Genomic DNA, 288358 nt, shown 5'->3' on the forward strand with positions numbered 1-288358 from the left:
CGAAGTCATAATTTTGGTATCGTGACAACACTAGTATGTATGTATGTTTGTCTATGTATGCATGCATGTATGTACGTACGTTTGTGTATGTATGTATGTATGTATGTATGTATGTATGTATGCATGTTTGTGTATGTATGTATGTATGTATGTATGTATGTATGTATGTATGTATGTATGCATGCATGTATGTATGTTTGTGTATGCATGCATGTTTGTGTATGTATGTATGTATGTGTGTGTATGTATGTATGTGTGTGTATGTATGTATGTATGTATGTATGTATGTATGTAGGTAAGTTTGTGTATGTATGTATGTATACATATGCATGCATGTTTGTGTATGTATGTATGCATGCATGTTTGTGTATGTATGTATGTATACATATGCATGCATGTTTGTGTATGTGTATGTATGCATGTGTATGTATGCATGTGTATGTATGTATGTGTATGTATGCATGTATGTATGTATGTATGTATGTATGTATGTATGTATACATATGCATGCATGTTTGTGTATGTATGTATGTTTGTGTATGTATGTATGTATATGCATGCATGTTTGTGTATGTATGTATGCATGTTTGTGTATGTATGTATGTATGTATGTATGTATGTATGTATGTATGTATGTATGTATGTATGTATGTATGTATGTATGTATGTATGTATGTATGTATGTATGTATGTATGTATGTATGTATGTATGCATGCATGCATGTATGCATGTTTGTGTATGTATGTATGCATGTTTGTGTATGTATGTATGTATGCATGTATGTATGTATGAATGTATGCATGCATGCATGCATGCATGTATGCATGTTTGTGGATATATGTATGCATGCATGTTTGTGGATATATGTATGCATGCATGTTTGTGGATATATGTATGCATGCATGTTTGTGGATATATGTATGCATGCATGTATGTATGCATGTATCTATCTATGTATGCATGTATCTATCTATCTATCTATCTATCTATCTATCTATCTATGTATGTATGTATGTATGTATGTATGTATGTATGTATGTATGTATGTATGCATGCATGCATGCATGCATGCATGCATGTCTATGTATGCATGTATGTATGCATGCATGTATGCATGTATGTATGCATGCATGTATGCATGTATGTATGCATGCATGCATGTTTGTGGATATATGTATGCATGCATGTATGTATGCATGTATCTATCTATGTATGTATGCATGCATGCATGCATGCATGCATGTATACATTTTTTTAAGGTATGTATGTATGTATGTATGTTTGTGTATGTATGTATGTATGTATGTATGTATGTATGTATGTATGTATGTATGTATACATATGCATGCATGTTTGTGTATGTATGTATGCATGTTTGTGTATGCATGTTTGTGTATGTATGTATGTATGTATGTATGTATGTATGTATGTATGTATGTATGTATGTATGTACGTACGTTTGTGTATGTATGTATGTATGCATGCATGCATGCATGTATGTATGTATGTATGTATGTATGTATGTATGTATGTATGTATGTATGTTTGTGTATGTATGTATGTATGTATGTATGTATGTATGTATGTATGTATGTATGTATGTATGTATGTATGTATACATATGCATGCATGTTTGTGTATGTGTGTATGCATGTTTGTGTATGTATGTATGTATGTATGTATGTATGTATGTATGTATGTATGTATGTATGTATGCATGTATATGTATGCATGCATGTATGTACGTACGTTTGTGTATGTATGTATGCATGTATGCATGTATGTATGTATGTATGTATGTATGTATGTATGTATGTATGTATGCATGTTTGTGTATGTATGTATGCATGTTTGTGTATGTATGTATGTATGTATGTATGTATGTATGCATGCATGCATGTTTGTGTATGTATGTATGTTTGTGTATGCATGCATGTTTGTGTATGTATGTATGTATGTGTGTGTATGTATGCATGTATGTATGTATGCATGTATGTATGTATGTATGCATGCATGTATGTATACATTTTTTTTATGTATGTTTGTGTATGTATGTATGTATGTATGTATGTAAGTTTGTGTATGTATGTATGTATACATATGCATGCATGTTTGTGTATGTATGTATGCATGTTTGTGTATGTATGTATGTATACATATGCATGCATGTTTGTGTATGTGTATGTATGCATGTGTATGTATGCATGTGTATGTATGTATGTGTATGTATGCATGTATGTATGTATGTATGTATGTATGTATGTATACATATGCATGCATGTTTGTGTATGTATGTATGTGTATGTATGTATGTATGTATGCATGCATGTATGCATGCATGTATGTATGCATGCATGCATGTTTGTGGATATATGTATGCATGCATGTATGTATGCATGTATCTATCTATGTATGTATGTATGTATGTATGTATGTATGTATGTATGTATGTATGCATGCATGCATGTATGCATGTATGCATGAACGTTTGTGTGTGTATGTATGTATGTATGCATGTATGCATGAACGTTTGTGTGTGTATGTATGTATGTATGCATGCATGTTTGTGTATGTATGTATGCATGTTTGTCTATGTATGCATGCATGTTTGTCTATGTATGCATGTACGTTTGTGTATGTATGTATGTATGTATGTATGTATGTATGTATGTATGTTTGTGTATGTATGTATGTTTGTGTATGTATGTTTGTGTATGTATGTATACATATGCATGCATGTTTGTGTATGTATGTATGTATGTATGTATGCATGTATGCATGAACGTTTGTGTGTGTATGTATGTATGTATGCATGTTTGTCTATGTATGCATGCATGTATGTATGTACGTTTGTGTATGTATGTATGTATGTATGTATGTATGTATGTATGTATGTATGTATGTATGTATGTATGTATGTATGTATGTTTGTGTATGTATGCATGCATGCATGTATGTATGTATGTATGTATGTATACATATGCATGCATGTTTGTGTATGTGGGTCAATGACGAATAAGGTTTTCAAGATCATTTTTTATTTTTTTTAAGCAAAACGGTTTTAAAATGCATTTTTATGTCCATACAAATGTTTGATGTTGCTTCATATTGGTTTTACAGCTTTTTAGGCAGCATTAATTCATTATTAAACAAGATTTCTGATTTTAGCACCCAGAAAATGTCAGGTGGTGCGACCATATATTAATTTAAATAAATATACATTTAATGTACTTAGCACTACTGAGAACTTGTAAATATCAGTCCTTGTAGTGTCTTAAATGCATATTGCATTATAAATTCCCCTTTCATTTCTTTATTTATTGTCTTTTTTATTCCAATTCATATAAATGGCTACTTTTCTATGTGTTCAAACACCAATTTTTCGATAAGGAGTTTTTATTTTTGTTTTTAATTGTTAAAATGATTTCTATATGTTATATAAAGTTTTACAGTTATATTTCTTACTTTATTTTGCAATTGCAGTGGAAATTGATAAATTTAAAAGAAAATATGCTGGTTGCACCACCTGACCATGACCGGTCGCACCACCTGACGTTGTGATCAATAATGATTGATATTCACAAGATTAAAGTAAAAATGTCAATGCATTTTATTCTGGTTTCAATTGCCTTTATTTTAATCATCAGACCAATTTATGTAACTCAGTAATATAATAATATTTCATTAACAAGAAGTGCAAAACAATACAGACAAAACCTCAAGGAACAAGTTAAATAAATGAAAAAATCTTTTATATGGAACTAGTGCAAATATTGGGCCCAGAATCTATCAATCTATTGTTCATTCAAATAGACTCATTAGTAACAGTAAGTCAAGATAAAAATAAATAAATAAAAACATTTGATTATCGATTCTTTAGAACGTCTCGGTTACGTATGTAACCCTCGTTCCCTGAAGGAGGGAATGGAGACGTACGTCGAACGTGACCGACTGAAAGGGAACTAGAAATTTAAAACATTTCTATTATTAACATGTAATAACTGTGTTATTAACACAAAACATAACATCTTAACTTAAGTTGTAATTTATCTAGATATACACAAAACCTTGCTTTTCTTTTGGCAAGGTACTCTGCCCTTGCAACTGGATCACTTTTTAAAGGTGTCATGAACTGGCTTTTTTGTTTTTATATATACTGTTGTCTGAGGTCAACTAATGATGTTCGTGTGGTTTTTACATTCAAAAACATCATAACTAATAAGCGATAGTCTATTTTCTACACTGGTTTTGAGGCTCTCTCCTGAACGCTGGGTTTTGATTGGTGTGTCACGGGAGACTTAGAAGTAAACGCTGTCAGTTCATTGGAGGGAGGGATTGTTTTGAAAGCGGCAACCAGAATGATTCTCGCGACCACAGGGCTCGTGAACGTCTTTATCAAACAAACACAATGATTTATTTCTCATCCACCCGCGATTGATTGAAATATTATTTTTGTATTGCTTGGCCTGCCCGATCGGTGGATAGAAGCACAAACTGCACACACACACATGGACGTGCTTATTATTCTGTAGAGGCGTGTTTCGTCAGTCGATGATGTCAGGATGAAGCACAAGACCGACGGCCTGGTGTTTATAAAAGCTTTTCTTTGACTAACAAGGACATTTGCAGCTCGGAAACTTACAGGATATTCTTATATTACCATGACCTTTTATATATCGAGCTCTATGTTGTGCGGTTTTCTCCTTGCTTGATAATGGCATCTACAAAAACAAATGAAAAAAGATTCATTTAAAGATGCAATATGCAATTGTTTTAGTATCAGTGTTGGTTATTCTTGAAGAATATGATTTTTAGATGGACAATGTGCTTAAATGGTTACCCATACCATCATAAAAAATATATATATATATGTAGATTGCACCGTTAAACAACTTAATATCTTACAAAAAGCTTTATACATTTATTAAAATGTATTTAATATATTCAAAAACATGAATTAACATGACTTTTTTCAGTTAGTTTAACTGCAATTCTGGTCGCGACACCTGACATATTGGTCGCACCACCTGACATTTCAAACTCAATTCAAATCTAACAGGCATTAATTTGGACACCTATAAAAATGTTTGACCATGTGCTCAAGGTTATAGATATTTTTTTTAATCAAATACACATTTTAATAATAACAACACATTTTCAACGTTTTCCAGGGGTCATACCGCCTGACATGATAAGTTGAATCAACCTCATCATTACTCAAAAATGTCAAATTATCTAATATTTATGGGAGGGTGACTAACCTTGTTACTGCATCAAATGGGTCCTCTGGGGTCTTTTGTGTGATGTCATATGCTGTCACATGGTTTTCTTAAAGGAACATTGCATAAAATTGCATTTTTATGTCGGTCGCCCTCCCTGACATTTGGAGAAGTCAATTTTTCGGACAAAAGTTTTTTAAGTATTAAAATAGTTTTGAAATAGGACTGATACACCATTTTCCCTCATTTATAATGACTTTAACATAAAATCATGCCAAACTATTCAATTAAGAATTTTAATGACAAAATTAACCTTTTTATTGCAGTTTTGTTCTCTGGTTGCAGGTTCGGACGGTCGCACCGCCTGACATTTTTGGTCTTTCAAACACCAAAACTCAAAAACATCAATTGAATTTCAATAAAATAAAAAAGGTTTCTTATAAAGGAGATATTGTAGATCAGTTTGATATATGACATGTATTTATTAAAATTATGTTTAGAAAAATAAATCATTTGGACACAAAAAATACATGTCATGTCATTGACCCATGTATGTATGTTTGTGTATGTATGTATACATATGCATGCATGTTTGTGTATGTATGTATGTATGTATGTATGCATGCATGTATGTATGTATGTATGTATGTATGTATGTATGCATGCATGTTTTTGTATGTATGTATGTATGTATGTATGTTTGTGTATGTATGTATGCATGCATGTATGTATATGTATGTATGTATGCATGTTTGTCTATGTATGCATGCATGCATGTATGTGTATGTATGTATGTTTTTTGTTTATGTATTAATGTATTTATGTATTAATTTCTATGTAAAGCACTTTGAATTGCCATTGGGTATGAAATGTGCTATACAAATAAACTTGCCTTGCCTTATGTATGCATGCATGTATGCATGTATGTATGCATGTTTGTGTGTGTATCTATGTATGTATGCATGTGTGTATGTATGCATGTGTGTATGTATGCATGTTTGTGTATGTATGCATGTATGCATGCATGTATGTATGTATGTATGCATGTATGCATGCATGCATGTATGCATGCATGCATGTATGCATGCATGTATGTATACGTATGTATGTATGCATGTTTGTGTATGTATGTATGTATGTAAGCATGCATGTTTGTGTATGTACGTATGTATGTTTGCGTATGTACGTATGTATGTGCATGTTTGTGTATGTATGTATGTATGTATGCATGTTTGTGTGTGTATGTATGTATATATAGCAGTTTTTGCAACCGGCCACATTGAGGAATACTGGTCATAACCACAAGAGGGCGCTGCAAACCAACACTGATTCTTTTCTTCTGTTTGAGTCACAAATCGTATGCGCAGGTGCGGTTCTCGTTTCTAAAAAGTGGTTCGGTCCCTTTTATTGTAGAAATGTTAAAGCTCTGTCTGTCTGGCCGATTAACCACCTGCATCTTTGATTTTACAGTATAAATAACACTGCCCATGAGAGTTTGCACTCAGACATTCAGGAGGTTTTCAGAACTCTTACGCAGGGGTGGTGGTGATGGTGGTGGTGATGGTGATGCTCATGGTGATGATGGTGTTCATGTCTTTGAGGAACGGGCTGTACCTCTCTGTCATGGTTGCTTCGGGATGGGGATGCAGTTTCACGGGCTCTGGCACGGATGCGTTTTCTGGAGCTGTGCAGCAGAGGTTGCTGATGGGACGGGTGGCACCAGGTCATACGCTGACCCTGATGGAGCTTGCTGGGTTTGGTTGTGGCTCCACTATAACCGACAGACTTGCTGCGGCTGCGGACTAACCTGAGGGAAGGAATGGATTTCTCCACAGGACTGCAGGTTTCGGCTTGAGAGCGACGATGATGGCCACGCGCCGGGCCGTCCTGAGGCTGCTCCTCAGCAGATGTTTCTGAGAAGAATAAATTAAATTTAAGAAACATCTAGTCTTCTATGAGCAGTTTAGGACCAAACCTGGCCTTCATAAAACTGCTTTTAGTTAGTTAGTTAGTTAGTTATTTTTATGTATCCCCGTAAGGAAAGTACATCTGCAGCATACTCACACAGACATTTAAAATTTCATATTGGCATATACAAACATAAAAATAAATATAGATTGATATAAGATTTAAAAATCAGATAAAACGAAATAAAATGATATGACGAGATGGCCATGAATTAACATTAGAAGATGAATTAAAAAACTTAATTGCTTGGGGAATAAAAGATAGTTTGAACCTATTTTTTGTACATCTGGGAACACAATACTGTCGTCTAGAGGGCAGAAGATCTAAAGCATAATGTAAAGGATGCCTCTTATCATGCACAATAATGTTGGCTTTATTCAGCACTCTCTCTTTGTATATGCTCTCTATACTTGTCAGTGTGATTCCCAACAGTTTACTTGACAATGTCACTACCTTCTGTAATGATTTCTTGATTTCCGGCAAGATGTGTGTCATAAAGGCATGTGGCGATTGCTTAAAGGATAAATGTGAAGCTATCACCTTCAAATCGAGAGGCGTAGCTCTCAATTCCAGCCAGATCCAGATAGTGGTTCCTACGCTCTGTGTTTTCATCCACGGAGTAATGCTTCTTCTCCACAACACCTGAATGAGCCGAGTTCAGTCCTCTGACAGAAGAAAATCACAGAATATAAATTATACAATATTATATCATGGTATCGGTAACAATGTTGTTATTTGTAACTAAAACTATTAAAATTGTTAATTAAAACAAAAGTTAACTTTCAGTTGTTTCCTTGGCAAAGAATTTGAAACTGAAATAAAAATAAAAGCACAAAACAAACCAAACTTAAATTAAAATAGTTTATAAAAAATATAAACTGTGTGTATATATATATATATACACATACATACACACACATATATATATATATACACATACATTATACATACACACACACATATATATATACATACATACATACACACACATATATATATATATATACACACACACACATACATACATACACACATACATACATACATACATACATATATATACTTTTTAGATGTTGTTTGGGGATCAGTCTATTGCGGCCAGGCGGATGGAAGTGATCTAGTATGTTGTTGTGTCTTGCTGTAACGTCACTTATTTGTGTTTTGTTTTATATTGTAGTGATTGTTTGTATGAAACTTTTAATTAAGTGCTTTATCATACTATTTGTGAAGCACCTTGGGCAACATCTGTTGTATTATGTGTGCTATATAAATAAATAAATAAAAATGGGAAGAAAAAAATGTATATATATACATATACACACACACACACACATACACATATATATATATATATATATATTTGTTCCAATGGAAAATTAACTAATATTTAAATAAATAACAAATAATGAATATAATAATACTGGTTGGTAATTATAATTTTATTCCATTTTGTTACAATTTTGTTCCACAGGGTCAATAATTTATATTATAATAATTTTGTTCCACTGGAAAAATAACTAATATTTATAAAAATACAAAAAGGTAAATAAAGAAAAAGAGAAAAGATAAACTTGTTTTTTAATTATTTTATAATTATATTATATCTATATCTATATCTATATCTATCTATATATATATATGTGCTGTCCTCACTGCAGTATAGCAACTGCAGCTATACAGCCAGCTAACTCTGATACAAAATGACGAAAAGTCGTAGTGAGCGATTTCTTGCTGTTTACTGTGGCTTTCAACATCATCTTACATGACAGAGTGAAAACTGTAACAAAGGAAAAAAGTTTGAATGTTTTAACAAATCTTGTCTAATGAAATATATCCATATCTGCATGTATATAAACACTGTAACTATGTTTGGTCTTTTCTTTTAAACATTATTGTAACATCAACTTATTAACATAATGAATTTTGTACTTACGACATTGCTTCTAGCGCTAACAACAGATGGATTGCATGTACACGCATACTGTCAACTTCCTTCTTTTCTTACAGGAAATAACCTTTAACCCCGAACTCCAGATCTACATCATATCAGAATAAAAGTCCTGAACATTTTGCCTTAATGGCAACACACTCCCCGCCTGACATCTGTGAGGTCACTATCCTCAAGTTATGTATTAACTAAACATATGAACCTCATCCTTTACTCAGAAGCAAAACAAGTTCTGTCACTGGTCTAAGGCATTTTTTTGAATGTCCTTGATCCGCGGTCTTCAATTCCACCTTACGGACTTTCCCGTCTTCTCCAGGAATAACCTTTGTGATTATTGCCATAGGCCAGTTGTTGCGGACAACTAGGTTGTCTTTGAGGAGGACGACATCTCCTTCCTGCAGATTTTGGTGGGACTTGGTCCATTTCTTCCGGCCTTGTAAAGTTGACAAGTACGCTTGTCTCCAACGGCGCCAGAACATGTTGGACAAGGCTTGCACTTGTCTCCACTGCTTGGTTAAGAGGTCTCTGTCCATAAAGTCTCCTGGAGGAGGTGGAGTACCGACTTTCATAGTTAATAACATAGATGGTGTGAGAATGAATGGGTCCTCTGGATCATTTGAAACTGGAACCAGAGGCCTTGCATTCATAATTGCTGTCACCTCCGCCATCAGCGTGCACAAGACTTCATGAGTCAGACGAGTGCCATTTTCAAGAAGCAGTGACTCCAGGATCCTTCGAGCTACTCCAATGAGACGTTCCCATGAACCACCCATGTGCGAAGCATGTGGTGGGTTAAACACCCAGGAGCATCCTTGTTGGTGTAGGTACCTCTGCACAACGGTGTCTGGTTTGTCTGCGCTCATCCCAAGTTCTCTGCAGGCCCCTATGAAATTCGTGCCACAATCTGACCGTAGTTGTTTGGCTGGTCCTCTTATGGCGAAGAAACGCCTTAAGGCATTGATACAGCTCGAAGTGTCCATTGAGGCAATCACCTCAATGTGAACCGCCCTGGAGCTCATACAACAGAATAATATGGCCCACCTCTTGCTCTCAGGCTGAACTCCTCTTGTACGTCTGGTAGTGATGTGCCATGGACCAAAGACATCTAGCCCCACATACGTGAAGGGAGGGCAGGCCTTGAGACGCTCTGGTGGCAAATCCGCCATTAACTGCTCCTGCATCCGTCCTCTGAGTCTACGACAGGTCACGCACTTGTGAAGAGTTGAGTTAATGAGCCTTTTACCACCCAAAATCCATAGTCCTGCAGCTCTCACTGCGCCTTCTGTTAAATGGCGGCCTTGATGTTTTACTAGGCTATGATGATGCCTGACGAGCAGCAAGGAAACATGGTTGTCTTTTGGGAGAATTACAGGGTTCTTTTGATCAATCTCTACATCTGCGTTTTTCAGGCGACCCCCGATACAGATGAGGCCATTCTGCAAAATAGGGTTGAGACGACGTAGACAGCTGTTTATAGGAATTGGTTTGTCTCTTTCTAGAGCCTCAAATTCCTTTCCAAATGCTTTTCTCTGTACGGCTCTAATGATGACTTCTCTGGCTTGGGAAAGCTCATCCAGAGAGCGAGGCAGCTCACATTTATGCCATCCTCTACACTTGCCCATCATGTTAGGGTACTTGTAAGATCTTGCCACATGAATTAAGAGTGCTACAGCTCGCTGGAGAATGTTGAAGGTGGAGAACCTTCCAAATCGCTCTATGCTGAGACCTTTTTTGTGTAGTTGTGTGGCATAACCCTTCACATCCGGACGAATTTCCGCATCCAATTCTGGCGAGACTAAACTGAACGACTGAATAGGTTCTGGTTGTGTGGAAAGCTTACGCAGAAAGGTAGGTCCATTGAACCACATTGTTTGTGTGAGACGTGATGCTGGAACAGACCTTGACGCAATGTCAGCCGGATTGTCCCCTGTGCGTACGTAGTGCCACTGTTCAGGATTTGTGGTCTGTCGAATACGCTGGACTCGATTGTGGACATACACATAAAACCGTCTGGATTGGTTATGAATGTATCCAAGAACCACTCTGCTATCGGTATAGAACTTGATGGAATCTAGCTTCAAGTCCAGTTCATCCTGAATCAGTTCGGCCACTTCCACAGCCAAAACCGCAGCACATAGTTCAAGTCTCGGTATGGTTGGCTCTGACTGAGGAGTGAGCTTAGACTTTCCCATGACAAATCCAATGTCAACATTGTCTTCTTGGATGATCCTCAAATAGGCTACAGCCCCAATGGCCATAGTAGAGGCATCACAGAAAACACAGAGTTCCGTCCGTTCGGCCTTGGTTAACGAGAGACCAGTGTACATCCTTGAAATATGGAAGTGCTTCAGCTCTTGAAGTGAGTTTCGCCAAGCCTTCCACTTGCCTAATTTCTCTTCAGGTAATGGAGTGTCCCATTCTGAAGCCTCAGAATTCAGCTCTCGGAGAAAAGCCCTGCCTTGAATTACAACAGGAGCCAAAAAGCCCAAGGGATCAAAAATACTGTTCACCATGGAGAGAACTCCACGACGAGTAAACGGCTTTCCCTCAATGGAAACAGAGAAGGTGAATGTATCCGTAGCTACCTCCCACAGGAGGCCTAAGCTGCGTTGGATGGCCGCCTCTTTCGCACAGAGGTCTACCTCTCTTCCCTCTGCCACACAGTCCTCACTTGGGAAAGCTGCCAAAACAGCCGGACTATTCGATGCAAACTTATGGAGCCTGATGTTAGACTCAGCAAGTGACGCCTGAGTCCTACGCAGCAAGTCAATGGCTTCAGCATCAGTAGGGACAGAACAAAGACCATCATCAACATAAAAATGTCGCTCGACAAAGTTAACGGTGTCTTGTCCATATGCTTGTGCACCGTCTCTGACAGCCCTTCTAAGCCCATAAATTGCTACTGCTGGGGACGGGCTGTTCCCAAACACATGGACTTTCATCCTGTAGTCTACGACTTCACTTGTTACATCATTGTTCTTGAACCATAAGAACCTCAAATAGTTCCTGTGTTTCTCTTCTACGAGAAAGCAGTAAAACATCTGCCTTATGTCTGCCATAACAGCTACCTTTTCCTTTCGGAACCGCATAAGTACTCCCAGAAGAGAGTTATTAAGATCGGGCCCAGTCAATAGTACATTGTTTAAGGAGATTCCGGAGTGTTGGGCACTCGCATCAAACACCACCCTGAGTTGACCCGGCTTCTGTGGGTGAAATACTGCAAAGCTTGTTAAGTACCAACACTCTTCATCTTCCTTTAGTCCTGGTGCCAACTCAGCATGATCATTTTCCAGTAGTTTACCCATGAATGCCACATATTGCTTTTGCATCTCCGGCTTTCTTCTCAAGTTGCGCTGAAGTGATTCAAATCGTTTGAGTGCTTGGCTGCGGTTGTTAGGCAACCGTTCTCTAAGCTGCTTGAACGGTAGTGGAGCGACCCAACTGTTTGAATCATTTCTGTAGACTTCTTTGTCCATTATGTTCAAGAAAGTCTCATCCTCAATTGATGGTGCTAGCTTGTTGTCCTGTTCAGTGCGATCGAATACATTTTTACCCAGATTGTCTTTAGCTCTGTTAAGCCCCAAAACACTCTTCCTGGGCTCTTTGCCGTGAAGTTCATCACTGACATGCATAAAGCTTGTGCACGGTTGGAGGAGCGAAGGCCGTTGACGATCAAGCACTACCGTCCTGTACGTGCTGACATTTGGCTTGTGCGAATTTCCAAGGCAGACCTCACCAACCAACACCCAACCTAGGTCAAGACGTTGAGCAAAAGGGGCGTTGGGAGGGCCATTCACCTGTTCCCTTACCTTGTGCACTCTAATTACGTCTCTACCCAGCAGCAGCAGGATCTCTGCAGTGGGGTCCAACTTAGGTATGTGTTCTGCTACTTTGACGAGGTGAGGTTGATGAAGAGCAGCATTCGGCGTGGGAATTTCAGCCCGGTTGTCAGGTAAGTCATTACATTCAATAAGTGGGGGAAGAGGGATTGTCACTTTCCCATCAAGTGCTTTGACCACAAAATCTTCAGCCTTTCTGCCAAATGTTTCCCCCGTGCCGGAACACGTTCTCAGTAAGTAAGGATATGGCTTACTCTGAATGTTGAAAAGATCGAAGAAACTGAACGTTGCCAATGACCGGTTGCTTTGGTCATCTAAAACGATGTATGCCTTGATGGCTTTATCTGGACAGCCCTTGTGATACACCTTTGCTAGGCATATCTTGGAGCATGACCTCCCAACTTGTTCTGCCCCACATACTTCAGTACAGCTTGAGATGATGACTTCCCTACTGTCATTGCCCTCTTCTCCCTCCCCGCCATTCATTGACGAAATTACAGGAGCCGTGGACTGTGATGGAGGGCCCGGATGCATTGCTGAGACATGATTGGTGCTGTCACACTCGGAACATTTCACTACTACAGTGCAGTCCTTCGCCACATGACTATTTGAGCCACAGCATTTAAAGCAGAATCCTCTCTCTTTCAGAAAAGCTTTCCTGACTTGAAGGTCTTTGGCTCTAAAGGCTTTGCACTTCTTCAATGGATGTGGCTTTGCATGTATAGGGCAGCTCTTATTTGGATCAATGGAAGTGCTTGACTCTGCTGGGGAGACATTGGTCTTATGAACTGCAATGGGGTTCTTGGTGCTTTTGAGATAGGGACTTTCAACCTTTACAGAAGATCCACTAGCATTTGAATAGACGAAACTTGGATCATTCCTTTTCTTAGCCTCATAGCAGATGACTCTGGTAAAGAACTCAAATGGGGGAAACCGTCCTCCATTTTCTTCTTTAAACCTTGAACCCGCAGAGATCCATTTTTCTTGAAGTCCATAAGGCAGTTTGGTTACTATAGGTTCAATGCCTCGAGCAGTATCCAGGTAGGACAAACCTGGAGAGTAGCCGTCTTCCTTAGCACACTGCACTTCCATCAGCAGATCTGCTAACTCCCTTAACTTCCCATTTTCTTTCGCCGAAACCTTAGGGAACTTATCGAGTCGCATGAAGAGGGCTTTTTCCACCACCTCTGGTGCTGCGTAGCATTCCTGAAGACGTTCCCAGGCTTTTCTGTGTGCTATGTCTGGACTCGCTACATGCACTGAACGCAGGCGCTTCACTTGGTTGCTGGATTCTTTGCCAAGCCATCGAGTCATTAAGTCTAACTCCTCAGTCGCAGTGAGAGCCAGCCCTTGTGTGGCATTTTTATATGAAGACTGCCAAGCGCGATAATTCTCCGGTTTGTCGTCAAACTCATACAAGCTTGCGCTCACCAGGTCACGTCGAGCTAAATATTGCGCAAGATGTTCAGTAGCAGACACGCACTGGTCTGGTTTTAGTTGGGGGTAATAGCACGGAGCAGAAATATTCAAGTTAGTATGAAACTTCTTCGAATCAACTTGAGGATCCTCTCTGTCTGTTAAAGTCTTACCATATGACAGTTTGACTGCCGGTGGAACATAAGCGCCGTCTAGACCGTCCTCCAATAAATTCACATTTCCTATGATATTATCCTGACGTACTTCATGTGAAGGAACATGGTCCTGCCGGTATGGAGAGAAGGGGTTATTCGGACTGAAATTAAGAACGCCATCCGCAACAGGCTGAAAAGTCTGAGCGCAATCCTCAGTAAGCGCCCGCCTTGCGGAGCTAGTCAGGTCAAAATGCGCTTGGACGTATTCGCTTGTCCGTTCCATTTTATCTTCTCCTGAAGCACTCGTTTCGTCCAACAGAATACACTTCGCAATTGTATCAGCCGATTCCCAAACGGCTGCTTCAGCTTCGGCAGCCGCCGCTTCACGACACATCGCGAGTGTTTCAAGCTCAGTCTCTCTTTTTACTTTCTCCAACTGTGATTCAGCTTCTTTAGCTGCCTTTTCTATTTTTGCTTTAGCCTCTCTTTCTGCATATTCAGCGCGTACTTTAGCAGCTGCTGCTTTAGCCCGTGCACGGATCACTGCAGTGCTTGATGACACAGACGAGTGAGAACTTCCACCAGCTACAGAAGACTTAGTACGTTTCCCTTCCATCTTGTCACGATGTTCAACACTAACTCAGTGTCTTTTCACTGTGCTGTCCTCACTGCAGTATAGCAACTGCAGCTATACAGCCAGCTAACTCTGATACAAAATGACGAAAAGTCGTAGTGAGCGATTTCTTGCTGTTTACTGTGGCTTTCAACATCATCTTACATGACAGAGTGAAAACTGTAACAAAGGAAAAAAGTTTGAATGTTTTAACAAATCTTGTCTAATGAAATATATCCATATCTGCATGTATATAAACACTGTAACTATGTTTGGTCTTTTCTTTTAAACATTATTGTAACATCAACTTATTAACATAATGAATTTTGTACTTACGACATTGCTTCTAGCGCTAACAACAGATGGATTGCATGTACACGCATACTGTCAACTTCCTTCTTTTCTTACAGGAAATAACCTTTAACCCCGAACTCCAGATCTACATCATATCAGAATAAAAGTCCTGAACATTTTGCCTTAATGGCAACACAATAAATATATATATATATATATATATATATATATATATTATATATATATATATATATATATATATATATATATATATATATATATATATATATATATATATATATATATATATATCTATATCTATATATATATATATATATATATATATATATATATATAAATACTAAAATAATACAGTTAGTTACAATAATTGTATTATATTTTGTTATAATTTTGTTCCACTGGGTAATTCATTTACATAATAATAATTTTATTTCACTGGTAAATAATTCTAATTTTGTTCAACTAAATACATAATGAATTTCCTGCATCAACATTTTTTCAAGAATAACTCATTCATATAGCAAAGACTATAAAATGGACCTGGTTTGAGAAGGATGGCTCTCTACACACCGCACTGCCTCCTCCGTTTCATCGCGCTCATTCAGAGACTGCATCCCAACATCCCCACCTCCAGAGAGACCAAAGGTAAAAAGCTAAAGTTGCATTATATCATGTATATTTAATCAAAGTAGGCATCCACCAAACAGAGCAGCCAATCAGATGAAGGTTCAGTCTTCACCTTTTCTGCAGGTTACCGGAGTGAGACTCAGCTTCACACGCAGGCTTGAGCCATTACTGAGCACGAGCTGTTTGACTGACGCCTCCACCGCCTCATAGATCGTCTGCATCAAGCTCAACATATTCTGCAACAATCACAACCAGAGAAACTCACCAATAGATAAATGATTTATCACTGTAATGATAAGGCAGATCTGAGCTTTACCTCTCTGGTTATTTTCCCATTGCCGTCCAAATCATACAACATAATCATCAACTCTTGACGATTTTCATCCAGGACAGACACATTACTCTCTCTATCCTAATATCAAGAGTACAAGAATGGCAAAGAAATGATGCATTAAAGGACAGTAAAGACTTTTACATTGTTACAAAAAGATTTCTGTTTCAAATAAATGCTGTTACTTTGATGAACTTTCTATGAATCAAAGAATCCCGGGGAGAGCAGGGTGTACATTTCTCAAACACACACACACACAGACACACAGACACACAGACACACACACAGACACACAGACACACACACACACACACACACACACACACACACACACACACACACACACACACACACACACTTTAGCACTGACAATAATCATTAATGATTCTTAAATATTAAATACTCATATCAGAATGATTTCTGAAGGGTCATGTGACAAGACTGAAGAAAAATGATACTGAAAATTCAGCTTTGATCAAAAGAATGGATCAATTCTGAATGGATATTTGGACTATAGAAGGTAAGAATGAAACCTTTTCGGGATCCAACAGGCCAATTTCACACTTCCAGGTTTTTGGCAATAGTGATAGCCAAGCCTAGTAAGAACCAGTTCAGGAAACAAAGTCTATGCAAAATGAATGTCATGAAAATATTTGAACGGTCTTGGTGAATTATTGGTGAGACTACAAAGTGCTAATTAAGAGCTAAATTCAAGAAATAATTTGAAGTGTGCATCTTCGCACTCAATGTGCTGTAAAAACAGTTTTTCATTATGTGATGGGGAAATCATTGGCTTGTGTATTAAAACCACGATATTATATCCCTGCATTTTTTATATTTGGAGTTTAGTTTTTATAAACACATTTTATAAATGATAAATGCTCATCGAACGGTGATGAATGAACACACATGACAGCTGGTAAATTCGAGCACGGTCTGAATAGCCGTAAGAAAGATACAAACAAGTAGGCTTCAAATTAAATTTAGTCGCAGATTATATAACAGCAACTTGGAAATCAGACAAAACAGAAAAGGTGAGAAGCGATTTTTGAGAAAAGCACATTAATCTAATAGCCACAGACGCATACTGGCCATACTAACACCGCATCGTATCATACTGCACGTTTGGCAGCAATGCGGGTTTACAGGGTTAAAAACAGCGCTAATCCTGCTCCGGAGAAACACTTCATAACCCTGGGTAAAAAGTGTGAAACGTTCCTTTACCCAGGGTTAAAAGCAGGGTTTAGCACAAAGATAACCCAGGGTTAAAGGGTTACTTCAGCGATTATCATATGGCTTTGTATCATTAGAAACCCGGGAGTATATTCGAATGATTGTCCACTCAGGCATTGATGTAAACAGTGCAGCCAGCAGAGCAAAGTAAGTCTTTCAATTTCTCAAACTAATTCCTATGAAAGTTAAGCTTTCAAAGGCATGAAATGAAAATGCACTGTGAATCTATGCCGCGAGTGTGATCGCGTTTACCTCAGCTCTCATTAGGAGCTCATCCCTGATTGTCAATATATCGGACTCCTCCAGCGTTTTGGGCTGTGAGACTCCCTCGGTGGCCAGAGGTGGACAGTAACTAAGTACATTTACTTGAGTACTGTACTTAAGTACACTTTTTGAGTATCTGTACTTTACTTGAGTATTATTTTTTTCTGGAAACTTATGACTTTTACTTCTCTACATTTGAAAGACAAATATCGTACTTTTAACTCCACTACATTTCTATCTAGGTCAAAAGTTGTTTCTGTAGCAGCTCTGAAAGTCGGTGGATGATTTTTTTCCTTCTTAAAGAGGTTTTTGTTATTGTTGCAGATAGTCTATCAGGAATCACTCTTAGTCATATACATTTCCCCAACTTTTTTTGAACACTGATCAGTTCATAGCAAAATGGAAGAAGACAGTTCCTCTGCAGAGTGTGTGCACCCATAGCCATACTTTGAAAGTATGTTTCAGTTTAAAACAAAAACAAGATTAGTTTAGTTGGCATACACTTGATACATGTCTTATAAAATACTAAAAATATATAAATGTTTGGGAGAAAGAGAAGAGTAAAGTTGGGAGAATATCAGATGTGTATCAGTGTATTGGATCCGTGCATTTGGCCTTAAATGAGCTTAACTTAGTCGTATGCTAGTATGTCAGATGGAGCATCACTGAATGGCTCAAACCATGATGACAGTGTGCATTTATACAACAATAATAAAATAATGCATTGGCATAAAAAAGGAATTTTACTTTGATACTTAAGTACTTTTGAAAACAAATACTTCTGTACTTTTACTTGATAAAAATCTGTTTTTACAACTTTCACTTGTAACAGAGTAATATTTGACCAGTAGTACTTTTCTGTTCTCTAACTGAACTGATTTTATGAAAATGAACACGGCCGTGGTGGGAAAGTGAAAGTGATTCAGTAATCTAGTAGTGGTGGCTTTAGGAGTGGCCTCGTAGAGCAGTGAAGCATTCTGGGAATTGTTGTCTTTCATCCCCATGAGACAAAAATACATTTTCTGTCTTTTCTCAGTCTAGAAAGCACCAAATTAAAAAATAATTTCACATTTATACTACATTAATGACCCAGTTTAAATACAGATTCATCTTCCCAGCGCTGAAGTACTCCTTTAAGTGCAGTGTGAAAAGCCCTTATGATGTTAGGTTATCAAACCTGATATTCATTGTATATGTAGTTTTCTGAATGGCAGACACTTACATCACTCTTCCCGTTTCTCCTCAGTGAATCTTTGAGTGGATTCTGTCTTCCGTTTTCAGGGGAAGAAAGCAAAGATTTGGGATTTTCCACAACTCTCTCTGGTGGCAGTGTTACTACAAATAACAAATAATGTTAACCGATCTTACAAAGACTGAGAAGAAAAAAAAAGACAGATTAGTCATTATAATATTACTTTGCTTCAAACAGAGACACCGTTTGTGAACGAGTTTTCTTTCAAAGCTCGACTTACCTTGCAGAGCACAGTAATGATGTACTTTTGGATCTCTACCACACAGATCCTAAAGTTAAACAGGCAAAACATATCATAAAACTTTGGACATCCAAAGAAAACAACAGACTGCAGTGCAGTGAAAGATAAACTCACAGATGATATTAGAAAGCTCATGCTAGTGTCTGTGGAGGGGGAACATCTGTAGGATGATAGATATACGAGCCAGTTTTGTGTATAATTTGTTTAGGAAACCTGTTTTTGAGCTGGAAAACCATGCAGCCCCCATATTGAATTCACCAGGAACAAGAGGGGGAAGAAAAAAAAATCACTTCATTCTTTGCACTCCTGTGGTCTTGAGCACAATTGTTTCCAGACACATTGCACTGCTGCTTTCTGAGAGGACGTAAATTGACAAAACAGCTCAACATCATCTGTAGTCCTTCCTGCCATAGCTCTGTCCCTCGTACACAACTGCACGTGTGTGCGCTGAACAAATCTGACCATCAACTGCTTGTGCCATATTCCAAGTTTTGCATTTAAAGTTGCATTTTTAATTAAACGTTAAAGGGACAGTTAAACCAAAAAGGAAAAATCTTCCATTAATTACACACCCTTATTTCGATCTTTCATTCATCTTTTTGATTAAATCTGAGTTCTGTCTCTCCATTGACAGTTGCACAACTATCACTGACACCTCAAAAAGTTCATAAAGAGATTGTAAAACTAATCCATACGAATTGAGCAGTTTACTCCAAATTTCCTGAAGAGACTCAATCACTTACAGTGATCAGACTGAATTTAGGCTTTTATTTACATATAAATATTCATCAACTCGCACATCAGTTTTGGTAAACAGAAGCTCAAGCATGTTCACATGATGTGCAAGAGCCAATGAGGTTCATTCTCATGTTACGCATCACGTTTGAGCTTCGGCAAGAACCAATGAGGTTCATTCTATTCTCATGTCTACTTGAGTGCGAGTAATTAATGACAGATTTTTAATTTTTGGTGAACTAAACTAACCCTTTAAGCAAGTTTCTTTGAGCCATTCCCACGAGATGGGAACGCAAATGATAATTTCCTAGAAAATTACAGCCATGTGCTTTATTATATTCAAAGAATCCCTACAACAATCTATATATTTACAGAATATTACCCATCACCCATGAATGTTTTTACAATTTGAATTAAATAAATCCATAACAGATATTCTGTTGCACTTTTAATAATGAACTTAGTAGAATATCATATTTAACATTGCATTAAAGACTGTGAATGCATTGTTCATATTACGAACAGCACATGGCATTCATGTCTATTTTTCACAAAGATGATAGAGTCGGCAACTGTGAATAAGAACAGAACTCCCTCTCAGACAGGGCATGATGTCGACACGGTGTTACTCATGGCAGCTTTGACATCACCCGCAACTATAAAACCAGATATTAACTCAAACTCATGAAGTGTAACACACAGTGTGCTAATTCAAGACCAGATGTGAAGCGCACAGGGCTCTCCACAAACTACCTCTTATGAGCCAGAAAACCATGAATCTGGAGAAAACATCTTAAGAACATGCCAATAAAAGAAAATCAGCCAATACAAGACTATTCAAATATTAGGGATGAGCCAATATTAAAATTCTGACCAAGAAGCAGATCATTATTTTCATGTTATTGCCACAAAAAAAAACTTTCTACAAAAAATATAAACTGAATGAACTAAAAACAACAAAAACAAGATGATGGTTTTAGATGCAACAGCTAAACGTTATAAAATGTATACAGTATGAAAAATAGATATTCATTTTGAGATTTGCTTAAGATTTATTAGAGTAAATCATTATTAAATGATGAGTATTTTAAAAGATTACTTTTAAGCGCGTTAGATGGCATCAATGGTAAATATATTTATTTCAAAAATTAAGGAAATGAGCAGTAACAAATAAAAATCTAATACTGGCTGATATTCATTGTAAAAATGTAGTTGTATTTTAGTTACTATACAGTGAAAAACTTTATATGGTTTAACATTGTTAAACCATACAGTCAAAATTATGGGGTTTGCAAATAAAAATTGTAGAAATATGATTTATAATATAATTTATGATTAAAAAAATACTAAAAATGCATTTCCAGAAGTCTTTGCTTGACAAAAAAAAATTCTCATCTTTGTTGCTGTGTTACTTTTTTTTTTTTGTTCCAAAATACACAGGCTCTAATATGTCATCCATGTACATGAAATATCAGCAGATAACGATATGGCACTGATATATTGTGCATCCATAAAATATATAATTTTTTTCCATCTGTCTACTAAATCTCATCTTTTGCATGCAAAACACATACAAAGCAATCCCTCTGCATCACACTATAGAAAGCAGAACCTGCAGTCTGAAGAACAAAACTCGGAGAAGAGCGATGAGTGATCTATCAGTCCGCCAATGATTTGTCCCATCATCACGGCCAAGCCTCTGCACGCTCTGCCTGCTGGAGTGCGTTTGATGTGGGCTCAGATTACCAGCTCAGAAGGGTTTTTTCCTGCCCTGAGCCGGGTGTCACTGGGCCAGACACCCCCTAACCCAACTCCTGTTCCTCTTCACCACCCACTCACACTGCTGTCTGTGCCTCTCATGAACAGTACCTGACTTTGTTTCCTCTCACTTCCTGTCACCAAACACCTGGATGGAACCCTATTACATGGTGAGAGAGAGAAACAGCACGCCGTACGATAGTCAGTGAGCCGAGGTGGTTTGGAGTATATGACCACAGCTCAAGGGCCTACACTCTTAGAAGAAAAGCTTCTATATAGAGCCTCAAAGGGTTAATTCACCCAAAAATTAAAATTCTGTCATTAATTACTCACCCTCATGTCGTTCGACACCCGTCAGACCTCCGTTCATCTTCACACACAGATGAAGATATTAGTGTTGAAATCCGATGGCTCAGAAAGGCCTTCATTGACACCAATGTCATTTCCTCTCTCAAGACCCATAAAGGCACTAAAGACGTCGTTACAAAGCCCATCTCACTACAGCGGCTCTACAATCATTTTATGATGAGACGAGAATAGTTTTTGTGCCCCAAAAAAATAAATAACGACTTATATAGTGATGGACCGAATTCAAAACGTTTCGAACGGTAATTAATCAGCGTATCGATTCATGATACGGATTGGGTGTCAAACGCCAAACTGTTGAAATCATGTGACATAGGCGATTTGAATAATGAACCAATACACTGATTCATTACGTTCGACGCTTTGTTTTGAAATCGGCCCATCACTATATAAGTCATTATTTTTGTCATACATTTTTTTGCACACAAACTATTCTCGTGTCTTCATAAAATGATTGTAGAGCCGCTGTAGTGAGATGGGCTTTGTAACGACGTCTTTAGTGCCTTTATGGGTCTTGTAGAGAGGAAATGACATTGGTGTCAAGGAAGGCCTTTCTGAGCCATCGGATTTCAACACTAATATCTTCATCTGTGTGTGAAGATGAACGGAGGTCTGACGGGTGTCCAACGACATTAGGGTGAGTAATTATTGACAGGATTTTCATTTTTAGGTGAACTAACCCTTTAACTCTTTTTCCGCCATAGACAAGTTTTTCCGGCAATCCTCTTTTGCACTGCAATGCGGTAGGGGGCGCTGTTAAGCATCCTCTAAAAAGTACAGCATCTCTCGATCCAAAAAGAAGCAAATATCTGCATAAACCATAAGCAGTGGATAGAAGCTGTATGAGACTATATGCAAGACATTTCTCCTTTTTTAGAAACTTTTTGACAAAGTGTTCTTTAAAATTGAGTCAAGAACCCTAGAGTCTAAAAAGAACCCTATTGAACCTTTTATTCTTAAGAGTGTAGAATATTTACACCATTGGTTACAAACTGTTGAGGCTGAACGTGATTGATTTAATCTGTCATGGTCTAGGAATAAACTCAAAAGCAATTCAGCGTCACTAAGCTTTCCCTGTTTAGATGGGCAATCATTCAAGACAGAACTGCATAATGGCTTACAGTTGTAGCATTCTTCTCTTACCCAAACTTGACAAGCTATAAAAACATCTCTAGACTAATATCAAGCTTATACTATTGCAGGCATGTCTAGGCAAACTAGCTGATGATAGATGCTGATCTGATTAAAGGGGTGGTTGATTATGATTTGACTTTTTTAACTTTAGTGTAATGTTGCTGTCTGAGCATAAACAACATCCGCAAAGTTACGAAGCTCGAAGTTCAAAGCAAAGGGAGATATTTTATTTTACTGAAATCCCTTTTTAAGGACTACAATGAGCTTATTCAAGGGTTAGCCCCCCAGAATATTTTGTTGCATGAATATACAACAATTCATCAAAATAAAGAAAAGACCCTGTGATTTTAAGCATTATTCTAGCTTCATGCATTCCTTTTTTATCAACACATGAATTTGGGCAAGTTTCATAAAAAAAGCTAATTTGAGCAAAAAGCTCAAAGACTACATCTGGATAGGATTCAGAACGATAATCAAACACAGATGGAGTCCATCAACACTCCTAAAGCTTGACAGTCCTGTAGCTCATCCTGGGTCGACATTTCATTCAGTAACATTAGGCCGTTTTGATTTATATGCTGTTTATTGATAATCACATTATTTTACATAAGCATCTGCTTATATATGATATCTCTTGTTTCTGCCTCTTCTTCACATGTGTTTTAATGTGGATATTCAGTACTCTTTCAGAAGATGCGTAATAGTGCCCCCTACAGTAACAGTGAAAACACCAGAAATTTCCATCAATGGCGGGGAAAGAGTTAAACGACTAAAACTTCCTTTGAGGGTTTTACTGATCCAACCAACAAATTGAGTGTTGGTACTAAACAGACTGAGGAAATAATACTCAAAGTTCATTAAAATGATTTCCAACGTAACGGTCATCCCATGCACCCTATTCTAAAGAGACACGGATCACTGCCTCCAGCACACGCTCCCTTCCTTATGTCCTTTGAAGTGGGACAGCGAAGAAAAAGGGTGAAAGAAAGGATTCTTCCTGCCTCTCCAAGAACACACAGACTCCTTTGAGTCCTCTGAAACCAAGACCTCAGTGCCCCAGGCATTATGACCCCCAGTGTCGGATCCTGCCATGAAAGAACAGTCCTAATTAGACTGGAGACAGAACGAGTACACATGTCCTTAGTAATGTCAAAAATTGATTCAATGTGAACACATTCTGTGCGTAAAACTAAAATTAACGAGATTTGGACTACTGATGCCAATGAATTGGAAGTCTCAAATTTGAGACTATTTTGTTTAATGTACCATAGATATGAACAAAACACTTTCATCAGGAATCTGATTTGTTACTACAACATCTAGCAAAGCCAATGCAAGTGACAACAGACCTCCGTAACGGTACATGCCATATTCAATTTTATGAGTATAATGCTGTGAGCAATAGACTTAAGGCCTGTTCACATCAAGGACGATAACTATAACGATACATAGTCCTTTAAAAAAGGTTCACACCACAGTTATAACAACACAGAGAAAAATCATTGGAATAACTTTCAGAATTATTTTTTTCCAGCTGATGAATGATAAAAACATTGACATCCAATCAGAATCCACCGTGCTTTAAGAGCTCAAGCATTTAAATAAACAAGCTTAGAATAAACAGAACAATATTGTGCATTGGTGTGAACGCTAATATAGTTATAAATATAGTTATCGTTCATGGTGGGAACAGGGCATGAGTCTTTACAATGGCAAGCACTGCAGAAAAATCGCATGTAAATTTCAAAACTCATTAACATGTAATTTATGTGTTTCAAAACAACTTTCGGAAATGTTCTAGGGTGCTTTTCACTACTGAACATTTTTTGGAAATGCGTTTTGGCAGCTGAACTATCTATATAATCTGAAACACCTCGACTGTAGCGTTACAGTTTTCTTCCAGGAAACGAACACATCACAATCCTCATTTGAATAATTCCCAAAAGGTATACACTAAATAAAAGGGTGTGGCCTGGTTCAGTTATTTAGTAGTGTGTTGAATCGCAGTTATGGTAAAGGGGTAGCCTAGAAATCTAGACGCACCCTAGCGGCAGCAAATTTAATTTGCCCGCAAGTGTCGTCTAGGAACTCTCAATACACGTCTGAGCTGTATTCCTCAGAATCTGGACGGCCCAATCACATCATGTATAGAGTCGGTGGGCGGGGCCATAATGACGACGGCCGAGTTGCGTTTGTGTGCTTCTGGTAAACACAGAAACTGGCGAACGGCGCCAGCTCTTTCGAATCAGCTTTGACCGCGACTCTGGAAGACTCGGAGTTTAGCCGACCGGATACGGCGAATGTTTAATCTGTCAGCGAGCTCCGTTTCACCTTCGCTGCTCTGGTTGGTGTAGCGCTATCCTATCGCGTGCAGAGGGAGTTTGAAAGACAACCGTTTATCCCGCCCCTCGGATTGCGCCCTGTCTATGGTCAGTTTCCAGACCAAACATCTTGATGTGGGTCTGGCTTGTCAGGCTAGTAAAGGGGCAGGACATTTCCCAAACACACTAGATAGGGGTGTGGAAATGAATGGTTTCATCGCGATGTGGACAATTCTGCATCGATGCAGTAATAGACCATAATTACTGTTTCAGTTTACACTCAGTCCACTGACGCTACTGATGTTTCTCTGACGTTATTTGTTGAATACGCGCTTCCTGTGCTAGCATAAAATGGCGGAGGGAGGTAAAATACAAAAAGAGGTTAAAAACTACATGACAGTTTCATGCACTTTTAGTAGCCTACACAACTGTGTTCAGACTTCAATTGTGTTTAATTTTTGCTATACTCAGGAAGTGTTCTTTCTTGGAGCAGATAAAATAAAAAGGGAGTTCATATGCCTGACTGCTTGTATTCATTGACAAACACATAGCCATGTGCAGTAATAGTGAAAATTGAGGATGCAATGAATCGTGACAGTAACCGAATCAGGAGACCTGTGACAATTTACACACCTAACACTCGAAGTGCTTGACCAATCACAACACAATGGTCCAGCCGACCAATTTACATATCTTCCTTCAGCTGCTACAGATACCCTGCATTGATAATTGATTTATCAAACCATTTTAAACACTGCTCTTTTCTTATCTACGTCATCATCAAGCATCTCCAAGTAGGTGGGTCTATACCTCTTTGAAATAAATACACAGAAAATACATTACTCTAGAAAACCATTCATCTTACTGTAACACCAAACACTGTCTTGCCTTGGTCCTAACCACTAACCCTGATCTCTGAATTAGACGTTTGATGCACACAGCATCACAACAATCTAAGGCCTTGAGCTGAACCACTCATCTACATTTTGTTCGCAGCAGCCTTCATCATTGTACTCCTCCCATCAACTACACCTCCAACCACTTCCCCCCATTTTCCCATCACAGCCTCCCTCTGTTTTCAAAACTAATAACAGATGTGTGGTGGGGCTGCGCTCAAAGACCCTGCTGTTCTGGCTGCCGGCCATATGCATTTCACACAGTGATGAAGTCTCCAGGCTCCGCTGAGAGAATGAGAGCAAAGGAAAAAGAAGGAAGAGACCCAAAACCATTTAAATACAATGCTGAGAAGTGCAGTGTAGTGCGGAGAGGACCGTTCAGTGCATGCCTGCATTCAAAAACTCAACTGCTGGTCGAAAATATGAAAAAAATCAAGATGATTTATGATGATTTGTATTGATGGCATTTACATTTCTTCAGTTCTAACAGTGGAAACTAGCTATATGCAAATGTTCAGTTCTCAGGAAATCGAACCCATGACTTGATGCTGCAAGCACTATGTTCTACTCACACAATTTGCACCCTTATATCATTCAATACCAGTCAAAAGGTTGGAAACATTAAGGTTTTTAAAAATGTTTTTTAAAGTGGACTCTTAAACTCACCAAGGCTGCATTTATTTGATCACAAATACAGTAAAAAGAGTAATATTGTGAAATATATTACAATTAAAATGGACTGCTTTCTGTTGTAATATATTTCAAAATGTAATTTATTCCTTGAATTTTTAGCATCATTACTTCAGTCTTCTGTCACGTGATCCTAAATAAATCATTCTAATATAATTTCTTCTTTTATTAATGTTAAAAACATGTTTGAGACGCTATTTAATTTTATTTTGCCAAAGCCATTTAAAAGTTTAGGGTAATTAAGATGTTTTTTTAATTAATACTTTTATGTGGCAAAGGCACATTAAATTGATTTTAAAAAAGACAGTAAAGACATGAAATTTTGCGACAATTTTTTTTTTTGCATAAAAAATGAATAAATGCTGTTCTTTTTTCTGTTGCAGTTTCCACAACAAACAAATTAAGCAGCACAACTGTTTTCAGTATTATAATAATCAGAAAAGTTTCTTTAGCAGCAAATCCTCATAGTAGAATGATTTCTGAAGGATCATGTGACACTGAAAACTGGAGGAATGATGCTGAAAATTCAGCTTTGATCACAAGAATAAATAAAAATTTACAATATATTACAACAGAAAGGACTCAATTTAAATTAAGAATATTTCACAGTATTGCTGTTTTTGGTCAAATGAATGCAGGATTGGAGAGATTTAGAGACTACTTTCAAAAACATTAATGTTTCCAAACATTTGACCAATACTGTGTATCTAAAAACACTACTTCAGAGGTATCAGGTCATGCAAATAAAAATAAACAAAGTGCTGATTACCAATGTAAGAGTTACATTTCATTAGTACATTCTGTACATTGTACAGCAACATTGTTTGTTTATTAATAAGCTGCATCACAATACATAATGTTAAATAGGGAAGTAGCCTATTTCATGTGCATTACAATACGAATACAGTGTAGATTAATACCTTACATGATCTAAGTTATACCCGTCGTAATGTTTTATAATGGTTTAATAAAAGCTGTGATAAAGAGCTACCAATGGGAGTTGTACTCATCAACCAATCAACACTTAAAGAGTTTAACATAAACATGCACTTATAGTGTTGTACATTCATCTTTCCCTAACATTAAGAATGAATTATACCTTTACCTGCTTGTTTCTGTCCACTTCACCGACACACTCGAGCTCTTTGAAAGCATCTCCTATTGCAACACAAACGTCCATTTAATAACCTTTTTTATGCAATAGCTACATGGCAGAAATAATGAAGATACACACTTACCCTCTGGATTTTCTCTCCCCTTACATGCTGAGAAAAAATAAAACAAGCATTAGGTTGCTTGATATTCAGCGTCTGGCATGTTATTCCTAAAGTGTCTTACCATGTTTCGATTGCAGTTTCCCCATGTTGACTCCTCTTGTGGAATAAACTAACGAGTTGTCATTTCAGGAATAACTGTGACATCTGTGGCATAAATGGAGTGGGGCAGGACGAGCATGTCTCCAGTGAAGTCTGTCCATGTTACAGAGCTGAAGTTTGAGAAAATCTTCAGAGATCTGCTGAACGCGCGGTCCTCGTGGAAGAAGGTCAACTCTCCCTCCCACATCACAGCCTTCAGTTTGAGCATAATTTCTTCATTGGACAGCCTAGTAAGATTTGCATGAGAATCCTTATCCAAGCCCTTTGACTGTCTTCCTAAACACGAGGCTTAACTAACGTTACCTTCTCGGTTACTGAGAGATTCGCTTTGATTTCAATATTAACCGACGGCCGATTGTTTTTCAGATTGAACACAACATTAACGTTTCTAACCAAATGTTTATTTAGTATTGAGATACCTCCATCCAATATCATTTCATAGCACGATTTCGGTATTAGAGGGGGAAAGTGAACTTTAAAAAAACCCCAGCTGCAATGCATTTCACCAATCAAATCATCACATAGCCATTATTATATTGTAGCGCCCCCTGGTGATGAAATACAACAAGATGTCACGAAATATTAAAGGGATAGTTCACCCAAAAATGAAAATTGTCGTCATTTACTCGCCCTCATGTTGTTCCAAACCTGTATGAGTTTCTTTCTTCTGCTGAACACAAAATAAGATATTTGGGAAAATGTTTGGAACCAAGCAGATAGACCAACCATTCACTACACTCTAAAAAATGCTGGGTTGTTTTAACCCAATGTTGGGTCAAATATGGACTAACCCAGCAATTGGGTTGTTTTAACCCAGCGGTGGGGTAAATATTTGCTTAAGACAACCCAATTGCTGGGTTAGTCCATATTTGACCCAACATTGGGTTGTTTTTTAGCCAAAATTTTTTTTAGAGTGTACCATAGTAGGGGAAAATATGGATTTAGAAATCCCATGATTTGCTATCCAGGATCACCTGATCCATCTTACTTTTATGCCACTTTTTTGATTGGATCAGTGTGATCCAAATACCAAATTTCAGGGTTACCAAATCCAGTTTACCAGGGTTAAAAAAAAATCACAACTGAATCCACCCTTATGATGGTATCAGGATAATCCTGTTTTTTTTTTTTTTTTGGATCAAATAGATCCCAAACTGAGTTCAAAGTTTTGAAAAACCCAAAGGGCAGGTTTGATCCAGATCAAATGTAAGATTACATGCTCTGATCTTAGTTCGGAATCCCTCTTTTTCTTTTGAAAAACCCAATTCCAAGATTTGATCCAATCCGTAATCCGAAATCCCACTGGATCACTTTTGAAAAACTGGGCCCAGAGGATTAAAATCATGAGATTCTGACCACTGCAGCACTGACCACATAACCAAAAGATACACTGAACCCCTCAAACTCAGTTTTCAAGATTAAAATTGATATGATTGATCTGAAATGCTGTGATGTTAAACAAGTTATTTAGAAATTATACAGTTCATATTTAACTTTTATGAAATTTACAAAAGTTGGGAAGTCAGGAAGAGACATGGATCTTTCAAGGTGTTAGTTTGCATTTTTTTTTTTTTATTTAAACAAAGAAACGAGCAGATGTTTAAAGATGAAGAGATAAGATGCTTTAGTGTTCAAGCAGGAAACTTTTTTTCTCGTCGTTCCTCCTCCTGTATTATCTTCACTTTTCTTTTGCACCCTTCCTGGACATTCACATTGTTGGGACTGTCAGGAGAGGTATGGCCTTATTGTGGCCTCAGTCTCCCATTTCACTGGGATCCTCTTCTTCAAATCCCTGGATCTCCTCAACGTCACTCACCCACGCGTCCTCCTGCTCCTCGCTGTCCTCCTCCAACCAAGCAACCATCCTTCTTGGTTTCATTTCAGCCTCCGGCATTCGGGGGCGTTCGGGCTTGATTAAGTCACCGGCCCGGTAGGTCTTCCCGGTGTATTCCACATACTCATTCTCCTCATCCTCTATGTCAACCAGCATGAGTTGTGAAGACGGATTAAACGGGGAAGAAGTGAATGTCTGAGGCTTTCGGCTGGAAGGACGTCGCAGAGGATTGGCTTCATCAGATGCAGGAGGACGAACTTGGGATGAAGAGCGTCGGAGGGAAAACAGTTCATCAGGAGCTGGAATGGGACATGGAGGAACCACCAACGGTTTGGGAGGATCCACATGAAGCGGGAATAACACATCCTCAGATGGTTTCTGAAGATGCATGGGTGGTTTGGTCACTGGCGGCATGGGTTTGAAACCATCGGCTGAGAGCACAAGGTGTTCAGAGACACTTGGAAATTGGGAAGATCCGCCTGGAGAATGCAGAGGTTTGACCTCCACAATAAGCGTCTTTGGCTCTGTGATCTGAGATCTTTCTCTAGCTTCTCTATGCTCGCTTCCACTCTCCATCAACTTTTCTAGACTCTGCATTTTTCTTTTTCTCTGATGCACACGTCCATTCTTCTTCATCTTTATCTGTTCAAGTCTGAGTGTCTCTCTCTCCTCTTCAGCCTCATCTTTATGCCTGCCTCCCTTATTGCTCTTCACCTTTTTTTCCTCCTCTCTCTCTCCATGCTGACACCTCTCAGGCACCTTGGGGTGTCTCTTCCAGCACTTCCTATCATTGGCAGTGAAGTCGAAGCCCTCACTCTCCTCCCCTGCCTTCATCGATGGAGAATCTGGAAGTTTCTCTAAGTCTTGCGCTGCACACTGAGCTGTCATCCTTCTGTGCAAGAAGTGAGCAAACCGCTCAAACGGTCGCTTAAACACACGGCTAAACAGCGACATTATGAGGATCGAATGCTGCTAGTGAATTCAATGTGGTCAATATCTGTAGTGACGAAAGTATCTTTCAATCTGTTCACTCTTAACACACCACCAGCAGAGTTAGAACTTCCAGAACGGAATCTTCATTATGATGTCACAACAGAGAGAACTCTGCACTATCTGAGCAGCTACAGAAGCAGTAAACACACACACAAACTCATACACACACACAAACTCGCAAACACACACACACACATTTGTTTTTGTGAAATGTGGGGACATTCAACAGGCATAATGGTTTTCATACTGCACAAACCGTATTTTCTATACCCCTACACTGCCCCTGCCCCTAAACCTACCCCTCTCACTCTCTCTCACACACACACACACACACACACACACACACAGCCCCTGCCCCTAAACCTACCCCTCTCACTCTCTCTCTCTCTCACACACACACACACAGCCCCTGCCCCTAAACCTACCCATCACAGGAAACATTCTGCATTTTTACCTTAAAAAAAACTCATCCTTATGATTTATAAGCATTTTGAAAAGTGGGGACATGGGTAATGTCCTCATATTTCACCCTCTCCTTGTAATACCTGTGTCATACCCATGTAATTACACACATTTGTGTCCTGATATTTAACAAAAACAAGCACACACACACACATTTGAAGATTGTAAAGAAATTTGGTCGTCATCCTCGGGATATAACTGTTTTTTTATTTTTAAATACATACTACACACTCATATTATAGAACATACTTTTTTTAGCATGTAACTGTAACGTGATGTAACTTCATATTCAAAATAAGAACATAAGATGCGATTTCGGGCGGTGCCACAGCGTAGCGAGCCAGAGTCCTTACTAGTGCCCAAATTAGTATACACAATATACTGGTACACTACCTAGGGTGCTGATTGAAGTGCAACCCTTGTCATTCATTAGATGTCATGGATCCCGATTATTTCTCACCTGTTCTGTTGATCATCTTCCTCCTGAGTACATAAGCCCTCGTTCTGTTAACTTTACATTGGTATTGAGCAAGATATCACTCCTTGTGTTTATTAAAAGTCTATAATATTCACATCATCCTTGGAATTGACAACAAGAGCATGATACCGAAAGCTGCTTAACAGATGGCAGCCTAAGCTCAGACACTTTCTGACAGAACTGAATACTCGGAAAACATATTTGGGAGATGCACAAGTACAAAACATGTAAACTGAGTTGAATGGATTTTTACACTTATGTATATGAATGTATTACAAATTAACTTTGTACTCAGTTTCTTTTCAATTTGACCTCTATGTTGAAGTGTAGAATACTTACACGTTTAACTGTGAAACAGGCATTCTGAGGCTCAACCCTAATTGTATAAAATATTCGATGACCAATACCACACACATCCTAATTCAAGCAAAACAATTCTGTTTTTGAAATAGTACTGAAAAGATTCAGTTCAGTCTGAATGTACAATGATTTGAAGGGTTAACTTCACCCTACAGTTTCCTTGATGGCAACAGCAGGTGTCGGTCCTATATGAGTCCAGATGTAGCCTTTTTCTGGACGGACTGGTATTGTTGGGAAAGGGCAACTTCTTGATTTGAAATACTCTGATGGAGCGTGACAGACAAACTCCAGGTATTCCATTTTTCTTGGCAAGTCCTCTTCAGGACCTAGGCAAAGAAATAAATGTTTAAGCAGCCGTTAAATAAAGAAATCTTGAAAACTTTTGTTTGATATTAGGATATATGACTGGTGATGCACTTAAAGGGATAGTTCACCCAAAAATGCCATTGTGATGTTTATCTGTTTACCCCCAGGGCATTCAAGATGTAGGTGTGTTTATGTCTTCAGTAGAACACAAATTAAATGTTTTAACTCCAACCGTTGCTCGTATAATGCATGTCAATGGGGTCTTATTAGAATTAGACCCCATTGACATGCATTATAAGAGCAACGGTTGGAGTAAAAAAAAAATAATTTGTGTTCAAATGAAGAAACAAAGCAAGCACAACAGACACGTTTATTTCTGCAGGAACTTACCAACAATGTATGTACCCGGATCAAATCGATCTCGAGGACTGGCCTGAGTTGGAATCAGCCAAGTTAACGCAGCACTTTTCTCACAGTACTGGTCCTGGACGAAACCACGAATCTGTGCGTAGTATGGTTTACCATCATCCTCGTCTATTACTTTAATGACATCTCCTATTTGATAATAGACACCCTGAACACAAAAAGTGCAGGTTAGTAGATCGAAAGAGGCAGATAGAAAAACACTGAACAAACATTTTGAACAGTAGAAAGAAGTGGTTACTTTGTAAAACAAGGACTCTGATGTGATGATTGTTGACACAGACTCTGGTGCTTTGATGGGCTATGAAATATAAAGAAGTAAAAAAGAAGAATAAATGACAATGAACCATTTCATTAAACAATCATACACAAGTCTGAATGGAAAGAACTTACATTTTTCAATTTGAAAATGTGTCGTCTACCCTTTCCTTTGGTTGAGACTTTTTTCTCAGATGCAGGAGCTTTGTACTTGGTGCTCCGTAACCGAGCAGAGCGTCTGTGGATTTCCTGTTTGGACTGTAAAATAAAAAGGGAAACAAAAATAGTACCAATGGTTTAGAAATGCTTATCTTTAAGCTTCATTTAAATTATACCAAGTAAAGATATGGTAGTAATTGTTTGACGGTTGTGACGTAAACATGGCGGCTCCCAGAACGGTGCGACCCGCAAGTAAAATAAAGCTAGGTAAGTTAACTGTTAATGTCTGTAGTTCTTGTGCAAGTGTTGACCAATACTTTTTAAATATTTTTTAAGCGTCATTTAACCACTTTAAAAAGATATGCTAATTGTTTGACGGTTGTGACGTAAGGGCGGCGCACAGAAGGAGGCGACCCGCTCCATGTAACGTTAAATAAAATAAAGCTAGATAACCGTTTTGTCTGTGTTATCGTGCAAATGTATACCAATGTTTATTTAAAACGTCATTTTAAAAAATGCTGTATACAAAAATTGTTATAATACAAACCGCGCCTTTTCGACAAGTAACAAGTTAACGTACATTTGTAACGTTAAAAAAGAAGCCATTCCGTGTACTTGCAAGGCTATTTGGTTGTAAATTAAAGTGTTCTAGTGGGCAGTGTAGCTAGCAGTCTAAATGATAGGTTAACGTTAAATAAATTGGATTTTAAGAAACACTTCAAACCTGTTTTCCTCCGCCATTATTTTGCTGGATGGTGGATGAAGCAGATGCTCCGGAGCCTCCACTGGTTACAATTTTACCTGTGCAGTTGTTACATAAAATTTCCCCCTGGTTTCCTTTTTTCCACATGGAAGAAGAGTTCGTTTTGCAGACAGCACAGCATGGTTTTAAACCAAGAGGCATGTTTGCTGACCGCAAGCGTTTACAATGGTCTTGCAAAGTTATTTCTGAACTAAACCGTAGTGTTTTCCTGCAGTAATGCGATCACAGCCAAAAATCTACAATAATTGCCCAATTCGAAGAAATATGACTATTAGTTTAACCACAAATACACATCTTTCATTTTGAAAACAATGAATGATAGGTCCCGTATGTTTTCTCATGCAGAAAAAAAACTTCCGGAGAAGATATTCTCAATTATAAAATAAAAGTCCGAAATGCGCGGTCCTTATTTTCAAGATAAAAGCCTGGGGAAATTCACTAGAGGGCGCTGTTCATTGTAATTTAATTTGTGAAAGCAAGCACAGTATGTACCGGTAGTTTCTTTCATGAATCACAACAAATAGGAGGACTCGATTTTAAACTTTTTAATCCGAGCACACCTTTACCAATACTTTCTGTTTATTGGCTACACATCATACAAACTGGGAATGTATCAAGTATAGTCTATGAATGTGCAAATGACAATTCAAGGTTAATGGTCACGTTTAAAAAAATCTAAAATCAAATTAAAATCACAAAAATACCACCACCATAAATATTTTGGTAAAAGAAACAAACCAAGTCATACATTTTTACACACAACAGTTAGATTAAGATGTAAAAACTGGTCATCACTTCTGATGTAAAATTTATCTGAAAGAAAAAAGCCAAACTATGCAGCAACTACAATCACCAACTCTACATTGTCTATTATTCTTTCTTCCACCTTATACCAAACCGTCATTAAAACTGTAATGAGAGGCCATCAAAACATGGCAACCAATTCAGTGTAATACAAAACATGAGGTCAACATAATACAAAGACTATCTAATGTAAGGTGGGGGTTAATATGTAAGGTTGATTGTATTTGATTGACACAGCAAACTAACTTAATTAGGCAAGATGTATATAAATAAGAAAAAGTACAAAAAAGGCACACTGATGAGCACAGAAAAAACACAAAACCATCCTTTTCTCACATCTAAAACCTTCCAACAATTATGTATCAGTAAAAGAAATCAAACTACAGTATTTATGACAGAGATTAATATTCTGGCTTAAATAACACTAAGATATTGACAGCATCAGAGTTTCATTTTAAATGCATTGTTTTTTTTGTTCCATATTTAAAAAACTTCAATGGTACTCAATACCACACTGCAGATGCTGTCTATAAATCTTAAAATGCATTTAACCTGGAATATTCCTTGAAGTCTTGGTTACTGCACAGTATGTTTTGTCAGAGAAGGCCTTCAGCAAAGGTGTTAAAATATGTATCAGTTTGGCCACATATCCTGTACATACAACAGGAGACTGATTTTGTTGTGACTGAGTGTGGCACACAAACGAAATCAGGAAAACCCCTGTTCTTATCTCTCTATTGCTTCAGAGGACCTGTGGAGAGTCTTTATGCATATATATATATATATATATATATATATATATATATATATATATGCATAATTAATGAGCCCAATGAAACACACAACACTGGATATCAGAGGTGTTGTGTGCAGTAGTCACAATAGATAAGGTGATAAATGCGATCACATTTTCATTTACATGAAGTGTTCCATGAAATGAAAACATTTCACACTCCTCAAACACATTTATAATATGTGAAGTGTCCATTGTGCGCACCAACTGCATTAAAAATGGCATACAAAGAACATTAGTGTTTTTAAAATAAAAGGATAAAAATAAAAGAAAACAGGGCAAAGAACTGGTTAAAAGCAAAACGTTCAGGTCTTAATTATGGATTCACACTATTTTCTGCTGCATGTTAAACATTCTTTTTTTTGTCAAAAATTCACGCATTTCATCTCATCTCTTTAAAAGAAAGAATGAATTTCCGATCTAATCCAGACAGAGGTTTCACTCATGGCACCCACAGCATAAATTCTACCTTAAAGTCGGTATGAAATAAATCTCTTTTCTTCTTTTTTCCCCCCATATAGTTTTTTTTCTTAATATATCTTCAGGTGAAAATGATTTCTCTCTGGTGATGTATGCCGGACCACTCCAATCATTGAGTCTGCTTAAACCCGCCTCTTTAATATAAGCTTGCATTCAGATCTGCCGCCATCCAATCAAAAAACGAAGGGATATTAAAGTCCCCGCCCTACATTTCCAATCATCCATTTCACTCAGATAAATGTCACAATATGGAAAAAAAGATGGCACTACTTCCATTTCATTGCGACTTTAATACTTGGCAACATTCACTCATAACCGTGTGTTCATGTGTGTTTCTCCAACAAAATTGCCACCTGATTCACAAAAGATATGCACATAAATTTGCTCTTACTGCCAGATTCTCTAACATAAATGTGCCTAAAGTTAGCAATAAGCATATTTAGCGTCCTAACCATCTCTATAAAGAGGTTTTTCATACACAATAAAGACCTTTTATATAGGCCTAACAGCACCTTTTATGCAGAAACTACTCCAGATCAAACTATAATGCTCATAATTCTTTAATGCAAAATTCCCGGGTCAGATTTTCAAGTAATTAGAAAACTTTTCGGCTTAAAGCATGTTTTTGGGGCCACAAGGACTGATTTTTACATGCATGCCGTTTTTTAGTTCTACTTTTTTTTATTGAATGTAGAAAAAAAAGTGCAAACTTATTGATGAACTACGATTTCTGTGCAAAAACATTAATTCGCACACAAATACGATTAGTGAATGAGACCCACTCTTCTCTTTCCTACTTTCATTAGCTTGAATCTAAGCATGTTTTCTTCTTTCTTCCACCAAGACGCGGTGCAACACACTTACCGAGACTAGTCCGGTCTAACCCCACTGCATCTCGTTCACACTTCTCCATTTTTTGCACGAGCACTTTTGCTTTTAGTTAGTGTTTTGGCACAATAAGAGCACTCAATTGGTAAACGTACTTGGACTCATTCCTCACACTAGGTGCACCTGTTCCTCCCACTCGGAGGAGAGTTCAGTTGCCTGCGGATCCGCACTGCTTTCAGGACAAACTGCACTAGTGAGATCTACGCTGCTGGCCGAATCCTCCCAGCCTGGCTCTGCTTTAGGAGGCTGTGCCTCATCCACACATTCTAGCTCCAAAAGTTGCGTCGTCAGCATATCTGAACTTTCTTTTGTCAGCGATAGGGAGCCTTGCTCAGAACTCCCCTCTTCGCTCTCCTCATCCTGGGCTTTGGCAGGTTGTCCCTCCTCAAAAGCGGGCGTCTCGGCATCCGAGGTGGCGGAAGGAATCAGTGCAATGCTCTGTGGATTCATATCGTGGAACCAGGCCATGATGTTACCAAGCAGGTTGGCATTGGTGGAAGGGTCCAGGCAGTCTGGGTCACTCGGGGTGAAGGCATCAGGGTAGGAACTCATGTTAAAGGGTGTATAGTGGCTGGTAATGTTGCCCAGTCTCATAAGGCTGTCTCCCAGCTCCAGAAGCTCAGAGCTGCTCATGGAAGCCCGTGGCGGATCCACAGTAAGAGTGGCAGAATCCAGTCTAGAGGACACAGAGGAACCACTGGCCCCTACAGAGGCGTCGTTACTGAGCACATCCTGAGGCTCAGGGTCCAAGGCCAGCCCGGACTCCTGAAGGGACAGCTGAATAGCCAACAGAATATTGGGGTCATCCTCATCCAGAGAATCAAGTGCCTGGGGGGATAAAGGGATTCAAATTGTCAATATATTATAATAATATTTAGGGGTGTCCCCGACTAAGGATTTACACATTCAAATCAGAATTGTCAAATCTCTCTATGGTCGACTGATAGTGAAATAATCTATGTGCGTGTGTGAATGGGTTGGGAGGGGCACGACACTAGTCAGCAGGAGGGTTCCTTTACACATTGCACACAGCAACAACTTTTAATTAAGCGACCAAAACTGCCTACCAAATGACAGACGAACTGACAGTGGCTTTCTTATTTAGGTTAAAATAAAAGGTAATGTGGTGGATAAACATTCCTAAAACGTTTTCTCATAAAAAATGTAAAGCTGCGATTGAAATACAGAACATCACACAAACATATAAAAGAACATTTGTGATAAATAAACCTAAAAAGAATACCCCCCTAGAGAGGAAAAGAACACCTTGAGTGCGTTTACATGCACGTTCTTAAGCTGATTGTGCCTAAAGGGGGTCACACACCTGACGCAAAGCTCAGTGCCGCACCTCAGGATCTCACACCGGAAAATGGAAATGGAACTCTGTGGCGCAGCATTATTTTTAAACCACTTCCAGAGTCGCCACCGCTGGTGTGTGTACACTCATTGAATTCGTATTCTAATTTTAAAGGCGTGGCCATAACGATCATAGCGATCATAACACCATGAGATCGGCGGTCGAATCCGGCTCTGCATATCGATGCATCGAATCTTCGAATATTCGGGGTCACCCCTAATAATAATACATTTAATTTATAAAGCACTTTACATTTTAAAAAAAATAAAAAAGCATTTTCAGAGCAATTAAGAATTAAAGCAGCACTAGGTAACTTTTCAACCTTCATAATATACTTTTTAAGACTCTTGTGATGATAAATCGACTTACAATAGGTTGAATGACACGTCTGCCATAGCCTGATGGGGTCTGTATCGTTTTTAAGCGTACTTTTAAACTTCGGGTTTCGGGTAGTAACCCGAGAACAAAAAGAACTACAAAATTCGACTGCTTTACGGCACATACATCACTTCCACCAACACACACACTTCCTTACATTCGGACGTGCGAGCCCAACTTTGTTCGTCAGATAATATAGTCATGTCCGAAGCAGCACAGACACATAAGAAAGAAAAGGTTTTGTTGGAGGAAAGCAATAAGAGGAAATGAAAAAGTGATGTGATTAAAGGCAGGACGAGGATCAACATGTGACCAGCGTTTGCTCGTCGGCGTGAGCTGAAGGAGGCGTGCCCGACCGATGCTGTCCTGCTTGTTATGGTGATTACCGACCACTCAAACATTGAACTGAAGTATCATATAGATTCTGTAAAACGGTAACCAATAGACTACTATAATGACGCTGGCTTGTAAACGTGAGCATCGTGATTATTTGGCGTTTGAAAAAAATAAAACCCATGAAATTATATTCATATGACATGCTGAAACATATGCCACTGACTGTAACGTTACCTGGGATGAAGACATTTCACACGCGCCGCCAGAAGAACTCCTCCTGCAGTGTTCAGGGGAACTGTTAGTGCTGCACCGACCCGCGGGACGCTTTTATGAAGTTATTTGGCCCGCCCCGCACCACTGTATATATTTTTACAACCCGCCCGGCACCCACGACCATTAAATAGACATACGGGGTCCGCGGGTTATGAGACGAGCTGCGCATCACTAGTTCAGGCCTATCAGGGTTGTCATGTCAACAAATGCACGCGCGATGGCATCCCCTGTTGTAGGATGACAGCTTACGACAGTAGTTGAGGACATTATTTTTTCCAAACTGTGGGGGGACCCCGAGAGCAAAAGTAGCCAAGTGCTGCTTTAAGTTAAAATCAACACAAAAATGTAAACACAAAGCAATTTAAGCATTGAAAGACTTTCTAAACATTTATAAGAAAAACATCAGACGGACTTAGAGGCTATAGCATCGGAAGTCTTCACATATCCTGAATAAATACCTCTAAAAAAAAATCATGCGACTTTGCAAAGGAATGGCATTACTAGACGGAACAATCTTTTTGCACAGCATCTGAAATGCTGTTTTGGTTGTTCTGAAATGACGGAGTAAAGTCTGTTGTCAAAGTGATTCGGTATTACTACCTTCCAGAACTCTCTAACACGACCACATTCCCGAAAAGTAGACATCTGCCTTCAAAAGCAAGATAAGTTTATTGTGTTTCGTCTGCGCTCTCTGAGATGCAAATAAATTATTATATATGAAATTATGATATTCAGTGCCTTCTCCTACTTTTCTTAGTGACATTAAGTGCCAGTTTATCAGGAAGTGACGTTTTTATTGTCTTCGGCTCACTGGATGGAAACGCTCCCTTATGTGCCAAATGGGAATATCGCATAAAACATTTGCAAATAAGTTACATTCACTTTAGAAGGAAACGCGACTATTGACTCGTGAAAATAAATATTTAATTTTTATTCATTAAGGATGCATTAAATTGATCAAAAGTGGTAGACACTTATAATGTTTCAAATGCTGCTCTTTTGAAAAAAAAATTATATTAACACCAATAATAATCATAAATGTTTACTGAGCAGCAAATCAGCATATCAGAAAGATTTCTGAAGAGTCATGTGACACTGAAGACTGGAGTAATGCTGCTGAAAAAATTCAGCTTTGATCACAGGAATACATCACATATTCACAGAGAAAAATTTCTAAGTTGTGATAATTTTCTTCCCTTTTTTAAAAATATTTCTATTTTTACAGTTTTTTATTATTAAATAAATGCAGCCTTGGTGAGGAAAATATTTTTTTGCACATGGAAAAAAAAGCCTACAGACATTTTAACAGAATCTTTTTTAATGTTTTTAACATGTTTAAAATAATATTTAAAATATTTTTGGTTTGAGAAAACATTTATATGAAATATCTGGTTTAATTTTGCATTTTTGTGGACTAAATTTAGATGCCATTTTCAACTAAATATGACTTGAATGAATTTAGTAGGATGAAATATTGTCTAAAATATTTTATTATTTAATCTAAATCAAAATACAAAAATATGACCAAAATAAATAACTCAAAACTATTTAGAATGGCGCATTCTATGGAGCCCCTAAAGGGACATGTTGATGGGAAAATATTAGATTATATAGTTGGGTAATTATATTGTACATCATTTGCAGACATCAGGGAGCCGCTATCATATGCAGGGTACTGAAGTCTCTTTTCAATCTCTTTTGTAATGTAACCAACTACCACACCCTAACCATGTCCCTTTAGGGGCTCTGTAGAATGCATTTTTCATTTTCTGTGCCTTTTCAAATTCAGACTTCAGGGCAAGTTCCAATTAGAAGTGAGCATCACAATGCCTCACTCACTCCAAAGGGCAGCACATGACCATAAATGATTAAATTACTTCCTTGTAGTGACCATTGCATGTTCTCTTCCTTCACTAACGGACCTGCAGAAGGGCCCTTTGTGAAGGGATTCAGTTGTTCACTTTCATTTGGAAATGCCCTTCAAGGGTGCAAAAAGGCCATTTGGAATTCGCCCTTTAAAGCGGTGGTTCCATGTTTTTTTTTTTTAAGCTTGGTTTTGTTTATGCAGCGCAGTATAACTTGTCATAATACTTCTTTTTTTCTTCTTTTTTAAACGCCATATTTTTCTTCTATTTGACCTTTATTCCACACCGCTGTCTCCACTGTCCTTTGAACGGCTCGTTTGCTTCCTGCTTCTATGAAGCCCATTCCTCCGAAAAACGCAATGGTCTTAGATTGGTTAGTTGGCCAAATGTAGTTTCCTGTATTTTTATTGGCTGAAGTGCCAAGCACAGGTTGCTGAAAACGCCACGCCCCTTCCCATTACGGGCAGAAGTCACATCTGCGGAGACTAGCGAGGGTTTATGATGTCACCAACCCAGGAAGAAGCTTGTTGTAGTCCCAACCGGCCGTTTTTGTAGGCAATAATCTGCCGTAACTTTAAAAGACAATATCTCTGTTTGCATTGAACTTTCAGCACTTTAACTTTGCAGATACCGTTTATGCTCAAGCAGCAACATTACACACTATCTAAAGTTAAACAAGTGAAATCGCATTTAACCACCCCTTTAAGCTTCAGGGACATCTCAAAAACAAACACAGTTAGAAAGAGTATATTTACCGTGGATATCCCATGCCTTTGTGAACCTCCTCCCTCATGCGTTTCTGTAGACACAAATCGATTTCAAACAGAGTAAATCTGATTTAAAGCAACTCTTTATTCTAACATTATGTGGGCTGACTCTTTCGGTCAGGAGCTGTACCTGAAGTGTTGTCAGAGGGGTCGTGGGGTTCAGGGGTGTTACTGCGGAGGCTGTGCAGCCGGAGCAAGTCTCCTCGACGCCGCTGCCTGTGTCTCCGTCTGTACTGGAACTCAGAGTAATCCTGCAGGAACCATCAACTTCAGTTTAATTACAAATAATACAAGGAAGCAGGAGTTATTAAAGGGTTAGTTCACCCAAACATTACATTTATGTCATTAACTTCTCACCCTAATGTCGTTCCACACCCGTAAGACCTTCGTCTGGAACACAGTTTAAGATATTTTATATTTAGTCCGAGCATATGGGTATGCACACTATACTGTCCATGTCCAGAAAGGGAGCATTGTCTTCTTTTCCGTACTTGTTTTCAAACCTTAAATAAAGATTCAAACGGTCATGAATCAGCTTATTGATTCATTAATTTCGGATCGCCAATGTCACGTGATTTCAGCAGTTTGACACGTGATCCAAATCATTAATCAATCCGCTGATTCATGGCCGTTTGAATCTTTATTTGAGGTTTGAAAACAAATGCGGAAGAGAAGACAATGCTGAATTAAGTCGTAGTTTTTGTTATTTTTGGACCAAAATGTATTTCGGATGCTTCAAGAGATTCTAATTAACCCACTGATGTCTCATATGGACTACTTTGATGATGTTTTTATTCCCTTTCTGGACATGGACAGTATAGTGTGCATACACTTGCATACGCTCTCGGTCTAAATATAAAATATCTTAAATTGTGTGTGAAGATGAACGGAGGTCTTACGGGTGTGGAACGACATTAGGGAGAGTCATTAATAACATCCATTTCATTTTTGGGTGAACTAACCCTTTAAGGATAGAAATGAATCTCACGAGAATACTGATTGACATTTATATTACACGTAATGAATAAAAGAGATAAACAAACATATTGTTATATATAGAATATGTGTCCCTAATATGTATTACTATGGATTAAAAATAAAATACAGTGACCAATTTGGACACTTAAAGGGGTTCTATTATGCTTTAAACCTCTATTGTGGTCTTAAGCTTTTTTCCGGGAGCATAGACGTCACAAAATTCCTCATTTAAATAATTCCCACCCAAGACGTAAACTAAATAAAGGGGCAGGGCCTGGTTAAGATAGTTAGTAGTGTGTTGAAACTCGTGTGACTTTTCCCAAACACGTTCGAATCGGTTGGCTGACCGATCACAACAGACTGGTCCAGCCGACCAATCAGAGCCCAGTGTGCTTTTCAGAAGGAGGGGCTTCATAGAGACAGTAACTAAACAGAGAGTTACTGACAGACTGGGAAGAGAGGAGCTGCAACAATGGAGAATATGGGGAAAATAATTTGTTTTTGAACATTCAACCGTGAAAACCTATTCTAGCAGAGCCCAAAGCAACATCAAGACTTCATAAAAAGGGCATAATAGGTTCCTTCAAGCCACATTTAAAAAAATGAATGAATGTCTTGACATTATGTAACAAAATATCCAACCATGGTTTTATTTGAATAAACAACACAAACACTTTGAAAAGTAAAGTATTTAGGTACATTCTGGCTGTGAAGCATTGTAGTAGAAAATGTTCATGGTTAATGTGATTAACTACGCCGGTGCTTATTCTGCAAGTGCACTTTTATGAACTTATGAAACTACTAAAAATTGGCTAAAAGTCAACCAATCAGAACATGTTCACATGCTCATCTGTTGCAATGTAATACACACATTTTAAGTGTCCAAATCCTTTTTGAGGCCACTGTATTTAGGCATAAAAACAAGAAAAAAAGAGCAGCTAATATTATATTAATTGTGCAGTGGTTAGAAAGACTGAACGTGATCATTCACAGTCACACTGAGCGCATGGTAAAGCAACCTACAACCGTGTCCACATTTCAAGAACGGTGAAGTTGACCACAGGACAGGAATTCTGGTTTAACGATCCATTTGGTTTGAGTGATGGCATAGTCCTTTATCTGGAATATTCCAGAAGATGACCAGCCTCAACAGCTCCCCACCGGATTACATGTTCATATGATGAGTGAATTGTAAATGTCAAATTTTGAGGAATGTTTTGTTTCTTTGTTTTCAGCAATACCTGCGGCTGGCCTCCTGCATTGTAATTGCTCTCACGCTGTGCATTTGATCCCCGTACTGGGTGATTCCTCACCATCTTTGGACACAGAATGAGATTCAATGACTGCTAGTACTTAACAGCATCACACAACTCACTTACATTAACACAAGGAGAGACAGAGCGTATTAACAGTCTAGTGAGCGGCAACTCTGGCTGGCTGTGTGAGATTTGCGATAGCAGAGGTTAGTTAAAAACATGTAAAGACAGAAGCCGAGATGCAGCAATACCTCAGGAGAGGCAAATCCCAGATACTCCCAGTCCCACGTCCCACCAGCAAAACTGCAAAAGAGGAAAACATTTTAGCACTATTATAATATATATGACTCTTAAGCCCCTTTCACACTGCACGTCGGACCCGCAATATTCCCGAAACATTGCCGGGTCGCCTTCTGTGTGAAAGCAACCACGTCCCGGCATTCATTACCGAATTGAACCCGGGTCGGGGACCTAGTAACATTGCGGTTTTCGACCCAGGACGAGCGCTCTGTGAACAAAAGCCAAAACTAATGCCGCAACGTGTACGTAGTTATCGTGCGACTCCTAGAGCTTGTTTTTTCAATAATAAAACCCTGCAGTGCCAGAAGAGCTCGTCTGTGTTTTAAACGCAGAGAGTGTTCGTATACAAAAGAAACTAAAATTAAACAAGCAGAAATGTGCGCAAACTGGACACAAGTCGAGACCACGGAGCTCCTTACTATCCGCGCTGAAGCTGAGATCGCTCGCCATTATACGTCACATCAGGATGTCACGTGTCAACTCGTTCCGGGACCCTTACTGATTGTATGTGAAAGAGCACATATTACGGTATTTCGCTGGCAGTGTGAATGGGCCAAATCTAGCGGCCCGGGAACAAATGCCGGGTCGCATTATCTGTGTGTTTGCCGGAATCGCAGTGTGAAAGGGGCTTTAGAAAAAGTACAGTGGCTGTTGGGTTTATTTCTGATATGTATGGTTGTATTTGTATATACATGTATGTGTGTGTGTGTGTGTGTGTGTGTGTGTGTGTGTGTATGTATGTATGCATGTATGTATGCATGTGTATATATACATACATACATACATACATACATACATACATGAGATAAACACACACACACACACGTGTATATTAATTACAGAACAACATTTACTTTACAATGCTAATATTTATGGTCTTAACTTTTAAACTTTAAACCATAGAGCTTATTTTGGAGCACGAAGACCTTGACAACGGATCAATAAAACAATTTTCGCTGAAAGGTGATCCACCCTTGATGGGAGCACAAGTCTCTTTACCTGCGGCGAGGAGCCTCGGGGGAATCATTTGGGGCGACTCCTCGAGCCACAGAGGCCAAGAACTCGCGTCTCTTCTGCTGCACCAGAAACGTGGCACTGATGATCTTATGGCGAGGGGTGCGGAGGTAAGGCCTGTTCACCTTCTGAGCGAGGTCTTCAGTGACCATCTCTAAATCAGTCTGTGAATGTTGGAGAGAGAAGGATCATGTTGAACAAGAAAACATTAGATTAAAAAAATAACTATTCGCATTGGGTTGCTTTTCTTAAAGGGATAGTTCACCCAAAAATGAAATTCTGTCATCATCCATAAGACTTTTGTTCATTTTTAAAACACAAATTCATTTTTTTTTTTTATGAAATCTGAGGGTCTATTAACCCATAAAGTGATCATAAAAGAAACCCATATAAATCTTCTGAAGAGATGATCACTTTATATGATGAACAGATTTAAATGTACTTTAATTCACATACAAACACTGATCAGCAAACATATATTGAGCAATCAGATATGGTAACTGGAAGCTCAAGAGCCAATGAGGTTCATTCTCATGTGTCAAGCAAGTACGATTGAGCTTCCATTTATGTTCACGGATCAAAGTTTACTTGACATTCACTTTTTAGCTCACCAACCACTGTGGCTAGGTTTTTTTTAAGTTATTAGCCCCTCAGCATTTTCACTAGCCATTGATAACATGGGGAAAAACTACCATATAGATTTTTAAATATAATCTTCTGATTTGTCAACAGATTTATTAGGCGGCTGTTATTTTGACATTATTTTGTGTGTGTTTGACTGTTTAAGTACAATAAGCAGCGAAAGGTAACTCAATTTAGTGCTCAGAGGTTTTGGCTTTATGTGCGTGCACTTTGGGTGTTATTCAGAAGACTTGGATTAAATCCGCTCCATCCATTTTTATTTTAGGATCTCTTTATGAACGTTCTGAGTGTCCGAGTTTTGGGTGAATAGGCTTTCAATGTAGTATCAGAAATCCCTCAGATTTCTTCATAAGATCTTCATTTGTGTCCCAAAGACGAACAAAGTCTTATGGGTTTGGAAAGAATCTTACATTTTTGGGTGAACTATCCCGTTAAGCAGTGAATAAATATCGATCTCAGTACCTGCATAAGTTCAAATATTTCTTTCTTTGTGCTTTTGGGCTCCAAGAAGAAACTATATGGATAAGAGCACTTAAGGATGCGTCGGGTCTTGAGAAGTTCATGCACACCATCCTCAATAAACGTGGTGTCAGGTGGGGCTCCGTCCCCTTGAAGAAACAGATATATTTTTACACATTCATATTATTCAAAATACACCGGTTTATAATAACATTGAGGTATATCTGACATGGTCTGATTAATCAAATTCCTACTCACTTCCAATGAAAGCTTTGCTCAGCTGCTCCATCTTTTCTTTGGCTGTTTTCAGGAGTCTTTCTTCTAACTAGTTTAAAAGAAATCACCTTTGATGAGTCACTGTACACAAAAAGCAGGGCAAAAACTGGAATGTTTTGAAGACATTCATTACAAAAAACTCCTACCTGGTAACTGTGTTCGTGGTTCTTGTATCGTGTGTAATAATGCATAAAACGGTCAAGTTCCTGAAAACTCTTGTGCTTTTTTTCTGCCTGCGAGGACAAAATATAATTGACATAGTTGAGTGACTCCCAACTTCAAGACTGAAATTCACGCTCATAACCAAATACAGTAGTGAACCAAAAGTGATGTCCAGAGGGGATATTTGTTTTTAATGACCCTACAAGGTTAATATTTTAAATATGAGGGGAAAAATAAACACAAAACCTGGTTACAGTATTTATCTGACAAAATTATTTGGCAAAAATTGCAAACTACAGCTACAGGTTTATTTTAACTATGCAAAAAAATACACAGAAAAACAAAAAGCTCACAGGAAAAAGAATACATTGATTACAACACAATGTATTAATATGTCATGGGTTTCTTTGTATGACATCCTGGCCAAAAATAGTTTTTTGTCCATTATAAATTATAAATAATATAATTTTATAATTATAAAGTTGTCACAAATGCCCAAGCACACCATTTACTCCAAACACAAATAAGAACAAAATCTTTAACAATTTTTAAAATATTTTTTAATACTCCAGATATCACTTTTGGCCACTACTGTATAAAGCAGAACCTGTTTTGTTACTTTCTACAAATGAGAAATATGAGCCTGGAAAGTAAACGTTTTGAGACTATTCACTAACACCACTATTGGCAGTCAACAAACAAAATCACAAAAGATCCAAGTAAACTCATTCCTTGAATGGCTGCCATGTGTGTACATTCATTTTAGGCTTGTGTACCTCCACAGTCATTTCCTTGGACTGTTCCTCCACCTGTTGGATGATCTCGTAGCGCGTGCATCGATAGTATCCTCCTGTAGAGGAGCTGTGTTTCTTCCATTCCTCAAGACAAATCCAGCAGAAATCATACTTGCACTGCAAAGAGATTGAGATGAGAAAGGAGAGCAAGACTCATGATGAAACAGATACGTAAGCACTAAGCAGCAATAAAGATGATTTAAAGATTGTTTTGTATTCCAGTCTTCTCTTCCTCTTTATTAATGATGTAATATAAATATGTGATTCATTCCATTAATCAGAGTAAGGACTTAAAGGGGGCCTATTGTGCTTTTTTAACATGTTCAACTTTCTTTAGTGTGTAATGTTGCTGTTTGAGCACAAAAAAGGCATAAAGTCACTCCAGCGGGAGTTCTTCTCTATATCAGTGTCAAGGTTTCTGAACTCCCTGAAACACCTGCACTAGTCTTGAATTTTCTTCCGGGAATAACACGTTACAATATTCCTCATTTAAATAATTCCCACCCAAGGCATATGCTAAATAACTGGTTGAGTTAGTGTGTTGAAACTCACGGTTAAGAGGCGGGACATTTCCCAACCACACTCAAAGTGCTGGACCAATCACAACACACTGATCCAGCTGACCAATCAGAGCACATTGTGCTTTTCAGAAGGCGGGGCTTCATAGAGACCGGAACTAAACAGAGCGTTACTGACAGACTGGGAAGAGAGGAGCTGCAACAATGGAGAATATGGGGAAAATATGCATTTTTTTTTTTTTTAGAAAACCTATTCTAGTAGAGCACCTAAATAATTTCAACTTTCTGAAAAGCCGCATAATATGTCCGCTTTTATCGCAATATTATGCAATAATTGCATTAAGAGGGTGCATGTAAATGTAGTCAGACATAAACCAGCAACAGATTTAAATCAGTATACAGTACGTTACTAAACAGCAAATGAGTGTACTAAAGCAACCACAGACCAGATAGTACGAGACCCTTTTTATTTCACAATATAAACATCCACCAAAGCACGAGTGAGCATTCAACACTCGTTTGTTTTTTCACATGATGGTGGTGTGAATAGCATCCCCTTCCCCCTGCTCCTGTCAACTAAGAGCCTTAGTTAAGCCTTCATTAAGAAAACAGTGAGGATATGACCTCCGCTCTGCCTTTGTTCAAACACCTGCCTCTGACGTCAAAGGGCCAGGCGGTTTGCATCACAGACACACACACACACACACACACACACACACACACACACACACACACACACACACACACACACACACACACACACACACACACACACACACACACACACACACACACACACACACACACACACACACACACACACAAACACGGTAACAGATTTTTTTTTATGAAGACTTTGTGCATTAAACATTACGTCATAGGACAAACACTATTTAAATGTTCTTTTTGTTGACAATCAAGTCCAATAGCATCCCAAAAGTTGAGTTTCTTCCATGACATTGAGGAGATTCCCACTTTCTATATGTAAAGCACTTTGAGTGCCTTGAACAGCGCTCTATAAAATATTTTTATATATAAAAATGTATTTACGAAGTATTTATTTTTATTATTATTATTAACATGACAAAAATGTCCCAGATATTTAAAAAATTGGGCAAAAATATCCTTGAATTGGTTTTCATCTGTTATCTAAGTACATATTTTCCTTTACATGTCATTTTCCAAGAGATTTAATATTTCTTATAAATAGAATAGCTGATCATGTTAAGTTTAGAATGAAATTTACTCAATATTAATGTCTTGTTTGTACAAATCTTTCTATCATGTTGCTGTACTTAAATAACATTACATATATGAATAAATATACTTCAGTTTCTTTCAGTTAATTGACTACATTTATGAGTTTTTTTTTTACTTTAAATGGACAACATGTGTTTTAATATGGTTAAAAACAAGTCCTCTCATAGCGGGAAAATGCCTTTGATAATCAATTCCAGTAGCCAAATATTGAATCTCAATAAACGTGGCATACATTACCAGCTTCTACATTGAGGATGTCTGACCTTTTTGGTCCATAATGTATCAGTGGATAATTTTCAGACAACAATTTAGAGTTTAGCGGGCTGACATTCAAATGGCTGCAGATGTTTTTGTCCACATAAGCCATTCTGTACTGACCTTCGCGCACTGCATGTGATTACAGCCTTCGTTTTTCTGGATGGGGGATTTGCAATTGGCACAAGGTTTAGAGTTGGTGAGCAGCCACAGGCAGTTGGCAGCATCTTCATAAGCTTCGCTCACACCAGCCACTATTTAGAGACAGGAAGGAGCTCATAGGTTATATGACACCCATTAAGTAAAGGTGCAGGTCAAATGTTAATTCATTCTGAATCATTTGATTAAATCTGGAGTAAAGTCTGGAGCTCCTACATTCTTCAGGCTTCATTTCAGACACCTTCTGCAGCCACATCTTCCATGTCTCACAGTCACAGGGCTCATGAGCATCCCCAAGACACTCCCTGAGAAGAAAACCAAGAGATAAACATAAATGGTGCTACAATGACATTTTGCAGGGCTCACATTAACATCCGGGGTCCGTTCTTCATACCTCGCTCAATACATCTGAGATGATTCGACAGATTTCAGATCTTCTAATCGTGATAACTGAACACTTGCATTAAAATATCTAGATTAAGTTGTCTGAGATTTCTGCGCGTTCTTGTGTTCCCTGAAAAGGGCAGATACATCGATACTCGAAACCACGATCAGCAATGCAGCGATTGGCTGGCATCAAGACAGCAACAGTGACATCATAAAATTAAAAAAGACATGATGAAAAACTTGAGGAATTTCTGGACCTTTTTAAGGAAACAGTCAAGCAAACAAATTGACAAAGGTAATAGATAAAAAATATTTTTTCACAAGATTCCCAATCATTTTTATAAACGATTTCTAGTATTTGTACAGGCTTTACTATTTATTTTATTGTTTAATTAGCAATTCATTTCATTTTACCTTTAAAGCAGATTTGTTATGTGATCTTATATCTATCCAAGTTTCCTTTAAGTTATCTACATTTCATGCGCTGCATCAAGTCACTCCCATAATAGCTGTAGTGGTTCAAATCAATGCACGCACAGCTTAGACTAACTGTACTAATTGTGTGTAAGACTCCCATAAAATTATTAGGTAATTATTCCCTCATGAAAAAATCTCTTAACGAGTAAAACTGTATGTGTCTATATTATGATAGACTTCATAACATTATAATATTATTTCAAATGTATTTTTATATCATCTTTAAGTAAATCATCAAATAAGGTTATCATTAGAGTACTCTGGTAAGAAAGAAGCAGTGGCTTTAAGCATCCCCTTCGCTAAAAAGGTGCAAACGAATCCTGTTTGTATGAAATAAGCAGCTCCCGAGCAGGTTTAAGCTCTTGAACATGTTGATATGACAGCAAGTCCAAGATGAGCTTCAAAGAACCAAATAATCCAAGATCAAGTGAAATCGTCAACAATCAAATCCAGCTTACAGAGTTAGCGACGCCCGAAGAACTAGCCCCTAGTGAATCTCACAAAAGCTGTCAAGACGGTCCATGTCATGTATCAAAATAGAAAAAAATCCTAATTATATTAAAGGTGCACTATGCAACTTTCCGTCCACTGGAGGGCGCCTTTTCTAAACAAAGGCGTAGTTTGATGACGCCACGTGTGAGCGCAGTATCTTGGGACATGTGGTCTTCACCTCACAGCTGGTAGAAAATAGGACTCGGGCAGAAATCATGTTCATGGATGCGGTTATTAACGTTACTGTAGTGTAAAACAGAGCAGGACCGAGTGTTGTGGAGCTGAGCACGGCCGCTGGAGCGATTCTTATACAAACACACGGCTCGTTAGCACCGGGACTTTTATTATGACGGGACGGGACACAGTCGACGGGCGCCTGTTTTCCACGTTTCCGGTCATGAGTATAAGGTAAAGCACCTCTGTTTATCATATTAGATACATTTAAGTGTGTTTAAAATGATGTTATGACATTACTCTGTGCGTTCGCTCGGTGCTGCTGTGACATGTTCACACTGCTAAGAGTAAATCGCTCCTGCCCAATAAAACTGAGGGTAGCACAGATATGACGCGATTGACAGGCGACTCCCTCAAACGCTATGCTGACACGTCCCAGGTCATTGATTAAAAGAGCAATCTTCTCACAATCTACAAATAGTTGAAAACATTTGGGATATTGTAAGTACTCAACTGAACAAAATATATTACACTGGCCTAGTGGTTTTTGGATATTTTACTGCAAAAATACTACATTTCTTACTTTAAGAGCCCTACCAGGACAGGTGCCTTGTTACATCTCTGACCTGTTACAGCTGCGTACGTCTTCACGTAGTCTAAGATCAACAGGTCAAAGATTTTTAGTTGCCCCCCACACACACTTTAAAACAAGAGGGGACCGTTCATTTCAAGCTGTGGCACCTAGACTGTGGAATGCATTGCTTTCTTCCTTACGCTGCCTGGACTCAGTGGAAAATTTTAAAACACAGTTGAAAACTCTTCTATTTAAAGAGGCTTTTATCTAGAGTGTAGGGTGGTTTGGCTGGTCTTTTGTGTATTTCTGTTTATTTTCATTTATACTTATTGTTTTTTGTTACTTATTTTAACTAGAACTGTAATGTTTTTTAAATGTTGTGTATTTCCTCTTTTTGTTGTGAAGCACTTTGTGATTTTTATCTATGAAAAGAGCTATTCAAATAAATTTTACTTTACTTACTTACATAGTGCACATTTAATCATTTCCGGAAATTAAAGTACATTTTTAGAATCATTAGGCATTTTTGTATCGACCAGCCCCCCAAGCTCCCATTACTATAATAAATCACAAAAAATACTACAATGAAAAAAAGGTACAGTATTTAATTTTTTATGTATGTATTTACTTTTAAAGTAATTTGTTTTTAAAAACAAACTTATTTAGCTTTTAAAATGTTTTTGCTTCTTTTTTACTGCAATAAATTACTGTTACAATAATGAGAATCACCACAGAAAATTATATCACTTTCAAAACTCTCTGCATGTAAAATGTCAGGACACATTATAGATGGAAAAGGGGGAAAGGCTAGCCTGACAAGCCAGACCCACATCAAGATGTTTGGTCTGGAAACTCACCATTGACAGCTCAATCCCAGGGGCGGGATAAACGGTTGTCTTTCAAACTCCCTCTGCACGCGATAGGATAGCGCTACAACCAACCAGAGCAACGTGAAATGGAGCTAGTAAACATGTGAAGATTAAACATTCGCCGTATCCGGTCGGCAACACTCCGAACACATCTTCCCTTCTTAAGAATGACTTCAGTGCCGTTCTTTGTTCTTTTCTCAGAGAAAAGCTCAACTCCAAGTCTTCCAGAGTCGCGGTCAAAGCTGATTCGAAAGACCGCCGTTCTCCAGCTTCTGTGTTTACTAGAAGCACACAAGCTCAACCCGGCCGTCATTATGTTAAGCCCCACCCACCGACTCGATACACAATGTGATTGGCCTGACCAGAGTTAGGTTTTTACAGCTCAGAAGTGTATTGAGAGTTGCTAGACGACACTCGTGGCAGATTAGATTTGCTCCCGCTAGGGTGTGTCTAGATTTCTAGGCTAGGGAAAGGCAAGAAATGTGACAAAAAACATATATAGTTTCCCAAACACACTCAAAGCACTTGACTAATCACAACACACGGATCCAGCCGAACAATCAGAGAATAGTGTGCTTTACAGAAGGAGGGGCATCATAGAGACAGGAACTAAACGGAGCGTTACTGACAGATGGGGAAGAGAGGAGCCGCAACAATGTCAACTGTCAATGTCTATTTTTGGAGCCCAAAAACAAAATCAAGAGTTTGTGAAAGGGTACAATATGGCCTCTTTAACATACCAGCAGAAGAGATGGCCTTTTCCACAGTCTACAGCGGGGGCTTTGAGCAAGGGGAAGCTCCGAGTGTCAGAGGCTCCAGGTCCGGGTCTAGTCAGTCGTACGGCTCTTTCACATCTGGCTACGGGGCACCAGCGAATGGAAGGATTATTATCCACAAAAGCCTGGAGACAGAAAGAAATGTGTTGCAACGCCCTATTTGTTTTGGATGACTTAAATTACCCAAACATTTAAATCTTTAAATCATCCAAATCAAATTGACGTGATATTTACCCAACAATTAAACATTCTAAGCAAGTGTGTTTACAAAAGCTTTTCTTGCTCTGGCGTAAACTCAAGCAACAGCAGGATGCTGTCAGCATTTTGATTCAAAGCCAGCGTCAGACAGTCTATGATAAGAGAAAAGAAATGGCAGCGCTGAAATGGGGCTTTGTGAGCATCAATTGTACCTTAATGTCAAACTGCAGGTAGCGCTTATCCATCTCTCTGGAGACAACGCTCTCAATGACCTCCACAGGAACCAGCTGGAAGCAGTCATAAGCAGGGCAAAAGATGTTATGTGCTTCCCCTTCTTGGATCTTCAGATTCAAAAACCTGACATCCAGACAAACAGTGTTTAAAGGTTATGAATATATGGATCATAAACAACCAGCAATATAGTGCAATAGAGAGCTTTTTCAGTGGAAGTATTTTTCTATTATTTTTTTCCACAGGATTAAAAAATAAAAATAAATCAACACAGCATTGAAGCTTTTGAAGCAAAAAAAAAAAAAAAATTTTTGGAGGGAAAATAAATACTGAAAAAGCCATAATCAAATATCTGTTGAATTAGCCGTAGTTAGTGATCATAAAGTATAAAAACTATATATTTGAAGTAGGGCTGAATGATATATCGTTATCGTATCTATATCTAGATATGAACTTTCAAGATATTACTATCGAAAAAAGCAACGATATAGATTTCCCCTCTCCTCCGCACTCGCCCTGCATACAACTCTGGCAGTCACAACAAACATCCGTTTTACGAGTGCCCTTTAAGGCACCGCTACAGCCAGCGCACACACTACCAGGGACGTGGGAACTATATTGTGAGCATTTCCATGGTTACGCATCATTGCTTGTCACGTGACACACCGCAGCAGCAACAGCACTGAATGAATGATGATCTGCTTTTATGTCATTTTTCCTTTTTTTATTCAGAATATTCACAAATGTGTTAGCTATGGCATGAAATATCTGATATTCCGATTGTCAAATACATGCAAATACAAGTACGTATATTGTTGTTTAAACACCTTTATTACGATCGCGTTAGTTGAGCTGTATGCGCAATGGGCGCCGCCGTGTTAGTTTGTGCCGCAGACATAGTTCAGAGAATTGGATTTGATGGATTTGCAGCCTCTATGTTTACAACACGTGAATTCATCCACTTCTCCCGAAATACTTAAAAGTAAGTGGCTGGTGAACTGGGAATAGAATAGAATAAACATTGAAGTTACTTACACAATGTGTATCTGATATGAATAAAATGTGTCGAATTATAATGGAAAGGATTATTATTACCTTCCATAGACATCAGTGTGTATTTTACAAACTCTAAATGTATTGTTTTTTTTAGTACTTTTGTGAATTTATATGTTTGAAACCTAAAATAAACAGTATGTGGTTGAAAACACTGAAAAGTTGTGATATGACAGCTCTGAGCACGCCTGTCTCTGGCTAAATTTTTTACGTGCGAAAGGCTTGAAAAAAGTACATTTTCTTACACAAATTTTTGAAATCTTTTTATTTTTCTGAGAAAAGCTTTGTTTTCACCGAAAACGTAGTCATATCGTATTGTATCGATATCGAGATATCTGCCATGAAATTTGAGATATGAAATTTTGTCCATATCGTTCAGCCCTTTTTTTGAAGTTTGAAGTTTATTGCAAACTAATCCAGGGCATTCAATGTTTTAATGTTTTTTAATGTTTTGAAAGAAACAATTGCTTGATCAAAACAATACCAAAAACACTAATAATGTGAAATATTGTAACCACTTAAAATATTTTCTTTTTGGATTCCTGTGATTGAAACTGAATTTTCAGCATCATTATCAGTGTCACATGATCCTTCAGAAAGCATTCTAATATGATGACTTGCATTTGCTGCCCAAGAAACACTTATTATTACTACTACCAATATTACCAATGTTAATATTTATTATTAAAACATTTTTGGAAACTTTTATTAAGGATTCTTTGATGATTTTTAAAACAGCATTTATTTGAAACAAATATTTTGTATCATTCTTTACTGTCACTTTTGATCAATTAAACGTATTCTTTAAAAAAAAAAAAAAAAAATTCTTACTGACAACAAACTTTGAAACGTAGTGCAAGTAGTTAACAATAATGGATGTATTATGATGACAACTGAACACCAACGTGATCTGAGCTTGTGCTTAAAAATAATAAACTTGAATTCCAATGCTTACCCTTCCCAGCATGCCCGGCAGAACTCGTGTCCACACGACATGTCCACAGGGTCCTCAAACACAGATATGGTGCACATGCAAATTCCACACTACATGGGCATAAGAAACCAGACCATGTCAATATCTGGATCATTTTGGATATTTTGAATACATGGATCATGACATCATGCACAGAGATCTAACCAGAGCAAGGCCATCAGCAGGCGATAGCAGGCTGATATCATCAGGGGAGGTGACGGAGGAGCGAGTTGTTCTGGGAGTTCTAGGTGAAGGCAGAGTGTCCCAAGCATTGAAACCACTCGGTGGGGGAGTTGGCATCTGAACACCTGAGCGCTGACAGCAGTCCTCAGCATTAGACATCCAGTCCTCCAGAAGCTTTTCCCTGTCCCAGTCTGTTCAGCAGAAAAGGAGGTTTAAACTTACTGACAGTAAAACCATCCTGTAACGCAGCGGTTTTGACTTACCCTATAGACAAACACAATGTTCAAAGAAAATATAAGGGAAGATTTTTTGAGACACCCCTCGCTGCAGCCTGTAGCAGGATGACGTAGCTGGATCAGATCCAATACGTACTGGATGGTGGATCGTTATGGCAATGTCATTCATACCGATCTCTGGGTTAATTTATAATAATGCGTATGCGGCGCTATAATCTTAAGTGGCATGTATGATCAATATTGTATAGATGATGTTCTAAACTGTGTAGTTGTAGTACTGATAAATAGTATTAAGTAATTATTGATGAATAAATCATCTTTTCATAAATGTGATGCTTAAATTATCCTAGTTTCGCTGTACATGCATGCAAAAGTTAAAAAAATTAATATATTCTGATCATACTTGCTGTTGAGTGGAAGGAAAAATAAGGCAAGTAGCCTAATTGTCTCTGTCATTTTAATCGTCAAGGTGCAATGCAACACGATCTGTAAACAACTTTACAATACCAGTAGCCTACACATTCAAGGGAAAATGCAAAACGTGTGTCCTGATGGCGTGAGCATATTATTAATCATTATTTTTGCGCGAGCGGTTTGAGTATTTATCTATCCAGCAAAACTCTCATGTGCATTCAATGATGTCCCCAAAACTCTTCTGCGCATGTGTAAATGAGGTCATCGAATTGTGAATGAAACCACCGCGCATGCGCATCCAGTACGAGTTGGATCTGATCCAGTACGTCATCGTGCTACAGGCTGCAGCGAGGACTTCTTGGATTTTTTTTTCAGTATTGTGGATAAGTCTGACAAAGCTTCTTGTTTTCAATCATTTTTATAAACTGGGAAAGTCTACTAAAATAGGTTGAATGTTAAAAAACCTTATTTTCCCCATATTCTCCATTGTTTCAGCTCCTCTCTTCCCAGTCTGTCAATCATGCTCTGTTTAGTTCCTGTCTCTCTAAAGCCCCTCCTTCTGAAAAGCACAATGTGCTCTGATTGGTCAGCTGGAGCAGTGTGTTCTTGGGGGGAAATTATTTAAATTTGGAATATTGATGTGTTTGTTCTCGGAAGAAAACTCAAGACTATAAATCAAGGCGTTCCAGGGATTTTAGAAACAGTGCACACTGATGTAATATGCAAACTATGCTAATGTCAGATATGCCTTCAAAATTAACCTTTTAACATCCAACATTTTTTAAACCACATATACTTGATATGCTCGATGCGTTAAAAGCAATTTATGCCATTGAGTTTTCTCCATATAAAATTCGAACAAGAATTCTGCCATTAGTGATTTTAATTTTCAAAAAAAATTATATTAAATCCACCTCGTCTTTTTTTAATGTCTGAATTAGTGCCAAATACTTCAGTAAATATTAAAGTTGGCATGTAAAGCCTATTGTGACGTACATCAAATTGAAATGGCTTCTCAAATTAGAAAAAAAAAGTAGGGCAGGCCTTGATTTTGTCCATTAGTAATTGATTGGATGGTTGTGGTTTGCTATTGGTCAATTTCATGTGATTGACAGGTTGCCCCACCCTCATGATTTCCCCCTCTTTTGATTTCATGATCACTTTAAGCACGTAATGTTCTAGTTTGCTCAGTAAAAAAGACGAGCCAAAACCTTTTGTTCGTAATATCTTGAAGAATGAAGGATCTTGGAAATTGACCAAATTTGGTATACAACTTCAACTGATCAAATGGATAAGCTGGCACAGTCACAGTCCTCTGCTATACATTAACCATTTAATCTCTAAACCCTTATAATAAGTACTGCAGCAGTAATATGCTACATGGATATTATCAAAATATACTTATACATAAAGCAGGGCATTGCATGATGTTTCACAGAATACTATAACCATGTCTAAAAGAACATTAAGTCAGATACTTTTGTTGTGTATACATAAAATCTTGGGACTCACTAATAATGCAATTGTAAAATATGGTGCATCTAAACCTAGCGTTCTCATTGGCTAATGTGGAATTTTTTTTACATCAAAAGTAGATGCAGTAAATCCGTACCGTGAGCTCGCAGAAGAGCCTCAGCCGTGAAGAGAGGAGCCTGCAGCATGTCCGCCGTCTCCACGATCAACATGTCTTTCAGCCGACGCAAGTCTTGAAGTTTTAATCCCTCATATGGCTAGAGAGAAAGTGAGATGAAGGGATAAATGACAGGTTAATAGTGTGAAGCAACGAGGTGATGGAAAGAGAACTAATAATGCTTTTCTTTTTTAACTTCTATATTGCTAAGTCTGTCTGGAACAGCAAAACAAAGCAATCATGAGTCTGTCTATCCTCTTTTGATTGATGTAATATCCTGTGACATTACATTACCCAGTTGTGATTTATCTCAAGCTCAATTCTTCAGTGCACATCGCACAGAAATAACGGCGTACATGCACGTGCACAATTCAGCCTGAAAACTTCTACCAATTGTAGATATATTTTGGTGTCCATGTTACATTGTAATTATACATTTAAGCACTGAGTAATAAAAATTAACTACAGGGTTACTATAGGGTAATGGTTTGGTTTAAGATTAGTTGCATGTAAAAATGCACAATTTTATAGTAATTAGTATAGTAACTACATGTAGCAAGGACCCTGTAAAAAAAGCGGTCTCAATAAATTTAACCAATAGAATTAAAAGTGAATTACACAATATGTTGTGTAAATATGTGCAAATAATTGCATATATCAGTGTTTGCTGAGAAAAGGTTTTAAAACTTAGGTCTGAAAGATTTGGTGGCTCAGGAAACATTTTTTATTACAATGCATGTTGAAAACAGTCATGCCACTTAATATTTTAGCAGAAAAGAACTCACCACAATTTTTTCAGGAATCTTTGATTTTGATTCAGGAAGCATTTATTTGATATAGAAATTTTTTGTAACATTATAAACTGTTACTTTTGACCAATTTAATGCATTCTTGTCAAATAAAAATATTAAAATTCTATCAAAAAACATAGTGGTGTGCAGGGCTTGACTAGCCTGACAAGCCAGACCCACATCAAGATGTTTGGTCTGGAAACTCACCATTGACAGCTCAATCCGAGGGGCGGGATAAACGGTTGTCTTTCAAACTCCCTCTGCACGCGATAGGATAGCGCTACAACCAACCAGAGCAACGAAGGAGAAACAGAGCTCGTTGACAGAGATTAAACATTCGCCGTATCCGGTCGGCAAAACTCCGAACACATCTTCCCTTTTTAAGAATGACTTCAGTGCCGTTCTTTGTTCTTTTCTCAGAGAAAAGCTCAACTCCAAGTCTTCCAGAGTCGCGGTCAAAGCTGATTCGAAAGACCGCCGCCGTTCGCCAGTTTCTGTGGTTACTAGAAGCACGCAAACGCAACTCGGCCGTCGTCATTATGGCCCCGCCCACCGACTCTATACACGATGTGATTGGCCCGGCAAGAGTTAGGCGATTACAGCTCAGAGTGTGTATTGAGAGTTGCTAGACGACACTCGCGGGCAGATTAGATTTGCTGCCGCTAGGGTGTGCCTGGATTTCTAGGCTAGGGCTTGAAATTAACACGCACTAATTTGTCAAATGTGTGTGTATTTTAGCTACTTTGAAGGGGTGAATTGTATTTTTATAATGCATACATTTTTCAATTGTAGTTTTGTTTTAAAAAGGCAATGAATTAATAACAGACTAAGATAGCAGCTGATCTTTCTCTCTCTCACATCTCTTACATCTCTCAGACAACGAGTGACACACAAAACCACCTTCCCTCACTCACTCTTTTCATTTGCTCCAGATGAATATTGCTGCTATCACAGGGCTTGAATTTCAGCATGGGATTGTGCATATTGCACATAATTTTACTAATTCCAGCAGATTTTGTATTCACACCCAAAGTACGAACATATAAATGATCCACACAAACGAACATTATGCAAATTTAATGCATAAAAAGCACTACATTTTCTGTTCTTATTCTCTGCTTGTTAAGCTTAAACAGTCAAACAAAATGTCAAAATGCCTTGGTGAGTAGTCACGTAAACACAGTCAGTTCTGTTTCAAGTGAACGTAAACATTTGAGAAAGAAAACGCATGTGTAACAGTATAACAGATTTGTGTGTCAGGTCTTAAAGTGACAACAGCCTAATATTTCTGCTGCCAAATTATAGATAATATTAAAAAATCTGTTATTCCCAATGGTATCGATGTCAAAATTGTGGCCAGTGCTGAGTGGCTAGTAAATTTTAAAAAAAACACTAGCCACAGTGGCTGATGAGTGAAAAAAAGTCAATGTCAAGCCCTGCTGTTGTTAAAAAAAAAGAGGAAAAAAAGTTATTGAAATGCTACAGTTTCTAAACACAGAAAGGACAATTTTTAACACAACCATACCTCTCGTCGGTCAAGGGCGGCATACTCTGCTTCTATCTCCTGAGCTCCAGCATCCTGAGAGAAAACCATCTGAGACTCCAGACTGAGCGCCAGCTCCTTGTGATGCCGTTTCTCAGCACAGTCACACGGCGTCTCCCTGTCCTCGTTCTCCACAAACAAATCTGCATCGTTCTTCACCAACAGCTGCAAAACACGAGACTAGCCCTTAACTAGTGGCTTCAAAACTATGATTAATCATAGTGTTCTACAATTAAAACAGAAAAGTTCTCCTGGAGTTTCAATGAGTCTAACAGAACTGAGACTAAACTCTTAAAAATGTAGGGTTTTCGCAGAGATGCTATAAACCATTTCAGGTTCCCAAAAGAGTAAGAGTTAATGTGTTAGAAAATTTTAATAATCAGAAGAACTGTTTCCAATATAAAAAGAACCAATGGAAAGGTTCCTTATGGAACCATTGATGCCAATTAAGTGTCCATATTTTGCCCTTAATAAAGGCTCCTACTTTTGTTTTGGAGACTCCGACAATAGGTTTACATGCATCTAAGGTAAAAAAAATAAATAAAATAAAAACTAATTTTCTCTTAATATAAACTATATTGCCAAAAGTTTTGGGACGCCTGCCTTTACAGGCACATGAACTTTAATGACATCCCATTATTAATCTGTAGGGTTAAATATGGAGTTGGCCCACCCTTTGCAGCTAAAATAGCTTCAACTCTTCTGGGAAGGCTTTCGGAAGGTTTAGGAGTGTGTTTATGGGAATTTTGCACCATTCTGCTACTTATTTGTGAGGTCAGGCACTGATGTTGGACGAGAAGGCCTGGCTCGCAGTCTCCGGTCTAATTCATTCCAAAGGTGTTTTATCGGGTTGAGGTCAGGACTCTGTGCAGGCCAGTCAAGCTCCTCCACACCAAACTCGCTCATCCATGTCTTTATGGATTGTGCAGTCATGTTAGAACTGGAAGGGGCCACCCCCAAACTGTTCATACAAAGTTGGGTCCATGAAATTGTCCAAAATGTATTGGTATTGTAGCGACTCAGGCGAATCAAACACACAATCGCCAGTTACATTTAACAAATATGTTTTGAAAGTTGTGCTCACTAGCATACCTTCCCCCCCAACACAACAGAGGGAGATTCTTCAGTCACCCTGGAAACCATCTGATAAGATCTTTTTATGGCCGGAAAGAATGTGGCCACAGAGCTTTTGACACAGAGACACAGAGCTTTTGCCTCAAATTATAGACAAACCATCTATAAATGAACATGCACCCCAGGACAGTATATGTAAACACATAATTGTTTTGTAAAATGTTTCTTCTGTATGGTATTTTGCATCTTTTTGTCTGTGTCTTAACAAAGTACTAGTTCAGATAACCTCATATATGTCATGTCTCCTATCAAATTAATGCTCACTTCACGACTTACACTTCCAGGTATATCACTTATTCAGAAAATGCAGTGTGTGTTTGTTGCATTAATTATAGTATGAAGACTCAGAGACCCACTGAGTCGAACCTTCAAACAAAGAGCAATAAAGTCTGCTGAGGAATTTCCCGCCGGGAAATCCCAACACTCTCATTGGTTAAGTCTAACCCTGGAGGGTGGGACTACGGCCAGACCATAAAAGGAGGACCTCGGATGCCCTCCTTCTCTCTTACACTCCCCACTCTCTCTTCTCTCTCTGGCTGAACCAACACGTTTTTGTGGCTGGCCCTTGAGCCAGGCCACCAATGCAGGCCCTCCAAGCAGGCCTCAGCTCTTCCAAAAATCTTCTCTTCTACAATCCGATCTTCAAGAACACGAAGCATCGCTAAAGCAAACAGCCGCTTCCCTCCCAACCTCGGAAAGGACCGCCGGACATGCAGGACATTTGAACACGCAGAGACACATACGCACACAAGCGAGAAGCCAAAACGAAACCAAAAAGAATGCAAGTATTCTATTTCTTACTGCTGTAAAGAGGGTGTGTTATTCTCCCGTTGGGATAAATTAACTCCGTGAAGGTCGTATTTGGTTGAACTGAAGGAAAGCATGCCTTGCTTACCCCCCCCCACTCTCTTTGTCTCTCTCTCCCCCTCACTCTCTTTGTCTCTCTCTCTCTCTTTTATCTCTCTCTAACTTCAGTCTATTCATTATTCTCTTTTATGTATTCTTTCGTTAATATCTATACTTCTACTCTCTTGATGCATATTTAGTATGTACTTTCTGTGTGAATTGTAGTGTTATTTTTAGTCTGTGTTTATTAAACCTCCGAAAGACATTTAATGAGTTGAGTCTGTTATTCTGCCACATACACAAAGTCAATGAAACTTGCGATCTAAACGTTACCTAACTGCTTATGCTACTATGTTAGTAAAGTAAACTGTATGACCATTTGAAATATTGAACTTATCCTGATCAGTAAAGTTAATGTTTCTCATGCGCTCGTAAAGCAGTAATCCATTATTGAGAATTGATTTGGAAAGTCTATAACTAATTTGCAGGACAAACTTAGTAGGATAATTTCAAGCAATTTCATAAAGGGTTACTTGTATTTAATTAAACAATTTTCCCTATCGGAAAATTTTAATACGTAATGAACAACTGGCAAATCATATTCATAAATTCATGAATATTGAATATTAAATCCCTTTTGAGTTAATTATTCCCCGAGACATTAAACTCATGAGTCGTTGTTGTTACAGTATGCTGAAGCATTAAGAGTTCCTTTCACTGGAGCTAGGGGGGCAAAGCCCAATCCCTGAAAAACAACACCACACCATAATCCACCAAATCCTCCACCAAAGTTTACACTTGGCACAATGCAGACAGGCAAGGACCATTCTCCTGGCAACCGCCAAACCCAGACTTGTCCATGGGACTGCTAGACAGCGAAGCGTGATTAGTCACTCAGAGAACACGTCTCACTGCTCTAGAGTCCAGTGGCGGCTGCTTTACTCCACTGCATCCCACGCTTTGCATTGCACTTGGTGATGTAAGGCTTGAATGAGCTGCTCGGCCATGGACACCCATTCCATGAAGCGCTCTACACACTGTTCTTGAGCTCATCTGAAGGCCAAAGAAGTTTGGAGGTCTTTAGTTATCGACTCTTCAGCGACTTCTGCGCACTGTGAGTCTCAGCATGTGCTGACCCCGCTCTGTGATTGTATGTGGCCTAACACTTCGTGGCTGAGTTGCTGCTGTTCCCGCCAGTTGAGCGTGGAATATTTAGTAGTGAGGACATTTCATGAATGGACTTATTGCACAGGTGGCAACCGGTCACGGTACCACGCTTGAGTTCACTGAGCTCCTGAGAGCGACCCATTCTTTCACAAATGTGTGTAGAAGCGTCTGTATGCCTAGTGCTTGATTTATACACCTGTGGCCATGGAAGTGACTGGAACACCTGAATTCAATGATTTGGAGGGTTATCCCAATACTTTTGGTAATATAGTGCATCTTGCAGCATCAGCTCTTTTCTCAGTGTCTAAACTGTTTGATAATGTATTCTGTCTCTCTAAACCCCGCCTTTCTGAGAGCCTACTCTGCTCTGATCGGTCAGATGGCGCAGTCTGTGGTTTACAACATGTCGGAAACAAAATGCTCATTACCATAAATTTCAGCTCTGAATCTTCCTCAGCATTTGTTTAAACAGTAATGCGTTCAGTAGCGATGGTGTCGGTTTTACCGTATCAATTCGAGCCCAAGTCCTCATCCTTTGGAAGAGCATTAAAGTGGATCTGCATTCGCAGCATAGTAAACGGCATCTTCTCGACATGTCGACAACACGAACCAAACCCTTCCAGTCTCAGCTACAACTACAGTGTTTGAGGGCGGGGCAAAGTAGACGTTGTTCGCAGACAGCCAATGAAGACCATAGGCATTGCATTATGCAAATGTATGCAAGCATTATGCAAATGTGTTACAAACCTACGCATGTTCATGTAGGAAGTGAGACAGGAATAACGAATACACGACTCGTTTCATTTGGGAGAAAATAACTCCATTTAACTGCATTTTGATCTTTGAAACTTTGCAGACCTCTTACATTCTTTTACAATCAGCTACAAAGCACACACAAAAGGTATTATCCGAAATAGCATATTAAGGGTATTTTAAAAGGTTAGTTTAACAAAAAAACACAAAAGGAATATTCTGTCATAATTCCTCCCCCTATGTCATTCCAAATTTTTCATTTTTGGTTCTTGCTCAAGCTCAAATGTGATGTGTAACGGGCGTTTCACACTGCAAGTGTGAGCAGCGTGTGAGCAACGCATACTTTTTTCGGCGCCCATGTTAATCAATGAGTGCGTTCACACCCGTGTGCCGGAGCGTCGCGTGGAGCGTCAGCAGTGAAGCGGTGGCGAGCCTATTTTTGCTGCGGAGCTGACGCTCAAAGTAAAAGCATACGTTTGATGGACAAAATAAATATGATTTTACACAAAAAGTGCTCAAAATGCACACAAGAAGCACGTGTAGTGTGTTTTAACAATAGCTGGAGTATGTCAGAAAAGAAACCGAATAATAAATATCTGTAGAAGATTTACCCATTTAAACTCGTTTTAAAGGGTTTGTTCACCCAAAAATGAAATGTATGTAATTAATGACTCACCGTAATGTTGCTCCACACCCGTAAGACCTCCGTTCATCTTCGGAACGCAGTTTAAGATATTTTATATTCAGTCCGAGAGCGTATGCACACTATACTGTCCATGTCCTGAAAGGGAATCTCTTGAAGCATTGAAAATACATTTTGGTCCAAAAATAACAAAAACTACGACTTTATTCAGCATTGTCTTCTCTTCCGCCTTTGTTTTCAACCCTCAAATAAAGATTCAAACGGTCATGAATCAGCGGATTGATTCATGATTCGGATAGCGTGTCAAACTGCTGATATCACATGACACTGGCAATCCGAATCATGAATCGATACGCTGATTCATGACCGTTTGAATCTTTATTTCAGGTTTTAAAACAAAGGCGGAAGAGAAGACAATGCTGAATAAAGTCGTAGTTTTTGTTATTTTTGGACCAGAATGTATTTTCGATGCTTCAAGAGACTCTAATTAACCCACTGATGTCTCCTATGGACTACTTTGAGGATGTTTTTATTCCCTTTCTGGACATGGACAGTATAGTGTGTATACACTTGCATACACTTTTGGACGAAATATAAAATATCTTTAAATATCTTTAATAAATATTAATTATTCAGTTGGGGTGAAAGTATGGTAAACTAGCCAGAAAATATGATAAACTTTCTTTTAGTTTATTATGTAATGCTCAGACAGGTACTGTGTATATATATATATATATATATATATATATATATATAGGCTCTAGCATTATATGTAGCATATATATGGAGCCACTGCCGTGATGCTGTACAAGCGTTTCCAGTGTGAATACTCTCGCGCAGCTGCAGTGACGGTGTCGTTATGCTAATGCGCCACTCACGCTTGCGGTGTCAAACAGCCGTAACACGAGAATGAACCTCACTGGTTCTCGCACGTCAAGTGAGCATGCGTGAGCTTCCGTTTACCACAACTGATGTTTGAGTTGATCATTCTTTGTATGTGAACAAAAGCCTAAATTCACTCTGTTCATTATATATATGTGATTTTATATATATATATATATATATATATATATATATATATATATATATATATATATATATATATATATATATATATATATATAATGTGATATTATATATTCATTATATATATAATGTTCATTATATATATATATATATATATATATATATATATTTATAAAGCAAAAATATGAACAAAAGTCTTACATGTTTGGAACGATATGAGGGTGAGTAATTAATGACAGAATGACATTTTTGGGTGAACTATCTCGTCATAAGTGTATGCATCAAATCAATTGAAAATCCACCACATAATACACACTCAATTTAGATGCCTAAATTAGATAAGAAAACACAAATCTTATTACCTCAACACAGCTCTTCATGCCAGCAGCCGCTGCGTAGTGCAAGCAGGTGCTCTTTTTGTTGTCCGTGCCGTTGACGTTGGCTCTCTCGTACTCGCCCTGGTCCAGCTTGGCTCCGGTCCACTGCAGGATCATCTGGAGGCACTCAGCCCGGTTCTGTTCGTCCTCCTGGGGGCGGCTGATCCGCGGCTGCAGCGCCCCCTCACTCAGCAGGATCTGTGGGCCCATGCACAGCAGGTGCAGCGCCGTTTCATTGTGAATGTTGCACTTGTTGGGGTTGCCATCTTTGGAGAAAAGGAAAGACCTGCAGGAAAGGAACAAAAGATAAGTACAAACTATAATTAAGAGTTATACAAGATTACAAATTACAACAGGAAAATAAATAGTAGATGCAATGAATCAAAATGCAAAAATACTGAAGCTAGTATTTGTGCATATTCATTTTGCACACAATAATCATTTTTATTCAGATTGATTCCTTAATGAATAATTTAGACTGATATGTAAACTGATTTATCTGATTCATTGAAAATAACTGTCTCAAAATAATAAATAATTTCATGCGTTCTGCCTTATTTACACTGCTAAAGAGTTGATTCTCATGCTAAACATGGCCAAAAAGTATTTTAAAAAATTCGTTTGACGTATGACTGATGAGTATTTCTGTGTCAAATACACTTCAAACAGACTTCAAATTTTGTTAACAGATTACCAATATTAATTGATCCGTGCCTGCTTAAAGCCTTAAAGGTGCCATGCAGTCACATGGTGAAGAGGAGTTATTCATTCGGGTGTTACGTATCCTGTTTGAGCTTCAGCAAGAACCAGGAGTTATTCATCATAATAACTGTTAATATTTTGTGAATTGTGGCCTGCTGTATAAACCAGATCCATCAAGCATATCAACTGTACAAGCCTCTATAAAAACACACATACAGGTAGAATTTTAAGACAACCTTTTGTCTTTTGCCACCCTCCCAAAGTTATTGCTTGAGGAAATACAGGAGAGCTAGAGGCGGCATCTACAATCTCAAAAGATCCTAACATATGAGCGCGCATCAGGCAGATCATAACCACATTATCAATGAAAATGTCGTGACACTTTTCAATGCAGCTGGAATCCTCAGCGTCTCCCTGCCTGGAGTCAATCAGAAAGACTGATATCATTTTCAGCCGATTAATTGTGGGAGCTTCAAAGTAATTGATAATGTGCCCTAGAAAGGACTTACATCCTTGTAAGATTTAAGAGTGAAATTAGTGATTGCATTCAGCAGGCTTTAATGCCTTTCAGTGGAAATGACTCAGAGAGCTGTTCTGGGAAGTGATGTGAATCTAGCATTGGGAGCTTATTAGTTGATGCAACTGAAAACAACAGCTCTAACTCCCTGCATTTTCACTGCAGCTGCACCTGGGAGGCCAGAAAGACCAGTTAAACTGCCAAGAAATTGGAACGGACACCTGTTAGATATGCGACTGTTAGATGTAACAATAGATCCTTAGTAGAATAATGACATAACCACATCATGACATGCAAAGCCAAGCGTTTAAGCAGGAATGACACCAACATTCAAAGATAATGTCTAGACAAGCATAGGACAAATATATCCTGTGTTTTGTTCTGCTGTAAGCTGGCTAATGAAAGTGTGATCTTAAAAAAATACAAGACCACACAAAGGGTGTGGGTAAATATGTTAGGCCGAATGCCAGAGCTACACAAATTTGGCCTCAAAAATTCTGGGTGTAGTCTAGACTAGCAGGCTGTTTTTCCCATGAATCAGCCAAAAAGTGATTCAGAATTCCAGTTACAGGATTCTTTCTTTTTTTATTTTTTTATTTACAGGGACAGTGCATATTAATAAACATTTCTGTCAATATGCCACAGTTAGCCAAAAGGCTATTTTTCACCTGTAGTCCCTAGACAGATGTCATCCTAAAAGAGAGTAAAAAGTTACATTTTACATAACAATATAACAACTACAATACAATTTAAACAAGCACTAAGTTAAGATATACAATAAAAACACGGACCAACATCAGACAAATACATGACCACACACACACAAAGCAAGAAGCAAGCAGGAGGCAGCGAAAACATATCTAGTATTGGGCTAATGTTGACAGCTCTGATTATCAATTAACCATTGCTTTAACTGAATCTTAAATGTACTGTATGTGGTTACATTCTGACATCTGCTATTAGAATTTAAATATTTAAAGCTGCTGTCCGTAACTTTTTTTGTGTTCAAGATTTACAAAAATTATATAATGAGAATGTACAACATGAATCCATTTTCCAAACCGTGTTTTTGTCTTACCCTGAATCATTATGGTACACTTATAATAAGTGTTTATATTGGGACTATTTCAGGCCAGACTGGTAGGTACAGTATTGTTCAAAATAATAGCAGTACAATGTGACTAACCAGAATAATCAAGGTTTTTAGTATATTTTTTATTGCTACGTGGCAAACAAGTTACCAGTAGGTTCAGTAGATTCTCAGAAAACAAATGAGACCCAGCATTCATGATATGCACGCTCTTAAGGCTGTGCAATTGGGCAATTAGTTGAAAGGGGTGTGTTCAAAAAAATAGCAGTGTCTACCTTTGACTGTACAAACTCAAAACTATTTTGTACAAACATTTTTTTTTTTCTGGGATTTAGCAATCCTGTGAATCACTAAACTAATATTTAGTTGTATGACCACAGTTTTTTAAAACTGCTTGACATCTGTGTGGCATGGAGTCAACCAACTTGTGGCACCTCTCAGCTGTTATTCCACTCCATGATTCTTTAACAACATTCCACAATTCATTCACATTTCTTGGTTTTGCTTCAGAAACAGCATTTTTGATATCACCCCACAAGTTCTCAATTGGATTAAGGTCTGGAGATTGGGCTGGCCACTCCATAACATTCATTTTGTTGGTTTGGAACCAAGACTTTGCCCGTTTACTAGTGTGTTTTGGGTCATTGTCTTGTTGAAACAACCGTTTCAAGGGCATGTCCTCTTCAGCATAGGGCAACATGACCTCTTCAAGTATTTAAACATATGCAAACTGATCCATGATCCCTGGTATGCGATAAATAGGCCCAACACCATAGTAGGAGAAACATGCCCATATCATGATGCTTGCACCTCCATGCTTCACTGTCTTCACTGTGTACTGTGGCTTGAATTCAGAGTTTGGGGGTCGTCTCACAAACTGCCTGTGGCCCTTGGACCCAAAAAGAACAATTTTACTCTCATCAGTCCACAAAATGTTCCTCCATTTCTCTTTAGGCCAGTTGATGTGTTCTTTGGCAAATTGTAACCTCTTCTGCACATGCCTTTTTTTTAACAGAGGGACTTTGCGGGGGATTCTTGAAAATAGATTAGCTTCACACAGACGTCTTCTAACTGTCACAGTACTTACAGGTAACTCCAGACTGTCTTTGATCATCCTGGAGGTGATCATTGGCTGAGCCTTTGCCATTCTGGTTATTCTTCTATCCATTTTGATGGTTGTCTTCCGTTTTCTTCCACGTCTCTCTGGTTTTGCTCTCCATTTTAAGGCATTGGAGATCATTTTAGCTGAACAGCCTATCATTTTTTGCACCTCTTTATAGGTTTTCCCCTCTCTAATCAACTTTTTAATCAAAGTACGCTGTTCTTCTGAACAATGTCTTGAACGACCCATTTTCCTAAGCTTTCAAATGCATGTTCAACAAGTGTTGGCTTCATCCTTCAATAGGGGCCACCTGAGTCACACCTGTTTCTTCACAAAATTGATGACCTCAGTGATTGAATGCCACACTGCTATTTTTTTGAACACACCCCTTTCAACTAATTCAACTAATTGCCCAATTGCACAGCCTTAAGAGCGTGCATATCATGAATGCTGGGTCTCATTTGTTTTCTGAGAATCTACTGAACCTACTGGTAACTTGTTTGCCACGTAGCAATAAAAAATATACTAAAAACCTTGATTATTCTGGTTAGTCACATTGTACTGCTATTATTTTGAACAATACTGTACGTGTAGTGTACCTGCGTGATCCGCCATAGACATAAACAGAGAGAAGTAGCTCTGGCTGCAATGTTCTTCCGCAAGACCCATGCAGTTCTGTTTATTAACCACTAGAGTGCAAAAAGTTACGGACTGCAGCTTTAACCACTTCAAACTGGCCACTCTAGCCAGGGAAGTGGATCTAACTAGGGTGTTTGTAGATTAGTCAACATATTTTTTTTCCAAACTGTCAAACAAAGGACACAAAGAGGAATAACAGAATATAAGCCTATAGAATAAAAGTTGAGCTGCTCTAATTTGATTGGTTGTCTTTAAAGGGATAGTTCACCCAAAAATGTAAATTCTGTCATCATTTACCGTCCCGTCGTTCCAAACCTGTAAGACTTTCGCTCATCTTCAGAACACACATGAAGATCTTTATATGATTAACAGTTTTAATTTAGGCTTTTATTTACACATAAACATTCATCAACTCACACATTAGCTAAAGCATGTTCGCTTGACGTGCGAGAACCAATGAGGTTCATTCTCGTGTTACACATCACTTTTGAGCTTCAGCAAGAACCAATGAGGTTCATTCTCATGCATCAATCAGATTCAGTTGAGCTTCTGTTTATGTTCGCTGACCAATGTTTGTATGTGAATAAAAGCCTAAATTGAATCTGTTCACAATATAAAGCAATCTTGTCTCTTCAGAAAATATGGACTAAATTGCTCAATTCATATGGATTAGTTTTACGATCTCTTTATCAACTTTTAATACCAAAATTAGAAAACATACAGTATAGTGTCTACATCAAGTAAATGATGTTCACAAGCAGTACTGTACAATCTGCTTGCTTTTGTGAGTCAGTGCTGAATACATTAGGACGGGCTGAAATACTAATCCGAGCCTATACATATTGACTGCAATTTTTCCAGTGTTTACCATCCAATCATTTGTGGAGAGAGCCGGAAAAGCCAAGCCAATTATTGTGGTATGATCTGAAAATCTGCACATAAACAGCACAGTTGAATGAACTAAATAAACTGTGGTGGGTCAGTGTTGATCAAATGCTCTTTTTCAGTCTACATATGCCACAATAAGCTGCAATTTGGGCCAGAGATCGTACAGTGTTTCAAAGGTAAGGTTATGCCCAGTATTATCACTGTTAACTAAAACTAAAAAGATTTTTTTCGAATGTATGTCAATTGATCTGAAATGACTGAGGTTGCTAGTAGCGTGCTCCAAATTGCTGTAAGATGATGAGAGGAAAGTAAAAAGGAAAGAGGAGGGACAGCGAGTCTTCAGTAGCCAGCTGTCCTAGCTGGTAATTACCAACCATTTTCTCACAAGGCTGCATTAACTAGACGAAGTCAGAGTCCACCTCATGGCTCCAAGTGCTCTTGACTCAAATACCAAGTGCTAGAATTCAGCAACTATGCAAAAATAACCTTGCATTGCACAAAAACACCACAGGCGCTACAAAAGCTTCCCATTCCATGCATATTTGCTTTAGGTCTTGTCTGTTAGGGGCCAACATGGGAAAGTGTTTTGTTCTCCCTGAAGCAACAACCCTACAAACCCTGCTGTGCTGTTAAAGTAGACATACTGTTTGGGTTTCCCCATGACATTAATATCGTCAGTTTAACTGTCTTAACCCTCAATGTTAGGCCACATATTGCCCTGACACAATCTAGTATTCAAAAGCTTGAGATTAGAATTAAGAATTTTATTTTATTTTTTTAAATAAGACATTTTCTATTGTAATAAAACTGAATTTTCAGTATCATCACTCTTCATCATCACGATCCTTCAAAAATCATATTTATTGGTTTGAGTAGGGTAAACCTAAATTAAACAAATTAGATCAATCAAATTAACTTTTTTGAGTATTTAGAGCTTTCTTTTTCTTTTGAGTTCACAAAAACTGACACATTTTAAGTCATTGTAAAAGATTAAATGTTAAGTGAGAGATTTAGTCTTTAATGTTTTGCTATAATGCTAATTTATATTTCTGTTGTATGTTTTGGGGGTTTCCATCATGGTGACGAGTGGATCACCAGCTTGGTTTGAGAACAGGTATATGGTAGGGGTGTCCATGGTTAACCGATTAACCGATTAACTGTTAAAAATTGCGTAACCGAGTGAAACATTTTGCTCGGTTAAGTGGCGTCAATGACGTGCTTTGAATTTAGTTGTAATATATTTTTGCACCAATAGAGACCGCCAGAGCGCTCCCAGACATTTGTGATATCCACAAGAAGAAGTTATGACCAGCTTAGTTTCTAACATGAAGCAGGCAAAGAAAAGTAGAGCGTGGGAGCACTTTAAAATTGAGAGTGACGGGGCAAAATGTAAGTATTGCAATGCAGTGCTTACCGCATTTTTCAGGCTATAAGTCGCTCCGGAGTATAAGTCGCATCAGTCAAAAAATGCGTCATGAAGAGGAAAATAACATAAGTCACACTGGACTATAAGTCGCATTAGGGCAGAAGCAGAGCGGGAGCTGCGCGCGCTGTGCATAACGGATCAGAAGAAAGAAAGTTTGAAGTGAGAAACTTGTGAGGGACTAGCGAAAAGCAGACGTTACTTTAACTGTAATGAAGAAAACAAAAAAAGCTAATCGCGGACTGAAAGCAAGATGGCCAGAGCTGAAGGAACGAGTCCACAGATGCTTGAACTCTCTGCCGGGAGAGGCTCAGCCGCGCGAGTCAAACGCTGTGTGAATCATTCTAGGCTGCATATTTTACTACATGCCCTAATCCTGCAGGCGCCCTCGCGGCCACTTGCATTGCTCGTGAACTGGAGTGCGCATCTCATCCTAATTTAACGAAACTCAGCGTAGGCCTCACAGACATGAAATATATCTTAAGAAAGCTTGAAATGTCTTTTAACAATTTAAAACGAAAAGAAATAGGCTACTCTCTGATTAGGTAATCCATGATGTGAATTTCTCTCTATAGGGGCGTTCACTACAGAGATGGCGGTCGTCAAATTAATAAACTAAAAATAATAACCCTGACGCACACTATGGTTAACCGAGTATTAACCGCTAAGGGCATCGGTTAACGGTTAATGAAAAACTTGAAAACGTGCAGCCCTAGTATATGGTAAATATATAGTTTATTATGTAATAAACTTCAGCTCTGCGCAGTAAAAATTCCCGGCCGAAACATCTTCCTTCACATCTCCGCAGTGGCGAAGGCAGAATTTTATTTTTGGTCGGGCCTGGGTAAAAGTGAGCGGGCCTGGGGACTTTCACGCGAGGGGGGTGGGGGGTAGCTACAAAATAGTATCTGTCCACATACAAAACATGAACAGTGGTTACAACAAACGTTAGACACTTTATTTCCACTTTTCAAATATGTTGTTCCTTTTTATTGAAAAATAAAAAAATTCCATTTCCGATCTGATATATGATGAGAACAGAAAGTACATCGAGTTCGACAAAAGGCGGATTCAAACCGCAGGTTGAATTGCGTCAAAACATAGTGCCGCTCATCTTACCCCTACACTATAATGACTGATCGAGAATGATGGCGTGTTCCGGCTTTACAGAAATAACGTGCTTGCAATTGAAATCTCAACGTTACCTGCGTCCTTTTTTTAGGATTTTTTTTCCTTTTTATAAAACTTTGCATCGCCGCTGTTTCTCTGTTACACAGCTGCAAACTATAAGCGGAGTGAATAGGTAAACACACTTCATGAAGTCAGAGGCGCGAGCCTCGTCATACATGAGACAGCTTGACAATTGCCTAACACAGCTGTCAATCAAACTTATTAAGCATTATGCAAAAACCATAGACTGTAAAAAACACATTTATTTCAGTATTTGAGATGTTATAATAAGTTTGTAATTACGTTAAAATAATTTAAAGAACTGTTATTTAACAAATATTATATTTGTATAATAAACTGGAGGGGCCTATCATCATATTGGGCGGGACTGTGCCTGTCAGGCACGCCCACTGGCGACGCCCCTGCATCTCCCCCTCCCCCCTATTGACAGATATGAGAGAGTGAGGGGGAGGTGTGAGGAAAGATGTTTCGGCCGGGACTTTTTACTGCGCCAAGCTGAAGTACTCTCAGAAGTGCTATTCCGCCATACATTATAGTTCTCCTTTTTAATCCGATTAGAAAAGAGCCACGTTTTATTTTGTCACCATACTTGATCGTTCAACTATTCGTGTAACTGTATTTAAATAGGGAAAACGTGGAGGTGTTTAGTCGCTTCTATATTTGATCTCTGTTTGGTACCATAGTGAATGAACTGGGCTTAGTGGGCTAAGCTAAACGCTATCAGATCATCACCGCGCGTCCGAGCGATTAAGAGCACTCACTGAGACGAGAGAGGGATGTATCAACTCGTTTTAGTTAAGGGAATAACATAGTTTAATATCAAAAAGCGGTGAAGTATCCCTTTAAAATTTAAAGTGTATGTAAGAAATGTATTTCAGCTAATCATACAATGGCCCTATGTCACTAGACATTAAGAAATCATGTTAATTTCAAATACTTATATCACTGACAACAGTAGTCCAGCCAGGATATTGTCATTTAAAAGTTGTAGTTGCAGCCCTCAACTGATGTTGATGTTGACGTGTTGCATTTGGCCTGAAGCTCCGCCCTCCACCTATCGACCAATCATGAAGTCAGTAGTGTTTGGGCATCCGGGTTCCCAGATCTGCTCTAGTTATCACAGCTGCAGATCTACAAACGTTCCTGCTGATCCTGCAGCCAATCTGGCAACCTTGAGTTAGTGGGAGGGGATAGTAATTTGAAAGTGATTGCAGTACCAGTTTTGGCCACAATCTTACATACACTTCCTTTAAGGTGAACCATTAGAACTCGCCCATGGATGCTAATGCTTGTATCCCGGTGCCCATTCATTTGAAGCACTTACCTGATGAGGCGAGTCATGGCATGGCGTGAGGCGTAGTGCAGGGGTGTGTTGTGTTGATAGGGCTCCCCATAAGATGCGTTGGGCTCCAAAGCCTCTTTAAACTGGGGGTTGCACTCATAGAGCTGGCACGCCAGGCCTTCATCTCCACTAATAAGTGCTTTACGAAACTTGGTGGAAGTATTCCCCATGGTGGGAGCAGGAGTGGGAGCCGCAGAGCGGCCCACATGCAGTTTTCAGCACTCAGCCAGCGCGAGAGTGGACGGCCCGCATACCGCAAGTCCTGTAAACACACCAATATGGTCACAGTCATTGCCTGCAAATCTGTTATTAATGGTAACATCATGGGAAGTAAAATCAATGTGTAAATTCAACAGCACCATTTTGCAATCTCTATTTAAAAATATGACAATTAGGATTTGCTCTGAAAGCGCTACATTATCTCTACACCCACTACTAGTACATTTCCTTCAGCTTTTTTAAGGCTGTATAATTTTAATGTCTGCAGCACAAGCATCCAAATAGTAATGTAGAATTGATTTATGTTTTTATTTATCATTAAACACCATATCAGTATCAAAGGCTATAATATATATTTATTTACTGAGGCAAAGTCAAAATTAATTATTTAAAATACAACAATAAGATTTAAATTCATTGTATACAATCCTTTAACAATATGTCTACAAACAAATACAAATATAAAATAGATAAATTATCTAAAATAATAAACATAATAAGTTAAATAAAATCTTTCAATCTGATATTCAATAAAAATTCTAAGATTATCCCTGGAGAAAGCTTTTTTACAATGTCCACTTTCTGAATAAAAACATTGGATAATATCATTTTAAGCAGGACATTCCAAACAAATATGCTTACAAAATCACATAAAGGTAAATATTCTCCTATCAATATATACACATAAGACTTGTAAGACTTGTGTGACCAAATCATTTCTATTTTTAAAATGAAAACAATGGTTAGGGGTCTTTTACTTTTTACGTATGCACTTTATCCCATTCCACTAAAATCCAAAATCGTAATTAAAACCATACACTTTCCTAGTCCGTCACTGGTCAGCCTTAGCCCCGGTCAATCAAATAATGTTACTGTTTGTTGCAGAAAAATCCATGAAATGATCTTTCTGAACTCTGAACTGAATCCATAAACTTATCTTGACAGATGACTGAGTTGATCACTGAAAGTTTAAGAGTTTTTGCACTTAACTGGTTTGGGGGAAAACAACCCTTTTGCATTGTCTTGGGGTCTACTAGAATAGGTAATGCTCAAAAAAACATTATTTTCCCCATATTCTCAATTGTTGCAGCTCCTATCTTCTAGAGCTGGGCGATATAGCCAAAATATCATATCTCAGTATTTTTTGGTTAAATGGCGATATCATAGGATTTTCTATGTTTTTCTATTTGGATTTTTTTTAAGTGTTTTTAAACAATAAAACTTTATTTCACATCGACATTCTATATCCAATGCTGTCCTACAAACAATGTTGATATTGAAGGCTATGAAAACAAATTCAGTGAATGTAATGAATGTAGGGTATAGTAGGCTGTAGGAATGTAGGCTGATGGGCCGTCCTCTCCTGACAGCAAAATGGACATATTTGCATGACTTTCTAACATTTACAGATGGAGAATATATCCGTGAAACTAAAGTTATGTGCCAGGGGGTGGGTGGGGGGGGGGTGAATAACATTACATTCTAACCTTCTATTGCATTCTAACAATCTAAAAACAAAAATCTTTATTTATTTTTATTCACTACACTAAAAATAAAAAATAATTATAGTAGCCTACATTTTATTACCCCATTATAATAAACCAAATTCATAAAATTACACTTACTTGTAGGTCCAACAATAAATATTTTAGCAATATGTATATTTTAGTCAGAATCATTGCGCTCTTATTCTTTTGCTCTCCATCTGTTTGGCTCGTTCACACTGAAGCCTGAATTTTATCAGTGATTCACTTGCTGATGGCCCCCGTCCTCTCCTGACAGCGAAATGGACATATTTGCTTGACTTTATAACATTTACAGATGGAGAATATACCTGTGAAACTTAAGTTATGCACTGAGGAAATCACATCTCAAACGCATTAAACAGCGCGAGTCTGTTAGTCGGCACATGTATCTGACCGACTAACGTCTGCTGATTTAAATTCTACGCGTTTACTATATCTTACCAGTTTTTTGAAGCCCTTAATATAAATCATGCATCATGTTTTGGACAAATTGGATTATGCACTCTGCATCCTCCGCTATTTTTCAAATGCGCTCATATAAAACGACTGTATAACGATATTGCATAGATAAATAAAAAATAAATCGATATATCGTACAAACTCGATATACCGCCCAACCAGTCCCGTGCTGCGTTCCACTCCACTTTAAGACTTGCGAACTTCCCTTAGCACTTCCCCTTGGGGGAATCCCCACCGCCATTTTGAAGTGCGTTCCACTCATAGACCGTAAAAAAATATGGACGACTCGACATCATCCGTTTCCGCTTGGCAGATTTGAAGCTTTTAGGCGGCCTTGCACGGCACGGACATCTTGGGACCGAGTCTGCGCAGTAGTGATTTCGGGACCGGAGTTGCGCAGTAGAGCGCAGGAAGTAGAGCAGGAAGGACAGCTGCGATATCAAAAGCCCGCCCACACTCTCGCAGATGCAGAACAATTAATTATGTTGGTGTGAAATAAACAGTTATGGAAATGTAGAAATTAAAGCTAAAGCTCCAATCTGCTCCCAAAAATTTGGAAAAAAGTCCGTTAGTGCCTCAGTGACAACTTCACTCAGAGAAGCCGTCAGTCTCAGCTGTCAATCATGACGTCACACCCCGTTTTTATAGCATCAAATAACTAACTCAAACTAAACTTATTTTAAAAACAAACACTTGAAATGAAGTCATTGTGATGATAACTGCCTTCAGTGACATAAACTAACTTTGGGGAAAAAATTTTGAAGTGTAATTTTATTATTTAGTTTGCCTCGCGTCCATTAGAAAACACAGAGGGGCGGCTATACTGGGACCGGTCACCGGGGGGCGATCGAGGCGCGAAAGCTTCAGTAAATGAGAGGGAGACTGCAGGCTTGGTTCCACTTCAGGAAGTGAACAAGGGAAGTTTATATCGACAGACCCTTGCTCTCTCGATTTTGACCGAGTGATCGAGTCTACTTCATATGTACACTTCAGGCAGCTTCATACACCACAATGCAACGCGATTGTGACGTCAGCACATATCGCGTTTAATTTACCCCACCACAAACAACTCTATGACATTTTTAAAAACATTTAAAACAACCCAAACACATTCATATACATATAGAATGCTGCATTAAACAATTTCGTACAGGAAAAAAATAAATAATAAATCAAATGCATTGTGGATTCAAAGTGATCAAGGGCTTCCAGTTCAGTCCATTGCAAAGTTTCCGCCAGTAGTGGGCACTCATGCAATGTAAGCAATGACGCACATCCGAGTGAACAAGACGGAGGGAAGTTCGCGAGTGAAGGGCATGATAAAAACGAACTGGAACGCAGCACTATCTCTTCCGAGTAACGCTCAGTTTAGTTACTGTCCCTACAAAGCCCCTCCTTAAAAAGCACAATGTGCTCAGATTGGTCGGCTGGAAAAGCATGTTGTGATTGGTCAAGCGCTTCCAGCATGTTTGGGAAAAGTCCCGCCCCTTACCATAACCACCAGTTTCAACACATTACTCAGTCCCTCCAGTTTTTCGCGATTCCGCGATCGCTGAATACAATGCAAAATCAGAAAAATGTCGCATTTTTTTGCGATCCTGCATAATTTGCCATTTCACCGCAAAATAATCACAAAAAAAATATTTTCAATAACAAAAAAATAAAAATAAATATCTAACTGAACTATCTCAAATGTATTTAAAGCTTTAATACATTGTTTTCATGAGTATTACAGACGTTGGGGTGCTTGCGCAGTGTGTCTTTGTAAAAACGAAAGTAAATCTTTCTCGTCTGCCATCTCGTCTCGCAAAGGCCTAAGTGCCAAGGACCGGACGAATTGATTACTCTAGATGGATGAATGACCAAATAAAAGTATGATATGCCTGATAACACTAAAAAAGAGCTAATAAAAGCATTGTAGTCTATACCACGAACTCAATTCGCTCCTGACACACGGACCGATGTCAGACCGGCGGAGGATTGTTTGCCGGCTGTCAGTGCTCTTGAGACGCGAGTATACAGATCTGTTTTTATGTAGGCTTATGCCCTTTAACGATCATAATCAAATACACCCATTATTATGTCTAAATGTCCGTCTTGGCAGTGTATTGGGTAAATAGGTTTGGGAAGTGTGACAGTATAGGCTACAGGCTATTGGGTCCATTTATTAGCCAACTGTAGGCAATAATCTTTAAAGTGAAAGCAACCGTAGCCTATAGGCTACCTATCAAATAACAACCACTGAACAAAATAAAATAACAGTAGCCTGACTTAAACGATAAAAAACGACTTAAAAAAGCATTTTTGTATTTATTTATCATTGTATTTATTTGTCTTCATATCATTTGTTTATTAGTTCTTATTTTATTACTGACTGTTTACTCGATTAATTAATTATTTGAGATTTTTTTATATAAGGCAATTGCTTATTGCTGTATTTAGTACTTTTCCCAGATATTTCCCACCCTAAGCGATCATGTTATTAAAGCTAATAGTAGGCTACACCACTGGACTAGCCTTTTTGTATAAGATACCAAAATAGACAACATTTGTGCATTTTGTTTGTTCTATTGTTGTGTATGACTATTGTGCATCTAACATAATACATAATATGGTAAATGATGTATCTTAATTATTTTTAAAAAAACATCGCAAAGTTTTTCACAATTTTCTGGAAATGACCTCCACAAAATCAGTCATATTGATCGCAAAAATTACAAAAAAAATATAGTGAAATCCTGGAGGGACTGATTACTAACTAACTCAACCAGGCCCTGCCCCTTTTGTTTATTAATTATTTTAATGAGGAATATTGTGACTTGTTTGTTTCCAGAAGAAAACTAAAGACTACAGGGAGTTCAAAACACTGACACTGATATAAGAAGAACTCCCGCTGGGGAGACTTTGTGCCTTTGTAACTTTGCAACACTTTTTCATGCTCAAGCAGAAACAGTACACACTAAAGAAAGCTGAAAAAGTTTTTTTTTTTAAACCCTGCATAATAGGACCCCTTTAACTTGATCTATGGTTGTGTGTGAACATACACAGGCATTTCTGCTTTGTATTATATTAATAATCATAGAAAACTACTGTACTTTACTGTACTGTGGGAAAAATAAACAAGCTACTATCCAACTCACATAACAACAATCTTGTGGAAATCCCTAACAAAACAAAACCAGTTTGGTTCACAAGACGCTCATTTGCATATGACCACATTGTGCAAATAACAATCTTGCACTGGTGCCCTTATCTGATCTCATCGTTACACTTTTTCAAAACATTTACATCAGATAAAACTGCAGTGCCTCTTTTTGAAAAACTTTTTAAAACGGTTACACGACCTAAGGGATATAATGTTTCATCAGCAAAACAACGGTATGCATCATGCCATGCTCTAATAAATTTACTCGGGAGGGTTGTGGGAGAGCAGAGAGTGGCAGCAGGTGCACCGATCGGGCATGAGCGAGTGGGAGCCGCGCTTTTTAGGTCATTCTGTCTGCTCTGTTGTTCTTTTCCACATCATTTCACATCTCACTCGCATTCAAACGTCTGCAGAGATACATTGGAAATGAAGCGCATTTTAGAACATTATAAATGCACTCTGGGCTTCCAGGGCTTGTGGTCGAACGGCTCATTTTCAGGTGGGACGTCTGAGAATGCCGAGCAGATGAATTAAGAGCAACACTTGGCAGGCACACAAAGAGAGGGAAACGTTTCTCTTCCACAAGCTTCCCCCACACTCAAGCTCAATCATTAAACATACTGTGTGTCCATTAATGGTAAAACTCAATTTGCATTCGTTTTACAGGCAGTGAGCTACTTTCAAACAATGCAGGCTTTGTGTTAATAATCAAAAAGATGATCCTCAACTGCCGTTTTTACTTTTAACAATGTCTGAAACTCCAGGCTAATTACTCACCATGGCCAAGAGGAACAGCATGCAGTAACCTGACATTTAAAGTGACAGTACCCTGTATGACTGTCTTTTTTTGTGTGGAAGACCAAATGAAGAATGTGAAGGACTGGCAGTGTCATTTACTGATCACATTTTATACTAGATGGCCTTATGTACATTGACTTATATATCTAAAATACACTTATTATGTACATATTTGGCCAATGTGATTACTAAAGCCTAGTTCAGACTGCACGTTTTTCAAACTCGTCGGGTCACTGCTCTTTTCACACTGCATGACTATCTGGGGTATCATTCAGTCACTGCTGTGTTCACACTGCACGATGGTTTGACGACAGAGGAGTTCACACTGCATGACTGAACAAGAGGAAGAATCGCCGACAACTGTCTCTCTCCGGTGCGCAAACTACGTTTCCCAAACACGCGTGCGATGTGACAAATAAACAACGCGAGATCACACGTGCGTCAGACCGGAGTTCTCGCGCGAGACTTGGAATTGTTATTAAAAATGATAAACTGCACAAAGTTTGCTTCAAATTGTATGTGCACTGATTTGTGGAGAAAAAGAAAAAAGTTTATGGCGGAACAAATTGTTGGAGAGACAGAGGGAGCCAGGATTGTGTTCTGCAAAGACAGTTTGAGGTAAATAAACAATTTTGTAATGTGCTGCTGCTGTGGCTGGATGTGCAAATGTTTGGCCTTTGTTTCAGTTTGATAGAATTGTAAATATATCTATTAAAATACTTATTTTCTGCTCTATAACTCCTCCCTGAACCTCCTGCTGCCCAGTATCTCACTCTCTCTTTGGCTTTCAATCGCCGAATTTTCAAAGTTTCAATCGCCGACAGGTCCAAATATTTAGCATGCCAAATATCTCACCGGCGTCGGCGACTCGTCGGCGATTCTCTCTGATCACGTCTTTGATTATTCACACTGCGTGATTGTCACTCGCGTGCACGAGCACCGATTTGCCTGTGATCTCGGGCATTCGTCGGCGCCTCAAAATCGGGGCAAAAATCGGGCAGTGTGAACTAGGCTTAAGGTTATCAGCCGATATATGTTCAATGTTAACGTTATTGGTCCAATAAGAAATTTGGCCAATATATTACATGTCCAGAGTCTAGTATTTATGAGGATCCATTGACAGAAATGCAATATAATATACATAACTATATTTTCAGGGGTGTATAAGGACCTTACATAATGAACCGTTGTGTTTTTATTACCCTAGAAGGGGCCATTTCTATCTACACACACCTCGGGTCTCCTTACAGTGAAGGCACTACCACATTTCTTCATTTCGAAACGCTAGTCACTCTCTGCTCTCTCCGATGACAACATTTTTGTCCTGTGTCGGCCACCGTAGCTTCTCTATGTGCTCTGTAAGGGAGGGGTGAGTGGTCCGCAGTTGCAATTCACAACCTCACCACCGCTGAAATTTAACCAGTGCACCATTAAAGCCGATGCACACTGTTCTCCATGATGGTTTTGAATTGCTTTAAATATGATTGGAGCTTGGGAAATGGCTTTTATAGGCCTTCTGAAGTTAACCAATGCGTTTTTTTGTAAGAAAAATATCCATATTTATAACTTTATAAACTTTAATCACTAGGCGTTTATGCAAGTCGAGTTCCAGCAGAAGAGTGACCTCTAACCCGACGCATGACCTATTGACGAACGAGCAAAACAAAACACCGGTCACACCAATTAGAAGTCAAAAAACGAGAATTTTTAAGGAGAAATGTGGGAGGAGTTTGAGTTTGCTTACCGGAAGCCACTAAGTAAGTTATAAATATGGATATTGTTCTTACACAAACACATGGCTTGGCTTCCGAAGGCCTTTATAACCCCACTAGAGTCGTATGGATTAATTGTATGATGGATGGGTGCACTTTATTGGCCTTCAAAACCTAAAAGTTCCATTCTCTCCCAATACAAGACTTGGAAGAGAAAGGATATTTTTTATATAACTCTGATTGAAAGAAGAAAGTCATATACACCTAGGATGGCTTGAGTTGAGGTAGAGTAAATTATGGGATACATTTTTCATTTTTGGGTAAATATATGTAGCTACACTGTTAACTTTACCCCAAACCATGTTAGTACATACTAGTACTTGAGGTCATCTGATAGATATAAAGTGTAAACTAATACATTGAAAGCAAATGGTGACATGGCTGACATGCTGCACAACATCTCCTTTGTGCTCTTCAGAAGAAAGAAAGTCAGTCATACGGGTTTGTAACAGCATGAGGGCGAGTAAATAATGCCACAATCTTCCATTGAGTGAACTACCTCTAGAAAATACCCAAAAGGTCAACATAGAGAGTTTCAAAAAGTAAGCATTTGTTAATCACAATATTCCATCTGACACAAAAGCCTGAGTTTCATATAATCCATCACAATGAATGAAGATTAATGTTGCATGCTAGCTCTGTGAATGTTTCCAGAGCTGGTAGAGTGGGCTTCTCTCCGATTTCTTATGAAGCATTTGCAACAACTGTCTAAAGATTAAACCAAAGCTCTTAAACTCTGCCTGTAGTTTTTCTAAGGATGTCTTTACTGTGTTGACAGCTGATCAGCACCTTCAGCTCATCAATACCTGTCTAGGACTGACAACGCGCTATCTACCAACAAACACATGTTTGATAAAGCAGATTTTTAATTTTCATAAGCTGGTCAAGCGAAGATTTCGACAGCAAGCCGTGTTGACATGAGCGATTAACACACACAAACACAAACCGTACCTCATCACTGACGGATCCATTAACCGTTGACACATCAAATGACCAGAGCGAGCTGCTTGTCAAAAGTTTATATCGAGATTGTTATCGGGCAGCAGACCTTCGATCATGTTAGCGATTATGTAAAAAGAAATTATAAAGAACTGTATAATCATAGGGGTGGTGCTCGTGGCTGTGTTTGCTGGTCATGCTCTCATTTCATAGGACAATTATCTGCTTCTCCTTCGCGGTGTTAACGGCAGATGAAGGACCGAGTTTAAGAGCGATTTACCGCCACCTACCGCAGAGGATGAGACACCTTTAAAAAAGAATTCAGATATAATAAATAAAAAACGCAATACTTGTATAAAAAACAACAACATATATATATATATATATACATTTTTTATCTGATCATATCAGATATATATATATATATGATGTTATCATATATATAAATATTTTATCTATATTTTTTATCTGAGTATATCATATATACTCAGATTCTTGAGATTTGGATCTACATAATTCTTTATTATTATTTTTTCATAATAATATCATTATTATGAATTGTGAATGATGAAATTATGAATTTTTCATCATCTCATATGTATACGATTTAAAACATTAATATTTTATTGGAAAATATATTTATCTAATTATAGTATTCTATTTGTTATTCTATTATTATCTATTTATATGTGAAATATATGTGTAAAACATTTTTAATGTAAACAATACAGAGTGGACAACAGAGTGGAATATTTATAGTGGAAAATATAATACTATAATTAGATAAATATATTTTCCAATAAAATGTTAATGTTTTAAATCGGGTTTTTTTAAGAAAAAATTATATATATATTTTTTTCTTTTATTTATTATTTTCTGTATTATTTTTTATGAATAAGTCATTTTTTTCACTCATGTGTATATATTTATTAATGTATTAAAAAAGGAATTATTCATTTTAAACTTATTTTCATTCTATTTAACTATGTGTCATATGATAGGTGTTTTTTTTTTACATGTGAAATTAGCACAGTTTGCATTTTCCTTTATAGTTCAAAGTTCTTTAAAAATACATCATTAACTTTAGACTACACAGACGCGGAAGAAAATTTTGGTCAAAAGTGTGACTAGATGAAATCGGATGGAATAAGGTATATAACTGGCTCGTTCGCGCCACCTAAAGGAACATTTTATATCGACTTAAAATTCATTCTTCGCGGTCTGAGTAACTTTGAGGAAATAAGAAAGAACTAAATCAATCTGGCCTGCGTTTTTCTAAATCATTGTAAACTAAGATTATCGTAGAGAACATTGCTTTTGATCCAATACAGTGCATTTCTCTTTAAATACAGTCTGTTCTGATAGGGCACATTTAAGTTTTGATTTCAGTACTATTAGTATTTCAAGCAGCAGTCAGGAGACAGCGTTCCTGGATAACTTTCTTTAGGGTTTTTGCACATTTTGACCCACTTTGGACCTTATCTGTATACAAAATGAATGAGATAAAAATGTTTTGGTTTATGGTTTTTTACAGGAGGATCTTGTTGACTCATGGATATACACCACACATTGTGATGCTTTAAACCTGTTACAATGTTCTGTTTGCTTGCCTCCTGTTAGGAACAGAAAATGAGCCAGTGTACACTGTATGTATGTCTGAGACGGTTGCATGCTTTGCTCGGTTTAAAGCCATAATATGTAATGTTTTGCCTCTAGAGGTCGCTTATTTAAAACAGGTGTAGCCTGATGATGCCTTGATTTTGCGGAGCTTTTATTCTGCCTCAGTCGAGCGCTTCCGCTTCATCCGCTCATGCGTATGTGGGGTAACGCAGCGCTGTTTTATCCAAGGGGGTAATCTAGCTCTTGGAAAGCGTTCCACCCATAGGGGCGGCCATTGCTAACCAAGCCATCACCTGCTGTTAGCATCCCATTGACTCCCATTCATTTTTGAGTCACTTTGACAGTGAATAACTTTACTTATTTGTCCATTGTTTATTTATAAAAAAAACACGACAATGCATAAAAGTGATTTTTTTTTTTTAAATCATCTGTTTAAATTATACTAAGCCTTAAAGTTCTGAATAATTAAGGACATGGCTACTAGAGTGACAGATCGATTGCCACTATGGTCGAGCTAGGTGGGTGTATTAATATATTAAATCTTAGTCTTTGGTGTTTCCATGGTTTCTACAAAATAAAACATATGTAACGCGGCTATGATGTCATTAATAGGTGACACACAGAAACGGTCCGTGTCCTGGTTAAATTGCTTGTTTCTCTTGGTATAAACATTCTTTGAAATATTTGGGATACTGCAAGTACACACGTCAACAAAATATATAATATTGTGTTAATGGTTTTTCGATATTTTAATCTAAAAATTATACATATTGTGCCTTTAATTTGACATTATCAGTAAAGCACAGGACTGCATTGCTGTGATTTGCATCATTTATTTCACATAGAGGTGTTTTGGGAAAGTTTCCGAGGAACCAATTGTCCCTCAGTACACTTCAAATAAAAAGACAACGACAACAAAACATGACAGATTTTTTTTTTTTTTTAAATGAGCACAAATGACAGAAAACCCAGCAATAAAACACAACTCAAGTGGACATAAACTGACAAGTTCACTGTTAAACCCAAAGATATTACCCGCGTCTGCTGACCAACTTGTGCCTGGCATTTCCATAACTCATACAATAAACATTCAAGCCACAGGGCATAAAGAGAAACCTGTCCAGAGCTCAGAAATGAGTCTAACTAATAATAAGGAATAATGCCAATTACAAAAGAGGGGATCATAGCAGTAATGAAAACATGGAAGTCAAATGGACTTGGATAGAAGATAAAATAACACTGAAATAATATATTGAAGAACATCTATTTAAGATTAAAAAAGCAACATTCACTACTTTGCAAACAACTGGTTTAGAGATATCATCACACATTTTAATAATCCATTTTCAAATGTATACAAGCAAACTGTGAGAGAAATGACTATAGCGTCCACGTTTGCAAACTCATTTAATTTTTAATAGCTAATCAAGGTTACCTTATAATTCTTTAATATCAGCAGGCTTAATCCGCCACGCTGCTGCGTATCTCTGACCTTCCATCTGTTGGTAATAGGTCGTGTCAGTAAACAATACTTTTATGCGATAATATGGAACCTGAAATGTATATACACACATATGCCATCTGAGACCCCAGAACACTTGAATGTGTTTGGTCACGTGGGTGGAGGATGATGTGGTTATGAGGTGAACGGGGAATTAGGGAGGATTTGGGAAGCTATTTAAAGCAACTGGAAAATATTATCAGCCCCGTCTGGAGTGACTCACTTTGATTATTATTATTATTAATAATAAGTGAAGTCAAGAGCTTAGTATCCTTGATTATTTTACAGTAAGATACTCAGAGCTGGTTATGTGCATTTGTTCTAAAATGATTCATTTAAATATGTTTCTTATACAAGTACTTGCATGGTGTTGTAAAAAATCATCTCATTTTGCATATAGACTTTGTGTCAGAATTCTTATTCCATGAAGAACAAAGCAAAGATTCGAATGAGTCATTTGCGTAGTTTATTTGAGCTTGCCTTTCTCGCATTTCTAGTTAAAAAACAAACAAAATTATGAGTTGCAGCATCCTGACGAAGCCATGCATCATGTGACCAGCATGCAGAGTCACTCCAGACGGCACCGGCTCTCACTAACTTCCTCCACCACCACAGATTTGCAGCATCCGAACTTTCCCAAGTTCTGATACAGAGCTGTCTGGAAAAAATGTTACCTTTCCCAGCTTGCTTGAGAGAAATAGACAGAGGAGAAGGGAATAGAGATACCGGGAAAAGGTTTAAGATTGAACAGGAATGCATTATAAACGTTAATGTGTCTTCCTTGAGGAAAAGAGCATGGGATACTACTGCATGTACGGATGCCAAGGGTTGTCACTTATAATAATATCGCTTTTTTTAAATGAATGATGTATGAAATTACAAAGAAAGGCGTGAGATGACATGGTTTGCAGGAGTTGCATGTTCACAGTATGTACAACTGAATGTTCATGCGCATGTGTGTGGTTTCGTGTTGTTAGGGGATCATGGCTGTTTCCTGTGAGAGAATGGCAGGTCGGAGGTGAGAGGTCAGTGTCTAAGGGTCACAGTGAGTTAGATTGAGGTCAGACTCGGGGCAACTGCTTTTCAATGAATTCCTTCACAGCAGACATCTCCTGTAAAGCCAATCAGAGAACAGTATGGGTGTTAGAACTGGTATGAGCAAATATTATAGTTTGACATACAGTACAAGTCAAAAGTTTGGAATTATTACTATTAGGGCTGGGCGATATGACGAAATATATCGTCTGGACTGTCTATCGTTTTATATAATGCTCTATCGTTTACGCCACAATAAGGCGTTTACGGCAGAATTTTACATCAAAATGCACCTCACGCCACGGCATGCCCATGCACGCTGCAATACATAAACAAACATGGAGGAAGACGGTAGTAGACGCAGTTCAGACCAGGTTTTATCACCTGCGCAAGAACCACGAAAAATAATACAGAGAGAGTCAACGAGCAAAAACTGCGTCGAGTGGTGGCATAAGCGCTCAAAACAAACACTGAACACAGCCACTGAAACAGGCTTTTACGTGTGGCACACCATAGCCATAGCTCCCGCAGATGGAAGGAGATCACTTCTGCTGTTGTCAAGCATATCTGCAAAGATATGGTTCCAATCTACACGGTTGAGAAACGCAGGTTTTGTGAATTGGTGCAAACACTCGATCCGAATTGCTTTTTCTCTTGCCTGCTCTATAAGAATACTACTTGGAAATATTACACCTACATGATGCTGCAAGAGAAGTCTGGGTGGTGTTACTGTTAAAAGTTGGCTGCTGCTATATGTTGAAATTTTTTAATGGCAGGTGTTAACTTAACCAACAGTCTTGCTTGGAAAAAAGGTTCTAAATAAAATAAAAATTTAGTCCATACTACCTTTTTTTGTTTTGTATATCATTTCAAACTGCATTTCAACATTGCAATTTTGTATAGACTATTCATAAACTGAATTAACAGAAAGATTGCTATATCGTTATGTATATCGTTATCGGGATATCAAATGAGCTATATCGGGATATGAAATTTTGGCCATATTGCCCAGCCCTAATTACTATATTTGTTGAAAATAGAATGTGTCAGGAAATGGCTTATCCTGTTGCGCCCTCTATAGGCCAGTGACTAGTCGACGTCAAGCTTAAAGCATCACGGCAGAGCATTAAAGTCAACTAGTACATTAGTCGACTAGTCTGTGCAACCCCTCCTTCACACTACAGCAGCAAATTCAGTCTTCATTGATCATCCCAATGTGGACGGAAAACTCATTTGTAGAAAACGTATTAGTGTGGACAAGGCCTAAGATTTGTGTGAGCGCAATAGAAAGACTCACCTGAGGACAGGAGCTATGCATGAGACCCGGGTAGGTGCGGAAGGTGATGTTGTTTGGAGAGACGATGGTCTTGAGCTTCTCTGCTGTCATGGCCCCAAAGTGCACCGGGATCATAGGATCCATCTCACCATGACACTGCAGAATGGGCGTACCCTTGTTTCCGCTCCCACTTGCAGCCTAATGGAGAGGAAAAAAGATACATATTGACACTTATTAGGGATGGGAATTGAAACATATTTCACTATTCGAAATCTATTCACAAGTTCGCAAGCTTAATATCGATTCATTTGGATATAAATCATGTAGCCTACATAACATATCCATTTTTCTCAAGGAAAAAATAATAATACTCAAATTAACAACTAATTTGTATAAAAACCTTTAAAACCTTTATTTCATGCTGTAAGTAGTAGTAAAACAGAAAAGACTATCAGTTTTGCACCACACTAAAGAGCGGTGAATCAGTAGTTATTGAGTGAATCTTAATATGAAAGTGACAGAATGTGTTTCATATCAAAAGTAACAAAGTGCAAAGCTTATTGCGGTTTATTGGATGGAAGGCGAGTTAAATAATGTTTAGTTAAGTTTTGTTCACACATCACCTGAAAACAGCCATAGAGGCTGATTCTTGGGATTTAAGAATGAATATCAGCTCATCAAAATGATAATCAATTTAAGTTACTAGCCACTCTGGATATGTTTAATATTATCTCAGAATTTGTCAGCAGGAATATTAGGCTGCTGTCACTTTTATGCAGCGTTCACACCGCACGCGAGTGATTTACAGGTTAAGTCAATGCAGAGACGCGTATAGGCATTCTGCGGCGCGAATAGCGTGATTCGCGGCAAGGATCACGCGAATTGAGCGTTTTGAACGCGTGAATCGCTCAAGTTGAAAAATCTGAACTTTCGCGGATATTCGCGCCGCGTTAACCAATGAGGAGCCTGCTTACTGCTGTCACGTGGTGAAGTGACGGATGGGAAACCCATAGGGGAAACCCAGAGGCCAGAGTAATTTAAAATACTACTGTATTTTGTCATAAAATGTAGTTTTAATGGTTTTTCAGGCGAGAATGAAGTTGTTTAAAGCTCAAATATGTGATTTATTTATTAAGAGAGCTCCTATTTGAAAATTTGATCTGGCGTTTTCGGAGGTGTGAGATCCAGGCGATCACCGGAGCTCAGCGCTCATCAACCCCGGTGAGAGCAGCCTTAACTCGGCTAGTTCTTCTGCCGACTGCCGCTGCCTGGCAGAACCCCCTCCCATGACGCGAATTCGCATCTGTTGTCTAGTGAATGTCACACGCGAATGAAGCGAATTTCATACGCAAATTAAGCGAATGGATTCAAAATGTTCACGCGTCCAACTTCGCGCGAATAGCACGATTTATTCGCGTCATTCGCGTGCGGTGTGAACGCAGCATAAGACCTGACGCACAGATACATTAACCTGTTACACATGCGTTTTCTTTCTCAACTGTTTACGTTCATTTAAAACAGAACTGACAGTGTTTAGGTGAATACTCACTAAGACAGGCATTTTTACATTATTTTGTGTGTTTGACTGTTTAAGAGCAATAAGCAGCAAAAAATACTAAATGTAGTGCTGAGAGGTGGCTTTATGTGCCTGCACTTTGGGTGTGAGAACAAAATCTGCGGGAATGAGTAAAATTATGCACAGTCCCACAGCAAATTCAAGCCCTGTAACGGCAACAATATTCAACCAGAGCAAATGAAGCGAGTGAGTGAGGGGAGGCGAGTTTGTGTGTCACTCGCTGTCTGAGAGATGAGAGAGAGAGCAGCTGGTATTGTGTCTATTATGTGGAAAATGAGTACTGGAAGCATATTTGAGATAAAAACTACACTGCATCACATACACACACACACACACACACACACGACTGACTTGTACCTGTGGGAAAGTCTTGTGAAGTGGAAGCCAACAACTAAGTCCAACAACACCCGCTAGTTGCTGCTGAGAGGTCAAAGCAGTGTAGAGAGACAGAGCTCCACCCTGAACATCAGACAAAACAGGAACTGAAAACCATCTCAGCAATTTAACTAACAGTACAAACTTTCAGGATGGATCACTTACCTGAGAGAAGCCACCCAGAAGAATACGATTGGATGGTATACCATTCTTCACCTCGTGATCGATGATGGCCTTTACTGTTGAAGAGAGGGAGCGGTCTATACTTAGCGCCACATAATCAAATTTCAGCATTTAACAACATTCTCTCGCATTACATGTCTGACTCATAAACTTGATGCTTTTCTTCATATGGTTTTACACTCGCTGACACAGACTTAGTCATTTATAGCTCATGCTGTATTCAGGAAACTGCCCCAATGTGCATGTGTGTCCAAAAACAAATTTTGCTCACTGTTCTCTGCTGCTCTCTTAATCCCTGCTTCATCCTCTGGGGATTCTGGGCTTAAACCCATCAGGTCAAACCTGAAAATAAAAAAAATTAGACAAGAATTAATGGGGCAATCCAAGAATCAAAAAGTTAAAATGCTTTTATTTAGAATTTTATTAATACAGTTTTGTCAATTTTTATATTATATTAACTAAAACTAAAGCTATTAAAACCTATTTTGTTAATTTAAATAAAGCTAAAAATAAAATGAAATAAATATTAGTAAAACTTAAACTAAACTAGAACTAAGCTCAAATTGAAGGGCTAAAATTATTAACAGAAAACACATGAACTGAAAAACTAAAATAAATTAAACCTAAATAGTATTTTTTTAAATGACAAAAGCATAACTAAATTACTCAAACTTAAATTGAAATTAACATGAACAGTAAAAATGTACTTTAAAATATTAATAAAACTATCAAATAACACTGATTATATTATACAGTGTCTTATATTCACAAGGGCTACATTTATTTGATCAAAAATACAGTAAAACATTTGAAATTATTACCATTTTAAAAAGCTTTTTTCTATTTTAATATATTTTAAAAAGTCAGTGTATATTACAAAATCTAATACAATTTATTTTTATGCTTCCATAGCTGTGTTCAATTAAAAATAAGATTAATTCAGTTGAAATGAACACAATTTTAATCTTAATTAAATTACTTGAAAACTGAAAAAATGTAACATGAATTTCATAATGTCTAAATATTTGGTTTGTACTACAATTGTAATGTTATCCGCAACAGAGGCAACTTACCATGAGGGCATGGTCATCTTCATGTTGAGTGTTACAGGGATTCGGGGCCTAGAGTCAGAAAGTATGACAGACTAATTTGCAATAAAACTAAACAAAGAAAAGTGAGTGAAACTAACAATATATATATATATATATTTTTTTTTTTTTTTGGCATAATCAATGCATCTTAAAAGTTTTGCAGTTCACAGTCGGTCACTTACGCGTGTGGGCAGATGTATTTGATGTACGGCAGTCTAATGGACGTCATGGAATCAGCCCAGCCGTGTCTGTAAGTAACATGACATGGGTTATTTTCATGCAGGACGAGGGGCATTAAAAGATCCTGCAACAGGCAGATAATAAACAGAACGCACCCTGTGTCACCCAAGCCATGAAGGAAGATCACCTGCAAAGTCAACAGAACATGATGTGAAACTAATCTCTCTGCAAAGCCCAAAAGATTGCCTGATTTCCTGTGTTCGATGCTGACTCTTGGTTATTTTATATGATACCATCTCGATAGCAAATTTGAGCTTTCTGTGAATCTACTTCTTCAAATACAGAAGGGAACAAATAGACTTTCATTCAGACTGTGAAAGAGCATCACTATTAAAGGGATAGTTCACCAAAAAATGAAAATCATATTATCATTTACTCACCCTCATCTCTTTCCAAACCAGCATGACTTTCGTTCATCTTTTTGATGAAATCTGAGAGCTTTCTGTCCCTCCATTGACATCTACGCAACTACCACTGACACTTAAAAAGTTCATAAAGAGATCATAAAACTAATATGAATATGAATTGAGCGGTTTTCTGAAGAGACGATCACTTTATATGATGGAACAGATTAAGGCTTTTATTCACATATAAACATTAATCAACTCACACATCAGTTGTGGTAAAATGAAACTCAAGAATGTTCACTTGATGTGCAAGCACCAATGAGGTTCATTCCGATGTTACGCGCCACATTTGAGCTTCAGCAAGAACCAATGAGGTTCATTCTAGTTTCATGCGTCACGTTTGAGCTTCAGCAAGAACCAATGAGGTTTGTTCTGGTTTCATGCGTCACGTTTGAGCTTCAGCAAGAACCAATGAGGTTCATTCTAGTTTCATGCGTCACGTTTGAGCTTCAGCAAGAACCAATGAGGTTTGTTCTCGCGCGTCAAGCAGGTTCGGTTAAATTCTGTTTATGTTCGCTGATCAATGTTTATATGTGAATAAAAGCCTAAATTTAATCTGTTCATCATATAAAGTGATTGTCTCTCTTTAGACAAAATTGACTAATTAGTCTTAATTTTTGTTCTGAAGATGAAACGAAAGTCTTGACTCAACGACATGAGGGTAAGTAATAATAACAAAATAAAAAAAAATAAAGAAATTTCTTAAAAGATCCCAGGGATAGTTCCCCCCAAAATGAAAATTCTGTCATAATTTACTCATCCTCATGTTGTTCTAAATGCAAGACTTTCGTTAATGTTTGAAACATATGAAGATCTTTTAATAAAACCTGAGATGTTTCTGTCCCTCCATTGAAAGTCCAGGTAACCAGAATATAAAAGATCCAAAAAGGTCATAAAGGTATCGTGAAATTAATCCATATGACTTGAACGATTTAATCCAAGTCTTGTGCAGAGATGTGATCGCGTGATATGATAAACAGATTGAATTTAGGCTTTTATTCACATATAAACACACATAGAGAAAATCACATATGCTAAACACATCACTCAGCGCATTTTGAGCGCACATGTTTAACATATTTGATGAGCTCTTTGTAGGCATTTCGTTCAGAGTTTAGGTGTAAATAAAAGCCTAAATGAAATGTTTATCACAAAGCGATCATTTTAGAATACCTCGACTAAAACACTCAATTCATATTGACGTGGTTTTATGAGACCTTTAGGACCTTTTTGGACTTTCAGTCTTTCAGAAACCTTTCAGACATAATACCTAAATTTGCATATTAAAAGAAGATGAACAAAGTCTTAGGGTTTTGGAACAACATGAGGTGTAAATAGGGTTGGATACTGAAACCCGGTCCCAATATGGAAACAAAAAGGCGATGCGTTCGAAAATATAGAGAATATGGTCATATTTCTGCAAAAGTATACTGAACCTTGAAGCTGGTCTATAGCATACAAATATTAATACAGACTACTTTGCTGTTAACAGTACTGTAAGTTATTTAGTGTTAAATTAGCCCTATTGTAGTTGGATTAGGTTTTACCGTGAATTTAGTTTTGAATTGATTTATATTTAAGTATACTTTAAAGTTAATAAATTGTTCAATTTAAAGAATTTATAAAAAGCCATTCTTGTGCATTCCTTAAATGATGTTTTTTTTTTTTAATTAATGTATTTTATTTTGTGGAAAGCTAACCCTTGGAGGAAACTGATTTGAGTGTAATGCCCATGTAATGCTAATGAATCACTAGGGCAACTTTAGATTTTGGTTAATGATTGGACTGGTGTCTCACCACGGCCGTCTCCTTCTCCGTCCCAGAAATGGTCACGGCTTCAGCGAGCAGAGGTACAGACATGTTGTTGCCACACATACAATGTGAGGAGTGCTTTTAGAAAAATACAGAAACAACATGTTCAAAAGCAATCAGTACACCATGTTTATGCAAAACACAAAGGCCCAGGCATTAAGTATTGGATAAATGGTTATTAAAGATACGAACCAGCGATTTTAGAAAGAAACTGTCAGCAGGCTGCAGAATGATTAACAAAAGTTGGTTTAATTACCAGTGCTGTTAAAGTCATTTTAACTAGCAACTCATGCCCAACTAAAACTAAAAGTGCTCTATTAAACCTATTTAGAAAAAGTGCAAAATTACAGGGTGATTTAGCCTACCGGATAAGCACAGACGCTTATGTTAATCATACACAGAGAGCTTCGTTTTCTACAGATCACAAGTTTGTACTTGCAGACGTCTGAGTAAGACGAGTTCCCAGAAAACTGTTTCTAATGAAGCATAAATGAAAGCCATGGGCTCCTGTTTTACTGGAACCACATGACAGAGCTGAGAAATCAAATCAGCTGCAGGAGGCAAAACACTCCAGTTTAAGATTTCATTCGTGTTTGTGAGTGGCCTATGTGACTTTATCACACGTGTAGGCTAGGAGTGTTTCACACAAACACCTGGATGTACTGTCCATTTTGGTTTTATGGGTCAGTCTGGCTTCCTGAACTTTAGTACTGCACGTTATCAAATACTTTTATTAAACCACCTGCAAGTGACATCTCCACTAAAGACCAGACCAGAAGAATACCAGAATGACTTTTCCATTGAAAGTGCACGGTGTCCTTATGCACCAGTCTGAGCGTTTGCAACACAATGGCTTATTGATGCGCATTAACAACTGACTGTATTGATCATCTCTAATGCGTCAGTGAAATAACCCTTTACTAGAATCCAACGATCATATATTCATAATGAATAGGAAGGGATGGGCAGTGAAAACAATAGAGACACGGGCGAAGCATCGCTCATGTTTTCCATCCAGTCGGAATCAAGGACAGGACACTTGTATAAATAAATCCGCTAGGTCGTTTCATTAATACTCGAGCGGCATGATCGCAGTTAGGCAGCTTAATCCTGTTTCGCCTGTATTATTGTCACAATGAATCCACAGCCTCAGAGATGGAGCTATCTGGAGCTCTCTCTACCCCCGCGATTAAACACATTATTAAGCTGCTCAGCGACAAGCTTGCGCTTTTATAGCGATCGATAAAGCCAAGGCCAGGGGGGTACACTACATTTTAGGTTCTGACAGAAAAAAAAAGATATAAACAGCGGCCAACTGCTACAAATTTATTGACTCACCGCTTGCTATCCCAGGTCACAACGGAACTTCCGCTCCTACTGCCGGAGAGGGACGGAGGCACGGCGACGTGACGTCATCGCGTTTCTTCAAACGTTGCCAAAGCTCGCGATCTGTACATAGTTCCTTATTTTTGTAAATGTAAAGCTAAAAAATAAAATTTATTTATAAAGCAGATAATAAAACAACAGTGTTGACCAAAGTGCTGTACCGAAAGAATAAAATAGAAGTATTACAAAAATAAATAATAAATCTGCAAAAAATAAAATCCTACCTCGTTACTTATACGTGATCAAAAGCTAATGTACAAAATGTATATATTTTTAAATGTCTCTTAAATTCACTCAAAGTTGATGATTGTCTAATAAAAAATACTGTCTAGTAAACTGTTTCACATAAAATGAAATCCAAATGCAAATTAATTATTTTGTGGCTTGTGAATTTTGCAATGTATACTTTGTGACACTAAATAAAGCAAAGCAAGATAAAAACTTTGTCTTATATAAGCTTCTTTAAATAAAAATAACTATTTATTTCTTTATTGGAAATCTATTAAACAAATACCACACCAAAACTATTTTAAACATTAATAATAACGTTCATATTATTTAAGTATTTAGCCCATCATCACAGCTGTAATTGCAACAAACCTTTTATAAACTAAGAAAAGTCTTAGTTACAATTGTAAACTAAATATAATATTGGGTTTTCTTAACTTATTAGTGGTTTGTTTTAAACTATAAAAAAAAAATTGTTAGATTGCCTTAAATTAACCTAGTTGCCTGAAAACTGAAAATTTTAGTTAATACAAAGGAGATTCGGTTTAATCAACAGAAACTGCTATCTGAACCGCATTAATTATCTAAGGGGTTCTGGCAAAATAAAGTTGTGATAAATCATTAAAAAATGTTTTACAGTGAACAGCAATTGTTGTGTGAAGACTGTAGTGATGAATGCTTAAAATGGTTCCATATTAACATGCTCCCGTCATATTTATTTGTGAAAAATACATTAATTGAGATTGCTTCTTTTTATAACGAAGATCAGAATAATGCATTAGTTGTTATAAAATATGTGTGATATTATGAAGCTAAAAGTGGTTGAAATTAACCAGGAAATTGTGTTTTTTAAACAAACTGCATGAATCCATTCATATTAAACACGTCGAGGACGCGATTAAACACAATTTTAATCTCTCATTTCACTCAAAGCATTGAAGCAAAAAATATTTAATGGATGAACGCGATACTGTAAAGCCAAACTGAGAACATAAACTTTCCACTAGACTTCTTGCACAGCTCGTCTGTTGTTATTTGAGGTGTGCAGTGTTTATTTGACATAAGCATACATTCAGTATTTATGCTTATATATCTTAATGTTTATTGGCACATTAGCAGACGAACAAACCCTCGTGAATGAATCCCAGTTAAACACATCAGTTCATCTGGCCATTATCAAATGCACACGTTTATAGTTTCACACGCGTGAGATTCTCTTTCCTCCGTTTGTCATGATATGAAGTGTGTCTGTGGCGTAATGTTCTTCACTTTGTGATCCGCAGGATTGGCTGCTGCTTCATAGTTGCAGATTGTCACCTCATGTCTATGAGCCTGAAAGAGGGAGAAAAAGATACCAGATGAAGAATTTTATGATGCTATTTCCCATTCCAAGATGCAACATTGTAAGAATATGGTGCATTAGTTATAAGTAGTGACGATGCATCTGCCGTTATTTGTTTTATCCAGTACTGACCTCAGTGAATTCTCCCCGCAGACCAATGTAATACACGCGAGTAGATTCTGTCCCAAAGTTTCGCGATATGTGGATCGATAAGTGCTCCACATTGGAGAATCTCGCAATCCTATATAAAATGTTGGGGGTGGTAAGCATATATTTGCAGTATGGGATGTATAATTAAAGTGCATGTGCATGGTAACATAATTAAAATTGCTTACTTGGTTGGATACTCAAGCTCAGCATGCGGATCCCTGTTTAGACGAAAGGCTTGCTCTGGCTCTCTGCTCGTATCATCAAATGACATTTGAGGGATGTTCTTGTACCTGCTCAAAAAGTACCCATTTGCAACATGCATTCATGTATATTTTTGTTGCTTTCTCCAAATGTGATGCTGCAAGCAAGAGGTCTCAGCAAACTCAGTCTCATTTCATATGAGTGTGTTTTTAAGATGCAAAAGACACTGTAAGGATTATCTAAATAAAGTATTTTTTATAAAAACATTTTGGTTGCACTATTTGGTAATACTTTATTTTACAGTGTCCTTGTTACACATTTTACATGTGCTTCCCATAGTAATAACAGTAAATTATGCATAATTACTCGCAACTAACCCTCAACCAAACCCTAACCCTATAGTAAGTGCATGTAGTTAATTAATATTACTCAGTACTTAAATGCATAATTAGACTGTAACAGACACCTTAAAGGTGAGGTAAGTGTTATTTCAAAACCGTTTTAGAAAAAGGACTCGGGCCGAGTGGAATAGCAAACTTGTAGCCAATCAGAAGGTAAGGGCCGTGTCTAATAATGATGCTGAGAAGAGCGCTCACTCTCGCTCTGTGCACATCATCATTCAAAACACACGAGTCACACATGACGGACATTAGCCGAGAACAGCCTAACATACCGGTATGCTGCTTTTGCTTGACTATGCTCGTGTGTCATGTTCGCTTGTTAGTCCATTTGCGATCGTATTGTGGCTCACTTCAGCGATGATAAAGACCCGTTCATTTCCACACCGTATGGAGCATCTAAATCTCCTCACTGTGTGCTTCAAGCATCAGCTCACAAAATGTGTCCGACAAGTAAGATACTATACTCCTAATATATGTTTGTTTCCTCTTTTCATGACCTATATAACCCATCCGGTCATAATTGTAATATGTTGTTAGCTGGACTGTCGGCTCGTGTACTATTGAGTTGTTCATGAGAACGGTTTGTGTTTTTCTGATCACAATAATAACTCTAATCTGGTCATAATTTTAATACGTCGTTAGTTGGACTGTCGGCTTGTGTTCTATCCAGTTGTTCATGAGAACAGTTTGTGTTTTTGTGATAGAAGGGATGACTTTTTCATTGAATATTCGACCTGGATTAGTTACACAGATCCTGCCATAATCGTTGCCTGGGTTACGTATGTGTGGGGCGGAGCTATCAAAATAGGGGCGAGACCCTTTTGGGAGTAGGGGCGTGTTTGTTTTGGTGATTTGAAATATCAATAACGGTTACCAGAAAGCACTTACCCCACCTTTAAAGTGTAATCTTTTATTTTAAGGGGACATAGTTACTTAAGTAAGTACGGAGTATTAATTCATTAATGTACTTATAGATTTATGGTTAGGGTTTGTTACTTGTAACTATGCATAATTTACGGATATTACTAGAGTAAGTAAATGTAACCACGTCACATAAAAAAAAAGTGGCACTGTCATCATTATTTAAATGTTAAATAGACCCAAAACTACAATCCTGGGCAACAAAAAAAGCCAAAACAATTGTGTCTTTTAATGGTCTTAACCATTTTAAAACACAAATTACTGGTAAGGAAATGTGCAAAAATTGCACAAATACTGTAAATAAAGTAACATACAATAGCCTTCCCATTTAAGCTGTGTGGGTGAGCTTGCAAACAGCTTTTAACATGAAGAAGAGTCAGTGTAGATCTACTCAATGTTAATGGCCTTTAAACTGTTATGTCTTTAATGAGTTTAATGTGAGACCAAATATTCACTGTAGGGCTCAAATCTGGACTCTGACCAGGCCAAAACATGTTCTCAAACCACTTCCTGGTTGTCTTTGCAGTGGGGGCAGAAGCATTGCCTCGTTGATAAATAACATTGTTCCTCTTTTGAAAACTTTTCATTTGTGGGAAGCAAGACATTCTGCAATATTCTCCTGTACTCCAAAGCATTAAATTACTTTTTATGGTAAAGTAGCTCACCAATACCAGCAGCTGAAAAAGGCTCCCCTCACAAAGGCTCCTCTTCACGGTCCAATTATTATTATATTTCTCAGCAGAATTTCAAGGACGCCGCTTCGGATCATCACCATGCAACTCATGTTTCATTGAGTCATCACTCACTCGCCATATTCTACAAAAAACTTCATTTTGTCTTTGATGTCGGCTTTTTACGTAGTGCATTTGCTTAATTTTAGCACATTTTCTGACCTATATTTTGTGGTTAAAGCCACAATATGTAATTTTTCACCACTAGAGGATGCTTATTATACAGTGAGCTAGATGTTAGGCATGATAAAACATGGTACTCGCAGTAAATCTATAAAACGAGATATAAACAATAAGGGTGTGTTCACACTTGTCATGTTTGGTTCGATTAAAACGAACCCTGGTGCGGTTGCTCGGTTAGTACGGTTAATTTGAACATATGTGAACGCTGCCATCCGAACCCTGGTGCGTACCAAACAAGCGGACTGAGAGCGCAAAATATGGGTCTCGATCCGCTTCCAAACGAACTCTGGTGCGGTTCGATTGATATATGAACGGGACACGGACCAAAGACATGTAAACGGACCAAAAACCGGACGTAATGTCACAAGATGTGAAGCATAGTCAGCTGATTTGACGACTCGGAAAGATCGGTGTATCCAAAATGAGTAACTTTAACGTTAGAGGGCAAACGTGGAGCAACGAGGAAGTGCCTAATCAATATTTGGTCTGACGAGCATGTTTCGAAAATGCTAGGAAAAACGCACAAAAAGCATACCTAGTTCTTCTCATCAAAGGACCTGTGCTGCCCATACAGACGACAGAACGGCCGTCTCTTTTGCATAAGAGTTTTTATGCACAACGGAGGAAATACTGCTGCTGTTTTGAATGTTTTGAACAAGTTCTCACCTCTCAGTTTAATCCAGCACACAGCATTGTTTTGAATGTTCGGTAAGCAAGCTCCTATAAGCCGACCAATCAGGTTGTTACCGTCTCCCTGTGCCTTTGGTTCGGTAACTTTAGGTTCGCTGTTAAAAATGCCAGTGTGAACGCTAAGCGGACCAGGATTATATGTTTTGTTTTTTTGTCCGAACCAAACTAACCAAACTACAAGTGTGAACGCACTAAGACGGCATTGAGCTGGCAGTGATTCGTTTTCTGTCGATAAATGTCTCCAAACCGTTGCTCACCTGTCTAATAAAACACATCATATATTAAAGCATCTGTGGTGTTTCCATGAGTTCTACAAAATAAAACCAGAAATCAAGGATTTATTTCTCTGGATTTAAACATTCTTGGAAACATTTAAGATAATGTAGGTACACACATTAACAAAACATATAACATTGTTCAAGTGGTTTTTGAATATTTTACTCCAAAAAAACGTACACATTGTGGCTTGAAGACTATTTAAAAGCCTAGTGTTTAGCCATTTTTTGCCCAGGAGTGTATTTTACAGGTTCTAAAATGTAGTGTTGCAACTGCCCATGTTAATATTCTTAAAACAAACTGCTCAGCAAGTTGCAACACTCATTCATGTAAACTGTAGTTGCATTATCCATATGTGAGGCTGCAAAAGGGTCTCCTTTTACAGTGAGAGAAAACTCACAGTCTCATTTCAGCGGGGTGTGACTCATCATCTTCTCCAGCAATAATGATCCCTTTCAGCTTCACGCTACCTGTAAACCTGCAGATTTAACCACGCGCATTAACTACATCCACATCTGCTGGCAAAGCATTTCTTACCCAGGCAAATTGTATTAAATAGAGCATGAATAGGATCAAAACAGAAACAGAAATGAGTCTAGAGGATGAATGCTGTAGCAATATAAATCTTACGGTATATTGAACAGAAGCTCCTCATCAGCATCACTTTCAACAAACTGAAAATAAAATGTGACATACATTCAAAGATAATAAAACAGTCAGTGCATTTAATTTTCTATTCTTTTAGTTAGAACACTTCACATGAAGTAAATTAAACATTTAAATATAATTCTTATTTAATACACATACATGTGTGTGTGTGAGAGCAGATATACATACGCTTATTTGTTTATTTATAAACAAACACCCCTATGATTAAGGATAGATAGATAGATAGATAGATAGATAGATAGATAGATAGATAGATAGATAGATAGATAGATAGATAGATAGATAGATAGATAGATAGATAGATAGATAGATAGATAGATAGATAGATAGATCTAAACTTGCTGTCAAACCTGCAAAACTATTGCATACCTTCGTCCTGTCAGTGCGTTGATCCCAAGGCTTGAAGACCAGTTTACCGTCTCCGTCTCGGCTCTCATTTAAACACTGAAGCTTCTCGATATCAATGCGTCTGTACAGCTCATATTCCACTCCTCGCTCCGCTGGCTCGTGCTCGCATTCACAGCAACCGTGACCGTGTCCGCCGCCGTGGCCGTGGCCGTGACCGTGACCAGACATGGTGCGAACAACGGAAAAAGTGCCAAAACCCTCACAACTATGCTCAATAGAGAGAGATATTCAAGAGCTCGAGAGGCTTCTGTGACATATGCTAAAATCGTACAGATACACACACAGGTGGTAGAAGTGGCAAAGTAGACAACACGCAAATACGAAGGGTGGAATGTGATTGGCCCTTAACAAGCAAGGGAACCAATGAGGAGCGGAGTTTGGAGTCGCGTTCCTGTGACGCATTGGTTGCTCTGCGCCTGCGCTTTCTTGTAAATAAAGTGGAAACAAAAAGGCTGTTCCAGTAAATTAAACGGAATAAATTAATTGGAAAATTCTCGTTATTTACTCACTCAAAAGTTGTTCTAAACCTTTATGAATATTAAAGAATGGCAGCCCCTCATTTTACTTTAATTGGGAAAAAGACAGTAAACATCTTTTGTGGTCCACTAATGAAAGAAAGTCATACAGATTTGCGATAAACCTTTTAGGTGAAAGGACAGCGGGAAAGTTACTTACAGGATCATAACCAAAACAATTCAGTGTAAAATGATATTAAAGGTACAGTGTGTACATTTTTGCAGCATCTAGCGGTGACCGCTTACCCCTCCTTATCAGAGCACCAGGGGCGTAGCACCAAATTTTGGGCCCTGGGTACAAACCATCTTGCTGGGCCCCCGTACCATGTATGTGTATGTATAGAAAACTGACTTCTAAGGCCCCCCCCCTGCCTCGGGCCCTGGTTACTCAGTACCCTTTATCCCCCCAGTCCCACGCCCCTGCAGAGCACATAGAGAAACTAAGGAGGCCAGCACTGGACAAAATGTCATTGTCTGAGACAGCAGAGAATGACTGCAGAGCAGTTTGTTAGTTTCAAGGGGGTAATCTAGCACCCGGAAAGTGTTCCACCCATAGGGGTGGCCATTGCTAACCAAGCCATCACCTGCTGTTAGCATCCCATTGACTCCCATTCATTTTTGAGTCACTTTGACAGTGAATAACTTTACATCTGAGGCATTTAAAGACTCCATTTGTCCATTGTTTATTTCTAAAGAAACATGACAATGCATAAAAGGCTCCATTACCTTACTGTCTTACACTATCGCCCTGTAGAAGCTGTTTTATTAAAAATAGGCTAACGATTGCGTCACAAACAACGCGACTCTGTCGCACAGTAGAGAAATTACCGTATAGACAGGGGGAGACGCTCGCAGGCAATCTTTACTGTCTATGATACGTCGTTAAGCTCAGTCTGAGCCAGCGCAGTTCGCTCAATCAGGAAGTGAGTGCCTCTACTTGACCTCATTTTCCGCCGTTGACGTCTATGGGATCGCTCTGTCCATTTCTTTTACTGTCTATGGTTAGTTTAGGGGTACTGTAGAAACATGGCGGCCAACTTTAAGGAGACCTGCGGTGTATGTAGATAGAAACTGATCATTCTAAGGTAATAAAATCATAACGGTTCATTATGTAAGGTTTTTATACACCAATGAAAATAAAGATATGTATATTATATTGCATTTCTGTCAATAGATCCTCATAAATACTACACACTGAACCTTTAAATATACATTCACCCATGAATGAATAAGAAAATGGTGAGAGCAACAAATGGATTTTATTAAAAATGTCCATAGAACACTTCATAAAATCTATTAAAATGACTTGATCTTTCATTCAAGGCAAGGTTCAGGGCTGCCAGATCCAAGATTTAAAATAATAAATATGATGGTGAGGAAGTGTACAGTCCTTGAACTTTTTACATCTTATCTCATTCTCACTCTACCATAAAATCATATTATTAGACCCATGACAATGCAGTGATTATAGTAAGCAATTAAATAAACATGTAACAGGAAATCTGGGTTGTGGTGTCTCATGGTAATTTGTAGTGTACCACTTGTTTTCGGTGTTGGTAAAAAGCTTACGACATGCTATGACAAATGAGTGTGGATGGTTGCTGATGTACTTTTTTTTGTGATTGCGTCCATTGAGCTGTACTGGTAATATTAAAAAGCATTAAAACATAAGAAGTGAGAGGGCATTGCACATTTCCTATGAAGCAATACAGAATAAAAGGTTTCTTCCTCCAGTTGTTCTCTCTTCTATCACACACACACAAAAATATTTTTCCCTTTACCGCCGAGAAAATCTGTTCTTGAATGCTTTGATAGTCTTAGCCATCATTGGAGCAATTTCTGAAACAGAAAGAATAGAAAAGTGGTGAAAAAATTCAAACATAACCAGTTTGAGACAAATATTGGACACACAGTAGTGGCCAAAAGTGATGTCTGGAGGGGATATTTGGTTTTAATGATCCTACAAGTTTATTAAGGGAAGAACAAAACACTAAATGTAGTTATCTGACAAAATTGCAGCAACAGGTTGTATTTTACCATGTAAAGAATGCATAGAAAAACAAAAAGCTTATAGGGGAAAAAGCATACAATAACTACAACATAACCAGTTATTAATATTTTGTTGGTTCTTTTTTATGTTTGCATGTGTCCATAATATATTTGTATGAAAACATTATGCCCGCATAATTTGGTATGCTTAAATGTTTTTTAAACAAAATCTTTAACATTAAAATAAAGGGTTAAGTCAATTTTCCTAGGCCAGACATCGCTTTTGGTCACTGCTGTACAATACATCCATTTCTATGAAAGAAATCAAAGTAGCTAAAGTAGATTTATCTGTAGATAAATATGTAATAGCAGCAATTGAGCAAGGATATTTGCTTTTTGACTTACTTTTGACTTGTGGTTTGTCTCTGGCACTGTGGCCACCAGCGGTACTGGGAGCAGAGGAGCGGGAGGAGGACTCAGGGGGGCTGCTTAAAGAAGACGGACCAACGTCGCTGGATTTGCTTTGGACGCTGTAGTTTGTTGCTGGTCTTATTCTGCGTATGAAGAATCAAGAATTAGCATCATGAAGTCAGCATTAAATGGAAGTTGGGATAGTCTTTTCCTGCCATATCGTGACATATCCAAGTTAAATGGCTTCTCAAACAAGAACAAATGTAGGGCAGGACTTGATTCTGTTCATCAGGAATTGATTGATTATAAAATGTGTAAAGGAGTCAAAACAGCAGCAGAAATCCCTCCATCACACACACATACAAAGTTCTGCTGAGAAGAAACGCCGTTCTGACACCGTTCTGTACCAAACTGTGATGAGCAACATTGTGACTATGACAAGAAAAAACTGTTATGCTTGAGCAATCTGTCCTTATTAGGGTTGCATCCAAGCGGAAACCTCCCACAGTTTTGGTTGAAGCCAATACGGAAGTGACTTAAACTGCAATTCTTCGACTGGCCGCTAGAGACAGGCTCCAGAAGGAGCAGAAACTCATTAAGCCCCATGTTAAAATGCAAAAACTTTTCTGAACTTTTCAGCAGAAAAAAACATTTACAGCCTGGTTGTGGGATGGTCTATACGGCTAATTTTGCTCTTCATGACAACTATGACGGGTGAATTTTTTTAAATAACTCATTCACATTATATAAAGCCGTAAAGTGCTACATAATTACGGGCGTGGCCACTTTAATTGACAGATGGATAGCCATTTATCTGCTGTCTGTTAGTCAGTGCGTCCCCTCAGCTCCACCCACGTCCTGCCTCTTTGACCATTTTCCATTATCCGGGCATGACGCACTGCCAAGATGGCAATGGCCAGCTCAACCGTACTTTACGCTTTACAAAAGTGCTCTTCAGAATCCTGTGGTTGAAGTCACGAACACAATGTCCATATTTTTTTGCAGTCTATGATTGCATCTTGTGACATCATGTCCTGTTTTTGGTTCATTTACATGTCTTTAGTCAGTGTTGCATTCATATTTCACTCGAACTGCACCAGAGGTAATTTCTTCAAAAGGGTGTTGAAGAAAAGCAGATTGTCAGCAGGAACATCATGATAAAGATTGATGTGAGTGCATTCACTCACCTGGCAGATGGAGGAGCAGAGCTTGTGCTGGTAGAACCATTTTTAGTGCCAAACTTCTCTTGTAGACGGAGGATATTCCGCGGAGGCTTTGCAGCAGAGTTGACATATGCCATTTTAACCTGCCGCCCTGTTAAAGTCAATAATATATTACAAACATTGATTCATCATTGTGAGAACGGGTCACTGAATACACACCCACATTTTTATTTCCCTCATATTTTTTAGCACATTTTAAGAAATGAAATTGCTTAAGTCAATTGATTAAACATGAACATGGTATGCTGATTAATTCATTGAGTTAGCTTCATTTGGGGGATTTTCTTGTCAAATATTGAAATTGATGATATTCAAATACATTGACATCTGATCTGACATGTCAGATAAGAAAAGCTTTGACTAAACATCATAAAAGTGACTTAAAAGTGCAGCTAGCGAGTTCCGAGAAACTGTTAAAAGTGGATTGGACTGTGCAACACAACAAACTTGCAAATTAGCAATAGGGGGCGTCTTCTCATGATGGGGAGGGAAAGAAAGTGAGCCAATCACCAGAAGTGGCTGTGTACTCTCATCATGGGGGAGGAGAGAGAATGAGCCAATGAGAAATAGGGGTGTATATGAAAAATACTCATGATGGTGGAAGAGAGAGAGCGTGAGCAAGAGGGAGATTTGGAGAAAGACTGTAGAAAGAGAGATGGCTGAGATATTGCAAAAGAGAAAAGCTCAGAGGGATATTACTGGCGACTAACGCCAAACTCCTGCTTATATATACTCTTGAATACTGCATACTTCCTTGTCGTTTGTTTGTCATCTTCGCTTATTTTGCTTCACTTTGCTTTAATAAAGAGACACCCATTAAAGCAATGAATGTCTCTTCATAGCAGAAATGTGTAATGCATTTTGGGGGCAGCGCAATAAAGGAAGGGGCGTGTTTGTTTAGGTTGATTTCAGATATCAACTGTTCAACAATGATTCTCAGAAATCACATGCTGCACCTAAAAGTCAAATAAAATATCTTTAATATATAATAATAATAATAAAATATATATACATTTCCTACCGACACGTCCTGTATTAATTTGTGTTATATTGACAGCTTTACTGAAAAGTCAAGGTTCATGCATTAATTAAATTTGATTTAAATGTACTGATTAGTGGCTGCGAGCACCTTTAGGTTTGTTTGCGTGGGCAGAACTAATGTTCATCGTGAGCTTGCGCAGACGTTCCTCCCGTTCTTCATGGAGCCGGAGATACAGCTCCCTCCAGGATTCATACTCTTGAGGAGTTTCACGTTTAAAATCCCGCTGGCAGTGTCTCATCCACAGATCATCTGACTCTTCTGTGAAATACTGAGGAGAGAAAAATTTGTCCAAAATGAGCTAAAATGTTCATGATAAGTTTTCATGGGAAACATTTGCATGCAGCGTTGCTTTTGAGTAACTAAAGTTCAAAATCTAGGGGGTTTTAATGTTTTTGAAAGAAGTCTCTCACAGGAAAATATAAGAGACTATAGAGGAATATTGTGAAATATTATTACATTTAGTTTTTTTTATCCCAATATGTGATCAAAGCTATATTTATCATCATTACTCCAGTCTCCAGCTATATTTATCATCATTACTCCAGTCTCCAGTCAACATCAATGTTGAAAACGGTTGTGCTGCTTAAAGTGCCCCTATTATGCTATTTTAAAGGCTCCTAATTTTGTCTTGCAGGTCTAAAACAATTAGTTTACATGTATCCAAGGTAAAAAAATAAAAACATAAATAAAAACCCAGCTTGATTTTCTGGAGTGTCTATTTACACCAAGTGCAAATAGCATGTCTTGTTGGCAAGTGATATCCGCACTCGCGCCACCTAACAATGCCTGTTTGGGAAAAACACTATAACAGGCATATCCCAACATTTTCAGTGGCGTAGACAGTAAAGCGCAAGGCTTAAAGATCTAGGTTGACCCGGGTTCAAATTCGCCTTTTGCAGAGCTTGCTCTTCTCTCTTTTCCCATCACATCAGAAAGGCATTTAGAAAATGTACTAAAATGTAAATAAAGTGCCTAACAAAATGTTTAATAATAATAAAAGTATTTATTGGGTATTGAGTTGGGGGTTGGTGTAGGGAGGGCTTTTATTGTCTCATTAACTACTTCAAGACCATTTTTTGGGATTTCCACCTGGATTTGGCCTACCCAAATTGAAAAGCCTCCCATACACACATACAGTAGTCTAAGTTCAAAATGTTAGTGTCATTTTACAGGAAACCCTTTGAATTTATATAAAACACTGCTAAAAGTCATAAACATGTAATTATATGTTGTCTAAGATGTAATAACATCATAGCATCTTTGACATCATAGCTCCTCCAGACATTTAAAATTGAAAGTATATACATGACGATGTCATTCCCGACCCTGTACAGGGTCCATGGAGTTTAAGTGGCTAAGGCGGCATCCATTTAATATTTTTAATAAATATAACCATTTACACTCAGTTATTATTGCATCCTGTTTATGTACAACAATACTGAGGTGCAAATAGTATGTATCTGTCAAAATAATGTATAAATAGCATCTAATTAACCTTTACAGATATTGCAAAGAACTAGCCTGACGTGGTCATACTCAATTCTAGTCAGAATATAAGTCTGATGCTTCATTGGGCTGTGATTATGGGGCGTGTTTCAAATGAACCAGGGAAGACATCAATTGGACAGACCTACAACCAATCAGAGCAACGAAGCGACGCATAACGTTAGTTGTCAAATGTCAAAAAAGCCAAGAAGTCCTCGCTGCAGCCTGTAGCACGATGACTTACTGGATCAGATCCAACACGTACTGGACGCGCATGCGCGGTGGTTTCATTCACAATTCGATGACGTCATTTACACATGCGCAGTAGAGTTTTGGGGACATCATTGAATCCACAGGAGAGTTTTGGGGACATCATTTGGGGACACCGCCCGAGCAAAAATAATGATTAATAACGTGCTCACGCCATCAGGACACACGTTTTGCATTTTCCCTTGAATGTGTAGGCTACTGGTATTTTAAGTTCTTTACAGATCGTGTTGCACCTTAAGGATTAAAATTACAGAGACAATTACTTGACTCATTTTTCCTACCACTCAACAGCAAGTATGATCAGAATATATAAAAATTGTAACTGTTTTGCATGCATGTACAGCGAAACTAGGATAATTTAAGCATCACATTTATGAAAAGATGATTTATTAATCAATAATTAGCTACTTAATACTATTTATCCGTACTACAACTACCCAGTTTAGAACATCATCTATATACAATAATGATCATATATTAAGACTAGCGCATACGCATTATTAATTAACCCAGAGATCTGTATGAATGACATTGCCATAACGATCCACCATCCAGTACGTATTGGATCTGATCCAGCAACGTTATCGTGCTACAGGCTACAGTGAGGGGTGTCTCAAAAAATCAGGCAACCATGCCAAAATAACACACATTTTACCCCCCAAACGCAATTTTTTTTCTAGTAGTTGGTGGGTTTTGTTGTAAAAACTTCTCAACCCTGTCTGCACGCGCGCTGGAATAAACGATCTTTACCAGCGTTGAAAAAAAATTATTTAAGGATACACAGAGCACCAACATGATCATCATTTCAGAGAGAAATAGTGGAGGTGGATGCATATTCAAACAAGCTCTCTGTTTATGATTTGAACAAATTCAACCCAAGCTCCTTTGATGACGTGATTACGTTACTGTAGATCAGGGCTATTCAAATCTTACCCTGGAGGGCCAATGTGGTGCTGAGTTTCGCTCCAACCCTGATCAAACACACCCACCTGTGATTTTCTAATGATCCTAAAGACATTGATTAGCATGTTCAGGTGTGCTTGATTAGGGTTGGAGCTAAACTTTGCACCGCATTGGCCCTCCAGGGTAAGATTTGAATAGCCCTGCTGTAGATAATCTGTCCATCATCGTCTAAACCCCGCCCTGATGATTTCATTGGTCCGAACAGTTTCTGTTCAGGTATAATTACTCCTCTATGGATCGAGTACAGACCAAACTCCCCGAGCTCAAATGTTGTGGGCAACATTTTGTCCAGGCAAAATAACTAGTATTACAGGGTGTAAACAGATTATATCACTATTTTCACTTAGTTTGCTATTTCACTAAGTAGATAGCATCTATAGCTATTTGCACAGTGTAAATATCATCTATTGCTATTTGCACTTAGTGCAAATAGCCGCAGCCTTAATTTTCTCGTAATACATTGCATCACCACCTCTTTCTCAGTGTCTGATACAGTTCGATAATGGATTCGGTCTCTCTAAAGCCTACTCTGCTAAATCTTTACTAACATTATAAATGTCTTTTCTTGCCCCGTATGATCAATTGAATGTATTAATAATGCATGTAGAAGACCACAACAGATATGCAGTTAAAACTGTGAAATAAATAATCTGCACATGACTGTTAACACACATACTTGATTACACTGCTCAATCCGATAAAGCTGCTCAGGCGTGCATCTCTCCAGAACCGGTTCCAGAATCTCAAATGGCACTCCACCCACTTCGTCAATTGCTAAAAATAAAAAATAAATCAGTAAAAAGCACATACATTTTTAGGTGATTTACATGGTAAACACTTTGGCCAGCCTGAAACATCATGACGTCCTTTACAATTTCATGTTCACCACATTTTTCTCACACAGCCATCTGTGACTCTAGAGATGTGATTTATTATGTAATGTCAAACTGACCCAGTAAAAGAACATAAGGGCTAAATAATATACTTTAGTGTTTAATTAAAATATTAGAGAGAATGAGAAAACTCACAATCTATATTGTTCTGCAGGACTCTAATGCACTGATCATACAGAGACATCATTTTCGGCAAATACGCGGACTTGGACCCAGAATACACCACCATTTTGGAGTTCAGCCGTCGACCTGCGCAGCCAGCATCCTCTTCGTCGTGTGGCACTGGGACTGGAGGAAAAAAACATGTTGCTATGAGACAGAATCTTTGGGATTTATATCAGTTATATTCTGTTTCAGGTATGTAAGGCAAAAGCCTGATTTAAAGAGGCCATGTTATGCCCTTTAACAAAGTCTTGATTACTGGATACTAGAATAGGTTTTCATGCTTGTATGTAAAAAGGGGTTAGGGTTTTTTCACATATTCTCCATTGTTGCAGCTCTTCTCCTCCGAGCCTCTCAGTAACTTTCTGTTTAGTTCCTGTCACAATACCAAAATTACAGAAGCCGGTACCAATACCATTCAAATTTTACTGTTCTCTGTACCAATTTCGGTACTACAGCCAAATCTGTTGGAACTATTTAACTGTTTGAAAAATGTATTACATTAAATTCATTGAGTTTATTATTTATGATGTGATCATTATAAGTAAATAGTTTATATAAACAATAAAATGCTCCTGAAGTGACACTCAGAGTCATAGTTGGGCGCCACAGACAGAAGCCAAATGACGCCAGTGTGTGTACACTAATAGAAAACAATAAGCTTGAATTTTAAAGACATGGCTCTGCTTCTCGTCTATGTGCGACCCACTTCAAGGTGTATGTGGTAAATGAAATTGTGCTCCCGCACCATTCATTCAGACACAGAACATGCAGGATTTAAATGCAAGTCTTTTTTGCGGTTTCTGGAGCTAGATAAAGACAAAAGCGACTGAAAGCAGCGGCCTATTAGTAGGTGCTGAATATACTCTCTACTACCGAAATATTTTGGTATCGTCACATTTTTAAAATGTTAGTACCGACTTTATTATTACTAATACTAATAATTTAGTACAGACCAAATTATTGGTACTTTAGACATCGCTAGTCTCTATGAAGCCCCTCCTTCTGAAAAGCACAATGTCGGTTGGGTCAGTGTTGTGTGATTGGTTCGAGTATGTTTCGGAAATTTCCCACCCCTGACCCTAACTCAACCAGGCCCTACTCCTTTATTCTACATGTGAATTAATTAGGAATATTGTGGTATGTTTGTTCCCAGAAGAAAACTTAAGACTAATGGAGACGTTTCAGGGAGTTTAGAAAACTCCCGCTGGAGAGACCTTTTTCATGCTCCAATAGCAACATTGAACATAAAGTTGAACATAATAGGTCCTCTTTAAAGTGTGTTAAAACTAAAAAACACATACTTTTGCGTCTCTGGGGGGACAGTGGCGTAAGATCAATGGAGGGCAGTGGTCTGTAGTTGGGCTGGATGGCTGGCAAAGGGATATCAGGCAGAGTGGGAACCACATCCACTACCTGGAGAAATAATGATTAGAAATCCTGACACCTGGTTTCCCATCACCCCACCCGAAATACAAGTTTAGCCTTACCTTCCTGCGTTTCTCTGGAACTGCAGGCGTGGTTACTGAGGAAGAGGAGGACTTTGAGTGTTTACTACTGGCCCCGTTAGCCTTCCCCGACTTAGAGGAAGCTGAAGGAATCGAGGCAGGAGGCTGAGGGGGTCGCGAGGGCTGCTTTTTCTTCTTTTTGCTTGGGGTAGGAGCGTCGTACGTGAGAAAGGATTCGAAAGACATGGTTGGCGCTTCAAATGTCTCTTCATCCTCGTCCATTTTCTCTGGAACATCCCCCCTCTCTCTTGATTTTCCTTAAAGACAAAAGCAGATTCAACTAAAATCATATTGTTTCTAATAAATGCTGTTCTTTTGAACTTTTATTCATCAAAGAATCCTTAAACACAAACATGGCTTCAGCAAAAAATATTAGGCAGCACAATTGTTTTCATCATTGCTTATAATAATAATGAAGTTTCTTAAAGTAGCAAATCAGCATATTAGAAGGATTAGATGTGATCATGTAATCGTGCTGAAAAATCAGCTTTGCATCCCAGGGATTAATTATATATATTTAAATATATTAAAACAGAAACAAGTTGTTTTAAATTGTAATAATATATCACAATATTACCGTATGTCATGAAATAAATGAGCATACGAGACTTCTTACCATCACTTCCTCCTTTCTTTTCCTTCTTGCTCTCATGCGAGCTTAAATGCCGTTCATGTTTTGATTTGTGACTCGTCCCACCCTGTTGCTCCCTTTCGGCTCTATGCGTCCTCTCCTTGCTGCTTCCACCAACCGTGGGACGGTGTTTCCGTCTCTCCTGTTCCCGTATGTCTTGGGAATTGTGCTCTCTGACTGGCTCTTTGTGTGGCTTGTTGTGTCTAATGTCATTTCGTGGGGGGCTTGGCTCTGGCTCGGGCTCAGGCTCGGGCTCGGGCTCTGGCTCTTCCTCTGGAGGACTTTCATACTCATCTGACTGATACTCCCTTGCACTGCCATGTCTGTACTCTGAGCTGTATTGCCGTGGAGGGGATGGCGAGTAACCATGCTGGTATTCCATCTCGTCGGGTTGTTCCTCCTCCATAAGCGGAGGTACATCCGGAGACCGTTCCCGGACCCGTTTGTGCCCTCCAGACTCATTAATGCGTGAGTGGGAACGCCCCTCCTTCACAGTTGGTCTTTTGATAAACATGAACCACATTTAAACTTATTCATATTGTATCTCAACACAACAACAAAGGTTCCAAAATAAACATCAAATTTGAGTAAAACTGCTCAGCTCTAGTAACATATTCACTACGGTTCAAATGTTTACGGTCAGTTTGATTTTCTTGAAATAAATTAATACTTTTACTGAGCAAGGATCCGTTAAATTTATCAAAATTAACAGTAAAGACATTTAGATTGTTACAAAAATATGTATTTAAAATAAATGCTGTTCTTTTGATATTTTTTATTTATCAAAGAATCCTGAAAAAAAAATATCACAAAAATATTAAGTTACTATGTTGCTATTAAAATTGACAATCAGAAATGCACGTTGAGCATCAAATCCTCATATCAGATTGATTTCTGAAGAATCATGTGACACTGAAAACTGGAGTAATGATGCTGAAAATTCAGCTTTAATCACAGGAATAAATAACATTTTACAATATATCACAATTAAAAGCAGTTTTATTTTTATCAATAAAAAAATACTGTATTTTTGATCAAACAGACTTGCTGAGCATGAGAAACATCAAAACAAAAATCACCTTTCTCGAACTTATATAAAAAATATTTATGGCTCACACATTTTTCTCAATTTGGCAGTTGTGCCAAAAAAATATTCTTGGACCAAAAAAATATTTTTGGACCATGAACATATTCTAAAGAAGTTGTTTCAGTTTCAACTTCTTTACTAAGTAGTTCTGCATTTTAATTACCTAAAAACAATCATTACAATGAAGAGCCGATTATATTTCACTTTAAAAAGCTTACCTCTCTGCAGATCTCTCTGGCACCAGCTTTTTCCACTTGGCCACGAGGTTCTTCGCCACATCCCCAGCAAATTCATGTTTGCGCAGAGAATTCACAGTCTTCCCAATGCCAGTTTCCTGCGGAAATCAGAGAATAACTGACTAAACGTACTAGAGAACCAACTGTATTTTGTCAACAGCTGTGAGATCAAACCAAAAGTAATAATTTTGAAGATATTAATATTTTGATCTTACCACCAGGATGTCTACTGTTATAGGCAGATCCCCCAACCTTTTGAGAGTTTTCAGAAGCTAGACAGAACAAGACGAAGAAAAAAATAAGACTGCATCTCCCAGACAAGAAATTAATTAAACCATTGTTTGTATTGATGATTATTTTACCCAGAGAAACACACAAAAAACGTATTATGTAACACATATTATACAACTCAGTGCCTTCATGCAGTTAATTAATAACCCATTGGTTTATTTTATCTGCCTTTTTCAAGCTATTGCTGCTATGCCGATGGATTTAAATTTATCAAATTTGGCCGATAAATGTGAAACCTGGCAATGGTGAGTTTTATGAGAAAACTGATTAGCTATAAATACTGTACTTAATTATTACCATTATTGCAACTGAGATACATACATCAATTCATTAATAGTGCAAATATAAGCATATTAATGAATACATTGTTATGCTATTATATGTTTATATAATCCTGTTGCATTGACAGTAATAATGTTCAATATTTATTGCCATTACATTTACTCATAAAACTAAAATTACCATTTTGTACCATGACAACGACGACATTGTAAAGAACATACTGTCATTATCTTTGTGATGAAATCAATCATTTATCTGCACTGTTTGTAGACAATTACTCTATACTAATTACAATGTATTTAACACATGAAATAATGCTAAAATACTAATCTCATCATTGTATAAACCTAAAACTAACCACAGAAAAGAGTTGTGAGAGTACAGTTATAGATAACAATAACATAATAACAAAATATACCCAAATACATATTAAATATATAGATGCATTACCCTTAGAAAATCACCATACCATGCACTGAGATTTACATATTTCAAGGAATGGTTCATGCCAAAAAAAACATGGTAGTACTGTGGTATTTTTGTTGTACACATCGACATCAGTGTAAATAACAGCAGTATCTAAGTTATTAGTTTGTTGCATGGTGTCCAACACCCATTTTAATGACAGAATTACCAAAACAGACACTTAAGTGTCGTCGTGGCCTACAGAGGAACAGGGGGGTCGCATCGATCTGAAAGTCGGCTCTTCCCGATAATACGTAGGCAGCTCCCTAAATTGAGACATAGCTTTAATATGAGTACATTGACTATTGAGGAGGAATCGTGTCTTGTAGACTAACTCTGTTGCACTGCTCACGGCCTGTCTTCATCTGTCACTGTTATCATATTAAATCGCTGTGGTTGTCATTTCTGCTAACTGAGCACAAGCTTGTGAGAAAGTGTCTGGTTTTTATCGGCTGAATCGAGGCATATTTCAGGAAAAATAGCCCCATCCAGATTGATCCATCTAACCGATCTTCAATTTCACGGTCTGCTGCTGTTGTAATTGTTATCCGTGGGATTTCTAAATAGCAATTGTGCACGATCCTCAGACTAGCCACGAACAGAAGCGCGTATAACACATTCGTACACGGTATATACGCGTTCGCTTCGTCTCAGCGAAAAGGTGTATTACCTTGCGAGGCTCTTGATTCTCTGCGAGCCTCAACTGCAACTTCTCGACTGCTTCCAATAGCTCCTCCGCCATGTTTACAGCTGGTACATGTTGCCCGGAAGCCACCGCAGCAGTGGTGGGGGCCTGCTGTTGTTTCTGACTGCGACGAACTTCCGTCACTCCGAATGCAGACACCGGAAGCACGTCATGCTGCTGTCACAAAGGCATCCTGATCACTCGATGAGGTCATCATGTATTTATTGCGACGCTTTTATAATGAAGCAGGTATTTTGAATACATCCCACGAAGAGAGATCAAATAGAGTGGTCCCTTTAACTTTCAAAATATTTGCTTAATAATTTGGTAAATGGATGCTCAAGAATGTTCGCTTGAAGTGCGAGAGCCAGAGGTTCATTCTCGTGTTACGCATCACGTTTGAGGTTCAACAAGAACCAATGAGGTTCATTCTCGTGTTACGCATCACGTTTGAGGTTCAGCAAGAACCAATGAGGTTCATTCTCGTGTTACGCATCACGTTTGAGGTTCAGCAAGAACCAATGAGGTTCATTCTCGTGTTACGCATCACGTTTGAGCTTCAGCCAGAACCAATGAGGTTCATTCTCGTGTAATGAATCACGTTTGAGCTTCAGCAAGAACCAATGAGGTCCATTCTCGTGTTACGCATCACGTTTGAGCTTCAGCGAGAACCAATGAGGTTCATTCTTGTGTAACGAATCACGTTTGAGCTTCAGTTAGAACCAATGAGGTTCATTCTTGTGTAACGAATAACGTTTGAGCTTCAGTTAGAACCAATGAGGTTCATTCTTGTGTTACGCATCAAGTTTGAGCTTTAGCAAGAACCAATGAGGTCCATTCTCATGTTACGCATAACGTTTGAGCTTCAGTTAGAACCAATGAGGTTCATTCTTGTGTAACGAATCACGTTTGAGCATCAGCCAGAACTAATGAGGTCCATTCTCGTGTTACGCATCACGTTTGAGCATCAGCAAGAACCAATGAGGTCCATTCTCGTGTTACGCATCACGCTTGAGCTTCAGTTAGAACCAATGAGGTTCATTCTTGTGTAACGAATCACGTTTGAGCTTCAGTTAGAACCAATGAGGTTCATTCTTGTGTAACGAATCACGTTTGAGCATCAGCAAGAACCAATGAGGTCCATTCTCGTGTTACGCATCACGTTTGAGCATCAGCAAGAACCAATGAGGTTCATTCTTGTGTAACGAATCACGTTTGAGCTTCAGTTAGAACCAATGAGGTTCATTCTCATGTTACGCATCACGTTTGAGCTTCAGCAGGAACCAATGAGGTTTGTTCTCACATATCAATCAGGTTTAGTTGAGCTTCTGTTTATGTTCGCTGACTAATGTTTATATGTGAATAAAAGCCTAAATTCAATCTGTTCATCATAGAAAGTGATCAAGTGTCTTCAGAAAATTTGGACTAAACCGCTCAATGGATTAGTTTTATGATCTGTTTATGAACTTTTTGAAGCGTCAGTGGTAGTTGCGTAGCTGCAATGGAGCGACAGAAAGCTCTCAGATTTTCTCAAAAAGATCTTCATTTGTGTTCAGAAGATGAACAAATTTTTCAGTTTTGGGTGAACGATCCCTTTAAATTATTAAAAAACAAGGACTCAACATAACAACCATAAAGCATCCCCTAAGGATGCTTTAAGGACTAAATGTTCAAGTGATGTACAGTGAATAAGCCAAATATACATACATCGTACATTAAATTTACCTTACAGAAATATCTGTAAGTATATCGTCAATACCACTATACTGGCTGGTTATTACAATGTTATTATTAGGATATTATTATTAAACCTTTTGAAGTATAATCCACGAGTCATCCTCAATAATGTAAATCCACTTCCATGTAAAGTGCTTTGAGGACCCAGAAAAAGCGCTATAAATGTAACAAATTATTATTATTATTTATATAAACGTTCTAATATTCCGATCTAATATGATTTCTGACCTGTAAGGTTGCCAGAATAATAAACACTGTTTGTCAATAGGCCAGAGGAGAACTGCATCATATTTTTCTCCATCATGTCCTGATGGAGTTTTGGTTTCTTGCCACTGTCGCCTTTGCTTGCTCAGTTGGGGACACTAAAATTTAAATCTAAGTTTTCAACTAAATAACCAAATAAAATGATTTACTAAATTAACTATATTAACTATATCACTGATCTGGCCACAGTGTCACTATATGATAAATTGAAATAAGCTGATGACATCACTGTTTTCTCCAGAGAGGCTGTACAGCCAAATCAAATTTTGTTGCAATATTTTTTCTAATTTAGATTGTCTATAGATTGTGGCCAAACCTGGTACTGCAATCACTTTCAAATGACTGTAGAGCAGTGTATCCCCCTCCCCCTGACTCGAGGTTGCCAGATTGGCTGCAGGATCAGCAGAAACATTTGTAGATCTGCAGCTGCGGTAACTAAAGCAGATCTGGCAACCCGGATGCCCAAACACTACTGACTCCGTGATTGGTCGATAGGTGGAGGGCGGAGCTTCAGGCCAAAACCCAACATGTCAACATCAACATCAGTTGAGGGCTGCAACAACAACTTTTAAATGACAATATCCTGGCCGGACTACTGTTGTCAGTGATATAAGTATTTGAAATGAACATGATTTCTTAATGCCATTGTATGATTAATTAAAATACATTTCTTACAAATTGTTCCTTTAACACTATGAAGCTGCTTTGAAACAATCGTCATTGTAAAAGCGCTATATAAATAAAGTTGACTTGACGTGGAGTTAGATCAAACATTAAAGCGTAATAATCTGCCAAAACATATTAAATATTGGGCGAAGCAATATCTATGTTGGTTATGCCCCTGATCTTGTCATAGCTGCAAGAATAACATAGCCACTATGTCCTATCAGGTTGGAGTTAGGAGGGCAAGCTGGATATGGACCGTGTTTTTGGGGAGGGGTGGATGGCTGTATATGGAGGTGGGGTTGGGGACTGGTGGGATTGTGTTGCAGAGCTGTGGTTGGTTGATCTTTTCCACTAACTCCTGCTGCCAACAGATCTCTGCCTGACAGACAGACAGACAGACAGACAGTGAGAGAGACAGATTAGCCAGAAGAGAAAGAAAACAGAGTGGATTCAAGAACTGAAAGCGAATAAGGAAGGACAAAGAAGGAGAGCAGGAAGAGAGCTGTAAAGTAGAGGTAAAATCCTGACTGCTTTTCTTTCTTTTGATGAATGCATAAAGGCGTAACAATGCATCTACATTAGACATTGACAGGTGAATGTTTTAACAGCAACAGAACATTGCATATACTTTTAATGCATGAAGTAGCTTCACAAATGTACGCTCTTTCTGAGTTTAATATAAGCTTGAATCATTTAACATGCTTACTGCATGTAGAAATGCTTCAGTTTATTTGAGACGATTAAAACTAAACATCACTATATGCATCCCTGACATCTCACAGTCCAAACACAGATAGGTTTTCTTATCTTACTGTAGTGGGGTGGTCTAAATTTAAACAGACCCTTGAAAAACAGAATGAGGGTTGTTTCTCCCTCTATAAATAACCAGTCGAGGGAGAAGCTTGTTGGAGGTTGGACACAAATACTATAGTTGGCTTTCCACGTCACTACAGCTCTTTAGACAGAATGCATACAGCATGGCCTTCAGCTTTTAGGACTGACATGTGTAACAGCTGCTTCTTTTCCATCTCCTCGTATACCCTCTCATCCTCTCTTTTTATCCTTCCCTTTGCGCAAGGCATAGAAATGTCCTTGTCCCCTGCTTACCTCTCACCTTTCATATTGAGTGCCTTGAACTCATGTTTACAGCATCAGATTAAAGAACATGAGCCTATCACTTTCATTAACCTTACAGGATCTCCTGTTGATGTTTATTGGGATATCTGGGTCAGATGGTTGCATGTCCATCACTGTAACGTTCATCAAACTACTGAAAACATTTTTAGTAATTGATTCATCCCCCTCATGCATTTTCCTCTCTCTGCTGTAAATAGCTGTAAATGTGGTGTGGATGTGTGTGTGCGCGTCAAAGTCAGCAGGGCCAGCAGCTGCCGTGCTGTAATATAAGAAGTGACAGAGTGTCTTTATGACTGACATTATGTTGCAACACTCATGAAATTATTTAAACATACGCAGACAACTGGTCTGATCCAAATGATAGAAAAATCAAGGCAAGTAATAGCATTTAATTGTACCCAGTGTAACTGATTACACGCAATCCGACTACAGTTACTTTTTATTTATTACATGATTATGTTATTTTCACAGTGGCAGTAAATGATTCATAATCCATTGATTCTCCCATCTACTACTTTTAAATCTTGTATATTTTCCTTTCTAGCTTACTTATTTATCTAGCTTACCTACTTCTAATATACGTTCAGAAGGTCTTCCAGGTTTTCCAAACTGAGATAATAATAAATTTAAAAAAAAGAATTAATTTCCCCATTCAAGAACTGTTTTCTCAACATTGCAACATTGCCTGTCTTATCGACTCTGTCTGTCTTTACTGTTTTAACAATGTATTAAACTTGCCTGTCGTTACTGACAAACGCATTCATTAATTGAATTATCACTCAGTGAGCCGTTTAACAATGTATTAATGTCTTTAGACGGTTTATCTTTCAAACACATTAAAATCTACAAATTCATGTTATTTTATATTAAAATACAATACAGAGATTCCTCAACGTTTTTTTTTTTGAAACTTTGACAAAATACATTTACTTGTAGTACTAACCCCTGATGTCAACGAATGAGCGGATCTCACGAAAATGCGTATAAATAGTACGAGTTTGCAATCTCGTGGAATGTATACGCCAAAATGAGTTTTGGCGTCCGTATGGTAGGCCTACGCGGTTTTTCGCGTGCGTATGATACGCACTTTATGGCGTATTATACATACGAACCCCCCACCCCACCTCCCTAAACCTACCCAAGAGCGTGTCATATGCACGCCAAAACTCATTTTGGCTTATACATTCCACGAGATTGCAAACTCGTACTATTTATATGCATGACCATGAGATCGTGTTGTTTTTTTAGTTAGTGATTTTTTTTATGATTGTTTTTATTTTAAAATTATTTAATTTAAAATGTTCATGATTTAATTACTTTTTTTATTAAACAAAACAAAACAGCAGTTCCTTCACGAAACCCGGTCTAGGAAACCGTAATGTAATATTTAATGCACTTAATGTTGTTGATAACAAAGAAAGAGTATTTTTATATTAATATGGTACAAGATTATCCTATTTAAATCAATATGATAAACGTTTTACGTCAAAAGTAATCTAAAAGTTATCCACAAGTAGTCAAATTTTTGTCAAATGTTATTTGGAATCAGTAACTACAATTTGTAGCACTAAATGTAATAATCTCGAGAGGGAAAAAAAAAAGTATTTTAGGGCCAGATTTACTAAATCGGGTAAATTAGCGTGAAAGCGCAATTCCCAAAAAAGTGCAGGTGGGAATGAAAAGTTCTGCGCTTGATCTACTGAAGACAAATTAAAGAACACAGACGCAGCCGAATCCTTTACATAATGACCAACACAATGACTCCACCAAGAGCAGCATGAATTGCATTTGGTTTAACACATCTACGAGCGCAAACCTTAGTAAATCACCTTGCATGATTGATTTAAATACTCTCCTCCCATTAATTGTGCATCTGAAAAGGAAACTACAAATGCACATGATATAAGGTCATCCGCAAAAATACATCTGTCCACACCTTTTCAGTGCTTATTTTTCATTGCGTGTCTTTAGTAAATCCAGTAGTTTTTTAACATGAAAAGAGATGGTTTGCGCTGACACAAGCTGTTATTAAATCTGGCCCAGTGTCTTAGAACATTTGGAAGGTTTTTGTGAATAACAATTTTGTTTTTTACAGTACTCTGACTGGAAAAAACACAACTGTAGTGATAAAGGTTGTATGGTATATTAAAATGTCTCAGAGATTGATTGTTTTTTAGCCATAGCCAGACAAAATAAAACCCATTTTATTTCCCAAAAAAAAGTTAAATTACTTTTCTATCACTGTCATTTCCATCACAAAATGCTAACAATACATGAATAGAAGGATATGACTGTGGTTTATATAACCTAAAATTAAACATTTGCTTTCCAAACATTTAGGGCATTGTCCAACATCTACATGACAATTGTTTTTTGAAGATGCTATAATTTCTCATATCTTGAGCGCCTGTTGCTGAAACTCAAGCAGCAGTCTTTTGTGTATCTAAGTCCCTGGTGAAAAAGGTTGTCATGGTAAATGGGTGGAGTCATATCCATGCATTTCCACTGAAATGAAAGCAACTGCATCTGATTTTGAGAGCTGATAAACCTTTATGTTGTGGCTTGAAGGTGAGATTGAGGTGAGAGAGAAAGGGAACAGAAGGGGACTGATGACCCTGTGAGGGTAATTCAAGCTGCACGACCTCTGCCATATTTTCTTATGTGGCTTTAGAATATTTTTAGAAGAGACATAAACACACCTGTCTATCACAGTCCAATCAAACTTGTTTGTTTATCTGAGGGGACTGCTTTGTTCTGGTTTTGATAATCCCTGTCGGAAACCATAAATCACAATGCAATAAGCTGACTAAAAACAACCTGAAAGAAATGACTTCTTATGCATATGCCGTGATCTGTAACATGCAATGTTAACTATAATAACTGCCAGATGGGTCGGGATTACCGATATAACCATACATTTTCTATAACAGGCTGAACCTATAATAAGAATCAAATATCAATGCAAATATTCATTACTAAATTTAGAAACATAACTGCATATATATAGTGTCTTGCAATATGACACGCAATGCCATCTAATACTAATAAAACACATTTTTTAAATGCACAAATTTTGAAAAGGTTTATGCACGCATAACAAAGGTGAGACTACATGGAATATTGTACATTAACTTAACATACATACATTACGTACATTAACATACTTATAATTATAATAAAAATATAATATAATTAATTAAAATTACAATAACAAATGATAGCATTTAAACCACACTATTATTTCTATATTTATATATATTTTTTAAATATAAATCTTCAATTTGGAATGTAAATAAAATTTTATTAGCAAGTGACTCAGCTTGCTTATAATAAATTATAACCCCGGCTATCCTTTTTTGGGAACTCCCCCATGAGACCACATGCACCTGTCAATCCCCCTTATATCCTCCCACTGTAAAAGAGAAAGATGAGATAAAGCCATCCATGTTGACCATGATATTATCAGGCATGTTTATTGTACTCATACTTACTGTGTGTTTATTGTGTTTCTTTTCAGGTGTGCTGAAGCTGATCAATCACCGTCCTCCGCTTTGTTAGTTTGCAAGTGTCTGTCTGTCCAACTATTTTCTAGGTCAATCAGTGCTCTGTTAATACAGGAAGAGTGTCGTAGCTAGGTAAAACCCTACACACAGAAAAAAACAAACCTCAAACAGTACTGGGTCATTGTGACTATCGGCAGAATATCGATCAAATATAATTTAACTTAGCCTACACATTACAATGGCTCCCAAAAAGAAGACACCACGGCCGAAGAAGTCCATACCTGAATTGACAGCAGTTGAGAGTGGAGTGGTCGTCCCAGAGCCGGGTGTTAAAAAGCTGGAGCTCCCTTTTAATATTGAGCAGCTGAACCGGCTCAATGGGGTACCCCTGCCACCCCCTGTGATCCGACCCGGGGAGAAGGGCTTTGGGCTGGGCACGGAGCTCACCCGCCCCCTGCATGGATCCGCTATGCTGGAGGAGCTAAGCCGCATGAGACAGGAACGATTCCTCACCGACATGGAGTTGGCCTGCAAAACCAAGGCATTTGATGTTCACAAACTGGTCATTTCCTCAGTCAGCCAGTATCTTCGTGAGGTTTTGGCTAAAGACCCTGGACTCAAACGACTGGAGCTTCCTACCCTCTCACCTCTCGGTAAGCCTTAACCCACTGTCCTGCAAAGTTTAGCTCCAAGCAAACTAACCAGAATTACAGACAGATGGATTGGAGTAGGCTAACATTTGCAGAACAAGGTCTCTAGGAGCAGGGTTGAAGTCATCTGACATAAGTGCAAATGTTAAAGTTCAACAAAGCTCAAACAACTGCAATAATCCCTGAGCCATATACAGTCATGGTCAAATGTTTACACACCCCTTGCAGAATCTGCAAAATGTTATTTATTTTTATCAAAGTAAGAGAAATCATACCAAATGTAATGCATGTTATCTTTTTTCTCTCTCTCTCCCAAATAAGATATTTTACATAAAATATGCTTGCATATAGTCCACAAGATAAACTAAAAGTATTTATAAAAATGTTTCCATACCCTTGATTCTTAATACTGTGTCATTACCTGGATGTTCCCCGACTGTTTTTGTGTTTTGTTTTGTGATTTTGTTCTTGAGTCTCATCAGTTAAACTGCCCAAGAAAAAATCTTCAGTTGCCACAAATTCTTCAGGTTTCCAGCATCTTTTGCATATTTGAAACCTTTCCAGGAGTGACAGCATGATTTTGAGATCCATATTTTCACAGATGCTCCAGAAGGAAACACAAAGCATTAAGAGCTGGGGGTGAAAACTTTTGAACAGGATAAAGATGTCCACATTTTTCTTACTTTTGTTTAAGATAGTATTTTTAAATTTGGTACTGTCCTTCAGCAAACAACAGAAGATACTCACATGTTTTCCAGAAGATGAATAAAGTAAAATTTACCTTGATCTTCAAATTTAAAACATTTTTAAATGCATGCTCTTAATGCATGGTGTTTCCTTCTGGAGCATCGGTGAATGTTTGAAGCTTTTTTTAATAGTTGTGTTTGAGTCCCTCATACGTCCTCAGTGTGAAAAGATGGATCTCAAAATCATGCAGTCACTGCTGGAAAGGGTTCAAATATATGAAAAAGATGCTGGAAAACTGAAGAATTTGCAGGACCTGGAGGATTTTTCTGAAAATTGTTAATCAGTTTAAATGCTCAGGACAAACAAGAGACTCATGAACATCACAAAACAAACAAAAAAACAGCTGTGGATCATCCAGGGAACGATACTCAAGGGTGTTTAAACTTTTGAACAGGGTCATTTTTATAAATTCAACTTTTACTTTGTCTTGTGGACTATATGTAAACATGTTTTGTGTAAAATATTTTAATATAACAGTACTAAATAAAAAACAACCTGCATTTTGATGATAAAATAATGATGACATATAAGCATTATTTTTCTCTTCAGGACTTGCCAATGTGATCACATTTGCTTACCTGGGCCGTGTGCACATGTCCCTGTACACCATTGCCTGCACTGTGTCTGCGGCGAGCACAATGCAGATCCCTCATCTTCTCCAGATGTGCATGGACTTCATGATGTCCGAGCTGAACGCTCACACTTGCGTGTACATTTGGAACATCGGTGCCGCGTATGGCCTGATGCCTGTTCGCGAGGCCGCCCGGCGCTACATTCTGGAGAATTTTGCCCAGTTTTGTGAGACAACCCAGTTCAACCAGCTCACCCTGGAGCAGATCACATCTTTCCTGCAAGACGACAACCTGGCTCTTCCCTCTGAGGTCACCACCTTTCAGGTCAGTGTAAGGATAGACGGATGGAGGAATAGTTTTGCAAAAACTTAAAGTGGTGGTTCTGTGTTTTTTTTCTAGGCTTGATTCTGTTTATGAGGCGTAGTATAAAATGTCTTAATACTTCTTCTTTTTTTTTAAACGCCGTATTTTTCTTATATTTGACCTTTATTCCACACCGCTGTCTCCAATGTCCTTTGAACGGCTCGTTTGCTTCCTGCTTCTATGAACCCCATCCCTCAGAAAAACGCTATGGTCTTAGATTGGTTAGATGGCCAAATGTAGTTTCCTGTATTTTCATTGGCTGAAGTGCCAAGCACAGGTTCTCCGGAAACGCCACGCCCCTTCCCATTACGGGCAGAAGTCACATCTGCAGAGACTAGCAAGGGTTTATGATGTCACCAACCCAGGAAGAAGCTTGTTGTAGTCCCAACCGGCCGTTTTTGTAGGCAATAATCTGCCATAACTTTAAAATCTCCGTTTGCATTGAACTTTCAGCGCTGTAACTTTGCAGATACTGTTTATGCTCAAGCAGCAACATTACACACTAACTAAAAAAGTGAAATCGCATGCAACCACCCCTTTAAGAAGTCCTATTTATACAGTGATATGTCAGCAAACATAGCCCATACTATAAAAAGAGATATAGCTACGGAGTCGTGAGAAGGGTGTATATATGTACAGGATGAACACTATTTATAAAGTAGACTAAATTAAAGTAGACTAAAAAGACACTGAATATGGATTACTCACTTTAACTTTTCTTGGAACCTAGATGGCAATGAAGTGGTTAGACTTTGACCCAAAGAGGCAGGAACATGCTGCAGAACTGCTGTCTCACGTGCGCTTCGAGACCATCCCTGCCAACGAGCTGGTTAGTGAGATCCAGCCAGTGGCCCGTATGATGCTGGATCCTCGGTGTCACCGTCTTCTGGTGGATGCCATGAACTACCATTTGCTGCCTTACCAGCAAAACACACTGCAGTCACGGCGCTCAAAAGTCCGGGGGAGCCAGAACGCTCTTCTAACCATCGGGGGTCGTCCTTCTCTAACTGAGCGTGCCCTAAGTCGAGAGGTACATATTGAAGACATTTCAAAGCTTTGGACAAAGACCATGACATGTGATACTCTTGATACATGGGTGTTCAATTCAACTCCTGGAAGGGCAAAGTTTACCTCCACCCTGCTCCAACACACGAGAGCTGCGTTTCCCAAAAGCATTGCAAGCCTAAAGTTGATCATTGCCTAAAGCGACATTGATAGCAATTGTTCTACTATCAACTTATGATACTTTTGGGAAATGCAGCCCAGGGATGTGTTTCCCAAAACCATAGTTGCTAACTAAGTTAGCAACGTTGTTGGTTGCAATGCAATTTCCCATTGCCAACCAACTAAGTTGTTTACAGGTTAGCAACTATGGTTTTGGGAAATGCACCCCAGACTAGTAATACTAAATACCTAGGCTACTGGTTTTGGTTTAATTAAGGTTAGAGCTAAACTCTGGCCATCCAGGAGCAGGACTGGACTTTGCTCTGTGCACATAAGAAAATAATTTTTTTGACATTTTGAATTTTACTGTGGCAGGTGTTGTGGAGAGATCCTCGAGAGGGAACGGCTACATGGCGTCATCTTACCCAGCTGCCAGCAAAGAGCTTCAACCAGTGTGTGGCTGTGATGGATGGATTCCTGTACGTGGCAGGAGGAGAAGATCAGAATGATGCCCGAAACCAGGCTAAACATGCTGTTGGCACTCTTAGCAGGTACAGTATCACAAATAATTTAGTCTAATAAAGGGGTGGTCCAATCCTGCTCCTGGAGGGCCTTGCTGTAGAGCAGGGTTCCTCAAATCCAGTAATGGCGGTCCAATGCCCTGCAGAGTTCAGTTCAAACCTTGATCAAATTCACCTACTTGTGATTTTCTAGTGACCCTGAAGACCTTGATCAGCTTGCTCAGGTGTGTTTGATCAGGGCTGGAGCTAAACTCTGCAGGGCATTGGCCCTCCAGGGCAAGATTTGAGAAACTCTGTTGTGAGAGGTTAGCCCCAAACTGACTTTGGTACCAAGTCGGTACTGAAGTTTAAAAAATGTTACACTTTGAGCACTGTTGAGCGGTATTGTAAACACCTCTGATTGCTCATTGTGCTCACATGCTCATCAAATATGTCTGTGATTGGCTAAAAATGATCAGTGTACAAAAGCATGTTGTGAATATATATCAATGACGCTCTTCACCGAGTGTTTACACAGATACACAGGTTTGAAAGCCCTTAGCTGATAGACGCCTACTTGTGCTATTAAATGCTCCCACTTTCAAAACACTTTCAAACACTTCCGTGTGTTGATCAAGCCTATCACAGACCTATCCAATGAGTGTGTGAACACAATGGCCAATCAGAGGGGTTTACGATTCCGCTCAACAGCGCTTAAACCAACACATTTTTTACATTTCAACTTGGTACCGAAGTCTGTACTTTTGACAACACTATCCCAAACTTAATTAAACACGCCATCTGATTAAAAGCTTCACGATTACTAGGGCTGAATCCAAAATTACCCTCTATACCCTCAAATAGGGCATGTTTTGGGGGCACAGCCATTTGTAGTGTCCGAAACAATAGTGGACGTTATCCCACATTGCACCGCAATGTCACTGTACTTAACGAGTGAATTGGTGTCTGAATTCACTCACTCCTTCAAGTGAACTGTATTAGTGGACTAGCTTAAGGAATAGTGGGTTTAGGGGACGTTTTTGGATTCAGCCTAGGCACTTCCAGGCAGGGGTGTTTGAGCTAAACTCTGCAAAATGTTAGCGCTCCAGGAACATAACTTGACACCCCTGGTCTAAAATCAAATAGATCGATTGACCGCATTACCTTCTGGTCCTCAGATATGATCCTCGCTTCAATACCTGGCTGCATCTGACCAGCATGCGCCAACGACGTACACATTTCAGTTTGGTGGCCACTGGTGGGCGGCTGTATGCCATTGGAGGCCGCAACACTGAAGGCCTCTTGGCCACCATTGAGAGTTACCAGCCCTCTACCAACACTTGGCAGCTTCGTACGCCAATGGATATGCCACGATGCTGCCATGCCAGTGCAGTCTTACCATCAGGAGACATCTTGGTGACTGGCGGCTATGTCAACTGCGCTTACTCTCGCTCGGTCCTCCATTATAGCATTGACAGCGACACTTGGAGCGAGCAGGGAGAGTTGGAAACACCTCGAGGCTGGCATTGCTCTGCAACTGTAGGTGGGAAGGTGTATGTGGTAGGTGGAAGCCAGCTGGGTGTTGGTGGAGTCCGCATTGATGTGATGACCATGGAAGTTTTCTCCCCTGAGAGCAAGGAGTGGAAAAGAGCGGCCAGCCTTCCCCTAGGAGTCAGCACTGCTGGCATGTCCCCACTTGGAGATCACCTGTACCTGCTGGGTGGGTGGAATGAAGCCGAGAAACGTTACAAGTCGGCAGTTCAGCGTTATGATCCAGGCACTGACAGCTGGTCAGCAGTGGAAGACCTGCCCGAACCCATAGTGGGAGTGTCCTGCTGTGCCTTACCCTTGCCCCCTCGTCACGCGTCCCGCAGACACCGAAACACGCCTTCCCATGAAGATCAGAGCAATGTGACACAGCACAACACCGCATGAGAAATGAAAGCTGGGAAAGTCAAAGAACAAGAGAGAGGCGGGTTGATAGGTACGGAGCCCGTACATGAAATGCAAGGAAAAAAAAAGGTAAATAGTGCGCGCGATTTACTATTTAGTTCCCACGATTTATAAATTGTGCGCATGTTATACTAATTCGTTCCCTCGATTTATAAATTATGCACATGATTTAGTAAATCAAGGGAATTAATTAGTTAAACGTGTATGATTTAGCTAATCGAGGGAACAAATTAGTAAAACGTGCGCACTATTTATAAATCGAGGGAACAAATTAGTAAAACGTGCACACTATTTATAAATCGAGGGAATGAAATAGTAAATCGTGCGCACAATTTAGCCTACTAGTTTTTTACTGCATCTCATGTGCGGGGCTCAGTAGAAAGGAGAGATTGTTAGAGTGTAGAAAAGAGAGCGCTAGAGAGAGAGGGACGTATGGGTGAAATGGAAATTTAGAAAGTAAAGAGTAACAACACAAAGGGAAACGCTAGAATAGAAATCTTGTTCTTAAACTCCAAAGATACATTTAGGTACACAGTGAGTGTAAAGAAAAGGTACTACCTAGGACCTACTTATAAAGAATGTGAAAGGTACATTTCAGCCTCAGCAGTGCGAGGAATTTAGTGATATATCTTCTTGAGTTTCTGAGTTTTAGAAATTGAGCCACGCCCCAGATAGCACACGTACGTCTCCACGATTTCTGTTGAAGAGCAGTTCATCTGGAAACAACTACTAGAGCTGTATTACAGATGAAAACATGCACATCAAATAAACGACTCCGAGATGTGTGGGTGTGCTGTCAGGGGCAGTTCTGTTGAAAAAGCCATTGTGGGATTATCAAAAACCATGCTAAATTCAGTAGTACTGAATCATGTTATTTATTTCTCACATTATTTATTGCTTTTTTTTTTATTTTAGTCAAGTTTATCAGTTTTCTCTCTTGCAGTTATTGGGTCTGATTTTTAAAAGTTAGGGATACTTAAGATTTTTTTTTATATGCAAAGAGGCACAGTGCAAATGTCAATCCCCCCCCCCCCCCATAGACACACAAATGAGCACCAATGCATTGATACTGTCCACCAAAGAATGTGCATAACACCACACATATTAACCCACAATTAGTTTTATTTCAATAAAATGTCTCATGCTTACCATTTCTCATTGTATCCCATTGATAAAATTGCTTGTTTAAAATGTCATTAAAGGGTCTTTACCTGCATGTGTAGTAGACACAACAACTACCTTTAATTGTATGATAAAGACCTTCTAAAGAGAATCAGCAAAAATGATGAACAGAAAATGTCAATGATTAAATTAACCAAATAGAAATGAAGCATAACATTGAAAATATAGCAGATTTAGGAGTCTGGAGTGTGTCTGGTACTAGATCTCTGGGATTTAATGAAATAAAGCAAAATTTATTAAAACAAAAATGACATCTCTTCATTCCTTCGTAATATTAATTTGAACCTGAAATGACACCACACAACCAAATGAGTGTTTTGGTAATGAAATGCATGTGCTTCCAAAAGCATTAATGTGAAAATTTAACACCACCACCACCACACAAGTCTCTACATTTTAAAAAGGTTGGATCCAATGATATTAAGAGATGAGCTCTTCCTACAATTAGTATTGTTAGTGGTTAAGTTTATGATCCAAGACCAGTAATGAATAATGAAGCCCAAGGGTCAGGAATGCAATTAAAGAAAATTTTACTGAATAGTTTGCAGTTCAAATCTCACATGGAGTTCGTAGACCGCTTTCCGTCTCGTCTCCTCGCCCATCAAAGATACAATTGTATTAGAAGTTATACTGTTTTCAAGGTCTATCCATGTCATTACTGCAAGGTGGATGGTTCTGATTGGCTCAGAGAAAATTAAGTCATAGTAAATTTCCAGTCAGTTAATCAGATGCACATGTCTATAGACGTGTCACTTGTTGAAGGATTTTCCATTTCACCCTGGAATTAGGCCCGTAATGACCTTCCAGATCCGGAGCAGGCGCCAGCTTATCTCTTAGGATGCCCATTCTCAACAATGATCTGTAACAGAATACTGTGCACAAACCGATACACAGTTTCTCCAAGGTTGGAGCTGATTAAGCTCCAGTTCTATGTTCCCCAAAACATACTGATAACATGCTTTCTCTCAGTGAGAGTACAGGCAAAATTCATTTAGACTCTTTAGTGTTTAAGTAAAAGGAAATATAAAATTAATAAAATATAATAAACTAAATACTATTAAGTAAAACTGGAAAGATTCATTAAAAATCATATTGGAGGATAATTAAGGCTTTGATGATTAATTAGGATATACACAGGTATATTGAAGCAGCAGTGGATTTCAGAATCCCCTTTCAGTATCACTTAGGGTTATTTGTTGATTTAACTTTAAAAAAAAAAAAAAAAACCCTGGTTAAAATTGAGTTCACCAAGACATGATACAAATAGACTGGTTTAAATGAGAAAAACATTATCTGAACAAAATGGTTCCTACATATTCCATACTTTTCCAGACCTCCCTGTAGATTGTCATAACAAATTTAGTAAATGAATCGAATGTGCTTGGACAATAAGAAACCTGAAATGCTTTATAACAGGCATATATCCAACTCTGACACCCCTGTTCGATGCTGTAAGAATGTTTTTCTGTTGCATGTTCACTAAACGGCAAAATTCAGTCCAATTTAGATGATCATTTTCTCCTTTATTTGTTGCTGGTTTGAGTAGCATTCAAGCTAAAATCCTTTAGTCTCACGAGACTCAGCTTTTGGAAAAGACAAACAGTTTCGTGTAATGAAAGTGTGGACTGAATTCATTCGGCAGTGTTCAACAATCACTTTTGCCATGAAGTCACTCTGCTTGTAGCATATCAAATTTAAGAAAACTAAATGGGGGATATAGTCTGGAAACATTCCTGGAAATTACTCAAAAACCATACTTTTCAGACCTTTTAAAGGAACCAAGTATACTTGAAAAGAAAAATAAGGTGTTTCAGTATACAAATAAATTGCTTACTATTCAGTCATTTCATTTACTTTCATAAAATTTGCCAAAATTTCCAAGATATGTGAAGCGAGCAACACCACAGCTGTACTCCACCCAAATAAAGACACATGGACTGCATCAAATTTGGGCTTTTCTTTTATTTATTTCACAAATTCAAAAAAGGCGGTCCTTTACTTGCCAGGAAGAATGATGCCATCATACTGGAAGACAAAAGAAAAAAATAATGCATGTCAATTCAGAAGAATAGAAAGTACACATTGAATATCAACTCAAAAAGGCCCCACAATGTTTCTGCAGTCGAGGTGTATAAAAACCTTTTTTACTGAATTGGAAAACACCAAGACAAAGTTTATCAAAACACAATAAGAGTCTTGAATTTCTGACAGATTAAAGAATTAGAAGTGTAGTTAACCCAAAAATCAAACGATGCTTCAAAAAATTCTAACTAACCAACTGATGTCACACTTTGATGATGTTTTTATTCCCTTTTTAGACATGGACAGTAAACCGTACGGTTTCAATGGAGGATTAGAAAGCTCCAAATATAAATCTAAAATATCTTAAACTGTGTTCCGAAGATGAACGGAGGTCTTACGGGTGTGGAACAACATTAGGGGGGAGTTATTGATGACAATTTTTCATTTTTGGATGAACTAACCCTTTATTACTAAAAAGCGTGGAGTGAGAGAGCGAGAGTATGGGGGAAAAAAATAAATAATCATGACTCAAACCATTTCCATCGACTTGCTTTCCCATTTTAATAGCCCAATTTGGTGGGAAAAGCCACTAAGATGTCACAATATCAAAGCTACCGGTGCAAAAACCAAAACCAAGATATCGGTCCAACATTAAATCAACAGTAAAGAGCAAAGGAAGAACTAGAACATGGTATCGAGCCAAACAATGCCAGCAAGCTGTGCAATTAAGTAGCTATACTAGAACATGGACATGGTTTGAGAACAGGGTCATGCTGGGTATCAGGTATTTAAACACACACCTTCTGCTGGAACCAGCGCATGGCCTCCTCCTTGCGGATACGGTGCTTGGCGCCGATGCGGCCCTGCTTCCTTTTCTTGTCAGCAATACTGAAACCAGGTCTGCCAAGAACCTACAGCAAACAGGGTAAAGACTGCTTATTTAATTGGTCACAGCTTACAGTGAAATGATGGGATTGCTTTCATCCATTCTCCACAGCATCCCTCAAAGAATAACATTTTACACATCAAGAGATTCATTTAACAACTTCACCCCATCTGAGTGCAGTGGAGAAAAACTAATACAATAACTCAAACGTTAAAACTCAGTCTTAATCCAACAGCTGTAATGTAAATGGATGTATATGAATGATCCAAAAGGTGACATTTATGCAACTCACCACGTAGAAGTCCAAGCCGTAGATTCCAATGCTTGGGTCGTACTTGATGCCCAAATCAATGTGTTCCTGGATACCAAAGCCGAAGTTTCCTGTGTCTGAGAAGTTGTTCTTTCTCAACTCGTACTCACGCACCTGGACAATACAATAATTACAAACAATAAATGAATTTAAAAAAAAAATACAAATAGCCTAATGTGGACTATAATCAGAATGAGGTCGGTGAGAGCACAAAGGGATAGTTAACCCGAAAATGAAAATTGTGTCATACTCACTCTCCCTCATGTCGTTCCAAACCTGTAAGACTTTCGTTCATCTTCAGAACACAAATAAAGATCTTTTTAATGAAATCAGAGCTTTCTGTCCCTCCATTGACAGCTACGCAACTACCACTAAGGTCATAAAGTGATTATAAAACTAATCCATCCCAAGTTGAGCAGTATAGTCCAAATTTTATGAAGACACTTAAATGTAGGCTTATACACAAATATTTATCAACTCACACATCAGGGCTGCGTTCAGCCCCGACAAAACATTGCAAAAAGTTTAAATGGAAAGCGTTGAACACCCAGTTCTGATGAGTTACAACTATGGCAGCTATGTTCTTTTTAAAGAGTTTTCAGAGCCTGATGAAATCAGTATAAATACATGTTTAATTCGGCCAAGCACGCTCAATGTTACAGTCACTGCCCTTACCGTCCAGAATAAAAAGAGAACGGTGCCATTCAAGTGAAGGGATTTGTGGAAACTGTAGTACATGATTGTGATCCAACATTTTTCAAGTCAGGATGAAATGACAAACATGTCTTCTAATATCTTCAAATGTTGTGTATACAGAGCTGCAGCAGACACATTTGTAAATGACTTTACTGGACCCATTGTGCAAGCCATCTCTAACACCACATGGTTTATATAAATGTTGCTGCTGATTGGGCTGACTTTGATACACCAACCAAACAAGAGACCAACATGACATTCAACCCAGAAGGCTTAGCAAAACGTTGCGCACCAGTTTGAGCTTGAACGTGCCCCAGTAAACGGAAGCTCAAACATGTTCGCTTGACGTGAGAAACTGAGGTTCAATCACGTTACGCATCCTCTTGAGCTTTTGCAAAAACCAATGAGGCTTGTTCTTGCACATACACCAGGTTTGTTTGAGCATCAGTTTACGTTCACTAATCAAGGTTTATGTGAATAAAAGCCTAAATTCGATCCGTCCATATACGATCGAGTCTCTTCAGAAAAAGAAAAATCCACTACACTTTTGCAAGTTTTACAATTTCTATGAACTTTTTGAAGCGTCAGTGGTAGTTGTGTAGCTGTCAAATGGAGGGAAAGAAAGCTCTGATTTAAAGGTGCACTATGCAGCTTTTGTCCACTGGAGGGCGCCTATGCAAAACAAATGCGTAGTTTGATGACGCAAAGTGTGAGCGCAGCATCTTGGGAGATGTGGTCTTCTCATCACAGCCGGTGAAAAATAGGACTCGGGCAGAAATCACGTTCATGCATGCGGTTATTAACCTTACTGTAGTCTAAAGCAGAGCAGGACCGAGTGTTATGGACCTGAGCAAAGCTGCTGGAGCGATTGTTAAACAAATACCCGCCTTGCGAATACCGGGACTTTTATTATGACGGGACGGGACTCATTTGCCGGGCGCCTGCACAGATCCGCTCTTCTGGTTATGATTTTGAGGTAATGGAGCTCTGTTTATCATATTAGATACATTTAAGTGTGTTTAAAACGATGTTATGACGTTACTCCGTGCGTTCACTTGTTCACACTGCTAAGAGTAAAGCGCTCCTGCCAAATAAAAGCCGAAATCGAGGGTAGCGCAGATATGACGCAATTGACAGGCGACTCTCTCAAATGCAATGCTGCAACGTCCCTGTCCTTAGTTAAAATAGCAATTTTCTCACAATTTACAAATAGTTGGAAACATCTGGGATATTGTAGGTACTCAGCTGAACAAAATATATAACACTGGCCTAGTGGTTTTTGGATATTTTACTGCAAAAATACTACATAGTTCACCTTTAATCAAAGAGATCTCTATTCGTGTTCCGATGAACAAAAGTCTTTTAGGTTGGTAACAACATGAGCATGAGTAATTAATGACAATTTATTACTGGCAAACACTCCCTTTAATACACCAAATTTCTCCAAAAAGTCAATATAAATCAACATTCCTCTCACCTTCAGCCCCTTCTCCAAGATTTCCTCAGCCTTGGCTCCACGGACTGTGCAATGGACTGCAATCTTTTCATTTCTACGGATACCAAAGGATCGCACAGTGTAGCGGGCTGGAAGGAAACATTGGCAATTAATGCATGTCACTCCACATTCACAAGGTTTAGCAGAATGTAATAATTTTCCAACCACCAGTGAAAGATGGAAGAAGCCACCTACCCTTGGAGAAGACAGGAGTCTGCCCTGTCAGCTGCTCCAGCACTTTAGCAGCTCGGGTCAGTCTGTCACCGCTCTCACCCACACAGATGTTCAGGCACAGCTTGCGGATGCGCAGCTCCCTCATAGGGTTCTCCTTCTTCTCGGCCTGTTCCTGTAAAGACATAATTAGCTGTCATTAGCCGTCTCAACATTATGCTATAGCTATCATAGCAATTTTGAGTTAAATTCTCTTAGCACGTACATAGTTTATTATACAAGACGCGAAATCTAACGAACACATTACGGTCTGAAATGAACATGCCCGGACATATCCACCATTTGGAGAGCTGCTAGCATGGCAATACAAGCTAAACTGTCATAATGAGCACTAGATACAACTAAGATTTCGGTTGTTCATTCGGACCCTGTCGTTTTTCATTAATACAAAGTACAGGCAGTATTGGAAACACATAAGGAACTTTAAGCGAGTCAATGACGTGCCGTGTCTGGACTCCAGCACAATGTGAAGCTAACGCCAATAACAGCCGCATCCAATCATTCTGGACACAAATATCGCCATTATTCTGCTTGTCACATCCACGGCGACTGATATCGGTGTGCTTCACGTGATTATTGCATAAAAACAAGCAGATGTTTGTTGATTTTAACGATACTCCTTCATGATCACAATTTCTGCTCTACTCACCGCCATGTTTGATCACTAAGAAGAGGACGATACACTTCCGGCGCAGAGAATTTATGCTGCGGTTTAAACACTCAGAACTACACTTCCCAACATGCTTTGCGCGCAAGAACGAACTTCCGGCAATATTAAAAGTCTTTTTTTTTTTACTTCTTTGAATCTTTTTAAATAATAAACAGGCATTATAATATTATTGTTAAACTCATCAAGAATAAGACCAAGCAGCATATCATAAACACAATAAATAAAACAAATAAATAAATAAATAAATAAATAAATAAATAAATAAATAAATAAATAAATAAATAAATAAAAATAATACAAACGCAATTATGACAGATTAATATACTTTTCAGGGAGGTTAATGTCAGTAATTTAGAGCGTTTTAAGACACTCCTCTTTTTTTGAGAAACCTTATATGTTAATCTACATATGTGTAAATAAAACCTGGGTACAATCCTTCTATGCAGTAGCCTATGCAAAAAGCAGTATATTTTTGTTGCCCTTTTGTGAACACATATGTGACTATAATGATTAAGATCCAGAGAGCACCATCTTTTATGTCATATTACCTGCTAATGAGTTTATTAAATTGGACTTCTAAAGTTTAAACATGTTTTAATTCAAAGTTTAAAGTATTACCTTCTTCTGAAAAGTACTAAATGGAAAATTTATAGAAATAAATTGTATTTTATGAGGAGGAAAGGAAGTACACATTTAATTTGTTTTTTATTTTTCAATTTTATTCTTCAGAAAATGGAAATCAAATATGTTATTCAAGTATATGATACAGTAGATATTTTTAACGTTTATTTTCACAGTTCACAATGATCAAACCAAAAAAGAGTTTCCATGCAATGTTTCTGACTATACATTTCTGAACATACATTTAAATTAGGAATATGGCTTAACTGCATAATATTTTGCATGATTTTAATAATTAAAAATATATATTAAAAACGATAATGCTTATCTCTCTATTTCGAAAGCATTACAAAATTATATTTAAAACACACATCTTAATCCTACACACACAATAACAAATACTAAGCCTAGATAGAGATAGACATTCTTAAAAAACTGCTCAGAGGCAACAATACTGTCAGTGCAGTCGATCGGGTTTGGGTCAGTGAGAGCATCAGTATCAGGAAAAAGAGCAGCAGAAGGACTCGGCACCTTTAAAACAGGGAGCCCCAGTTCTCTTTGCTCCTTCAGGACATTGGTCAGAAATGCAAGAGCTCTTTTGGGAAACGCAGGCGGAGAGAACAGATTATGCTGGCAAATGAAGAAGTGGGGTAGTGAGCCATCTATTGCACGTCGCTCAAAGTATCCAAACAGCTTCATGAAGGAGACAGACAGCTGGCCTGGAGACCAAAGGGAATCCTGGACTCTGTCTGAAAGGACGTGGAAGAAAGCTGTTTTCCCATGGTAGGAGCACAGAGGCTCAAGCTCTTTGGGATACCGCAGCTTCAGTCCCTCAATCAGACACTTGAGAAGCTGCAAACAGCGTTTCCTAAGAGAGGAGAGAACAGGTCAGGGGAAGCATGACTTAAAGGAACACTCCACCATTTTTAGAAATAGGGCTTATTCAACTTCTTTCCCACATTTAGATATGTGGGCAAATGCATTTTTGTCTCAGTGCATGCATTGTTTTAGTTTGGCAGGGTCGCTGCTCGCTTAGCTTAGCATAATGAATGGAATCCTATGTTGCCAGCTAGCGAGTAGTGACCCCCCCCCCCCCCCCCTCCACAAAAAAAAAACACCTACTAATTACTTCTTGTGACCTGCATATTCACAACGAGTAAAAATAGTGATGACAGCGATGTCAAATAAAAGTATGTATGATTATATTTATTAAAGTCCCCGTGTAGTCAATCATTTTATCCCTTGAAACTCATCTTTGATCACCAAAATTACATATTTAAGTAATTTTTTTTTCCTGTGTAAAAAATTATTCATGCCTTAAATGATTTGAATGTAACAATACACCATTGCTTCATTTAATATGTGGATTCACGAATATGCAAATTACCCCCGTCCCGTCTGCCTTCAGTATCAGTCAGCATCAAACGCATTGAACGTCATAGAACATCAGTGGAGAGTTCATCATAACATCTTCATACACATCATATATAAAATGCGCTACAAATAAAATGTATTATTAATTATTATTAAAGGTGCACTATGCAACTTTCCGTCCACTGGAGGGCGCCTATTCAAAACAAATGCGTAGTTTGATGACGCCACGTGTGAGCGCAACATCTTGGGAGATGTGGTCTTCACCTCACAGCCGGTGGAAAATAGGACTCGGGCAGAAATCACGTTCATGCATCCGGTTATTAACGTTACTGTAGTTTAAAGCAGAGCAGGACCGAGTGTTGTGGAGCTGAGCACGGCCGCTGGAGCGATTGTTAAACAAATACCCGCCTCGCGAACTCCAGGACTTTTATTATGATGGGACGGGACACAGTCGCCAGGCGCCTGCACTGATCCGCTCTTCCGGTTATGAATATTAGGTAATGCAGCTCTGTTTATCATATTAGATACATTTAAGTGTGTTGAAAATGTATTTATAAAATTATAAATTTATAAAGTTATAAAGTTACTCCATGCGTTCACTTGTTCACACTGCTAAGAGTAAATCTCTCCTGCCAAATAAAACACGACACCGAGGGAAGCGCAGATATGACGCGATTGACAGGCGACTCGCTCAAACGCAATGCTGAAACGTCCCGGTCCTTAGTTAAAATAGCAATTTTCTCACAATTTACAAATAGTTGGAAACATTTAGGATATTTTACTCAACTGAACAAAGTATATAACACTGGCCTAGTGGTTTTTGGATATTTTACTGCAAAAATACTACATAGTGCACCTTTAATTCCCCGCTATATTGCTAAATCTACCCAATTTTTCATATCAACAGAAAAATATCCTGGGATAAAGTCTCTTGAGATTTCCCTGCTTCAGAGCAGTTAATGAGATGCTAAAGCCCGCCCACACGTTGACGTGATTGGTTACAAGGTAGTTTGTGACTTCAGAAACACCGGCAATTTCAAACCTTTGGCTCACTTTAATTAACTGCCGTTTGGTGCAGATGGTGTTGACTAGTGAATTTGCACATGGTTTGTCTTAAAGCATATTAAAAACATCAAATATATATATATATATATATATATACAGAGGTGGAAAGAGTAACAAAATATTCTACTCAAGTAAAAGTACTGTTACTTCAATGAAATTTTACTTAAGTACAAGTAAAATTACTGGTCTAAAAATTTACTCAAGTAAAAGTAAAAAGTAGCTCATTTAAAATGTACTCAGAGTAAAAGTTACTTAGTTACTTTTTTAACAGTGGGGGTGGGGGACTCTACCCTGTAGGGTTGTGATAGAATGAGATTTTCACGATATGACAACTGTCTCAGAAAACATCAATTAAACATTTACTGTACCTATTATTAAATGATGGTTATTATCACTTGTTAAAATGATGTTAAATGAATGAAGAAGATTTGTCTTTTTTTTATTTGGTTGAACAAATGCTTTATTATAACAAACTTAAAACCATTTGTTTATTTTGTTTATTAAAATTTCAATAAAACATGTCTAATAAACTAAATTCAATAAATTATTATGAATTAGATTAACAACTTATTTTTATCATTAATTCGTAAAAATGTTTAAGAATAACAGAGTCCATATGTAGTAGACGGAGCAGCTCATTCACAGAGAAAACAAGCAGATCATATATTCATATAGCATTCAATGTGTAACGAGTAGAAATATAGTGTGGCCCCTTTAAGAGCTGCGCGCGCTCCCTGAAAACGAGTTCTGCATCTTGTGTATGTGCGCACTGAGTTTTGAGCTACCATGTGTGGGGATTATTCTGTTTTTCTGTTGCTAACTGTAAGTTATTTTGTTTTATTAAGTAATGCTGTGGACGGAAATGGAGTTTGTGATCAGAGTTCAGCGGGAAATAAAGCGCGATCTGTTTGACGTCAATCGCCTCCGTGTTTGCATCCACTCCATATATATATAGTGAGCTATCCGCATTTTTCACCCGGACACAAGCGTTACAAATGTTGTGCTTTAATGTTCACAGACCATGTCGCGATTTGATTTATTTCTAAGGCACAGCTCTACATTCGAGTTTTTCGTTCATCCACCAGTTTGCGTGTATTACACCAAATCTACGTTATAATGTAAAGTTAATGTTCATGACTGGATTCCGGGATTCCCTCTGCGTCACAGAAATCAATCGGCCTAAGTTATAAACATACCTTTATCTGCACAGAGGGATGTGTGTCCGAACATGTTCTATGTGTTTCTTCATTTGCATCCACATTTTGTGCAAATTTGATATCCTCCAGGACAACACCACATTATTTTTTTCTATATCCAAAGTATTTCCATACTAGCCAGTGTGATGTATCAATAAATCGACATCATTCTTTATCGTGTACGCTTTATTAACATCAGAACTTGGTGGAACATACATGCAACATTGACAGCATGAGTACTGGACTGCACTTCTTCAGTTGCCCAACACTTCACTCAACTCTTGGCAAGCACTTGGTCGCCACCCAATGGACAAGGGACATATTACATATAAAACATTGAACAGTTTTATATCACATCACCCTTCCCTATGAGTTACTTAACATAATGTAACGTTGAACCATAAAATTACTGTAGTTGGAAACACCCCCTTTTTTTCCAAGGGTTTTTTTTTCTTCTTTTTTTTTTCATCACACAAAATCCTTATATCTCTGTGGAACTGTGACAATTCGTCCAGACCTTGTTTTCACCCCTTTTGGTGAAATGATTGTTGTGCGACTGAAATCAGATTCAGATGGATCAGTTCCTGGTTGGTCAACTTGCACTGGAATGTGTGTGGCGTTATCAGGCATAGAATCCGCAAGTTGATCCTGACCCCGAGGTTCCTTCGGCCCCTGTTCACCGGATGGTTCATTGTCATCGACTGTGGGCATTAGGTGTCGTCGATTTCGCCTGATTACTCCAGTTTCAGATTGGATAAGGTACGACCGGGGTGTCTCACACTTTCTGAGAATAGTACCGGATCCTGTCCACCCTCTTTCAACATCCAGCTTGACCGCAACAGAAGTTCCAGGAGGGATCTCTGGTAATGTTCTGACGCTGTTTCTTTTGTTGTAATACTTTCTATAGCTCCTTTTTGCTTTTTGATCAGCCTTTCTCACTTGTCGAAGATCAGGCCATTCAGGTTTCAGGTGCAACTCTAATGTGGGAACTGTAGTTCTTATTTGTCTACCCATCATGAGTTGTGCGGGACTTACCCCTGTAGCTTGAAGAGGTGTGGCTCTGTAGCTCATCAAAGCTGTAAATGGGTCAGACTGTTTCAGGATCTTTTTAGCTGTTTGTACTGCCCTTTCCGCCTCTCCATTCGACTGGGCATAGTAAGGGCTCGAAGTAATGTGCTGAAAATCATAGTCTTTTGCAAAGTCTCTGAAAGCCCTTCCAATAAACTGTGGTCCATTATCGGTAACGAGAACATTGGGACAGCCCCATCGTGCAAACATGTTCTTTAAGCAAGCACGTGTTGTTTCACCTGACAAGTCCTTAAGATGAGCTATGTCAATGTATCTTGAAAAATAGTCCACGACTACCAAGTAATGCTGCTTATTCACTTCACAGATATCAGCACCAATCCTCTCCCATGGACGATCGGGCAGTGGAATGGTTAGAAGTGGTTCTTTCCTCTGGCTAGGTCTTGATTCCAGACAATCCTTGCAGCCGTTAACTAACTGCTGGATTTCCTTACTTAAGCCTGGCCACCACACACTACATCTGGCTCTCTCTCTACATTTCACAATGCCTTGATGACCACTGTGCAGTCTTTGTAGTATTTCAGACCTCATATTTTGGGGAATTAGGATTCTGTCATCATAAAGCACAAGGCCCTGGAAAATTGACAAGTGATGGCGTGCACTGTAGTATGATTTAATGGCTTGTGGGACATTAGCAGCATACCTGGGCCAGCCATTGGTCACATACTGCTTGACCATTTGTAGCTCAAAATCCGTTTCCGTCTCTCTTTTCACAGATTCCAGCTTTGTGGGAGAGATTGGCCATGCTCCACTCACTGCATTCTCATGAGCCTCCACTTCTTGCACTAATTCTGAGACCACTGAAGAGATGGTTGACTGAGGGTGTCGTGAAAGCGCATCAGCGACCACCAGTTGTTTCCCGGGTACATATTGTGCAACAGGATTATAACGCATCATCCGCAGTAACAGCCTTTGACATCTCAAGGGAACTGAATCTAGATCCTTGGCATTGATCAATGGAATCAGTGGTTTATGGTCGGTTTGCAGGATGAAACTTTCTAATCCATACAGGAACCTTGAGAATTTTTCACAGCACCACACCGCCGCCAGGCACTCTTTTTCGATCTGGGCGTACCTTTTTTCCGCATCGGTCAACACCCTGGAACAGTAGGCCACTGGTTTCAGCTGTCCGTCATGGTCCTGCAGCAAAACACCCCCCAGACCGTAGCTACTTGCATCTGCGCTGACGACTGTGGGCTTTGTGACATCATAGAATGCTAATACGGGAGCTTCTGTGATTAGACGCTTGACCTTTTCAAAGGCCTCTTCTTGCACAGATCCCCAGCACCATACTGCCTCTCTCTTCAAGAGCTCGTTGAGAGGTCGAATAACCTCAGAAAGATGAGGAACATACCTGCCTAGGTAATGAATCATTCCTAACATTCTCCTAAGGTCTGAGATGTTCTTCGGCTTTTCAAGATGTGTGATGGCTTCGATTTTGGCTGTGTCTGGGCGTATGCCCTTCTTGTCTATGACATGCCCCAGGTACCTGAGCTGACTCTGCCGTAACATGCACTTTTCCTTGTTCAGCTTTAGACCAGCCCGGTCAATGGCTTCCAGAGCTCTCTGCAGTCGCTGCTCGTGTTCCTCTGGAGTGTTGCTGAATACTAAGATATCGTCCATGAAAACTGCAACTCCTTCCAGGTCTTTGAGGATCGTCGACATTTCCCGTTGGAAGATTTCGGGTGCGCTGGTGATCCCGAAAGGTAGCCTGCGGAAGAAATATCTTCCAAAAGGAGTAATGAATGTCGTTAACTTAGCACAGTCCATATCCAGTGGTAGCTGCCAGAAGCCACTAGCTGCATCAAGAAGTGAAAAAACTTGGGCATGTGCTAGTCTAGGAAGGATGTCATCAACCGTTGGCAGCACAAATTTCTCTCTTTTTACAGCTTTATTTAGCTGTTTTAGATCAACACAAATTCTGATTTGTCCGGTTTTCTTCGGAACAGCCACCATAGGGGCACACCACTCAGTAGGCTCAGTGATCTCCTCAATGACACCACATTGTACCATTCTCTCAAGCTCTGCTTTGACCTTTGAAAGTAAGGGAATGGACACCCGTCTTGCAGTGTGCACACTGTATGGTACAGCATCCTCTTTTAGGCAGATTTTAATGGGTTTTGTCTTTACTAACCCCAGTTCAGAAAAGGAAATAGGTTGAAGCTCTTCCAGCATCTTAACTAAACCCATCGCACTTGCTGTATCACGACCAAGGAGATTATTTACATGGGGACCAGTCACCACGAATGCTTCAAAACTATACTGTTTATCTTTAAAGGTAGTCATAGCTTTGAACTGTCCTCTGCAGTGCAATGTTCCCCCTGGGCTCTCAAGTTTCACATTAACTTTGTTAAGTTCTGGTTTGTTCTTCAAAATAGAGAAGGTTTTATCAGAAATTACACTTATGTCTGCACCTGTATCTATTTTAAAGTCAATGTTTGAGCCATGAATTGGGAGTGTGACCATCCATGCTCCACTTTTATCATCAATGTGAGTTAACTCACCCAGGAAATGTGTGACGTTACTGCCCTCTTGTGGTTTGCTGACATCATGGATTTCTCGGGTTCTACAAACTGCAGCAAAATGACCCCTTTTCCTGCATTTGCGGCACTCAGCACTTTTTGCTGGACAAATTTCCCCTTTTCCATGATTTCTTCCACATCTTTTGCATTTCCACTCATTAACATGCTCCGTCTGATTTACTTTCGAGCCACGGTGCTGTCTGACTCTCTCACTATAGTGAGTTTTTTTCCTGGTGCCGGCCACCTCGCTGATTTGAGCACTAACACTGGCAGCTTGTTCATTAACATGGCCACGGACTTGTTCTGACTGCCTCACAAGCTCTACGGCGTTTCTGAGAGTCAAGTCGGGCATTAACTGAAGCTTTTCTGACAGTTTTCGATCCATAATCCCAATCACGAGTCTGTCGCGAATATTTTCGTCTTTAGCAGCGCCAAAGTCACATGTGTTCGCTAGCTCGTGGAGGCTACGGATATATTCCTCGGCCATTTCACCTGGCTTTTGAGCCCTCATGTGGAATCGAGCACGCTCGTGAATAACGTTAACTTTCGGTACAAAGTAGTCATCGAGCTTACTTATTACCGTGTCATAGTCCTCTCTTTCTTCCTCTCCGAACGTAAATGTCTGATACACATGTTCAGCTTCTTTTCCCATCGAATAAAGCAGCGTACAGACCTGGACTTCAGCTTCTTCTTTGTCCAGTTTGGTGGCTATCCTGTAGCGGCGAAATCTCTGACGCCATTCAGGCCATCGTTCGGGGTGACCAAAATCAAAACTGTCCGGGGGCTGAAACTTTGCCATGGTGATAATGGCTCTCCACTTCTGACACCATGTGATGTATCAATAAATCGACATCATTCTTTATCGTGTACGCTTTATTAACATCAGAACTTGGTGGAACATACATGCAACATTGACAGCATGAGTACTGGACTGCACTTCTTCAGTTGCCCAACACTTCACTCAACTCTTGGCAAGCACTTGGTCGCCACCCAATGGACAAGGGACATATTACATATAAAACATTGAACAGTTTTATATCACAGCCAGGAGTTCACGACGGCGTTTTGCTTTCACCTGGATCTGCGTCACTGACGTCTGTCTTGTTCGTCTCCATCTGATATTTGCGCGCATGTTCTCTCCCGCGTCCCGCGTCCCGCGCCCTCTATTCAATAATATTAGTCATTTCCGGATTGCGGTCTTTTTCCTCCTCTCTTTGCATTAATGATTTATTTTTTCTCAGTAACGGATGTGGTTTAAAATGTAGCGAAGTACAATACTTTAATCAAAATGTACTTAAGTAAAAGTAAAATTACAGATTTTTAAAACTACTTAAAAAAGTAGAAGTACACAGAAAAACTACTCAATTACAGTAACGCGAGTAAATGTAATTCGTTACTTTCCACCTCTGTATATATATATATATATATATATATATATATATATATATATATATATATATATATATATATATATATATATATATAAACAACATTAAAAACTTGATTTTCACCACAGGAGTACTATAAAATTATTAAATGGATGCCACATTATCGGGACAATAAAGTGCTCCCTACATCTACCCCCAACCCTAACTTATAATGCGCTTTTAAATAAAAAGCGCTTATAAAGCACAGTAAAGCGCTTATAAACTCAGGACCAGTAAAGCGCAGTAAAGCGTTTATAAAACGCAGGACCTTTCCTGTAGCTCAACCAGTAGAGCGTGGTGCTAGCAACGCCATGGTCATGGGTTCGATTCCCAGGGAAAGCAACAATTGACAAAAAACGTGTACCTTAAAATGCAATGTAAGTCGCTTTGGATAAAAGTGTCTGCCAAATGCATAAATGTTATAAACACTTTATTATTAAACGCAAGTAAAACACTTTATTTCAACTCTTCAAATATTTTCTCATTGAAATAAATGGCTTTCTGATCTTATATGTGATGGAAAAATTAAGTAGAGAGAGTTCAGCAAAAAGCGGATTCGATTTGCATTAAAACTTTCTGCTATGATTTCATCAAAAAGATCTTCATTTGTGTTGGACGAGGCAAACGAAAGTCTTACGGGTTTTTGGGTGAAATAAACTTTTTAATACCCAAAATTACTTACCGACAACACTTGTTGGAAAACCCCTCACAACACGTCTTCTTATTGCCATGATACTGCATCATCTCTTTTTCAATGTGAGAGAAGGATATCCGCCAGCTCTCTGAAAACATAAACCTCAACTATATCAATAATTTACACTCTCAGATAAAAAGGTTCTATAGAGAACCCAAGGGTTTTTGACTAAAATTTAAAGAACACAATACCAAAAAGGTACTTTATGAGGAGAAATGTCTTGAATGCATGATAAGGAAAGAAAGAAAGAAATAACTTCCAACATACCTTTAGCATCATCTGTGAGGTTTCTTTCCTTAGGTCTCTTTGGGACGAAATAAACAGCCTTACTCACAAACTTGCGGCGACATTTCTTTCCAAGCCAGTTGTCTATATTGGGACCGGCCCGTGCTGCTTGTGGCCAACCTTGTGGCACCTCAAGAGTAGGCACGATATCAATAGACATCACACCATTTTCGTTCTCTTTGTCGTTAAATTCAAGGGTCACCGCCGGTGAATTCACCAAATTTCTGCATACTACCCAACCTTTACCTGTGAAGGGGCGACAGAACCACAAACAATATCAAATACAACACATCTCTAAAGTTAAGGTTTAAAGAAAAAGAAAAAAAATACTTTTATGCAGCAAGGAAGCATTAAACTGATCAAAAGTGATATTTGCATTGTTAAAAAAGATTTTGGTTTCAAATAAATTGCTGTTGTTTTGAGCTTTCTATTCATTAAAGATTACAGCAAAAAAAAAAAATGCATCACAGTTTTCACATGGACAAAATCCCAAACAAATTCTTGTTTGAGAAGCCATTTCGCTCGGATATGTCACAGGGTAGAAAAGAATATGATATGATCAACACACCTTTGAAGTGATTGCTGATGAATTTGCGGACCAAGCGGTGGATTTCTGCTTTGATTTTGGTGGCTGACACGGTGCGTTCATCTTCAAGAAGAAAGTGCTTGATTTCTTCACGCGTGGCTTTTAAAAGCTTCACCTTATAAAACAGTCCTTTATATTCTTCCAGTTCAAACATCTGAAGCCTTGGGACTTTCAGTTTCAGCATAATGTCAAACTCATTGGGTTTGTTAATCTGTTGGTATTAAAACGATTGTTTGTCATTCTATTACACATTACACATTACAGTACATCAAACATTCATGAATAATTTCAGTCATTATTTTGTTCTTTAAGTTGCATTAAACCACCATTGAAAAGTTTGGGGATGGTGAGATGTTTTGATATATTAATCTCTTAAATGCTAAACCTAACCCTGATAAATTTAAGTACACAATTACGGCGGAATGTGATGTCAGTAAAGGAGCACTCACTTCCTGATGGCTGAGCGAACTGCGCAGGCTCAGACTGAGCTTGAGGACGTAGATGTGACGTGAGTCTCCTGTCTGACAGCTGTAAGTCTTCTAGTAGTTGTAGTAAGTGAAATCTGAATCACGTTGTTTAAATATTTTCTCCCGTTGCTTTTGGCTCACTATCGGCTTCTCCCCATTCTTCTCCCATGACTTTATCAGACTTTATGTCTCCACGTCCCCCCGACTGCCTTATAGACAGTAAAAGATTGCCTGCGAGCGTCTCCTCAGGTCTATACGGTAATTTCTCAACTGTAAGACACAAGGTAACGGAGCCTTTTATGCATTGTCGGGTTTCTTTAGAAATAAAAAAATGGACAAATGAAGTCTTTAAACGTCTCAGATGTAAAGTTATTCACTGTCAAAGTGACTCAAAAATGAATGGGAGTCAATGGGATGCTAACAGCAGGTGATGGCTTGGTTACCAATGGCAGCCCCTAGGGGTGGAACGCTTTCCGAGAGCTAGATTACCCCCTTGACTGGAGGGCGCCTATTCAAAACAAATGCGTAGTTTGATGACGCAAAGTGTGAGCGCAGCATCTTGGGAGATGTGGTCTTCTCATCACAGCCGGTGGAAAATAAAACAGACCTTGAAAACAGTATAACTGTTGGGGCAATTGTATGTACGATGGGCGAGGCGACAAGACGAGGAGAGAGAGGGAGGGCGGCCTACGAACTCCTTCTGAGACTACATCATCCACATGATGTAAAAGAAAATGTGATTCATCAGACCAGGCCACCTTCTTCCATGAGTTCTGATGCTCACGTGCCACTGTTGGTGCTTTCATGGGGTCACGGGTCAGTATGGGTACCCTGACTGGACTGCGGCTATGCCGCCCCATACGCAAAAAACTGAGATGCTCTGTGTAGTCTGACACCTTTCTATCAGAACCAGCACTAACTTCTTGAGCAATTCAACTACATAAGTTTGTCTGTTGATCGGACCACATGGATCAGCCTTCCATGTGCCCCATGTGCATCAATGAGCCTTGGGCCGGTTCTCCACTGTTCCTTCCTCGGAGCACTTTTGATAGATACTGACCACTGCAGACCGGGAACAGCCCACAAGAGCTGCAGTTGCCCCATGTGCATCAATGACCCTGTGGCCGGTTCTCCACTGTTCCTTCCTCGGAGCACTTTTGATAGATACTGACCACTGCAGACCGGGAACAGCCCACAAGAGCTGCAGTTTTGGAGATGCTCTGACCCAGTCGTCTAGCCATCACAATTTGGCCCTTGTCAAATTCTCTCAAATCCTTCCGCTTGCCCATTTTCCCTGCTTCTAACACATCAACTTTGAGGACGAAATGTTCACTTGCTACCTAATATATCCCACCCACAAACAGGTTCCATGATTAAGAGATAATCAGTGTTATTCACTTCAGTGTTCATAATGTTATGCCTGATCGGTGTATGTCATTGTCTGTTACTTTGTATAAGCAGCTGTCTTGTCAATAAAAATAAATAAATAAAAAAAACTAAATAATCATTCTAATATGCTGATTTGCTGCTCAAGAAACATTTATTATTATTATGACTATTAAATATAATTAAATATTCTATTCTCTTTTGATCAATTTAATCCTTCCTTATTGCTGAATAAAAGCATTAAATCCCCAAACTTTTGAACGGTAGAGTATATTAATTCCTATCTGACACAAAACTTAACTCTTTCAATTTGACATTACTAGTTGATTTTTGTCAGAATTAATAATAATATTTTTCACCTTGACCATCTCATAGTAGCTGCCGCTGGTGAGAAGCGAGACGTCCCTGAAGAAGGGCTGGTCATCATTATTCTTCAGGAAGTCCAGTAGGCTTTCTATCAGATTATTTACTATCTTCCCAGCCTTCTGTTGGTCAACCTTACGCAGCCGTAGATCTCGACCTCTCTGCCTGATCAAGCGGTCCAGCTCGGGTGAAATCGAAGAACCATCTCCAGGAGTTCCAGTGGAAACTGTCGAAATGGGAAGAATACATTTATGATAACAGAACAAGCCTAAGCAAGTGTCTTGCTTCTCTACAACTGCCTCAGGACCAAACAATAACTCAAAGAGCAGCACAGTAAAGATTACCTGAACTCGTTTGCCTTTCCATGATGGAGTGTAGAATATCCCACGGTCTCAGATACAATGCTTGATTCTCCGACTCTCAATCCAGCCTAATATTTAAATGCTGTGTCAATGCAAATTAAATACGCCTATAAGGAAACACTGACATTTTTGTTTTACAGACATTTGTGTAGCATCAGAAGCTTGTACACCCTGTTTTATGGCTGTTAAGACTGAGAACATACATGAAAAGGAATGAAAAAGTAAACCATCAAACAAAACAAAAGAAACCAGACAATCCAAAAGAGACATTTTGATCTAGTTATACGTGCATCTTGCAAAAAAAAACAGATAATGACACAGAACTTACCGGACTGTTTAAGCTAGTGAACTTTATGGAGCATACTGTGAAACCACATTTGATCTATTTGTTATTTAAAATTTTCATAAGCATGCTATTCATTGATATGGATGAACGCACTTACCGACTTCCTGGTCTAGAGGATATGATCCATTAATACAGAAATGCAGCACAAGTGTATGTTGATTCTAAGCTCCTCCCTGATGACACATCACATTATCTTTTACAATAAAAGGTTCAGGGTGTGGCTGTGATCCTGTGAAGTAAAACTGAAACTTAGGGAAACATTTTTGCATGGTGTTTACCTGCTGAGGCCACACAGGTGGTGCGTTTAAAGATGGACAGCGTGTACTGTTTCAGCTAAAAGCTTTCTCATGTAAGGCCTTTGTCTGATGTAATGTGCTGGCCAAAGTGCGCATGCGGTTAACCCTTAGTGGTTTTAAAAGTATTTCTCTATGGATTACACACATACTAAAATAACTGTTGTTATTGTTAATACAAACTAAAAACTAAAAGCAAACACTTTAGTTTAAAGGCCATATTATGCCATTCTACAAAGTCTTTATTGCTAGATACTAGTAAAAAAACACACCTATTTCCCCCATATTCTCCATTGTTGCAGCTCTTTTCTTCCCAGTCTGTCAGTAACGCTCTGTTTAGTTCCTGTCTCTATGAAGCCCCTCCTTCTAAAAAGTACAATGCGCTCTGATTGGTCGGTCTGATTGTGTTGTGATTGGTCAAGCGCTTTAAATGTGTTTGGGAAATGTCCTGCGTCTTACCATAACGGCCAGTTTCAACACACTTCTAACTAAATCAACCAGGCCCCGCCCCTTTATTTACCATATGTCTGGGTTATTATTTAAATGAGGAATATTGTGTTTGTTCCCAGAAGAAAACTCGACTACAATGGAGGTGTTTCAGGGAATTCAGAAACAGTGACACCGATATTAGAATAACTCCCGCTGGAGAGACTTCGCAAATTTGCAGAGCTTTTTCTTGCCCGAACAGCAACATTACACACTAAAAAAATAACAAGTATAACTGTGCAAAACACAAATAAAATGTATTTTCATGACTGCGAAACTAAAATAGACTAAATAAGAAGTTCATTTTAGTTTTTGATTGATGGTATCTGTGGACTGCACACAGTTTAAATAAACACATCTGAATGACGACGGTGTGTTTTATTATTGAGTTCTTCTGTCTTTAATGATTGGTTTTTTTAGGCTGTATTTTAAGTGGTAAATATATGAAATTAAAACCCCTTGCTTAGATATGTAATCGGCTGGATAAAATGTACTAAACAAAACTGAAAATTATTGGTATTTTTAACCAACAACAGCTATATATGTGTTCATGACAAATAGTGTTGTCTTAGTATTATTTATATCATATTATTTTGAATTAGCGTACAATTTCAGTTTTTAACTTTTAATACTTGTTTGTGATTTTGTCACTTTTATTCGTTTTTTAATATTTATTATTAATTCAGTTTAATTTTAGTACTTCAACTTGATTTATTGCAGTTAGTTGCCAATTTAACATTTCTAACTTTTTACAGAAAATATTTTGTCATATTTTTATATACAATTTCATATGAATTAACAAATTGATTTTAATTCATTTTAGTTTTAGTTAACAATAACAGCATAAATGGCAGAATAAAAAGAATATTAAGGCAAAAAAGTTGAAACGTATTTATATTTATCATGTTCAAAAATAATTTATTTATGAATGCACTTACAATAAAACCCATTCATGGTGCTTTGACCTTGACAAGAAAGAATAATGGCACAATCTGTGATGAATGATCATAGTTTATTTTACTAATCGTTTTCTCCGACTATGTTCAGAAATGCATGGTTTCCTCCTTTCCTTCGGAAGCTTTTACGATGGGTTTTTATCAGCATAAGCCAGTCCTTTAAAACCGTGCTCAGGTTCTGTGACATTGCAGTGTGGGATGTCAATGAGGCTTGCTGTGTGTCTGACGGGACGATTCATTTAACTTTGGCTGCCTTCTGAGCAGACTTGGTCACCTTGCCAGCAGAGGCGGCTTTCTTGTCAACAGCCTTGATGACACCAACGGCGACGGTCTGCCTCATGTCACGCACGGCAAAACGACCTGAAAAGTAGAAGCGGGATATTAGGGAGTTTGAACACAACCAGATTTGTATTTAACATTGCATATTTAACATAAAGGATCACACTTACCCAGTGGTGGGTACTGAGAGAAGCTCTCCACACACATGGGCTTGCCAGGGATCATAACAATAATGGCAGCATCTCCAGATTTAAGAGCCTTGGGGTTGTCCTCAAGCTTTTTGCCAGAACGACGGTCGATTTTCTCCTTGAGCTCGGAAAACTTGCAGGCAATGTGAGCAGTGTGGCAGTCCAGCACTGGGGCATAGCCCTGAGAGATCTGACCAGGGTGGTTCAGGATGATGACCTGCAAAATGACACAAGTTAGTATATTTAGTTAGTATATTTTAGTTAGGATGAAGAAGGTTCATGATAAAGCACTTTCTGTCCTGTCAGATGATCAATCAGAGAAGAATCATTTAAATCTAACCTGAGCTGTGAAGTTGGCCGCCTCCATGGGTGGGTCGTTCTTGCTGTCTCCAGCCACGTTTCCACGACGGATGTCCTTCACAGACACGTTCTTAACATTAAAGCCAACATTGTCACCGGGGAGAGCCTCGGCAAGAGACTCATGGTGCATCTCAACGGACTTGACTTCAGTGGTTACGTTGGCAGGGGCAAAGGTCACAACCATACCAGCCTTCAGAGTTCCAGTCTCAACACGACCGACAGGCACAGTTCCAATACCTGAAGGAAAAACACGGAAAATGTGTGAGCGACAGACAATAGAACATACATGGTCTCTCGTCAGGAAAAATTGTGAATGAGGATGGAGGCAGTGCTGTTATTATTAATGAAAACTCAAAAACTAAAAGCAAAAAGAGGCCAGGTTATGCCCTTTTCAAAGTCTTGTTTTATTTTTCTCGTTTAACATTCTGTCAGTAACGCTCTGTTTAGTTCCTGTCTCTATGAAGCCCCTCCTTCTGAAAAGCACAATGTGCTCTGATTGGTCAGCTGAACCAGTGTGTTGGAATTGGTCAATCTAACCTAACTCTAAAAGCCAGCCTTTAAGAGTATGGGGTCTCTTTGGACCAAAAGTGGGCGTTTCTAAATTTGTGGGTGTTTTCAAACTGATGGGTTTTAACCATGCAATTAAAATGATTGTCTTCACCCGACCCGACCCCTTAACCATACCCAAACTGTAACGTGGGAAAATCAGGTAAGACAGTGAAGAACGCCCCTCTGTTTATGGCCTTGCCCACTAGTCTAGTAAGTCCTATTACTAACCTGCAAAGACATACATTTGGGCTCTAAGAAAAGTGGATACAGGCAATAAGACGTAAAGCATCAGCAGGAAGAATGGGCAAATTGTGGGATCCTGACACTTAGTATGCCTACGTGTGTCACATTCGGTGGTGAAAAATTCTTTGACAAGGTTACAAATAATGAATGTTGTTTTTTTTAGTTTTTTTTAGCATATCCTTTCACCAATTCCGTTCCCTCCAATGGGCGTAGCTCTCCGAGAAATATGACACGCTCGGTCTCAAACGCCTGTATCCACTTTTGTGTCCTTAAACGCTTGTTTTTTTGGGGTCGACGGCTTATAAAAATATAGTTCTGTTTTTTTAGCTTGTTTGCTGTACACCCTGTCACACAGCAGCTTTTCGGCTTGTTCTGTTTTTTTGTTACAAGTCAGAAATGACATGGAGGCAGCTTTTACGCAATACAAAGTCAATGGAGAGCGTTGGATTGTTTTCCCCCACCGGTGGGCGTGGTGTTCAGATTATTATAGTCTATAGAGAATAACTGTAGGGACTTTGTAACTTTGTAAAGCTTTTCATGCTCAACAGCAACATTACACACTAAATGAACAAAACATATTAAAATGGGAAACACAGACTAAATTTATATTCCTGACTATAAATTAAATAAAAAGTGTGCAAATTCCCTGTTTGCATTAAACACAAAAATGGCACTTACTGTGCAAGGATAAAAAATAAGTTTTACAATTTATACCCAGTAAAATATTTTAGAGTTTGGCATAACTAGATAAATGTATATCCATCATAACAAATTCCATGAGGTTATAAGATAATTTAATTTACACACATTTTCCAGGTCTAGAAATCATACTTTTTTAAATCAGACTTCATATATATATACACACCAGCTAGCACATTAATTAAGGCAGCCCCAACATATAAAAATGTATAAAGTTGTTTGGTGTTTTTGGTGTCTTCACGTTTCGTTGGTGTTTAATATAGTTTACAGATATAATTTTTCTAGTTTAAATTGATTTGGTTTATTTGTTTTTAATATTTGTGTATAATATGCATAATTAATGCGCTAGCTGGTATCATTTCAAAACTCTTTTCATTTTCTCAGTACATTCTAGAGCAGTGATTCTCAACATTATTTCTAACAACATAAAACAAGCATTAAAATAAGCTCCCTAAAATCTAGATTTTTCTTGTTTTAATTCACCCCCTCAATATATATATATATATATATATATATATATATATATATATATATATATATATATATATATATATATATCTTAAAAAAAAACATTTACATTTCAAAGCTTATAACCCTGGTTGGTGGTAAATGCATAGACAGTAAAAGAAATGGACACAGCGACCCCATTGACGTCAACGGCGAAATAATGAAGTCAACCTAGGGGCACTCACTTCCTGATGGCTGAGCGAACTGCGCAGGCTCAGACTGAGCTTGAGGACGTAGATGTGACGTGAGCCTCCTGTCTGACAGATGTAGGTCTTCTAGTAGTTGTGGAAAGTCAAATCTGAATCACGTTGTTTAAATACTTTCTCCCGTTGCTTTTGGCTCACTATGGGCTTCTCCCCATTCTTCCCCCTTGACTTTATCAGACTTTATGTCTCCACGTCCCCCCGACTGTCTCATAGACAGTAAAAGATTGCCTGCGAGCGTCTCCTCAGGTCTATACGGTAATTTCTCAACTGTGCGACAGAGTCGCGTTGGTTATGACTCAATCGTTAGCCTATTTTTACATAAACAGCTTCTGCAGGGCGATAGTGTAAGATACAAGGTAACGGAGCCTTTTATGCATTGTCGTGTTTCTTTAGAAATAAACAATGGACAAATGTCTTTAAACGTCTCAGATGTTAAGTTATTTACTGTCAAAGTGACTCAAAAATGAATGGGAGTTAATGGGATGCTAACAGCAGGTGATGGCTTGGTTAGCAATGGCAGCCCCTAGGGGTGGAACGCTTTCCGAGCGCTAGATTACCCCCTTGGGTAAATGTTACCTCCAATCTTGTAGACATCCTGCAGAGGGAGACGGAGAGGCTTGTCGGTGGGCCGACTGGGGGGCAGGATGGAGTCCAAGGCCTCGAGAAGGGTGACACCATTGGCAGCACCTTCCTTCCTCTCAATCTTCCATCCCTTGAACCAGCCCATCTATTAACCATGAATAAAATGCAAAGGAAAAAGCATAAACAATCACATAACATTTAAAAGAAATCTATGCAACTTCTTCCAACCCAGGAAAAAGCAGACACTCACGTTTGTGCTGGGCTCCAGCATGTTGTCACCATGCCATCCGGAGATTGGGACGAAGGCAACGGTGGCGGGGTTGTAGCCGATCTTCTTGATGTAGGCGCTGACTTCCTTGGTGATTTCCTCATAACGCTTCTGGCTGTAAGGGGGCTCGGTGGAGTCCATCTTGTTGATTCCAACAATAAGTTGTTTGACTCCCAGAGTGTAGGCAAGCAGGGCATGTTCACGGGTCTGTCCGTTCTTGGAAATACCAGCCTCAAACTCACCAACACCAGCAGCGACGATAAGCACAGCACAGTCAGCCTGGGGTGGGGAAGGAAACAAATGAAAATAATATTAAACAAAAAATAATGCACTAAAATCATTATCCACAGTAACATGTGCTGTGATTGACATGTTGAAATACAGAACAATTCCAACCTGAGAAGTACCAGTGATCATGTTCTTGATGAAGTCTCTGTGGCCAGGGGCATCAATGATGGTGACGTAGTACTTGCTGGTCTCGAATTTCCAAAGAGAAATATCAATGGTGATACCACGCTCACGCTCGGCCTTCAGTTTGTCCAGCACCCAGGCATATTTGAAGGAGCCCTTGCCCATCTTAATGCAGAAAAATATTCAGAAGCATATCTGAGTTGTTTGATGGATGGATGGATGGATGGATGGATGGATGGATGGATGGATGGATGGATGGATTGACAATAGATAGATAGATAGATGAATGGATGGATTGGATGGAATGACGATAGATAGATAGATGGATAGACAGATGGATAGATAGATAGATAGATAGATAGATAGATAGATAGATAGATAGATAGATAGATAGATAGATAGATAGATAGATAGATAGATAGATAGATAGATACTTTTCAAATAACTATACATTATGAATTGACTGGACCAAAGTAACTATCATAATTCTCAAACATTTAATTAAATTAATGAACAACAATTCATAAATATTCTAATGCAAATGGCAAGCTTTAATACTTTAGCTTTTAGTTTGGATATTCAGCAACTGCCCAGTCCCATTAAAACCAAACTCTAGATGTCGCTCACAACACACGGTGTCAAAAAGACACGCCCAGAAAATACTCGTCATAGAGACACATGAGTCATCGGAAGTCACCCGGCTAATGACGTACCTCAGCGGCTTCCTTCTCGAACTTCTCGATGGTTCTCTTATCGATGCCTCCGCATTTGTAGATCAGATGGCCGGTGGTGGTGGACTTGCCAGAATCGACGTGGCCGATAACCACAATGTTAATGTGGACCTTTTCCTTACCCATATTGTAAATTGACTGTGGAAAGACATTGCTGGTTTAAATTCGACAGCATATGCATTGCCCGGACGTTTAAACACATTACACATTTGTGTTCAAAGTACTGGATTATCTATGGCAAAAAAACAACAAAAAAATTCACAACGGATAATGACATGCGCCGTCCACAATACCAGTCGCGCGCATTCCAGTGAGGGTAATCTGCGTGAACGCGCAGTATTGTTGCCATGTCATTTTCAATGGACCAATTTCCCAAACATTACGTTTTTTAACGGTCATCGACATTGTAAATCTTGCAAAGATTTTAGTTCCATTTTTTTTAATATTTAAATGTACATTATACTATTTTTATAAAAATACAAATAGATTATTTAACACTGCTGTGTGGGAGGGTGGTATCCATTACAGCAGCTTTGGGAGTGACGGTTAACCGCATAGGACAATAGCGTAAATAATCGCAATTTACACCTACAGCTTCAGACTGACATTTAATTCAGTCATTAAAATGCCTGCATTTCTCTAAAAAAAAAAAAAGCTTCTATTGGGCTTGTCTTAGTGCAGGCTTTTTCTTGCTAGACCTGGCAACCCTCCCCTCCCTCTATTCACTTGTCCTCCATGTTGAAGGACTGGAATGACAGAACCAGCCATGTTCTCTCCAGATTTGTCAATAAGTCTATGCTCTTTATATGTGCATAAATCACAGAAAAGGAGGCTGTAGAGTAAAAAGGGAAACCTGATGTAATCAGATTGTCAAAAGCAGAGAGAGAGAGAAAAAAAAGCACCCTGGTCAGAACCAGCTAACCCAAAGAAAATTAGACTTAAACAGGACCTTTTTACTCCATATACTAAGGTTAATCGGCACATGGATTGAGCGAATAAAAACGCAGTACTTACCTAACTACAAGCACTACAGACAGCCCCAAGCAGACTGGAGGAAAAAGGAACGAGTCGCAATGGTCGGCTAAATTTATACCGGTTCAGACAGGGGTGGGATATGAAAAGCCTTAGCCCACATAGATACTGCTCAGATGAGGGGTACCATTGGTAGCTTTACTGCACACTCACTATTTGCGATTGGAGGATGAGTCTTCACTGAAGCGGGCACAGGGTAGACTGCAACACGTGTTAAGACAGCTGCAGTGACCATGACAAATCATTTTACAGTTGCTCATCCTGAATCCCACCCAGTTCCCATTCATAACAGGAGACAGAGCACAATTTCAATTTTTAATACCTTTATTAGTTTATTCAGCAGCGTCTTTCCAAATTTTACTGTGGCAACAGGTGCAGTTCTAAACCATTTCAACACAAATTTAATAACTGAAAGAGGCACTATCAGTCAATCAATAAAGCCACACTTAATCCAAGTTGGTTTCCTTTCCTGCGAAAATTTTTCCGATGAGTTTTAATCAGCATTAGCCAGTCCTTAAGTAGAGTGCCCAGGTTTAGAGAAATTCCAGGAGGCTGGGTAGAACACACCACAACCTTTGGAACAGCGTGATCGAGGGAAATTCACTTGGTCTTGGCAGCCTTCTGTGCAGACTTCGTGACCTTGCCAGAACCGGCAGCCTTCTTCTCAACACTCTTGATGACACCAACGGCGACGGTCTGCCTCATGTCACGCACAGCGAAGCGACCTGTGGATGGACAATGATTAGAGTCAAGTTCTACACAAGCGGCTACTGAAGATATGGATGAGAGAACGTCGAGTAGTATTTGGACTTACCAAGAGGGGGGTAGGTAGAGAAGCTCTCCACACACATGGGTTTGCCAGGGATCATCTCAACAATGGCAGCATCTCCAGATTTAAGAGCCTTGGGGTTGTCCTCAAGCTTTTTGCCAGAACGACGGTCGATTTTCTCCTTGAGCTCAGCAAACTTGCAGGCAATGTGAGCAGTGTGGCAGTCCAGCACTGGGGCATAGCCCTGAGAGATCTGACCAGGGTGGTTCAGGATGATGACCTGCAAAATGACAAGTTAGTACAGGAGTTCACACCAAGAATGGCTTGATGCAAGCAAAACTAGGACAATGGAAAAGGCCTAACCTGAGCCAGGAAGCTGCCAGCCTCCATGGGTGGGTCGTTCTTGCTGTCTCCAGCCACGTTTCCACGACGGATGTCCTTCACAGACACGTTCTTAACGTTGAAGCCAACATTGTCACCAGGAGTGGCCTCAGAAAGAGACTCGTGGTGCATCTCAACAGACTTAACCTCAGTGGTCACGTTGGCAGGGGCAAAGGTCACAACCATACCGGGCTTGAGGACACCAGTCTCCACACGACCCACGGGCACAGTTCCAATACCTGAATAAATGAAATGTTTTTTTTTTTTAGTGCCATGCTTAGTTACATTTCTTTAAAAGAGTTCATGAGATAAAATGACATTAAGACTAAGCGTTTAGCCTTCTGATCTAGAATACATCTTGGGGTATTAATACAAACCTCCAATTTTGTAGACATCCTGAAGTGGCAGACGGAGAGGCTTGTCGGTGGGGCGGCTTGGGGGCAAGATTGCATCCAGGGCATCAAGAAGTGTAACACCGCTAGCATTACCCTCCTTGCGCTCGACCTTCCATCCCTTGAACCAGCCCATCTAAAAATGGGAGAGGAGCAATGTAAATTAAACCATGAAACCCAAAAGCACACTAAAATTGTTAAATTTATAACGTAAACAACCAAAGCAAAATTAGCACAAAAAAAAATAATTACGTTTGTGCTGGGCTCCAGCATGTTGTCACCATGCCATCCAGAGATTGGGACGAAGGCAACACTGGCGGGGTTGTAGCCGATCTTCTTGATGTAGGCGCTGACTTCCTTGGTGATTTCCTCAAAACGAGCCTGGCTGTAAGGGGGCTCGGTGGAGTCCATCTTGTTGACTCCAACAATAAGTTGTTTCACTCCCAGGGTGAAAGCCAGGAGGGCATGTTCACGGGTCTGTCCGTTCTTGGAAATACCAGCCTCAAACTCACCAACACCACCAGCAACAATCAGCACAGCACAGTCAGCCTAGGGTGGGGAAGAGAGAGAATAGACCAGTTAAACCACACCCATCTTTAAAAAGCACACCCAAAGAGCACAATTGTGTGAATGGAGCGTCATCATACCTGAGAAGTACCAGTGATCATGTTCTTGATGAAGTCTCTGTGGCCAGGGGCATCAATGATGGTGACGTAGTACTTGCTGGTCTCGAACTTCCAGAGAGCGATATCAATGGTGATACCACGCTCACGCTCGGCCTTCAGTTTGTCCAGCACCCAGGCATATTTGAAGGAGCCCTTACCCATCTGTTGGACAAAGATTAAATATTAATAAAAAAGGCATGTATTATTTTAACATGAAACATGTTGCATTAGTAAGACAAAAGTAGAGTACAACTTAATTGTCCATCGGGGGAGTGATTGGATCTTTGTTGTGTGTTATTGCTGATCTCATGTGACTAACAGGTTGTCCTGCCCTCACATCAGTAAAGTCATTCCAAGAGGGAGGGAAAAATCATTTTGTTTAAGGATAAGGGCACAAACTAAACTCTGCACATTTTTTTTATTAATGTGTCAATTGATTTCAATGCGACCATTTCACTCTAATTTGAAACTTAGTGATTTGATATGTTAAATTACTTAAACAGGGCACATGTTTCTCGGCCTACTAGGCGCCATTACAGAAACTGCAACGTCAGCCGTTTAAGCTCCGCCCACTCCCACACCCAGCCGGCTTGAGCCCAGGAACGCGTGCTACCGCCGCCATTTTGGCTCTTGGTACCCCAACTTGTGCCGCAATATTTTCACGAACAAAACCGTTTTAAGTATTAAAACACTCACCTCAGCGGCTTCCTTCTCGAACTTCTCAATGGTTCTCTTGTCGATTCCACCGCATTTGTAGATCAGATGGCCGGTGGTGGTGGACTTTCCGGAGTCGACGTGGCCAATAACCACGATGTTAATGTGGACCTTTTCCTTTCCCATGATTGATTAGTTTCTGTATTAGAAAGGGGGAATGGAAAGCTTAATATAGCACTATAAAAGCATATAAACTTCATATTTAAAACTTCTAATTGGAGATTTCCCAACACAAGTAACGTTAAAAGATGACCCATGTTAGTTTCAACCGGCCTAGTTCACCATTCGGCAACTGCGACACGTGTTTCTGTAGAGTAGCACGGTATTAAGTTACAAGAAACATCTAAAATGTCTGAATGGCATCCATAAGGAGGCAGGCATCTGGCTCTCTCGAGCACTAGTAACAGCTGTTGGATGCGAGAATGTGTGGAAGCCTTTCAACAGGCCCGAGGCTTCAAGCCGCTCAGCGCCTTTGTTCTTTTACCGGTTCCCGTTCTTTGACCGATAAACGTACACGGAATCAGTGGAAATATTTAATTAGCCCAATCAGCTCCGAACAGACTAATAAAAACAGCAAAACGCAAAATTAAGATAGAAACCATTACGTTTTTAATAACCCGTTGAGCAACGGAACAGCGGAAATTTAAAAAGAAAACCGTCAATACGGAACAATTTTAAAATTGTCCAAAAGTTCTAAAAAGACAATAACTGCCACAAAAAACCCGCGGCCTAGCCAACAGAGAAAGAACTCACCAGGTTTGAGAGATCACTCCTCAGCTGCTGCTCCCCTTTGCCAGGTAACAGAAAGAGGAAGAAAATGGTTTGGTTGGAGAATTTATACACGGGAGGAGGACCGACTGGGCTGCAACCCCCCGCTTCCTCTCCCTCCCTAATCGACCCGCAAATCACACACAATTGACTGAAATTCTCCCCGCCTCGTCATACATACGTCACTTTGTTTCACTGTTCATCGGGTTCACCGCTTTATTATTTTATATATTATACTGTATACTCTCATTTTTTCGATTTGTTATAGTTTATTTGTGTTCAATATTTTCATATGTTGGAAATTACTATTGTCATGTTCATTTTTTTGGTAATGTGACTGGCATTTAAATAAATAATTTAAAAAAAGTATTCTTTATTTAGTAATTTCTCTTGGGCCAAAGCACAAAAAAGTGGCACGTTTTGTATTAATAACAAAGTTAAGGAAGTCTCTTACAAAATACTTCACGTAATTATCCTGCTAAACGTGTTTTGGAAAGATTTAAGCTCCAAGAAAAAGAAAAAAAAAAGCAATTTTGCATTAGTTTTCCCCCACTGTATTTACTTTACTGGATTATTATCGAACGATTTAGAAACCTTTATTAATAGAAAACTCAAGTGTATGATAGAAATTTGTTATATACAGTTATTTATTTGATTAGGAAAATATTAAATACATAAAAAAAGTGGACTAATATTTCACGTTATAGGCTAAATTACTTTAAATTATATGTATTGGAACAACCCAAAAACAAAACAGTGCTGAAAAAGTAATGCTTTGAAAGCACTGGAATTTATGTATTTGTTTTATTATTATTATTATTATTATTTTATTTCCTGTCAGCTAATGCAATCAAATATAATACCTATTGTTCTTATGGCATTGAATACGTTTTTTTTTTGTTTTTTTTAAAGTTTTTATAAAGTTCAGTGTTTGAAAACATATTTATTGGTAATACAAATATTTTACAAAATAGACTCACATAACTACATTCGAAATACTCAATATACTTTTTTTTTGGTAGATGTGAATTGGCGTAAAACTAGGCGAACAGTGGACACATTTTATTTTAATAAGAAGTAAAAACATTTTAAGTTTTATTTTGATTACTCTTGTAATTTGTTTTATTGTAAAAAAGAAGGCAATTTGTTACATTTTAAGCAGGTATGATGTTTTCCTTTTGCCTATTATAATTGTCTTATTGTCGTCTGGTTCTGTTTCATTATATTTTACTTTAGTTATTTTTTATTTTTGAATGAATATGTCTCTGCATTTTATGTGACTGCATTTTTACAAATATTTGAGATATGCTGCTATATACATTACTGAATATATTCAATTTTGGTATTTATAGGATAGCAAATAGAAGGGGAATAAATTATGTTTTAAAACGTGAGTGGTAACATATATTTGGCTTTTTAATCATTCCATTTTAAATTTAGATTATCACAGTTTTTGAGTTTTTGGTGTCCTTATGAAAGACAGCAACCATCACTATAACTGCATGTATCAGTAATTGAATTTGGTTTAAATTGTATTACTTCATCACATTTACTTCTTAATCTAGTCCACATTTAATGATTTGGTTTTGGTCATAGCTGTAAGGTTTACTGTGTGTGAAACATATACTCAGCCGTTCATTTTGTCATGTCTTTTTCATCTTTATGCTTATTCTCACAGTAAAAAATATGTTCACATTCATCAGTTTCGAATTGCATTTGATTTGATGAAACTACTCTGGAGACAGCGTGATCAGTCCTGTATATGCGAATGAGTCAGCAATAGCACAGAGTTGATAAGGCCACTCAGGCCTATTGTCTCAGATGCATCTCCACCCGTGGTTCATCTTTTCAGATTCAAATGCAATCAGATAGGACTATTTGCAGAATAGTGAGATTTTAACCAGCGTATTTTACAACATAATCCTGTGGGAGGCAATGAAACTTCCATAATTTCCCTTAGTCTCAATGCATTTCATGCGTAAGTTCATTGTTTTTAGAGTGTATAATCTTCAATTCCCTTCAATGCTATATAAAGGAGTTAATGCCATCCCCGAAGTCTTGCATTCCTCATAGCTTTATTTCAAATAGCTGGCATCTCTAATTATCTCTCTCTAGGTAACAGATGCTTGGTCGACAGCTGCTATTTTCAGTCAAGAGCAGCAGAGACACACAGTCGAGTCCCATACTGTGACAATCAAGTCTAAAAGTCAAAGACCTCACACTGGAAATCTAGGATTGTTTTATATAATCCTGCCAATAAATGTTTCAGGATTTAAAAAAAAAATATACTGGGAAACATTTTACAACGTGTGGAGTTTATCCAGCTCAAAAGTGCTGCAGTCATTAAAAAGAAAAAGGGGGACAAAAGTGTTATAATATACGTTGTAATAAAATTCATAAGCATAGACCAATATTTAACTAGGACACATGTTTGTGCCCCACTTAACATCAGATGTTAAACAGACGACAGTGATTGACTGTCCATTTGAGTAAAATATAATCAGTCATAATTGCATTTTAAGTACTGCCGTCATTGACTTCAGACAATGTCCTTCATGCAAGCAATCAACAGACAATACATATAAATAAAAAGCTGAATTATGCACATTAATAATAATAATGAGACAATATGCAAGGCAGCATAAACAGGTTTTCTAAATTAGCTATAAATTAAGCGATTAAGTGGGTTCAAGAGGACATTGGAATTGTATTATTTATGACCTACAAAAGACATTCATTGAACAACACATTTTACACTGCATAAATAAACATGGCAAATAATGTGCAGATTATGCAGTAAGCAACCAGTCATAAGACTGAAATCAAAAAGAAATTCCATAGCATTTGAGGAAGAAAAAAAAGTTTGCACATGTGAATTGCGGTGATTCCCACTTTCTTTCTTCTGTCCCACACACACACACACACACACAAACACACGTGCGCGCTCACACACACACACACACACACACACCAGCTGTTTGGAGTCCCACCCATCATACAAACACAAATCCTACCCAGTTTCAAACCAGTGAACATTAGTCTTTTTGTTTATTGGGACTCTTGGTCAGGTCTGACCTGTTTGTCTGGACCATGTAGCAGCACAATGCTAACAGCTTATTATCTGTTCATCCAGATATATTGCCATTTGGTTTCTATCTCAAGCACTCAACAAGCATGGGGGAGGGCACAGGGGATGTGTGCCACGAATCAACGTCAGTGTCTGGCATGAGATCAGTGTTGAGTCATGTAAAACAGAAGGAAAGGACTGAACACCCACCACCCTCTCCCCCTCTCTCTCAGACTCAAACACAGCAGGCCTCATTGCAAGAAAGCTTTAGTATTATGGCTTACTGTTCAGCAATAACTGTTTAATTATTTCAGCAATAGTTATATAATGAATGGCTTGAGTTTTGCCTCAAAAATCGGTTTCTGTAAAATGAGTAAATGCAAATGTCATGTAGGCCTACAGAAATATTTTATGATAGCAATGCTATGGATCTTCATTTGTTTAAAGTGCATGAAACAGAATTTGCAATATAGTCTTTCTTCCCTGTATTGAGACCCAGAAGTAAAGCGGCTATTGGTCGATCTCATGTGAGTGACAGGTTGCCCCGCCTCCACACTGGTACACACATAATCAGAAAAAAGCTTTTGCTGCAGAAGGGGGAGGGGGGTAATTTTGATTAACGATGTAAACATATAAATCAGTAATAATTAATATGCCAATATTCCAAAACAAGTCACTTTAAAGAATCCTTGGGCTTACTAGCTTTAAAGCCACAAAACTGCATTTTTCACCGCTGTAGCTTGATGAAGCCTTGATTGTGCGGAGCTTTTATTCTGCGGCAGACGAGCGCTTCCACTTCTTCTGCTCATGCGTATGTTGGGTAATGCAGCGCTGTTTATCATATTAGATACATCATTTGAGTGTTCTGTTATAATGCGTGTGTGTGGCTGCTATGAGACACTAACACACTGGAGATGTTAGGCATGGTAAAACATGGTACTCGCGGTAAATCAAGAAAACCAGATTTTTTTTTGTGTCGATGAATGTCTTCAAACCGTTGCTCACCTGTCTAATAAAACACATCATATATTAAAGCGTCTTTGGTGTTTCCATGGTTTCTACAAAATAAAACCAGAAATCGAGGGTAACGCGGGTATGATGTCACTGATAGGCGTCCTGGTTAAAATCACTTACTTCTCTGGATTTAAACATTCTTGGAAACATTTGGGATACTGTAAGAACACACGTCAACAAAATATATAATATATATAAGTGGTTTTTGGAAATTTCAGTCCAAAAATCTTACAAATTGTTAAATCAGATATGAAATACATGATTATTTGACATACAATTAAATAATTGTTCTCTAGTTCTAAAGTTAAAACTACAGTAAAACAACATTGCTTTTAAAATATTCAAGCATGACATACCTTAACAAATAGCCATGGAAATGTAAAATATGTTCATAAATATTAGGCTAACCTCTCGGCTAGTCACAAAGAAAAACCACCATTAAGCTAAAAGATAGAAACCCTCCACCTCCCCCTCAAGGCAACAAACTTACACTTGCAAATCCTCTCCGTGTGTTATGCATTAAAGGTGCGAATGGTTGGGGATCAGGGTAACAAACATCTGCATGTGTGAGAACCCCACGGATCGGTCTCAGACCTTTGGGATCATGCAAATGAAGGAAAGGAAGTCATTCCTATTCACTTCACAAGGCTGAAAGAAGTTAGAAAATATAGAAAATAATATGAAATTTGACTCATCTGCAGTAAAAAAACAAGCATTTCTTTCTTTTTCTTTTTAAGATTTACACAATGCAAAATTACCAATGTAAATTGAATATTCCTTACATATTTGAGTTGAATAATTAATTAAATTATGATTATAAAATTAAAATATGTAAGGATTATTCAATTCATTTTTGATAGAATTAACTATTTTTTGAAATGCATAAATCTAAAAAAAAGCTAATTTTTTGAGTGTATTAAAAACATGTTTATATATAAGCTTAATATGTTTTATCGATAAGATATTTCAGGCAGGAAGGAAAATATGACTCATCTACAGTAATATATGCAATATAACTGGGTATGTTAGAGCAAGCTCAAGTTCACAGAGCAAATACTTTGCTCCCTTGACCAGCTAGTAAAACTGTAACACAAGAAAGGTTATTTTATTACTCTCTCTCTCTCTCTCAGGTTTATTTTTGTCTGGCAGGTTATTTATTTACACATATCATTTTGGAAATATTGAATAAATGTTTTAACAATAGGAACAATTAAAAAGACTAACGTAAAACACCAAAGGATATTCGGTGTCTTGTTGATAAAATCGATATATCGCATTAAATGTCGCACTATATCAATGAAACAAGGTGAGGTTACATTACATTTTTCTCGCTTACATCAGCGTCACGCAAATAAATAAGCACGTGACATCTTGCCGCATCCACTAAAGTACATCCGGGTCGTTTTCTCAACAGTGCTGAGGTAAATCAATAGTGTAATACCGGAGGCAGCGTCATTGTTCATATATCTGGTATCATTGTCCGTTAACTGTTTTAGTTACAGGCATACATATTTATATTATCTACAGAATTTAAATACAGTACAATCTGCAGTAAAATTTGAGAGACATTCTTATAATTCAGCCATTTATCATAATCACCATGTGACGCGCCACCTGCTGGCCGTTACTGCACAGCGTCAGTTAAAGGGACAGTAACACACAAAAATTAAAACAATTCATATTAGTTGTTCCCAACCTGTATGAGTTTCTTTCTTCTGTTGAACACAAAAAAATATTTTTGAGTAATGTTAATAACCATACAGTAAACGACACCCATTGATTTCACTAGAATTTATTTTCCTACTTAATGGCTACTATCAAATGTATGGTTACCAACATTCTTCAAAAATATTGTTTTGTGTTCAACAGAAGAAAATCATACAGGTTTGGAACAATTTGAGGGTGAGGAAATGATGACAACATTGACATTTTTTTCCCTTTAATAATGTGGTTGGCTCTAATGGTCTTGTATGTCATTTACACTGTAGCCGTTAAAATGATTCAGCGCATTTACTCTTTTATGGCTCGATATCATTTGATTAATGATCTGTTCACATGCAGATAAGAAGTGCTGACAAAGCAGATGGAATGTGACTATAAACATAGCATTGCATTTATTGTGCAAATGATCCAAATATTTATAATTTAAAAAATAAGAACACTTGAAATTTGATGCATGTATATATTCATGTTGTGGCCATTGTGACTCAAAAAAAGACTCACAGAGTGCTTAAAATAAACATTGAGTGACTTAAAAACTTAAACATCTCAACTTTTGAGCAAAGGCAAGTTTCAAACAATAATGAAACAATAATTCCCTGTCTGGACTATTCCAGTAAATATGAACTGAATATCTGTCAGCAAAGCTGAAACTTGTAAATTTTAGATGGCATAGAGCTAAACTGGAATGACACAATTCATGAAATAGTTACTTAATAAGCTAGATTAAAAAAAGAAAAAGAAACAGTATTTGTACCAAAAACATGAACTATTTTCATTACTGATGCATTAAAGTGCTAATAAGTATTTTCAAATGCAATAAAATATGGTTGAATTTTCTAAATTTGTTAATTTTCACCAATGTAACAAATTACACTTATTTAAAAAGACAGAATTAAGAAATGGAACATCTCCGTTACAATTAACTCAACGAGTAAAATATCAGCAGAATAATAAACAACACTGTTTAAGGCACTTCAGATTGAATCCCTGAGTGTAATATAATTCATATCAGAGTCAAATGTTTGGACAGACATTTATTATTTTATTTCTGCTTTTATGAATAATAGGATTTAAAGTATGGTAATTATGTATTGACCAAAAGAAATTAATATCTTAAATGGGTAGTAGTAGGCACATTTTTTTATTTGTAACATTAAAAAAAGTAAAGTGTGTCCAAACTTTTGACTGGTACCATATGTGTTGAATATAGGATAAAACTCAAATAAGTCAGTCCTAATATCCCTGTGATTTGGTGAATGTGTGAAATGTTTAATCGTGTTTATCTGTCTCTGACTCCTCATCAGTCCTTGCCCAGCTCTGCATCTTTCCAGTGCCAAAGATGATGAAAAAAATGGCTCCGAAGGCGCTCACTCCAGCTGACAACCAGAACACGTGTTTCCATCCTGTAGCCGATTGCTGCTCGGAACAAAAGAAAGGAGAACATATAAAATAACGTGCCAAAATTAATTCAAACTGCACTTATATAATGTACAAAAAGACAGCTTACATCTTTGGTCATGTAACCCACAACGATCGGTGCAAGAACACCAGGGATGGTCCCAAAAGTGTTTGTGATTCCTAGAAGCATTCCCGCGTAGCTGAGAAAATATAGATATATATAACTGGTGCAACAAAAGTGAAGCATGAATTTAATTGATAGACTGATGCATATAGTAACAACTTATAGTTATAAACCCAGGAAAAGAATCAGCATTTTCGAGCATCTCTTCAAGTAATTTTAACCACAGACTCTTCAAAATCCCACAGGCAATTAAAGATGGAACGCAAAGCCTACAAATCTACGTTAGGTTCAGTTTTTGTTTTTGTACCGTGGAGCAATATCGATCTGGTTAATGAAGACACCAGCAGCACTGAAACCCCCAAATGCACTGGACAGAGTCAGAAAAGTCACAGCCAGCACACCGCTACAGCCGGAGAAGCCCACCGCCAGCAGGAAAACAGCGGGGAGAAACAGACCTATGGGACAAAAGACAAAAACATATATCAGTAAAGTTGCCTATAAGCTGCATTACAATTGAACTGACAGTAACGAATATGCATCTGTCCCCTCTTACACTGGGTCACACCTTAAACATTCATTACAATTTCTGGCAAGAACACTTTAAATAAACCCTCCCAAATCACAAAGCTTGTTTTCCATCAACAGAATGAAAAATAAAAGGTAATTGTGTAATTTTTTCCCTCACATTTCTGGGAAATTATGTCCAAATTGTGAGATATAAACTCGCAATTCAGAGAGAAAAAAAAAGAGAACTGAGAGATAGACAGAACTGCGAGAAGAAAAGTCAGTCACAATTGAGATTTTTTTCCTCAAAATTGTGATATAACACAATTGTGAGTTATAAAATCAGAATAGCAAAATATGAACTCACAAATTGTGAGTTTATATTCCAATTCTGAGAAAAAAGTCAGGATTTATAAACTTGGAATTGCAAGAAATAAAGTCATAATTGTGATAAAAAGTAGCAATTATCTTTTTTTTTAAACTGCAAGTTTATATCTCACAATTCTGACTTTTTTCTCGCAATTTTAGGTTTATATTTTACAATTCAGGGGGAAAAAAAGTCAGAAATAAAGAGAATTGCAAGAACAAAAGTCAGAATTGTGACAAAAAAGTCTATATCTCACAATTCTGACTTTTTCTACCTCTCAGTTTAAGGTTTATATCTCAGAATAATAATAATAAAAGGTCAAAACTGAGATAAAGACAGATTTGCAAAATATAAACCTGAGACTGCGAGAACAAAAGTCAGAATTTTTAGATAAAATCTGAGAGAAGAAATGTTCTTCGCACATGACATGCAAAAAAAAATAATTTACGTAAACGACTCTTAACTTGTGGCCACAATATATATTTGTTGTCTGCATGTTGTGTGGGTAATTCAGTTTTATCCTGTAACGGAAACAAGCTTCCATATAAATCACATACCAATGAAAGTGAAGATTTTTCGGACGGCGGTGACGCTCAGGATCTCCCTCTCCAGGAGATGGTCTGCCAGCACACCTGAGCCCACGGAGAACAGCCAGCCAAACAGATACGGCAGAGCAGACAGGATCGAATTCTGAATAACAGGAGTGTGTGAGACGCAGTATATAAACCACACTGCTTTAATCTACAGAAAATATACTGATTGCCTCACCTGCTGCAAATTAAAGTGGAGCACAGTGTCCATGTAGGTAGGAAGTGAGGTTAGGAGAGTGTAATAAGACCAGTTGGAGCACATCTGTGAGATGATTATGGCCCAGAGAGGCACAGAGAACAGCATTGATAAAACAGGCACTGACCAGCCATGAGGCGTCCCCTAAAAACAGAAAATATCCAATTAGCATCATTAATACCTGTAGGTCTAAATCACAGGTTAATTATGAAGAGATGGGAATGTTATTTAATGATTCCTTCTTAAATACAATAACAAATTCACATATCATAATGTTAGATTTGATTTTTTTAGCATGAATGATATATATATATGCATGCATCATCAAAACGAAGTCATAAAAGTAGTTCATACCTGTGAACCTATTGAGTTAATTATGTAATATTTCTCTTGGTCACTAATTCTTGGGTGAGTTCGGGGTTCATCTGATACCAGAAGAAACCAAATCACAGCCCAAAGGCATCCTGCACCACCTGGTGGTAAAAACACTTTAATACATATGTTTGGATACACACTATATTACATTAAACATGATATTACAAATATGAAGACGAGAGAGAGAGAGAGAGAGAGAGAGCGAGAGCGAGAGCGAGAGAGAGAGAGAGAGAGAGAGATACATACATTCAATAATGTTGAGTAAAAATTAATTGTGATTAATCGCATCTAAAATAAAAAAGATAGTGTTTACAAATATATGTGTACTGTGTATACTTATGTATGTATATATAAGACACACATGCATTTATACATTTAAGAATATAATTGTATACTGTATATATAATTTATCTTATATATAAATATGATTTATTTATTTATAAAAAATATATTTATTTATTAAAGAAAATAAATATTCTTAAATATATGTATGCATGTGTGTATATTTATATATACACATAATTATACACAGTACACACATATATTATGTAAACACAAATTTTTATTTGGGATGCAATTAATCACGATTCATGTTTCCTCTGAACTAATATGCATGTATAATATTTTTGAAAAAATCTCTTCTGCTCGCCAAGACTGCATTTATTTGATCAAGAATACAGTAAAAACAATAATAATGAGAAATACTACATTTTAAAATAACTTGTGAGTTACATTTCAAATGTTTTTTCCCCCAATATTTCTGTGATCAAAGCTGAATTTTCAGCATCATTACTCCAGTCTTCAGTGTCACATGATCCTTCAGCAATCCTTCTAATATGATTCAATGCTCAATAAACATTTCTGATTATTTTTTTCAATGTTGAAAACAGTTGTGCTACTTAATATTTTGGCAGAAACAATTCTATTTTTAATCTCAGTACTCTTAAATGAATAGAGCATTCAAAAGCTCAGCATTTATTTAAAAGCTTTTGTAACATAGTAAATGTCTTAACTGTCCCTTTTGATTAATTTAACGCATCCTTGTATTAATTTCTTTCAAAAAAATAATCTTAATGAAACTTTTGTATCCCTCACCACAGGAGTAGAAGACCGCTGGCCATCCTAGATTATGGCAGATTAAGCCAGTGAGAGGAAGAGCCACAAAAGCACCGAAGTTTGATCCTGCCCCGGAGAACGTCATCAGACGCGCCCTCTCCAACGGAGGAGCCCAGCGGGCCCACATCGCCATCATAGCAGGAAAAGTCACGCCCTAGACAAAACAACCCCACACACACTCAAATACAGATACATATTCTCCATACTCTCCGTTTGAAGTTTAAAGGAACACTCCACCTTTTTTAGAAATAGGGCTTATTCAACTTCTTTTCTACAGTTAGATATGTGGGCAAATGCATTTTTGTCTCAGTGCATGCATTGTTTTAGTTTGGCAGGGTCGCCGCTAGCTTAGCTTAGCATAATGAATGGAATCCAATGTTGCCAGCTAGCATGTCCCGAGTAAAAGTGATTTAAAAAAAAACTAATTACTTCTTGTGGCCTGCGTATTCACAACGAGTACAAATAGTGATGCAGATTAAACCTAGGCAGATATTGTGTTGGGACTATATTATGGGGAAGCACAGGCGAAGCACTGCTACTTGGTGCAGAGATATCACGGCTCTCATCCTCACGTCCTCCGGCTGTTGAGCGATTGCAATGTGTTGCTTGATATCTCTGCACCCAAGTAGCAATGCTTTGCCTGTGCTTCCCCATAATATCTGCCTAGGAAATCACCTAGGTTTAATCTGCATCGCTATTTGTACTCGTTGTGAATACGCAGGCCACAAGAAGTAATTAGTTTTTTTTAATCACTTTTACTCGGGACATGCTAGCTGGCAACATAGGATTCCATTCATTATGCTAAGCTAAGCTAGTGGCGAACCTGCCAAACTAAAACAATGCATGCACTGAGACAAAAATGCATTTGCCCACATATCTAAATGTAGGAAAGAAGTTGAATAAGCCCTATTTCTAAAAACGGTCGAGTGTTCCTTTAAGTATGGAGGATTTCTGGTCATTAAAACGGCCCTAACCTCCCCGAATCCCTCCAGTGCACGCAAGGCAAACAGCCACTTGGCTCCGAGCTGTGCTGACACTGGAGTGAGGAGCGTGAGGACGGCCGTTCCAAGCACACCTCCGCCCAGGAAGAGGCTTCCTCCAAAGCGACCTGACAGGTAACCTCCCGGGATCTGAGTAAACAGGTATCCAAAGAAGAAAGCGCCAAGCAGCATTCCCTGTGTTTCGGAATTCCATTGGTATCTTGGAATCTGGGAGAAGAGAAACGTGACAAGAATCAAATATTTGTGTACACTACAGGTCAAAAATTTGGGGTGAGTAAGTTTTAGTTTTTTTGTTAACCCTTATGCTCTTCTGCCGTACCTTTAACAATTCCCCTCTGAGCTCTAAAATTATACTTATTCTTTTTTTTTTTTGGTCTAGAAAGCTAGAAAGCTTATATCATTTATATATCTTTAAATTACTATTACTAAATGCTTTTAATATAAATGAAAACATTATTTCACTTAAATACAGAAAAAAACTCTCCATTCCATGCAAAAAAGTCTAAAAAAAAAAAATGATTATGTGAATTTTCTGATTTTGTAATAATTCAAGTTAGTAAGGTCGACAGCAGGGGTAAAAAACAAAAAATAATATTTATTTGAAAATGTAGATTTTAATTCAGAATTGAAAAAAATGCTGTTATAATTTCAGCATTTATTTTGCATTTGTCTGTGTGTGTGTGTGTGTGTGTGTGTGTGTGTGTGTGTATGTTGGGGGAGGGGGGATGGTGTTCCAATCTAACCACTTCACATCTGTGTGAGGTCTGACTCTGCATTGTGACTGATTGATTTTTATTTGAAAAAGAAAAGAAAAAAAATTATAATGGGAATTCCTAGGTGTGTGTGTGTGTGCGTGTGTGTTCTGCATTGGGATGTTCTATAGTCTCATGCCTTCATTTGTATGTGTGTGTGTGTGTGTGTGTGTGTGTGTGTGTGTGTGTGTGTGTTTGTTGTGAATTTTGCAAGAGAATAAAAATTATATTAAAACTATTATTCAGGAAGAAAGCGTTCAATTGATCACAAGTGACAGTAAAGACATTCTAAAAGATTTTGTGTTCTTAGATCATTCCATTCATCAAAGAATCAATCAATCAATTCAACCAGTTTCCCCTAAAGTTTTCAACATTGATGATAAATGTTTCTTTGAGCATATTACAATGATTTCTGTGTGCAGTTTACTCTTACCCCTTCTGGCTGTCCTGAGCTTTGGCTGCTGTTGTCAAGTGTATGGGACGATCCTGGACACTCGTTTGATATATTGGATGACGGCTGGTCATTGGTTCCATTTACCATAGCAACCATGGCAACACTGAGATTTACACGCAGACCATAAACCACAGCAAAGCCAAAGAACATCATAGTAGCCAGATTGCATCGTACTGAGCAGCATTTGGGAGGCACTGTCACACCTACAAACATATTCACAAACTTCAGATGATTATACATTTAAAAAAAATCTATAAAGTCACTTAGTGGGGTTTGGGGTCAGTTCGATTTTTTTTTCTTTTTGAAAGAAAATAATTAGTGCTGTCAAACTGATTAATCTTAATAGTTTGTTTATATAATGTATACACACGTGCATACGCACACACACCGTATATATATATATATATATATATATATATATATATATATATATATATATATATATATATATATATACACACAAACTGTAACACACACATACATATATTGTGTTAACACAAACTTTTATGTTAGATGCAATTAATGGTGATTGAATTGACAGCAATAAAAATATAATATTACATTACTCTATTTTGAATTTAATAAATGCTTCTTTTAAAAGCCTTAAAAAAATCTTACTGCCCCCAAACTTTTGAACAGCAGTATTTGTGTGACAAGACCTATGAAGCTCATTTAAAACAAACCACAACTTTTCATGCAGATTTTTAACAAACTGCAAAATATCAGAGACTAACCTGTGTTTTTTTCCACTTCTCTTTCTAAAAGCGGCGCAGTGTCACTGTCCTGGTCGTCTGCGCTCGAGTTAATGGAGTAACCGTGTTGTAATGCCATGATTGTGAAGGGTGAGGTGTAAGTTTTGAAATGAACTTCAGCTAGTTGAGGTATGACATCTACAAATCCTGAAACAAAAAACAAGACATTTGGGTCATTCTGTGTCAACTTACCTAGAGGTCCTCGGCTAAAATTATATCTCAATAACTCAATATCCTTTTAGATTTTGGTTCTCAGCAAACTTTTCTTTTGGTATCTTCATTTTAAAGGCCCCATCCCAAATCTCAGGTGAATTTAGTCATTTTGACCCCCCCTCTACAATACAGTGGATTACTCAGTCAATTTATATACATTACACTTAATATTTTGGCTTTCAACAAAACAAAACAAAATAAGAGCAAAAAAAAAAAAGGAAACCTTTGAGCCAGGAAGTTTCTGAAATTTGGTTGATTGACATGGAATGGCCCATTTCAGATAATGCAACTGATCTCATTTGTGGTGTCAAAAATCGACTGAGCCTTAAACAATGCCATCACCATCATTAACAACAATCATGGGCTCAGTGCCAGCTTTTAATATTCCGGTTCTATATTTTTTTTATTTAATGCTCCACATTAGTGTTTGATATCATCAGTCCATTAATGTTGGCTCTTCCTTTTCTGTTTGGACCATCTATCATGCTTCTGGGTCCACTGATTCCTTTCTAATACCATTACATCTTTCAGATTGTAATAACCTTATCATTCTGTTCTTTAACATTATGTATTGCAATTCAGGTCATGTCATCATATTGCATATACGTATGTAAACATCTCCACATGCTCACTAATATCTTTTTGTTTTAAAGGAAATAAAGAGAGAACTACTCACTCAGATGTGGACTGCATCTGTTGTGAATTCCAAGCCTTGTGTTTGAAGCACCTTGGAAATTGTGCAAGCACTATAGACACTGTAAAATACCAAAATATGTTGGTTTAAACTCACATCATCTCTAGTGTAGCACATGACAGCATAACATATGACCAGCTCAAAGGGTACAGAACAGATCAGCTGACATGTGAAAACATCAGCTACCACATCCAACATCTCTGTCAATATAAGCATCTGTGATGCAGGTGGAGAAAAACATCAGCTGAATGTAAAAATATATAAACATATACACACACACATATGCATGTCGTATATTAATTTATATATATAACACTAATTATACAAATACAACGTATCCCATGACATATAGTGTACTTTTTATATATTCTTACCATTATGTTTCCAATACAAATCTTAGACTCTGGACAATCGCTGGATGCTGTAGAAGGGGGACGATTCGTTTAAGACCCCTCCATTACAAACCGTTTATTTTCTCCGTAAATGTTAAATGTTAAATACACCCGGAAACATTAAGGCTGACCGGGCTTTACAGTTCTGATGCATTTCGAAACAGTCACAGATGTTTTGGTTGAAGTTGATCACGTGATCTCGAGACTTCCTTCCTCCTCTTGAAAACATCATAATCTAAACACTCTGCACTGACTGACTGTATTTATTTATATGGACAGGTTTAATGTCATGGTATAGAAGTCTAATATCTTGCTGAAACAGCATCCGTGAGCGGTGTTTTCATCTGTCATGTGACTGACTGAAGAACAGAAAGTTATCACAGTAAGTACACAATGGCTTTAACCGAACATTTTTGAGCTTAACGTATTCATGTAAGGGGGCCCATTAATAGTTTAGCAAAACAGAGGCTTCCGGTTTTATATTCGCCAACATAATGAAGAAACGAAAGGATATATAACTAGTTCTTCACTTCCTCATTTAGTGCTTTCTCTTCCTGAAAGCGCATTCTGATAGGAAAAGTAAATGTGTAACTTATTTACATCTTTAGGTCGAGATTGAAGTATGAGTTTCTCCGCGGCGCTTCGCCTCATCTCTGTGTCCGGGTGTCTGCTGATGCTGTGCGGCTCATCGCGCGGATCTAACGCCTCTCTTCCGCTGGTGATATGGCACGGCATGGGTAATACACACTACATCGCATCACATCCACTGATCAGTTAAAGATGCAGGTGAATAATAGGCCCGAGTCATTGAATAGCTGGAATTACTAGGGTAATGTTCAGTGTAACTTTTCGCTCCACAAAAAGACCTTTGTGTATACAGAGTAACAACTACACATGTACGTTACAACTGTTTGCACATAAATATATTGTTAGTGCTGTCAAATCGATTAGTCACATCTAACATAAAATGTGTGTTTATATAATATAGGTGTGTGTGTGGGCATGTTTTTGTTACATATGATATGAGGACACAAATGTGTATAATGACATGGGTATGACACAGGTATTACAAGGAGAGGGTGAAATATGAGGACATTGGCCATGTCCCCACTTTTCAAAATGCTTATAAATCATACAGGATGAGTTTTTTTAGAAAGTAAAAATGCAGAATGTTTACTGTGATGGGTAGGTTTAGGGGCAGAGGCAGTGTAAGGGGATAGAAAATACGGTTTGTACAGTATAAAAAACATTATGCCTATGGAATGTCCCCCCTATGTCACAAAAACAAAGGTGTGTGTGTGTGTGTATAATACAAATACACCTATATTATATAAACACACATTTTATGTTAGATGTGATTAATCGATTTGACAGCACTAACAATAATACATATAACTGATCAGGCCTAATAATGTGTTGGTCCCTCTTTTGCTGCCAAAACAGCCCTGACCCTTCGAGGCATGGACTCCACTAGACCCCTGAAGGTGTGCTGTGGTATATGGCACCAATATGTTAGCAGCAGATCCTTTAAGTCCTGTATGTTGTGAGGTGGAGCCTCCATGGATTAGACTTGTTTGTTGAGCACATCCCACAGATGCTCGATTAGATTGAGACCTGGGGAATTTGGAGGCCAATTCAACACCTCAAACTCGTGCTCCTCAAACCATTGTTGAACAATCTTTGCTTTATGGCAGGCGCATTATCCTGCTGGAAGAGCCACAGCCACCAGGGAATACGTTTCCATGAAAGGGTGCACATGGTCTGCAACAATGCTTAGGTAGGTGGAGCGTGTCAAAGTAACATCCACATGAATGGCGGGACCCAAGGTTTCCCAGCAGAACATTGTCCAAAGCATCACACTGCCTCCGCCGGCTCGCCTTCTTCCCATAGTGCATCATGGTGCCATGTGTTCCCCAGGTAAGCCACACACACGGCCATCCACTAGATGTAAATTAAAAAATGATTCATCAGACCAGGCCACCTTCTTCCATTGCTCTGTGGTCCAGTTCTGATGCTCCCGTGCCACTGTTGGTGCTTTCGGCAGGGTCACGGGTCAGTATACCCTGACTGGTCTGCGGCTATGCCGCCCCATACGCAAAAACTGTGATGCACTGTGTATTTAGAACCTGCATTAACTTCTTCACCCGGTCACCACTGTTCCTTCCTTGGAGCACTTTTGATAGATACTGACCACCGCAGACCGGGAACAGCCCACAAGAGCTGCAGTTTTGGAGATGCTCTGACCCAGTCGTCTAGCCATCACAATTTAGCCCTTGTCAAACTCGCTCAAATCCTTCCACTTGCCCATTTTCCCTGCTTCTAACACATGACAGAATGTTCTTTTGCTTTCTAATATATCCCGCCCACTAACAGGAGCCGTGATGAAGAGATAATCAGTGTTTTTCATTCCACCTGTCAGTGGTCATAATGGCCGATCAATGCTGATACCTGATATATATACAGCGGATAACCTCTATACCTGATAGGGTCATGACCTGGGGCGGCAGTGGCTCATGTAGGTTGTCTACAAAGCAGAAGGTTGGTGGTTCGATCCCCGGTTCCACCTGACCAAGTGTCGAAGTGTCCTTGAGCAAGACACTTAACCCCAGCTGCTCCCGACGAGCTGGATGGCCCCTTACATGGCTGACATCGCCGTCGGTGTATGAATGGGTGAAAGTGAGGCAAAAATGTAAAGCGCTTTGGATAAAAGCGCTATATAAATGCAGTCCATTTACCTATGGAAAAAGCATTTTTTGTGTAATAACCTAAACACAAATTACCTACAGAGTTGACTATAAAGATAACTAGATTATTACTAATTCTCACTGTGATTTGCAGGAGACAGTTGTTGCAATCCCCTGAGCATGGGTGCAATGAAGAAGATGGTGGAAGGGGAAGTCCCAGGAATTTATGTGCTTTCCCTGATGATCGGCACGTCTGTTCTACAGGTAAAGCAGGTCGACACCCTCCATTCTTGTCATTGCCGTTGTTATTTCAAAATAAAAGTGTCTAATTTTGTTGCTTTACAGGACACTACAAATAGCTTCTTCATGGATGTCAATAAGCAGGTGTCTTTCGTATGTGATCAGCTGTCCAAGGACCCTAAACTAAAGGGAGGCTACAATGCAATGGGATTCTCCCAAGGGTCACAGTTTCTGTGAGTGGTTGGTTATTAATCAAATCAGTTCATGTAATAATAATAATAACAATACATTTTATCTATATAGTGCCTTTCCAGAGCTCAAGGACACTTTACAATAAACAAACAACAATAAAGTGAATTGACAAAAAGAGCAGACAGAACAACAGTAGGCAATTGAGAGTGCAAGTACAATAAGTGAGAAATCGGAGAAAAAAATAAAATAATTCTAAGACCTATAACATTCAGAAAAGAGGTGTGTTTTGAGCATGGATTTGAATTCATACCAAATCCATGTAAAGGATTATTGGGAGTGTAATCGTGTTGTTTGACCTCACTGTCCTGTTTAATCTTTTGTAAGGCGAGCAGTTGCTCAGCGCTGTCCGGATCCGCCGATGAAGAACCTGATCTCTGTCGGAGGGCAGCATCAAGGTAATATGACAGATGTGCTTTGCTCACGCTATGCTTGATTTACTTTCTGAAAACACAGAATGTTCCTAAAAGCGCTCAGCAGTCGTCAAGACATCATGACTTTGCATAAACATCTGTAGGCATTTTGAGCTATCCGCATGTATGTCTACGCTGAAACGAACTATCATCTCAGCGTGTATATCTACGCTGTTTGAATCCGTGTGTGTGTGTCCACAATGTAAATGGATTTATAAACATACTAAATAGTTTTTTTGAAAATGTAAAAATGCAGAATGTTTCTTGTGTTGGGTAAGTTTAGGGGCTGTGTGTGTGTGTGTGTGTGTGTGTGTGTGTGTGTGATGGGTAGGTTTAGGGGTAGGGGCAGTGTGTGTGTGATGGGTAGGTTTAGGGGTAGGGGCAGTGCGTGTGTGTGTGTGTGTGTGTGTGTGTGTGATGGGTAGGTTTAGGGGTAGGGGCAGTGTGTGTGTGTGTGTGTGATGGGTAGGTTTAGGGGTAGGGGCAGTGTGTGTGTGTGTGTCTGTGTGATGGGTAGGTTTAGGGGTAGGGGCAGTGTAGGGGGATAGAATGAAACAGCATTGATAAACACGCTAAAAAGCGATTATGTGTCTTGATAGCGCACAAAAATGGCATATGAATTGGCGTGTCATATATACGCCATTTCAGGAGATCAGTCTGCAGCAGTTCACAGGAACACTGTGAATAACCTCATTTCGATTGTTGCTTCAAGATATGCAACCGGTTTAAATGTAATATGTTACACTAAATATTTTTGTGGTTATAATATTTGCAGTCCCAATTTACAACAACATTTAATAACAATTCAATAACAACATTACAACATTTAAATCTTAAAACAATTTAGATCTCTGGTGCTCACCAAGACTGCAATAATAAGAGGTTTGAATGGTAGTTTAAATAGTCATTGTATTTATTAAAATAAGAATACAAATATTGTTAATAAATTAAATAACTTGTGATTTAAAACTAAATGTTGAGTGACCAAACATCATATATCCTGTTTTCACCTGACACGTGGTTCTCTGTTCCTCTTTTCTTTAAATCACAGGGGTATTTGGCCTTCCCCAATGTCCTGGTGAAAGCTCTCACATCTGTGACTGGATTCGCAAAGAGCTGAACTCAGGAGCCTACACAGATGCCATTCAAAAACAGTGTGTGCTTGGTTATGTGGTTATCAACAAACCATTTCTTGTTACTCTAAACTGATTATTGTTTCTGAGGGTCTATTTACACCAAGTGCGAATATTCCGACTTGTTGGCAGAGGCTATTTACATGAATTCTGCCAAAATTACCAAAGAAATCTAGCTGATAACAGCCAATATTAAGAAACTGCAGAGCCATACGTCACAGTTTCAGCCCAGCAGTGTCAGACCAGAGGTCATTATTTACATGTTACAGTCATTACTAGAGAGTTATCATGGTTTTTTAACGTTAGAATACTGTACTTCTAATGGATTTGGTAATACTTAAGTCATTAATATTGGTTTACTATGACCTACACTTTAGGATTAATTATATATTATAAATTATTCATGTTAATTATGAAACTAGTAGTTCCTAGTAGAGGACAGGTATGAACAAAAATAGTAGTTATTGATTAACCACGACATTCAACTAAGCACCATTACTTACTAATTTGTTAAATAGAATGGTAGTTAGTAAAACGTTAATAATGCATTACTCATTTGTTCCTGTGTAGTTATTAATTAATTAAACAACGGAACAATATTCTAAAGTGTTACCTTTACACTTAATGTAATTACAATTACTGTTGAATTGTAATGTAATTGACTAGTTAAGCAGATTGATTGTGATTTTATTCTAGCTTGGTGCAGGCACAATACTGGCACGATCCCCTCAATGATGACTTGTATAAAAAGTACAGTCTCTTCCTTGCTGATATCAATCAGGAGCGGGTAAGTCCGAGGATAAGGGAGAATTTACTATGAAAATAGATATCTTTGTCTGTGTGGTGTAAAGGAATGATATTTCTGTCAGGTGGTGAACGAGACCTACAAGAAGAATCTCATGTCTCTGAATAAGTTTGTCATGGTTAAGTTCCTGCAGGACACTATGGTCGATCCTGTGGATTCTGAGGTACAGCAACAGTTTATTTAAAATCTCTCTTTTATTGAATTCAAATCTTTTACTAACTGATTATCTTTGTCAGTGGTTTGGCTTCTATAAAGCTGGTCAAGGTAAAGAGCTGGAAACACTGCAAGAAAGTGCTATATATACAGAGGTAAGCTTATGCTTGTCTTTTTCCTCATTAATTATCTACATTTAACCCATGTTATTTTATTTTTAAATACTTTATATCTTGCATAATATTACTATTTATTCATTACTGTTAAAATATTGCCTATTCAATTAAACTAGTGATGGGTGAATCAAAGCTTTGAAAACATTAAATTGCTTTGCGAAATGATTCAGTTTCGAAGTGCTCAAAACGCCACACGCCTGCTGGACAAAAAAACAGTATAAATGCAATGCAAAATCAGCTAAGAAATGCATAAAACACCTTTAAAAATGCATTAAAATTATTTATATATTAAGTAATGAGTGTATATAGGGATTAATCTACTATGGCAAGCCGTTTTTACCCTTATTCATTCCCAGGATATATTCACTATTTAAAATGCTAATTTTTGATTTCCACTAGTAATTGTATTTTCACAGGTAAAATGTCACCATAGGCTGCCATTCAAATGTAATTGTTGATAACGAGCACAAAACCAGTCACAAGTCTGTGGCAATAGCCAATAATACATTGTACGGGTCAAAATTATTATTATAAAATTATATATATATATATAAGTAGTAGTAGTAGTAGTAATATGCATTGCTAAGAACTTCATTTGGACAACTTTAAAAGCAATTTGCTCAATATTTAGAATTTTTTTTGCACCCTTCTCAGATTCCAGATTTGTTGTATCAATCAAATATTGTCCTATCCAAACAAACCACCAATCAATGGAAATCTTATTTATTCAGCTTTCAGATGATGTATAAATCTCAATTAAAAAATATATATATTTTGATATCAATAATGATGTTAATCTGATTCTGATATCATGAAATGTGATTATTACCATTTTAGAAGAAAACCATTTTATATATCTGAAAATACTTTCCTAATTATTGTATCAGAAATTCATTTTCAGATATCAGAAATAATACATCTAACATGTTGAAATACATTTACACTTCAATTTAACATTTCAAATCATGAATGTATATATTTTTACTAGTAACAAAATAGTTACTGAAATCAAAATTATGTTTTTTATTAGTAAGAATTGTATTTCTGATATGTGAAATTGTAATTTTAACTAAATTCTTAATATCAACAGATGAATTTTAATGGCAGCCTGGTGACATTTAACCTGTGAAAATACAATTACAGATATCATGAATTATAGTTCGTACTAGAGGAAATTAAATATATATATATCCTGGGAATGAACGGCTTGCCATACATCTAGTGTTATTTTGTTTTGTCAGGATCGCCTGGGGTTGGCAAAGATGGATTCTGCAGGAAAGCTTGTGTTCCTCGCCTCCGAAGGAAATCACCTACAGTTCACCCGAGAGTGGTTTAATGAGAATTTACTTCCCTACATACGCTAACACAGTGACACGCTATTATTCCCAATGAGAGAGTACACACACACACACACACACACACACACACACACACACACACACACACACACTCCAGTCTTACACTGTCTCATTAAAAAGTAAGCCAGTCTTGTTTTGTTGCACTGATATGATTTTGACTCGACTGATTTAATAATAAACTCTTTAATGAAATATAGATTTTACAATGTCTCATATATAAAATTAAGCCATTAATGCTTTGATTCAATAATAATAATAAAATCTCTTTAATGAAATATAGATTTTACTTCTGATTGTGTCTTGTTTTTCAGTTCATTCTTGTCACACAATAAAACATTGAATCTTACAAACCCAGTGGCCCATGTCTTTATTTACTACTAATCACATTGAGGGTGTACCACTACCATTGCTAATTATTTGGAGACTAATAATAAACTGCATCAAACATGCTTTCAAAACAAGACTGGTGCAGGCATGACATCACTTTGTATGCCAAAATGCGGAAATTAGTTAATATTTTAGCACTTCTGTTTCCATTTTCCTTAAATGGGGTTTTGGTTAAATGGCTGAAATAAGATCTGTGGTGAACACAAACTCCAGACACTTTCACGTATTATTCTACAACATAAAACACATCAGTATTACCCCACTCGTGAGTTTTTTTAAGCAGTTGTCTTGAAAAAGGCGGTTGCTTACAAGAAGCTAATGAGACTACAGATTAAACGTCATCACACAGGTAAACTCAGTCCACTTTTACAGACTCATTATGTATTGTGCTCTTATAAATTTATCTAACTCTAACTTTTTGGGGAAATGTTTTGAGATAACTGAAAGAGTTATCGAAAGCATAGTGATGGTGAGATTAAAGTCGGTGTAGTTCGTTTATATCCTACCTTTAGCTTTTTTTCTTCTGGTGACTGCATTTAGGCTTTAAAATACATTAAAGTTGTATTCTTCTGTGAAAAATATCTTTTCACAGATAATGGAAATGTTCTGTGAAATGTTCAGATGGAAATGTTCTTCTTTGTGCCGTTTACTGTAACGCTTGTCCATTCACAGGATTTGTTACCGCCGGCGCTCACTGGAAGACTAAATTATCTAGCATTGCTTGAGATCTGCAGGAAATCTACAGCAACTCAAATAGCTCAAATTCAAATCAGGAATTTAAATATTTTTATATAAAAATATATAAATATGATAGCAGTGATGGAGAAACCATGTTTGGTTTGGGAGACACCCCCCCCCCCCCATGGTGGTTCTAGTAATAATGTTTTAAGTAGTATTTTGTGTGGTTTATTATGCAATTTTAAAGTAAAAGTAATCTGTTTTGAATTGATAGTGCAATACTGTTAATTATAAATAGCAGACATTTTTCAACTTTTGCTAAAAAACACAACAAAGACTTGACTTGGACCGCAGGGATTTGTGAACATGAGAACGATGTTGCCCCCTGTTGTGGATGCTAATATAGTTATCGTCCTTTGTGTGAACACTGAACAGGCCATAATCCAAGCATTAAAATGATGGTAAATGGCAGCCCAATTAATTCATATCAGAAGGTCTTTATTAATCTCCTTTAGTAATGGATGGATGCATTTTTGGGCTTCAAATTTCGATTAGCCGTGACATATATTATATGAACATTTTTTTATGTGTTGTTATTGGATAATATCTATCTATCTATCTATCTATCTATCTATCTATCTATCTATCTATCTATCTATCTCTGAAATTTGTGTATAATCAGTCATTAAATTTTAACATAGTAGAGATTATAAAAAGAAAGAAATTAAGTATTGAAACCGCCAGTAGGTGGCAGCGATTCACTGATGAGTTCATTTATCCTTTTTTTCTTTCTTCAAAAGTCAGATTAATTTCGGAAGAAAAAAACAACCAAATGAATATTTTTGTCATTGATAATTACAGACACTATTGAAAAATAAACTAGCAAAACAGGCGGCTGCACACATAACTTATCTGATAGTTATAGCTAAATACATTGCAATGGATTAGCTAGCTAAAATATGATGTGGTGTACTGAGCAATAACACAAGATTTTCATACCTTATTCATGCGTTTTCCCCCCATCCCTCTCTGACCAGCAGTTAAATATAGCCCGCTGTGAGCTTCTCTTCATTTTTGGCGCTAACGTTACCCGCGTGCTCTTCCATTCAACACGCGTTGTTTTGGTGAAAGTGCGACTCATTGGGTTGGGCGTTACCAATCGGTTCACTGGAGGGGGACTATTTTTTGTCTGATATATATATATTTTTTTGCCCATTATATTCAATAAAGAAACAAAGACTCAGAAAAAAAGTAATGTTATTTATTGCAACAGTTTTAATGATGTTTGTTCTCCAGTACTATTTCTTCAAGCAAAAAGACAAATGATACAAAATAAATTCCCTACACAAGATTAAGAGGTTGGAATTAAAGGCTAATCTAGTTAAAGCATGTGATGGGAGTTAGAGGACATAATTAATGTAAAGCCAGTATCTGTACAGCAGATCGTCGTCAGATATCAGACACGGACAGTACCATGAGCATCTCAACATTAGGCTGTCCTTTTCTGCCTCTAATTTGTGCCAAAAAGACTCAAGACATCAAACACTTTCCATCACAAACCATGGAATGTTTGTTTATTTACATTACAGGGAATGTTGCATGTGCTCCGGAATACAATATGAAATGAAGAGGGAAAAGACGATTCCTAAAGCAACTATTGTTTTCAATGACACGATTGGAAATATAACTGTGATTTTGCAAGTTGCCAATTCATCCTCTAAGATCTGACTAAACTTTATTCAAATTATCCCTTGAAAGAAAAAGAAAAAAAATTAATCAAGTTACAGTAAATGTCTGTTGGTGGTTGGAAGAGGGACATTTGTGTGCTTCATATCTGAATTGCATATGTTAAACAGAAAACGCAGTGACCCCCCCAAAACTTTCCCCCTGACCAGAAAATGCAAATGAAAAAAATAAAAGAATGAATCAAAAATACAAAACACAAACATGATCAAATGACTTGATTCCACTTGTTGGCCATTCACATTTGATTTTGCGTAGTATGGCTGCAAGACAAAAACTAAACAGATGAAAACACCCCAACTGTTGGCAATCAACTTCAAGTGCTAATGTTTTAATCAATGGAATAGAAGATAATGGAGCCCTGCCATTGACTGAGCAAGTGCTTCTGGTAAGCAAGCCGTCATGTCACTAGCTGAAGGAAGATATGATATCCGCTCTGATTGGCTGATAGGAGAGTCGACCTGGTTGGCATTCCATTCTACTTTGTAGTTTAAGCTCATTGGTCAGTCAGGTAGGACACTGCAATGGGGGCGGTCTCTCAAACAGGTTGGTCCTTTATCCGGCAATCTCAGTTGCTGTGGTGACCAGCTTGCTGCCATCCCATACGGTTTTGAACTGTTCAGGGACTGGGATCTCAGTCTAGAAGGAAAGTAGAGATGTCAGTCGAATAATTAATCGCAAATTCTGTAAATCGCAATTAAATCACACCCATCAAAACATTTATATTGTAATAATTTCACATTGAACCGCCAGACTAAATGTTGAAATGACCTAAAGACGATTTATTTTCAATATTTTAATTTGTGAACTGTGCCTTTAGCAGGCTGGCCAGTTCAAATTTACACTTGGTTGTTTTTATCAATGCAACCTTGTAAATATTTAGGTAGGTCTAACAGTAATATTTGGGTGAGAAAATAAAATAACACTGCACAATTACAGTATAAATTAAATCTAGATTAATCCTTATTAAAGCTACTAAATTTATCCAGTCAAGAGCAGTGAGTGAATCTTGGGACATGTGGTCTTCACCTTACAGCCAATGGGAAATAATCAGGATAGGACTCGGGCAGAAATCATGTTGATGGATGCGGTTATTAATGTTAATGTAGTCTGAAGCAGAGCAGGAGGGAGTGTTGTGGAGCTGAGCAAGGCAGCTGGAGCGATTTTTAATCAGATGAACCCAAAACATGCCTCGCGAGCAGCGGGACTTTTATTATGCCACAGTCGCCAAAGCCTTTTCCGGTCATGAGTATGAGGTAATGCAGCTCAGTTTATCATTATAGATGCATCGGTGTGTGTTGAAAATAATGTAATGAAGTTATTCTGACACTTTTTTACACTGCTAAGAGTAAAGCGCTTTGCAAAATAAAACCAGAAACTGAGGGGAATGCAGATATGACTCCATTGATAGACGACTCCCTCACACGTCTCGGTTCATTGGTTAAAAATAGAAATTTACAAATAGTTGGAAACATTTGGGATATTGTAAGAACTCAATTGAACAAATTATATAACACTGGCCTAGTGGTTTTGGAATATTTCACTGAAAATGTTTTTACATAGTGCACCTTTAAAGGGTAACTAAACCCTAAACCAACTTTTTTAAGTTAATGATCTGCAAGACTGGGGCTTTAATAATGCTGTTTATTGATTCGAATAAATGTTTTGACATTTGGGTATAAAGTGTTTTAATTCTATAATATATGGTGTAAAAACGTCTTAGTGGTGCCCTCTTAAGGTTGAACGGTTGTTACTGCAGTTGAATTTTCCTATTGGACGTTGTGATGCTTTGTGACGTAGGATGGTACTTCAAACAGCTCACTATCCACGCCCCTGGCACGAGCTCACCACGCCCTAAGAAATGTTTTCCCTTGATCACATGATGAGAACAGCTTCAGTCCAGTATGAGCGCTCATGTTACATGAAGTAGAAACATTATGAATGTTTATGCAAGCATTATGCAAGCTAATTGATTAAAAGCAGTTATTACTTCACCACCTGCGTGAATCATTAACACACCCCAGCCCGTTATAGCTTGCAGCCCAAATGTCGTCGATGTTCTTTAACGGATGAGATCCTGTGAAAAGCCTAAAAAACTTGACTCCACAACTGGTGCAATTTTCACAGTTCACGATGCAAGTAGGCATTTTTTCTTGAGAAATTCTCTGGTTAACATACAATTCAATGGGATGGAATGAACTTTCTGACCCCGACATGCGCACTGCGAACTGTGAATTTTCCTGTGACGTCACTCGTGAAGGGGTCTATTGGCTTCAAGATAAACTGGGAACTTGGTTTGCTACTTGGTTCATATGCATTGCAAATATTTTTAACGTGTTGAACAAAACAAATAATCACTAAAATTAATGTGTTATTTTTAATAGCTTTGTAATTCATAAACAGTTTACGTCTTCACTTACATATTCTCCATCTTTGTTGGGCACCAGCACGTTCATCTCTGAGCTCTTAGCGCTGATGATTTCACATGCCAGAGAGTCTTTGCTCAGGTACACATGACAGCCATCGGTCTTATTGATGGAGATGGTTGGCACTTTACCCATGACCTGGAAATCAAGAGAAGACGAATGACTCGGCACTCCTGTTTTGCCTTTGCTCTTTATTCTAAGAAAACCGGCTATGCTACTACTTTCAATTACAAGATATTTCGTTGTTTAAGGGTAATTACATTTAAGAGCATTCAAATTAAGATCATTTTTCATTTTTAAGTCATTAAATAATGGACTTTTCTCAGTGATGCTCTTTATCAGTGTGTACAGTTTCTTAGACGCCTCCACTTATAGTCTTGAGTTCTTCTGGGAAAGAACACATCACAATATTTGTTGTTGAAGTAATTTCCTCCAAAGATATATGCTAAATAAAGGGGCGGGCCTGGTTGAGTTAGTAGTGAATCTTGTTAAAAAAGGGGCGGGATATTTCACAAACATGCTTTAAAGCGCTTGACCAATCACAACACACTGATCCGACCTATCAATCAGAGCACTGTGCTTTTTAGAAAGAGGGGCTTCATAGAGACACAAACTAAACAGTGTTACTGACAGACTGGGAAGAGAGGAGCTGCAGCAATGAAGAAATATGGGGAAAAACAAGGTGTTTTTGAACACTCAAGCATTAAAACCTAATCTAGCAGAGCCCAAAAAGACGGCCATATAAGAGACCAAACTTGAAGAGTGCCCTCTTTCAAACTATTTTTTTTAATGGTTCAAGAGCGATAACATTCATATGTATCAGTATGTTAATATTCATCAACAGCATTAATTACCTAAAAACATATACCAAAATGTTCAAATGTAAATATTAAACATTTGCATTACTTTTAATATTTACTCTTTTTTTTATTTTTATGAAAAATTAAGAAATTTTAACACTAAATGACCCTTCGGATACTCTGCATTCAAGCACATCTATAGTAAGGGGAGTAATAGTACAAACATACACACCTGGATCTTAACATCCCTGCAGTTGATCATCTCAACAATACCCACAACATCATCAAAGACCAGACCCATTTTCTTACAGTTATCTGCAAAGACAACAACAAACTTAACATCTAAACTTTCTACCATTTCATTTATAACATGAACTAACAGTAATCTTAAAACTTAGGAATACATTGTTTAAATAATAAGTTCTACGTGTTAACACGTTAATGCAATGTATGGTAAACTAACATGAACATTTTTAATAATTAACATTAAAGGGACAGTTCACTCAAATGAAAATGCTGTCATCATTTACTCACCCTCAAGTTCCAAACCTGTGTGAATTTCTCTCTTCTGTTGAACACAAAAGATGATATTTTGAAGAATGTGAGTCGCTAAACAGTTAAATGGCCCCATTGACTGCCATAGTATGGAAAACAAAAAATACTATGGAAGTCAATGGGCCTCATGAAACACTCTTCAAAATATCATCATCTGTGTTTAGGAGAACAAATAAATTCATACATGTTTGGAAGAACTTGAGGGCAAGTAAATGACAATTTTTTAATGCTTGGGTGAACTATCACTTTAAATGTTAGTTGATAAAAATGTCTGTTCATGTTAGTTATTGCATTAACAAATGAGACATCACTGCAAAATGTTACAATGTGAACAGTGGAGGAACTGCTGGTAGTGTGTACAGACCTACAGTGATGGAGTTGATCTTCCCCTGCACTTTTAAAGTGCTGTTGTTGCACTTAAAGGCATAAACCACCTGTTTCAGCTCTGTGTCTTTGATCACAAGGCCCTGGGCTCCTTCCTGATTTTCCTAAAGAGAGGATCAGCATATGAAGTTAAATGAACTGTCAAACAGTGTCATGTATTCACATATATAGTTTATGTTTGAGCCAACACATCACATCTTTTTTAAGTATCTTCGTTTACTGGAATGTATAAACTCAGCTGAGACCGAGATGGAAAATACCTTTTTAAAACGGCATTTCCAAAAATAGTTTCAGCTGCATACACACAGACTATAACGGGCATACTGACTCACTCACCACTTTCCATTTCTTGCCGTCCAGCTCCAGCACTGGAGGAAGAGTGCGGGCCGGGCTGGCAGCCGCGGTGGGCCGAGCAGCCACAGGTTTGGGCCCGGCAGGCACAGGACCTGTATTGGCTTTGAGTGCAGGATTCTTGTGGGTCTTCTGGTCATCAGACACATGCTTCAATCCTTACAGACAGATAAAAAGTAAGGGATATTAAAGACAAGCCTTGAACAAATGATACTGATACGGATAAAACATACATCCTGAACTGTTTTTGTTTTAATTTTGCATTATTATTATTATTTGTATTACTACTGTTATTTACTATTAATATGAATTTTTTCCTCAATTCAGCCAATTTTAATGGACAAACATATCCATATGACTTGTTTTTATTAGTGACTTTCTTTTTATTGCAGTGATTATAAGGGTAGGGATGGGAACAGTATATTGTATAAGTGCATCTAATTTTTCTAATCTTCATTGTGAAAATTATTATAATTAATGTAAAAACTCAAATAATGTATTTAAAAATAAAATGTACAGAGTTACTTTGTATTAAAAGCATTTGCCAAATGCACAAATTAAATAATAATAACAACAAAATATAAGTTTTAACTGCTGTTATACTGGTTACTATTAGTTTCAATAATTAGGGTTATTATAGTTAAAATAAAATAAAAACCTCTCTTGAAATTAAATGCATTTTAACCGAAATAAATTAATGTAAACTTTATTTTAACTACATTTGTGGAAAACATCTCATTTTAATTTATAATCACACAACTGAAATAAATAAAAGCAGAAATACTTCTTGTTCTTAAAAATGTATTAGTAAATGTTGAGATTGACATTAGTTAAGATTAATAATGCTGTAGAAGGATTGTTCATTGTTAGTTCATGTTGATTAATGTTTACAAATTAAACCTTATTGTAAAGTGTTACCGTATAAATTAATAATAAGTGACAAATGGGACACCCTAGAGCCTTATGGATGTGAACAGGTGAGGGCCACAGGACCTTATCATTTGGAGCGAAGCCTAACTTCGCCCTTTTTGCCATGAAGGCTTCAATGACCTTTTTACATACACTGATGCTCCCATTACAGCACATCAAGTGGAACAATCTGCATCATGTCCAATCAGTCAAAAGGACTGTTTAATGTTTTAGCAATGATCCTTCCATCATTTAAACAGCAATAAAAGTGCCACTGAATGTGTTGTGGCTCTACTGGAGCCACTTTAATACCATATTAAGTCAGGGATCAATGTAATACCTTTAGTAATATCAGCTCCCTTGTTAAGGGAGGCGAAGAGAGCATTGCGATTGATTGCTCCACCCGATTCTCCACCTGAAGACTTGTCGAAGTCCATGGGGGGTGGAGGGGGGCCTGGGGGAGGCGGAGCTCCTCCGCAGGGGCCGCCGCCTCCAGAGGCCGAAGCAACGGGACCCTGTAAAACAAAAACAGTTAAACTACATATTCTGAACCATGTGGGACAAAATAAAACACATGAGAATGAGACTCACAGTCTTGCTCCAGCTCAGTCCAGTGGTGTGGTGCTGCTTGATGTAGGTCTGCAGCTCGGCCCAAATGGACACATAGGCATTGACCCAGTCCACGTGTGTCTTATCTCTAAAAATAAGACAAAGCAAAATTACCAATATGCCATTTTGCTTCTATACTAGTTTCTTCACACCACAGACAGACACATACTTCTCCTTGTAATCCTTGAGCACCCGGTTTGTGTAAAACATGGCTGCATCCTGCATGTCCTTCACATAGGGGCCTGGCTTTGGAGCCTAGCATATTAAGAGAGAGAGAAAAAAATTAATAATTTCAGTGTTGCAAATTTACTTGCATTCAACTAGCGACTTAGAGCAGATCATAAATATTTTATTAATTTTGCATCATTTTTTTTTTTTTTTTTTAAATAACTGTGATCCCACTTCATACATCATCGCTGTCAGGTGGAAACCTCGAATAACCATATAATATAATATATATATATTCAAGTAATAAAGTAGTCTCGTAAGTTTATAATATGCCATTGAAAATACATACGGGTGAGGGGTTCGAATGCCGGTCACCATGTTGTCCCTCCATTTTGAAAGTACATTAGCCAAAGAGGGACATAGATGCTCAAACTGTCAGTCAAACCTCATAACTCCACCCACCTCTAGCGTGTATGAAGTGCCGCACACATTTGAGCGCCTCTGCTTGTTTGCAATGCGAGGGAGAATAAACAACTGGTTGTTTGAATAAATAGTGTTTTCTTTACTTTACAAGCATTATGTTTTATGTATTTGAGGAGCATCTTAGTCTAGCATTTGTCATTAAGTCAGTCAATGCCATGTTAAATATTTTATAACATGAGATTTTGGCCAAATGACAGAAAAAACCTAATGTCTACATAGCTACAATAACCTATGTAACCTGCGAGTTTATGAAAGCGTAATGCGATGCACTTACTGCCTCAGATGCAGCCGTTCTAATGACGGATAAAACACGCATTACTAATATTTGCTGGACAAAAGTCTTGTAACTCCATTTGAGCTTGATTTTGGCGAAATGTCAATATGACACATGTAGCTGTCTGACCATATATAGTTTTCCATTTCCTGAAAAGTAGCAGTTTTGGAGATTTCCACCTGAATGCGACAATACCAAGTATGCCAGCCTAAACCAACCCAGATATTTGTAAATGTAGTAATATAGAGTAATGTAGAGGACAAATTTGATATAAATACTGTCAAACAAATGTAAAGTTTTACACTTTATTCAGTGTAAAAGTCCCATAATTGACTCAATTTAAAATAGAAATGACACGCATAACTACAAAACTGCAACACAGTGCTGACAGCTCCACCCTTTGCCTTACCATGGCCACCCAGCCGAGGGCGGGAACGCTCTCGCTGACCGCGGAGAGATGGTTGAAGTGAGGAGAGGAACGGTTCTTCTCTCTGAACGCCTGCACCTCCTGGATCACTTTAGACACGGGGGCCAGCAGAGGGGCCAGGGCGGACTACATCAGAGGAAAAGATGGACATGACAAGATGAGAAAATGTTACAAAATAGTAAACAATAGCTATGGTAAATGGACTGCATTTATATAGCGCTTTTAACAGACCCTATGGCCAACCAAAGCGCTTTACATTTTTGCCTCACATTCATACACCGACGGCGATGTCAGCCATGTAAGGGGCCATCCAGCTCGTCGGGAGCAGCTGGGGTTAGGTGTCTTGCTCATGGACACCTCGACACTTGGTCAGGTGGAACCGGGGATTGAACCACCAACCTTTCGGTTTGTAGACAACCTACATGAACCACTGAGCCACTGCTGCCCCTATGTTTACTTCCACCAATTTTTTTTGTTGTAAAGAAAACACTGGATGCAAAAGCCAAAATGTGCTAAAAATGTGCATTAAAATAATAATCATATCCTCAATCAAGTTGAATAAATTTGATCTGACAAGAAAAAAATGCACAAAAACAACAATGGAAACACATTTACAGAATTCATTTCTCGATGCACATCATAAAAGGCACGTGACTATGCGATGGGATGGCAGAACCGATCTCGTTGCACAGCGTCTGAAATGCCCGAGCAAAGTCTGTCGTCATATCGGTCTTACACGACTGATTACAAACAGCAGGCATCCGCCTCCGAATACAAGCTAACTTTATTGCATTTCATCTGTGTAAATAATTTATTATATTGAAAATTATTATACACACACACAGTGGGTTCTCCTACTGCAGCAACTTACATTTTTCTCAGTGATTTGTAGTGACAGTTTATCAGGAATTTTGTTCTCATCACCTCACTGGTGAAACGCTGCTTTATTCAGGCGCACACACAGGAATATTTTTTATATATATTTTTTAATTTTGTGCAATAGTTTAATTCCCAATTTTGGATGGAAACAGCTGAAATTGGTGTGAAAGATACAGCACTGTTCAAAACTTTGGGTTCAGCAATTTTTTTTTAAAAAGAGAAATTAATATGTTCATTCAGCAAGGAAGCATTAAATTGATCAAAACTAACAGACAAGACATTTATTATGTTAATAAAAGTTGTTCTTTTTAATTTATTTCATCAAAATGTGTTCTTGAGCAACAAATCACATTTCTGAAGGATCATGTGCACTGAAGACTGGAGTAATGATGCCGTATGCATGTATATATCTGTTTTTAATGCATTTTGATCAATTAGATGCAGCTTCCTTAAGAGACCTTAAAGCACATACAAAATTTGGAACGGTAGTGTAGTAGCCAGTCTTATTTTAAAATGCACCGTAACACTTACGTCAGCAGGTTTCTGAGAGCGGGAGGCAGTGACCAGAAGCTGTCTTTGACAGGAAAAGGCCTGCTTCATCATCTCAGCCTACGACACAGAACAAATGATAAGGAACATTGCGTGGACTCTTTATCAATGTGTGCCCGGGTTCAGGAACTGTAATAACAGTGCAGGATTTACATACATGCTTCTGAACGTCTCCTCCTATCTTCTGACTGATGGCAGCGTACTGAGCCACAGGGCCAGAGATCAGACTGTCATAAGCTTCAACATACGCCGACACCGCTGAAGAGAAAAAAAAACAAGAGCAGAATCGCACCATATTCTAACCAGACAGACACAATACAACATTTTCAGCAACAAGCACTTTGTCTGTCCATGACAATAGCACAAAGGTAGTTTCACTAAAGCCCAAAGTATCCTTCAGTCACTGTCCATGTGGTGTAATTTCGTTAGACCAGTTTGTGTGTCTACACGGATGGCGCACATATACCAACTAATGTGCAAGTGTTTTGAGCACTTAATTCTACTGGATCTTTCCACACTCAGGGCAAAGGAGTGAATATAAATGTTAGTTTTTAGTGCTATACAGCATATATGGCTATTTTCATGGCAAGCCCCATGTATTTTAAAAGAAACAAATAATAGTAACGTACAGTAGTAATAAAAAACCAACAACAACAGCTGACAACCAAATTTCATTATAACAAAAGACTTTTCATTTTAATATTTGTTTGATTATTCCTTATTTTAAAAAACATTAAAAAGAGAACTTTGAGTAAAAATGTTGCCTGAAATGGCATTTAAAAGCAGTACGTTCAAATGAAATATGCTTAACAGACTGGAGTGACCTCATATAGCTTATTATTAACACAGCTGGCCCATTCCATTTAGGAGTACATTTTGAAAGCAAGGTGGAGAAGAACAGGAAAAAAGGTCTATCCGGGGCTTTTACAATGAAGTTAATAGTGGTTGCCAAGTCCACCCCTAGTCATTATGACTTGAGGTGATTTAGATAATTTCACTATATAACTTCATAAAATCACTTGCTTAAAGCACATGCACTTGCTCAAATGGATTTTGGATCATTTTGTTAGCAAAAATAGTTATAGACTGCAGCTTTAAGGTCAAATGTCTAACTCCAAGTGCACCAGGGTGGGAAATTAGCACCCGCCACCAGCCAATGGTGACTTTGCTGTGTATACCAGCCACAGTGGCGTGTGAATTGTAAAACATATTTTTACTGGTTACTACTTAAAACATTCATTGTAACGGATTGGACAGCTTTTGTCAAAGAATGATGTTGCTAGTAACAATAATGCACCTTTGTCGAGTAACTCATTTCATGATTCTGACCGTTTCTGCCATTGAAATGACTGCGGAAAATGTCCCAATCAACCCAAATTCACCCCATACTATGCTAATGCACTTTCTTTTAAATTTGAATTCTGTAAAAAGTGGCTGGTAAAAAATATAAGTGGCTGGTAAAATTGGACATCCACCAGCCACTGTGGCTAGTGGCCAAAAAAGTTAATTTCCCACCCTGAAGTGCACACTCGGTAAGGGCCACTAATTATTTTGAGACAGAACTAGTTTACATTAGGTTGTTCTTACGTCCAGATCCAGCAGCAGGGCTGCCTCCACCCCCAGAACTGGACATGGCCTCCAGACGGCCCACAGCCACCTCCAAACGCTGAACTAGACCCGCCAGCTCTGCCATACCTGCTGTGAGAGAGTGTGTGAGCGAGATTACAGAGACATTATGGTTTTACAGAATCACAGTAAGCTTTAAAGTCACAATGAAACTGAAGTAGACAAATATTTTCTTCTGTATTGTGACGCACATCTCTGTGAAACGGATTATCAACCGCAAAATAAAAAACATAGGGTGCGTTACATCCATCGGTTGTTGGAGGCAGAACTGAATGAAAGCTTGCAGTTGATTGTAAGAAAGGGGTGGGGCTAAAGTGGACTAAATGATTGGAGAATCAATTGATTTTAATTAATAAGAGCTCAAATTTATTGATTAACCATCTGACTGTGGTTATTTGAAGCCACCGCAATTAGAGATAAGTAATTGTGCAGTTAAAAAAAACATTTTGCCATATTTAAAAATATATATTTAATATATTTAAAAAAAAAAAAACAGTTATACACAAGGATAGTCAAATTTCCCTCTTTATACAAAATTAAGGACTGTATTATATTAATTATATAATAGATAAATATAAATTCTTGCAGCATTGAAATCATATGGGCCTTTTTTATTGAATTTCATACACGTTATTTTAACTTGTATCAGGCTTATACTATATATAACATGTAGGGTTGGGCATCATTTTGATTTGAACGATTATGATTCCGATTCCGAGTCTTACTTTCGATTCCGGTTCTTTTCGATTCCGATTCTTTGAGGGGTGGAGTCAAAACATGTCACATCGATATTCAATGCTATTTTCAATACCACGGGGGGGAAAAACGCTGCATATACTGTCAATTAGATATTTTTTATATAATTATTTTTTGAAAGTCTAGGCAATCAAAAATTTCTTCTGAAGAGATCACTTTATATGATAACGCTTTTAAGCTTTTTCTCATGTATAAACATTGATCAATTACTATTAAAATTCTCACAAATATTTGCTAACTCAATGTATTTTTTACAACGGGGTAATTGTGTTGCAATAGCTTACACACAGCACAAGTAAGCTTGATTTCGAATGGCAAATTGAATTAAAAAAGTCGACTAAACTGTAATAAAATAAGAACAAATAAACATATTACAAAAAAATAGCACAAATAAATACAATAAAATAAAATATATAAATGAAATAGACGGCTTTTCAGAGCTCCGCTTACCGGGCTTCCATGGCTAAAAGAACAAGCGGGCGCGCAAGCACCGGAAATAAGGTGGCCATGGAAACCAAAACTTGCGCGTTTGGAACCGATAATCGGAAACGAAAACAAATTTTCTAAACGATTCCAATGGAATCGTTATTTTTTAAATGGTTCCAAGTTAGAACCGGTTCTCGATGCCCAACCCTAATAACATGAACAAAATGTAATTGTCAATCGCAATTATTTGTATTCATAACTGTGAAAGGACAGTTAGAAAAAATTAAACCTGCAGAGAGATTAATTACTCACAGTAAGTTATCAATAACACACATTTATAATATGAGGTGAATTTTAATTTCATGCCATTCTTGTATTCTTCTGACTTTTGCATTTTACTTATTCTGAAACTTGTTTGAAATTATGTTTAAAATCCACAAAAAGAGCAACAGTGAACATAAGTGAACGCGTGGAAAACACGGATGCCCAACACACCGAGCCAAAGGAGAATCCAGGACGTGCCATAACATGTTCCACAAAAATGCAACCAGAAGAAAAAAAAGGGGGAAAAAATTTTGCACTTAAGGAAAAAATATATGCCAAACCTCTCAAGATACAAAAAGGAGGAAGTAGCTCTTGTTTGCCTTCTCTGGGCAACTTTTAAAGGGCAAGGCCATCTTTACTGCCCCTTCACATGCACACAGGTAACATTACGTAACAGAAACCTGATACGTGAATCTGGCTCACAGACTCACTCCTCCTTTCACCTGAATGAGTCTTCTGGGAAACGCACAGGTATCCACATATGAACCCGTAATCACCTGCGTCTAATGAGAGTGTATTCCCGGGGGAAAACCACCCTTATTTGTGGGACTCCTTCAGGAATCACAAATTTCCCAAGCCTATAGTAATACTAAACTATTAACGGTGAACAAGTTCATGTCTGATACATTAAATGGCACTACTATGGAGAATACAATATGAAAGAGTAAAGTTCGAGTAAGATAGTCAACATTACTCTAATAATAATAATAACAGATTCCTCTGTGGCCACAACCCGCTGTGGCTGTTTTCCAGCATGTGGGTTTAACAAAACATTTATTCACACAGGAGGGACTAAAATCACAGAAACACATTCACTATTGAGGGAATAATTTCACCTCTTACCAAATATAATAAAGATGAAAGAAGCGAAAGAGCAGACTGAAGTCAAATTATAGTCAAATTTTCTTTTTCTTCCCTTTTTTCCCTCTGCATTGTAAGAAAATATTCACATTCAAATTAGAGTAGTCAAATTTCCTTGCCTCAGGAAAGCAATTTCAGTCCGATTCCTAGTGTCCTCGCCCTAAAATCTAAACTGAGGAGGCAGCGAATATTGCAGAAACTGCCACCTACATAAGTGGGAAATGTCCTTAACTGCTTATAATCAGAATTTGAAATTCATTTTCAATCAATTTGGCTACTAAATTCATAAGTTACCAGCCTTTCAGAGCTTCTACAAGTCAAAACAACCAGCAGAAATAAATATAAGCAGTGATTTTGATAATCTGGTTTAAGTATATTTACTATTAAATCTGATTTGGAACAATTGAATGGAGAGCTTTTGTCCACATTCAGTGCACTAGTGGGTGTTAAAGGGATAGTTCACATTGACTTCCACGGTATTTGTTTCCTCTCTGTATTATGGAAGCCAATGGTGCCACATAACTTTTCCGTTACAAACATTCTTAAAAATATATTCCTTTGTGTTCAGCAGAACAAAGAAACTCTTACAACTTAGGGTGAGTAAATAACAGAATGTAAATTTTTTTTGTTGTACTGTCCCTTTAATTTCAGATTAAGACTAAAAAAGCAATAGTTTCTGTGCTTCAACACAGAAGTGTTACATCACACCTGCTCTAAATTCTGCAGGTAACACCCTAAAGGAAGGTAAACATGTCAAAACAAGATGGGAAGATGACCAACAAAGGGAAGACTGAAACGTCAAGCATATATGGGTGCAAGCTGCTCTTCTGGACATAAAAACAGGTCATTTATCCAGCCTACTGTACTAGAAGCTGAAAACTAGGCCATATCGCATCCATTCTCGGCACAGCGCAGGATGAGATGTGCCACATTTATTAAACATACACACACGGCCAATAGTCAACTGGGTTTCATGACATGCAATCAAGCCATTAATAAGGTTACAATAGGATGCGAGGCAAGAGGCAAGCTAAGAAATGTGATGTGATTCGATTTGATTTGAATAATCAGGCCAGCCGGTACAACACGGTCGCGAGAGGTCAGTCAGACAATACCGAGCGATTATTTATAGAGAAATAATATGGAAACGGAAACAATTTAGCGATCGCGAGAGGCGACAAGCTTGTATAGATTTCCTGCACTTTAACACCCGCCCTACTTCCTTCATTTGCGCTGTAGCGATTTTCGGTGTTCATTTGAGTCGGATCTTATTAGTGAATCAGTTGAACCGAATCTGAACAACTTATTAATTGAGCTGAATCAACTGTGAACGAGCGTTGACACGTTGAACAAAGATTTTACATGATGCAAAGGTTATATAATACAAAGTGTAAATAAAAAAATAATTATATATATTATATAATAAGAACTTTGCAAGATTTAAACGACGCTGATGACCGTTAAAACGCGTCACAGTCTTTGAAAAATATGCATGACACATCCGAAAAGCGTTGTATTAAAACACTATGACGTGATGACGCAAACGAATCGCTAAATTGTTTTCAAACCGGTTCTCGAAATGTACAGTTCGAAAGAACCGATTCGCAGAGATGAGTTGGACTACCCATCACAGAGCTCTGCAAGATCAGGAACTTTTCCAACCGTCGCATTAGACTGCTGTTTAGACATCTGGATACATGCAAATATATAATAAATCGCTTTTTATGTATAAGGCCTAATGCCACTGTGAGGATGTATCGCTTTTTTACAGTATTATGCGCGAGCTCGTTTCAGTTGTCATGATTTGCGCCGAGACGCAGCGGCGCACTGTCTAGAAAAGATTTCCGCCGGCAAGTCGCTTAACGCAGATATCTATTCGTTTAGACAATGCATTTGGTGTTTTATCCTTACCTTTACCGTCTGAGAAATGTTATAGTGGTCCTGGCTTTAGTCTTTGCTGTTGAATGGGTGTGTTACGGGCTCCCCGTCTGCGATGTCTTCCTGTATGAGCGTGTTGAAGTTCCCAGCTGTCACCGCGCGCCGTTTCCGCCCAAACTCCACCAACAGCTCCACTTCCTTATAAGGACAAAGAGAGAGAGAGAGAGAGAGAGAGAGAGAGAGAGAGAGAGAGAGAGAGAGAGAGAGAGAGAGAGAGAGAGAGAGAGATAATAAAGTGATGAAAAGAGTAAACCAGGAACAGGAAGACTCAACACTGAGCACGAATATCTATTTGTTTCTTGAATTCAATCAATCTAGGCGACTAGATGCAACACTAATAATAGGAATTCCCTCAGTCTAACGTGTGAGACAGACATGTGACATAATTATGTAATAATGAAAGTGCCTATTTTCTTAGTTTTTTTTCCTCATTCTCACGGGCAGTTTTGAAGTCTTGGTCAAACTTATTTGTGGAGCTGGAGGGGAAGAGAAATTTGAGATTAAGTACATATCCTTGTAGCCCAAACAGGAAGTGTGGATGTCACAATTTTGATCTGCAGACTGTGCCTAGAATTAACAAGTGCCTCCTTTGACTTAATAAATAGGCAGTTTTCAATAGTTCGCTTTAAACCAAGGCATTTCCATCCAGCACCAATTTACAGTTATAACAGTTTTAATGGTTTTGCCGTTGTTATGCATGTTATATATAGTAAAAACTATGCATAATTACAAACAAAGAGACCTTATTTTTCCTCATTATGTACACATATGAACAAGAAAATAGTGCATCTACAAATACAATCTGTCAGTAAGTTAAAAAATACTTTCAGACCAGTTTTTCTACTGCAGATTATATAAATTAGGTGTTCATTCACCAAGATCACAATAATTAAAAGCAAAATATAGGCATATGGGATCTAATTTGGTCTCAGATGAGTTTAAGCTCCACTTGAAGCAGTAAACATGTTATTTAGTTTACAAAAAAGGTGTACAATTATACGATTGGACAGAAATTAAGTATAACAACAAAAAAGCCAGTTGTAAATATATATATTTTTATTTACTCCAGTTGCATTAGAACAAGTCACATGAAACAGGGAATTCTTCACTAAAAACAACAAAAAAGCATGGATTAAAAAAAAAATCCCTTCATTTTCCCCATGCATTCAAAATCTGCAAGACTCAGACGTGGGGAGGAAAAATAAAAATAAAAATACTAATTTGCACACACATCATCTAAACAACATTCAAACTTCATAATAAACCATCAAGTAACATTCGAACTGAAAAGTGCCTTGGCTGAAACTATTTTAAAACCAAATGATGATTTCTGATAAATAAACAATCGTCAGAAAGTCAAAAAGGCATAAAATGCAGTACTAATGCAAGCCAAGTGTAACAAAGCATGATTTATTGGCTGTTCCAGTTTGAGTAAGCTAGACCCCTTCATATCCATCCTCAAACCCAGAGGCGGTGAGTGACTGGCTCCAGTGCAACATCCAATAGCATTTCCAGTGTACGATATTCCTCCCTTAAGAAAAGAAACCCCTGACAAACATGGCTATTATGCTGGTGTTTAAAGGGGCAAAAAGCCACGCAAGAGTAGCACACGCACGTCTTAATTTAATACATGCAAATTATGAAAAAGAAAAATAAGGGAAACCAACTTTTGTCTTCTCATGCACTCATACATGGTTCTGTTGGGTGCCTTAGGACTCACTCTGTGCATTATTACCACAAGTAAAAATATACAAATTATTAGACATGCCAGGCAGTGTTTGGATGTGACAGGCTGCCCGCCATATCAGGAAGCTTCGTAGGAAGGGGACAGTGAGGCAGGCTCAGTTATCCGCGGTGTGATGAGACATTCTGGTGGGGAAAAGTTCCTCTGAGAGCGATTTTAAAATGCTCAACCCTTTCCGCTGGCACATTTATCTCTGCAGTTATGCAGGAACATTCTCTTTGTCTTTTTGAGGTGCATGTCTCAACCATTCGGGTTTAAATGCATTTTAATTTTGGCTCAGACTGGGCTGCGATTCAACCCGGGGATGCAGGTGTAGAGGTCATTCCTGAAGTCCTGCAGGTCCCTCCTGAATTAAATACACATGTCATGGACGAGGGGTGAACAGTGCGTTGGTGCATTACGAGAGGTTTGGTGTGTGTGTGCTAAAGCAGCTCCTCTTTTTGTTTTTTGGGTTTATGAGGACCGTGGCCATTACGCAGAGATCCGTTTTGGGGTGGCAGGAGTTTTCCACGCTCTCGATCGGACCACGGGATGCCCGCCTGGCCGTCGTCGCTTTCCAGATCGGAATCGGAGTGCATGAGCGCGGAGGATGTGGGAGCAGCAACTGGCTTCAAGCGACCTGGAAGAATAAGGCAAGGACAGGATGAAGTATCTTTGCTACGGAGAATGTTTAATACTGTTAAAATAACCTGGGGACGTCAATTTAACACATTCATTTAATCTGAAGTAATTAGTAACACTTTATTTTAAGGTGATGTTACTACACTGTAAAACATTATTTACAAAATAAGTTACCTAGTTGCCTTAAAATTTTGAGTTCATTGAAATAAAAAAATGTAGTTGAAATAAAAAAATGTAGTTAGTACAATGAACATTTTTGAGAATCGACAATGTTTATTGAAATAATTAAAGATGTGGTAAGCATATTGAATAATTGTGTGTTTTTTACACACATAATTATCCGATTATGCAGAGAAACATGCCAAATTGTGATATTTTCTTGATTTATCACATTTTTTATGTGGTTCAGATACAATAATATTTTGAGTTTATGTATTAAACCAATTTCCTTCATTGTATCAACTCAAATTTTAAATTTCAATAAACTCAAAATTAAGGCAACCAGGTTATTTATTTTTTAAGTTAAACCAACAATATTTTTTAAAGTGTACATGTACTTACTATAAGAGTTAATTATGTACAATTACTAGGAACTTACCCTAAACCAAACCTTAACCCTAACTGTAACTATAGTAAGTACATGTACGGTAGTTAATTAATATTACTCAGCACGGTAACATTTTATTTTACAGTGTCCTTGTAACACGTTACATGTAATTACTGTAGTATTAACTATAAATTATGCATAATGTCATGCAACTAACCCTCAACCCTAACTGGAATTCAATAGTAAGTACATGTTACTCAGTACTTCATTGTATAATTACACTGTAACACAGACACCTTAAAGCTACACTGTGTGATATTTTCCCCCATCTAGCGGTGTAAAGGTATATGACCATCCAGTGAATAATAGTTTCTGTTCCTCTCAATTCTGATTTTGTTTTGACTCCTACGGTGGCCGATTTAGTCCAAGATTAACATGGCAATCCCCCTCTTCACATTCGACACGGTGCCATCGAGTGTTAAAACGCGAAAGGCGAAGCTTGAATTTACGGGTATGTCCCTCTTTGGCTAATGTACTTTCAAGATGGAGGAGCAACATGGCGACCGGCATTTGAACCCCTCACCCGTATGTATTTTCAATGGCATATTATAAACTTACGAGAATACTTTATTACTTGAAAGAAGTAAATATACATTAATGAGCACATATATTTTTGAAAGAACTACGTGTTTTTAGCTAAGAATAAACTAAAAAAGTTACACAGTGTAGCTTAAAAATAAAGTGTAACCAAATAATTTAATTAGTTAAAATAATATAAAGGAAATAAATTATAGAAATTTCTTTATAAACAATTACTAACACTTTTCCAAATATACGGAATATAATGACTTGTAAAGTTTTGTAAACTATTGTTAAAGTTGAAGATTTTTTGAATGTTTTGAAAGAAGTATTATATGTAATAATAATAATTTATTATTATTGTTGAAAAATGGTTTTGTCAGGATTCTGCCCTGGCAGCCTTGTCTGTTGTCTTTGTTTAACGTTTCTGTTTGTGTTGTGTCTTAGCACATGGATCTGTCTTTCTTTGTGTTTGTCATGTGGTCCTCTTGTCCTGCCTCCTTGTTTGCTGTTACCACGCCCCCTTGTTTAGTCTGGTCGAGTCCTTGTTTCACTAATTGTGCTCACCTGTTCCTCATGTGCCCTGGTCCCTTTATATTGTGCTACCTTCCCTCGTGTTGTTGCTAGTTCGTGTATGTATTCATTCAGTGTTTGCTTACATATCGTGCCAAGTCCTTTTAAGATTTAGTGCTTCTGTCAGTTCTAGTTTAGTATTTCTTTATTTTCAGTTTTATTTGTTCCTGAATTTGTCTAGTCTGTCTTTATTTTGCTTTAGTTTTCTCCAGGCTTTGTTTTGGTTTCTCTCGTTTTCTTTTTCCTTTTTTAACTTCAGTGCTAGATTTAGTTTCCCTTGTTTTAGATGATCCTTTTGATAAATTCCCATTTTCTTTGTTCCTGAATTTTTACCTCTTTATTTTTGATGTAGTTCTCTCTAGCTCATTAGTTTTTAGGTTTTGTTTTCTTTGGTCAAAAGCCCTATTCGGACGGTATTGTTTCGCGTGGGGTTGTAAGGTATTTTCATAATTTACAAGGGCTAGTCTGTGATTTCAGTGTTTTTCTCCAACCACCTGCGTAAAAATCCCTGGCCGAATTACCTGCTGTTTTTAGACAAACACCAAGGTCGTGTGGTGATTTAATTGCCGTCCGAATCCACATCTCTGAGTTTTTAAGAAGAGATTTTGACCCCTGCGGAGGACTAAATTGTTGCACTTCGCTGTAATTCGGATGCATTTTAAAGATCTAAAGCCTACACTTTTATTACTGAAATGCTGGAAAGTATTTACAAAAATAATATTTCATCACCGCTCAAAAGAGAAAGAGAAAGAGAAGAAAGACATGTAAACGTTTAAAAAGAGCCGTTATTACGGCAGTAATTAACGTTATATAGTTTCAATTTACAGCATTGTATTAACTTATTTCTGCTCATTTCCACATTTTTAAAATTACAGCTTTTTTATTTAAATGTTATTTTATTTTATTAAATTAAATGATTTTAACCTTATTATTCCAAGCATATGACATTTTTACAGCAGACATTCATTCGACTGACCACGTGAGCAGTGTTCCCAGGTGCGCAGGATCACAAAACTCACTCCTCCACCTCGTCAATAAATCCACATCCGAATGCACGAGTTTTATCACCGACGTGGCATGCAAATGTATTTTTAAGGACGTCCACATGAGAAACAATTACCGTCCGAATAGGGCTATAGTTGTTAGTTTGTCTGCTATTCCTTGTTGTCTTGTCTAGAGTCTTGTCTTGTGTTGGTTCCTGCCCTGTGCCCTGAGTTTTCCCTGGCCACTGTCTCCTACTGCCTGTCAGCAAAGACTGGAGCTGATTCTGGGAGAGAACAACAGGCCTCAGGTTCCTGGTGTTCCTGCCTAGATTTTTCCAACATCCCTGGTGTTCCCTCCCAAGCTGTCCTCAAATTCGTTGTCTCCCTGGACTGGTCTCAGTGGCCTTCCCCCTGCCTGTCGTCATGGCGTCTGTCTGCTGTTTGAATTCACACATCTTCAGTCTTGTTAATAAAGTGTTATTTTTCACTTTGCATCTGGGTCCTCAAGTTCAGAATACCCGACAGTTTTTTAGTTCAAATAAGTGATTCAATACAATTAATTATGCAGTTTATTCAATTAAATGATTATCCAGTGATTGACAGATCTGATCATTTTATTACCAGGTCTTGGTAACTGTAGTTCCAGAGCCTCTTGTTCATCCCCCTCCAGCATTTTATAGCGGCTCTTTCGTCTCACTTTGCTTTTCCGTCTGCTCGAGACACCAAAAAGACACTTTTAATAAACACTAGCAATAAACTTCAAATCAAACACCCAATAAACAGATCATGTGGGATTTGTCAAACCCTTACCTTCGACAGCAGCACACAATACCCCATAATACAGTTGCTATGCCAACCACGGTCATGAATGATGCTATCGTCACATATAATACACTCCATTCTGAAAGAAAACATAAACAGGCCATTAAACTACATGTGACTTAGAGAGGACCTTTTTTGCTTCGTTTTACATCCCTCCAGCAGGAGTTATAGTGGAAGCACTGCAGAACTGACTTAAAAACGCTGTATTATGCATGAAAAGTAATTTGGCGGTCATTTTGTAAAGAAAAACGATGCACCTGCTCACATACGTATTCAAACACGCTTGCCTATAGACTAAACACGTGATGCTTAAGTTCATGCCATCACCACTCATTCTTCTGCCACACAGATTCACATTTTTTGAAGTTTACACAAATAATGGTATTATTTCAAAACTATTTTAAAACCAATTTCAAAGTTTGCATTATCGAGCCACCAAACACTGTTGCCATGCAAATGAACGGCCAAAACACATTAACAGTTTTTGGACCCACTTTATATCAGGTGGCCTTAACTACTATGTACTAACATTGTAATTAATCATTTGATACAATGTACTTATTGTGTACATACATGTTTTTATATTGTACTTATATTTTAAAAATACCTGCATGTAATTAAATCTGTAATTAATTTCTGTAGTTGCATTTGTATTTACACAGTTGGCACTTCCCTTACACCTAACCCTACCCTTAAACTGACCCACACCACCACACCTGACCCTAACTACCAGTATCCCATTTCAATATCAGCAAAGGTGTTTTGCAGTACAATTTGAACACAGTTAGTACATTGTACTTATTTTTTGATGTAAGTTAAAGGGTTAGTTCACCCAGAAATGAAATTGATGTCATTAATGACTCACCCTAATGTTGTTCCACACCCGTAAGACCTCCGTTCATCTTCAGACACAGTTTAAGATATTTTATATCTTAGTATAAACATAGTATCATATGTTTAATTTGATACTAATTTTTAAGTTTTAAATATTGTTTTATATTGCATGATGTTCTTGTCTTAATTTTATTACTTTTGTTTGGTTTCTTTTGATATTTTATTATTAGTGCTTAAATTGTATTGTATGAGGATGCTTTGTTTGGTATATAGACCCTTTTACAGCCCACGTGATCAAAGAGTTGCGCGCGCATTTTGGCAACGGAAGTGGTGTTGTTCCCTAGTGGTTCTAACGTTTGAGCAACTCCGAAAGTTTATCAAAACGGTTTCCCAGCATCAAAATGTATTCCCAGCATCTGGCTGTTGCTGTTGCGTTTTTGGTTGCACTAATCGCTATTCCACCAATGGGCTTAAGTTTTATAGAATTCTGACAGGATCACGGCCGTTTCAGAAGAACCGGCGGTACGCAGGCGATTAAATGCATTGATTGGAACGAAGATTGGAACGAAGACATAAAAATGCTCGCATAAAAAAAAATCATTTGTAAAACATTTACTGCACTTGAAACTTAATTATTTATAATAAACCTCCCAACATTGGCTGCCACTGGTGTGTATAATGTACCCCCACCCCCAGATTATCATATCAATAATCACAGCACTTTGGTCAGCATTTATGTTGTTTTAAAGGGCTATATAAATAAACTTGACCTTGACCTTGATATTTTAGTCCCAGAGCAAATGCAGTCAATGCCCACTTTACTGTCCGTGTCCAGAAAGGGAATAAAAACATCAACAAAGTAGTCCATATGAGACATCAGTGGGTTAATTAGAATCTCTAGAAGCATCGAAAATACATTTTGGTCCAAAAATAACAAAAATTATTCAGCATTGTCGTCTCTTCCACGTTCCTCCAAAAAGATTCAAACGGTGTGAATCGATCAGTGATTCAGATCGCCGATGTCACGTGATTTCAGCTGTTCAAATCGCATCAAACCGCCAAACTGCTGAAATCACGTGACATTGGCGACCCGAAGCATTGATCGATTCACTGATTCATTAACCGTTTGAATCTTTTTGGAGAAACACGGAAGAGAGGACAATGTTGAATAAATTCATAGTTTTTTATATTTTTGGACCAAGATGTATTTTCGATGCTTCAAGAGACTCTAATTAACCCACTGATGTCTCATATGGACTACTTTAATGATGTTTTTATTCCCTTTCTGGACATGGACAGTATAGTGTGCATACACTTGCATACGCTCTTGGACTAAATATAAAATATCTTAAACTGTGTGTGAAGATGAACGGAGGTCTTACGGGTGTGGAACGACATTAGGGGGAGGAGTCAATGGCATACATTTCATTTTTGGGTAAATTAACCCTTTAAGGCCACCTAATATAAAGTAGAGCCAAGTTTTTTTATTTTATTTGAAAATGATGTTTTCTAAGTGGCCCCAAAGTAAATAACTAATGATTTTTCACAATGGAAATTAATCAATCAATCAAAAACTTAACTTTAGCTGGACAATACTTTTCTAGAGCTGCTGTACAGCCAAAATAATCTCTCTTCCATTAATTTCCTATTTTCACTGTAAAGCTGCTTTAAAGCAATGGTGATAAGGTGACTTGACTAGTGTGTTGAAACTGGCGGTTGTGGTAAGGGAAGTGGCCTTTCCCAAACACACTCAAAGCGCTTGACCAATCACAACACACTGATCCAGGCCAACCAATCAGGGCACATTGTGCTTTTCACAGAAGGAGGGGCTTCACAGAGACAGGAAACAAACAGTGCTACTGACAGACTGGGAAGATAATATGGAGGAAAGAATATGGGGAAAATAATGTTTTTAAGCATGAAAACCTATTCTAGTAAAGTCCCAAAACAAAACAAAAGGCTTAGGACCTCTTCAAAACAGCTTCCCTCAACAATTCTTAGTGTCCCCTCACCACAGTTGCTCTCAGCATCCCCAAAATAAGTACTGAATAAATTCTCCATCCAGAACGGGTGGCACACACAACGTCTGGTGAAGGAGTCGCATTCCCCGTGACTGGAGCAGTTCAGCTGGCAGACTGGGGAAACATCAGATGGTTAATACCAGACCAATGATACAATAAAGTTAATGGAGCATTTAATAAAGACTTATGAATACTCACTAACTGTGTCCACTCGCCGGGCCCTAAAGATGAGGAATTCATTTTTTTGCTTGCGAAATTTGTTGCGGAGTTCCACAGCAACACTATGGCCAGTCAATGGAGGTCGTCCAGGACCTCCAGATACCAGAAACACCAGGCGAGTGCTGTAAAAGAAAGTAAGCAAACATCATACATATGCAACATATGTCAAATAAAACAGCTTTTAAGAGAAGTCTGATATGACTGGATCATGTGAGATTGTGCATGAATAAAAATACTGTAAAGCACTGCCGGTTAGTTTTAAGTTAGTATTGTAGCAGTTCCGGTTCCATTCATAGATAATATGTATATGCATAGACGCCTCATTGGCGGCTGTTTCTATGGGCCACTCTACCTAAGCCATATTGGAACAGTAAAAGCTGGTCTGTGAATATTTGAGAGCAAGTTGACTGAGCGTCTACAAACGTAGTTAGACGCATGCATGAATATATGTTTGCAATAGACTTCAGCAGATGAATTTGGAGATGATTTTGTGAAAGCTTGGCTGTTTCACAACTAGAAGATGTGCGGACATGCTCTATATTGCCAAAAGTATTAGGCCACTCGTCCAAATCATTGAATTCAGGTGTTCAAATAGCTTTTATGGCCACAGGTGTATAAAATCAAGCACTAGGCCTGCAGACTATTCTACAAACATTTGTGAAAGAATGAGTCGCTCTCAGGAGCTCAGTGAACTCAAGTGTGGTAAGGCTTGGCCCCTTAGTTCCAGTGAAAGGAACTCTTAATGCTTCAGCATACTAAGACATTTTGGACAATTTCATGCTCCCAACTTTGTGGGAACAGTTTGGGGATGGCCCCTTCCAGTTCCAACATCACTGCGCACCAGTGCACAAAGTAAGGTCTATAAAGACATGGTTTGGTGTGGAGGAACTTGACTGGCCTGCACCTCCTTACCTCAAGCCGACAAAACACCTTTGGGACGAATTAGAGCGGAGACTGCGAGCCAGGCCTTCTCGTCCAACATCAGTGCCTGACCTCACTAATAATAATAAGAATGGTCCAAAATTCCCAATATGTTGGCGTTTTTTTTTCTTTCTGAAGTCTGTGATGAACACAAGCTTAAGATTTTTCATTTTTTATTCTACGACATATAAGCGTGCTACTTGTGTGTGGCTAATTGGAAATACAGAGGTTGTCCAGAACATCAAAACGTCATCAGTCAAACAGCGGTGCATTTCCCAAAAGCATCGTTACTCAACTCTGGTCACCAATTCTGCCGTTATCAGCATAGTTCAACTAGTCAGCATTTTCCTGAAACCATAGTTCCAGCTAAAATTCGCAAACAGCATTGCAAAGTTGTGTGGTTAAAGGTGCACTATGTAGTATTTTTGCAGATGAAGACAACAGTGCAGCGTTTAAAGATGACCGACATCACAGAATTGACCAGTATTTGCTGTTGATTTGTGAGCGGTCTCTTACTGATAAAGAGCCAGAACGCTGTTGTTTTGTGTGAACAGCATATTTCCCGGGATTGCTGTGTGAAAGGGGCTAATGTCTGATTTCACATAGAACTACCGGTTTTCCTTGCACACAATTTGAAAAGACTCAACGTTTTTTCCCCTGAACATGTAGGGTACAATTTCAAAACATTTCAGCCGAATCTAATTAAATGTTTAGCTAAAAAGACTGCCACTCCAGTTTAGCATTTATTGTTGTCTCTGCAAAAAAGACAAAGTTGACAATTCTGGATTTTAATAATTTCTTTATTTGTATTTATTGACCACTCAGGGTTATCTAATTTAACAATTTGTGGCTTGTGTTTTATATATATTTTGCCCTCCACTTTAGGCATTTGTTCTGCATTTTTTGACTTGATTCATTTGTTTTTATATTCTATTTATTAGAAAGGTATACTCTGTCCTAATTTAATTCTGTAAATTAATTTTTGATTGTTTTTTTGGTACATCGATGTTGCGCTGTACCTGCACAGGCAATATAGGCGATTTAGTTAGATTTGACGACATGTGAAATGAAAATCCTGTCTGCGGGTTCATTGATCCAAAAAATTTTATGCATTTTTGTGATGTTTATGAAAATTATAAAACGAAGCATAAACGTATTTTCTTAGAGAAAATAAAGATCTTATTTTCTGCAATAATCCAAAAGCCTATGGGGAATTTGGAAACCAGGGTGATGTGAATTTACAAAAATACGTTATCACTGCAGCGTTCTATTCTATTAATGTGAAAACTGAGTAAAATCAGAAGTTCTTCTGTGGTTTCTTTTCAGTACAGTGAAGTAATTTAATCAGATCAGTGAAGACGAGGTGTTAAGTTTAGCCCTGCCTATAAAGCCTGCATTTGCACTAAGCCGGACTAACCTGTGCTCATTGAAGGCGCTAATCTCTCGCATAATGATGTCACTGTCCAGGACTCCAAGCAGGACGCCAACCTGCCTAATGAACATATCCTTCTGTCTGCGGGACACCTTATCCACAGGAACTTCTAGGATCAGCTCCACCAAGTCTCGCTCATAAACATCTGAGGAAGAACGAGAGAATTACAATATTATTATAAAAAATTGTATGATTATGCTTTTGTACATTTTTAGCTTTCATTAGTGTGTTATGCTGCTGTTTGAGTATGAAAAAAGCTCTGCAAGGTTACACAATGTCCCTCCAAAAGGAGTATTTTCTATATCAGTGTCAGCGTTTCTGACCTCCCTGAAACGCCTCCATTGTAGTTTTGAGTTTTCTTCTGGGAACGAACATGTCACAATATTCCTCATTTTAATAATTAATACACAGAATAGAGGGGAGGGGCCTGGTTGAGTTAGTTAGTAGCGTGTTGAAACTCACGGTTATGGTAAGGGATGGGACATTCCCCAAAAACACTTAAAGTGTTTGACCAATCACAACACACTTATCCAGCCAACCAATCAGAGCACAGTGTGCTATTCAGAAGGAGGGGCTTCATAGAGACAGGAACTAAACAGAGCGTTACTGAAAGACTGGGAATAATGATGTGTAATTGCATAAATTTTACTGACAATGATCTTTGAATCTCCTCATCAAAATGAACAAATCTTATTTTCAAGTAATTTAATTTCCATTTTAGCAGAATATAATGAAATGTTATATGTAAATAGCCACATTCCCCAACACATCTACTTGCGCGAACTGCAATGCAAGGCCAAATTATGAGAAATGGAAAATTTTAATTAATTGCTTAGCTGGATCTTTAGGTTATGCAGTGTGTTATGCAGGTAGAGTCGTTCGTTCTTTCATCACAGCACCATAATCGGATACAGAAATTATTAGTTCCCCTTTCGAATCTTCGGTTTTCAGACATTTGGTTTTTTTGTTGCTTTATCAAAGTGTTTTTTCCCCATCATACGGATAAAGTGAAAAGGATTAACAACTCTTTATTAGGGTTCATTCCTATATCCAGAGAGTGTATTATTGACCTTACTGGAAGTGAAGCGTGGTCCAGGCTGTTGGATATAGCGTTGTATTTTAGGTAAAATAAATGATATCAATACGGCTCAATTTCTCACACAAACTGATCGTTTTGTGTCTTAAGATATCAATGTGTCGTCGTGAGCCACAGGGCTCTTTGTGCATGTTGTCTAAGCATGTTTTTTTTGCTCTCATAGAATTGTTACCCATTCACATTATTATATGACTGGCACACAGCAATGGATGGAGTTAAACATCTTAATTTGAGTTCGACTGAAGAAACAAACACACCTACATGTTGGATGCACTGGGGGTCAGCAGATAAACATCACATTTTCATTTTTGGGTGAACTATTCCTTTAAGTCACTTCCGTATTGGCTTTAAGAGAAACTGTGGGAGGGTTGCCGCTGATCAAAACACGCGAGTAAGACGCAGTAAAACAAGTGATCGTATGTAACCAGATGCATATGAAAAATAACGTCATTTAAATAAAAACTATCTAATGTTACTGAATGAAATGTGGACCCAAGACGAGCAACAAGACTGTGAAGCATTAGAGGTGTTGATGGACTCGATCTCCTCCATCTGTGTTTGATCATCGCTCTGAATCTGATCTTGATGCAGTTTTTGACAAAAATGTGATTTTCTCAGCTTTTTGTTCAAAATGTTGCTTTTTTATGAAACTTACCTATATTCAAGTGTTGATAAAAAGGAATGCACATTTTTTGTTTATTTAAAAGCAGAAGGTCAGCTCTTTCTTTTGATATATTGCATGCTCAGATATTCCTAAAACAAAATATTCTACGGGCTATTAGATTTTGGTGAAAATGGTCAAAAACCCTAGCGGTGGCTGACAACTTTTTTTCAACAAAAAAAAACGCTGGGAAAGAGTTAAAGATGTGTTCAAAATGAACAAATCTTTAATGATGGCGCCATAACTGGGAAGAGAGGAGCTGCAACAATGTCAAATATGAGGAAAATAGTGTGTTTTTTTTAACATTCAGGCATCAAAACCTATTCTAGTAGAGCCCAAAAACAAAATCAAGACTTTGAATACTCAAACACCAACATTACACAAAGAAATTGCAATGAAATGTAATTAAAAATTATACTTTATTTGATTATCTTTTACAAGCATACTGACCTGGCCGAACCTCTACAGTGCCTGTGTCAGTACTGGTCTTTCCCTTACTGTCAGTTACAGTCAGGGCGAAAGTGTACTTCCCTTCCACCAGATTACCAAGAAAAAGCACTGCCTGGTGGTCAGAGTTATTCAGGACATCCTGGAACCGAAAAACAGGGTGTCAGAAGGGTGTTCAACGTGTCATTTTATGGTCCTGATTGATGGCTCAGGTGGAGATTCCAAACCTTTTGAGGAACACACTCTTAAAGGGTTAGTTCACCCCAAAAATGTATTTATGTCCTTAATGACTCCCCCTAATGTCGTTCCACACCCGTAAGACCTCCGTTCATCTTCAGAACACAGTTTAAGATATTTTATATTTAGTCTGAGAGCGTATGCAAGTGTATGCACACTATACTGTCCATGTCCAGAAAGGGAATAAAAACATCATTAAAGTAGTCCATATGAGACATCAGTGGGTTAATTAGAGTCTTTTGAAGCATCGAAAATACATTTTGTTCCAAAAATAATAAAAACTATGACTTTATTTAGCATGGTCTTCTGTGTTTGTTTTTAATCCGCGTTCGCTATTGGTGCTGCTGATGTGTTATCTGGTGCGCGCAAGCTTCGTTTAAAGTCTAAGGGAGAGTGATTGAAAACAAACACGGAAGAGAAGACAATGCTGAATAAAGTTTTGTTATTTTTGGACCTAAATGTATTTAGTAGTTTGGTTCGTTTGGTCCGGACCAAAAAACAAAAACAAACATAATAGTCCTGGTCCGCTTAGCGTTCACACGGGCATTTTTAACAGCGAACCTCAAGTTACCGAACCAAAGGCACAGGAAGACGCTCACAAGCTGATTGGTCGGCTTATATGACGTAGGCGCTCGCTTACCGAACATTCAAAACAATGCTGTGTGCGGATTACACGCGCGGGCATTTTATGCGTGTACATATGGCATTATTTTTTACCAGAGAACTCATGAAGAGCTCATGAAATGTTTACAACATTCAAAACAACGCTGTTTGCTGGATTAAATGCGATCATTTTATGCGTGTACATGTGGCATTATTTATACCCGCTGAGAACTCATGAAGAGCTCATAAAATGTTCAAAACAGCAGCAGGATTTCCTCCGTTGTGCAGAACAGAGACGGCCGTTCTGTCGTCTGCACCTGCTAATAATGGGCAGCACAGGAACTTTGATGAGAAGAGCCAGGTATGGTTTTTGTGTGTTTTTTCTAGCATTTTCGAAACATGCTCGTCAGACCAAATATTGATTAGGCACTTCCTCGTTGCTCCACGTTTGCCCTCTAACGTTAAAGTTACTCATTTTGGATACACCGTTCTTTCCGCGTCATCAAATCAGCTGCATTCTGTGTCGCATCTTGTGACATTACGTCCGGTTTTTGGTCCGTTTACATGTCTTTGGTCTGTGTCCCGTTCATATATCAATCGAACCGCACCAGAGTTCGTTTGGAAGCGGACCGAGACCCGTCTTTTTAGCGCTCTCGGTTCGCTTGTTTGGTGCCCACCAGGGTTCGGATGGCAGCGTTCACATATGTTCAAATGAACCGCACTAACCGAGCAATCGCACCAGGATTCGTTTTAATCGAACCAAACATGACAAGTGTGAACGCACCCTAACTCACAGTATTGAAAAGTGTGACAGCTTGAATATTTAACCATGAATGTAATTTGAAAGACAGCATGTACTTTGCTTTTCTGAACAGTACTGACCCCTGCAGCCGGGCTGCTGTCTTCACGAGTCCAGAGGTAGCTGATGCTTCCCTTATCATCTGAAGATCGAGACCCATCCAGAACTGCTGTACGGCTGGGAAGAGTAATCGGAGGACTGGACAGCACTTTGGCAACAGGTGGCTGATCATCCTCTGATTTGTACAAGCCAAAAGCAAAATTATTTCTAATATGACGGAACGGACCACAACAGAACTAACCTAGCAAAGTCTTCCAACACCAACATAAACCACACACCTTCTCGGACGATGACAGAGACTGTGTCTGAATTCTCCAGCTTCCTGTCATCCGTCACTGTCAGCATGAAAATATACTCGCCCTCCTGGAGACCCGTCACCACAGCAACCGCAGTGTCCGCATTATCAATTTTCACCCCTTCTGGGCCACTGTGACACCATCAGAAATATACATCATGAGTCTACAGATAAATTAACTACATTTCTACCATGAATATTTCAAAAATAAGACATTTGATAGAAAAAGTAGGGCTTTCAATCAATTAAAAATGTATCCAAAATATGCAGATTAATTAATACAATTATTTAGACACACACACACATGTTGGTCTATGTGGTTTACAAGGACTCTCCCTAGGCGAAAGGGTTTTTATACCATAAAAAACATATTTTCTATGCCCTTACACTGCCCCTGCCCCTAAACCTTCTCATCACAGGAAACATTCAGCATTTTTACTTTCTCAAAAAAAAAAACATAATTTTTTTTATTTTTTGTATGTTTTTAAAGCTATTTGAAATGTCCTCATAAACCACATTTATAGTGTAATACCAGTGTAATACCCATGTAGTTTTGTGTCCAATTTTGTGTCCTCATAAACCACATAAACAGGCTCTCTCTCTCTCTCTCTCTCTCTCTCTCTCTCTCTCTCTCTCTCTCTCTCTCTCTCTCTCTCTCTCTCTCTCTCTCTCTCTCTCTCTCTCTCTCTCTCTCTCTCTCTCTCTCTCTCTCTCTCTCTCTCTCTCTCTCTCTCTCTCTCTCTCTCTCTCTCACACACACACACACACACACACACACAAACCTTTTGGCTGTTTTTAATGTTTTTTAAAAGGTGTAATGCTAAACAAGTCTGCATTTATTAGATAAAAAAAACAGCAAAAACTGTACAAATGTGAAATATTATTACAATTTAAATCAGCCGTTTTCTAATGTAATACATTTTAAAATGTAATTTATTCCAGTGATATAAAGCTGATTTTTCAGTTTCACACGATCCTTCAGAAATGATTCTACACTGCAAAAAATGCTCTTCTTATTTAGTATTGTTTTCTTGTTTCCAGTCCAAATATCTTAATATTCTAAAATCAAGATGCATTTACTAGATAAACTAAAATGACAGAAGACATTTTTTCTTGTTTTCTGGGGAAAAATATAAAAATGAAGTGAGTTTTTGCTTAAAACAAGCACAATTATCTGCCAATGAGTGAAAAAATAATCTTATTTCTGTTTGGGAGAGAAACAAGATTTCAATCAGAAACAACATTTTTCTCACCCCATTGGCAGATCATTTTTGCTTAAAACAAGCAAAACTAACCTCATTTTGATTTTATTTTCAACAAAACAAGAAAAAATATCTTAAGTCATTTTACTTATATATTATATAGTAAATGCATCTTGATTTAAGAAATGTTAGATAGTTAGACTAGAAACAAGAGAAAATTAAATAAGAAGAGCATTTTTGCAGTAATATGATGATTTACTGCTCAAGAAACATTTCTAATGAAAGCAATTGTGCTGCTTAATATTTTTGTGGGTAGTGTGATATTTTGACGAATGAACAAAACAGCATTTATCTGAAACAGAAATCTTCCGTCACATTATAAGTCTTTTACTGTCACTTTTGATCAATTTATTGTACTCTTGCTAAATAAAAGTCTCCAAAAATCTCTTACTGACACCAAATTTATAATGGTACAGTCCACAAAAATAGATTTTGTACAAGAACATCTAACATGCAGTGAGAGTGCGCGTGTGTAACCTGGTCTTTGTCCAGTGGTACTTGGCAATTTTTTGGTCGTCTCTGCTTTTGCTTCCGTCCAGCGTGGTGCGATCGACAGGCAGAGTCAGCTCCTTGTCTGGACCAGCATCCGCTACTGGGGGCTTGTTATTCTCTGGGGGGGATTTCACATAGAGGGAGCTCAAGCACAAACAGAAACTTCTAATGCTCATTTAAGTTAAAGCTGCACTATGTACATTTTCTGTCCGCTAGAGGGCGCCTATTCAAAACAAAGGCGTAGTTTGATGACGCCAAGTTTGCGCGCAGATTCTTGGGACATGTGGTCATCACCTCACAGCCAGTGGGAAAGAATCGGGATAGGACTCATGTTCATGGATGTGATTATTAACGTTACTGTAGTGTGAAGCAGAGCAGGAGCGAGTGTTGAGGAGCTGAGCAAGGCCACTGGAGCGATTGTTACACAAACACACGGCTCACGAGCAGCGGGACTTTTATTATGAAGGGACACAGTCGCCGGCGCAATTTTCCGGTCATGAGTATGAGGTAAAGCAGCTCTGTTTATCATATCAGACACATTTAAGTGTGTTTAAAATTATGTTATGACGTTACTCTGTGTTCGCTCAGCGGCTGCTGTAAAACTTGTTCACACTGCTAAGAGTAAAACGCTTCTGCAGAATGAAAACCAGAAACCGAGGGTAACGCAGATATGACTCCATTGATAGACGACTCCCACACGTACCGGTTCATTGTTTAAAATAGCAATTTTCTCACAATTTACAAATACTTGGAAACATTTGGAATATTGTAAGCACTCAACTGGACAAAATATATAACACTGGCCTAGTGGTGTTTGGATATTTTACTGCAAAAATACTACATAGTGCACCTTTAAATATGAATCATTGTGCTCTGTATTTAAAAAGATACCTGGCTGGACAATGACAGTGACCTGAGCCGTGTCTTGCTGGCCAGACGAGTCAGTGACGGTCAGCTGAAAGGTGTAATCACCCTCCTGCAGGGCAGAAAGCTGCAGAATGGGCGTCCTCACACCCTATGGAGAAACAAACAAGCATGCTCACTAACACAATCACTGACATAATCACTGACAAAAAATAATCATAAAATTAATTCAAAATAGAGCTGCATGATTCTGGATTAATTGAGAATCCACATTTTTTTGTTTAAAATAGAGATCATGATTCCCCACTTTTTTGAATAGACAACGAAAACAATATAATATAATGTAATGCACTAGAGGTTTTTACAAAATGTAAACTGCTGCAGTCTATTTGAAACATAATTGAAACATTAAAGGTCCACTGAAGTGCTTTGGAACGTGCCGTATTATTCAATGTGTTGATGTAATTTCCCCTGAAACGGCTACAGCTGTTAGCAGCTCCTCCCCTTTTTTGAAACAGCCAATAGCGTTTCGTTAATAAACAGTTTAACTAGAGCGCAAGAGCGGACCTTTCTGTTTGGTAAAGCCAGTTTCCTCTAACACCGTTTACCATCATAATCTCCTCCATATCGCTTTGAAATGCAGCATTCTGTGCAGAATTCAAATGGGTCGATATGTTTGTTGTCTGCACCGACTCACGCATCTGATCCGCGCTGCGCTCTCATGTCTGTAGACTAAATTTAGACCTGAACCGTTGGGGTGTGTGCTGCTGCGGTGTGTGAAACTAACCTGAAAACAGACTTAATTCGCCTCAAATGAAAGCTATTTACACTGAATGGTTTCCGATCACATATATAGTGTGCTATGTGTTGTTCACCATGTAGAAATTAGTAAATGTGTGTTAACAACTGACCGATTTCAGCCGCAGCTTCAGCAGTGTAGGGGGCGGGCATTAGATTCTCGACAGCATTTTGATTGGACAGAAGATTTGACGAGAAAGTGAAGTCTGCGATGATGTCACCAAAATCTGAGATTCGTTTTAACGGAAATGAGAGACTGTAAGTTTTGAATGTTCATATCTCCTAAATACAAATGTTGTCATAGTTTTGGAGCATACCAGCTTATTCATAACTTTAAGGCTAACACAGTCATACTAAAAGCTAAAAAACTTCAATTTTGATTTCAGTGGACCTTTAATTCGATTTTGAATTAATGATTCAATGACTCAGTCAGTAAGACTTGTGCTGTGTCCGAAAGCGCACCTTAAAAAGGGTATACTGCAAAAAATGCTCTTCTTACCTAGTAATTTTGTCTCGTTTTAGTCCAAATATCTAAAAAAATCTTAAATCAAGATGCATTTACTAGATAAGTAAAATTACATAAGATTTTTTTCTTGTTTTAAGTGAGTTTTTGCTTAAAACAAGCAAAATTATCTGCCAATGTGGTGAGAAACATAATCTTGTTTCTGTCCCAAAGAATCAGATGTTATTACAGTTTCTGTCTCACCCCATTGGCAGATCATTTAGCTTGTTTTAAGCAAAAAATCACTTAGAAAACAAACAAAAAAATCTCTTGTCATTTTACTTATCTAGTAAATGCATCTTGATTTAAGAATTAATAGATATTTGGGCTGGAAACAAGAAAAAAAAATACTAAATAAGAAGAGCATTTTTTGCAGTGTATTTGAGGGGACATCCATTTGTAGTGGTGTCAAACCATAGTGGACGTTATCGAGTGCACTCATTCAATCCCATAATGCATCAGCAATTCACACAAAGGCAAGAGAATATCCATAATGTGCTGTGAGGGTTGTGCTGAATTAATTACCATTCCTCCCCAGAAGATTTCCCAAACCGCTTGTCGAATGTGGGTAGTTCAAGACAAATGTTTTCATTACTATTGGAGCTGCAAGTTTGCTAGTGGCGCACTCCGTGCCGAATTCATCAAGTGATTTTTTTAAAAGGTAATTTATTTGCTACCAGGGACATCAGTGTTTTTTTGAGCTATAAACTACTTTTATCCCAGTACTTCGGTGATAATCTAAATGCTTGTAAGACAGAAATAATGATAGTGTGTGAATCATATCTATACATAATAACTGCCTTATCTGCGTCAGAACACAGATCTAAATATTCGCTGTGATCATACAAGTCAAAGGTTTAGTAGACAAAGCTGAATTTTTCTCATTTAGGAAAAAGATCGTGTGGGTGCTTGAATCGAGATCCCGTCATCAATGCACCTAAAATACAAAAAGGTGTTTCTCATGTACCTGCATCTCCACCACCTTGCCTTTGCTCTCAGGGCTGAGTGACCATTCATAGGACAGATTATCATGGTCGTCAGTACTTTGGTTGCCGTAGAGTGTGATATAGTTGTGTGGCAATGTGATCACTTGGTTAGGTCCAGCATTAGCTGTAGGCTTGTAGTCCGTGGCCTTGTTGACTAACAGCATGGCTTGGGTTGAATTCTGAGCTCCATCTGAGTCAGTCACAGTGAGTCTGTTGGAGAAAAGATATAATATAGTATAACTAGGCCTGTCGCGGTTGGTAGATACAATCGACTGCTTCGACGTCAATATTTTTAGTCAACTGGGTAAGTCGGGTACGATATGAAATTGTATTAGTACCGGTACTTTAAAAATGACAGCCCTCTAATAAGGGCAGTATTTCTTAATTTGCATTAATGTGTGACAGCAGGAGTGGGGGACGTGTGTGAGAGCTCTGCTTCCACCGTTCACAAAAAACAAAAGAAACGCTTGCATTAGAAAATAAAGTGTGCCGCGTCTGTGATGTGCTCGCGCTGCCTGAATCTGACTCTAACCACACGCCTTTCACTCAGACAGAGCGCAACGTCACTTTCATGGATTATTGGGTTTGAATGATCAAAATTATGTAAGAATGCACGTCCTGGCGAGTATTGAGGTAAACACAGTCGGGTGCCTTTAGTGAACATATACAGGTCTGAGTGAGAAATCTGAGAAGCAGACCAGAATCTGGTCCGTGCAGCTCTTAAAGGGCCGAACCTCATATTCTGTGTGATTTTAATGTTAATCAAAAAATTAAAGAAAATATAAAATTAACCCATGCTTGACTTTAATATATTTATTAAGAATCAGTGTATAGTTAATTTAGTGACTATGCAGATATTTGATTCATTTCTTTATTGAATGCTACTGTTAATTAGAGCTACTGTAGCTGAAAAATCACTGTTTTTGTCATTTTGGCTTATTTAAACATAAAATACATAAAATAAAATCTATATCTATATGATAGATATATATAAATTATATACTAATATCTATATAATTATAAAATTACATTTAAAAGATATTAAATTACTTGTATCATTAAATATGATTTTGGTCATCCCAACCTGGTGGTCAAAAAGCAGGGCAGGAACATGCTGGCCATGTGAGTTTTTAGGGTTTATAAAAAAAAAAAAATAAAAAAAAATTATATATATATATATATCTATAGATATATAGATATATATATAATAAAACAATGAATAATGAGTTGTTATATTATTCAATTACTTTTACTGCTTTTTGCTATGGTATTGATTCAGTATCGGTATTCAGGTATTTTAGTCTGGTATCGTATCGAAGTCATAATTTTGGTATCGTAACAACAATATTCTATATAATAATAATAATAAAATGTATTTATATAGCACCTTTCCAGAGCCCAAGGACACTTTACAATAAACAAACAACAATAAAGGCAATTGACAAAAAGAGCAGACAGAACAACAGTAGGCAATTGAGAGTGCAAATACAATAAGTGAGAAATATACAAAATATATATAAAAAGTATTTGCCGATATTCTTTTTTTGTTATGTTGGTTTACAAATTTCTACCTTTTAGTTATACATTTTGTCAAGGGCTTGTTAGGGGCCAAGCCCCAAAGGGGCTGTAGCCCCTCTTGAAATTGTTGGTTTACTTTATTATTATTAGGGGCCAAGCCCCCGAAGGGGCTGTAGCCCCTCTTGGAATTGTTAGTATACTTTATTAGGGGCCAAGCCCGAAGGGCTGTAGCCCCTATTGTAATTGTTAGTTTTCTTATTATTATTAGGGGCCAAGCCCGAAGGGCTGTAGCCCCTATTGTAATTGTTAGTTTTCTTATTATTATTAGGGGCCAAGCCCGAAGGGCTGTAGCCCCTATTGTAATTGTTAGTTTTCTTATTATTATTATTATTATTATTATTCTTCCTCCCCACTGGGTTCCTATGGCAGCCCTATGAACCATAAGTAGGAAAATGATGAAAATTAGCACACTTGTAAAGATGCTCATTAAAAATAATTGGACCAAATTTGGAGTCTCTACATCCAACTCCATAGCGCCACCACCAGTTCAAAAATACAACATTGAAACTGCTATAACTTTTGAACCCTTTGTAGTAGGAAAATGAAAATTAGTACAATAGATTCCTCTCATTATTTTGATCTCAGTCTATGTCTTACATTAAGGCTCCGCCCATTACAGTAACGGCCATTTTGAAAAGTACAGTGTTTAGTTTTTCCTCTACTCCTCCTTCAAAGTTTGTCCAATTTTGTTCAAATTTGAATGAAATGATCTTTGGACTGAGCCAAATAGAAATGACAAAACAGATTTTTTTTTATTCATCTTTGTTCAAAAGTTATGATGTTATGAACTTAACAAGGTCGACCCAAATTTGGTTCAGAGGCTGTATCTCGGCCAAACTTTGATCAATCGAAATGAAAATTGGTATGCTTCATCAGACCCATGATCTGAGGGTCCATGCCAAAGTTGGGAACAGCGCCACCTAGGGGTCATGAGATATGAAAAAAGGCTATTTTTGCCCATAACTTCTGAACGCTTTGTCAGAAAATCATAATCCTGGTGTCTTTGGATTCCCCGTGTCATGCCGAATCTGGCGATACCGGATATGTCAGGATTGGATGAACCACGTGACCGCCATTTTGAATTTTGTCATAAACTGCTATATCTTTTGAAATATTGGACATATCTGCACAAAATCTCGTATGCTTGACCGATAGCATGTCCCAAACGTACCTGAGAAGTTTCAGAATAGCGCCACCTAGTGTTCCAGAGATATAAGATTTTTTGCTAAAACATTTATAACTTTTGAAACCTTTGTCCAAATTTGATGCAATTTATGTCATTTTGTTCCCTGGTTTATGCAGATTCCGCCAATGTCTCATTTGTCATTTTCCAAACATGTGACTGTCCACCATATTAAAACTAATGGAAAACAGTTTTTTCGCTACTCCTCCTTCAAAATCTGTCCAATTCTGTCCAAAATTGGCTCAGATGATCTTCAGACCGAGCCGCACAGAAATGACTGAACGGATTTTTGATATTCGCTACCGTTTCTGAGAAATCAGTCTCTGAAGTTGACCTTGCCTGTGTTTTTGCCTTTATGCTAGTTAGCTTAGCATGCTAATTGGTTAGCAGACCTCTGCAGGTTTGTAAAAGACTGCCTCCCCAGTGGCGCAACAGGATAAGCGACAGACTCCGGACCCAGAGATATAGGGTTCGAATCCCGTGGAGGGCAATTTTATAAAATGTTGTGCAATGTGTTATTTCGATTCCTTTATTATCAGAGTAAGTGTTGTACTTATCTTTCTTCCTCTTGGATTAGAAATAAGTGCGTTTTTGTTAATTTTGTTCATCTGAACTTCTGTTCATTTTTAGTTCATCCTAACTATACTTCTGAACCTATCTATTACTCAAGTACAGTCTATTTCTGCCATTTTTTTCCTTCTGGCTCTGCATTGCGCTACTGCCGCATCTTAGGCTTGGCCCCGTAATCGCTGCTTGCAGCTATATTTATTATTATTATTATTCTTCCTCCCCACTGGGTTCCTATGGCAGCCCTATGAACCATAAGTAGGAAAATGATGAAAATTAGCACACTTGTAAAGATGCTCATTAAAAATAATTGGACCAAATTTGGAGTATCTACAACCAACTCCATAGCGCCACCACCAGTTCAAAAATACAACATTGAAACTCTTATAACTTTTGAACCCTTTGTAGTAGGAAAATGAAACTTAGTACAATAGAATCCTCTCATTATATTGATCTCAGTCTATGTCTTACATTAAGGCTCCGCCCATTACAGTAACGGCCATTTTGAAAAGTACAGTATTTAGTTTTTCCTCTACTCCTCCTTCAAAGTTTGTCCAATTTTGTTCAAATTTGAATGATATGATCTTTGGACTGATCCAAATAGAAATGACAAAACAGATTTTTTTTATTCATCTTTGTTCAAAAGTTATGATGTTATGAACTTAACAAGGTCGACCCAAATTTGGTTCAGAGGCTGTATCTCGGCCAAACTTTGATCAATCGAAATGAAAATTGGTATGCTTCATCAGACCCATGATCTGAGGGTCCATGCCAAAGTTGGGAACAGCGCCACCTAGGGGTCATGAGATATGAAAAAAGGCTATTTTTGCCCATAACTTCTGAACGCTTTGTCAGAAAATCATAATCCTGGTGTCTTTGGATTCCCCGTGTCATGCCGAATCTGGCGATACCGGATATGTCAGGATTGGATGAACCACGTGACCGCCATTTTGAATTTTGTCATAAACTGCTATATCTTTTGAAATATTGGACATATCTGCACAAAATCTCGTATGCTTGACTGATAGCATGTCCCAAACGTACCTGAGAAGTTTCAGAATAGCGCCACCTAGTGTTCCAGAGATATAAGATTTTTTGCTAAAACATTTATAACTTTTGAAACCTTTGTCCAAATTTGATGCAATTTATGTCATTTTGTTCCCTGGTTTATGCAGATTCCGCCAATGTCTCATTTGTCATTTTCCAAACATGTGACTGTCCACCATATTAAAACTAATGGAAAACAGTTTTTTCGCTACTCCTCCTTCAAAATCTGTCCAATTCTGTCCAAAATTGGCTCAGATGATCTTCAGACCGAGCCGCACAGAAATGACTGAACGGATTTTTGATATTCGCTACCGTTTCTGAGAAATCAGTCTCTGAAGTTGACCTTGTCTGTGTTTTTGTCTTTATGCTAGTTAGCTTAGCATGCTAATTGGTTAGCAGACCTCTGCAGGTTTGTAAAAGACTGCCTCCCCAGTGGCGCAACAGGATAAGCGACAGACTCCGGACCCAGAGATATAGGGTTCGAATCCCGTGGAGGGCAATTTTATAAAATGTTGTGCAATGTGTTATTTCGATTCCTTTATTATCAGAGTAAGTGTTGTACTTATCTTTCTTCCTCTTGGATTAGAAATAAGTGCGTTTTTAATAATTTTGTTCATCTGAACTTCTGTTAATTTTTAGTTCATCCTAACTATACTTCTGAACCTATCTATTACTCAAGTACATTCTATTTCTGCCATTTTTTTTCCTTCTGGCTCTGCATTGCGCTACTGCCGCATCTTAGGCTTGGCCCCGCAATCGCTGCTTGCAGCTATATTTATTAGGGGCCAAGCCCCGAAGGGCTGTAGCCCCTATTGTAATTGTTCGTTTTCTTATTATTATTATTAGGGGCCAAGCCCGAAGGGCTGTAGCCCCTATTGTAATTGTTAGTTTTCTTATTATTATTATTATTATTATTATTCTTCCTCCCCACTGGGTTCCTATGGCAGCCCTATGAACCATAAGTAGGAAAATGATGAAAATTAGCACACTTGTAAAGATGCTCATTAAAAATAATTGGACCAAATTTGGAGTCTCTACATCCAACTCCATAGCGCCACCACCAGTTCAAAAATACAACATTGAAACTGCTATAACTTTTGAACCCTTTGTAGTAGGAAAATGAAAATTAGTACAATAGATTCCTCTCATTATTTTGATCTCAGTCTATGTCTTACATTAAGGCTCCGCCCATTACAGTAACGGCCATTTTGAAAAGTACAGTATTTAGTTTTTCCTCTACTCCTCCTTCAAAGTTTGTCCAATTTTGTTCAAATTTGAATGAAATGATCTTTGGACTGAGCCAAATAGAAATGACAAAACAGATTTTTTTTTATTCATCTTTGTTCAAAAGTTATGATGTTATGAACTTAACAAGGTCGACCCAAATTTGGTTCAGAGGCTGTATCTCGGCCAAACTTTGATCAATCAAAATGAAAATTGGTATGCTTCATCAGACCCATGATCTGAGGGTCCATGCCAATGTTGGGAACAGCGCCACCTAGGGGTCATGAGATATGAAAAAAGGCTATTTTTGCCCATAACTTCTGAACGCTTTGTCAGAAAATCATAATCCTGGTGTCTTTGGATTCCCCGTGTCATGCCGAATCTGGCGATACCGGATATGTCAGGATTGGATGAACCACGTGACCGCCATTTTGAATTTTGTCATAAACTGCTATATCTTTTGAAATATTGGACATATCTGCACAAAATCTCGTATGCTTGACCGATAGCATGTCCCAAACGTACCTGAGAAGTTTCAGAATAGCGCCACCTAGTGTTCCAGAGATATAAGATTTTTTGCTAAAACATTTATAACTTTTGAAACCTTTGTCCAAATTTGATGTAATTTATGTCATTTTGTTCCCTGGTTTATGCAGATTCCGCCAATGTCTCATTTGTCATTTTCCAAACATGTGACTGTCCACCATATTGAAACTAATGAAAAACAGTTTTTTTGCTACTCCTCCTTCAAAATCTGTCCAATTCTGTCCAAAATTGGCTCAGATGATCTTCAGACCGAGCCGCACAGAAATGACTGAACAGATTTTTGATATTCGCTACCGTTTCTGAGAAATCAGTCTCTGAAGTTGACCTTGCCTGTGTTTTTGCCTTTATGCTAGTTAGCTTAGCATGCTAATTGGTTAGCAGACCTCTGCAGGTTTGTAAAAGAGTGCCTCCCCAGTGGCGCAACAGGATAAGCGACAGACTCCGGACCCAGAGATATAGGGTTCGAATCCCGTGGAGGGCAATTTTATAAAATGTTGTGCAATGTGTTATTTCGATTCCTTTATTATCAGAGTAAGTGTTGTACTTATCTTTCTTCCTCTTGGATTAGAAATAAGTGCGTTTTTGTTAATTTTGTTCATCTGAACTTCTGTTCATTTTTAGTTCATCCTAACTATACTTCTGAACCTATCTATTACTCAAGTACAGTCTATTTCTGCCATTTTTTTCCTTCTGGCTCTGCATTGCGCTACTGCCGCATCTTAGGCTTGGCCCCGTAATCGCTGCTTGCAGCTATATTTATTATTATTATTATTCTTCCTCCCCACTGGGTTCCTATGGCAGCCCTATGAACCATAAGTAGGAAAATGATGAAAATTAGCACACTTGTAAAGATGCTCATTAAAAATAATTGGACCAAATTTGGAGTATCTACAACCAACTCCATAGCGCCACCACCAGTTCAAAAATACAACATTGAAACTCTTATAACTTTTGAACCCTTTGTAGTAGGAAAATGAAACTTAGTACAATAGAATCCTCTCATTATGTTGATCTCAGTCTATGTCTTACATTAAGGCTCCGCCCATTACAGTAACGGCCATTTTGAAAAGTACAGTATTTAGTTTTTCCTCTACTCCTCCTTCAAAGTTTGTCCAATTTTGTTCAAATTTGAATGATATGATCTTTGGACTGATCCAAATAGAAATGACAAAACAGATTTTTTTTATTCATCTTTGTTCAAAAGTTATGATGTTATGAACTTAACAAGGTCGACCCAAATTTGGTTCAGAGGCTGTATCTCGGCCAAACTTTGATCAATCGAAATGAAAATTGGTATGCTTCATCAGACCCATGATCTGAGGGTCCATGCCAAAGTTGGGAACAGCGCCACCTAGGGGTCATGAGATATGAAAAAAGGCTATTTTTGCCCATAACTTCTGAACGCTTTGTCAGAAAATCATAATCCTGGTGTCTTTGGATTCCCCGTGTCATGCCGAATCTGGCGATACCGGATATGTCAGGATTGGATGAACCACGTGACCGCCATTTTTAATTTTGTCATAAACTGCTATATCTTTTGAAATATTGGACATATCTGCACAAAATCTCGTATGCTTGACCGATAGCATGTCCCAAACGTACCTGAGAAGTTTCAGAATAGCGCCACCTAGTGTTCCAGAGATATAAGATTTTTTGCTAAAACATTTATAACTTTTGAAACCTTTGTCCAAATTTGATGCAATTTATGTCATTTTGTTCCCTGGTTTATGCAGATTCCGCCAATGTCTCATTTGTCATTTTCCAAACATGTGACTGTCCACCATATTAAAACTAATGGAAAACAGTTTTTTCGCTACTCCTCCTTCAAAATCTGTCCAATTCTGTCCAAAATTGGCTCAGATGATCTTCAGACCGAGCCGCACAGAAATGACTGAACGGATTTTTGATATTCGCTACCGTTTCTGAGAAATCAGTCTCTGAAGTTGACCTTGTCTGTGTTTTTGTCTTTATGCTAGTTAGCTTAGCATGCTAATTGGTTAGCAGACCTCTGCAGGTTTGTAAAAGACTGCCTCCCCAGTGGCGCAACAGGATAAGCGACAGACTCCGGACCCAGAGATATAGGGTTCGAATCCCGTGGAGGGCAATTTTATAAAATGTTGTGCAATGTGTTATTTCGATTCCTTTATTATCAGAGTAAGTGTTGTACTTATCTTTCTTCCTCTTGGATTAGAAATAAGTGCGTTTTTAATAATTTTGTTCATCTGAACTTCTGTTAATTTTTAGTGCATCCTAACTATACTTCTGAACCTATCTATTACTCAAGTACATTCTATTTCTGCCATTTTTTTTCCTTCTGGTTCTGCATTGCGCTACTGCCGCATCTTTGGCTTGGCCCCGCAATCGCTGCTTGCAGCTATATTTATTATTATTATTATTCTTCCTCCCCACTGGGTTCCTATGGCAGCCCTATGAACCATAAGTAGGAAAATGATGAAAATTAGCACACTTGTAAAGATGCTCATTAAAAATAATTGGACCAAATTTGGAGTATCTACAACCAACTCCATAGCGCCACCACCAGTTCAAAAATACAACATTGAAACTCTTATAACTTTTGAACCCTTTGTAGTAGGAAAATGAAACTTAGTACAATAGAATCCTCTCATTATATTGATCTCAGTCTATGTCTTACATTAAGGCTCCGCCCATTACAGTAACGGCCATTTTGAAAAGTACAGTATTTAGTTTTTCCTCTACTCCTCCTTCAAAGTTTGTCCAATTTTGTTCAAATTTGAATGATATGATCTTTGGACTGATCCAAATAGAAATGACAAAACAGATTTTTTTTATTCATCTTTGTTCAAAAGTTATGATGTTATGAACTTAACAAGGTCGACCCAAATTTGGTTCAGAGGCTGTATCTCGGCCAAACTTTGATCAATCGAAATGAAAATTGGTATGCTTCATCAGACCCATGATCTGAGGGTCCATGCCAAAGTTGGGAACAGCGCCACCTAGGGGTCATGAGATATGAAAAAAGGCTATTTTTGCCCATAACTTCTGAACGCTTTGTCAGAAAATCATAATCCTGGTGTCTTTGGATTCCCCGTGTCATGCCGAATCTGGCGATACCGGATATGTCAGGATTGGATGAACCACGTGACCGCCATTTTGAATTTTGTCATAAACTGCTATATCTTTTGAAATATTGGACATATCTGCACAAAATCTCGTATGCTTGACCGATAGCATGTCCCAAACGTACCTGAGAAGTTTCAGAATAGCGCCACCTAGTGTTCCAGAGATATAAGATTTTTTGCTAAAACATTTATAACTTTTGAAACCTTTGTCCAAATTTGATGCAATTTATGTCATTTTGTTCCCTGGTTTATGCAGATTCCGCCAATGTCTCATTTGTCATTTTCCAAACATGTGACTGTCCACCATATTAAAACTAATGGAAAACAGTTTTTTCGCTACTCCTCCTTCAAAATCTGTCCAATTCTGTCCAAAATTGGCTCAGATGATCTTCAGACCGAGCCGCACAGAAATGACTGAACGGATTTTTGATATTCGCTACCGTTTCTGATAAATCAGTCTCTGAAGTTGACCTTGTCTGTGTTTTTGTCTTTATGCTAGTTAGCTTAGCATGCTAATTGGTTAGCAGACCTCTGCAGGTTTGTAAAAGACTGCCTCCCCAGTGGCGCAACAGGATAAGCGACAGACTCCGGACCCAGAGATATAGGGTTCGAATCCCGTGGAGGGCAATTTTATAAAATGTTGTGCAATGTGTTATTTCGATTCCTTTATTATCAGAGTAAGTGTTGTACTTATCTTTCTTCCTCTTGGATTAGAAATAAGTGCGTTTTTAATAATTTTGTTCATCTGAACTTCTGTTAATTTTTAGTTCATCCTAACTATACTTCTGAACCTATCTATTACTCAAGTACATTCTATTTCTGCCATTTTTTTTCCTTCTGGCTCTGCATTGCGCTACTGCCGCATCTTAGGCTTGGCCCCGCAATCGCTGCTTGCAGCTATATTTATTATTATTATTCTTTTTCTTCCCACTGGGTTCCTATGGCAGCCCTATGAACCGTAAGTAGGAAAATGATGAAATTTGGCACACTTGTAGTGATGCTTATGAAAAGTAATTGGTCCAAACTTGGAGTCTCTACAACTAACTCTATAGCGCCACCACCAGTCCAAATATTCAACATTTAAACTGTTATAACTCTTAAACCCTTTGGAATAGAGAAATGACATGTAGTACATCTGATTCCTCTCCTCACCCTCATCATATTCCATATCTTACATTAAGGCTCCGCCCCTTACAGTAACAGCCATTTTGAAAAGTACAGTATTCAGTTTTTTTGCTACTCCTTCTTCAAATTTTGTCCAATTTTGTCGAAACTTGGCAGAGCGAATCCTTGGACTGAGCCGCACAGAAATGACTGAACAGAATTTTGATATTCATCTCTGTTCAAAAGTTATGATGTCATGAACTAAACAAGCTCGACCCAAAATTGGTTCTGAGGCTGTATCTCGGCCAAACTTTGATCAATCGAAACGAAAATTGGTACGCTTCATCAGACCCATGATCTGAGGGTCCTTGCCAAAGTTGGGAACAGCGCCACCTAGGGGTCATGAGATATGAAAAATGGCTATTTTTGCCCATAACTTCTGAACGCTTTGTCAGAAAAACATAATTTTGGTGTCTATGGATTCCCCGCGTCATGCCGAATCTGTGGATACCGGATATGTTAGGATCGAATGAACCACGTGACCGCCATTTTGAATTTTGTCATAAATTGCTATATCTTTTAAAATATTTGATATATCTGCACAAAATTTGGTATGCGTGACCGTCAGCATGTCCCGAACGTACCTGAGAAGTTTCAGAATAGCGCCACCTAGTGTTCCCGAGATATAGGAATTTTTGCTAAAACATTTATAACTTTTGAACGCTTTGTCTAAATTTAATATAATTTATTTCATTTTGTTCCCTGGCTTATGCAGATTCCGACGATATATCATTTGTCATATTCCAAACATGTTACTGTCCGCCATATTGAAACAAGTGAAAAACAGTTTTTTTGCTACTCCTCTTTCAAATTTTGTCCAATTTTGTCCAAATTTGTCTCAGATGATCTTCGGACTGAGCCGCACAGAAATGACTGAACGGATTTTTGATATTCACTACCGTTCCTGAGATATTTGTCACTGAAGTTGACCCTTCCTGTGTTTGTGTTTTTATGCTAGTTAGCTTAGCATGCCAATTGGTTATTTGCAAAATGTGCTTCTGTTCCAGACGTTGAGTCATTCTGAGATTGATATAAACAGAACTTTTTAAATATTAATTGCTGTGCATTTATTTGAAAAAAAATCTTCATTTTGAGTCGACTGTCATTAGAACTATGGAACTTCAGCAGGTGTTTGAACACAAGCCCGGCCGGTGGCGCAACGAGATGAGCGATGGACCCAGCGCCCGGAGGTTATGGGTTCGAGTCCCGTGGGGGGCGGCCTTTTAAAGGTCGCTCTGCGTTCGGCGAAAGCCCCTTCTGGGGCTTGGCCCCGTACAACTGCTTGTTATTATTAGGGGCCAAGCACCGAAGGTGCGGAGGCACCTATTGAAATCGTTAGTGTTCCTATTATTATTCTTCTTCTTCTTTTTCCGCCATAGGAGTCTCTGGCAGCCCATAGAACCGTATGGTAAAAAGTTGTGAAATTTGGCACACTCATAGAGGCCAGTCTGAGCTGTCACTATAGCAAATTTGGTGCCTCTAACTCAATCCCTCTAGCGCCACCACCTGTCCAAAGTTTCACTCATATTTATGCTTATAACTTTTGACCCCTAAGGGCTAGAAACAAAATTCTTTTTTCATCGGATTCCTTGGCTCAAGCCGATTCGATTTCACCCTATGATGTCATTTTCCGGTATGCAAATTTTCCCGCCATTTTGAATTTTCTGAAAAACCTACTTTTTCGAACTCCTCCTAGGCCGTTGCTCCGATTTTCACGAAAATTGAAACAGATCATCTTCAGAGCATGTTGACAAAAAGTTATGGAATTCAAGTTGATTCGTCCAATCGTTTTCAATAAACGCACAAACAAATTTTACGTGGAGGTTGCAAAAACACACTAAAGGCTATATCTCCGCAACGCTTTATCGTATTCAAACCAACCTTGGTACATGTCATCACAAGCATGACTTGAAGCAACATGCAGCGTTTCGGCGCAGCGCCACCTACCTGTCCGGAGATACGAAAAATGCCTATTTTGGCTTATAACTTCTGAACCGTTTATCCAAAAATCATAAAATTGGTCTCATTAGATTCAGGGCGTCATGCCGAGTCGACTGATATCCAATTTTACCATGTCGGCCATTTTGGATGTCGGCCATTTTGAATTATGTGCAAAAATGCTGTATTTTATGAACGCATGAACAGATTGTTATGAAACTTGGTATGGGTCATCACCACGATGCCCTGAAGTAGCCTGAGAAGTTTCGAAACAGCGCCACCTAGTGGAGAATTTTTTTTTTCAAACGCTTATAACTTTGGGTGTGGTTGACATATTTTGATGGGAGTGTGTTTTTTGGTCTCCTGAATCCTTGCCGACTCCAACGATACCAGACTTGCCAGGTTTCGGCATATGGTTTGCGCAGAGTTGTAATTTAGTGCTTAAAAAACATTTGCTGATATCTTCGAAACCGCTAGTCCGATCGAGACGAAACCAGCCTCAGAAGTTCGGAAACATAGGTCGATAGCTATACGCTAATGCCCAAATCTCAAAATATTGATAGTAAGGGGTAGTAAAATCCAATCAAAGTCAGGTGTCAGTCCTTTTTTACGTGTTTTTTCATATAAATGTCTATAACTCCAAAACAAAATGAGATATTTTCACCAAACTTGACACACATATGTATGGGCTCACTATGAGGACACATAAAAAAATTGGTGGGATTGTGCCTCTTGGTGGCGCTATAATAAAACAAAACATGAAATTCCCATTGACTTCAATGCAGTATTATGGTTTAAAATGCTAATGCTATAATTTAAGAATGCATTAGCGTATCGTTACAAAACTCGGTATGTGTCTTCCGCTCCATGTCCTGAAGATACTCAAAAAGTTTCGGGGTAGCGCCACCTTGTGGTCAAAAGTTGTAATAAAATGTACAGAAATGCGAATAACTTTTGATTAAATTAACCCATTGTAATGAAACTGGTCATAATACAGTCAATGGCTCATGCCGAGAACATGGATACCAATTGTGCCATATTTTGCAAACCTATCTGTCCTCCGTCTTGTTATTTGTTAAAAACCTACTTTTTCAAACTCATCCTAGACCGTTTGTCCGATTTTCACCAAAATTGATCCGTATCGTCTTCAGACCATGCTGACAAATAGTTATGGATTTCGGATTGATAGACAAAACAGTTTTCATATACCACTGCAACAGAGTTGAGCCATGATGCAAAAATTACTCTTGAGGCTGTATCTCTGCAATGCTTTGACATATTGACACCAAACTTTGCATGTGTCATTGTCATCTCAATCTGACTAAACCACATCAGTTTCGTAACAGTGACACCTATTGGTCGAAAGTGATAAACCATTAAACCATTATTATTGACTGTATTTAAAATTTGACTGCTATTTTGCCTAAAATCAACTTAATAGGTCCTTAATGGCTCATTGTTGCAGTTGGCTTGAGACTTCCAGCCATGCTGGCATGTCTTGTCTTCTTCTTTGCGCTTGGCCCCGATAATGGCTGCTTGCAGCTATATTTATTATTATTATTATTTTTCCCGAATGGGAGTCAATGGCAGCCCTATGAACCGTATATAGGAAAATGATGAAATTTGGCACACTTGTAGATATCTTCATCAATAATGCATATACCAAATTTGGAGTCTCTAAGACCAACTCCATAGCGCCACCACCAGTCCAAAAATTCAACATTTAAACTGTTATAACTTTTGAACCCTTTGGAGTAGAGAAATAAAACTTAGTACATCTGATTTCTCTCCTCACCCTCATCATTTTCAATATCTTACTTTAAGGCTCCGCCCCTTACAGTAACAGCCATTTTGAAAAGTACAGTATGCAGTTTTTTTGCTACTCCTCCTTCAAATTTTGTCCAATTTTGTCGAAACTTGGCAGAGAGAATCTTTGGACTGAGCCGCAAAGAAATGACTGAACAGAATTTTGATATTCATCTCTGTTCAAAAGTTATGATGTCATGAACTTAACAAGCTCGACCCAAAATTGGTTCTGAGGCTGTATCTCGGCCAAACTTTGATCAATCGAAACGAAAATTGGTACGCTTCATCAGACCCATGATCTGAGGGTCCATGCCAAAGTTGGGAACAGCGCCACCTAGGGGTCATGAGATATGAAAAATGGCTATTTTTGCTCATAACTTCTGAACGCTTTGCCAGAAAATCATAATTTTGGTGTCTATGGATTCCCCGCGTCATGCCGAATCTGTGGATACCGGATATGTTAGGATCGAATGAACCACGTGACCGCCATTTTGAATTTTGTCATAAATTGCTATATCTTTTGAAATATTTGATATATCTGCACAAAATTTGGTATGCGTGACCGTCAGCATGTCCCGAACGTACCTGAGAAGTTTCAGAATAGCGCCACCTAGTGTTCCCGAGATATAGGAATTTTTGCTAAAACATTTATAACTTTTGAACGCTTTGTCCAAATTTGATATAATTTATTTCATTTTGTTCCCTGGCTTATGCAGATTCCGACGATATATCATTTGTCATATTCCAAACATGTTACTGTCCGCCATATTGAAACAAGTGAAAAACAGTTTTTTTGCTACTCCTCCAACAAATTCTGTCCAATTTTGTCCAAATTTGGCTCAGATGATCTTCGGACTGAGCCGCACAGAAATGACTGAACGGATTTTTGATATTCGCTACCGTTCCTGAGATATTTGTCACTGAAGTTGACCCTTCCTGTGTTTGTGTTTTTATGCTAGTTAGCTTAGCATGCCAATTGGTTATTTGCAAAATGTGCTTCTGTTCCATAGTTTGAGTCATTCTGAGATTGATCTAAACAGAACTTTTTAAACATTAAATGCTGTTCATTTATTTGAAAAAAATCTTCACTTTGTGTCGACTCTCATTAGAACTATGGAACTTCAGCAGGTGTTTGAACACAAGCTCGGCCGGTGGCGCAACGAGATGAGCGATGGACCCAGCGCCTGAAGGTTATGGGTTCGAGTCCCGTGGGGGACGGCCTTTTAAAGGTCACTCTGCGTTCGGCGAAAGCCCCTTCTGGGGCTTGGCCCCGTACAACTGCTTGCAGTTCTTGTTATTATTATTAGGGGCCAAGCCCCAAAGGGGCTGTAGCCCCTCTTGAAATTGTTGGTTTACTTTATTATTATTATTAGGGGCCAAGCCCCCGAAGGGGCTGTAGCCCCTCTTGAAATTGTTGGTTTACTTTATTATTATTAGGGGCCAAGCCCCCGAAGGGGCTGTAGCCCCTATTGGAATTGTTAGTATACTTTATTATTATTATTATTATTATTATTATTCTTTTTCTTCCCACTGGGTTCCTATGGCAGCCCTATGAACCGTAAGTAGGAAAATGATGAAATTTGGCACACTTGTAGTGATGCTTATGAAAAGTAATTGCTCCAAATTTGGAGTCTCTACAACCAACTCTATAGCGCCACCACCAGTCCAAATATTCAACATTTAAACTGTTATAACTTTTGAACCCTTTGATACAGAGAAATGAAACTTAGTACACCTGATTTCTCTCCTCATGTTGATCACATTCATTATCTTACATTAAGGCTCCTCCCATTTCAGTAACGGCCATTTTGAAAAGTACAGTATTCAGTTTTTTTGCTACTCCTTCTTCAAAGTTTGTCCGATTTTGTTCAAATTTGAGAAAAATAATCTTTGGACTGAGCTGCACAGACATGACTTAACAGATTTTTTTTATTCTTCTTTGTTCAAAAGTTATGATGTCATGAACTCAATGAGGTTGCCCCAAATTTGGTTCTGAGACTGTATCTCGGCCAAACTTTGATCAATCAAAACGAAAATTGGTACACTTCATCACACCCATGATCTGAGGGTACATGCCAAAGTTGGGAACAGCGCCACCTAGGGGTCATAAGATATGAAAAAAGGCTATTTTTGCCTATAACTTCTGAACGCTTTATCAGAAAATCATATAATTGATATCTATGGATTCCGCGTGACATGCCGAATCTGGTGATACCAGATATGTTAGGATCGAATGAACCACGTGACCGCCATTTTGAATTTTGTCATAAATTGCTATATCTTTTGAAATATTTGATATATCTGCACAAAATTTGGTATGCGTGACCGTCAGCATGTCCCGAACGTACCTGAGAAGTTTCAGAATAGCGCCACCTAGTGTTCCCGAGATATAGGAATTTTTGCTAAAACATTTATAACTTTTGAACACTTTGTCCAAATTTGATATAATTTATTTCATTTTGTTCCCTGGCTTATGCAGATTCCGACGATATATCATTTGTCATTTTCCAAACATGTTACTGTCCGCCATATTGAAACAAGTGAAAAACAGTTTTTTCACTACTCCTCCTACAAATTTTGTCCAATTTTGTCCAAATTTGGCTCAGATGATCTTCGGACTGAGCCGCACAGAAATGACTGAACGGATTTTTGATATTCGCTACCGTTCCCGAGATATTTGTCACTGAAGTTGACACTTCCTGTGTTTGTGTTTTTATGCTAGTTAGCTTAGCATGCCAAATGGTTATTTGCAAAATGTGCTTCTGTTCCATACGTTGAGTCATTCTGAGACTGATCTAAACAGAACTTTTTAAACATTAAATGCTGTGCATTTATTTGAAAAAAATCTTCATTTTGAGTCGACTCTCATTAGAACTATGGAACTTCAGCAGGTGTTTGAACACAAGCCTGGCCGGTGGCGCAACGAGATGAGCGATGGACGCCGCACCCGGAGGTTATGGGTTCGAGTCCCGTGGGGGGCGGCCTTTTAAAGGTGGCTCTGCGTTCGGCGAAAGCCCCTTCTGGGGCTTGGCCCCGTACAACTGCTTGCAGTTCTTGTTTATATTTATATTTTTTATAGTACACTACTGAATGCCAAAGTTTAAGGTTAAATTAGTAAAAATGTTGAAAATTACTGCAATAAATTAGTCGATAGATTAATCAATAGTCATCAGTGGCAGCCCTAAGTATAACAACTCTTTTTATTTAGTGTTTACTTTTGAACGTCTTTAAACAGTTTGCCAGAGGACAGACTGGTTTGCCAGGTTATTCAGTGGTGATATAAAGGCTGAAAATGCTGTAATATATTATGTACAAAAAAAAGAAAAAGAAACTGCATAAGACATACCTGAAGGTGTAATTACCAGGAACGAGGTTGGTGAGGGTGAGAACAGCAGTATCACCCGAGGCCTTTTCTTCTCGTAGCGGCCCTTTCACTTCCTCCCAATGCCACGACACAACTTTATCATCATCAGTACTCACTGAGAAACATTTACAATCAGAAATGCTTCATTAGACATTTTTGGCCACTACAGAGAATTTATATTTAAAGTTATATTTAGCGATGTGTTAAAAGTAGGGCTGCACAATACTTAATAATATATTTATTATTAATTTATCGATTAAAATGCCGCTTTGCTGAGCATATGAAACCTCTTTCAAAAAATAAAATAAAAATCACACTGATCCCAAATGTTTTGAAAGGTAGTCTTTTTTTAAATTATGCTAGTATAAAATGCTATTATATCTTATACAACAGTTAAAATTTAGCTTAGTGAAAGCAACAAAAAAAATCTGATATGTACATTGACCGTCAATCACAGTGGAGCTTGTAGGCAAGGAGATTTCCTGGTATTTTGGGGAAACCACAGCTACAGGTGGCTTATTCACTCGTGGCTCTGTAGGAGCATGAAACGCAGGAATTATACAGGATGACCAAAAAACTCCATGACCAAAAACTGATTCCAGTGCACAATTAGCAGGTACATCAATGCTAAAGTTACCTGGTTTGACAGTCACGTTGACGTATCCCTCCCCATGAGCACCATCACCATCCACTACCACCTCAAACTCATACAGACCCACTGTCAGCTAAGGGAGACATTGTTTGGAATATTAGGAAAGTGTATAATATATATATTAAATGTACCTATTTATACTATGCCTTAAAAGCATATATTGTCTTGTGAAGAAAAGATACGCACTTTTGAGTGTGTAGCAATGCAGTAGGCAAGCTCAGAGACAAACTACTTTGTCATAATTTTCTTTAATGGACAGCTTGGTCACTCAGTTACGTGCATCCCGTGCATCCCATCTTGTCAAAATTAAAATCCTACTACCGAGTTTTTCTACCCTCCTCATGTGTTCGCTTTACATAATGATACATTTAAAAGTTAATGACCAAACATATCTTTAAAAAAAGATCACAATGGTAAATGGACTGCATTTATATAGCGCTTTTAACAGACCCTATGGCCATCCAAAGCGCTTTACATCTTGCCTCACATTCATCCATTCACTCTCTCATTCATACTCTGCCATGTAAGGCGCCATCCAGCTCGTGGATGCTGTTTCAGATTAAATATAAAGTGGATAACATTGAATAAATATATTTTTGTCAGGTTAGATACTGATTATTAATCACTTAAAGCTCCACTGTGTGATATTTTCCCCCATCTAGCGGTGAAAAGGTATATGATCATCCAGTGAATAATAGTTTCTGTTCCTCTCAATTCTGATTTCGTTTTAACTGCTACGGTGGCCAATTTAGTCCAAGATTAACATGGCAATCCCCCTCTTCACATTCGACACGGTGCCATCGAGTGTTAAAACGTGAAAGGCGAAGCTTGAATTTACGGGTATGTCCCTCTTTGGCTACTGTACTTTCAAGATGGAGGAGCAACATGGCGACCGGCATTCGAACCCCTCACCCGTATGTATTTTCAATGGCATATTATAAACTTACGAGAATACTTTATTACTTGAAAGAAGTAAATATACATTAATGAGCACATATATCTTTGAAAGAACTAAGTGTTTTAGCTAAGAATAAACTAAAAAAGTTACACAGTGTAGCTTTAAAACCCCTTATCTAAACCTCTCTACTTAACAATCAGACTAGCATATCCGCTATGTTTGTAGTTTTTTTAAACACTTTTTACATTGTATTTGTAGTTCTAATTAAATTCTCGTCCCACACAAAATGGGGTTGTGGGCAATATTAGCCATTATAGTGTGCACAAATTCACACTTCAGATTCAAACAGAAAAAAAGATACCCCAATTCGGATATCTTTGCAAAACTATTCAGGACGTTTAGCAGTGACATGTGAATCCATAGTGAATGAACGTATTTATTTACCTTGCTGAGCTTAAGAGTCTTCCTGTGTTTACCCTCCATTTCTCCACTATAGTCTTTTGGATGTGTCCTCAAACGCCAGTCAAAGTCATAGTTTACCCCTAAAGGAATTAACAGAGAAATTATAACAAAGATACAATAGGAGAAACTATCTGCAATGGCTTATTTAGAGCGGTACCTTTAGGGGGCGCTGGCACTACAAAAGCATTCAGTTCCACCTCACTGCGTGGTAAAGTGACCTCCACATTTTTGCCAGCAGACACGACCAGCTCTCGCACTGAAACAATGGTTATAATTCGTCACACATAAGTGCTCTGTGGACCTTGATTTTGTTTGTTGACTTTGACAACCAAACAACAAGGAACACAACACATGATTATAGAGCAGTGTGTCGTACCAGCCGGTGTTGTTGGTGAAGTCTCTAAACGGGTGTCAGATGTGGACTGCGGTGACTGATTACTGTTGTTTAATGCCGAATGATCTCCAGTGTCTACATCCAGTGTTTGGTTATGCTCAGATGCTGAGAGAGCTTCCTGTTCGCCTCTGCCACTGGTGGACTGGATGGAGATCTCACCAGCTGTGTGTGGAAGAGCTGCATCATGGGATGTGGTCAGTGGCACGGTGGGTTTAACAGACTGGTCCTGTGAGGGCAAAAATATCAGCTAGTTGACAGAGATAAGCTGCAAAAGTGTAAAATGTTATGCTTTAGGACAGCGACATTCAAATTCAACACCAAATTTGCCAAAATAACATAAAAAAAATTAATCAATCTATTTCCTGATTTTAAGTCACCACAACATTATAATGTACAGTAAAAAAATGCATATTCATTTTGAGATTTTATATTACATTTGACAGTGTTATTAAATTATTTTCATTGTTAAATACAACTTAAAAATGACCTTTAAACATTAGATGATGGCAAAGGTAATCTAAATGTAAAGATATGGGAAATTATATCAAATAAAATGCATATATTCTCCAAATCAAGTGTTGAAGTGCAAGATGTTATGCTTCAGAACCGTGACATTAAAATTTTATTTGCTATTACATTTAACAGTGTTATAAAATTATTTATTTTCATTATTAAATATCAAATAAAAAATAAATCGTCTTGTTTTTAAAAAATAAACTTTAAATAAGCATTAGATGGCGGCAAAGTTGATGTTAAAGTAAAAAAAAAAAAGAAGGGAAATAAGCATGCACAATTAAAAATGACAAATACAATACAAATAGAAATAAATAAACAAAAATATACTATTTTGTCTAAATAAATACAAAATAAAGAACATCCCAAATTGTAACTGCAACAAGTCACCACAACATTACAAATATAAAGTATAAAAATGCATTACTTTTAATATTAAATTAAATATTAGTAATCATTATTAAATAAAATACTTAAATATCACATTAAATTAAATAAAAGTTTTTACAAAAACAAAAGATGATGGCAATGGTCATCTTAATGTAAAAATATGATAAATGAGCATGCACAATTAAATATTAATTAATCAGATTTTATATTATATATATATATATATATATATATATATATATATATATATATATATATATATATATATATATATATATATATATATATATATATATATATATATATATATATATATATATATGTGGTCTCATTCACTAGCTCATGTAGAATAATCCAGACTCATCAACATTAGAACGAGTGTAATAACAAGCGTACGCACCTTTCCGGTGGATATTTTATAACACATCTATTAGTAAGAACACTTGTATGCATTATTAGTAAATGAGATCCACTACTGAACTCTTTTGAGATCATAATGGCTTACATGCTCCGTCTCTCTGATTACTCTGACATCCTCAGTGTTGCGGACGTTCCTCTTTCTGCGCATGCCCGTGTTCAGATGCTGCAGAAGCCCCAGAGACTCAATATCCGGCTGAGGAAGATACCTAATGGCGCAGCCCTTCGTTTGAGCACAGGTCAGCAGCACACAGCGCCCGCCGAGGCTCCACACAGCCCCGCAGGAGGGCTTCAGACAGCAGGACTCCCAGCACCGAGCCCCAGCCTGGTCCACTGCCAGAGGCTGCCAGCCCAGGCCAATGACACTGCTCCAGTGGATCCCCAGGACACCACCCGTTACTGTGCAAATGCTGCCCGAAACCCCTGAGAGAGGGACATATGAGGTAAAAACAAAGGTTTACAAGGAGAAAAGAGACCTGAGAGGGAGAAATGATAACTAAATATGACAACGATATGACAATAAAGGTGTGGAGTGTTGGCACTGGGATATCAGAAAAAATCAATACTCTGATAAATCATTACCTTCAACTCAATCTTGCAAAGACAGAATTACTTGTTTTCTCAACCAACCCAGCACTTCATCAAAATTTCTCCATTCAGCTTGGTTCATCAACCATAACTCCATCCAGGACAGCCAGGAGTTGTGATTGATGACCAGTTAAACTTCACTGACCACATTACTGCAACAGCCCGGTCCTGCAGATTTGCCTTATACAACATTAGAAAGATTAGACCCTTCCTATCAGAACAGGCTGCACAACTCCTGGTTCAAGCTCTTGTTCTCTCCAGACTGGACTATTGTAATGCTCTTCTGGCTGGGCTTCCAGCATGCACTATCAAACCCTTGCAGCTGATCCAGAATGCAGCGGCGAGAGTGGTCTTTAATGAGCCGAAGAGAGCGCATGTTACGCCTCTCTTCATCAGAAGGCACTGGTTGCCAATGGCTGCTCGCATCATATTCAAGGCACTAGTTCTCGCCTACAAAACAACCACTGGCTCTGCACCAATATACCTAAACTCACTTGTTCAGACTTACACACCCTCCAGAAGCTTGCGTTCTGCGAGCGAGCGGCGCCTCGTGGTTCTTAAAATAAATTTTAAGTGTGCAATTATAGTATCTAAAAATTATATTTTATACAAATATAGGATGATATATATCCATAATTGACAGAATAAAAAATATTGTCTAATAACCAAAAACTACAACTATTTTGTCTACATAAACTATCAACAAACTAATTTAAATACCACAAGTGACTTTAGTCACCACATTATAATGTACAGCATTATTAAATATTAAGTCATTCTTATTCTAATTAAATACTTTTTTTTTACCTTTCCTTTGTCGTTTTCTAATGCTCACTTAATCTGAATCTAAAAAATATAGGAAATCAGCATGCACAATCAAATATGCAATATTGGGCAGTATACATCCAATACTGACAGATACCAAATAATAAAAAAAATAGCAATTATTAGTAAAAAAGTGCAAATATTTGCAGATATATTGGAAATAATATAGAATTCATATGGATTGCAATGTTATTAAATTCAGAAAAAAAACACCAGTCTCTCAATTAAGCTTAACTGCAGAGCTCAGAACAATAGGCTATTGACAGTTCATGCATGTAGACTCGCATCTAGCCCTGATACGATGGGAAATAATGGCTGTCCGTGCCAGCCCAAGACAAGGCTGTTTATCATACAGCTCACTAACACATTGGATTTGTCAGCACTGACAAGTTCCAGGAAGTCAGAGTCCAGTTAGACATCCACCCCCTTCCCCAATCCTTCATAGCCACGGTTTTGTCTCTAAAGACTGTTACCATGGCAACAGAGGGTCGTTTATTATGGGGTGGCTGTGAAACTCGAACCGCAGGACACAGTTGGAAGCCCCACCCGTGCAGTTTTTGTTTGGGGTGGGGGACTATAGGCCTGTTGTGTGATTGCCCCCTCTTTGTGAAAACGAACACAGTGTGTCCATTATGCTTCTCACTTAATAAACCTCCAAATCAGTGCCATCACTCATGACCGCAACAGGTCACAAACCAACAATGCTCCAACATCCTACTAGTCAACTAATGCTGCTGACTAGTCTTGTTTTAGTTGATATTTGTGTTGTTTTGGAAAGCCAGAAAGCAGATTATGTGGCATACCGGGGTATGTTTAAGAGAAAGTAAGCGGATAACCTCAACTTTGGATTCCAAAAACGAAGGTAACTTTCAAGGTATGTAAGTAACCATAGCAACTCACTTTAAAACATAACCTGATCCAGAGCGGCTCATGAACCAGGGTTAGTTTGCTTAAGAGGTATTCAGATGAGTGTTATATAATTAACATACTCATATTAATATAAATAAATTTGTTATATTAGTTACAGTAATATAATTTACAATATTATATATTAATTCATAAGCACTATTACAACAGGATAATAAATGTTAATTAAATTAAAATATATTTAGTATATAATTTAGTATATTTAAAATATAATCCTTATTCTCAGTGAATAAAAATTACTTTTTAAACAAAAAGGTTGAAAATATTGCACAACCACTAAATAGGTGGCAATGTGCGATGTGTAAATCGTCATTAAACATAAAGAAGAAGAGGAGGCGCACTTTCTTAGCATGTTTCCATGGACTCCTGAACATTACTACTGGAAGCGTTTTTGGAACCAGCATACCTCGAGTAAGCAAGGTTTAGGTTAAAGGAAGTGTATGTAAGATTGTGGCCAAAACTGGTACTGCAATCACTTTCAAATGACTGTAGAGCGGTGTATCCCTCTCCCCCTTCCTCTGACTCAAGGTTGCCAGATTGGCTGCAGGATCAGCAGGAACGTTTGTAGCTGCAGCTGTGATAACTAGAGCAGATCTGGCAACCCGGATGCCCAAACACTACTGACTCTGTGATTGGTCAATCGGTAGAGGGCGGAGCTTCAGGCCAAAACACAACGTGTCAACATCAACATCAGCTGAGGGCTGCAACAACAACTTTTAAATGACAATATCCTGGCCGGACTACTGTTGTTAGTGATATAAGTATTTGAAATTAACATGATTTCTTAATGTCTAGGGCCATTTTATGATTAATTGAAATACATTTCTTACATACAGTTCCTTTAAGTTAATCAACTGGGAGTTCAAGGTATATGTGATGTAAATTAACCTTGGTTTTTGGAATACACCCCTGATGCGATTGCTCTGATTGGTTCATTTAAATAAGTGTGAACGCTGACATCAACCTTAGTGCGCACCTAACAAGCAGACCGAAACCCATCTTTCAATCTTTGGTGTCAGTCCACTTCCAAATTAATTCTGTTGCGGCTCGACTGACATTTAAATGCAACACAGACCAAAAGACATGTAAACAAACCAAAAACGAGGCATGATGTCACAAGATGCGACCCCTAGTCAAAATATACATCATAAAGGCCATTTTTTTGTTTTGTGTCTTTAGGTTCCATGCTAAAAATTACCAGGACTAAGATTGTTTCACACTTGTAGTTAAGTTTGCTTCGTTCATTTGGTTCAGACAAAATAAAAACACTTAGTCCTGATCCGCTTAGTGTTCACATTGGCAATTTAACACCGAACCTAAAGATATTGTTGTGGATAAAAAGTCTTCTTTTTCTTGCAAATAAAGCTCAGGAGTCAAGAGTTCCAGACGTCATAATAAGACTTTATTGAACAAAGCCGAGATGACAGCTGCCGCATCTCAATATGTCTCTGTCCAGATCCATTTTTTCTTTTTCTTATCGGCTGTTAACCAGCGATAGTACAACTCAATCACCACACCTGCTTCCCACAATTAATACACTCCCCGTGTCTTTCATCTAATTGTGGAATCCTGCAGACTGGCCTATTCTTTAAAAATAGCCCTTAATTGGGCCTTATTCAGCATTCCTCAAAGACACTTTCTGCTTCCCATAGTGACGATCGTGCCATATTTGCATGTTTATCACAGATGAGGTTAAATAAATGTAAAGTTTGTCAAATACACAGATGATGCAGAAGACAGTTTCATTCAGCACTTTATGTACTGCTTAATACAACGTATGTTTGTATAAGAATAAAGTTCAACATATAAACCTACACTTATCAATGAAGTGGGGTCTACGTTATTTATCAGTTTTAGTTTGATAAACATGACTATAACATCGTGACTTCAAGAAAAGAGGTTTTACTGTTATAAAAAATTATTTGTGAGCATTAGTGAAGCAGAAGGTTTCAGAATAAACACGAGTTTGTGTAGCCGCTCTTGAGAAGCTGCACCGGCAGTATTAGCCATAGACAGTAAAAGAAATGGACACAGCGACCCCATAGACTTCAACGGGGAAAAGTGAAGTCAATTAGAAGCACTCACTTCCTGATGGCTGAGCGAACTGCGCAGGCTCAGACTGAGCTTGACGACGTAGATGTGACGTGAGCCTCCTGTCTGACAGTTGTAGGCCTTCTAGTAGTTGTGAAAAGTGAAATCTGAATCACGTTGTTTAAATGTTTTCTCCCGTTGCTTTTGGCTCACTATGGGCTTCTCCCCATTCTTCTCCCTTGACTTATCTGGCTTTTGGCCTCCACGTCCCCCTGATTGCCTCATAGAAAGTAAAAGATTGCCTGCGAGCTTCTGGGTCTATACGGTAAATTCTCTACTGAGGGACAGAATCGTGTGGTTGTGACGCAATCGTTAGCCTATTTTTACAAAACGGCTTCTACGGGGCGATATTGTAAGATACAAGGTGGAGCCTTTTTGCATTGTCGTGCTTCTTTAGAAATAAACAATGGACAAATGGAGTCTTTAAACGCCTCAGATGTAAAGTTATTCACTGTCAAAGTGACTCAAAAATGAATGGGAGTCAATGGGATGCTAACAGCAACAGGTGATGGCTTGGTTAGCAATGGCTGCCCGTATGAGAGGTACACTTTCCAGGTGCTGGATTATCCCCTTGGTATCAGCAGCTGTTCTTGAATCGCTCTCACAGTACTTTGTTGACATACGTCACAGTCACCTGCTGTCGGTGCTGCCTCAAGTCGGACAAAATTTCTAACTGGCATGCACTGCTTCAAGTCAGCACATCGCTGTATGACGTCAAACAAGCCTATTGTATTCACACATGACACACATCTGAACTAATTTAATAACCCTTTGAGCTCACCAGTCACCTGTTGTTTGATGGGGATCACGTGATTATACATCTACTGACCAGTGGCAACAATCTTCTCTCAGTGGGTCACAAGATGCTCTCAGTGCTTCAGGATTTCACAATAAATACTTCCATAGTCTTATAATAATAATAATATTAATCTACAGTTTATTTTACTACGGTTATTTTATTGTATATTAAATAAAAGTATAGGCATAGGGATGTGTTCACAACCTGATTTGTCTGCTTTGCGAATATTTGGAGACAATTTACCGAACATCCCCTCAATGCTGTGTACTGGGAGTTACATATGATGGTATTTTGACCAGGTGAGAACTCGTGAAGAGCTTATAAAATGTGTGAAGGACTCAAAACAGCAGCAGGAATCCCTACACACAAACGCAGAGCTGCTGAGAGGAGATGCGGTACCAAACTGTGATGGATAATATCACGACTACGATGAGAAAAAACTGGCTATGCTTGAGCATTTTGTCCTTTTTAGGGTTGCATCTTGTGACATCATGTCCTAGTTTATGGCTAGTTTACATGTCTTTGGTCCGTGTTGCGTTCATGCTTAATCCGAACAACACCAGAGTTCATTTGGAAGTAGAAGAGAACCATCTTTTCAGGGATGCTACAGTCTGCTTGTTTGGTGCGCAACAGGGTTTAGATGTCAGCATTCACACATATTCAAATTAACCGCACTAACAGAGCAAAATCACACTAGAGTTGAGATAGAGATTTTAATCTAACCAAGTATGCAAAGTATAAGCACAGCCTAACAGTATTCTTTTCTTTCTCTCACATCATTCTTATGCCACTGATTTGGAGTTATTTTTCATACAGAGATCGCAGCAGAAATGACTACGGGACCTGCTTACCGGAAACCGAACAGAGGACATACAGACAGCTCAGGTACAGCGAGGTAAACTGGATGGGCCACTTCCATCTGCGCATCCTCAGCTCAGCATTGGGCATCGTTCAACTAAGAGCACAGACCTTGGAAAGAAAGAAAAAGATTCCAAACTCATACAATGATCTCATCTTACATACGTTCAACAAAACCAAGATTACAACTGACATTAGTTTGTGATGTAGTTGTGTAATAGCAGAAAACGCTCGTCATACCTTTCCCCAAAAATGATCCAGAAAGCCCAGCAACACAGAGAGGTAAACGCTGTGAGATGTGAGCAGACAGGTGAAGAGTCATCCACACAAACACCTCCTGAAGACACAGCCGCATGGCACCACAGCGCTGTGTGAATTCTGTTCAAAATCCATATTAAACAAGTGAAGTGGGAGATTTAGGGCAAAAAATCGTATCTCAGTAATGTTAAAATCAACAGACAAACTTGTATGTATCAAAGTGTCCTAATCTAATTCACACTTCGCTGTTATTATTTTGATTGACTGACAATATCAAAAAATTTACAATTCGGTGACGCCACATCATTTATTTTATTTTTTGAATCCTGTCAGATCAATTTATCTCAATTAATCATATCTTACATAAAGGTTTCTAAATATATAATGTGTATATATTATTTTTGTTTATATGTGTGTGCATGTCTATGTATTATACACATACACACATAATATTATATATATATATATATGCACACATCATTTAAAATAAATTAACAAATGTAAAGTCAGGTATATGGAGATGTCAGAAATTACAAGGAAACACATTAAACTATTTTTGGACATGTCACTTGACTGAAAAATCAAAACCAAAAGTTTAAATCTCAAAAACGTTTGGGTACATTATACTTCACAACAGAAGAACATTCAGATAAGCACTTTTTAAAATGACAAACAAGCAAAGGCTGGTTTTATCAGGGTGTGATGGAATGAGGAGTAGTTCACACACACACACACACACACACACACACACACACACACACACACACACACACACACACACACACACACACACACACACATATATTCTTCTTCAGTCATTTAATCACCCGCACATTGTTTCCAACCTGTATGACATTCAATCTTCTGTGAAACACAAAAGGAGATAGTTTGAAAGAATGACAGTTTCACTCATCGTTTGTTTTAAATATTTTTTTTTTTTTTACAAACAATGAAAGTACAAGGTGACTGAAGTTTCTCACAGAAGAACAGACACATACAGACGGCTGAATTTTTTAATTATAGATTAAATATTCATTAAAACATTGGGTATATGTTTACATACATTATGTCCATTTCAAAATAATAATAACAACAGAGTAACCAAAGCACACTGGCTGTGACCTTATGATGGACAGGTACGCCTGACAGACGCGTCGCAAACGCGATGAAATGACAGACTGGCACTGGACGCGTCGCGTTTAAGACAGCGACAGGTTTGTGTACAGGACGTGTACAGATCCGGGCTGGCAAAGTGTCATCACAAGCCTTCTTTGTGCAAACACAAATACAGTTTAACGCACTAAGTAAACGGATTCGTTGGGGGTAAACCCAGCAGGGTTTATTCCTCGTGTACGCGCATGATGAGTTTGCAACGTCATTTAACCAAGAGACCGGAGAAATCAAAAATGATCAAATTAATCATTTAATGTATGACACTAATCACCCAGCTTACATTGTAATTAAAATAGATGTCGTATAGTTCGTATTTAAATACACGATTTACAAGTTGTAAACACTCGCATTGCGCACTGGTGTATTTGTAACCCCAAAAATGTCACGTTTTTTTCTATTTTATGTGTATCGCTGTATGTGTATTTTGCTTCTTTTAATGAATGACTGGTTGAAGCTCGCGTAAATAAATATTGCATGAATATAAAGTTTTCGGTGATTAGCAGTAAGGAACCCATGGACAGGTTGCTAACAGCTGTTTAGTGTTAGTTACCACTGGATATGAAGCAACTCAAGGATGAGCCAACATCCTCACGCGACTCTGAGTTTATCGATATAACGCGACAAACAGTGTCAGAAACATGTCACTCACCTGCTCAATGTCAGTCAGATTACTGTAGCACAGGATGACATTAGACCCTTCCAGCAGGACCTGTTTTCATCTCGATCTGGGTCAGTAATCTCTCACTCACACGGACGGAAACAGACGATCGCTCACACAGCGAACCGTCGCATTTCCGCCCCGCACATTCAGTCGCCTTTTTTTTTTTTTTTTTTTGTGATTCTGCCACAAAATAGAACTTTAGTGGAAATTATGATATTTAAAGGTACCAAATATGGTCATAAAAATATAATTTATTCAGCAAATTATAACGTAACGAAGATGCCACTCACAAACATGGCCGAAAACATTCCCCGAATTGTCAGTTCCGCTTTTAATCTATCGCTCCCCACAATAATATATAATATCAGATGTATATTTGTATATGTAATAGCTTGGGTTAAAAGTAGTCGCAAATTGTGTGTTATAAAGTCAGAATTGTGAAATGTTAAATATGCGTGTTATAAAGTCAGAATTGCGTGATATAGGCCTAAACTCGCAATTCCGAAAAAAAAGTATTTTGTACCCCCTTTAGAAATGGACTTTATAACTCGCAATTACTTTTTCTTAAGTCGCAATTATCTTTTATGTTTTATTCTGTGGCGGAAACGTGATGAAGATGAAGCTAACTATAAATGTCCTAATCTTTTATTAGACTAATAAATAAAACTTTACGTTAATTCTGACATTGATCAAAACTTATTTACTTAATTTAGTTGATACGCAAAATGTGTATTTTACTAATCAGACTGCAGATATAATTTCACCACACCAGAGAGCGCTGTTTGTTTTACTTGCTGCTAGCCATAGCTCTCGCTTCCCAGTCACTAAAACACACGGACACACTTATTGTCGCCTATTTCCCTCCTTCTGTCCCTGTTTAATGTAAATAGCTATTACGGGGAGAAATGCAAGCTCACGCACATTAAGTATGTACAGTATACAATTCCAGTACATAGTATTCTCTTTGTAGAGAAAAATATAAATGTTATATGACATAAAAATAATATACACATCCGTGAATGCCAAGAGTGCAGAGCTGTAATCTATCTAAACAAAGACCTGCTTCTTGAAAAAACAACTACATTATTCACTTGTGTTATGTCATAGTTTTGAGTTTGCATGTAGTTCTTTCAAGCTCTATAGCTAAATCAGATATCCTGGAAGGAGCTATTGACAGGAAGTTGACAAAATGCTGCATGTCCTGGGGAAACATCTGGGTCTAGACATGAATGAGTTGTGTTTTGTTGAGTTGACTTTATCAGTAACGTTATATTTGACCATAAGACTGACGGTTTGCTTTCTCCTGAGGATTTACAGCCCTTTGGTATCTGGACACTTTGAAGAACTGATATGGCATCATCAAGGTCAGAGGTCACAGCAGGGCTGTCTTTCAAAACAGACCTACAGCCATCAATATCAGTGGCATCAAAACAGCCCTTAAGCCATATGTGTATTCAACAGTACAGGTTTCTGAAGTGGATTGATCTGTTTTGCCACTTGTGGCACAAGAACCTCAGATCAGCAAGGAAAGAAATACATTTGGTTCATGTGTAGATCTACAATATATCGCCAAACGTTTTGGGATGCTTGCCTTTACATGCACATGAACTTTAATGACATGCCATTCATAATCCGTAAGGTTTAATATGGAGTCGGCCCACCCTTTGCAGCTATAACAGCTTCAACTCTTCTGGGAAGACTTTCCACAAGATTTAAGAGTGAGTTCATGGGAATTTTTCCACCATTCTTCTACTTATTTGTGAGGTCAGGCACTGATGATGGACGAGAAGGCCTGGCTCACAGTCTCCGCTCTAATTCTTCACAAAGGTGTTTCGTCGGCTTGAGGTCAGGACAGTCAAGTTTCTTCCACACCAAACTCATTCATCCATGTCTTTATTGACCGACGCTTTGTGCACTCAATAGTTCAGTCATGTTGAAACAGGATGGAGCCACCAACTGGTACCACAAAGTTGCTCCCACCAAACTTTACACTTGGCACAATGCAGTCAGGCAAGTAACGTTCTACTGGCAACCGCCAAACCCAGACTTGTCCATGGGATTGCCAGTCGGAGAAGTGTGATTGGTCACTTAAAGAACACATCTCACTGCTCTAGAGTCCAGTGGCGGCTGCTTTACTCCACTGCATCCCACGCTTTGCATTGCACTTGGTGATGTAAGGCTTGGATGAGCTGCTCGGCCATGGAAACCCATTCCATGAAGCGCTCTACACACTGTTCTTGAGCTCATCTGAAGACCACAGAAGTTTGGAGGTCTGTAGCTGTTAACTCTTCAGAAAGTTGGCGACTTATGCACAGTGTGTACCTCAGCATACGCTGACCCCGCTCTGTGATATTATGTGCCTTAACACTTCTTGGCTGAGTTACTGTTGTCAATCGCTTCCACTTCACTATAATACCACTAACAGTTAGAATATTTAGTAGTGAGGACATTTCATTAATGGACTTATTGCACAGGTGGCACCCGGTCATGATACCACGCTTGAGTTCACTGAGCTCCTGAGAGCGACCCATTCTTTCACAAATGTTTGTAGAAGCGTCTGTATGCCTAGTGCTTGATTTATACACCTGTGGCCATGGAAGTGACTGGAACACCTGAATTCAATGATTTGGACGGTTGTCCCAATACCTTTGACAGCATAGAGTATATGCATACTTTCCTGGCCATACAGCTCGTGCAGAATGCCAATGGTAAACTGTGGCAGCAGGATATTTGCATATGACTGCGAACGGAACAGAGCAGGAGATTAAAAGCACGTCCGGTGGCGGGGAAGGGTATTGTGTTTGAGAAGTGAAGCTTACTAGAACAATGACTTTGGGAAAGCATGTTTTACTGATGACATTTTTGTTACATTATAGTTTACCTCAAAAAGAAAATGCTGTCATAATTTACTCATATTTAGAAAATGAGCAAATATGAAAAATACAAATCAAGTACTTTCAAGACATGAATGGGAATGCTAGGTATTATAGACCTCGTCTATTACAAGCAATATTATTAATTAAATTCAACAAATAGAGTTAGAATTATTAAAATTAACTCCCTAAAAGTCAGCCATTTAAAACGAGTAACAGGAAATAGCAAAGAAATTACCACTGAAGACACTTGATAATAAGGAAAGAGAAACACAAGACTTCAGACACAGCATGAGATGAAATCAACTAAAGATAAAAGAAGACATTAAGGCCTGGTTTCACAAGCGGGCTTAGGCTAAACTAGGATTAGGCATTAGCTCAATTACATTTATGTAACTTTTATAAATGTGCTCTAGAAAAAAAAAACATTACTGGTGTGAATCTTAAATGGGGGGGGGGGGGGGGGTGAAATGCTGTTTCATGCATACTGAGCTTTTTACACTGTTAAAGACTTGGATTCCCATCCTAAACATAGACAAAGTTTCAAAAACTAATGTTGGACGTTTGATGGAGTATTTCTGTGTTAAAAATACTCCTTCCGGTTTCTCACAAGTTTCGGAGAGTTTTTTTCGAGTATGGGTCGGCTTAACGCCAACAGAGCGGAAGGTCCTTGAATGGGCCGTACGGGCTCTTCTCCCGGTAGGGTGCGCACGCGTGACTAGAGCGAGAGAGGAAATGCACGCCCATAAACACTCGCTCAGCTGAGAGATCCACTCGTCCGTGAAGACTTATGTTATTCCTATGGGTGACATCAAGCGACTTCCACGCTTCAGCACAGCATTCCGGGAAGGCAGCGCTGCATTTGAACCGATTTGAACGCAGAAATTACGGAAAGCTTCACAACATCGCGGATCTCCACGGTCAATGCTGTCACAGGACTTCGCCAAATCATACCAAAGAAGTGTTTTTGACGGAGCGGTCCCAGCGATAAAGGTTCACGGTCGTGCTTTGGAAACAGGCGGTGAGTTAAACTGCTTCAAATGTCTGTGCTGTTGGCTCGTCGCGTGAGTAAACATCAGTAAACAACACGATCGTGTATAACGTTAGTTAATTTATCAATGGAGCATGCGATCTATGGTGTGTGTTTAAATACATTTGTTTAGCTGACCAATATAGGTGTCAGTTTGTTTATTGTAAAACCACCCAAACATAAACCTAGCGTTCTCACAAAGCGTGCTTCGTCATTCAAATGCGCTAACGGTTACTCCATTGCTGTTTTATGTATAACGTTACACTAGTCTGACGTGCAAAACCGTTTTGCTTGCTACTGCTAATGTTTAGTCGAATACAATAGTCCATAAACCGAATCGTGTCCTCATAAACTGCGAGTAAACACACACAAGTGTTGACAGGCCACTAAATACAGCCCATACCACAGAGACGGAAGTCATGCTGTTGTTGCTTCTCCTGTTCTATTTATTTTAGCCTCCGGATCTGATTCTGGATCATATATGTATTAGTTGAATCTGATTGATAGCCATTTATTAGAGTAACGTTTTCTTTTCCACGCTTGAGGATGTCAGCTTTCAGAAGCTCTCATGCAGTAGCTCCGCGCTCGTCATTCTTTAGCTCCGCCCACTCGATACGCCTCCAGCCGCTCGTTTTTTTCCGGAAAGACTTGGTACAGCCTATATTTCTTTTATAAATATAATAAAACTAAAGACTTTTCAGAGATATGAAGGATGCAATACTACTCTATAGGTACTCAAGATTGACATGAGATTGACTGAAACTGAGTGTTTCACCCCCCCCTTTAAGAAAAAACAATGGAACTGACATATTTTAATATATATCAGTGCAAGTTTATTTCTGTTAAAACAGCTTAAACATGCATTTTAGTCTAGGAGTAGCTTAAGCCTTGTCTGTGATTGTGTCTACACAAGCTCTTATTGAGAACTAACAAAGGTTTGGATGTTGTATTGAAAATGTGAAATGTTTGATCACCATTATGGTGATCAGTGTTTCCTTTAGTTAGGCAGTTTGACTCTATAAGCTTTTTAACTGAGCTGGTTTTTGTAACGGTGTTGGGCTGTTACAGACGGCTGCAATTTTAGTGAAATCTGTAAGGTATCATTTTATGGATTATATAAAAATTATTTACAACACCTTTAATAACCAGTCATTCCCAGCGGACAAAAATATTTTGTGTGTTGATAACATTGACGTTAAGCTATGAAAACACTGAATGTTCTTGGAATGTTTAAAAATTCTTTGCGAATATTAGTGAAAAAAAAATAATGTTCCATTTTAGAATTTAGATGCAAATGTTATGGAAACGTTACTTTGGAACATTCTCTGAACATTTTGAATCAAGTAGTAATGAAAAATTAAAATGTTTTATAATAAATGCGAAGTCTAAATAATATTGTGCCAACATTTTGAGAATGTTATTAAAGGCCAGATCATTTAACATCAAACATTCAAATAATTTTACACAAACATTTGACAGTCACAAATTTAACTATTATAGACAAGATTAAATTAAATAAATTCTGAGAAATCAATCCACTAAAATCAGTGGGAAAAATTCTCAAATGCTGTTTATTCATAATAATAATGTTTAAATTACATGGGAAAAAATAGGTGCACAGGTAAAAACTGCATTTGTTTTGTTCAAGATATTTCGCTGTTATTAATTTTTTTTTAGGATTCACAAGTATGGGAAGTCAATCTTGTGCTTATATGATGTTAATGTTATTAATGACGACGAAACTACATTAGAATTTTGTTTTATCACATATCTGCAGGTGGATGGGTCATTATGATAATGGATTTGATCATTACTGTAGACTGAAATAATTAAACTGCAAAACTCCTCGAATGAGGGCTAGATCACATTTATTTGTAGCCTTTTTTTAACTGTCAGTCTGTTGAAACTCTTAGCTATACGGGTTGAATAATAGTACAACGTTCAGAGTCTGCAACATCTTTCTTTAGGGTGACTTCAGGGACACTCAAATTACAAAAATCAGCCCGTTTCTCTTAAAAACACGACAGTAATGACGGCTAATGGCTACTGACAAATTTTACAGTCACTCACTTAAAAATGCATAATAAAAAGTGTCCTGTCATAATCATTAATGCTCTTGAATTTGATGTCTACCCATGTCTGGAATTTAGGCGCATGCTGCATATCAAGATAGGAGACTGGTTTGGCTGAATTGTTGTTCTTTGTGTTCGGGTTGTGTGATAGACGTGGATTGGAGTGTGAGGTAATAAAACACAATTCAATGCGACAGCCCGAGGTGTACATCATTACAGGAGGAGATGAGGCATTAAACTGCTATTGGCTCTGTAGCTTCAGGGGTTTGACATTTAATGTGAAAATATGCTACTGTACAGGTTACAAACCACCTGCACTTATCAGTAATGTAACAGCAATGTGCCAGCACACACAAACCATAATTAAAAACACATACAGTAAACGTGAATAGGCACCGTGAATATTACTTGGCTTACCAAAAAATTGAATGTGAGTAGAAACCCTAGTGAAACCATGAATGTAAACTATAACTGCTTTGAATAATGAAAGTTTGTTTATGTGCATCAGTGTGTGTTTAAGTGCGACAGAGCGCTGCCTGTGTCACATGATACGCAGGTGTGATATTACAGCAGGAGAGGTGAATTGTGGGTGGGACTCTGCCAGAAAGCCAAAGGACACCTTGTTTCAAAGAAGAACAGAGCCCTGTTTTAAAGATCACTCCTGAACGGAAGATGGATGCTGATCATGTTGGCATGCTAAAACCTGTTTAGGTTATTAAACAAGATAGAGTTTGCTGAAAAAATATATTTCGACATATTCTAGATTGGCTAATCACAATAAAATAATTTAGCTGGGAGGTAGAATTTAGTTGGTCTTTATATAAAAGACCCTCCAGCGTAAAAAAAAAAAAAAAATGATTACATTTTTTTAGGCCTAAATGTACACTGCTGAGAAACTCATCACACATATCACAGGAAAGTAAAGCAGTATGTTCTGAAAAACTGAATGTTTTGATACGACTGAATGCGTAAGAAAGTGTTCGACGGAATATTTACATGCAATGAATATTTGTGGGACATGTAATGATTTTTTTGGTATGTGATTTGTGTGACCTCAAGTCAAGGAGTGCAAGGTTATGTACCTAAGTATGCTGGTTGTGTGTGTGTGTGTGTGTGTGAGAGGAATGAGCGTGTCCTAGGCGTGGTAAATGTCTCTCAGTTGCGCTGGCACATTCTTCGGCGGGCCGCACCCTTTCTCACACCCTCCCTTACCTGAGTGGTTGTTAGGTTAAACCAAATACAGGCACACACTGACAAGATTATAAACGTTTAGAATAAATCACTCAATTATAAACCCGAGGAAGAGAATGCAAAACTTTTTTGTTCTCACAAAAGATAATTCAGTAAAATCCCCTTCAAAGAATTCGAACAAACCTTCCTCATACCGGGGTGAAAGTCTGGCAGAATGAGGACATGTTTAAGGCTTTTCCTTTTCAGGGTGGGGCAAAATCCAGACTTTCTCCACCCCTGCAAAATGCATACGTCCATGCCATGCATGTGGTTTGTGCACTTACTCATGCATACAAACTGCAATAAAGCAATCATTACGGCCTCATAAAGTACTTAATGTATTGCTCCTGAGATACTACAGATCAAATTATATAACTAATTCTTATTTGGTCTGATAAAATATACTAACCTGACCATTTACGTTTGACACGTGGGTCATTCCAAATGGGCGATTCCTTTAGGATTTGAAACATTCATTAAATCTTTATCATTATAAATAAATATATAAAATAGATTAGACCTATTAAATACGAAACAAAGCATTTGTCAAAAAGTATATTAAATGCAAATAAGTTTTTAATCGCTTTGATCAATTGAATAAAGTGCACAGTGTGAATTTGTACCAGTGTTTAAGAATAAAAGTCTTCTAAATAAAATATATTAGTGCTGTCAAATAGATTAATCACATCTTACAAAAGTTTGTGTTTACATAATACGTGTGTACTGTATAATTATTATGTATGTATAAATACACATATTTGCATGTATATACTGTATGCTATATATATTTATATAATTTATCTTGTATAGAAATATTTTATATATAACATTTTCTAAAAAATATACATTATGCCTGTGTATTTATATATAGGCTATATAATTATACACAGTACATTATGTTATGTAAACACAAACTTTTATTTTGTTTGTGATTAATCGCCTAGCACAAATATATAATAATAGGCAACATATACATATTATATATATATATATATATATATATATATATATATATATATATATATATATATATATATATATATATGTGTGTGTGTGTGTGTGTGTGTGTGTGTGTGTAATATATACACACACACACACACAATATATATATCTATATTGAATCTATATTGTGTGTGTGTGTATATTTGAGTGCTGTCAAATCGATTAATCGCATCTAACTGTTAGATGCAAATAATCGATTTGACAGCACTCAAATATAGCCTAATAATCCACTCTAAAATCTAAATATGTATAGAGAGAAAGAAAGAGGGTAATTAATGGATATTTGTCGTTAGTAAAAGTAGCCTGCATTAACTTTTAATATTGTATTCGTTTAAGTCCCTGTTTACATGTGCATAAACTTCTTTTGATGTGAGCTTTAAAACATTCATTGTGACTGAATAATTCATCTTCTATAGCAGAGCAGACACTCACTCACACTAACACACACACACACACACACACACACACACACACACACACACACACACACACACACACACAGACAGACACACTCAACAGTGATCATGACCTGGGCGCGCCTTTGTCCTATGAGCAACAATCCACCATCTGTCTGTCTGTGGAAAGAGGAAGAGAAGGGAGAGCTGGGACATGGAGTGCGCTCGAGAAACTCCGCGGGGCAATTTTTTTAGTTTCAACGCCGGTTATGCAAATTGACAAACTCCAACAAAGCCTGCTGTGAAAACGTTTCTCTACATTGCGTTTTAGTTGCCAGTTTTTTTTCTGTAGCTGTGTGGCTGAAGGTGAGCGCTGACGACGGCGATGGTTGGGAGGAGTTTTACAACTGAAAGGGTTGAGTCGTTCATTACGAGCCGACCCGTGTGTTATCTTAACGGCGCTGAGACGTTCAGGCGGGCAGGACTCGGCCGAACGCGAACAGGTTTCGCCAGGGCTGCTTTTCGCCTTCAAGCTGAATAGCATTGGGTGGGGTTTCCACCGACACCAGGAATGTAACGTACCGCGGACGCGTTCGCTGAACAGGGGGTGAAATAGCCGACTTTTTTGGGACCGAAAAAAGTTTCTTCACCGGCGACTGCAAACCGTAAAAGGTAAGAACGAGCGCGAAAGTCTCAACTTACGAGCGCGAAAGTCTCAACTTTATGGAACAGTTGAGTCATAAACTGTGGACGAGCTGTTGAGGGTTGACAGTGCAAACTTGGTGTGGAAACTCTACGAGCTTGCTTTAAAAGTTACTTTTTATTTTTAAACGTCCTTCTATGTAACATATTCGATATGGTTAACGATATAAGCCCATTTGAAGTAGTAAGCATTAAACAACTGTATAACTTGTTTGAACAGTAGTTTTTGGAGATGATGGAGTGAAGTTTTGACATATGTGTGTGGACATGATCATTATACTACACTGTAAATGTTCTTAAAACTACTAGGCTTATATATATATATATATATATATATATATATATATATATATATATATATATATATATATATATATATATATATATATATAGAGTAAGTCAAGTGTTGATCTTTGAAATGTGAAGGTTCAGTGTCGAGGGTGCACAGAATTGTTCTTTGTTATCAAGTCCTAGGACTTTGGCTAGGGATTGGTTCAGAATGTCATCTCCTCACATTGTCTTAAAACATTGCACAACTCGAAATATTAAGTTATCAATCTGTGCTTGCACTGATTCTTTTCATGGGTGAGGCCCAGGTAAAGCATACCATGAATAGACATGTGCATTTCTATCTGTTTCCTTCACATGGTTGAGCGCTTGAGTTATGATATGACACTTAATTTTGAACTTGTTGAAACATGAAGCTCTTTACTAAGAGGGTGTTGTTAGTAATTGATAACCGGCAGACTAAATCTGACAGAAAGTAACTTACATAATAATAATTCTAGGATGTTTTCAGGGGAAGAAATGTTTTGAGGAAATTTCCATGGGCTGAGAGATGAAAATATCTCAAACATGTTAATGGACAAAAGTATGCAGTATGTAAAAAATAATACAATGGACTATCAAAGGAAATATTGAGTGAAAACTGGATGTTGTAAAGTGATTGTGAAGAGCATTTTAGGATTGGGAATGCACCAATATTATGGCTAATACCAATAAATCAATAATTATGTCCAATAACTGATAAATTACTAAAATTCAATTCAAATAAAACGCTAAAATCACTAAAAGACTGCACAGTATGAAAAATAATATTCACTTTGAGTTTAGCTAAATATTGCATGCAACATTGTTATTCAATTATTAGTGTTTATAAAGATTAACTAAGTGAGAATTAGATAATGGCAAAGGTAATCTAAATGTGAAAATAATCAATTAAACAACATTGGCTGATATCAATAAGACATTTGAAAAAAATCTCAGTCAATAACTACAATGATACTGAATCGGGATGACCAAATAAATAGTTTGAAATATCATATGCTCAATGTTTTCCAGGTGTAAATATAACAAAATTTCACAATTTGCCGAATATTACAATCTTCATAAAACGGGGTTCATATGAAAAATATTTGGTAATGCAAAAATCTCTGCTTGCTGAATATAATTGAAAAACACTGACTGTTATGTCAGTCTGTTGTTAAAGGGATAGTTCACCCAAAAATGAAAATTCTGTCATTGTTTATCCACCCCTATCTTCTTTTGTGTCCCGTAGAAGAAAGAAACTCATACAGGTTTGGAACAACATGAGGGCGAGTAAATAATGACATAATTTCCCTTTTTGGGTGAACTATCCCTTTAAGGATATCCCAAGAATGTAACAATTCTTCTGCCTATGTAATTTCCAGTTCTGTTTTGAATAAATAGAATCGATTAGCAAGAGCAATGTATGCAAGCAGACATGCAAAACACATCAATCTTCTCAAAAAGTAAAACTGAATCATATCTGACTGTTGGTCTGACTGTTGGGACTTGCGGTCTAGACCCACATGTATAAAGTTTCTCTGCGCTTGCTCAGTGCAATTTCATAACATCTCAAGTACATACATTTGCAAAACTATTATTATCGGTCAGTCATTATAATGATAGTTCAAAATTAAGTGAAGGAGTTCAGTGGGGGTGAATCCACTCCAACACGATTTACTGGTCTGGGTGTCGACTCAGACACCCAAGAAACATGCTGACAGCACAATAATCAAGGCTGGTCATGAGTAGATGCAATCTTTTTTTGGCATCACATAACATTCCTGTTAGCATATTTTAAGAATATCTTGTACATATGGGAGTTTACAATATATAATAGACATGCTATGAATTAGCCACAACATGTCTTGGTTAATTTATGACCTGCTCAAAGTCTGACTCTACTGGGATAGTTAACGCAGCAAGTCTCTTTCACAAGAGCATCAGCAAAACACTCCCTTCTTTGATTCAGTCACATGTGTCTTCAGTTTTTTCCTTTTCTGTTGATGTCTTTTCGCTTCCCCTCTTGCCCACAATGAGTCACTCGCCAACAGGCCGACACGTTTCCTTGGTGATGTCTAAAATACAAACAAATGTACCGCAACCTTCAAAAACCTTCACACTGGAGCCTAATCTTGCTTAGGGGTCATTGTCTGGAAGGCCCCAGAACAGATAGGAATTCCATATGTACACAACCAGTCAAGTTTTTCGGCAGGTCTATCTAAACTAACATGCAGTTGCACATTCTTTTTTTTTTTTTGGTTGCAAAAATATTTCATAATACACTGCTAGTCCTTTGACTGATTCATGATCTGTGTTGTACAACAAGTAATATTGGCTTGGCATGCAGAATTTGTGCTACCTGTTGTATGCTAAGCCCTACTCGGACGGGACTAGTTTTCTAAACGACATTTGAGTTACAATTCTAATCACTCGACGTCTGTGTGGTTTCATGTACCGATTGGGATGGGACTAACATCTCTGTTTATATACAGAGGTGAGAATGTGTGGTTTTTTTTAGTCGTGGGCATTACAGAAAGTTGTGTGCTCTGCTTGTGTATAACGTCTTTTATTATTTGTTAATATAATTTTTATTTACTATAAAAACCCTACACTGTAAACTCTAACTCTCAAAAATAATTAGATTAGCACCAACTCAAATTATACAAATTAGTTCAAACAAATGAACTTTTATGAGTATTTAGAACTTTCTTTTTCTTCTTTGAGCTCTCAAAAGACGTTTTAAGTCATCGGACTTGTTTCATTGTTTTGAATTTTATGAACTTGTTTCTTTTAATTTTTAGAATAACTTGAATTTACCCAAAACTGGTGCTTTGCCATGACACTCAAAAGGGACTGTAAATGCCAAAATTAAGTGTTATATTGTTTTTGTGTGTGCAAGATTAATATTAAATAGGAGATTTATCAGTGTTTTAATGTTTTGCTATGCTAGTTTACAAGAGTTTCTATTATGTTGGTTTTTGTAGGGTTTTCATCTTTGTGACGAGTGGAGCATTCGCTTAGTTTGAGAACAGATACATTTTATATTGCTGTCCTCATTCAGCAAATGCTATGCTATGCTAATGCAACCAAAGTATTGTGTAACCAATTAGCAAGGTAGCATTTATTGAATTAGCTAGTTAAAAGCTAGTCAAGATTCTATGTATTAAAAATGTGAATTACAAGATATTTTTAAGTTAAATGTATGAATTAGCTTACTCAAATATTTCAAGTTCAGAGCAATTAAAAAGTAAATTCTGCAAGTTCTGCTTACTTAAACTGTACATTTCTTAACTTAAAAAATGTGAAGCAACTGATTGCCTCAACTTATTTGGGTTTGCAGTGTATTTAAGTAAACGTCCTGAGTTAATAGCAGGGGCTGTTTATAATTAACCTGCATAAGAAATGTAGACACACATTTTATTCTGGCACTGATATTATTATGTCTTTGCAGTTTTCGCGAGTTGGCTCTATTTATTGATTGTACGTGTTATTTTTTTGTCCATATTGAAACAAAATAAAGCATGCTGAAGAATGGTGTGCAAACTGTAGATCAAAAACACATGAGAAGCGTTAGAATAATACAACATCAGCAATCACAAAAATATGGATAAGACGGGATTACATTTCTCATAGGACCATTGAGTTTGCCAAAAAACAGTAGGTAATTTGCCCTGGAATTTTTACAGAGGTTGTGTGAGAAAACACTGACGAGGCAGATTCAGACGGGATTAAAATCACAAAGTACGTCTGTGAAAAAGGAATTTCTCTAATGCCATTGGAAAACTAGTCCTGTCCGAATAGGGCTGTAGTGCATATGGTAAATTATAAGTGTTATTTCCTGGTAGTAGGCAGACTTTGCATATATGTCTGTGCTAAAAATGTAAACATTATGCAATAACTAATATTGGTTAGAATAGTCTAGAAATATAATAGTTTCCAGATGCTCTGATTAGATTATTCCACATGCTTATTTACTGAAACATTTTTGTTTCTTAGGTTTTTTCCCTGCTCCATCATGGCCCACCGCTCCCAGAGTTCTTCACTGGGAGACAACCCCCTGGATCCCAATTATTTGCGACCGCATTACCGGGAAGAGTATCGCATGGCTATTGATGCCCTGGTGGAGGAGGACATTGAGGGCTACTACGGCTTTTTACAGAGTGCTAATGTATTTGACTTTTTATCAAGGTCAGAGATTGAGCACATTAAAAGCACTGTGCGGTCGCCACAGAGTGCTGGAAATGTACCAGAACTGCCATATCGAGAAATAGAGGAGGATGGGTCTTCTGACACCTACTGGCCACTGCATTCTGACTTGGATGCACCGGGACTGGACCTTGGCTGGCCTCTGCAGCAACATTGTTTTGTGGGGCCCACAGAGGTCACAATGTTGGTGAACCCTGCTGACCCCGAACTGTCCAGCATTAAGGAGCATGCACGGCGACTCATCAAAAATGCTCATCAGGTTAGTGCTTTCAGATTTATAAATGACGTAAGGCTAGAATCAAGAATATAAATAAATTAACATACAAATGCCTAAAAGGTGCACTAATTATTTTTCACTCATGTGTTAAAAATGATGAACACTTGTATTAAATGAAGACTATAACCATACTGATTTTATGTTGGTTATGCTCAAAAATAATAATGGCAGGCTGCGATTACTTTGTTTTGCAATAGCTTCAGTAAATTCAAAAATTTGTTTGACGTAACATCAGTGCTGACTTTGTTATGACCGTGCCATGATTTTGGTAAGTGCAACATAAGCAAAAATGACTGAGTGCACCTTTTGAAAACATAAATCACAAATTTTGTGCCATAATTCTATGGGTTACACTTTATTTTAAGGTGTCCTTGTTACAGTGCAATTATATATTTAAGTATTGAGTAATATTATTTTACAATTTACTGTAATTAATATGGTAAGTACATGTAACATATGTAGCAAGGACCCTAAAATAAGGCATGCATGTCATGTTTAATCAGAGGACATCAGACTGGACATTAGACATCAGTTGGTTCTTTAAGAAAAAGCTATGCATTTAAAGATTTTTTTCTTCAGTATCAAAGTAAAGTTTACTAAAATAAGTGCAATCGTCAACTCAATGGACAGCTCGGGGTGATTGCTATTTACATTTTTCTCCTCTTTCTAACAGGTCATTGCAGTAGTGATGGATATTTTCACCGATATTGATATATTTTCTGATCTTCTGGATGCGACAGCACGTCATGTGCCCGTTTATATTCTGCTGGATGAACAAAATGCCCATCATTTTGTTAACATGGTGGCAAGCTGTAAAGTTAACCTGGATATGATCCATGTAAGTTTAACTGATCTCAACTAGCCTATGTTTTAATTAAAATTTTATGAAAACACAGGCTTAATGGTGACTTTACTGGTTTCAGATGATGCGGGTACGGACAGTAGCAGGCATTACCTATTTCTGCCGCTCAGGGAAATCATTTAAAGGTCAAGTGATGGACCGCTTTCTTCTGACAGACTGCAGAGCAGTGATCAGTGGAAACTATAGGTGAGCTTAGTGACATTTGAATGCAGATACGATTTTTTTCTCTCTCTATTGTATGGGCACGTATGTGGCGTTCTAAATGTTTCTTTCCTTTTTTCCAGCTTTATGTGGTCGTTTGAGAAGATCCACCGCTGCATCGCCCATTTGTTCCTTGGAGAACTAGTTGCCACTTTTGATGAGGAGTTTCGTATTTTGTTTGCTCAGTCTCAGCCTCTTGTTGTTGAAAATGCCCTTGTACCCATGCCACAAGATAGTTACCTCGGCAACCAGTTTGGCATAAAAAGGACTCAGTCACAAAGGAATCCCAGAGGATATCATCGCCAGCCTGAACTGACTGGTTACCCATTTGGGGATCGTCTTGAATCTATACTACCTTTTCGGAGGGAAGACCCGTTCCGCCATACGATTGAACCAGGTGCAGGTCCTATGCAGGTCACAAAATATGCATCACAGCAGTTCAGGATGCAACAGTCATTCTTGGATCAAGGACGCTCAATGATGGCCTCCCAGCAGCTGGAAATGAACGCCTTTAAGAGGCATAGCTATGCAGAGGGAACCCGCGAGACCTACTCCTCCTCCCGGCAATACATGAAACAGCGTGTTATGAACAACTTGGAGGAGAAGGAATCGCATTACCAGCGAGAACAACATTACTATCAGAGCGAGGGCATGGGACATGATTCTGAACGCGGGCCATATGACCGCCTTAACTACGGCATGTATCAGACAGATCAACAGTCTGATTCTGGATATCCCCCTGAACTTGAAGCACCAGGAAATGTGAATGTTTTATCCTCTGATGACCTCAAAAGTGATTCAGAAAAGCAATATAATGCAGGAGGGGGACGCTACGGTCCACAAAGCCACAAGAGGCCTGCTGCGGGCCACTCATACGCCTGTCAGAGTTCGCCGACTCAACCACATCCTCCAGACCAAAAGCACTTGTTCTCCTCTGGAGAGCAGGTAAGGCAGTCCCAGGACCCCAGTGTGAAGCAGGGGTTGCGTAGCTGGAGAATCAACTCTTATCTCAGCACTTGTGAAGATACTGGAGAGGAGGGACTGCATCAGCCCATGGGTCCAGATGCTTTTGATGAGCCACATCAACAACCTGACAGCAGACTTTATGGCTCAGAGGGACCAGGCCTTCATTTTAACAATAGAGAGCGTCCCAATATCCCAAATAAGCCAAATCTTGACTTGCGACCACGTTTTGGTAAACCCATCATTCAAGATAGGAATAAGGGAAAAGATATTATCCCTGACCTGGGTCCCATTAGTTCTGACACATTAAAGCCAGCAGTTTCAGCTTCATCACTAGCATCTTCAACAGACAATGAGAAGGAGGGGGAATCAAGGGAAATCAGCATTACCAAGCATGAGTCCTTCCGAAGTCGAATTAACCCAATGCTGCAAAGGAGCTCAAGACTACGGTCTTCTTTAATCTTCAGCTCCTCGAAACTGGAGCAACACAGTTCCTCGCAAACTAAGTCTGGTGGGGAGTTACAAGAGGAAAAAGAAGAGAGCGAGCCTATTCGATACTCATCCATTGTGGCAGAGATTCTCGAGAAGAGGAGATCGCTGTCAAGAGAGCCATTTGATTGGAATAAGCATAAAAAAGCAGATGAAAAAGATGTTCAAAACTCATCAACAGGGGACCTGACTACGATCAGAGATGCCAAAGAGGAGCCCGTCAAAGAAATTGAGAAACCTGACAACCCTGAACCTCAGGAAAGCAAAGTTACAAAGCCGACAGAGCCTTCGACATCTCAGAAAACAACTTCTTCCCTAAACATGAATGATCCAGCAAGTCGACTTCAGTACTTCAAAGATCTGCAAGAAAAGAGAAAGGCCTCAAAGTTAGAGTTAGATTTGGGTACTAAAACTCAAGAAGCAGCCATGAAAAAGCCAGACCTCGCCGATTCAGCAATAAAAGTTCCAAATGTGCATGTTACTTCAGAGGAGTCCACTGTAAAGGCACAAGAACCATCATTTACACTAACAGATCCTGTACCACAGCACCTGACATTCAAATCAAATCCAAAACCCACTGAAGTCTGTGTGGACAAGCCATACACGAAAAGCCAAACTCAGACTGAGAGCACAGCTGATGTGGCAAAGAAAGAGCCTGCTAAGGAACCAACTAAGTCACTTCGGCCTTTCCCTTCACCCAAGTTCTTAAAACCATTCAAAAGCTCTCAGTCCTCACATCATCGTCGGATCTCATGCGGTGAGGAGATTCTCACGGATGCGACAGATGCTGAAAAGACTGAGCTTAAGAAGTCCCGTAGCCTCAGCTCATCGGGCATTTCCCGCACAGAGTCCAAAGAAAGCCTGAGCTCCCTAAACCTTGGGAGCTCTGATGGCAAAGATACAAAGGCCCTTGACTTCCTCAAGAAACAAACGCAGAGATTGAAGGGTCTCCTTGGGCCAAAAGGAGAAAAGAAGCACTCAGCAGTGTCCCACTCTCAAGAGGACAAATCAATGAAAACAGTCCCTGAGGTGCAAGAGGAGGCCTCAGGCAAAGAGAAACCCACCGAATCCATATCATCTTTGACCACAGTAGAGACCAACAAACCCAATGCAAAACCAACCCAATCACGCTACCAGTCCTCTACCTCAAATGTAATATTCAGCAGCAACCTCAGGGATGATACCAAGGTGATCCTAGAGCAAATCTCAGCAAATAGCCAGAAGAATAGACAGCAGAACGAAGAGTCTGGGAAAAGCGAGGAAAGCAAGGAAGATGTTGTTTCCAATTCGTCCATCCAAAGCCGGAATCGGTTCGGCCGAGCTCCAGTCAACCCACAGGAGAGGGACAATCTACTGAAGAGAATAGAAAGCATGCGCAAAGAAAAGAAAGTCTACAGTCGCTTTGAGGTACTTTTTCGTAATCAAGAAGAGTGTTGCTGGGAGCAGGGAAATGTAGAGAAGGCAGCGCAAAGTCTTATTACATCAATCGCATGAGATTCTTGTGCAATATTTGTAATGTATTTTGTGAAATATATAATTTCTAATGCCGGGGACACACTAAATGATTGTAAGGCCAATTATGAATGCAATTTGATACTAACGACTGATAATGCCCTAACACGCCAGATCTGTGCCAGTTGCATTTAATCTGTGTTCACAGTCAGCATTTAAAATCATATAGTGTGTTCAGTTCAGTCTTAGGCCCTGATCACACAGAACCCGGTTTTTGCAGTTAGAGGTGCCTTTTAAAAATGTTTTTCTATTGGCAGTGTGGATTTTGCATGCTATTTATGCGCCCCAGGTGCTTTGCGGCCACTCTGCTGTGGCCTTGCGTTTTTGTAGGAGCGCTCTGAGCACATCGCTCTGAAACTCTGAATTCTTTTACATAAATTAAGTAAACTTTTTTTCCATTGTTCAATCGAATGAATGGAGAGGCGGGCCTTCCATTGTGGTGACAGTTACCTTGATAAGACTGACAGGACAGCTGATTTGGGGGTTGCCTAGCAATATTACAACAACAAAAAAAACAGCGCACTGCTCTTTTCTAAATTAAATAACGTCAACCAAAAAAAAGGAGTGTGGTGTGCCTTGCGTTTTTAAACCTGAGAAACGCTCAGACATTGTTCTGTCTGATCGGGCCTTTGATGAGCTGTTTGAGCTAGTTGTTAAGTGTGTCCCCGGCTTAAGCAAAGCATTTAATGTAGCATTTAATGTCTAGTTATATTTATTGACAAATTATCTTTCCCTTTTAAGTTGTTAATTTATTATTTGCCTTTACAAACTCTGAATATGCACAAATCTCTTTACATTTCAACATTAACAATTCAGTGTTGTTATATCCCATGACATGCTGCTTCTCATCTATTTATGTTTTCATTCATGATAGAAATAAATGGAATAGACTATCACAGAATCTCTTGTACTATTTGTGGTATGTTTCACTTACATATCTGTCACTCTACTTCAACAGATGGGGAATAACCTGGGATAACAAAACATGGAGGAAGGGGCCAATGTTCCTCACAGAGAACTATAAAGAGAACCTGAAACTGTACTAAAAAATTGTACCAAACATCCCCAATACTGCTGTGAACAGACACAGAGAAGCAATTAAGTCGCTTCAGATAAAAGCGTCTGCTAAATGACTAGTAACCTTAATGGTCCATGGATCTCATATAAACACCACAAAAATAGCACAAGCTCAAATATGAGGAGTCTTGCTGCAGCATGAGGAATATTCCTCGCTCTGTGCCAATCTGAGCCCACAGATGATTCATTTTGCCCTTATAAGGCTTCGGCATACCTCAACAGCAATCACACCATCCCTACAGAATAGAGAAACACTAATCAGGCCAACGGAGGGTTTGAACAAGAGGCTTTTTCCTCTGGACCTTTTTAGTTCCTTGTGAAGCATATGGCATTTTCAGCTCTGGCAAAGGACATTAACGTGTCAGGGCAGAAGCTGAGATATGCTATTCTGAAGGCACTAGAACACACCCTCGTTAAAAGTACACCACACAAGCGCCCCGGGACACGTCATGCTGAAATTATGCTTTGGTGGTGATTGTGCCAATGGACCACAGGCATAAAGGAAACTGGAGATGTTTGGTAGACGACAGACGGCGCTTTTGCTTTTGAAGGCAAAGAACACTGAAACTGAAAATGTCAAAGATGACTGGAAAGTAAGGGATATGTATGAAAATGAAAGGAGGTTTGTTCATTACTTTTCTCCCTCTATTTAAACAACCTGCTGTCAAGGAAGTGGATTGAAAGCTGAGAAAGTGATGGGGGAATGAATGTTATTACACCGGCATCCAGAATTTGCAGTATAATAGTTGCAGACCATCTACACATGTACATTCCTGCACTAACAGTGTTTTCAGGAGCTGTAAAATATTAGGTTGATAAAGATGTTCTCAGGACTGGGCTTTGGCCTGTATTTTGTCAATGCAAAATTAAATTAAGACAGAATGGTATTACTGAACACCAAAGAATTCCCAGAGTGCCCTGCTGGATGTGTCATAGGACTGATTTATGGAAACTGGATGTTGATTTAATGAGGAATATCTGATTGGGGAGTTTAATAGTGTCATCAATACAGTTTATGTATATACGTAAATGCAAATCTTGGGGAATTTAGGCTTGTTTACAAACTTTTTTATTGTGTCTTATAAATTCTGAATAAATGGTTTAGAAACATTTATATTCTAGGTACGGGTATGATTTGATTGAGGTTTATATCAGAATTTGTTCCTTTTTTTGCTGGCATAACACAAGTTAAAATAGCAGAATAGAACAACGGAAAAAAACGCTTCTCTAACTTCTCCATCTGCTGTAAAATTAGCATTTGTTGGAATACAGTAGGGACTCAACTCAAGTTTGCGAAATGTGTGTGATATTCATGGTGCATTTTCACAAGTGTCCATGTGCATCTCTGCATTCTGGGTGTGGCTTAACCCGTCCAGCAGCTTGGTCAACTGCTCCAGCTTCTGTTGCTCTGTAAGGATAGACACACACACACACACACACACAGAGGAAAGTATCAGATTACTCTGAGGATGATGTTGGTCTCTTGTTTAAGGATGTTGAGAGCTCAGTTTTAGGTCTTGAGGACACGCGTGTATGAGGTTACTGTGCAATCCTATCTTTGCAAGTCATCTAACCTTAGGATGTTTTAAAAAAAAGAGAGAGAGACCAGCTAAATTCAGAATACCATAACTCTGGTTTCACAGACAAGGCTTAAGCTAGTCCCAGACTAAAATGCAAGTTTGAGCTGTTTTAACTGAAAGCAACTTAAAATCTTAAAATATGTCAGTGCCATTGTTTTGTCTCAAGATGCATCAGTAATGTGTTTTTTTACGGCTTATTAAAGCTACTTAAATGTTGAAATTGAACTATGGTCTGATCCAGACTTAATCTAAGACCTGTTTGTGGCCTTATAATATCTTTATTCAGCACGATAGTCAGAGAAGTATGCTAATGCAGTAGTGGTGAAAAGTGATGTGAACATTTATATTTTCTTCCTTTGTTCAAAGAATGGGAATAGTCTTATTTGTGATAATGCAATTCTACAGACATAATTTGTGGCCAGGGTGGCATATAAAGAAATTATTAACATGCTAAAACAAGAGAGAACCAGCAGAATATTACTGTTTATGCAGCATGCTTTAAAATGCGGCGAATGCACAAGCGAACATGACTGTGCTAGTAATAAAGGTGTGGATGCACTCTTCCCTATAAAACATGGCGTACAAAGAATTCACAACATTCTTTTACAGTAGTGTTATCATTTTATGTAGCCTATATGACAGACTTGCGCTGCACTGTATTTTCCTTTTTGAAGTGATGCCAATCATATTTCAAGCTATTTAATACCATTAGACCAGTGTGCATCTGAAATGTCTCATTTTCTACATACAGTCAAACCAAAAAATGTCTCAACATTTCTCACATCATCACAGTTTATTCGTTATAGTTTAGAAAATGGTAATACAATATGACAAGAACTCAGAGTTAAAATGTGTCAGAACAAATTCATCTTGTAATGGATTACAATCAACTGTTAGATTTAAGTACTCAATTAGATAATACTAATTTAGCTCAACCAATGCTTCATTTAGTTCATTCTGTGGTGTCAAAGGTCACATTAGCAAATATAAGAGAAAACACTGAAGCAAAACATGCTTAGGTCAAAGTGTCGAATCATTTTGTTCCCACTTTTTTTCGTCACTGTATGAAGAATTTTGGGGTACAATATGTCACAGTTAACTTTATTTTGCTCTCCTCACATACATAAATTAAGTAAAGTGTCCTGCACCCACTAGTAAAAAAATATATCTGGTGTCTGAATCATTTTGTAGTGACTGTATATTGGCCAATGGAGATATATCGTGCATCCCTAGCTTTTAGTTTTTCTATGGATTTTTGTTGCATACTAAAAGGTAGCTGTCGTTTGACCTTTTTTGGCAGGTAAATACCATAACCAAGTTTAGTGTTTTGATCTTCCTTTGTATTTAAAAGAACATAACATAGTTTCCTAATATTTGGATTGTTGGGAACTTGTAGGGTCATTAAAAACAAATATCCCCTCCAGACGTCACTTTCGGCCACTACTGTGTATGCTATTGTGCCTTGTGGACGGGCCAAATGAGTCATTTCGGAAAAAATGGCTGGATTAATTTGACTTCAATGTCACATTGAACATACAGCTACACACTTGGTCACACTGGAGAGGCCTGTAAAACTTAAGCAATGGAACACAGTGATCAAAACATACCAGCCTTCAGCAGCTGCTCAGTGGTGTACTCTGCAGACTGGATTTCTGCTGGAAGTCTTTGTGGAGTCTGGAAAATAAAATAACCCATAAAAGCTATTATCAAATGCTTCCAATCTGTAATAAACAAAGTAGCTTTCATTTTACAAGTTAAAAAAGCTTAGTTGTTTTTATTTGTTAATCTTCATTCTATTAGAGCACTTACAAAGACAGTAGACAGGTTTTTATGCTGCTCGATTAACTGCTGAAGCTGATTCTCAAACTTCATTCTAAAGATAAATTGGGTTAAAATTAGTTGGATATTATATTTTACCATTGTTAATATTGTCACCATCAATAATGGCTTGTGCTGCTGAAGTTTCAGCATTTCATTAAGAATTAGACATTATAAATAAAATAGACATTACAAGAAATGTTCTGGCAATACTTGTATGATACTATGACAGTCCTAGTATGCTAATTCTAAGAAGTTGTGACATCATCTCATATCTAATTCTGATATCTAAAAAGATAGCAAATGCTAGGAGTTTCCATTCGCTGTTATAAACAGTGAGTCATACCGAATCTTTCTGTGCTTTAGTTTCGTCTCCTGGATCTGAAAGCTGTACTGCTTTACCAGTTCCTCTTTCTGATGGTTCTGCTCAAGCTGCCTACAGAGTTAGACTTTAAAAGTTAGAACATCTCTTAAACATTTGTGTGAACATGAAGAAGTAACAAATTCTGTTCTTTCTCAACGTCAGCCTATTTTTAATAGCATTGTATAAGGTATCGAGTGAATACACACCCTGTACAAGACCAAAGCTCAGTGTTTATGTGACTCATGTTGTGTTATACACGTGAGCAGCCTCAATATGATGTGCAGTAATTCAGAGTTTAAATACCCATGAGTGTTATTTAGATATCTACCTTTGTGCCTCAAGCTGGATGTCCTCACATTTGAGCTGCAGAGATCTTTTTAACTCTGTATGAAAATAATGTGTTAACACTGTAAATGTATCTGATAACAAGGCTTAAATGTAATTTATTGGTGCTTTCATGTATAGTAAATCATTTTTGTGTGATTCTACAGTATATAAATGCAAATGTCTCAGTATTTGATTTTAGATGAACACCTTCCTTTTCATTCAATGTTCCCTCCAACTGTAAGGCTTCAGCAGTTACTATAAGAAAAAATACAGTTTTACTCATTTAAATGAATAGTAATGTATAATTCATATTCATTCCCCATAATTAATGTTAATGCAAGTATACATACAGGTGTCTTCCTCCTCCTTCCTAGCACATCTTAAGAGTATGGTTTCCTTCACCTCATCTTCAAGGCCTTTCTTGGCTGAAATCAATATGGGTGTTAGTGTTTTTGCTTTTTAAAACGTGTTGATTTAGTCAAAATCGGCCATTGGCAATTGACCTTGTTGCAGATTCCTGAGTTTGATCAACAGCCCCGCTGGTTTCGGTTCTGTTCGCCTCACTATAAAAACAATACCAACTGTTATGTAAGAAATACAAAAGGCATTAAGTCATTGAGTGGACAAACATTAAAGATTTGGTTTATGGGTTAGGCCTTCTCTATGGGACAAACTGGGAGAAGTAACGAAACAAACACAAACTCGTCAGTTTAGTGGGATTATATTTAATTTGTCATATTATTTAAAATAAGATGTACTAGAAAATAATGGATATAATAGCTCGTCAGTGATTAATGCCATAGCCTACCTGGGCTTTTTGGTGTCTTTATAATGTCCTCAATGTTGAATGATGACTCTGTACAAAACAATATTACTCGAAAATCAAACTTAACCTGCTTAACTAGTAAACACATCTACACAAAAACAAAACAACTCAACAACCCACCAAGTATCACACTCATTACGACGCCAGATATGTAGAAAAATACTCAGAAATATATCTTAATTTGTGATTAAATATGTTAGTGAGAATGTCGTTTGTTGTTGTCGACAGTTGGAATATCTGATGTTCCTCGCGCAGTAACGCGCACTTTTAAACTGCTGTTCACGCGCAGCTGTCTTTTGAGTAATTGTATTGTGTTAGGTTATTCTCGTAAAAACGAAAACCATGTCTTTATAATAAATATAAAAGGATGAATGATACTTTCATTCATTTAAATGTATATCAGTGTTGATTTGGCAACATATCAATGATCCACCGCAATATTGGTCAACTCTTTACGCGATTTGTAGGGCTGGGAATCGATTCCAAAAAGAATCGATCCCGAAGCATTGAAAAGCGAGAGTCGATTCCGAAAGCCCTAGCCATTTGGTTGTAAATCGGTTAGTTGGCGCCATCATCCGGAAAAGCATGATATTGTAAAATAAAATAAAAAACTGAAATTCCGTAAGCGTGGAATTATGACTAAAATGTAATGCCAAATTATAAACAGCTCTTTTCTTAAATCTTTTTACTACTCAAACTACTATTCGCTTAAGCAAGATTAATCAGGAATCTTTTTATAACCAAAGAAACAAAGTTTTAAAATACTTTCATAAACTTGGTTATAATAACATACAACAGTCCAGTACATTATTACACGATTCAAATGATAGTTTGTGAAAACAAGAATTTTATTTAAGAAATAGTAATTTACTCTTAAAACAATCAGTTACAATACAAATATTTTGAGATTAATACTTGTGATAACATGAACTTCAAATTTAATCATGACAGCCATGACGAAAATGAAGAAATACTGTATTAAACAATACTGAACATTCAACTGTTGTCACTCTTAACGAATTACTTCTACTTGGTGAGTGTGTAAAGAACAGATTGTCAGTAACTCTGAAAATTACAAAAAAAACTTAAATTATGTGATGCTTGTAAACCAGATCCATTGTTCATGGACTCAAAAACATACATTTGAACCAAGAATAACATGTATTTATAACCAAAACAACAATTTAGCTTATAATGCAGGGCAATCCCTTTTGTTAAATCAGTAATATGTAAACGTCTGCTTGTTTTTTTCTTTCCCGACTTCAATTGTGACACATGAAAGAATAACAAATATCAGTGTTGTTCAATACTAATTAAACATAATATATATATATTGATATATATTATATTATTAATATATATATATATATATATATATATATATATATATATATATATATATATATATATATATATATATATATATATATATATATATATATATATTGTGATTAATCAAGATTAATAGGTTTGGCAGCACTATTTTATATATATATATATATATACATATATATATATATATATATATATATATATATATATATATATATATATATATATATATATATATATATATATATATATATATATATATATGTATATATATATATATAAAATAGTGCTGCCAAACCTATTAATCTTGATTAATCACAACATAAAAGATTGTTTATATAACGTGTGTGTGTGTATGTATGTATATATGTATATATATATATATATATATATATATATATATGTAAATATACACACACACACACACACATTATATAAACACAAGGTTTTATGTTGGATGCAGTCAATTGGTTTGACAGCACTAATATGATTTAATTGATACTACAACAACAAAAGGCAAGTATTAACCAAGAAATAATCAAATAATCAATGGGTTTTTTTTGATGAAGGAAGATAAATAAAATTAAGCATAGGTTCACATCATCAAAAGAATAATTCAATGAATTTGGACCTAAACTAAAGAAGCATAAATGATATGCCTGTGTGAAGTAGAAGCCCTTTCATGTTGTTTTGAGATGTCTAAATACAGTTTAATAATTCAGTGTTGGTTCATTTCTCTGCATCTTCTCAAAACTTGCTCGAATTATTAGTTACTGATGCTTAAGTGCTGGAAGACTCAGTCTCATCAGTACCACATATAACCTTCACACTCAGGATGATCAATTCCATACTGGTTTTGCCTCATCACAATCCATTCGTTGTTATATAAGGACCAGTCCTGCCCCGGCCAATCAGCACACGTGACAGGGACCACCTCCCCCACCGAACCACAGTCCTTAGGTCTGAGAGAAGGCTCGACCTTTTGAATGACTTGAGATTGGTCAAACTGCCCTGAATATGCATATTGAGCAGGATTCATGAACTGATCCTCATGCATTCGGCTGTCTATGTGCGAGAGCACTTCTGCGTGTGTATAGGTCAGTGTGGGAACGTCAGTCTGAGCGAGCACATCTCCATCAGGATACTGCTGTGTGTTCTCGCAGTGTGCTGTGTGTGGGCATCCGGAACCGCACATTTGAACCTCAGAATGTGTGTTAGACGCATCCTCATATGTGCATGTGGACACACGGCTTTGGCCTTCGATCTCAGGCGCCACAGTGACCGTGTCTCTTAGAGAAGTTCTCTCGATGACGACAGGTCCCTCCTGCAGTGACAAGCTTACCTTAAACACAGGGTTCTTCACTTTGTTAGAGCTCATTACTTGCTTACGGTGGTCCTTCTTCGTTCTTTTGGGCATCTGATGGGTTGGAGATTCATCAGGAGCTTTAATAGGCCTTTTCTCAGAAGGGGGCAGCAGAGACTCGGCTGGGCGTTTAAGAGTCTGACTGGGACCTTTAGAAATAGGTGAATGTCATTATCTGCCTCTAACCATTTTCTCTGTTTTGTTATCTAGTAAAAATAATATACATTTACTTAATAATACAGTTAATATAATGTAATATTATATAAATGAATGTGAGGAAAATAACTTATTTTATCCAGTTGTGTGCAACATTTATATATTTATGTTTAAGAATGTTTTTCTGTCTTGGTGCTGTATCCAACATATATGAGCACTCTCTCTTTTTAAAGATTGATCTTTTCTGTATTTTAAAATAATTCTTGAATTATTTTAATCATTTAAAAAAATCTCTTACCCCAATGTCAAATATTATTGTATGTTTTAAGCATAGACCTTCCTAAATGTTGTTAGATTTATGATTAAATCAAGAAATATATTCTCAAGATATAGAGACAGATCCCTGCTGGGTGGATGCATTGTATCTCCATTTTTTTTTTTTTACTATAGTTTTCATAAATACATTTATTACTATTGGTCACCCTTTATGTCAGTCTGTAGGTTTTGAAAATATTTAACCAATGAAAAGTATTAAAAAGGGCTTTTGACTAAACCCCGTAACTCCATTGGATCCTCACACTGTCAGTCAAACCTCATAACTCCACCCACCTCAATCGTGAATGAGGTGCAACACACATTTTAGAGAGTCTCTGCTTGTTTGCAATGCGAGGGAGAATAAATAACTGGTTGTTTGAATAAGCACAGCATTTTCTTTACATATAAACATATAAAAGCTAATGTTTAATGCATTTCAAGAGTGGAAAAGAGTGTCATAGTTTTGAACATGTCGTCGAGTCATAGTTTTGAACATGTCGTCGAGTCAGTACAAATACCGTCTTAAATAGCCTGTGTGAAGCATTTAATCTTTTACAACAAGATTTTGGTCAGGTGACAAGAACTGAGCACCTACATAGCAATTAATACACACTCACCTGAGATTTTGTCAGTTCTATCCTTGAAAGACAGCAGATCTGATCTCCACCCCACACCAGCTCCACAGTTCAACACATTCATGCCTTTTTGGTAAAGAAATGAGACGGGTTTGGCTCTCACTGACAAAATGTAATGTATTTTGCTTTCATCTGCAGTACTTACACCACTGATAATCCTTGCGCAGTACCTCACTTATGAGACATGCGGACAACCTCATCACCTTCAGAACAAAATGAAATCACCAAACAGCTCTGCACAATCACATCTAATTCCAACAAGACTATGAAAATCACATTATTTTATAGTATGAACATATGTAGTACCTTTATTTGTCCTCTCCCGTCCTCTTTCTCCAGCTGGACAGCAATATCCTCAAGCATCTCATTTGTGTTGCAGTGTTTGTGCTTTTTTGGCATGAGCTGCGGGTGGAGAACTTTCTGCCAACATGAAGATATTCGCATGAGCAGCAACTACAAATATGCTGCTAGTATAAAGCATAAAGTAGAAATAATTTCTAAAAAATAATTAAAGCTGATCATTTAAAGGGGTCATGAACTGAGAAATCAAGTTTTTCTTGAGTTGAGTTTTTGACACAAGAGGTCATCATAATATAAGAAGATCTTGTAAGTTTTAGAAATGAAAACTTCCTTAATAGTCCAAAAACAGCTTTTATTGTAACCAAGCCCAGCGGACAAAAGGAATGTGCCTATCTATGATGGTGAAAGACTCTGCAGAAGAAAATCAATGCCTACTTCACATTCCAACATATCGACTGCAAAGTGGGCGCTCGCAAGTACCCTTTTGAGACCCAAAATGAAAAACGGGACACCCTACCTATGGTCTTGTGGACCTAACAGACACGTGCATGCGGCCGCCATTGTTAGACAGAATGTGCATATGAAGTGTGCCATTTGGGACAGGGCCTTAGAGGAAGCACTGTAAACACTTACTAGGTAGTTTCGCTGGTGTTCACAACTTGTCAGGTGGATAAATATTTTTTTCTTCTTCAGCTTTATTGAACACAGCTGACACAGATAACAGCATGGAGGTGGATTCCCATCCACACTCTGGCACTTGATAACAGCTTTTAGACCTGTGGCAAACATGCTCACACACAGTTTAGTGCAGTGAATTTAAATCAGGGCATCATCTTTTGTATGTGACCACTGTGATAAACTACCTAAAGTATGTTCATTCATTTAGCGCACTGAGATCACACTATGTGAGTGCACTCACCGATAAGAGGCTTTCGACCCTTGTAGTTTTCTAGAAAACCCTCTAGTGATTCATCTTGATCAGAAGGGCTTTGAGTCTGAGCAAGAGTGGACTGGGTAATTGGGTTTTGTGAGATCAGAAAGGTGTCCTCCTCTTGAGAGTTGTCTGATTGAGCTTCCTCTGTAAATATAAATGAGAATTAAAGAAAACACCAAGTAAAATATTTGCTTAATAAGAATATATATATATATATATATATATATATATATATATATATATATATATATATATATATATATATATATATATATATATATATATATATATATAATGTATAGTGAATTATTACATTATGAAAGAACTGTTTTCTACTTTTTTAAAATAGAATTTATTCTTGTGATCAAAGCTGAATTTTTAGCATCATTACTTCAGTATTCAGTGTCACATGATCCTCCAGGAATCATTCTAATAAGCTGATTTAGTGCTGAAGAAACATCTCACTGCTAACAATGTTGAAAACAACTGTGATGCAGACCAAGAAAGTTCAGCATTTATATGAATCAGAAATCTTTTGTAACATTATAAATGACTGTTTGCTGCATAAAAGTGTCTTCAAAATAAATTTAAATATAGCAAGTACCCATAACGGGAGTTAAAAAGTACACTACCATATGCTTCCTGGTTGACGTCGATTGGTTCCTGTGGCTTATCCTCATCATTGCATTGATTTGAATCGTGCATTGCAGCTGGTTCCAATGCTTTTGTTGGCATCTGGGTTCTGATGAGCTTGAAAACACTGGTAATCTTCACATCCCTGACAGAATCTGGACTATCAAGTGAGCTCTCATTTATGAAAAATCTATGCCTGCTCGTTAGACTCTGGGTTATCTCTGGCACCATGTTGCTCACTGGTGTTTGCAGCTGGGCATCATATGCCGTGGTTTGAGCCAGATTCAGTGGATGTGATTCATAGCGGACTCCAAATGAACTCATGAAATTATTCCCATCTTCTTCACGAGCATGCAAAGTGTCATTCTGGAAATCAATTCTGATGGGGCTCCACTGTCTTGTTGGTCTTACGACAGAGATGGTCCTTGGTTCAGTTAAACACTGGTTTTCAGACGGCATCACATATCTTTGTAGACTCTGATTTTGGTCCGCGATCACAGGTTGATCCTGATTTATGTGTTGGCTGAGGGCTGGAGCTGGAAAGCTTTTTAGACAAGATATTCTAGATGAAACATGAGAATCCACTAAAATCTGAGGTGTAGATGCCTCCTGGCATCTGTATAATGAATTGACAGGACCTGAGTTTCTAGGGGGTGACACGATTAGTGTAGGATTGGTTGAGACTATTTGAGGTTCAATGGGATTAGTACACATTGACCTCAGTGGTGTTGTAGATACAGATTGCGCAGTCCCATCTGTGTATCCAGACTCTTGCTGCCCTTGTAGATACATTCAAATACAGGTCCGAATGTTAGAACAGATTAAAGGGTTCGTTTAAATTACATTTCTGTCATTAAAGGACAACTCCGGGGAGAAATGAACCTAGGGGTAGTTAACAGAAGGTTAACTGAGAGTAGATCGTTCTCTGGGATGCGTTTTCATGAAAATCGAATGTAAAGAGTTTTATCTTTAAAAACAGATTAGCTTATAACGCTAGTCTATGGGGCACAGGGTCGACACAGGGTGGTAAAATTAAATCGCTAGTTAATACCACCAACAAGGCTCAAAATAGTCTCACACTAACACGGTAGCATAATGAGGGTCCCAACATGCAAACCGAAGCATTGAGAACTTTGTAAGAGTACAAACAGTTTAATAAGAAGATACTTTATAAACATAGTACAGTACGCGTTCACGAACAGGCACCGCCTTGGAAAACAGTCTCGACAAATCGATCCACGAGCGTTGTTCTAAGTGAGGTGGTCGATAGGAATTAAGTTTGTGAAATGTAATAACATGGACATTTTTATTTTTATTTATTTATTTTCTCTGTCGTGTTCAGTGCTTTCTTCCGGAAACAACGGACCATATGAGATTACAAGTCACAGTTCATCACTTAGCACAGCGTTCGTGACTCGATGAGTCGAGACTGTTTTCCAAGATGGCGCCTGTCCGTGAACGCGTACTGCACTATGTTTATAAAGTATCTTCTTATTAAACTGTTTGTACACTTAAAAAGTTCTCAATGCTTCGGTTTGCATGTAGGGACCCTCATTATGCTACTGTGTTAGTGTGGGGCTATTTTTAGCCTTGTTAGTGGTATTAACTAGAGATTTAATTTCACTACTCTGTGCCCCATAGACTAGTGCTATAAGCTAATCTGTTTTTAAAGATAAAACTCTTTACATTCGATTTCCATGAAAACGCATCCCAGAGAACGATCTACTCTGTAACCATCTGTTAATTACCCCTAGGTTCATTTCTCACCGGAGTTGTCCTTTAATTTCACACCCCCATGTCGATCCCAACCCGTAAGACTCAATAAAATTAAGGTTGAACCACTGGAGTCACTATTTTAACTGTTTTACTACCTTTTCTGGACCTTTAAAGTGTTCATTACATTGCTGCCTATGGAGGGGTCAGAGCTCTCAGATTTCATCAAAAATATCTTAATTTGTGTTCAGAAGATAAACGAAGGTCTTATGAGTTTGGAATGACACAGGGTGAGTAATTAATGACAGAAATTAATTCATTTTTGGGTGAACTATCCCTTTAAGTCATATTAAACGCATTACAGTACTATGCATACCTTCAGACGGGCTGTTTTGCTGATTCTTAATTGTCTTCATTTGAGCAAAAGCTAAGAAAATTGAGAAAAGAGTGTGTGATGAGGGTTCATACAGGTAGACATGTAAAAAAAAAAAAAAATCACTGTTTAGAGTCCACTAAGCATTTAGTACCAACTTATTTAATGATCAAAAAGTGAAAATGGCCCAATCTGGCGTGACCGTCCTAGAGTAAAGGGCAATGCTGAACTAAATTGTATTCAGTGATTTCCGTTTGTATCATTCTCATTTGTTAGTCAGATCGAGAGACAGACTGTCAGAAAGACAATTCTCCTAAATTAATAAATGTAAACTACATTACATTTCAGTATCAACAGGCTTCAAAAAATATAATACAACAAAATGCAGATAAATATTTCTAAGGTGGCCTCTTATTTGGCTCAAAGAGCTTTGCTTGAAAAACATAAATATAACATGTTTTTTAAATGCATCAATTTCAAGTGTAAAGATAAGACATAAAAGACAGACCATCTGTGACAGGCAATGATGTCATCTTCTTGTAGATGGCATCATCCACACACAGAACCTTATGAGAGAAAATGAAAGTGTTAGTGGGGAAGCTATATTTTAATATATATATAACAAAACTATTTTGATATTCCATTTTTTTTACCTGTACATCACCTGTTCCCTCCCTCTTTTCAATCATTTTTGCGATATCCATGAGAGGCCGAGCCAGAAGAGTCAGGTCTGTGTAAGATCTCCACCCACATGCATGATGAGATTTCTATTACAGAAAGTTCCCAAAAAAATTGATACACGGTTGATAAAATGTGCAACAAGTTAAATACAAATACAATAAAATTGAAATTAAATAAAATATAATATAATAATTTTCATAGCATTAAAGTAAATAACATGGGCCTATTTTACTGTAATATTTATTATTATATACAATTCAAAGTAATATATATATATATATATATATATATATATATATATATATATATATATATATATATATATATATATAGTACTATATACACTGTAAGTGACATGAACAAAACCTAATTAAATAATCACAATTATTTGTATGACAATTAATCATGATTGTGACAGACCTAAAATCAAGTAAATATAATATTAAATCAAAAAAGAAAACAAAAAAAACATCTAAAGCCTGAAGAGTCAGATTACTGCTGGCAGTGAAACAAATTGCCCTTTGGGGATAATAAAGTTGACCTAACCTAACCATAAAAGCAAACAGCACAAGAGAAGAAAAGACGCAATTTAAAAGCTACAATACATAATGTTGATAAAACGATTGATAATATGCCATAAGTGATGGAGTATCTAGATTCCATATGTTCTAACCACAACAATAATAAAAGATTAAATGTCAGATTTGCTTAAAGGTGTCATAGCTTCTGTTGTAGAAAGTCTTCTCTCTTTCAAAAGACATCTCAGTCTGGTAGTTTCCAGAGTGCCAAAACTTAGACTTTATCGATCAAGGGCAAGGCAACAAAACTGACAGCTAACAATCACAATCACAGCTTTTATTCTATGCAGTTCATAACAATATGTGTATTCAATGCAGTTCATAACCATATGTGTATGTATGCATGTATGCGTATATAACTAATATATATATATATATATATATATATATATATATATATATATATATATATATATATATATATATATATATATATATATATATGTATATATATATAACTACATATATTATATATATATATATATATATATATATATATATATATATATATCCACACACACACACACACACACAAACACTTCACGCAAAAATAAAGGTTTATAGTAACTACGACTGTTAATGCATTATTTGTAGTGACCGGTAGTGACCCATGATAGATTTATTTTGTCTTTCCTACAATGGACAGTTTGTGATGTATATTGCAAAACATTTAGTGGCACATGCCAATCAAACACAGAATTGACACAAATAACACGTTTGAAAAAATATTGCTGACTTTAATGCGTTTTATTGATATTTAAAATATTACACAATTAGGCTATTTATTTAGGATTTTCTGTAACAATTACATCAGTATAGGTGCTCGATTAATCTGTCAGTCACTACTGGAGACGACACGGCGACATGTTCCGCGACTCGGTGTCAGTGTTAGTGTGTCGCGATAATGTCAGTGACACATGCATCTGTCCACTGGCACATGCCAATGAAAACCGGATGTGCCAATACACATAGTGATGTCAGATGCCATGTCACAATGTTAATACTGCTACTGTAAAAATTATAACTGGTGTTTGAACTATTTGGCTGTATATATAATATATAGAAGAAAACTGAAACTATGGAGCCCCTAAAGGAACATGGTGGTAAAAAAAACTCAGGGTAAAGTAAAACATTTGCTAGAGAATATCATTATTTTACTCCCATCTAATTTATTTTTCTTTACCATGTCTCTTTGAAGAGAACTTGTCATCTCAAGTTGAAGACCTTTTAAAATAGAAAAAAATCAAGACCAATAACTTACAATGTAATTGTATCTGTGAATGCTGCCCATGATGTGGTTTCTGATGTCAGGCTTGGTTATTCTCAAAAAGCAGACGTCACAAAAGTACAGTGTTGGCTGACAGTACGTCAACACCTCAGTGATGGAGTTCAGACCTGAAACAACCAAACAGGTTCAAATGAACATATAAAGCAGATTTCAGATGTTTTATCTAAATCATTGTTGAAATGGCTCACCAATGATGGGCTGTTCTCTGTTCTGATTGTGCAAATATGAACGTATGGCGTTATACAGTTGACTGTGGCACCCTGGAACACAATTCACTACATTTATTTTTTACCAAGAGGACAACTAGGGCATAATATATAAAAGCAGGAAT

At 38.0% G+C, this 288358-nt stretch overlaps 19 protein-coding genes across 25 annotated transcripts in view; 3 read left to right on the plus strand and 16 right to left on the minus strand.

The window, feature by feature from the left end:
* Window positions 1-6452: 6452 nt before the first annotated feature.
* Window positions 6453-28907, minus strand: LOC137048327 (naked cuticle-like protein 3). Its single transcript, XM_067426451.1, has 10 exons — window positions 28661-28907; window positions 28561-28587; window positions 28428-28480; window positions 19402-19450; window positions 19152-19264; window positions 16418-16513; window positions 16214-16337; window positions 16015-16102; window positions 7729-7853; window positions 6453-7133 (listed from the first exon to the last, which is right to left on the minus strand). Exons 1-10 carry the CDS (start codon window positions 28683-28685, stop codon window positions 6730-6732), a joined length of 1104 nt encoding a protein of 367 aa, XP_067282552.1. The 5' UTR covers window positions 28686-28907; the 3' UTR covers window positions 6453-6729.
* LOC137048357 (uncharacterized) lies at window positions 8872-15562 on the minus strand. Its single transcript, XM_067426493.1, has 3 exons — window positions 15496-15562; window positions 9122-15339; window positions 8872-8965 (listed from the first exon to the last, which is right to left on the minus strand). The coding sequence occupies exon 2, from the start codon at window positions 15160-15162 to the stop codon at window positions 9340-9342; it is 5823 nt and encodes a 1940-aa protein (XP_067282594.1). The 5' UTR covers window positions 15163-15339; window positions 15496-15562; the 3' UTR covers window positions 8872-8965; window positions 9122-9339.
* Window positions 28908-32173: 3266 nt separating the features above from the next.
* On the minus strand, window positions 32174-35136 carry gatad1 (GATA zinc finger domain containing 1). Its single transcript, XM_067425199.1, has 5 exons — window positions 34696-35136; window positions 33948-34070; window positions 33796-33855; window positions 33522-33705; window positions 32174-33151 (listed from the first exon to the last, which is right to left on the minus strand). Exons 1-5 carry the CDS (start codon window positions 34873-34875, stop codon window positions 32970-32972), a joined length of 729 nt encoding a protein of 242 aa, XP_067281300.1. The 5' UTR covers window positions 34876-35136; the 3' UTR covers window positions 32174-32969.
* A 1327-nt stretch (window positions 35137-36463) lies between these two features.
* On the minus strand, window positions 36464-85674 carry ankib1a (ankyrin repeat and IBR domain containing 1a). Of its 2 annotated transcripts, XM_067425557.1 has the most exons (21): window positions 85460-85674; window positions 76572-76851; window positions 67681-67981; window positions 61732-61914; window positions 59398-59515; window positions 57118-57326; window positions 56935-57023; window positions 54908-55052; window positions 54462-54622; window positions 50965-51053; window positions 50713-50843; window positions 48539-48673; window positions 47747-47833; window positions 47583-47649; window positions 47328-47473; window positions 46209-46387; window positions 45161-45212; window positions 44895-44969; window positions 42806-42926; window positions 42664-42707; window positions 36465-38527 (listed from the first exon to the last, which is right to left on the minus strand). In XM_067425557.1, the coding sequence occupies exons 2-21, from the start codon at window positions 76757-76759 to the stop codon at window positions 37808-37810; spliced, it is 3240 nt and encodes a 1079-aa protein (XP_067281658.1). In that variant the 5' UTR covers window positions 76760-76851; window positions 85460-85674; the 3' UTR covers window positions 36465-37807. The 2 variants fall into 2 exon arrangements, with proteins under 2 accessions (XP_067281659.1, XP_067281658.1); XM_067425558.1 differs by lacking the exon at window positions 44895-44969 and having other exon boundaries at window positions 36464-38527.
* Window positions 85675-87884: 2210 nt separating this feature from the next.
* On the minus strand, window positions 87885-98031 carry lypla2 (lysophospholipase 2). 2 transcript variants are annotated; one of them, XM_067424867.1, is made up of 11 exons: window positions 97902-97994; window positions 96756-96785; window positions 96549-96641; window positions 94440-94471; window positions 94287-94352; window positions 94087-94134; window positions 93285-93355; window positions 92996-93069; window positions 92813-92914; window positions 90901-91077; window positions 87885-89680 (listed from the first exon to the last, which is right to left on the minus strand). In XM_067424867.1, exons 3-11 carry the CDS (start codon window positions 96624-96626, stop codon window positions 89630-89632), a joined length of 699 nt encoding a protein of 232 aa, XP_067280968.1. In that variant the 5' UTR covers window positions 96627-96641; window positions 96756-96785; window positions 97902-97994; the 3' UTR covers window positions 87885-89629. The 2 variants fall into 2 exon arrangements, with proteins under 2 accessions (XP_067280968.1, XP_067280967.1); XM_067424866.1 differs by lacking the exon at window positions 96756-96785 and having other exon boundaries at window positions 97902-98031.
* A 1224-nt stretch (window positions 98032-99255) lies between these two features.
* Window positions 99256-104492, minus strand: pithd1 (PITH (C-terminal proteasome-interacting domain of thioredoxin-like) domain containing 1). Its single transcript, XM_067424868.1, has 6 exons — window positions 104111-104492; window positions 103703-103746; window positions 103473-103550; window positions 99855-99959; window positions 99652-99760; window positions 99256-99509 (listed from the first exon to the last, which is right to left on the minus strand). The coding sequence occupies exons 1-6, from the start codon at window positions 104315-104317 to the stop codon at window positions 99408-99410; spliced, it is 645 nt and encodes a 214-aa protein (XP_067280969.1). The 5' UTR covers window positions 104318-104492; the 3' UTR covers window positions 99256-99407.
* Window positions 104493-105904: 1412 nt separating this feature from the next.
* eloa (elongin A) lies at window positions 105905-118435 on the minus strand. The gene is made up of 12 exons (XM_067424920.1): window positions 118273-118435; window positions 116780-116836; window positions 116547-116662; window positions 115227-115741; window positions 114593-114867; window positions 114407-114518; window positions 113076-113228; window positions 112724-112821; window positions 109417-109597; window positions 108252-108378; window positions 107059-107207; window positions 105905-106503 (listed from the first exon to the last, which is right to left on the minus strand). Exons 1-12 carry the CDS (start codon window positions 118342-118344, stop codon window positions 106442-106444), a joined length of 1917 nt encoding a protein of 638 aa, XP_067281021.1. The 5' UTR covers window positions 118345-118435; the 3' UTR covers window positions 105905-106441.
* Window positions 118436-121343: 2908 nt separating this feature from the next.
* klhl43 (kelch-like family member 43) lies at window positions 121344-132584 on the plus strand. Its single transcript, XM_067424919.1, has 6 exons — window positions 121344-121469; window positions 125609-126247; window positions 127541-127887; window positions 128657-128956; window positions 129466-129641; window positions 130769-132584. Exons 2-6 carry the CDS (start codon window positions 125833-125835, stop codon window positions 131523-131525), a joined length of 1995 nt encoding a protein of 664 aa, XP_067281020.1. The 5' UTR covers window positions 121344-121469; window positions 125609-125832; the 3' UTR covers window positions 131526-132584.
* Window positions 132585-134672: 2088 nt separating this feature from the next.
* On the minus strand, window positions 134673-138492 carry rpl11 (ribosomal protein L11). Its single transcript, XM_067426219.1, has 5 exons — window positions 138330-138492; window positions 138117-138223; window positions 135926-136057; window positions 135548-135658; window positions 134673-134750 (listed from the first exon to the last, which is right to left on the minus strand). Exons 1-5 carry the CDS (start codon window positions 138490-138492, stop codon window positions 134721-134723), a joined length of 543 nt encoding a protein of 180 aa, XP_067282320.1. The 3' UTR covers window positions 134673-134720.
* Window positions 138493-139985: 1493 nt separating this feature from the next.
* LOC137047999 (cyclic GMP-AMP synthase) lies at window positions 139986-152958 on the minus strand. Its single transcript, XM_067425948.1, has 7 exons — window positions 152913-152958; window positions 152452-152537; window positions 152104-152333; window positions 149874-150102; window positions 149288-149551; window positions 149009-149108; window positions 139986-140524 (listed from the first exon to the last, which is right to left on the minus strand). The coding sequence occupies exons 2-7, from the start codon at window positions 152471-152473 to the stop codon at window positions 140017-140019; spliced, it is 1353 nt and encodes a 450-aa protein (XP_067282049.1). The 5' UTR covers window positions 152474-152537; window positions 152913-152958; the 3' UTR covers window positions 139986-140016.
* A 1629-nt stretch (window positions 152959-154587) lies between these two features.
* LOC137047547 (elongation factor 1-alpha-like) lies at window positions 154588-160744 on the minus strand. Its single transcript, XM_067425308.1, has 8 exons — window positions 160588-160744; window positions 159556-159711; window positions 158828-159007; window positions 158414-158710; window positions 158158-158308; window positions 155358-155614; window positions 155000-155234; window positions 154588-154910 (listed from the first exon to the last, which is right to left on the minus strand). The coding sequence occupies exons 2-8, from the start codon at window positions 159697-159699 to the stop codon at window positions 154786-154788; spliced, it is 1389 nt and encodes a 462-aa protein (XP_067281409.1). The 5' UTR covers window positions 159700-159711; window positions 160588-160744; the 3' UTR covers window positions 154588-154785.
* A 167-nt stretch (window positions 160745-160911) lies between these two features.
* Window positions 160912-164437, minus strand: LOC137047546 (elongation factor 1-alpha). The gene is made up of 8 exons (XM_067425307.1): window positions 164280-164437; window positions 163509-163665; window positions 162795-162974; window positions 162400-162696; window positions 162133-162283; window positions 161738-161994; window positions 161420-161654; window positions 160912-161330 (listed from the first exon to the last, which is right to left on the minus strand). Exons 2-8 carry the CDS (start codon window positions 163650-163652, stop codon window positions 161206-161208), a joined length of 1389 nt encoding a protein of 462 aa, XP_067281408.1. The 5' UTR covers window positions 163653-163665; window positions 164280-164437; the 3' UTR covers window positions 160912-161205.
* Window positions 164438-170466: 6029 nt separating this feature from the next.
* On the minus strand, window positions 170467-188352 carry si:ch1073-513e17.1 (sialin). Of its 3 annotated transcripts, none has more exons than XM_067425735.1 (12): window positions 188301-188352; window positions 178616-178694; window positions 177709-177873; window positions 176954-177177; window positions 175742-175975; window positions 174747-174921; window positions 173631-173749; window positions 173259-173420; window positions 173048-173180; window positions 171927-172074; window positions 171605-171695; window positions 170467-171513 (listed from the first exon to the last, which is right to left on the minus strand). In XM_067425735.1, the coding sequence occupies exons 3-12, from the start codon at window positions 177803-177805 to the stop codon at window positions 171367-171369; spliced, it is 1530 nt and encodes a 509-aa protein (XP_067281836.1). In that variant the 5' UTR covers window positions 177806-177873; window positions 178616-178694; window positions 188301-188352; the 3' UTR covers window positions 170467-171366. The 3 variants fall into 3 exon arrangements, with proteins under 3 accessions (XP_067281836.1, XP_067281835.1, XP_067281834.1); XM_067425734.1 differs by lacking the exon at window positions 188301-188352 and adding an exon at window positions 183622-183667; XM_067425733.1 differs by lacking the exon at window positions 188301-188352 and adding an exon at window positions 179008-179146.
* ppt1 (palmitoyl-protein thioesterase 1 (ceroid-lipofuscinosis, neuronal 1, infantile)) lies at window positions 179256-186515 on the plus strand. Its single transcript, XM_067425736.1, has 10 exons — window positions 179256-179407; window positions 179634-179762; window positions 181864-181973; window positions 182055-182182; window positions 182526-182596; window positions 183663-183765; window positions 184441-184531; window positions 184614-184712; window positions 184786-184857; window positions 186120-186515. The coding sequence occupies exons 2-10, from the start codon at window positions 179648-179650 to the stop codon at window positions 186240-186242; spliced, it is 912 nt and encodes a 303-aa protein (XP_067281837.1). The 5' UTR covers window positions 179256-179407; window positions 179634-179647; the 3' UTR covers window positions 186243-186515.
* A 196-nt stretch (window positions 188353-188548) lies between the features above and the next one.
* Window positions 188549-203921, minus strand: cap1 (CAP, adenylate cyclase-associated protein 1 (yeast)). Of its 2 annotated transcripts, none has more exons than XM_067425595.1 (13): window positions 203763-203921; window positions 199446-199556; window positions 198016-198116; window positions 197841-197918; window positions 196413-196556; window positions 195248-195333; window positions 195061-195166; window positions 194810-194984; window positions 193546-193718; window positions 193190-193313; window positions 192503-192585; window positions 191465-191608; window positions 188549-189683 (listed from the first exon to the last, which is right to left on the minus strand). In XM_067425595.1, the coding sequence occupies exons 2-13, from the start codon at window positions 199549-199551 to the stop codon at window positions 189600-189602; spliced, it is 1404 nt and encodes a 467-aa protein (XP_067281696.1). In that variant the 5' UTR covers window positions 199552-199556; window positions 203763-203921; the 3' UTR covers window positions 188549-189599. The 2 variants fall into 2 exon arrangements, with proteins under 2 accessions (XP_067281696.1, XP_067281697.1); XM_067425596.1 differs by having other exon boundaries at window positions 199446-199553; window positions 203763-203907.
* A 901-nt stretch (window positions 203922-204822) lies between these two features.
* Window positions 204823-253731, minus strand: kiaa0319l (KIAA0319-like ortholog). The gene is made up of 22 exons (XM_067425542.1): window positions 253600-253731; window positions 251760-251897; window positions 251513-251630; window positions 245520-245854; window positions 244094-244337; window positions 243875-243973; window positions 243700-243797; window positions 242343-242430; window positions 242145-242237; window positions 241688-241820; window positions 224169-224397; window positions 221929-222052; window positions 221023-221155; window positions 219267-219415; window positions 219012-219163; window positions 217293-217431; window positions 215071-215230; window positions 212712-212854; window positions 212505-212627; window positions 209647-209737; window positions 209458-209546; window positions 204823-206152 (listed from the first exon to the last, which is right to left on the minus strand). The coding sequence occupies exons 3-22, from the start codon at window positions 251607-251609 to the stop codon at window positions 205956-205958; spliced, it is 2916 nt and encodes a 971-aa protein (XP_067281643.1). The 5' UTR covers window positions 251610-251630; window positions 251760-251897; window positions 253600-253731; the 3' UTR covers window positions 204823-205955.
* An 8646-nt stretch (window positions 253732-262377) lies between these two features.
* fam83hb (family with sequence similarity 83 member Hb) lies at window positions 262378-273925 on the plus strand. The gene is made up of 6 exons (XM_067425880.1): window positions 262378-262885; window positions 267221-267689; window positions 268381-268545; window positions 268631-268755; window positions 268854-271629; window positions 272693-273925. Exons 2-6 carry the CDS (start codon window positions 267240-267242, stop codon window positions 272711-272713), a joined length of 3537 nt encoding a protein of 1178 aa, XP_067281981.1. The 5' UTR covers window positions 262378-262885; window positions 267221-267239; the 3' UTR covers window positions 272714-273925.
* A 125-nt stretch (window positions 273926-274050) lies between these two features.
* Window positions 274051-278171, minus strand: si:ch211-199g17.9 (uncharacterized protein LOC108180085 homolog). Its single transcript, XM_067425881.1, has 10 exons — window positions 277847-278171; window positions 277709-277756; window positions 277404-277463; window positions 277251-277325; window positions 277108-277155; window positions 276902-276956; window positions 276556-276645; window positions 276201-276264; window positions 275999-276065; window positions 274051-274219 (listed from the first exon to the last, which is right to left on the minus strand). Exons 1-10 carry the CDS (start codon window positions 277860-277862, stop codon window positions 274122-274124), a joined length of 621 nt encoding a protein of 206 aa, XP_067281982.1. The 5' UTR covers window positions 277863-278171; the 3' UTR covers window positions 274051-274121.
* Window positions 278172-279500: 1329 nt separating this feature from the next.
* The window catches only part of si:ch211-199g17.2 (uncharacterized), a 10186-nt gene continuing 1328 nt past the window's right edge, over window positions 279501-288358 (minus strand). For both annotated transcript variants that reach the window (XM_067425632.1, XM_067425633.1), the window contains exons 3-14: window positions 288216-288287; window positions 288001-288134; window positions 286134-286247; window positions 285989-286046; window positions 285484-285534; window positions 283394-284173; window positions 282747-282905; window positions 282461-282603; window positions 281834-281947; window positions 281673-281730; window positions 281510-281593; window positions 279501-280570 (exon numbers count right to left, since the gene is read on the minus strand). In XM_067425632.1, coding sequence (XP_067281733.1) covers window positions 279864-280570; window positions 281510-281593; window positions 281673-281730; window positions 281834-281947; window positions 282461-282603; window positions 282747-282905; window positions 283394-284173; window positions 285484-285534; window positions 285989-286046; window positions 286134-286247; window positions 288001-288134; window positions 288216-288287 — 2474 coding nt within the window. In that variant the 3' untranslated portion in view covers window positions 279501-279863. The remainder of the gene's footprint in view (window positions 280571-281509; window positions 281594-281672; window positions 281731-281833; window positions 281948-282460; window positions 282604-282746; window positions 282906-283393; window positions 284174-285483; window positions 285535-285988; window positions 286047-286133; window positions 286248-288000; window positions 288135-288215; window positions 288288-288358) is intronic.

The sequence above is a fragment of the Pseudorasbora parva genome, chromosome 19 (genome assembly GCF_024679245.1).
Source record: "Pseudorasbora parva isolate DD20220531a chromosome 19, ASM2467924v1, whole genome shotgun sequence".
NCBI lineage: Eukaryota > Metazoa > Chordata > Actinopteri > Cypriniformes > Gobionidae > Pseudorasbora > Pseudorasbora parva.

Excerpts from the sequence above, each read along its gene's own strand:
- LOC137048357 (XM_067426493.1), bottom strand. The coding sequence starts at position 15,162 with ATGGAAGGGAAACGTACTAAGTCTTCTGTAGCTGGTGGAAGTTCTCAC.
- LOC137048327 (XM_067426451.1), bottom strand. The coding sequence starts at position 28,685 with ATGGGGAAACTGCAATCGAAACATG. Across the intron at positions 28,481-28,560 it reads GGGGAGAGAAAATCCAGAGG|GAGATGCTTTCAAAGAGCTC; the intron begins GTAAGTGTGTAT and ends GTGTTGCAATAG. Across the intron at positions 19,265-19,401 it reads TCATTACTGTGCTCTGCAAG|TAACACTGCCACCAGAGAGA; the intron begins GTAAGTCGAGCT and ends TGTTATTTGTAG.
- gatad1 (XM_067425199.1), bottom strand. The coding sequence starts at position 34,875 with ATGCCTCTTGGTTTAAAACCATGCTGTGCTGTCTGCAAAACGAACTCT. Across the intron at positions 34,071-34,695 it reads ATAATGGCGGAGGAAAACAG|TCCAAACAGGAAATCCACAG; the intron begins GTTTGAAGTGTT and ends TTTATTTTACAG. Across the intron at positions 33,152-33,521 it reads TCCGGGTACATACATTGTTG|GTCCTGAAGAGGACTTGCCA; the intron begins GTAAGTTCCTGC and ends TTCTTTGCCTAG.
- ankib1a (XM_067425557.1), bottom strand. The coding sequence starts at position 76,759 with ATGGGGAATACTTCCACCAAGTTTCGTAAAGCACTTATTAGTGGAGAT. Across the intron at positions 57,327-59,397 it reads GGCTCTTCTGCGAGCTCACG|ACTGGGACAGGGAAAAGCTT; the intron begins GTACGGATTTAC and ends TCTGCTGAACAG. Across the intron at positions 54,623-54,907 it reads ACCTGCAGTTTGACATTAAG|GCTTTTGTGGATAATAATCC; the intron begins GTACAATTGATG and ends TTCTGTCTCCAG.
- lypla2 (XM_067424866.1), bottom strand. The coding sequence starts at position 96,626 with ATGTGTGGCAACAACATGTCTGTACCTCTGCTCGCTGAAGCCGTGACC. Across the intron at positions 93,356-94,086 it reads AAGATGACCATGCCCTCATG|GTTTGACCTGATGGGTTTAA; the intron begins GTAAGTTGCCTC and ends TTTTATTTTCAG. Across the intron at positions 91,078-92,812 it reads TTCACAAGACTTTCCCACAG|GCTGCAAGTGGGAGCGGAAA; the intron begins GTACAAGTCAGT and ends CCTCTCCATTAG.
- pithd1 (XM_067424868.1), bottom strand. The coding sequence starts at position 104,317 with ATGTCTGGTCACGGTCACGGCCACGGCCACGGCGGCGGACACGGTCAC. Across the intron at positions 99,960-103,472 it reads CACCCCGCTGAAATGAGACT|GTACAAGAACATCCCTCAAA; the intron begins GTGAGTTTTCTC and ends CTTTTTGAGCAG. Across the intron at positions 99,761-99,854 it reads GAGCTTGAGTATCCAACCAA|GATTGCGAGATTCTCCAATG; the intron begins GTAAGCAATTTT and ends CATTTTATATAG.
- eloa (XM_067424920.1), bottom strand. The coding sequence starts at position 118,344 with ATGGCGGAGGAGCTATTGGAAGCAGTCGAGAAGTTGCAGTTGAGGCTC. Across the intron at positions 114,519-114,592 it reads TTCCAGAGAAACGCAGGAAG|GTAGTGGATGTGGTTCCCAC; the intron begins GTAAGGCTAAAC and ends TTATTTCTCCAG. Across the intron at positions 108,379-109,416 it reads CCACGCAAACAAACCTAAAG|GGCGGCAGGTTAAAATGGCA; the intron begins GTGCTCGCAGCC and ends TGACTTTAACAG.
- klhl43 (XM_067424919.1), top strand. The coding sequence starts at position 125,833 with ATGGCTCCCAAAAAGAAGACACCACGGCCGAAGAAGTCCATACCTGAA. Across the intron at positions 127,888-128,656 it reads CTGAGGTCACCACCTTTCAG|ATGGCAATGAAGTGGTTAGA; the intron begins GTCAGTGTAAGG and ends CTTGGAACCTAG. Across the intron at positions 129,642-130,768 it reads GCTGTTGGCACTCTTAGCAG|ATATGATCCTCGCTTCAATA; the intron begins GTACAGTATCAC and ends TCTGGTCCTCAG.
- rpl11 (XM_067426219.1), bottom strand. The coding sequence starts at position 138,492 with ATGTCTTTACAGGAACAGGCCGAGAAGAAGGAGAACCCTATGAGGGAG. Across the intron at positions 136,058-138,116 it reads TCTTGGAGAAGGGGCTGAAG|GTGCGTGAGTACGAGTTGAG; the intron begins GTGAGAGGAATG and ends TGTATTGTCCAG. Across the intron at positions 134,751-135,547 it reads TGCGCTGGTTCCAGCAGAAG|TATGATGGCATCATTCTTCC; the intron begins GTGTGTGTTTAA and ends TTTGTCTTCCAG.
- LOC137047999 (XM_067425948.1), bottom strand. The coding sequence starts at position 152,473 with ATGGAAAGGCAAACGAGTTCAG. Across the intron at positions 149,109-149,287 it reads CCTCACAGATGATGCTAAAG|AGAGCTGGCGGATATCCTTC; the intron begins GTATGTTGGAAG and ends TTATGTTTTCAG. Across the intron at positions 140,525-149,008 it reads TTTTCCAACAAGTGTTGTCG|GAAACGCTGTTTGCAGCTTC; the intron begins GTAAGTAATTTT and ends CTCCTCTCTTAG.
- LOC137047547 (XM_067425308.1), bottom strand. The coding sequence starts at position 159,699 with ATGGGTAAGGAAAAGGTCCACATTAACATTGTGGTTATCGGCCACGTC. Across the intron at positions 159,008-159,555 it reads TCGAGAAGGAAGCCGCTGAG|ATGGGCAAGGGCTCCTTCAA; the intron begins GTACGTCATTAG and ends TTCTGCATTAAG. Across the intron at positions 155,235-155,357 it reads CGGCCAACTTCACAGCTCAG|GTCATCATCCTGAACCACCC; the intron begins GTTAGATTTAAA and ends GTCATTTTGCAG.
- LOC137047546 (XM_067425307.1), bottom strand. The coding sequence starts at position 163,652 with ATGGGAAAGGAAAAGGTCCACATTAACATCGTGGTTATTGGCCACGTC. Across the intron at positions 162,284-162,399 it reads TGCTGGAGCCCAGCACAAAC|ATGGGCTGGTTCAAGGGATG; the intron begins GTAATTATTTTT and ends TCCCATTTTTAG. Across the intron at positions 161,331-161,419 it reads CTCTACCTACCCCCCTCTTG|GTCGCTTCGCTGTGCGTGAC; the intron begins GTAAGTCCAAAT and ends GTCCATCCACAG.
- si:ch1073-513e17.1 (XM_067425735.1), bottom strand. The coding sequence starts at position 177,805 with ATGGCATTACAACACGGTTACTCCATTAACTCGAGCGCAGACGACCAG. Across the intron at positions 175,976-176,953 it reads GCTCAGGACAGCCAGAAGGG|ATTCCAAGATACCAATGGAA; the intron begins GTAAGAGTAAAC and ends CTCTTCTCCCAG. Across the intron at positions 174,922-175,741 it reads CACTGGAGGGATTCGGGGAG|GGCGTGACTTTTCCTGCTAT; the intron begins GTTAGGGCCGTT and ends TGTTTTGTCTAG.
- ppt1 (XM_067425736.1), top strand. The coding sequence starts at position 179,648 with ATGAGTTTCTCCGCGGCGCTTCGCCTCATCTCTGTGTCCGGGTGTCTG. Across the intron at positions 183,766-184,440 it reads ACAGATGCCATTCAAAAACA|CTTGGTGCAGGCACAATACT; the intron begins GTGTGTGCTTGG and ends ATTTTATTCTAG. Across the intron at positions 184,713-184,785 it reads TCGATCCTGTGGATTCTGAG|TGGTTTGGCTTCTATAAAGC; the intron begins GTACAGCAACAG and ends TATCTTTGTCAG.
- cap1 (XM_067425595.1), bottom strand. The coding sequence starts at position 199,551 with ATGGCAGAGCTGGCGGGTCTAGTTCAGCGTTTGGAGGTGGCTGTGGGC. Across the intron at positions 195,167-195,247 it reads CTCAAGGATTACAAGGAGAA|AGATAAGACACACGTGGACT; the intron begins GTATGTGTCTGT and ends TCTTATTTTTAG. Across the intron at positions 193,719-194,809 it reads GGGAGCTGATATTACTAAAG|GATTGAAGCATGTGTCTGAT; the intron begins GTATTACATTGA and ends TCTGTCTGTAAG.
- kiaa0319l (XM_067425542.1), bottom strand. The coding sequence starts at position 251,609 with ATGCCCAATGCTGAGCTGAGGATGCGCAGATGGAAGTGGCCCATCCAG. Across the intron at positions 245,855-251,512 it reads TGTCCTCTGTTCGGTTTCCG|GGGTTTCGGGCAGCATTTGC; the intron begins GTAAGCAGGTCC and ends TCCCTCTCTCAG. Across the intron at positions 242,431-243,699 it reads AGACTCTTAAGCTCAGCAAG|CTGACAGTGGGTCTGTATGA; the intron begins GTAAATAAATAC and ends TGTCTCCCTTAG.
- fam83hb (XM_067425880.1), top strand. The coding sequence starts at position 267,240 with ATGGCCCACCGCTCCCAGAGTTCTTCACTGGGAGACAACCCCCTGGAT. Across the intron at positions 267,690-268,380 it reads TCATCAAAAATGCTCATCAG|GTCATTGCAGTAGTGATGGA; the intron begins GTTAGTGCTTTC and ends TCTTTCTAACAG. Across the intron at positions 268,756-268,853 it reads GTGATCAGTGGAAACTATAG|CTTTATGTGGTCGTTTGAGA; the intron begins GTGAGCTTAGTG and ends CCTTTTTTCCAG.
- si:ch211-199g17.9 (XM_067425881.1), bottom strand. Across the intron at positions 276,957-277,107 it reads AACATTGAATGAAAAGGAAG|AGTTAAAAAGATCTCTGCAG; the intron begins GTGTTCATCTAA and ends ATTTTCATACAG. Across the intron at positions 276,265-276,555 it reads CTAAAGCACAGAAAGATTCG|AATGAAGTTTGAGAATCAGC; the intron begins GTATGACTCACT and ends ATTTATCTTTAG.